The sequence below is a fragment of the Muntiacus reevesi genome, chromosome 4 (genome assembly GCF_963930625.1).
Source record: "Muntiacus reevesi chromosome 4, mMunRee1.1, whole genome shotgun sequence".
In the NCBI taxonomy this organism is placed as follows: domain Eukaryota; kingdom Metazoa; phylum Chordata; class Mammalia; order Artiodactyla; family Cervidae; genus Muntiacus; species Muntiacus reevesi.
Genome location: NC_089252.1, coordinates 43,383,744 through 43,606,815, shown reverse-complemented (window position 1 = coordinate 43,606,815; position 223,072 = coordinate 43,383,744). Strand labels below are relative to the sequence as shown.

Genomic DNA, 223,072 nt, shown 5'->3' with positions numbered 1-223,072 from the left:
GTCTCCTTCCCCACTTTCACATTTTCCTTGTTATTACAGAATTCCCTCTTAAAATTAATTGTTCAAAGTCTGGCTTCCCTCCTAGACTATAATATCCATGACAGCAGGGTCCCTCATCATTTTTCTTGCTATATCCCCAGCACCTGACACATGGTGGTAAATATGTAAGAATTAGTGGCCTAGAAGAAGATAACATAGCTAGAGAAATGATCGGGTGATAGAGGAGTGTCAAGGAAGCCAGTTAAATAAGTTCACATGATAAATTTGTAAGTATGGGCTATTCTGCAGACTGTCAGCACCTTAATTTGGGTTCTACCAGAAGCAGACCCTGGGGTAAGGATTTGAGTGCAGGTACTTTTCAGGGGGTGATCGCAGAAAGAAGTGGGGACAGAAGTGGGGAAGTAAGACAGGAAAGAAAAGGAAGCCCTGTGAGCCATGAGCTTCAGCTGCCAGGACTCTTGGGTGACGGTGGGGTCTGCATCTCAGAGCTCACCTGAGGGCAGAGAGCTGGGGTAGTCATTCTCCAACTCCCATCCATCACAGAGCGCTGCTCCTGGGAGGCATCGTTGCCTGGCATTTCTGGCCTGCCGAGAACACTGGCAGAGTGGCTTCCAGCTGCCGGAGAGTCCTCGTGTGCCTTCTGACAGTTGGAAGTTGGGTTGGTGTGTGAGGGAGTGATAGATGCTGAAGGCTTGGTTCCAGAGCACCGGTAGTGCTGACCCCTGCATGGCTCAGGTCCACCTGTGTCCCACATGCACTTCACTGCCTCCTGTCACCACTTCTTCAAGCCTTGGCTTCCAAAAGACACACACACAGACACACACACACACACGCCAGGAAGTTTACTACAATGAGCTCTAGTACCTGCTGCTACAGATGGTCCTGAGTCCATAACTGACATTAATCATCATCTTTCTCTACCACACCGTTGTGAATTCTGTTCCCCCAAATTCATATGTTCAAGTCCTAACCCTCAGTACCTCTGTGAACATTTTGGAGATAAGGCCTTTAAGGTGATTAAGTTGAAGTAAGGCCCTTGGAGTTGGGCCCTGATCCAGTCCTTATAGGAAGAAGAAGAGACACCAGGGCTGAGTTTGCACAAAGGGATGGCTGTGTGAAGAGGCAGCAAGAGGGCGGCTGTCCATGAGCTAGAGAGAGCCTCAGAGGAAACCAATTCTGCTGGCAGCTTCATTCTGGACTTCCAGCCTACAGAGCTGTGGGAAGATTAATTTCTATTGTTGAAGCCACTCAGCCTCTGGTATTTTGCTATGGCAGCACCGTCATGAAGGCACACATAGTCTAGGGTTCCCTTCACAGTTGTCTGGTCTTCTGCTAGTCCATGTTGCTTGACTGGTGGAGTAACCTAGACCCTCAACCCTAAGGGGTCTTAGCTCCTGGTTGACACTCTTGTCAGACTCTGTTGGATGAAATTGGAAGTTTATGTTTATCACCAGGCTTGGCAACATCAAGAGGCAACTCAGTGAAACACCCGAATTTCAGATACATTCCTCCTTGCCCACCTTTCCTCATGGTAATCACCTTCTCCTGCTGAGTCACTCCTTTCTCTGCTTCCTGGCCTACTGGCATGAGGCCCCCAGATGACCAGGTATCAGCGGTAGCTTTAGTGGAACTCTTTTGTGTCTCTTGATAGTTGGTATTCCCTGCCAACTGCCTAGAGCCAGGTGCTGTAATCTAGCAGAGCCTAATGTTGAAGGGATGGGAACACAAATTCCCCAAGTGGGCCAGTGTAAGCTATGGTGACAGAGGTCAATCCTACCTTTCGGTTCCCAGGCCTGTGTTTTCCACCTATTGGAGTCAGAACATGCAGTACCACATTGTGACCATATATGCACCATATAAGACCATATCTCACAATAGAAATAAGAGTAAAAATAAGCAAATGGGACTTAATCACATTTAGGAGCTTCTCACAACCCAGGAAACCATAAAGAAGATGAAAAGACAACCTACAGACTGGGAGAAAATATTTGCAAATGATGCAACTGAAAGGGCTCAACTTTCAAAATATACAAACAGATCCTACAATTCAATAGCAACAACAACAAAAAAGAAAACAACTCAATCAAAAAATGGGTGGAAGACCTAGATAAATATATCTCCAAAGAAGACATATAGATGGCCAATAGGCACATGAAATGATGCTCATCATCACTAATAATTAGAGAAATGCAAATCAAAACAACAATGAAGTACCACATCACACCAGTTAGAATGGCCATCATTAAAGGTCTATTAATAATGCTGTAGAGGGTGTGGAGAAAAGGGAGCCTTCCTATACTGTTGGTGGGAATATAAGCTGGTGCAGTCACTATGGAAAATAGTATGGTGGTGGTTTAGTCATTAAGTCGTGTCCAACTCTCGAGACCATGGACTGTAGCCAGTCAGGCTCCTCTGTCCATGGGATTCTCCAGACAAGAATACTGGAGTGGGTTGCCATGCCCTTCTCTACTAAACGGGGTTTAATGGCATCGACCTCACTGGGCCGTGAAGGGGCTCAAGAGAGGCAAAGACACCTAAAGTTCTTGGCACAAGGCTTGGTACCCAGGAAGTCTTCCACGCACAGTAAGTTCACTGTGAGCATTGATCAGGAACACTCCGGGGGGGCCTGCAGGGTTCCCTGAGGGAAAGGAGCAGGGTGCCCACCTCCCCAGTCTGGCAGAGGGCCAGAAAACACTGGCGCACAGGCTCTCCTTGAGGAAAATAGTATGAAGGTGCCTCAAAAGACTAAAAGTATGGTTGCCATGTGATCAAGTAATCCCACTCCTGGGCATATGCTGAGACAAAACTATAATTGAAAAAATACATGTACTCCTCTCTTCATAGCAGCACTAGTTACAGTAGCCAGGACATGGAAATAACCTGAATGTCCACTGACAGATGAATGGATAAAGAAGATGTGATATATACACAAAAATTGGAATATTGCTCAGCCATTAAAGAGAATGTGGTAATGCCATTTGCAGCAACGTGGTTGGATTTATTTATTTTTTTATTTTAATTGGAGGCTGAGTACTTTACAATACTGTGGTGGTTTTTGCCATACATTCACGTCAATGTGGTTGGATTTAGAGATTACCATATTAAGCAAAGTAAGCCACAAAGAGAAAAACAAATGCCATGTGATATCACTTATATAAGTGGAATCTAAAATACAACACAAATTAACATATCTACAAAATAAAAACAGATTCACAGATATAAAGAACAGAACAATGGTTGCCAAAGGGGAGGGAAGGAATAGGATTTGGGGATTAGCAGATATAAACTATTATACACAGAATGGATAAATAGCAAGGTCTTATTGTACAGCACAGGGAACTATGTTCAATATCCTGTGATAAGCCATAATGGAAAAGAATATGTGTGTGTGTGTATATATATCTCACTGAGTCGCTGTGCTGTACAGTGGAAGTCAAACACAACATTGTAAGTCAACTGTAGTTTAATAGAAACAAACAAATCCATACCTCATCTTTTAGGCCAGCACGCCAATTCTGCAAGTTATTTTCAAGTTGCCACACCTTTAAAATGCCATTCTACCTTTATATCAGAACTGCAGCTTCTTTTGCAAAACAGAGCCCATGGACATTTGCCCACTGTTGTACCATTTTCAATGTAAAGTGAAACTCTGAGTGTAAGGCATGCATTCTCAACAGGGGCAATATTGCTCTCATGGGAGTAAAATTTAGTTTTTGATGGGCATAACAATGTTCTTCTTATATATAAAGCATCAGTTCAGTTCAGTTCAGTCGCTCAGTTGTATCCGACTTTTTGCAACCGCATGAACTGCAGCACGCCAGGCCTCGCTGTCCATCACCAACTCCCAGAGCCTACCCAAACTCATGTCCATTGAGTCAGTGATGACATCCAACCATCTCATCCTCTGTCATCCCCTTCTCCTCCCACCTTCAATCTTTCCCAGCATCAGAGTCTTTTCAAATGAGTCAGCTCTTTGTATCAGGTGGCCAAAGGATTGGAGTTTCAGCTTCAACATCAGTCCTTCCAATGAACACCCAGAACTAATCTTTTTTAGGATGGACTGGTTGGATCTCCTTGCAGTCCAAGGGATTCTCAAGAGTCTTTTCCAACACCACAGTTCAAAAGCATCAATTCTTCTGCGCTCAGCTTTCTTTATTGTCCAACTCTCACATCCACACATGATGACTGGAAAAACCATAGCCTTGACTATATGGACCTTTGTTGGCAAAGTAATGTCTCTGCTTTTTAATATGCTGTCTAGTTTGGTCATAACTTTCTTTCCAAGGAGTAAGTGTCTTTTAATTTCATGGCTGCAGTCACCATCTGCAGTGATTTTAGCTATACATTAAGCACATAATCAGGATATCTGTGGTATTAACATCTTATGGGTGTAGCAACTAGGAGAAAAATGTTTTAAGTGATTCTTTAGGGGAGTGGTAATGAAAAATGATTTTATAAACATGGTCCAAGGTGATGTTACGTGGAATTTCATAATGATACTCACATATTGTTAGCCCTTGGATGGTGTTACTGGCCAAGACACTGCTGGCAAAAAAAAAAAAAGAAAAAAAAAGGATAATCTCTTCTTGGAATCAATCCCACTAGAGATAACTCTCTAGACTGTTCATCGAGGTCTGGATTTTAAAACCAGAGACTAGATCCAGGAGTTTACACAAGAGGTGAGCCCAGAGAACACACCAGTAAAATAAGAAGTGAAAAAGGGAAGAAAGGAAGAGAATAAACAGTGTGTTATCAAGCCGGAGGCCACAATGGGAAATGGGCTGAACCCCACTGGGGAGTCTAGGAAATAGCACAGAACACATATCTCGGAGTTACTCCACCCAAGGGGTGAGGAAGCTGGGTATTTCTATTAGTTTGCTAAAACTGCTGTCATGAAATGCCATCAACTGAGTGGCTCAAATAAGAAAAATGTATTGTGGAGGCCAGCTGTGGTGGCTGGAAGGCAGGAATCAAGGTGTCAGCCCAGCTGGTTCCTTCTGAGGGCTATGAAGGAAGGAGGTGTTCTGGGTCTCTCTCCTTGTCTTGTAGATGTGAGTCTCTGTGTCCAAATGCCCCCATTTTATAAGGACACCAGTTGTATTGGGTGAGGGCCCACCCTTATGGCCTCATTTTAACTTCGTAACCTCTGTAAAGATGCTATCTTCAAAAAAGGTCACATTCTGAATTATCAGGGGTTAGGATTTCAATCCTCCCCAGTAATCCTAGGTAACTGATGCAAAAGTTAGGTAATTGATGAACTGTGGTGTTGGAGAAGACTCTTGAGAGTCCCTTGGACTACAAGGAGATCCAACCAGTCCATCCTAAAGGAAATTGGTCCTGAATATTCATTGGAAGGACTGATACTGGAACTGAAGCTTCAATACTCTGGCTGCCTCATGTGGAGACCTGACTCATTGGGAAAGACTCTGATTCTGGGAAAGATTGAAGGCAGGAGGAGAAGGGGATGACAGAGGATGAGATGGTTGTGTGGTGCCACTGACTTGATGGATATAAGTTTGGGCAAGCTCTGGGAGTTGGTGATGGACAGAGAAGCCTGGCGTGCTGCAGTCCATGGGGTTGCAAAGAGTTGGACATGACTGAACTGAACTGAACTGAGGATTTCAACATATGAATTTTTAAGGATATAATTCAATCCTTAACTGTATTTACATGGCTATATATATGTATATGTCCCTGGTTGAGGGTTGTCTTTGGTTTAGGAAAATGTGTTATTTCTCTGGCACTTTCAGCCTGTCATACCTGTGGCTGAAGGATTGTTTGAGGCTAAGAGGTGACAGCAGTTGGAATTTGGGTCTGCATACTCAGAAATGTTAAGTGCCAAGGGAGTTTGAGTGGGACACCTGGAGTGTCTGATACTTTATAGGTGCAAGTTAACTGTTTCTATGACTTATTTAACCTATTCTTAGTGGGGAAGATTATGAGAGGTTGTGTGCTAAATCACTTCAGTCGTGTCTGACTCTTTGCGACCCCATGAACTGTAGCCTGCCAGGCTCCCCTGTCCATGGGATTCTCCAGGCAAGAATACTGGAGTGGGTTGCCATGCCCCTCCACAGGGTGTCTTCTCAACCTAGGGATAGAACCTGTGTCTCTTAGGTCTCCTGCATTGGTAGGTGGATTCTTTACCTCTAGCGCCATGTGGGAAGCCCTATGAGAAGGTAAATAATAGAAAAAAAGATAAGTTTTATATTTTCCTTCCTGTGGAAGCAAAAGTCTGTCCACAGAAAAGATTTCATCTATAGAAGAGTCTTTTTTAAAAATGTGGCTGGATATTTTTGGTACTTATTTGCACTGCCAGTCAACTGTCTCAAAAAACTGAAATAATTTAGAAGTCACATGATTTCGTTATAACTAAAAATGCATTTAGTAATCATGAATGATGAAATAATTAATGCCATGTACAGAGTGACATACAGGAAGTAATAACTCATTTTCAAAAGAATGACTTCTCTGAAATCTTGTCAGATGAGGGTTCACCAATGGAGGATTACCACCAGATGGTAACGGAGACTCTGGAATCTAATCTTGTAAGGGATTTTTTTTCCCCTTTGGTTCTCTGAGGCATTTTATTTGTATGCATTACATTCCTAGAAAAAGAATCCAAGGATTTTCTCTCCTGTGTGTTTTCTTCTTGCTTCTTCATGGGTCCATGGTGCCAGCTGAGCTTGTCAGTACAATGAAACTAAACTGACAAGATGTGAGCTGACAGTTTTCTAGGTCTTTGAGTTGCACATTAAATATGGGGCTGATCACTTCACACTTATTTAGGCTGCATGTGATGTTAACAACAATTTTCCCAACCCTGTGCTCATCAATGATTTCAAATTCGCCAGTATAACTATGCTTCATCACCACATTTAGAAACCTCATGATGACTTCGGAGCATGGCCTAATAAACACATGGCATTTGCCTCTTTTTTCAGCATTACTGATACTTGAGATCATCAGCCAGGACATTCATGTGCATCATTATGGTGGCACGGACAGGATGGAGGAAAGAGCTAATTTAGTAAGGGATTTTAAAGAAAGATTTACCCAAGGGTTTTCCATGAATTCAGAAGCTTTCACTTAACCCTGTTGCTGCAAAAATTGTTCCAGATGCTGGCTGACTTAGGAATTGTGGTTATGTTAAGTTTTGAAATACCTTAATATACATAAATTATACTCTACAATCCATAGAGTTGCAAAGAGTAGTATAGGGATGAAGTAACTTAGTAAGCATGCATGTCTTCTTTGGAAAAAGGTCTGTTTAGATCTTTGGCCCATTTTTTGATTGGGTTTTTCTTTTTTAAACTTTTTATTCTGTATTGGGGTATAGATGATTAACGATGTTGTGGTAGTTTCAGGTAAACAGCGAAGGGACTCAGCCATATATATATATATATATATATATCCATTCTTGGGTGTGTCAACTACAAATTGGCACTTACCAAGAGCATTGCCAATGACTGAACAACGGCATTTGCCATCTGCCTCTGCAGAGATTGAACCCTGTGCTGCTGCAGCCGTTGACCTTCAACACCCTCTTGAGGGAGTTCAGGGTGCAGTGAGGCACTCTGTGCTCCGGGAAATCTGGTGGGACAGGTCTTCAGATAGCTGGAGGTTTTTAGGAACAGATTTTATGAGTTCAATCCTTGCATCTCCTCATATCTAGAAAAGCACTAAATCCCTTCATGGAGGAATCAGATCCTCACGACTAGCAGAAAACCTTTTGTAAAATGAGTGCTTAATGTTATTGAATTCTGCCTTCACCAAAACCTTATATATTGACATTTCTCTCACATGATGTCCCACAAGACCTTCCAGAACTAACACAAAAATAAGATGTCCGTTTCATCATAAGGGACTGGAATGCAAAGGTAGGAAGTCAAGAGATAGTGTCAACTACAAATTGGCGCTTACCAAGAGCATTGCCAGTGACTGAACAACAAAGGCATTTGCCATCTGCCTCTATGGAGACTGAACTCCACGCTGCTATAGCTTTGGCCTTCAACAAACCCTGGGGGAGTTCAGGGTGGAGTGAGGCACTCTGTGCTCCAGGGAATCTGGTGGGACAGGTCTTCAGATAGTTGGATGTTTTTAGGAACAGTTTTATGATCTCAATCCTTGCAACTTCTCATATCTAGAGAAGCCCTAAATCTCTTCATGGTGATATCAGATCCTCATGAAAATGAAGGCTCAGTCTGACTCTTTGCAATTCCATGGATTATACAGTCCATGGAATTCTCCAGGCCAGAATACTGGAGTGGGTAGCTGTTCCCTTCTCCAGGGGATCTTCCCAACCCAGGGGTCGAACCCAGGTCTCCCTCATTGCAGGCGGATTCTTTACCAGCTGAGCCACAGGGAAGCCCTCATATCCTCATGACTAACAAAAAAACATTTTGTAAAATGAGTGCTTAATGGTGTTGAACTCCCCCTTCACCAAAACCTTATATGTTAACCTTCCCCCACTGCCGCTTTGGAGTAGTCTCTTGGAGCTATCTGAGATGCTGCCTCCTAGACTGCAGTCCTCATTTTGCCCCAAATAAAACTCAACTCATAACTCTCAAGTTGTGCATCTTTTTTAGTTGACACCTGAAGTAATGCAAGTTTGGCCTTGGAGTAGAAAATGAAGCAGGGCAAAGGCTGAAAGGGTTTTGCAAAGAGAACACACTGGTCAGAGCAAACATCTTCTTCCAACAACACAAGTGATGATCTACACATGGACATCACCAGGTGATCAGTACTAAAATCAGGTAGATTATGTTATTTGCAGCCAAAGATGGAGAAGCTCTGTACAATCAGCAAAAAAAGACCTGGAACCGACTGTGACTCAGATCATGAGCTCTTTATTGCAAGGGTCATACCTATATTGGATAAAGTAGGGAAAGCCCTAGGCCATTCAAGTATGACATAAATCAAATCCCTAATGATTACACAGTGGAGGTGACAAATAGATCCAAGGGATTATATCTAGTAGACAGAGTGCCTGAAGAACTATGGACAGAGGTTTATAATGTTGCACAGGAGGTGGTGAACAAAACCATACCAAGAAAAAAGAAATTCAAGAAGGCAAAGTGGTTGTCTGAGGAGGCCTTACAAATAGCTGAGAAAAGAAGGGAAAGTCAAAGGAGACGGAAAGATATACCCAACTAAATGCAGAGTTACAGAGAATAGCAAGGAAAGATAAGAAAGTCTTCTTAAGTAAACAATGCAAAAAACTAGAAGAAAATGATAGAATAGGAAAGACTAGTGATCTCTTCAAGAAAATTGGAGATACCAAGGGAATATTTCATGCAAAGATGGGCACAACAAAGGACAGAAATGACAAGGACCTAACAGAAGCAGAAAAGATTAAGAAGAGGTGGCAAGAATGCACAAAAGAACTATGCAAAAATGGTCTTAATGGCCCAAATAACCACAATGGTGTGATCACTCACCTAGAGCCAGACATCCTCAAGTATGAAGTCAAGTGGGCCCTAGGAAGCATTACTATGAACAAATCTAGTGAAGGAGAAGGAACTCCAGCTGAGCTATTTCTAATCCTAAAAGATGATGCTGTTAAAGTGCTGCACTCACTATGCCAACAAATTTGAAAAACAGCAGTGGCCACAAAACTGGAAAAGGTCAGTTTTCATCCCAATCCCAAAGAAAGGCAATACCAAAGAATGTTCAAACTACTGTACAATTGTTCTCACTTCACATGCTAGCAAGGTAATGCTCAAAATGCTTCAAACTAGATTTCAACAGTACGTGAACTGAGAACTCCCAGATGTTTAAGCTGGGTTTAGAAAAGACACAGGAACCAGAGATCAAGTTGCCAACATCCATTGGGTCATAGAGAAAACAAGGGAATTGATTACGCTAAAGCCTTTGGAGAAGGGAATGGCAGTCCATTCCAGTATTCTTGCCTGGAGAATTCCATGGACAGAGGAACCTGGCAGGCTACAGTCCATGGGGTTGCAAAGAATTGGACATGACTGAGCAACTAACACACAAAGTCTTTAATTGTTTGGATCACTGCAAACTGTCTAAAATTCTTAAAAAAATGGGAACACTAGACCATCTTATCTGTCTCCTGAGAAACTTGTATGCAGGTTAGAAGCATACATGGAACAACAGACTGTTTCAAAATTGGGAAATGAGTACGTCAAGGCTGTATATTGTCATCTTGCTTATATAACTTATATGCAGAGTATATCATGAGACATGCTGGACTGGATGAATAACAAGGTGGAATCAAGATTGTCAGGAGAAATATGAACAACCTCAAATATGCATATGATATCACACTAATGGCAGAAAGTGAAGAAGAACTAAGAGCCTCTTGATGAAAGTGAAAGAGGAGAGTGAAAAAGCTGGCTTAAAACTCAACATTCAGAAAACTAAGATCATGGCATCTGGTCCCATCACTTCATGGCAAATAGATGGGGAAACAATGGAAACAGTGACAGACTTTATTTTTGGGGGCTCCAAAATCACTGAAGATGGTGAGCAGTCATGAAATTAAAAGACTCTTGCTCCTTGGAAGAAAAACTGTCAGAAACTAGACAGCATATTAAAAAACAGAGACATCACTTTGCCGACAAAGGTATGCCTAGTCCAAGCTATAGTTTTTCCAGTAGTCATGTATGGATGTGAGAGTTGGACTATAAAGAAATCTGAGCATCGAAGAACTGACACTTTTGAACTGTGGTGTTGCAGAAGACTTTGGACTTCTCCTTTGGACTGCAAGGAGATCCAACTAGTCCATCCTAAAGGAAATCACTTCTTTTTTAAATAGTGAATAATTGGAAACAATAATTTTCCAACAGTAAATTGGAAAAATTTACTGCCCTCAGTAGTTTGTTTAAATAATCTTATGGGATATTTAATTAACTAAGGGAAAATGAAGTTAGAGCTATCTGCCTTTATAAAGAACTATGTCCAATATTTACAAATTAAAAGGACACAGGCAATATATACATAGACACTGAATATGGAAGTGTGTGATATTTGTACACAGGTAGGAAAAAAACCTGAAAGGATGCACAGTGAACTGTTAATAATGGCTAACTCTAGGGAGAGGAGTTTTAACTTTTTATCATGTTTACGTCTATGTCATTTGCAGATATATTTAAGAATATTAAATAGTATAAAAGTATTATAGACATATTTGATGGAAAGAAGCATTATATAGACCTTATAAGCAACAGTCAGCACTGTGACTATTATGAATAAACCAGTAGCTTTCAAATGAAATATTGATGATATTCATCTTGGCCCGATGTATGAGTATAGAGTATTGTAAACATGGAGAAAGTAAGCCTGGGCTTTTTATCCTAAAAGTCCACGTACACTGTATAACTGTATGAGCGCAAATCCTAGCTCCACCATTTACTGTCTGTGTGACTTTAGGCAAATAATTCAACCCGTCTGAGTTCTTGTCCCCCCTCTATAAAATAAGAATAAAATTATTGACCTATTAGGGTTGCAATGAGAATCGTATTAGTCATTATATGAAAAGTACTCAGAAAAATTCTTGTCCTATAGTAAGAGGTCAGGAAACGGTGACTATTACTGTCCAGAGGTCAGTAATAGCAACTCCTTCACTGCTAATTATCCAGTAATTAATCCTGCCTGCTGATTGTGAATTTTTTTAGAGTTTTTGTAGATAGAATTTATGTATAGAAAAGACACTTAAAAAAAAAGAAAAGACACTTGTCATTACTTTATTTTTGAAATTAATCTTCTGATTTAATTATTTTAAATTAATCTTCAATTTATCAAAGTTATACATATTTAAAAATTTCATTTTGGTAAAGGCATAGAAAAGGAGAACAGAAGAGTGGTTACCAGAGGGGAAGGGGCAGAAGGCTGGGAGGAAGCTGAAATGGGTTCAGTTCAGTTCAGTTGCTCTGTTGTGTCCAACTCTTTGTGATCCCATGGACTGCAGCACACCAGGCCTCCCTGTCCATCACCAACTCCTGAAGTTTACTCAAACTCATGTTTATTGAGTCAGTGATGGCATCTAACAATCTCATCCCCTGTTGTCTCCTCTTCCTGCCTTCAATCTTTCCCAGCATCAGGGTCTTTTCAAATAGGTGAGTTCTTCACATCAGGTGGCCAAAGGATTGGAGTTTCAGCTTCAGCATCAGTTCTTCCAATGAACATCCAGGACTCATCTCCTTTAGGATGGACTGGTTGGATCTCCTTGCAGTCCAAGGGACTCTCAAGAGTCTTCTCCAACACCACAGTTCAAAAGCATCAATTCTTCAGCACTCAGCTTTCTTTATAGTCCAACTCTCACATCCATATATGACTACTGGAAAAACCATAGCTTTGACTAGACATACCTTTGTTGGCAAAGTAATGTCTCTGCTTTTTAACATGCTGTCTAGGTTGGTCATAACTTTTCTTCCAAGGAGCAAATGTCTTTTAATTTCATGACTACAGTCACCATCTTCAGTGATTTTGGAGCCCCCCAAAATAAAGTTTGTCACTGTTTCTCCTGTTTCTCCATCTATTTGCCATGAAGTGATGGGACCAGATGCCATGATCTTAGTCTTCTGAATGTTAAGTTTTAAGCCAACTTTTTCACTCTCCTCTTTCACTTTCATCAAGAGGCTCTTTAGTTCTTCGCTTTCTGCCATAATGGTGGTGTCATCTGCATATCTGAGGTTATTGATATTTCTTCTGGCAATCTTGATTCCAGCTTGTGCTTCATCCAGTCCAGCATTTCTCATGATGTACTCTGCATGTAAGTTAAATAAACAGGGTGACAATATACAACCTTGACGTACTCCTTTTCCTATTTGGAACCAGTCTGTTGTTCCATGTCCAGTTCTAACTGTTGCTTGACCTGCATACAGAAATGGGTAAGGGGGTCAATTTTATGGTTATAGATGGAAACAAATTTTTATTGGTGAACTCACTGTAGGGTATTCAGAAGTTGAAATATAATGTTGTACACATGAAACTTGTATAACATCATAAACCAATGTCACTTCAATAAAAAATAAATCTAAAAATTAAAAAAAAAAGTATCTTTGGGACTTCCCTGGTGGATCAGTGTCTAAGACTGTGATCCCAATGCATGGGGCCAAGGTTTGATCTCTGCTCAGGGAACTAGATCCCACAAGCTGCAACTAAGAGTTCCCATGCCACAACTAAAGATTTTGCATGCTGCAACTGAGACTTGACATAGACAAATAGATAAATACTTTTTTAAAAATTTACTTTTTCTTAAATCTTCAAGTCATCTATATAAATCTCAACTTTCTATTTATAAAAATCTAATAAATTTGAATAGCCAATCTCAAGGGGGAACTTTAACATTTGGTCAACTCAGATTCAATGGACCAAACTTTCTTAAACAACTGATCTCATTTACGACTTAAATTCCTTCAAATGTTTTAAACTACAGTATTAAATGTAATATATTTAAATTTCTTCTTTTGTCCAAACTGAACAACAAACCTAACAACTATTAATTAATATATTAATAATATATTATTATATTATATATATTATTAATATATTAGTAATAATTACTGTAAATACTAAGGTCTAAAAATTTCAGTTTATAAAGCATGCCTCCTTTCCCCCATAGGCTGTGATCTTCATTTATTTATTTCCCATAGGCTACGATTATTTCTTTATAACTTATCTGTCCATTGTGTCTACACCCCAACTACGCTGTAAATCATGGAAAGTAGAGGTGGAACCAGTTCTGTTTTGCTAAGTACTGACTGGCACATGAAGAACTTTGAAGTTCAAAAAGAATTTGAATCGGTAGAGGCCAGAGAGAGTATTCCAGAATGGGAAAAATACCAGCAAATTTAAAGACAGTAATGGTGGTATAAGGATTTTGTTCATATTTGCTAAGTCTTGCTCATGATAGTCTTATATGCACTTACATGCACACACACACCGAGGCAGGAGATAAATCGGTCCCAGGCTAGGCATTTATAACTGACCTCCTGTTTACATTTCTTGAGGGAAGAAAAAGATGGGCATCAGGCCAGACACTTACAACTAGCCTCCTGTTTGCATTCCCTGAAACAGGGGATATGTGGGTTCCAGGTTACATATTTACAAAGATCCTCCTAGGAGTTTTCTCTCCAAAATGGAAGTAACAACTGAAACAGTAAAGAGCCAGGCTTCGCCTCCTGTGGACACCTTAAGACAACACTCATGGCAGGAACAGAGAAGGGCTAAACCTTGTCTGAGTAAAGGATTAGGAGGTCATACACTTCCCATCCTTGAGGCAAGGGAGACATTACACATGTGCACAAAGTCTCCTTGGGGATCAAAAAGAAAGGGGCACCACCTCATAATATATGATACTTATGTGATATGTGATACATATGATATATGTCAGGCCTCTGGGCTGGAATCCATCTTAGAAAAAAGTTGTGCACACATGTTGGGGAAGGTCCCAGGTTAGATCAGGTGTGGAAAAAGAGAACAGATAGTTGGTTAAAGATAAACAAAGACCCAGAAAAACTGTCCTATATAAATGACTTCAATGCTTCTTTAAGGCACTTCTCATCAGGGGAGGACATCTCTGCCTTGCTTCTATCTTAACTAAACAAGCGGTTTCTCTGTGCGCTCTCCCTGTGTGCTATGTCTCTAACAATACCTTCTGTACTTGCATTCACAGTTTTTGCTTCTTTGAGAAATGCATTTTTCAATTGGGGCAAAGATCCAGGGAAAATGGCTCCTAGTCTCTAGCCCTTGCTGGGCTGGTGGCTAGGATTCCTGGTTTTCATCCAAGTTACCCAGGTTCAATTCCTGGGCAAGGAATTAAGATCTTGCTTCATGATACTAAATCACAACTGCCTCTCCAAGATCAGTACCAGTAAATCTTTTCACCTCACTTTGGGACTTGAACACATGTGCTGGGACTCAAACCCAGCCAAAACCCTGCATGGGATTAGAACCCACAGTCTTTAAATTAGAATCACTCACCTGGTGTCTGGGCTTTTCTGGTGGCTCAGACGGTAAAGAATCCACCTGCAATGTGGGAGACCTGGGTCTGATCCCTGGGTTGGGAAGATACCCTGGAGGAGGGCATGGCAACCCACTCCAGTATTCTTGCCTGGAGAATCCCATGGACAGAGGAGCCTGATGGGCTACAGTCCATGGGTTGTGAAGAGTCAGACACAACTGAGCGACTGAGCAACTCAGTAACACCTAGTGTCTGAACTTACTGAGGCTCAGGTTCTTTGTGTCTCAGTGCAGAAGGGATTTAGAGAGAGGCAGAGTGATAGGCAAGAAGTAGGTTTATTAACACAGGACACTTGTAAGAGATGCAAGCAGATGGGTGAGGGAGCTCTGCCCCAAGAATTAAGTGGGTTACAATTTTATAGTCAAAGGAAAGTTGGGGGGGGGGGAAGACAACCATCTTTGAGTAGCATGAGGTTTACATCACTAGTTCCTCCTTCAGGCAGGAGAGTGATCCTACCAGGTCAAACTAGGATTATCATAGTGCTTATTCAAATCAGTAGAAGGGTGGTGACATTTTTCTTCCATCTAATGGCCTGGGGCATATCTTGTGTTTTTATTTACTGTTTTGTAGTTAGTCAAGCCTGCTTCATTCCATGGGATTCCAATAGCTTTCTTGAGTAATCAACTTACAGCAGTCTCCCAAAGATTCCTAGGTTTCTCTTTCTATCTATAGCCCCTTATGGGACTTCTACAACTACTTGTGTAAGCACCCTCTTCCATCTCTATCACCAAGGTATATAAAATGCATTCTTAGTGAAACCGAGGAGGACCACGTGGGGCCTTTGTGGGAACAGAACACTTGCCCCTTCCCCGGAGTCCCCTGCCTCTTGTCTGTAGAAAAACTTTAGCCTCTTAGGCCTTCCCTGAATTTCAAAGAGCAAATTTAATCAAAGAAGTGAAAAACTATAAAAGCAAAGGAAAGCAGTCTAGCAAGACAACATAATAATAGTTTAGCCATAAAACAAAGTCGAGTTCCTTCAGTTCCTCCTTACAGGGTATAGATAGTATTCTGAGTCATAGCTTTGTTTTACAGACCCTAAAAAACCCCACCAGAATGAAGACATTGACTGCATGCTGACCACCAGCATGTAGACCCCAGACCAGTTGGAACCAGAAAACTACAATTAAGATTCCTGAAACATCACCTGTTACCTCACCATCAAGCAAACAGAGAATTGAGCATGAACTGATCACGTGCCCTTACACTGTCTTAAAAAAGCCTCTGCTAAAAGTCATGGGGGATTTGGGGTCTTTTTGATTGTTTCCCTTATTTGGCCCTAAAACAAACACTGTACTTTTCTTCACCATAATCAGGGGTCAGTAGGTTGGTTTTGTTGTATGTTGGGTGAGCAGACTCAAGTTTGGTTCAGTAACATGAGCAGCTGGGTAACTGCTTTGTTGTTTTTGAAGATTTGGGATCAAAATACACGAAACTGTGTTACCAGAAAACTGGGTTCACCTCTTGATGGGTGTTGAGCCAAAAGTCACTAAGCCAGAGGTCCAGAGACAGAAGAATTTATCACTTGCAGCAAGTAAGGAGAACACTAGGGAATTTTCCCAAAGCAGTGCCTCCCCTATCAGCAAAATGGGGAAATTTTAAGCTAAGGGTTTATGTACATTCATTCAGCTTGAACTGGGGCAAATGTTACCATATTCCCAAGCTTTAGATGGTTGAAGTCACAAGGATCAGAAAAGATCAACATAGCATCACTTAGGTTCCAGCTGATCTAGTGGCTGAGTGCTGGGGCTTGAGTAGGGGGAGTGGGAGGGTGTCTAAATTCTGCAAAACAGCTGAAGAAAGTGCCTAATCTTTGAAATAGAACTGGAAGTCTTTACAACTGATTTGTTATCTTTGCTATTGTTACTTTCTAGTCTGGTAATACTCCCTTGTTCTTTTGTTCCCTTACAATCATCATTACTGAGACTCATTCAAAGGGAAGCATTGTGGACAGGCTTACAAAATGGATTAGGTCTAAAAGAATTTCTCTAAAAAACATGAATAAAGTATAATGCTGATTAAGTTGCCCCTAATGGATTAAGCTCAGGGAAGCCTAAAATGAAGGTGATAGAAAAGTTAAAAAAAATAAAATGGCCCCTCTTATGTCAAATAAGCCATGCTTAGTTTTCTTTATCTGGGGATTCCCCCCAACCCCACCCTAGCTGCTTACAGCTGTATTTTATGTTGTTAGCTCATAAACAAGGCACGGTAAAGACTCCATCTCTGGAGTCCTTTCCATTTCTCATGCCATATTCTTGGATAGTCTCCCTTGCCACCCACTTCTCAACTATTTTCTACCATGACCAGACAGAACAGCTCACATTCATTTCATTCATCAAATGATCAATATTCATTGAGCCTACCATGTACAGGCTACTGTTCTAGAAGCCCTTGGGATGCCTTAGGGAACAAAACAAAGACCCCTGACTTTAAGAATCTTACATTCTAGCTAGGTTGACAGACACAAACAAAAGCAAATTATAATAGCATTTTAACAGGTACTAAGTGCTTTGGGAGAAAATAAATTGTAGAACTGGGAAAGGGAGAAGGAGCCAAGTTTTCCCACCTGGAATTTTTAAATGAAGGTGTGTAAAACCCATACAAAAAACACCTCTATGGGTCTTGTCTTTTTGCCTTCTCTTGTGCCCTCTTTGGTGCAGCTGTCTCTTTGCTACCTGGGATCTGGAGAGTAATGATAATAACTACCATTTACAGTTGGTCCATAAAGAAGGCTGAGAACTGAAGAACTGAGGCTTTCAAGTTGCGGTGCTAGAGAAGATTCTTGAGAGTCCCTTGGATTGCAAGATCAAACCAGTCAATCCTAAAGGAAATCAACCCTGAATATTCATTGGAGGGACTGCTGCTGAAGCTTCAAATACTTTGGCCACCTGATGCGAAGAGCCGACTCATTGGAAAAGACCATGATGCTGGGAAAGACTGAAGGCAAAAGGAGAAGGGGATGATAGACGATGAGATGGTTAGATAGCATCATTGATTCAATGGACATGAATTTGAGCAAACACGGGGAGACACTGGAGGACAGATGAGCCTGGCATGCTACAGTCCATGGGGTCACAAAGAGTTAGAAATGACTTAGCAAAAAAAAAAAAAAAAAAAAAAAGAAATGACTTAGCAACGGAACAACAACCACCATTTACAGATAAGCAGGTGTATACCAGGCACCTTAACGATCAGTCCATTTAATCTTCTTTACACTGGTAAAGGCAAGTATCATCTTTCTCCTTCACACAAAAGGAAACTGAAGCGCCCACCTGGAAGGGCATCAAGGTTCTTGAGCCCAAAGCATAGATTTAGGCTGACTGGTCCTAGTTATCTAAAGGTCAAAAGAAGGCTGACAAGCACTCTCCCCAGGCTCCTTTAGGCCAACGTGGGTGGGGATCCACACCCAATGCAGCTTAGTGAAGGTGCCGACGATAAGGACTCGACCTCACTCGGGAGAGTAAGCCGGTCAGCCAGGACACTCCCAACGCGGCGGCAAGAGGGGCGGAGCCAGGCGGCCCTGCGCGGGTTAGGGGGTGGGGCCTGAATGAAAGGGGGCGTGGCCGTAATCCTCCTGTGAAAAGGCCTCCCGAAGTGGTTTGTCCTAAGTTGCGGCCCGTAGAGGCTCCGAGTTGCCGCCCCTCTCCTGGAGTGGTGGAGATTCGATCATGTGACAGTCCGGAGGCAGGAAGTCGGCAGGTTGTGGAACACGCAGGGTTTTGACAAAAACAAGCGGCGACTGAGCCATTGCAGGGTCTATGGCAGAGGCAGTGAGGCCCCCACGCCGGGCCAAGGCCAAGGGCAGCCGGACTAAAACCAAGGTGAGAGGAACTCGCGCATCCCACTCTCCCCAGGCCCTGGCAGTTGAGCGCTGTCTCCGTTTTCCTCTCTTCGGCCTCTCCAGCCCACTCTGCCCGTGCCCTGAGTCCGTCTCACCCTCTGCTCCCACCTGCCCATATTTGATCCCTCCGCCCATTGACACCAGACCTATTCCTCTGTTCCTTCTCTACGTCCTCCTGCCAGACTTTGTCAGGAGCCTGTTTTTTCTTTTTCCTCCTGTGATCTCTCTTAGGCTCTTGGTTTTCTGCTGCGTTCTTGACTTCCCGCACCTAGGTCTGGATTCCTGTTGGAAAGCAAATTTTGTCTTCCTGGCTCAGCTTTGACTGACTTTATCCTTTTTAACCTGTGAACATTTTGAGTCTCTCTCCGCTTAAAGAGAAAAGGGATGGCTCTTCCACGAATGTATCCTCCGGTAGAACTTTACGGTGGGAGACAAAGTAGGCTGTAGCGATGTGACTTTCCAGTTTAAAAATTCAAGATGACAGTGGCGCTGCTGTTGTTTATTTCTCATTATCCTGACTGTTTATGATGGGGCGTGAATGACCAGAAGTGAAATCAGAGAGGGATTCACAGAACAGGGACGGGTTTGAATTTTTGGGTTTCCTGGATTATACTAACGTGTGGTATTAGTGTGGTTTTAAAGTTGATCTTTCTTGTTTTTAGGTGCAGTCTGGGTTTTCATTTTGTTCCCATTTGTTTTCTGAAATGACGTTTGTTTTACAGTGAACAGAATAAATGCTTCTGAGAATAGCTGGACATAGATAATATTGGCTTACCTGAAACTGAATTTATATTAAGGCAATAATGAGAGTAGTATTAAAACTACCGGAAATTGCCTTTTCTACTAGTAGGTGATGTCTGCAAGTGCAGGTGTGACTTAAAAATAATACCAAAATAGGAATTTCTTATGAGAACAAGATTTTAACAGGAGACTGGTGTTCAGAGATACCGTATTTAATAAGCTGTAAATGATTTTATGCACATCAGTGTTCTCAGGTCTGTGAGTAGTTATTCTTTGGAGAGAAAGCCATTTTGCTACCTAATTCCAGAAAAATTTTTAAGAGAAATAATTTTGCATTGTATTGAGCCAGTAAAGGGCTATCTAAATGGACAGGGAAGTAAAAGGCCATTCATCAGCCATGCGTACAGTCCCTGAACCTAGAATACAGTAGTGTGTGAGATGTAAACAGCAATCTACAAGGAGCTGAATCTTAATTGTCAATCTGTAGTTAATTTTTTTCAGAGTGAATGGTGAAACTAAAGCTTAGATAACTTAAGTGATAAGCCGTAAGACATACAGTTAGTAAGAGAACTCAAGTTAAAACCAGAAATCTTAATTCTCAATCCAGTAACTTAGTAATTGTTCTACATATCTATATGTATCTGTGAAAGTCGCTCAGCTGTGTCTGACTCTTTGCAACCCCGTGGACTTGTAGCCTGCCAGGCTCCTCTGTCCATGGAATCCTCCAGACAGGATAATGGAGTGGGTAGCCATTCCTTTCTCCAGAGGATCTTCCCAACCCAGGGATCGAACCCAGGTCTCCTGCATCGCAGGAGGATACTTTACTGTCTGAATCATCAGGGAAGCCCATGTATATTTATAGACAGGATGTTATAAATACTTATAAATGATTATTAGGAGAATTCTCTGTTCTTTTGTTTAGAATAGGGTTTCTAAAATAAAAATGAAAAACCAAGTTTTTAAATCCATCATGATAAGTCATTTGCTCATTTTATATTGGCATGTTGTGGGCAACTTCCCTACAAAAGTTGGGCTTCCCTTGGGGCTCAGCTGATAAAAGAATCCAACTGCAATGCGGGAGACCTGGATTTGATCCGTGGATTGGGAAGAGCCTCTGGAGAAGGGAAAGACTACCCACTCCAGTATTCTGGTCTAGAGAATTCCATGGACTTTATAGTCCATGGGGTTGCAAAGAGTTGGACACTACTGAGCAACTTTCACTTCATTTCCCTACAGAAGAATGAATTTATTTTATTATCTTTTAATGTTTATAAGGAGAACTTCATTCCAGAGGGTTTGACCAAACCAGAAATCCTTGACATGCTTTTAGCCACTTTCCAAATCTAGTCAGTCATTGAATCTTGCCAATTATATTTTGTAATTGATCTCTTGATTCTGCCCATTTCTCTCCATCCTAAGTCCACCATCCTTCAAGGATGATGTCTTGGATTTTTGCTAAAATGGCCTTTCCAAATTTATTCTTGCTTCCCATTCTAAAGTTGGATCGATATTTTTTATTAACAGAACCTCAAAATGATCACTCCTCTCCTTAAAACCTTTCAAAGATTTCCCATCATCCAGAGGCTAAGCATCCAAAGTCCTCAGTATCGACTCAAGGCCCTGATTGGTCTGAATTCTGTCTTTCTCTTCAGCCTCAGGTCTTCACTACTATCTCTTTTGACCCTCAGTCATACATGTCCTTTCCTGCTTTGGGCTTCCCTTGTGACTCAGCTGGTAAAGAATCCTCCTGCAGTGAGGGAGACCTGGGTTTGATCCCTGGGTTGGGAAGATCCCTTGGAGAAGGAAAAGGCCACTCACTCCAGTATTCTGACTTAGAGGATTCCATGGACTGTATAGTCCATGGGGTTGCAAAGAGTAGGACACGATTGAGTGACTTTCACTTTTCCTGCTTTAGGGCCTTTGCTCATACTGTTTCCTGTGCCCTGAAACTTCTAGTCCGTCTTCACCTGCTCATTCCTGAGGTCTCTGCTTAAATAGTACTTCCCTCTTCACCCACATAACCCCCCCATCCCAGTAATGCTTTGCAACTCTTTTTGTCACTTGTCTCACTTGTAGTTACTCTGTTAGCATCTCTCTTCTTCCTTAGACTGTGAACTCAATGAGGGAGGGACCTGTCTTTTCCCCAGTACCCTTCACAGCCCTTGTAGGCATTTGATAATGGTTGTTGAATAAAGGAAAAAATACCAGTATTAAAGAATATTATTTCCAAGCTTTGTGGCTCAGAAGAATTTACTCAGGGAAATTTCCTCTATGTAGTGTAAGAAAGCAAATAGGAAAAAGTCCACAATACCAGCAAGGCCCTCATACTTGTCAGTCTAGAAAATGGATTCTTCTTTTAGAGTAAACAGATTTATTTCTTTGTGCAGGTTATGGTTTGGCTATGATCCTGAAGCTCAACATTAATGAAGTCCTTTACCATTGTGGTATAATTTGGTGGCTATTTATGGAACCATATAAAGTGGTTCTAAGGGGTGATTCAGGAAGTGAGTAGTGTCATGTGCTTTTGCCTTTAGATAGTTTGAGTGGCTTCTGACCCAGCAGCTGACCTATATTTCTTAATGTTAATCATCTGGAAGGTGACATCACTTTGTTAGTTTGTGTTTATCTGGTGCTTGTCACTTGGTACGCAAGAGATAGTCCTGACAAGTTTCACCCTGACTTCATTGATCTTGGTAGGTTGAGAACAGTAGATTTCTTTTTTTTTTTATTATTTATGGTTGCACTGGGTCTTTGTTTCTGTGCTCAAGCTTTCTCTAGTTGCAGCAGGCGGGGGCTATTCTTTGCTGACTGCAGTGACTTCTCTTGTGGAGCACGGGCTGCAGTAGTTGTCCTGAGGCTTAGTTACTCTGCAGCATGTGGGATCTTCTTGGAGAGCCAGGCATCCATCCCATGTCCCCTGCATTGGCAGGTGGTTTCTTAATCCCTGGACCACCAGGGAAAGTATTTTTAAAGTTAGTATTAATTTCTAAATGCTGACAACTCCTTAATAGTAACAGCATGTTATAATTGCTAAGGACAGACTGCGATGTGTCCCAGAAAACTGATACCAGTAACAGAGACCTTTGCAGTCCCCATCCTCTTACTCCTTGGCCTAGATGATTTCTCCCTCTTAGTCCCTCCCTCCCGCGAGTGATTATAGAAGTGAAATTGGGGGATGCTGTATATTGTTGAGCTCCTTTTGTGCCTCCTAAGATCCATACTTTGTTTTTACTGAATAAACTACTCACTGATCACCCACTATGTCCCCGAAATTCTTTTAAGCACTTGGGGTATAAGTGAAAGTGATAGTCGCTCAGTTGTGTCCGACTCTTTGCGACCCCATGGACTGTAGGCCGCCAGGCTCCTCTTTCCATGAAATTCTCCAGGCAAGAATACTGGAGTGGGTAAGCCACTCCCTTCTCCAGGGGATCTTCCTGACCCAGGGATTGAACCTGGGTCTCCTGCATTGCAGACAGATTCTTTACCGTGTGAGCCAACAGAGAAGCCTGAGATGTAAACGGGGGGTGGGGGGGGGTGGGGGGGGGGGAGAACTTGACCTTAAATAGCTTGTGTTCTAGAAGCTGAAGACAAAACAGAAAACTCTGTAAATAAGTACATCACATATTAGAAGATAACAAGGGCTACAGAAAAAGAAAAATGAACTGGGTAAGGAGTTGAGTAGTGATGAAAGATTAGGATGTGTGTGATTTTTAATAGGCTGTCAAGGTAGTCCTTGTTGTTGAAAATGAAATTTAAGTAAGAACAGGAAAGAGATGAGGAAGTTAGCCATGTGGATCTTGGGAACAGTTGGGGCAACTGCCTTAAGGCAGTGGCAAGTCTGTGCTGTCTTGGGGACTGCAAGGAGGCAGTGTGGTTAGGGTAAGTGAGAGCAGAGTAAGTGAGGGGAGAGTAGTTGGGATGAAGTCAGAAAGGTGACACAGAAGCTAGGTCATGTAGGGGCTTCTAGGCCATTGACCTGCACTTGTATGGCCTTTCACTTGTACTTTGAGTGAAATTTGCAGTCACCTCAGGGTTTCAGGGAATGGCAAGCCACTCCATTGTTCTTGCCTGGAGAATCCCACGGACAGAGAAGCCCGGCGGGCTGCAGTTAATGGGGTCGCAAAGAGTTGGACATGACTGAACGACTAACACACACACACACACAGGGTTTCAAGCGGAGGAGTGATATAACTGAAGTCATTTTAAAGGGTCACTGTGCTTGCTTTGATGAGAACAATCTGTAAGGGAGCAAGAGGAGGAATAGAGAGACCATCTAAGAGATTTTTGCTGTGATCCAGGGAGGAAGGTGATGGTGTCTTGGCCCGGAGTTTTAAAGTGTAAGTGATGAGAAAGGTTTGAAATCTGGGGGTTTCTGAACACCTTGAAGCTAAGGTGAAGATTTGTTGGTGGTGTGGATGTAGAATGTGAGAAAACAGTCAAGGATGACTCTGAGATGGAGGAGGCAGTGAGTAGAACAGCTGTTGGGGGCAGATGAGGAATTCAATTTTGGACATGCTAATTTTGAAGTAAGTGTCTGTTAGACCTCCAGTTGGGTAGGATATGTGAATCTAGAGTATGGGAGAGAGCTCCAGACTGGAGGTCTCTTTTACGAGCTGTTGAAAACTAGAGTCTGAGTTAAGTTACCTTAGGAGTGAGTGTAGTGTAAAAGGATGACAAGAAGTGATTCAAGGGCACTCCAATTTTAAGAGCTTGGGGAGAGGTGGAGAAACCAACAAAGAAGTATGATGTGAGGTAGTATGTGTTCCCAGTGCCCTTAACTGAGTGTGGGATTCTAGAAGTTGAGAGAATCATGTGTATGAGAGGAGGAGAAAGATGAAGCGTGGGAAGTGCTGTGGATACATGCAGTAAGATTGTTGAGGGCAACAGGAAAAGAAATGGCAGCTGAGAGGAGATGTTGTATTCATAGCGAAATGTGTAACCCCCATCTTTCTCCTTTTTATTTGTAAAGCATTCTTGTACATCCCAAGGAGAGCAGGTAAAATTGCCCTGAGAACTCTTGATCTTATAGTTGGACCCATGTGTTCAAGCCCTTTTTATCTCTTCTGTGCCAGGCATTGTGCTAAATGCTGTGGATAGACATTTATGATAAACTGTGCCTGCATTTAAAGTGATCCCACAAAAGTTTTCTATGTAATGTGTAAAATTGAACCTATATCATTTAAGAAGTAGCTCATCTATAGAGGTTGTATTTCCCCCCCCTTTTTTTTAACTTAGTACAGTTTAAAGAGGAAGAACTGCAAGTGATGTATGGAAATGTCCCATTTGTTTTCCAGGACTTAAAAAAAAAATCTCATTTTTTCCTGATTAAGAAGTGCTCATTGCTTTAAAAAAGTGTGTATCTGTGAGTGTATACACACAGAGAGAGAAATGTACAACACAGAAATGAAATGCCCTAAATTCTGTCTCTTGGAGATAACTGTTTGTAGCAGTTTGTTGTGTTCTTTAGGTTTCTCACCCTACACATATGCCAGCACTCCAAGACATATTTACTACAGTGTATGGTTAACTATTGGAGTAGGAAATGGCAGCCCACTCCAGTATTCTTGCCTGGAAAGTTCCATGGACAGAGGAGCCTGGTGGGCTGCAGTCCATGGTATCACAAAGAGTTGGACATAACTGTATGCACCCATCCACACACATGGTTAAGTATATATATTTTTTCTATGTTTATTAACAACTCTTCCATTTCTATCTAACTTCTTATTTTTTCTCCTGTGGAATTATTTTAAAATTGATTCTCTACCTGTATCTAACTTAGAGATCAAAATAAAGAATATAGCTTCTTCCTAATTTCTAGGCCATTTTCAGTTGTAAGAAACACGTCTTTTGGTTAAAATAAAGTTCTAATTTTTTATGGATAACTTAATACATGTGGAGTTCTGTTTGAATTTTATTTTATGATCTGTATGATTGTTATATATAGAACATGTTCTGGTTAACTCAGATAGTCAAAGTAATTGGAAGTTGGCTTTCTTTTTTATTTTTAAATGAAATGTTGTGTTTTAAGTGTAAGAATAGGTTCAGATTTTGGCATAAAAGTTCAATTTCCTCGGAATACATTGGCTAGTCCCTTTGCTTTCTGAGAAGCATATAAAAATAAACTTCTGAATGTGCTAGAGCACATGGTAAGTGTAAATATTTGTTGGATAGTTAATTTCTCCATTTTAGGATTCCAGTACGTAGGAGCTCAGCATGCAGTTGGTACTCAATAAATTCTTGTGAATTATGAGTCATCATTATTGTTTCAATAAATATATATTGAACAAAGTGTTGAAAATCAGAGGCAGGTCAGATCCAAAAAGGTTAAGATACAGTCCCTGGTCTTAACATACTTGTGGTCTGTTTGGGGGACACAACATGAAGATAAATAACCATATGTGGTGACCTGTGACCAGGACTGGGTGGTAGGTACGTACCGCAGAGTTCAGAGTAAAACATGTGTGGCGGAAGGCTTGATGCAGTCATTGACAGTTTTGTCTTGAGAAAGGATCATAGCTGAGTCATCAAAGGCCCTGAGCACCAGAGTTCAGAGGCAGTCTTTAATTAAGTGGAGAGCCATGATTGTTTGTGGTGTTCGGAGTAGTGTGTTTTAAGGGGACCAATCTTACAATGGTGTTTGGGTGAATTGATGGTGGGGCAGAGGCTGAAGGCTTGGAGACCGTTCAGGACCTGCTTCCCTGTTCTGTGCTTTGGAGAAGTGAGCCGAGCTATCGGGAGCTCACCACTGCTCAGAGGCCCTGGCACTGGTGATGATCGCAGTGTATGCACCCAGAGGTCCGTCCTATCCAGGGGTCTGTGAGGGGCAGGGCAGGCCTTTGCTACCCTCTCAAACAGTGTGCGTCTCACAGCTGTTCATTCTTCCCTCCCTGCTGCCTTCTCTGATATGTCCAATCCGTTCTTTGAATCAAATGACCAGCTTCTCTCTCCTTTCCCCTACCTCCTTCCCTGGAGCAACTCTAGGACCTAACTTCTGTAAGAACACAGGTAGAGAGATAAACAGAGAAGCACGGAGTTATCCTCCCAAGAGAAATAAAGCCCCAAAGCATGTGTTCCTCCCTGGGAGGGTTCAGAGGTTTAAAAAAAAAATTCTTTGATGATCTAACCACAGTATCTGTTCTGGTTTTGATTATTCCCGTGAAGGTAGATCTAGTGGAAATGAACTTGCAGGTTTGTTAGTAGCAACTGGAGACTTCATTTTGTTTAGCTGAGGGGAAGAATTTGAAATTGCAAGGGCAGTGGTGGAGTAGAAAAAGAGGAAGTGGTTTGGTGGGGTCAGAGATGGGCAGCAAGGGACAAAGGGAAGTTAAAAACTACCTGAAGGACAGGCTGGAGAGGAAGCCTGAGGTGGCCCATGGGTTCAGGGAAGTGTATTTGTTTGCTGTGCCCTTGATCACATGGCCCATCTGGGCCTACTTCCAGCTTCCAGTTAGCATGTAACACAGTGAAGCGAACTAAAATTTTCTCCCTCTATTCCACATTCCAGTCTCTACTTCCTTACTTTTCACTTATTTCTCAACTCTTTTAAGTTTTTAAAATCTTTCATCTTTTCATCTGACAGCTTGATTGAGATATAATTCACACACTGTACTTATTTAAAGAGTATAATTCAGTGGTTTGGGGGATGATCGTAAATTTGGATCACCATCACCACGGTCAGGAATGCCATTCTCTTTTCTGTAGAGGAAGCATTGTGTTACCATTCCACTAGCAGTATGTGAGGGTACTAATTTTTCTACATCATTCTCAACATTTATTATTATCTGACTTTAGTCATCTTAGTGGGTGTGATGTATTACCTCATTGTGATTTTGATTGCATTTCTCTAATGACGAATAGTGTTGCACATGTTTTTATGTGCTGTTTGTATTATCTTTGGAGAAGTGTCTGTTTAGCTCCTTTGCTTGTTTTTAAATTGGGTTGTTCATCTTTTTATTATTGAGTAACACATGTTTACTTTTAAAAAATTCTGGATATAAGCCCCTGATAAGATAATGGATTTGAAGACATTTCCTTACATTCTGTGGAGTTGTCTTTTCATTGTCTTCATATTTTCAAACTTTAAAAATTTTTATGACGTTCAGTTTATCTCCTTTTTTCTTTCGTTGTGTGCTTTTGGTGTCATGTCTAACAAGACTTTGCATAATCCAGGGTCATTAAGATTTACTCTTTTTTTTTTTTAAGTTTAAAAGTTTTAGCTCGTGTATTAGGTCTGTGATCCTTTTTGATAATTTTTGTATATGATATAAGGTAAGGGTCTAATTTTATTCTTTGGATATCTGGTTATTAGCACCATTTGTTGAAGGCTGTCCTTTTTTGGTGTCGTTGTTGAAATACCGTTGACTTTAAATGTATCAATAAGAGTTTATTTCTGGATTTTCAGCTCTAATTCATTGATCTATTTGTCTATCCATGTGTTAGAACCACACTGTCTTTATTACTGTAGTTTTATAGTAGATTTTGAAATTACAAAGTATGAAATTTCCAAGTTCATTCTTTTTCAAGATTGTTTTGTCCATTCTGGGTTCTTTGTATTTCCTTAAAAGGTTAAGGATCATCTTGTCATTTTCTGTGAAAATGGCAGCTGGGATTTTGATAGAGGTTGTGTTGAATTTGTATATCAGTTTTAGGAGTATCACCATATTAACAGCATTGTGATCTGATCCATGAATACAGAATGTTTTCCCTTATTAAGTCTTTAATTCCTTTCAGATTTTGTTCTGTAATTTTCAGAAGATAAATTTTACACTTCTTTTGTTAAACTTATTTCTAAGTATTTTGTTCTTTGTTCTCAATGTAATTGTTTTCTTAATTTCATTTCATTATTGTTCAACTCACTAAAGTATGGGCTCTGCCCTGACCAGTACACCAGTATTTCTCTACTGTGGTAACCATTGGCCTTCTCTCCTGGTCTTCTTTCTGACTCCTCATTCTGACTAACCTATTTTTTATAGCTAGTGTGCTAAATGTCATTGCAGCGTAATTGGATCCACTTTTTCTTTTCTTTCTTTTTTTTTTTTCACCTTTTCATTTTCTTATAAATACTCACATAATGCTTTTCTGCTATTCGTGATTTTAGGCATTTTGACAAAGTGCTTTGTATGCACTGTGTGGCTGTTTTTTGAATCTCATATCTGAGGTTCATAGTGTGGATAGAGCCATTGTGGAGGGACACAGTGCTTCTTGGATGACTACTGTTTGTAAACATTTAGTAGTTGATTGCCTGCAAGCTGAGCTCGAATTGTATTTCACAAACCTTGTCTTTTCTTCCTAATATTAGGTGCATGTGACTGTTTTACTTTTTTGGTTATTGTCAGCTTTTATTTTTTTTTGCTGGACATTTGCAGGATAGCATAATCCATAATCAGTGATTACTGTGTAACTATCATTTTGCCTTTCTTAAAATTTCATAGTGAAAGGAAAGTATTTGAGTGATTCAGTCCTTTTTAGTTTCTTTGAATGTAACAATTTTTTTTAAAACAAATAATAAATCTCTCCATATTTCTTCTTTTTTAATCCAGTCTTCTTTCCCATGTATCTAGTTTGTGTGTTAATACCAGAGATACTTCAGTTTGAAAGAACCATAATTTATTTTATCTTATTTTTTAAATGGTTAAGAGTTTTTGATTTAGGGTTTTTTTTTTTCAAGTTGATTTTGGATTTAATGAAAAGTTGCAAATATAATACAGAGTGTTCATACACCTTTCATCCAGAATCTTCTTTTATCTTATGTAACTGTAAATTCTATGCTCTAGGACATTTATTGCAGCCAAGGAATTAATGTTAGTGCAATGCTATTAACTAAAATATAGAACTGTTTTGGATTTCAACAGTTTTCTTGCTAATGTCCTTTTTCTGTTCCAGTATCCAGTCTAGGATCCTCTACTGCATTCAGTTATTATGTCGCCATAGTTTTCTCCAGTCTTTAGACAGTTCCTTAGTCTTGTCTTGTCTTTGATGAAAACACTTGTTATTTTGTAGACTTTCCCTTAACCTGGGTTTTTGTCTGACGTTTTCTCATGCATAGATTGAGGTTATATGTTATTAGAAAGGGTACAGAAGAGGTGATCAGTCTTCTCAGACCATAATATGGGAATGTATTACTGATTATAATAACCTTGATCACTTGGTTAAAGTGTGGTCTGCCTGGAGTCTCCACCGAAACTTACTGTTTTTCCCTTTGTAATGACTAAATATTTAGGGGATACTTCGAGACTATATTCTGTTTCTGCTTAAATGTTTATCTCATTCATTAGCAGATCTTGCCTCTTGCCTGTGGCAGTTATTACCATGGTGTTTTAATCGTGATTTTCTGTTTTTCTCATTCCATCTACATTTATTAATTGGAATTCTTCTGTGAGGAAGAATGCTACCACTTTTCCGTTAAGAAAAAAATATGTAACATAAGTATGTATAAGCTTATGAATATATATTTTATTCTGAGGGTTATAAGCCAGTATTATAGCTATTTATTTCATTGCTCAAGTTGCCCTGACATTTTCTGCCTAAATTTTGAATAAATATGTTTGTTAAGATGACAACCTACTGAAACCTAAGATACTTCGAGACTGTTGTCTTTTATTTAACTACTAGCAGAATGGAGAACAGCCTAATTAAGACTTTCCTCCAATCTTGATTCATAATTTGTTGCTTATTTCGTGTCTTCCTCTGTTGGGATTAGACTAGTGAATCTCACAAATTCAACATTCTCAAAATTGAATAATACAAAATACGAAGCACATTGCTTAGGAAGTGAGTTTAGATTTTTTAATACAATTAAAAAATTCCTCATGTTGAAAGCATGTTATTGTTATAATTTACTTCATGTTATTCATGTTCTTTTTAGGAAAAGAAGAAATATGAAACCCTTCAGAGGGAAGAGTCTGATGAAGTCTCCCTTCCAAAAACCTCCAGAGAGCTGGAAATCCTTACTCCAACTTGTGAATTCAAAGGAGATGCTCTGAAGGAGTTAACTGATTCCCAGCTCCAGAATGAATCTAGTGGGCAAAATGAGAGTGAAATGTTTGATATTCCACTCACCTCCTTAACTCTAAGCAATGAAGAGCCTCTGACATGTAATACAGAGAGTCTAAGGGAGGGACCGGAGATCAGAGCCTGTGCTGGGGACGATGCCGTCAAGCCGAAGGTTGATCCTGAAGGCAGTGTTCGAACTACAGTAGAAACCCCCAAGAACTTTACTGAAATGGAGAAAGATACATTGGTACAATGTAGAACTTCGGAAAGCATACAGCAATCTAATGTTTCTTATATTCAGCAGGAAGTGGAAAGTTTGCAGGTCAGAGAAATTCAGAATAGGAAAGAAGACAAAGCCTTGGGTCTTTCTTCAGAGGTGCTACAGAATGTTGGCTTGCAGAGTTCTTGTGAAGCCAAAGACATTTTTCAGCCACCTAGAGTGAAAAAACTGTATCCCCAGTTGCCAACTGAAATTGTGGGGGATGTACCAGCTTTGGTGACAGTGAAATCGTTGCTTCGTAATGAGCGACTCTACCCGGAACTCCCATCTCAACCAGAAGTAGTACCATTTACTAAAGAACAGCTAAAGATCTTTGAGCCTGGTTCATGGTTGGAAAATGTCGAGTCATATTTAGAAGAGTTTGACAGCATGGCTCATCAGGACAGGCATGAATTTTATGAGTTACTTTTGAACTACTCACGCTGTAGGAAACAGTTGCTGCTGGCTGAAGCTGAGCTTCTTGCTCTGACATCTGATTGCCAAAATGCTAAAAGTCGACTGTGGCACTTCAAGGAGGAACAGTTGTCTGTCCAGGTATGTTGACTGGTGTTCTGTAAAGTTTACAGGAGCCTGGGGTATTTGCAGTGGAACTCCATTTCCTGTGATGTGATCAAGGTCTGGAATCTGCTCCTTGTACTCACACCAATCTTGTACTCACTCTTGACAAATTTGGTGGTGAAGAGAAGCTGGAGGAGATATCAGGGAGAAACGTGTGATTTCCCCCATCCCTAATCTTCTTTCCTTAGGAGACCTGTGTATCTCTTTGTAGGTAGGAAGGAGCATGTGGAGAGGGAGACTTTGTATTGAAAATACTAAGAAAGGGGTTAAAATAAAGAACACAGCTGTAGGGTTAATGTTGGAAAGGAGAGAGGTTTCTTTCTTTTGAGCAGAATCACAAAGAATGATGAGGAAATGTTCAGAGATGTTTTGAGGTCTCTTGAAGTTGAGGGGATATCACCTTGACCTCACTGTTTATAAAGTAGAAGGTAAGATCATCGATCATGAAGGTCTTAGAGACAAGCACTTCTGATTTCTTGCAAATTTCCCCACCTACTTCATCTTAGGGTTTCTCTTCTCGTCTCTGAACTTGTGATGCCTTTGTGATTGGCATTACACTCCTTGGCACCTGGTTATGTATTAGTTTTATAGTTTTCTGTGTGGTAGTATTGTTCCCTCACTGTGATTTGTAAGTTCTTTGAAGATGTACTGAAGCCTGTGTATCATATACCAATTGCCTGGTTACATCAAGAGCGAAGGTAACTGGGTTTGTAACTTACATCTTATCCTTTTGTCCACTGCTAGGGTATCTGTGCAGATCAAGTGAAAGTTTCAGGCCATCATCGCTACCAGAGAGTGGAGATGAATGAAAATGCACTGGCCGAGCTAAAAAAACTGTTCGATGCCAAATCTGAGCACCTCCACCAGACCCTGGCTCTGCATTCTTACACTTCTGTGCTCTCACGCTTGCAAGTGGAGTCTTACATCTACGCATTACTCAATAGCTCGGCTGTTCTGAGATCTTTAGCAATTCATCAGGAAGGCCAAGGTGTGTAAGTAATGAAAGCCTCACTCTTTCTCGTGGTCTAAAATGAAAAAAGAATTCAGGGATACAGTCTGGTCGAATTGATTGTGTGCTGATTTGATGTTTATAAGGGACCACCATTTTTGCTTGTTGTCTTACTTGGCGTCTCCCAGTACAGGTTAGGATTGACACCTACCTTAATAACATTTCTTAAAAGCAGTGCTAGGTCTCCCTTCCCCGTGAACTGTCTTTCTCTGCTTCTCTAGGAAGCCAGAAGTTTGCTTTTTCTCTTTAATGACTCTTACTGTCCTAATTTATGTGCTTATTACCAATTCAAGTCCAAATACAGTTCTGATTCTAAAAACCTAGAACCCCTTTTCATTCTCTGTCTATTGCACTTTATTTTTGCTTGTCCATTTTGTTGGATTGTTTAATTTTCATCAGAACGTTTATAATGTTTTGTATTTTTAATCTTATTTTGGGTTTTAAGAGATTAGCCTTTATGATATAATGCATAAAAGTGTTAATTATGCAATTTTTATTTCTTGGAGAGATATTTGAATCCTTTAGATGACAAATCCTTCCCCTTGTGGTTTTCGTAACTAATCAAAGAGCTGGGGATGGCAGAGATCTGCTGATGTTTAAATAAAAAATAAATTTTGATGAAGTTAATTTTTTCTTGCTCTGAAGTACTTCACAAAGTTAAATACTTTTTCGGTTTCTATAGTGGAAATTTGTATTTTGATGTAGCTTTCCTCCTTGGATTTTCATCTGAATTAAATATTTTGAATAGTTTATTCTCACTGTTGTTGTTTTTTAAGAAGAGACACTAAAAATTCTCCCTGATACCATTTATAAGGGATTCATTTAATCCTGTTTTTAACTTACAGCTTCTAAACAGGTAGAGAGCATTCCCTCTGACCTGTGTCAGCTGAAGGAGTGCATTAGTGTCTTGTTCACGTTCACCAGGAGAGTTAATGAAGATACTCAGTTCCATGATGATGTTCTTCTCTGGCTGCAGAAATTGGTAAGGAAATAGGCATGGTAGTCTTTCTGTTATTTCCCTGATAATTTAAGAATTATCTTTTATGTCCTCATAGTTTTTTCTTCAACAGCTTATTCAGCTAATTCGTTTAATGTGTTAGTGACTTTTTTTTTCAATCATGACACACAGAAATAAATTATCCTTGTCTAGTGTCTTATTAATCACATAGTGCTTTTCTCTCTGATAAACTTTATGTTCAGTGATCTCTGGTCTTCAGTTTTGGAGGAAATGGAAATGTGGGAAGTATGCTAAATTTAAGACTAGATGTGTATTCAGAATATAGGTATGTTGTTCATATTACTTTTGTTTAATCATATGTTAATGCTATACTTAAAATTTTTTTTTTAAGGGAAAAGAATCAGGTTTGGGGAAATTTAAGAAAGCTATTAGGTGTGTTATGGGATGAGGAGTTGTTTCTCGATTATGTTTCTCAATGGGGCTCCCTTGGGTGCTTCTTTTAGGTTCATACTAGAGTTCTTAGATATGGGCTTAGATTCTAAGCATGCTTCCTTGGATTTGAGAAACTTACAAACTGGAACTAGATTAAACTACTTGACTTATATCTATTCATATATGGCCAGGAACATTAGTGTTTTGTAATTTGCCAGATACTAAAAATTGGGTTTGCAGAGAAACTGCTTATGATATGTTTATCATAGTGCTCATAGATACTTAGTCCTCTGTGTACCTCTGTGTAGAAACTCAACCAATCAATGGTATATCTTATGTCTGGTTACTCTTTTGAAAGATCACATGTATTTAAGTACCAGATAAGTGATTGCACTAGGCCCCTAGAAACAGTTGTCTTCATAAACAGTAAAGCTGTGTGTCCTTTGTTGTTCAGGTATCAGTGTTACAAAGAGTGGGCTGTCCTGGAGATCACCTCTTCCTTCTAAACCATATTCTTCGATGCCCAGCTGGTGTTAGTAAATGGGCTGTTCCTTTCATCCAGGTATGATGAATGACTTTATAATTTTGAGGAGAATGGGGGAGATTTTGTTAAACATTGTTCCTGAAGAAGTTGCTTTCAGACATAAGCCTACTTAAAATATATTGATATTTAAAATAAAATTTTTAGGATATATCCAGCCTATAGTCAAGGAGTTATTATGCTACAACTTCTTGGGCCACTGAAAATTGATGAAGTTAAGGTAAAGATGCAGAAGTTCAGTTGTAGTGTGGCTTGGTAGTTTCAGTAGTATTTAATCCTGTAAAAGTTCTGTGCAGGAATGCTTGCTAGGACTTTTTTCTATAATGTTCAACATGACTTCCTAAATTAATCCATCCTGCACTGCAGTTGGTGCAGGTAAGAAAAGAAACCACCAGCATCTCAGAGTTCCTTAACACTAGCAGCGGTTTCACGTCTGCGTCGTGATTTAGGCATTGATCGTATGGTTTATGGTTTCTTCTCTCTGCCGCTTGCCTTTGGGTTGTGTTGTTACTCATTGCAGCCCCTTCAGATGGGTGGGTAGGAGCCAAATGTGTGGCAGGTTCCTTCTCATGGTATCTTTTCTCTAGTATTTCTGATGGTAAGAAATTTGGATTGTTTAAGGTAGAAGGAAGTTTTTTTTTTTTTTTTTAAATCTCATCTTTGGATTAAAATAGCAGTATAATCCTCCTCCCCCTATTATATCAGGTAATTGATGTAAGTGACTGAGCTGCCTCTGTTCTGTGAGTACAGAGAGCCCAGTCAGTACTGCCAGGTAGCCCCTGAGATGTTCTCACGCTTGTGGATGAGGAGCCAGTTCACCTCTGTTTTCTTAACAGCTCCCTTGTCAGAATGCTGGTGGACTGAGACTGTGGCTACTTGGGTGGTTGGTTTTCTTCAGTATGCCTTTTCTTTCTGGTTTCAGATCAAAGTGTTGAATAACCCGTCAGGAGTCTTTCATTTTATGCAGTCCCTTGCCCTGCTAATGTCTCCTGTCAAGTAAGTGTGGAAGAGCTTCGTAAAGTAGAAATTAAAATGTTCTGTCAAACAGTTGGCTTCCTAAACTGCCCAGATCCACGCAATTGCTAAGGGAAGAGTCAGCATTCCAGAATTTAACAGTTCAGCTTCTCTTGGGGTTTAATACCCTTTGTCCTAAAGTGACCCTCTTAACTGCTTTTTTTTTTTTTTTAAAAACTGATTAACTTTTTTGGGTGCCCGCTTTTAATGGATCTGCCATTCCGGCCATATATGTCATTGTGGTGCTGTAGGGAGAAGAAAAGTTTCTTTCCTTCGAAGGAGAGATTTAATGGCAGAGGTAAAAAAGCACAGTCAAAGAGATTCAAGTGCTAAATTGTATGGAGCTATGATCAATGCCAGAGAAGGCAATGGCACCCCACTCCAGTACTCTTGCCTGGAAAATCCCATGGATGGAGGAGCCTGGTAGACTGCAGTCCATGGGATCGCTAAGAGTTGGACACGACTGAGCGACTTCACTTCACTTCTCATTTTCATGCACTGGAGAAGGAAATGGCCACCCACTCCAGTGTTCTTGCCTGGAGAATCCCAGGGACGGGGAAGCCTGGTGGGCTTCTGTCTATGGGGTCTTACAGAGTTGGACATGACTGAAGCGACTTAGCAGCAGCAGCAGCATGATCAATGCTTCCCAGGTGACACCAGTGGTAAAGAACTCACCTGCCAATGCAGGAGATGCAAGAGACACAAGTTTGATCCCTGGCTTGGGAAGATCCCCTGGAGAAGGAGATGGCAACCCATCCCGGTATTCTTGCCTGGAGGATCCTATAGACAGAGGAGCCCGGTGGGCTACAGTCCATGGGGTCGCAAAGAGTCGGACATGACTCAGCTGCACACACACACAGTTGATGCAGTAGAAATGAGTAAAGAGTAGAGTGAAGTAGTCACTCTAGTAGGTGAATGAGCAGGCTTTGAAGAATGGAACTGATTTCAGCAGGAGAGGAGTAGGGAGGCCACTGTAGGGGGAGAAGTGAGCAGCGGCCCAGAGTACAGGGAGGCATGGCTGTGCAGGGGCACGTCGGAGGTCAGCTGGGCTGGAGTGAAGGGGTGTGTGGGAGATGCTAATAAAGATGGACAACTAGGGAGAGTCAGATTACAGAAGACCTAGAAATTAAGAGAGTTTTGAGATAGTTTGGCTTTTGTAGCAATTGAGGGTTTTTGAATATGGGTAAAAGCTGTATTTAAGGAAGATTAGGGTGGACTGGAGGTAGAAGATATGCTTCTGCTGCACTGAGTCAGGGTTGCAGAGGTCTGGCTCTTCTGGCTCTGGAGTCCAGTCCGGCATCTCGAGGGCACATCCTTACGTGGGGAGAAGGCAGGCTATGTCCAGGGGACCTGGAACTGCGTTACTCCCATGGGCTCTTGGTCCAGGAAAGCCTGTCTTCCCCTGGACCTGAATTGAGGTGATGGCAGTGGGAAGGAGAAGGTGGGAAACTGGAAGGTCATCTTCCCAGGAAAGGATTAAGAAGCTGATGAAATAAAGAAAATGTGGGAAAGGCGTGGCTCAGACCTCTTTCTATAGACTGTGCTTCTGACTGACTGAGAGTGTGTTGGCAGCCCTCAGAGACTGAAAAGAAAAAGGAGAGCTGTCAGGGAAGGAGGAAGATTTGTGGTCTTTGGGGATTACGGGAGGACACATCTGAGTGACAGCTACCAGTGGACACGTGGAGCTCTACGGCTGGAGCCCCTCGGGTTGGAAGCTGGAAGTCACGGAGGAGAGCTCTTGGTGGAAGGACGGAATGGATGAATTTTCAGGGTCAGGCCAGGGAGGGAGGAACAGAGAGCTGAGAACCACGTTTCAGAGAAGACACTTGTCTGGTTACACCGACTTGTTAGGTCCAGCCAGCACCACGTGAAAGCCTGGCCGGCAGGAGTTCCCTAGATTCCTGTCTCTCGCCGCCTGGATACAGGGACTGTTCCTACATGTGTGTTTAGATGTGCTTTTCCCCCAGCCAGCTTCTGCATTACCTGCAGATTACCCTTTATTCAGTGAAGCATGTTTCCAGAACACTTTGTGGGCCAGTTAGAACTCAGGTGCCACGCAGTCCTGGGCGTGCAGAGGCCCCACTGGAGGCGGGCGCTGTGCTGGCATAGCCACTTCTCTTTACTTACCCGGGAGGACCGTGGCCTCTACATCACTGATAGTGAGGCTTTGGTCTCCTTGAGTTTTAGCCAGTTATTATTTCTTGTTTTCTGACTCAAACCACTTGGAGATTGGGTTGATGTCGACTCTTCTTCAGGGTGAGTAGACAATCCAGAATGCACGCGGTGGGCTCTCTGTATTTATGTTTATGTGATTGGAGCGGTTTCCTTTGTCCTTTAGAAACCGAGCCGAGTTCCTGTGCCACATGAAGCCCAGTGAGTGGAATCCATCCTCGGGGCCTGCGTCTGGGACGTGGACTCTAGTAGATGAGGGAGGAGAAGAGGTAACTGTCATATCTGCAGCGTTTTGATGAATTATTTCTGAGCCCACTCATGTGCCAAGTGTCATTGTAAGCGCCTCTCACGTATTAGCCCATTTAATTCTCCCAACAGCCCCACGAGGCAAGTACTGTTTTCATCCCATATTAGAGATGAGGAGACAGGTGCAGAATGGGGGTGAGGGAATTTGTCCCAAATCACAAGTCTCGAGTCTTTGTACTGAGCCAGTGTCTGGTGCCTCCCTTTTCCAGACCGTCCCTGTATAGCTGGGAGAGTTTGGACCTGGAAGTGTTTACATACTACATACACTTTCTATTAGGATTTTCTTTTATGTAGCATCCATTTTCTGGGCTTGGGATCTCACCTACAGATACTCTGAGCGTTTCTAATAAAGAGCTGGATCTTACCAAGGTGGGCTTCCCTTGTGGCTCGGCTGGTAAAGAATCTGCCTGCCATGTGGGAAACCTGGGTTTGATCCCTGGGTTGGGAAGATCCCCTGGAGAAGGGAATGGCTACCCCCTCCAGTATTCTGGCCTAGAGAATTCCATGGACTTTATAGTCCATAGGGTCCCAAAGAGTCGGACACCACTGAGAAACTTTTACTTCTTAGGAAGGTTCTGCCTTAACACTTACAAACTTTCTTATCTAGATCTTCTCGTTTGAAAGGTAGAAGATAATTTCCTATTTTTAGTGAGAATTTATTATCAAAATACAGTTTATCAAGGTAACATTTATTGATTTTTCTTTCTACTATTATACATGGCTAGTGTATTGGTAGGCATTTTTTTTTCCCTTCCAGCTAGTTATCTGCCTGCCCTAGTGTGTTTTTATGGGCCAAATCCAGATTTGACGTGCTTGTCCAGGATTGGCCGGGAACTAAACTAAATTTACTGAAACCTCTTCTCTTTAAAAGGAGTTGAGAGTTTTCAGTGGACACTCCTTAGAATGACATGTGGCAGCTGTGGGATCATGTCTCTGTATTTACCCAGCTGTTCATTCAGAAGCAGGAACCTTCTGGCTCAATGTGCTTTTCCTGGGACTTGTGGGAGTTGGGAGATGGTGGTAAATGATGTGGAGTTGCAGAGACTGAACAGTCCTTCTGGAAAGAGCTTCTTGGGTACAAATTGGTCTTCTAAAGATGGTAATGGAGCAGGTCCCCCCCGCCCTCCCCAATCCCAACCCCAAGACTGGTCTCTCTTGAGAGAGGTGTCTTTTTTTCTTATAGGTTTCCTGCATTTAATCCCAAAGATGGGTAATGGTTAAGGACTCTGGAATGGTGCCTTAGCTCTCACTGGATGTTGAGTGGATTCAAGAGCCTGGGGTGGGGAACGCTGGCAGTGCTGTTGACTCAGAAAAGGCCGAGGGTAGAAGGCACCATGCCTCGCCCACATCAGTGATTTCTTGATACTGGCTGTTTATCAGGACCACCTGGGCAACCTTGCCCCAGTCTACACCCAGCTATCCAAATGTTTAAAGCCTCCATGGTGATACTGATGTACAGCCAGAGTGGAGAACTACTGCTCTGGGTGGAATTTCTGAGGTTCTTATTCGCTGTTTAGGATGTGTAAGAGGGTAGAAATGAGTGGCTTCAGGAAATTATGAATAAATTGCATTAGTCCCATGTTGAAATTGAGTTGATAATTCATCAGGATTTCTGGATCTTTCTACAGTATTCCTTTTTTTTTTTAAAATAAAAAAAAAACTAAAAATTATTTACTTATTTCTGGCTGTGCTGGGTCTTTGTTGCTGCACACAGGCTTTCTCAGTTACAGCAAGCGGCGGCTGCTCTTCATTGCAGTAGCTTCTCTTGTTGCAGAGCACAGGCTCGAGGGCGCTCGGGCTTCAGTAGTTGTAGCGCACAGGCTCAGTAGTTGGGGCGAGCAGGCTTTAGAGCTTGGGCTCACTACTGGGGAGCATAGGCTTAGTTGCCCTGTGGCACATGGAATCTCCCCAGACCAGATATTGAACCCGTGTCCTCTGCATTGGCAGGCAGATTCTTAACCACTGGACCATCAGGGAAGCCCCAGTATTCCCTTTTGAATGTAGCATATCTTAGGTCACAAATCAGTTTGGTTTCTAGGGAGACTTTAGTTCTGTGTATCAAACAAAAAGGGCTTCCCTGGTGGTTCAGTAAAGAATTCACCTACAATGCAGGAGATGTGGGTTCGATCCCTGGGTTGGGAAGATCCCCTGGAAAAGGAAATGGCAACCCATTCCATTATTCTTGCCTGGAAAGTCCCGTGGACACAAGAAACTGCTGAGCTACAGTCCTTGGGGTCTCTAAAAGAGTCATACTTGACTTAGCAATTAAACAACAATAGTTGAATAAAACCCCCCAACTGTTTCCTGTATGTGAGCTCTGTGTATGACCACTGTTATTCTTATCCTGTTTTCAATGGTACTGATTGATGACAGAACTTCAGATGTCCATAGCAAATGCTAATTGCTTCTTGACAAGTCAGTTGACTATTGCAGTAAACTTGTATTTGGGGGAAAGAAGAGGCTTTATAGATAAAATAACTTGGACTCGAGTGCATGGTTCTTTAATTGATATTGTCAAAGCACTGAGATTTACAGTAAGATCCCAATTCTAGATGAATTCATCACCTTTGGGATAGAAATCTAATGAGAGCAGTTTCAGCCACTGAAGAATGGATATGACTTGGTACACATAAAATTGTACTTGCAGTGTTAGGGGATTTATAGGTCATCTAATAGAACTGATAGTATATAATCTCTGTCCTGGAGGAGAAGTCCATGAGGACTCATGAGAATACTGCTCGTGTACCACTGAGACCTGTGATAATGCAGCTCCTGTAACTCTGGACCATGGTGTCATCTTGTCAAATCAACTGATAAGACTGCATCTTTTTCCTTAGGATGAAGACCCTGAGACCAGTTGGATTCTCCTTAATGAAGATGACTTGGTTATTCTTCTGTCACAGTTCCCATTTCATGAACTGTTTCAACATCTTCTTGGGTTTAAAGCAAAAGGTAGACTAATCTCTTCTGTCATATGTAAAATATGGTAGGGGCAAGCTCAAACACAGGTAGTTAGCATCAGGTCTTATATCTTGGGTGGGCTCCTAATTTTATGTTCCCCTGTGCCTGGCTGTACTATGCAGAGATGCTTGTGTCTCTGTGGTGAGGCTTCTTTCCCCTCTTATGTGATTGTATTTTCCCCCGTGGTGTTTAAATACAAAAGGTCGACTAGCTTGCACATCTCCCAGCTCTAGTAAATGGTTTTGGTTTTGTACTTCATCTCAAGTTCCCCATTTCACATTGGTATAGGAGCCAGAGCACAGGATTCTCTATCTTGGCTTTGTTTCTTCCTTAATATGTTGACATCCATATCTTTCAGTGTTTTTCCACTGTAATTACAATTTTTTTCCTTTTCCTTGATGAACTTTTAGGTGATTATTTACCCGAAACAACAAGACCTCAAGATATGATGAAAATTTTTGCCTTTGCTAACTCCTTAGTGGAACTTCTGGCAGTGGGGCTAGAAACCTTCAATAGAGCACGCTATAGGCAGTTTGTCAAGCGAATTGGTTATATGATCAGGTAATACTGCTCTTGGTATATCTATTAACCCTGGTTAGTCACAGACAATGTATAATTGTGATGGTGGGCATTTTATTGGTACAGTTCATGTCTTATTTCTCATAAAAGTAAGAATTTTTTTCTTCACCATCTACTAGATGGGAATTTTAAATAAATACTTCTAGCCAGAATATTTGGTTAATTATCTCAAATTTAACTGGTTTGTTAGATAATTGTTCTTGCAGTCAGGATCTTGTAAGCAGTTGGGTTGACCTTGGTCAGAGCGAAGACGTTGAAGAAAACACAGAATCTTTCTCCTCCTTTACTGTCTTCTCTTCTGCTTCCTAACTTTTGCCTAATTGTCATATAGCTGTGGAAAATTGGCAGTAGCTCTTTTGAACTATTATTTCCCTGTTTTCTCTCTTATTTACTCTTATTCTGATTTCTATAAAATACCAGAAAATTGCAAAGACTTCATCAGTGGCTCCTGTATTTGAATTGGGAATGCATTATCATTCACTTGTGTGAAAGATAGGTTTTTGTTTTTATTATCAAATAGGAGTAAATTCATTGAATTAACTTACATCCAAGAGGATTATGTATCATCAGTCTATTTTTATGGTGCATATAAATACATAGCTATTTCATCCAGCCTCCCTTACCTTGAAAGAAAACTTACAAAAAACTACAAAATTTCCCCTCCTTCCATACTTTTGTTTGTAAAGCATAATTGATTTTAATTATTTCAGATATATATCCATCATATTCATAAAGCCAGGTAATGATATAGGATGCCTGGAATTCTTGAACTCTCAGCAGTCAGGCTTTTCCTCCCAGCACCACCCAAATAGCTCTGAAGAACGAAAGTTGCTAATGAACTTTGTGCTACTGACTAATCCAGTCGCCACCTCTCAGTCTTCATCTTGCTTTACCTCTCACACGGTTTATACAGCAGCCTTCATCACGGATGTTCATGTTTCCTTAAAGCATTTTCTTTGCTTGACTTCCAGGATACCATGTTCTCCTGTTTCTTTCACCGGCTGTTCATTTTCTGCCTCCTTGGTTGTTTCATTCTTACCTCCTCGACATCTTAATGTTGGAATGCCTCAGGGCTTCATCCCTGGACCCCTTTATCCAAACTTACTTCTTGGGATTTCATCCATTCCCATGTCTTTGAGTATCGTCTAAATACGGTTAACGTTCTGTGTTCTATTTCCATTTCGTACCTTTCTTTTAGCTTGTATTGAATAGACCCAGCTGCCAACTCGGCAGCACTTGGATGACTTATGATCATTATAATTGAATATTCCCCAAATGGGCTCACTTTCCCCACCTTTCAAACTGCTGCTCTCAGTCTTCTCAGTTCCAGTAAGTGCCAGTTTTTCTGGCCAAAGCGCTAGTGTCATCGTTGACTTTTCTTTTTCACAGCACATCCAATCTAATGATCAGTTCTGTCATCTTTTCTGCCGTCTTTCAGCAAACCTAAGATACATTTTGTGTACCACTAAGAAAGAAGAAAATGCCACCAGATTATGATGTTCTCAATCTTGATGCACCTTCTAGTTGTAGAGATTAAAATGTGAAGGGTGTGCCTCCTTTGAATTAGTGAAACATGCTGCTCTTCGAATCCAGCCTCTTCTCACCATGTTCACTGCTGCCACCACAGTTCATTTTTAGTTATGTCTCACTGATTATCACAGTAGCCCCCTGACTTGTCTTCCTGCTCTTGCCCTCCCTCCCCCACACCGCCAGCTTATTCTTACAACAGCTGCCAGTGTTCCTCGTAAATCATGAGTCAGCTCATCACTCCTCTGCCCAGACCCAGCTGCTCCCAGTCTCATTCAGAGTAAAAGCCAGTATGCACAGTGGCCTACAGGACTCTTCACGACTGGTTTCTTGTCTCTTTAATTTCCTCTCCAGCCATTCTCTCTCTCATTTACTTTACTTTAGCACATTGGCTGCCTTGCTGTTCCTCCAACACAATGAACACACCTCAGAGCCTTCACTCTGGTTGCTTCTTCAGCCTGGGTGCTCTTCCCTTAGATAGCCTGAAACTGCATCCAGCCTTTGCTCATGGATCCCTCTTCCGTGAGGCCCCTCCTCACCAACACACCCGTAAACCTTTATTCTTCTCTGCTACTGATTTTTCTCAGTGTCACTTATAATTGTGTGACAGACTGTGCATTTTGTTTATTTTCTGTGTGCCCTCCTCTCAATGTCAGCTCCATGAGGGGAACGTTTTTTCCCTCCATTGTTGCATCCCTTTTAGCACCTAGAAGATAGTACGCAACAAAGACATGTTGACTAAAGTAATGTTTCAAATGTAGTGTAAAGATGCCGGTGTTGAGTGCGTTCACACACAGTGCCGCGTTGTCTGTCTTCATGCTCAGGATGACCCTCAGTTATGTGAGTGACCACTGGGCCCAGTATGTGAGCCGCAACCAAGGCTCAGGATTGTCCCTGCAGCCCTACTCCATGGAGAAACTACAGGTGGAGTTTGATGAGCTCTTTTTGAGAGCTGTCCTACATGTCCTGAAAGCCAAAAGGTAAGAAGTGTGACTGGGAAGATTGGAGTGAAAGTCATTGACTGAAATAGGGCTCTTATAATAACATCAGCGTTATTTCATCTGTTTTTTATCTTGGGTTAATGTTTGGGATTTCGTTTCCTTGTCTGTAGTATTGCCTGAAATGATCCTGACTTTCAGGTTTCCTTCAGTCTTAAAAATAACCTGATTCTGCTATCTCTGTTTTGCCATCCTGAACTTTTGGGATAACTTTGAGCAGGGGATGAATTGTATTTCACACCCAACTCCAGTGTCCCCATTGGGGCAGAGTAGGCACTCAGTACGTTGTTCAGGTTGCCTGCCTTTGTGGATTTAAAGTCTAGGGCTGTCTTGGGCCTGGGGTCCTCCTCCACCACCTTGACTGTCTTCTCATCTCGCCATTGTTGGCGCTGCTTACAGCCTAGGGTACATTTTTGGCAGAGGTGGGGCACGACCACTCATCCTGCACTGTCTTCCCTGAGTGTCTGCCCAAGTGTGGGAATGGGTTCAGCTTCAGCACTCTGCCCCCCTCCCCCACCCCCAGCTCCCCTCATGAACTGCTGGCTCCCCTTCTGAGCTGTTGTTCTGAGCTGTTGGCACTCTTGCCTGGCCTCAGAGTCTCAGCCCCTTATTTTTGTGTGTTGTGTGGTGGGTTTGAGTCCTGGTCTGCCAAGACTGTTACTTAGGCAAATCACTTAACATCTGTGGTCTCAATTGGTGCATTTATAAAGTGGAGATGACGATGATGATACAGCTTGTTCCATTGGATATGGATATGGATATGTTCCATTGGATAACATGGATATGTTATGAGGATGAAATGCAGTAATATGTGGAAAGTAATATTTTTAAACCATAGAAGACTTTTCAGATGTAAGTGGTGGCTGTTTTTGTGTGGCTTCAAATGAAGAACAGAATAACCGCTCACTTAGAGAAAGAAAGATTAGTATTCTTTGACTAAGTCTTAAAACTACTGTGAGGCACTTAGAAGGCGTGGTTCTAAGATAAAGAGAACTTGGGCTGAGAAATTCAGTTGGATTATTCTTGTCCATACCTGGTGGTCTCCTGAGGTGTGCCAGGTCTCTGCTAGCGGTTCAGTGCAGGAGCACCTGCTCACTGAAGCCGGCCTCCTGCTGCTTGGGAAAAGTCTTCAAGTCTGATCTCCTGTCACCCGATCTTGTGTTTGTTTAGCTGAGAGGCAAGGCTTTTCTAGAAGAAAGACTGTAGATCCTTACTAGGTTTTATGCACTGAGCTGTGAAACCTCCTGTAACATTGCATGTGTAATTCACACAGGTAATTGCTTTACATTTGAAAATGCTGAGAGCTGTTGTTCTTGAGAATAATTTATTTCAGAACACATCATATGAGAATCAGGTATTTAAAGCTATGAAATTTAAATTTATTTGACACTCCTGTGGAAATTTCTGATGGTAGCTATTCCCTCAATCTAAAAAAAAAACACACACAAACCCAAACTGGAAGATAGACTACAAAAACCTAAACCAGAGTTCCTGCATGTCTGCCCTATAGGAATTTTGTAGCTGGAAATATTTACTGTCTAATGACATTACTTTTAAGGCCTCATTGTTGGGTGATCCTTTATATAAGAACGTTCAGTCCCATGTAAGGTGTTGGATAATTATTTAATAAGACAGAAGCCTGACGCACTTGAAGTTAGAGAAGTCTAGCTGTTGCTTTTCAGAGTCAAGGTCAGTGTGGCTTGGACTACTAGTGGCCTGGTGGGCCACAGACATGGGTTAAGTGTGCACTATTTAATTTCTGTTTTTCTTAATAAACATTATTTATAATTGATTAAATTATAGTTTTGCCCCAAACCAACAGTTATGAGTGCCTCCCCATTTTTCTTTTTTAGATTTTTTGAGATAAAATTCATGTAACAGAATATTAATAAGCATTTATTGAGTATTGTTTTTGAGATACTAGTTTAAGTAGACTTGTCTTACGTCTACTTTAGACTTGTCTAAAGTCTACTTAAGTAGACTTTCTGCTGTCAAATTGCTGTATGCTGGTATGTGTTCCTAAATTGGACATTTATATTTCTCACTGTGTAGTTTAAGTAACAATTGAGTCTTGAATTATCTGGGGTGACTAAAAAAAAAAAAGTCCAAATTTTTGGGCCCCAGCTGTGACCTGCAAACACAGAATCTCTTAGGTGGGTCTTGGGAGTCTGCATGTTCCATGAAGTCTCAGGTGATTTTTCTGCCCACACTGATAATGGGTGTGATAATGCCATAGTCAGGTATGGTTAGAATCTCACAGTAGTGCTGAGGAGAAGACCTCAGGGACGGCTTCACAAATGGAGGGATGGCACTCTAGTTGGGGAGTTCTCTCTGGGCTTGTCCAGAAATTAGCTGATGTTGAGTTGCTAAGTTGGGTCCGACTCTCTTGTGACCCCATGGACCGTAGCTTGCCAGGCCCCTCTGTCCATGGGATTTTCCAGGCAAGAATAATGGAGTGGGTTGCTGTTTCCTTCTCCAGGGGATCTTCCTGGTCCAGGGATTGAACCTGGGTGTCCTGTGCATCTTCTGCATTGCAGGTGGATTCTTTACTGCGGAGCCACCAGGAAAACCCCTGTCCAGAAGTGGTCTGATGAGAGCAGAGAGGGCTTGGCTGGGAATGTGGGTCTGAGCTGCTTTTGGAAGGCTTTGAATTTGGAGCTGAGGAGTTTGAACTTCATTCTGTTTTGAGTAAGGAGTTAGGGAGAGCTTCTGTTCCTCCCCATGCCCCCGCCAACTGCACATGTCTGGGTGTGCGCACATGTACCTATGTGCATGCTCAGACACACACATCCAATCTCAGCAGTCTCTGTTGCCCAGATCTTAAAAGGACCTTTGGTTTAAAACCCAGCTTTGCCTCTAATTAGCCTTGTGTTCTAGTAGCCTGATGTGTAAATTGGGATAATATCAGTAATAATGCTTGCCTTGGTTTTCATGAGAAGGACTGTGCTGATAAATAGATGACGTGGTGATTAGAACTGTGCTTGGCACAAGAGTAGGTGCTTTGTGTGTATTTGCTGTTAAACATTCTCAAGACTGAAGCATGCTAGAAAAATTGCTGCAGTGTGATTCAAAAATTCAAGAATTTTTTTTGCCTCCTTTCTCAGTATGGTGAAGTTGACTGATACGTGAATTATTCCTGCTCTTTTCAATACACGCAGACTTGGCATTTGGCTGTTTATGTCAGAAATGCCCTTCGGGACACTATCTGTCCAGATGCTCTGGAAGCTCTTCTACCTCATGCATCAGGTGGAGAGCGGGAATCTGGACAAGCTCAGTACTGCCCTCCTGCCTGCCGAATGCAAGAAGCACCTCCAAGGTACAGCCATGCCAGTACCCGCCTCTCTGTCTCACGCGCCTGCTCTCTTCATGGCTTTATTCTTTCCAATTTTCATTATTCTTCAAATGCTCTGAAGATTAAATCTATTATGAACCCAATTTGTGGATAGGAAATGAAAATTCAGTTGTTAATACCCTATGGAGCTATTTTGAAAATACTGGAAATTTGATGAACTATGTTTGATTTCTCAAATGTGTAAACATATGAAAGGAATGATTGGCTTGTTGCTTTCTTACTGTGAAAAGTTCCACAGGGAGTATATTTTTCTTCCCTCTATAGAGTTTTGCCTTAACCTTTACTTTTCTGTCAAATGTGGCAATACTGTTTATCAAGACTGCCCTCTAGTGACAAAATGTAATATTGCTTACAGAGCATTCTCTGAGGAATAGGCAAAAATATAGATATTGTTAATCCTACTCATCAGTATTTCGGTCATGATTATAGCTAATTTCTTGCCCCAAATTTTCATACATAAGCAAATGTCTTGTGTGTGAAATGCCATGTTGGTACTGAGTAGTCTGCTAGTCTTATCAGTTTTCGTTAATAGAGTTGTCCTTCATTTGGCTGATAATTACCAGGTAGCTTCAGGTGCACTGCTGAGGATGTCTTGCTCAGTGACAGTAGCAGGGCTTTGCAGTTGATAAAGCTCTTGACCAGTCACATAGCATCTGATCTTAAATAACTTTTAGAGACAGATTAGGAAACAGACTTCTTCAATGTTGCCTAAGCCAACATTATATTTAGAATTGGAATTTCAGCTGGTCCAGCCTTCTTCCTAATGCCTGTAGAAATCCATTCTGGAGCAAAGATGTTTTCTATCTTTAAATATTTCTTAATATCTTTTAGCTTTACATCTTATTTATCTCTGAAAGAGTAACTAAAGTGACATATGTTTATTATCTCTGAAAGAGTAACTAAAGTGACGTATGTTTATTATCTCTGAAAGAGTAACTAAAGTGACATATGTTTATTCTCTCCCCACTTTAATATTCCTGGACTTGCAGACCCTGAACATTTTGTGAACTTTGAGAAGTGTCTTTCTTCCATGAATAGCTCGGAAGAGATTTGCCTTCTAACTACTTTTGCTCAGATGGCTCAGGCCAGAAGAACCAACGTGGATGAAGACTTCATAAAAATTATTGTTCTGGAGATATATGAGGTTAGAATATTAAGTTTTAGAAATGACCTAAAATCATTTTCTTTTCGTTTGCCCATCCATTGATTCTTTTTTTTTTTTCTTCATTTATTTTTATTAGTCGGAGGCTAATTACAGTATTGTAGTGGTTTTTGTCATCATTGACATGAATCAGCCATGGATTTACATGTATTCCCCATCCCAATCCCCCCTCCCACCTCCCTCTCCATCCGATTCCTCTGGGTCTTCCCAGTGCACCAGGCCCGAGCACTTGTCTCATGCATCCAACCTGGGCTGGTGATCTGTTTCAACCTAGATAATAGACATGTTTCGATGCTGTTCTCTTGAAACATCCCACCCTCGCCTTCTCCCACAGAGTCCAAAAGTCTGTTCTGTACATCTGTGTCTCTTTTTCTGTTTTGCATATAGGGTTATCGTTACCATCTTTCTAAATTCCATATATATGTGTTAGTATACTGTAATGTTCTTTATCTTCCTGGCTTACTTCACTCTGTATAATGGGCTCCAGTTTCATCCATCTCATTAGAACTGATTCAAATGAATTCTTTTTAATGGCTGAGTAATATTCCATGGTGTATATGTACCACAGCTTCCTTATCCATTCGTTTGCTGATGGGCATCTAGGCTGCTTCCATGTCCTGGCTATTATAAACAGTACTGCGATGAACATTGGGGTGCATGTGTCTCTTTCAGATCTGGTTTCCTCGGTGTGTATGCCCAGAAGTGGGATTGCTGGTCATATGGCAGTTCTAATTCCAGTTTTTTAAGAAATTTCCACACTGAAGCAGCTGTACTAGTTTGCATTCCCACCAACAGTGTAAGAGGGTCCACTTTTCTCCACACCCTCTCCAGCATTTATTGCTTGTAGACTTTTAGATAGCAGCCATCCTGACTGGCTTGTAATGGTACCTCTTTGTGGTTTTGATTTGCATTTTTCTGATGATGAGTGATGTTGAGCATCTTTTCATGTGTTTGTTAGCCATCTGTATGTCTTCTTTGGAGAAATGTCTGTTTAGTTCTTTGGCCCGTTTTTGATTGAGTCATTTATTTTTCTGGAATTGAGCTGCAGGAGTTGCTTGTATATTTTGAGATTAATCCTTTGTCTGTTGCTTCATTTGCTATTATTTTCTCCCAATCTGAGGGCTGTCTTTTCACCTTGCTTATAGTTTCCTTTGTGTGCAAAAGCTTTTAAGTTTAATTAGGTCCCATTTGTTTATTTTTGCTTTTATTTCCAATATTCTGGGAGGTCCATCCATTGATTCTTTTGGGATTGCTTTAAAAACATGTTACAAAAATAAATAAATAAATAAAAAAAATAAAAACATGTGACAGCCAGTTGTGGAAGAAGATGGTCTGTAAGTAGTATTGAAAATATGAATCACACCCATTCCATTTCTCCATGCTACCTCTTTTCATTTGATGTGTGAGTTTTGATAAAGAATAGACAGTCTGGCACAGCCTGACACTTGTAGTTTTTATATTTTCTTCCCTCTGCCCCGCCTTCCTCATTTCCACTCCTCTGACCCTGCCAGGAGCATGGAAACCTGACTTCCCAGCCTACTTAGACGAGATGGTGAAAATAATAGTGAACCTAGAGTCACTCTGGCTTTGTTTTAACTCTGCTCCTCGTTGCCCATCTCACATCAGAGAAGATACCTTACTGCTCTGGGCTTCAGGTTCTTTATCTGTGAAATGACAGGATGGGATGAGATCCTTGCTTTCTGTGCTTCTTTACCCAGCCACCCTTAATGGTGGAAGAGAATGAACTTTAGACCCCTTGTGTTGAGGGCATAACTCAAGTGGTTACCAAAATATTATTTGGAGTTTTGTGTGTGTGTACATATATATGTATATATATAATGTACACTTTCACCATAGGCTGTCATTTACCTGTTTGCCTTCATAAAAAATTTCTTCCAATATAAGTAAAAATTATGTCTGAAGATTTATTGTCATCCCCCTCAACACTCCAGTTTGAGAATGACAGACTGGGTAATCTAAAGTTCTTTTCTGGAATCAAATATCCTAATAAGCTATTCCTATTCTTATACTTTGTAAGTAACCCTGCATGTGATTAAGGCCTAGATGGATCTGAAATTCCAGACTATCTTCATAATCTGTAAAAACTGAGGGGAGAATGTATATTTTCATGTATATTATATGGCATTCTCAAGATAACACTACTAAAATATTATTTATGCTCTTGAATGATGGTTCAAATGTCCTGACCAGTTCTCACAGTAAAAACTACATTCTGATTCTGTGTGTGTTGTGTATGTCTGTACACATGTATGAAATTGAGTCAGTAGTTATGCACTGTCACATTTTCCTGTTCTATTTTATTCTTTCTTATTTTTCTGTTCTGTTCAACTGTATTTAAAAAAAAAACAAAAAACCCCCAAACTGCTGGCCATTGGCATGAATGGCTTGTGTCTTGTAGTTTTGAACCCATTGTTTAAGAAGAGTTGGTAAATATTGATTATTATTATTATTATTTATTGGCTGTGCTGCATGGCATGCGGGATCTTAGTTCCCAGGGATCAACCTGCACCCCCTGCAATAGAAGCACAAACTTGTAACCACTGGACTACCAGGGAAGTCTAACCATGGATGCTTTAGAAGCTCTTGTGATAGAGGATCTCTCTCTCTTTCTTTTTGGAGAGAATAGATATATCCAGGAAATGCATTCTGATTTTCATAATTTTATTGGTTTCCTCAAATTTAGAGAAGTTTTACTAGAAGGGACTGTTTAATTGCTCTGAGGACATTGGTGTTTCTTTCTGAATCCAGCACTGGAAGTCACTGTACATGGTGGTCTTTCTTCTCCAGTTCCTCCTGCCACCTTCCAGACCCAGGGTAGACACTCTGCTCTCTGAACTTTTGAAATCCTTTTGATCATGGTGTGAACCAAACCTCAATCTGAGAATCTGAGATTCTTTCTGATACTTTACTTGAAAACATTCTAAATAAAGTATAAAAAAGGTTTTTTTTTTTTTTTTTAATTGATGCTTGATTTTAAAAATACCATCTCTCCACGTTCCCACTTTTAGGTTTCTTATGTCACCCTGTCCACCCGAGAAACTTTTTCAAAGGTTGGTCGAGAGCTTTTAGGGGCCATCACAGTTGTTCACCCTGAGATAATTTCTGTGCTTCTGGATAGAGTTCAAGACACCATTGACCAGGTTGGAATGGTAAGAGCACTGATGTTGTTTGTTTCCCCTTTTGTTGTTGTTGTTTATTTTGAACCCTGGAGTATTGGAGCAGTGGGAAAAATAGTTACTGGGATACAAAAATAGTTGTTGGGATGGCTGAGTCATGGGTACAACAGAGTAAAGAGAGCATTTACTGAGTCACAGGCTCTGTGCCTGCTTGGGCATAGCTGCTGCTTATAAAAACTGGATTGTTTCTCTTAATCTCTGCAAAGTGACTTCCCACCTCCTCCAGTAAGAGGTTTTTATTTATTATTTTCTTTTTAAATTTATTTCTGGCTGCACTGGGTCTTTGTTGCTATGCTCGGGCTTTCTCTGGTTGTGGTGAGCGGGGGCTGCTCTCTAGTTGGGGTCCGTGGGCTTCTCATTGTGATGGCTTCTCTTGTTGCGGAGCACAGGCTGTAGGTGTGCCAGCTTCAGTGGTCGCAGCACGTGAGCCCAGTGGGTGCGGCTTACAGGCTCTAGAGTGCTGGCTCAGTGGTTGGGGCAGACGGGCTTGGTTGCCCTGTGGTGTGTGTAATCTTCCTGGACCAGGGGTCAAACCCATGTCCCCTGCATTGACAGACGGATTCTTAACCCCTAGGGAAATCCACAGGTTTTTATTTTAATTAGAGCCTAACGATAATCCATAGTTTTTATTTCATAATTTTGCTTTACCTTCATAATTCTTACATTTTTTCTTGGTGGAAACAACTCTAAGAAAGAAGACCTGCTTTAAACCAATCAAAAACAAAATTAAGTTATAGTTAAAATTGAACATGATATGTATCATTTAATTCTGTCATTTGTCACAATCCCTTTTGTAATCTTTATGTAGTTTTTAAAAAGTTTTATTGCAGTGTAATTCACATGTAATATAATTCATCTATTTAAAGTGTACAAGTCTGTGGTTCTTAGTATATTCGCAGATATGTATACATATCACCAGTCAATTTTAGAATGTTTTCATCACCTGAGAACAAAACCACATACCACTTAGCTGTCAGACTTCCATCCCATTCAGCCCTGAGTGACCACAATCTATTTTTCTGTTTCTGTGTTTTTGTTGTTTAGTCACTAAGTCATGTCTGACCTGTAGACCTAGTGGACTACAGCCCACTAGGCTTCTCTGTCCCTGGGATTTCCCAGGTTAGAATACTAGAATAGGTTGCTATTTTCTTCTCCAGGGATCTTCCTGAGCCAGGGATCAAACCCTTATCTCCTGCATTGGCAGGTGGATTCTTTACCACTGAGCTGCCTGGGAGACTTGTCTCTATAGATTTACCTATTCTGGACATTTTATATAAATAGAATTGCAAAATATCTGATCATTTGTGACTGGCTTCTTTCACTTGGCATAATGTTTTCCATGCCCATCCATGTTGTAGCATATGTCAGTAGTTCATCCCTTTTTATGGCCAAGTAGTATTCTATTGTTCGAGTGTATCATTTTCAAAAATATATACTTATTGAAGATTTTCTTCATCAAGTATAATAAGGCTGTAATGAGTGAATTTCTCTAATGGCAGGTAGCGTGTGTGGTAACTTCAGGAGGAATGTTTAAAGTTACAGTGTTTTTCTCTGGGCTTATATTTGCATAGGGCCTTTACCTTATAGTCATTGCATCATTCCTGCAGGATAGATGATGGATAACTATTGTACTTCATCACACTCATGAGTGAGCAAATTCAATGATAGATTGGTTTATGAGACTTTTTTTCCCCTAACTGAAGCATAAAGGCTATATCATTCTTTACTTGGAAAAGCATATGTTACTTTTTTTTTACATAAAGAGAAATTTAATTGTGGTAAATAATACACAGCTTCCCTGGTGGCTCAGCAGTAAAGAATCCCCCTACAATGCAGGAGATGCGGGTTTGATCCCTGGGACGAGAAGGTCCCCTAGAGAAGGAAATGGCAACCCCTTCCAGTATTCTTGCCTGGGAAATCCCATGGACATAGGAACCTTGTCGCCCTACGGGCTACAGTCCATGGGGTCACACAGAGTCGGACACTACTTGATGACTAAACCACCACCCCCACCAAATTATACACAACATAAAACACGATGTTAACCATTTTTAAGTTTAGTGGTATTAAATACATTCACATTGTTTTGCTACCTACCATCACCACCATCCATCCACAGAACTCTTTCATCTTGTGAAACTGAGACGCTGTACCCATTAAATACTAACTCCTCATCCCTTCCCAGCTCCTGGCAGCCAGCATTCTACTTTCTGTCTCTTTGAGTTTGCAAAGAGCAACTTTTTGGTTGCTTCTTTTTGCGTGATCATCTAATGGAATGTCTTCCAAGAAAATCTACAGTGGGTCACATGAGTGTTTCAGTTTGATGGAGTTCATAATCTTTATCTGACATGATTTTTTTTCTGGGTTTGGCCACACTTAACATTTTTAATTGGGTCCGTAATACTTTCAGTAATAATTGTGCTCAGAAGTATGCTTAGCTGTAAGTGTGCAAATTAGAACCATGATGTTCTTTAAAGCACATCTTATAAAAGATGCCCCCCACTCTGTTTATACATGTGGTTCCTTTATGTTCATTAAACTCACTGACATTTTTGGAGCAACTTGTTTATGCCCCCTTGCCTTCACATGAATATGATGGCTTTGAGTATTTTTGCTGTGACCTTGGACTAGGCTGAAATCAGCTTCGAGCTTCAGAGTCTGGGAATGAACTGTGGACCTAAACGTTCACTGACACAGTTGGGGTGTGTCTGAAAGTAACTTTGTTCTAGAGGCCCAGCAGGAGAGAAAAAGTCATTTGTGCTGTAGATGCGTGGAAATCGCCCTGGGTTAGGAATAGTTGTTAATACATTAAGTTCTGTTTTTTTTGGAATCCTTACTAGAATTCTTCCTGTTTAATCATTTCTTTTTTTGTTTTATTGAATGAACTAGATCTTTCATTCCAGTATGAAATAGAGGTAGTAAATGTGGCCTTACCATGTTCCTTATCATAGCAGAAAAGGTTCCAAAGTTCCCCATGAAGTATCATGCTAGCTGTAGGCTTTTCATTTATACTCTCTGGGAGACTGAGACATTTATATTTGTAGTTTGCTGAAATTTCTTTTTTCATAAATGGGTATTTAGTTGTTTTTTCTTCATTCATTGAGATGCTCCTGTGATTTTTATCCTTTTTTCTGTTAAAATGATGAATTATATTGACTGATTGTCAAATGTTGAGCCATCATTGTTTCCTGAAATAAAAACCACTCGATCCTAGTATATTAATCTTTTTATGTGTTACTAGGTTCAATTTGCTATTGTTTATTGTGGATTCATGGCAAATATTGATCTATAATTTTATTTTGTTAGATTTTGGTTTCAGGGTCATGTTGGCCTTGTAACACGAGTTGAAAGGCCTTTCCTCGTCTTCTGTTGTTTCAAAGAAATTTTGTAAGATTGCTAAAACTCTTCCTGGAATGTTTGATAGCAATTACCAGCGAAGTTATCTGGGTCTTGGGTTTTCTTTGTGGGAGGTGTTTTGATAAGAAATTGAAAAATTTAAGTAGTTTTTTTCTTCTCTGAGTCAGTTTTGGTAATTTATATTTTTAAAGAGATTTTTCCGTTTCTTCTAACTAGTTGAATTTACTGGCCATAGAGTTTTTGTAACAGTCCCTTTTTAGCTTCTTAATGTCCATGAGGTCTTTCTTGGTTAATTCGCTTTCATTCTTGATTGGTGGATATATGTTATACTATTATTTTGTGTGGCTGGGCATAGGTGCTTTTCTGGACAGATCTTGTTCTAGTACCATTATTTGGTTCTTTTTGTCAGATGCTCAGAAGCTAAAGAAGTTTTATATGTGTTAGATTGCTTGGTTACTGTTTATTCAGTTATTCAAGACCTTTATTACAAATCCTTATGAAAATTTAGCTAAGTACACACACACATATTGCACACATACCTAGGAAAGAAAAAGTCTTTCAGATTCATTCCTTCTAGCCTTGCAGATTTTGTTTGCCTCCAGTATGGAGCAGTGCAGGAACCTGAAAAATGCTAGGATATATGTTCTGAGCTGAGTTGTTCAATAGAGTAACCACTAGGCCGATGTGAGTGTAGAATAGGCCCTTGAAATATGGCTCATCCAAATTATGATGTGCTGTGAGTGTAAGATACTCATGGGGTTTCCGAGACTTAATATGAACAGAAGAATAACATATCTCAGTAATCTTTTGTAATGACATGGGAATACTGTTTTAGACATATTGGATTAAATGAAATACGTTGTTAGAATTAATTTTGCTTGCTTCTTTTGACTTTTAAAAATGGTTGTTAGAGAAATTAAAATACATTTGTGGCTTGCTTTAGATTTCCTTTGGACAGCACTATTCTAGACAACATAAAATGAACTGCTCTTCTGATCATTCTTGCTTAAAGCAGACTGTATTAAGTGAACCCAGTTGTATCTTACTTTGCAAATGGATTTGTTATTTACAAGTGGTGCTGTGGATTTTTGTACAGAATTTTTCAAGTATATAAAGAGTAGAGAAGAGTATAATAAATTTCTGTGTACCTGTCATCCAGTTTTAACAAATATCAGCTCTTGGTTGATCTTGGCTTATCTTTACCCCTTTCCATTTCTTGTATCTACTTCCTGGAATGCTTTAAAGCTAATAGAAATAATTTTTTAAATCCCACAGGAGAAATAATTATTTGAGGTGCTAAGTCTTTTTGTAAAATGAATGCCTTTCTGCTGATTTGTCATGACTCTAAATTTGAATCCTACTGTGGTGATTTTTTTAAAATGGAAGTATACCATTTTACAGGGACTTGCCTGGCGTCTCAGCTGGTAAAGAATCCGCCTGCCATGTGGGAGATCTGGTTTGATCCCTGGGTTGGGAAGCTCCCCTGGAGAAGGGAACAGCTTTCTACCCACTCCAGTATTCTGGTCCGGAGAATTCCATGGACTGTATAGTCCATGGAGCGGCAAAGAGTCGAACATGACTGAGTGACTTTCACCTTCTCTTTTCACCAGTTTACATGGGGAAAACAGCTTGACCTTTACAAAGGATTGCAAAATGTGCTTTTGGTGTATCATTAGTATTTATATTCATTTGATCTGGTTGTTCATTTCATTGTCTAAAAAACAAAACCCCACTTCCTTTTGGAGAAAACTTTTTGTAAGCACTTTAATAATGTAGTATTGTAGTAATATAGGATTGTCGTTAAATTTTGATTTTAATTATTATAATTTTTCTTTTAAATAAGGTTTCTTTATACTTGTTTAAAGAACTACCTCTGTATCTTTGGCGACCTTCTGCCTCTGAGATAGCTGTGATTCGGGATTGGTTATTGAATTATAACCTGACATCGGTGAAGAATAAATTGGCCTGTGTTATTCTAGAAGGCCTGAATTGGGGATTTGGTGAACAGGTATGTGTTAAAAACCTTCCCTAAACACTGTCCACACACATCAGTTTTAAAGAAAGATTTTCTCAGACATTAACATTTTTAAACATCATTTGCAAGACCTACAAATTCTCTTAGCTGTGTCAGAATTTAGGATCTCCTCTAACTGAGTTCTGTTTTGCAGAGTGAGCATCCTATTAGTGAAGACAAATTGTTCCACACTGAAAATTCTTCCCTTACTCCTTGGATCATTTGTTGCTGTTGTTTTATTTCTGGCGATTCACTGCAGTTCCTCCTAGTTGCCTCTCCTGCCTCTGGTGTTCCTTCCTCTTACATTTTGTGTTGTGTGTCGCCAGATTTGTCTTCTAGAACACTGTGCCCTGGTTAAGAGCCTGAGCTCTGAGTCAGCCTGCCTGACTTCTGATCCCAGCTCTGCTGCCTCCTGTTTGTGTGACTGTGCGCAAGCTTCCTCAACTCCCTGGGCCTCAGTTGCTCGTCTGTAAACATCACACTGATAGGCTTACCTCAGAAGGTTGCTGTAAGGTTTCAGCAAGCTGGGACACAGGAAACATGTTCTTGGCACATGTCAGGGTCTTAGTGGTGGTAGTTATTATTATTAAAAGTTTGCTACCTATCATGTCTTGTAAGATGCCATATCAAGGAATTCTGTCAAAATCTTCCTTTTTACCTCGGCCTTATTAGTTAGCTCCTTGATCAAAATATTTAAATATTTTAAAGGGAAAGAGAAGAGAACTCAGCCCTGTCTGCCAGCTTTTGTTCTGAGCAAGTCGTCTAGTCCTTGCAGTCATCTTGTGCGGTGGTGTGAACATGACCCCTGTCGTGCAGATGAGGAACCTGAACCAGGGAGCTTTGTCCCCAGGCTGTCCCTAACCACCTGGTCTGCTCCTGGGCTTAGCTGGGTCTTCTCTCTCTCAAGTGCTGGTCGGTGAGAGCTGCAGGAGACTCCTCCACCTTCACCTTCTCTGACTTGTGAACAGAAGCCTCCACCCTCTTCTCCCAGAGAGCTGCATACAAAGTCCAGTCCACATGAGTGTTGCCTTGCTCTTTTGTTAGTGTTTGGAAAGTCCTCTTCTCTGAGAGGGTTAAGGAATATGTTATGTCAGATGCAAAGGAAGACTGGGTAGGAGAATTGGTAGGCAACTTCAAGCTCCTGAAGGAGTATTTTATGTGTTGTTGAGTCTTTTTAATATTTTCACTGATGACAGAAGAAAAGGGAATGTAGACATAAATTATTACCCTCTTGTTTTGTTAATAATAATTAAACATCTTCCTGATTCTTAACAATGCCTTTAAACTTGTAACCTAAAGTATTTATAGAGATTTTAGAGTCGGGGTTGAAGGTTGCATTCAAAGATACCTTTTATAACTGGAGTTGGTGTTGACTCAGGTTCACACCTAACTGGTGCCATGTAGCGGTTCTTTAAATATTTAAAATTTTTTCCTATTGTCATTTTATAATTTCATTGTTAGATGTGAGCTCTGGAAAATTTAACTTCTGCATCCAGGATTTTTTTTTTAAATCCTAACCTTTCAGTTCAAAGGTATAACAACAAAAAAAAATCAAGATGACATGTTTGTGATTATTTTTCTCTTTAAAAGGGGACTCTTCATCTGGATCAAGCAGTCCATGCTGAAATCGCTTTAATGGTTCTTGAAGCATACCAGAAGTACCTTGCACAGAAACCATATGCTGGGCTTCTCTCTGAAAGTATGAAGCAGGTATTTCCTTCTTTTCTTTATTGAGGACATAAGTCTTTATTATAAATGACTTTTACAGTATTTACTCTTAGGTTTCCTAAGAACATTTCTGGCAATTTCAGATATTGAAATTGAGTTCTATGGGTGAAAAAAGATTTTTCTTTAAGAAGTAGTCTATATATGACCATTTTAATATTGTGGAATTTGAGTTGATCTACGGTGGTGGGCTGATGCTGGCTTGTACTGGCTCGGGAGAACTGACTATTACATTTTTAAGAACTTTGCAAGCCTGGCTGTTAATCTGTGATGGCTTGAAGTTGACCATGGTGGGATTTTTTTTTTTTAAACTACCAAAATTGGCAAACCCTATAAATGAGCCCCTAAACTCCAACTTGTTGTTAAATTTATTTACCAGCACACCATTCGTTGCATACCAAGTTTCATATTATTAGTCTTGCGTGAGCTGACCTTGATCAGGTTCACGAAGTGACTAACAAATAAGCAGAAGTGGTCAGTTATGGGTGAGAAACTGCTTTAATTTAGCGCTATAAGCACTGAGTATCAGTAAGCATTGTGTCCTTTCTTTTGAGGGCATTATTGATGACAAAGAGAGATGGGTGGGTGAGCTTAGTAATTTAATGGTTATGTGAATAATGTGGTTTAAAATAAATAATTGTTTTAGGTTTCATATTTGGCCAGTATTGTTCGATATGGAGAGACACCTGAGACCTCATTTAACCAGTGGGCCTGGAACTTGATTTTGAGGTTAAAACTGCACAAAAATGATTATGGAATACAGCAGAATTGCGCAACTGTTCCCTTCTCCAGCACTGTGCCAGAAATGACAGAGTCACCCACGTTTCATCCTCTCTTGAAGGCTGTGAAGGCGGGCATGCCCATTGGCTGTTATCTGGCCTTAGCTATGACGGCTGTGGGCCACAGGTACAGTGTTTGGGTTGAACTTCTAGGGTTGCGGAACCTTGTAGTCAGTGATTCCCCCAACTTCATTTTTCATATCCCAAGGTCTGAGGTCTCTATCAGATCTCTCTAGGGGTAATCAGGGCCAAATGATAAGCTTCAATTAACAGCTTATCAAGGGTAAATACTGCTCAGATTCATGTAGGATGGATCTGTGACAGAAAATCACCTGGGTGCATTATGAAGCGAGTTATACCTCTCACCCAGAGTGGAATGTTTATGTCAGCAGTAGACAGAATCTCTTCCTCAGAATAATGACCAAATAAAAATAGTTGGTCACCTGTACTGAGTTTTATTTCAAGTGATGGCAGCCCAACTCAGGCTTCCTAGCTAGAGGGCTTAGTCCATCAAAGGGATGAATTAGCTGATCAAGTCAAGTGCTTCTCTTGTATGAGCCCGTAGCTGTGTCTGTTTCTTCTGTTATAGTATTTATCACACTGTAATGTAGGGGTCTGTTTAATTTTATCGAAGATATTCTATGAGGTTAGGACTCAGGAACCATATTTTTCTTGTAATATTTTATCTCTTGTGATGAAGACTGAATCTGGTGTAGTAAGTGACTGAAGGCATGAAATCAATTGGTTAAAAATCCTTTTTTTTAAAGATCATTTTCCTACAGTATATTAATTTTTTCTAGCCTGTCAAGTTTTCTAAAATGTCTTTGACTTATACTTTGTGATTCTTGTGTTTTAGATTAACTGTAGCACCTTTTTAGCATCTGATTTCAATGTTATTGCCCACTCAGTGTGTTTTCAGTGGGATGCCAGTTGTCATATGAGCTGTTAGTGTTCAGCCTATGTTATGAAGTAGATACGTGTTAGATATATGGCCTCTGATTGTTGACAGCTTAGTGGACATGGGAGACATAAAACAATCGGCGGTACTGAACAATATAATCATGGGCTATGAAAGTCGCTCAGTCGTGTCTGTTCTTTATGACACCATGGACTATAGCCTGCTTGGCTCCTCTGTACATGGAATTCTCCAGGCAAGAATACTGGAGTGGGTAACCCTTCCCTTCTGCAGGGGATCTTCCCAACCTAGGGATGGAACTGAATACTAATACAGTGAAGAGAGTGAGAATCCTGATCTGTTTGGTTTGGGGGCCAGTTCTCTAGGTGATTCTTAGTGTATAGCTTAGACTGAGAACTTCTTAAGAGTGTGGGCAGAGGAGAGGTAAAGGAAGGAGGGATCACTAGAGCAGACTACCATCATGGAGGAGCTAGGCTTCGGAGAGGAGTCTTAATTAGAAAAGACGTCCTGGCTAAGGAGCAGAGTGGTGATGCTCACCTTCCCCCGGTGATGAGGGCGCGCGGTGTTGAAGACTCTGCCTGTGGGTCACCCAGTCCTGCCTGGCACCTCCTGTGCCCTCTGAGGAGCATACTTAGCATGTTAATATGTAATCACTTCTCCCTCCTCTGAGGGGCTCTGTTTCTTGATGGTAGGGACATGGTAGGGGTATTGTCTTGTTTATCTTTCTATCTCCAAAACTTGTACTTCATAGATAGTTCTTTATTTTTCTTCTTCTAGTTTTATTGAGATATAATTTACATACAGCACTGTATAAGTTTTAAGGTGTACAGCATAATGATTTAAAAAATTTTTTTAACTGGAGGACCATTGCTTTACAATGTTACATTGATTTCTGTTGTACAACGACAGAAATCAGTCATAATTATATGTATATGTCCCTTCCCTTCGGAGCCTCCCTCCCCTTCCACCATCCCACCCCATCAGGTCATCACAGAGCACCAGGTTGGGCTCCCTGTATTTTATAGTAGCTTCCCCCTAGCTATCTGTTTTACACATGATAGTGAATATATGTCAGTACTGCTTTCTCAATTTGTCCCTCTCTCTCCTTCCCCCGCTCTGTCCACAAGTTCATTCTCTACATCTGCATCTCTATTCCTTCCCTTCAAATAGTTTTTTATCAGTACTATTTTTCCAGATTCCCTTTATATGCGTTGATATGCGATATTTGCTTTTCTGACTTACTTTGCTTTGTATAACAGGTTTTAGGTTTATCCACCTCAGTTCAACTGACTCAAATTCTTTTCTTTTTATGGCTGCGTTATATTTCATTGTATCTATTTACCACATCTTCTTTATCCATTCATCTGTAAATGGACATCTGATTTGCTTCCATGTCCTGGCTGTCAGCATAATGATTTAACTTACATACATCATGAAGTTATCACAAGTTTAGTGGACATCCATCATCTCATGTAGATATAAAATTAAAGAATAGAAATATTTTTATTTCTTGTGATGAAGACTCTTGGTGTTTACTCTCTTAAAAACTTGTATATCTAACGTACAACAGTGTTAATTATATTTATCATGTTGTACATTACGTTATTTATTTGATAACTGGAAGATTTTACCTTTTGATCATCTTCACCTGGTTTCCCTTCTCTCCACCTTCCCTGACTAACCCTCTCCTCGTCAGCCTTGGCCTCTGGTAAACACAAATTTCATCTCTTTTTCCATGAGTTTGTTTGTTTTTGAAGTATAATTGACCTACAGCACTGTGTTAGTTCCTGTTGTACAACATAGTGATGCAGTATTTCTATTCATTTATAACTGGTCACCTGAAAAGTCTAGTTATGTTACTATAAAAAATATTGCATAGTTATTGACTATATTTCCCACACTGTACATTTCATATCCATAACTCATCTGTTTTGCAATTTGAAGTTTGTACCTCTCAATCTCTCTCATCTGTTTCTCCACCCCAAGCTGCCTTCTCCTAGGGTTATGATTCTAGCATTTGTGTGTGAAATTTGGCTATTTATAAATGTGTTAGAGACCTGAAATAATCCGAGTAGCTTGTAGGCTGATAGTGCGTTAAAAGGACATCATTTTATGAACTGACTACCTTATATGCTCATTGGTTTTTTCTTTTTCCGTAGCATTGAGAAGTTTTGTGCAGAAGGCATCCCACTCTTGGGAATTCTGGTCCAGTCGAGGCATTTGAGAACAGTGGTCCATGTCCTGGATAAGATTCTGCCTTTGTTCTACCCTTGCCAGTATTACCTTCTAAAGAATGAGCAGTAAGTGGAGAACACACAGCAAATACAAAATGACTGTGTCCTCTGGTTTTTCAAGTATAATATAGACAATGGTATTTCAATAGTTTATTTCTTACGAAGCAGAAAACTTCCTGCCTAGTTGAGAATGCAGAGTGATGAACGAAGACTCTAGTAATGATCCCAGTTTTACTGTTATGAAAGATACTTCCTTTTGTCATTTAATTCAGGATTGCTTGATAGCTTATAGTATTGAAAAGGGTGGCTGTTTCCCTGAGACTGGGAATACTGCTTCTGACCTTGAGCAGCAGATGGCTTTGCTATTGTAATAGTAGCAAAACATATTGCCTTTAATTGCAGTGTGCATGAGGCAGTATTATAAACAGAGAAAATACACAGAAAGGTGCTCATCACATGAGACATTCATAATCTTGTGAGAAAATAAGACTTTTGAGGTAATCACAAAGTTATGAAAGAAAATACTGGCAAGGCCACAGTAGGGCATACAGATTGCATTTGCATTACAGTTGACCCTTGAATCACACAGGTTTGAACTGTGTAGGATATTTTTTAATAAATATACTAGAAAACTTTTTGGAGATTTGTGACAATTTGAAAAAATTCACAGATGAATTATGTAGCCTACAAATATTGGAAAAAAGTATGCATGAATGTGTAAAATATATCTGGATACTAGTCTGTCATATACTACCATAACATATACACAAATCTATTAGAAAAAGTTAAAATTTATCAACACTTAAACACACAAGCAGAGGCCATACATGATGCTATTCAGAGTTGAGAGAAATAGAAACAAACCTAGAGATACAGTATTAATTTATAGCTGCATAAATTAACTAGTACATTTTGTACTACTGTAATAATTTTGTAGCCACGTCCTGTTGCTATTGGATTTCCCAGGTAGCTTTGAGGTAAAGAATCCATCTGCAATGCAGAAGACGCAGGAGATGTGGGTTCAATCCCTGGGGGGGAAGATCCCCTGGAGGAGGAGATGGCAACCCACTTCTAGTATTTTTGCCTGGAAAAATCCCATGGAGAGAGGAGCCTGGAGGGCTATAGTCCATGGGGTCACAAAGAGTTAGACATGACTGAGTATGCATGCATGCACTTGTTGCTATCAGGGTGCACTCAAGTGAGTCCACCTGACACTAATCTGTGTGTGACGCTAATCATCTCCATGTGAGCAGTTTGTCTCTCCAGTAAATGGTGTATCACAGTAATAAGTGACTTCTTGCAGTTCTGGAATCATTTTCATTGTGTTTAGTGCAATACTTGTAAGCCTTAAATAACACCAGGGGATCTCTAATGATTCTGAAAGTGCTCCCAAGAAGCAGAGAAAAGTCATGACGTTATAAGAAAAAGTTGAATTGCTTGATATGTACCATAGATTGAGGTCTGCAGCTGCATTGCCTGTCATTTCAAGATAAATGAATCTAGCATAGGGACTATTGTAAAAAGAAAGAAAAGGAAATTCATGAAGCTGTCACTGCAGCTATACCAGCAGGCACTGAAACATAGCACTTCTTGTGAAACACCTTTTTATCTCATATTGAAAATACAGCTTTTATTTGAGCACTAAGAAAGACACACATACAGGTCCTAATGTGATTAGAGAAAAGTCAGAGTTGTTATATGACAACTTAAAGCAAAAGGAAGGTGAAGGCTCTAAAGCTGGAGGGTTCAATTCCAGCACAAGATGGTTTGATAATTTTAGAAAGTAGTTTGGCTTTAAAATGTCAAGATAACAGGAGAAGTAGTTTCTGTCGACCGAGGCAGCAGACGAGTTTCCAGATGCCATTACAAACATCATTGAGGAGAAAGGATCTCTGCCTGAACAGGTTTTTAATGCAGTTGAAATGCCCTATTCTGGAAAAAAATTGCTACAAAGGACATTTGTTAGCAAGGAAGGAAGGGAAGCAGGCATCAGGATTGAAGGCAGGAAGGGATACACTAATTCTACTGTTTTGTGTAAGTGCAATTGGGATTACCATCAGGACTGCCCTTATCTGCAAACCTGTTGACCGGCCCCCCCAGCTTTGAAGGGAAAAGATAAACACCAGCTCCCAGTCTTTCGGTTGGACAAGAAGGCCTGGGTAGAGAGAACCCTTTTTCTTGATTAGTTCCTTCAAGCTTTGTCCTTGAAGTCAGGAAGTGCCTTGCCAGAAAAGGACTCCTTTTTGAAGTTCTTTTGATACTGGACATATAGAACCTCATGAGTTCAACACTGAAGTCTTCGTAGTGATCTCTTTGCCTTCAAACACACCATCTCTAATTCAGTTTCTAGATTAGGAGGTCATAAGGACCTTTAAGGCTCATTATACATGGTACTTTATGGAATGTCAATGCTATGGAAGAGAACCCTTGCAGAGAGAAAATCGTGAATCTGGAAGGATTATGCCATTCAAGATGCCATTGTTGTTAATAGAAACAAGCATGAAAAGGAACTTCCTTGGTGTTTCAGTGGCTTTATATACGATACTTTATGGAAATAATTGTCAATGCTATGGAAGAGAACCCTAGCAGAGAGAAAATCGTGAAAATCTGGAAGGATTATGCCATTCAAGATGCCATTGTTATAGAAACAAGCGTGAAAAGGAACTTCCTTGGTGTTTCAGTGGCTAAGACTCCGTGCTCCCAATGCAGAGGGCCCGGGTTCGATCCCTATTCAGGGAACCAGATCCCACGTGCTGCAGCTAAGAGTTTGCATGTCACAACTAAAGATCCCGCATGCCTCAACTGATACCTGCTGCTGTGCTGCTAAGTCGCTTCAGTCGTGTCCGACTCTGTGCGACCCCATAGACGGCAGCCCACCAGGCTCCCCCATCCCTGGGATTCTCCAGGCAAGAACACTGGAGTGGGTTGCCATTTCCTTCTCCAATGCATGAAAGTGAAAAGTGAGAGTGAAGTCGCTCAGTCGTGTCCGACTCTTAGTGACCCCATGGACTGCAGCCCACCAGGCTCCTCTGTCCATGGGATTTTACAGGCAAGAGTACTGGAGTGGGTTGCCATTGCCTTCTCCTAACTGATACCTAGCAAAGCCAAATAAATAAATATTTAAAAAGAGAGGAAAAAGCCCCTGCAAGCCATCAGCCCAAAACAATAAGTTCCTATTGGAGAAAAGTGTGTTCAGAGGTTGTGCATGACTTCATGGTTTATGACAGAGCCAGTCAAGGAAATCATGAAATAGATTGTAGATATCGCAAAGAAGGTGGGGCTGGGGGTGGGGGAAGGGTTTCAAAAAATGGATCTTGCAGAAATTCAAGAGCTAATAGACCCCACACCAGAGGAGTTAACAGAAGATGGCTTGATTGACACGGGTGCTTCTGAATCAGTGCCAGATGATGAGGAAAAAGCAGTAGAAGAAGCAGCTCTAGAAAACAGATTCTTTACCAATTGAGTCACCAAGGAAGCCCTAGAAAACAGTTAACAGTAGACAGTCTGGCAGAAGGTTCCAATCACTGAAGACTGATCTTGACTTCTTTTACAACACGAACCCTTCTATGATGCAGGCACTGAAACTAAAGCAAATGGGGAAGGAGGACTGATACTGTATAGAAATATTGTGGGAGAAATGAAAAAGCAAAGAAGTCAGAGATTTCAGTGTATTTCTCTAAAGTTACACTGAGTGTGCCTGCCTCTCCTCTTCCCCTTCCACCTCCTCTGCTTCCTCCGCCTCTGCCACCCCTGAGACAGCAAGACCAACCCCTCCTTTTCCTCCTCCTCAGCCTGCTCAGTGTGACGGTATGAAGATAGACTTTTATGATGATCCGCTTCCACTTAACGAACAGTTAATAGTCATAATGCTCTACACTGATAAACTTACCTGTTGGGTATGTGTGTGTCTTTGTGTGAAAATCTGACAACTGTATGGCAAGAACTGTGTGAGACGTTTTTGAGTCATCATCCTCATCACCTTAGTATTCATCATGTAGGACGTGCTGTGTGAGACTAGTGTTATAACCTCTCCTTATGTAGGCATGAGGTGAGTGACATTTAATGTAAAATTAATAATGTGTTAGTTTTCTTAACTTTCTTAGTTGTATACCTTCGCTTTTCAAAGAATTATACTACTGTACAGTATGCTTCTCTCTCATAACTGGAGAAATGGTATATCCACCTGTCATCACAGATAAGTGGTTCTTAAGACAATGTAACATTTACAGTACTGTATTATGAATATGACTGCCATACTCTTGGTGATAAAATTTTTATAACGAATCATTCAGTATACAGGCTAGATGATTTTGAAACTGTCATATTGATTATACGAGGCTACCATAGAACAGTCATATTGCTGCTTCTTCATTATTAATGCATGAATTGTTGCACCTGTAAGTAAATGTGAATTTCTTTTTCACACTTTTCCTTTTTGTTGTCTGGTGTTAATAGGTGTAGCATCTACAGTGTTTTATAGCATATAAAGCAGTATTGCTGTAGGTGCTGACAGATGATTCACCTTGTAAACAGATGATGTAAGCTTACAGTATCAGTGGAAATAATACAGTACTGTAAATGTATTTTCTCATGATCTTCATAATATTTTCTTTAACTTACTTTATGATAAGAATATAGTATATAATACAGCAAACAAAATATGTGTTAATTGACTGTTAATGTTGTTGATGAGGCTTCTGGTCAGCAGTAAGCTATTAAGGTTTGGGGGAAGTCAAATTTCAAGTGCATGGGAGCATCAATACCCGTAGCCCTGTGGGTGTAAGGCTCAACTGTATATGGCAGAAGTATATGGAATCATGGTAAAAGAAATAGGTGCTTAGGGAGGAAAAAGAATTAAGGATGGGTGTGAATTAAGATACTTAATCGCACATGGTGAGAATCCAGTACATACCTATTGCCAGGAAGGGAATGTTTTGGCTCATGTGATGAGGAAACAAGGCTCATGATAACATCAGGTCATTCTGAAGTGGTGGTTTTCAACTTGTGGAGTTTTGACCCTCAGGGGACACTTGATATTGTCTATAGATCAACGTAGCTCAGTGGTAAAGAATCTGCCTGCAATGCAGGAGGTGTGTGTTCGATCCCTGGGTTGGGAAGATTCCCCTGGAGGAGGAAATGGTAACACACTCCAGTATTCTTGCCTGGAAAATCCCATGGTTGGGGGAACCTGGCGGGCTACAGTCCATGGGATCGCAAGGAGTGGACTTGATTTAGTGACTAAACAACAGTAGCAACAACAAGAGATCATTTTGGTTGTCACAGCCTGGTTGGGGTGGGGCAGGTTGGGCAGGTGGTTGGGAGAGGGGGATTTAGGGGCCAGTTGAGGGAAGCTGCTACTGATACCTGGTAGATAGAGGCCAGGGGTGGTATTAAACATTCCACAGCGCACAGGAGAGCCCTTCCGGTAATTAGCCGTCCCAACATGCAGTAGTTGCACAGCTGAGAGGTGGGGGGTTAGTGCTTCTCTTTGTGTGTATCTGCCCTCCCAGGTCCCTTGGCCCTGCTTCTGTCTCTTTCAGGCTTTCTCTTGCAGGTGTACACTAGGGGGATGAAACTGCATGACTACAGAGAGAACTAGGCAAAGGCAGATGTTTCTCTTTATCATTATTCCTTATAGTGATTCCTGATTGGTCTGACTCATCTGTTCTCCAGCGCCTGTCACTGTGTCTGTGGGATTGACCAGTCCTGGGAGGATGGTTGTACAGGCTGCGTTGTGCCGGTCCTGTCATGGCTTTTCTTTTCCACTCGAGTGGAGTTTGGCCTGTGTTGTGCACCTGTGAAGTGGGACGCTGCCTCACTCAGCCGCAGCCTCTGCACTGCCACCATCCGCGTGCAGGCCGGGCCGTGCCCTCAGGCACATGGGAAGTTATCACATCCTCAGGATGCAGTTCCCAGTTTTAAGTGCCGTCAAGGAAAACAGTGGAGCTGTGGGAGAGGTTCATGGGTTAGACATGTTTTAGGTGCGGCAGGGGATCAGGAAGTCTCTTCTGAGGAGGGGACATTGCAGATGAGAGGTGAGCAACGAGTAGGAGTTGGTCAAGTTAGGTGTGGGAGAAGTGTTTCAGGCAGAAAACCCAGCAGAGGCAAAGGCCCTAGGTGAGCATGGAGCCTGGTGCACCCAGGGAGTGGGTCTGTAACTGAATTGTGCTGTCTGCACACCCCCCTCCCCCTGCCCCCCAGTGTCCCGTATGCCGCCTCGTGTGGAATTGACACCCAGTGAAAGATTGCAAGGTGATTCTGCAGACGTCTCTGCTCTTGTTCTCAGGAGTGGGAAGGGGATGGAGTGGTGCTTTGGATGTTTTCCCTCTAATGCTCTTGAACGTGCACAGGTTTATGTGTCCTAGACCTGTTCACTGCACGTTTATAGGTGGGTAGATTTAACCCACGTCAAACTGGAAGACTTTATTCTTTTGAAATTCCTGATGATTTTTATCAGAATCCCTGAATAGAGCTTTAGTATAAAAATGGGACCATATCAGTGTTTTTGTTTCTCGTCAGTAATTAGCCACTGGAAGTTCTGTTGACCTCCGATCGGGCGGTAAAGAGCGTGTCCTGTGTGCCCCGCAGGTTTCTGTCACACCTCCTCCTGTTCCTGCACTTGGACAGCGGTGTCCCCCAGGGGGTCACGCAGCAGGTCACCCACAAGGTGGCCCAGCACCTGACAGGAGCCAGCCACGGGGACAACGTGAAGCTTCTCAACAGCATGATCCAGGTCAGGGTCCCGTCAGCCCCTAAACGTGCCCTCGCCTGCCTTCCTATCAGATGCCCCTGGTGCTAGCACGTCTATGTGTTAGTCAACAGATCTGGGTTTTGTAATGGAGCTAGACGTTATTTTATTTGAGTTTTACGGGTGGGAGGCTGGTTATTAGGTTTCTCATCACCTGAGTCCTTTCTCCATAGGCCCACATTTCTGTAAGCACTCAGCCCAATGAAGTGGGCCCAGTAGCTGTATTGGAGTTCTGGGTTCAGGCTCTCATAAGCCAACATCTTTGGTACCGGGAACAACCCATCCTCTTCCTCATGGACCATTTGTGTAAAACAGCTTTTCAGTTGATGCAAGAAGAGTGTGTGCAGAAATTGCTCTACCAGCAACATAAGGTAAACCTGTTGTGGAATTTTTCTTTGTCATCAGCTAGACAGTAGCCTTCTAAGGAGGTTCCCCACATGCATCCTTCTTAGTACTCTTCTATGCCCACTGCCTTTTTGAAGCCTTGCCTTAACGGTGTCTTGTCGAGAAACCATAGTCTGCCAGCACGGCTCCTTGTAAAGCCAAAGAAGGACACCCCAGGAGGAGCCCTGCTCATTCATTGCATTTGGCTGTGATGTGGTGGGATTATCACTGCCGGTAGACTGATTACTGAACTCTCTATCTTACCTGAATTGTCCACTGGCAGAAGATAATTGCTGTATTCTTGAAAAGCTCGTTGGTTCTGTTTTTTTAACGCTGCCTCTCTCTGCTCCACATGCTCTCCCTGGTGTAGAATGCTTTGGGCTACCACTGTGACCGGAGTTTGCTCTCGTCTTTGGTGAGCTGGATCCTGGCAGGCAACATCACTCCTTCCTTTGTGGAGGGCTTGGCCACGCCCACTCAGGTAGGAAGCCTGCTGTGGCTCATTTGTTAGCTTTGTGTACTGGAGTATTGTTATCCTTCCCTACACTACTAACAGCCTAAAGGGTCTAGCATCTGTTTAGCACTGCACGTGAGAATGCTGTTTCGTTTAACCCTCACAGCAGCCCTCTGCTGGGGTTGTGCTGTTGCTCTTCCTGTTTCACAGGGGCATTAGCTGAGGTCTAGCGAAGTCAAGTGGCTGGCTCAGAATCAGACAGCTGGTTATCAAAACTCCAGCCTCCTGACTGCAGAGCCTGCCAGCAGCAGGACAGAGTGGTTAAGAAGCTGGAGCCAGACTGCCCGGCACTCAGCCTTGGTTGTGCCATTTGCTAGCCCTGTGCCTTGGGAACTGGCTTGCTCTTTGGCTCCAGAGTCCTCAACAGTCAAACGGGTGTAATGTTATTACTAGGTGTTGGTTGTTTTTATTGTTGTCATCGTTTTCATTAATTCACCACATTGTTTTTATCATTATTGCCACCTCTTGGACTTTGTGTGTTGAATTCTGTCTTTGTTCTATTACTTAAATCAGTAGTAGCATTCTTCAACTTCTTGTCACAGACTTACCTCCTGCTCTTCCTCGTACCTCTCGGGATCCAGCTGAGACGAACTCCATGTTGTTATCTGCATACATCTCTGGCATTTCCATCTTTTGCTGAGCTGATTCTCTTATCAGACATGCCTTCCTCTCTGGTCTCTGTGTAGAGCCTTGTCTGATACATTTATCTTCTCTGATTCCACCTCCCTTCTCTAGTTTCCCATAGCACTTGACCTCTGATTCAACACTCACACTTCTCACTGTACATTTTGGTTACTTATATATTAGTCTTGTCTCCCCAAGTGAATGGAAAACTTACGGGCAATTACTAAAGTAGCCTTTCCAAAGGAATTTAATGTTTTTCAATAGCCTATTTTATATAAATTTATATCTGTGATACAAGTAGAAATAGGTTTAAAAAAGCTATGTGTTAATTTTAGAAACTATAAATGTGTTGATTGAAATCTGTGATAGCACGGGTGTTAATCTGTGGAATATGAGGGTGTGTTTTTCTGTCTGAATTGGAGCTCGTTCCCTTCATGTTTATCTGGTGTCCTTGCAGGTGTGGTTTGCATGGACAGTTCTGAACATGGAATCCATCTTTGAAGAAGACTCCCAACTCCGAAGAGTTGTTGAAGGGGAATTGGTTATAAACTCTGCATTAACCCCCGACCAAGCTCTGAAGGTGCAAATAGCAGTTCTGCATTTGAGTGGTAGAAGGTGGTTCACACTTTGATGCTGATGGGTTCACCTATAGCTTTTGAACTTCTGTGTTTTCTTTTGTTGGGAATGTTCGGGAAGCACAATAACTGTTCTAATGCTTAACATGGTGAATTGAAGTGTATATTTCCTTTCTGAGGTTTATGTAACATCGAGTCACAACTTTTATAATTTGAGGCTGTGTCCACTGCATGTATGAAGGGGATTGCCCTTGTTTTAGAGCATCAGAATCCCCTAGAGAGCTTGTTAAGAATCTGATTCCTGGGCCTCCAACTTCTGAGATTCTGAATCTGGAGTGGGACAAAGAATTTATTTTTAAAAACTCCCCAGCTGATCCTTAGACTCACTAAAGTGTGAGAAAAACTGGAATAAGTCTTTCTATTCCAATAAGACCTTCTATTTTAGGGTCCTATAGTGTAGACTGTGCTTTTGGATTTCAGAGCCTGTCAAGGTATTTATCATTCTTGAACATCCATTTAAAATCTAAATTTTCAAGAGATTGATAAGGTTTGTAAAATTTACTTTAGCTTTCATATTATTCTTACACTATAGTGTTTTACATCAAAAAGAATGGAAAGGCATGGAAATGAGATTAGACTCGCTGATACTTAAGACCCAGTCTACTTCTGGGGTTTGTGAAATTTTTAACAGAAAAAAGGCTGCCCCACGTGTCTTGTTACTGGGAATTTAAAGTGTTAGCTAGGGGGTTGGAAAAGTAAGGTTTATATGATCTTTTTTGCCCCTTATTGAATCGAAAACACAATGATTAGCATTTCATTTGACTCACTCAGGACGAACATACCGTTTGCAGATGTGATCATTACATGGTTGCTCAAGGCCCATCTCTTTTGTAGAAAGCCCAGGCTCAGCTGAAGCTCCCCATCGTCCCGTCCCTCCAGAGGCTGCTGATTTATCGTTGGGCCCACCAGGCTCTCATCACGCCTTCTGACCATCCTCTTCTGCCCCTCATTTGGCAGAAGTTCTTCCTCCTGTATCTGCACCGCCCAGGACCGCAGTATGGGTACGGTACCCAGTGTAGTAGTGAATCAGTTCCTGCCTTTGCGCTGCTCTGCTGCTCTGTGTTCTCCTGCTGTGACATGGGAACGAGGGTCCTTCTCTGACTCAGAGGCTCCCTCCTTTCCTGTTTCACATCTGTTAGACTGGACCTTTTCTGAGTTCAGGGTATCTTGGGGCAGCTCTCGCTTCATCACCCCCCATCCCCAGTTTGGTGAAGATAACACCCTGGAACTGTGCGGAGTTTATCAGGGAGCCTCTGGATTCCCGCACTGAGGCTGCTTGTGTGGCCACGGTGGGCTTATTCGAAGGGACCTGAGATGGTTGTGTGTGTGTGCTGAGTCGCTACAGTCGTGTCCGACTCTTTGCAACCCTGTGGACTGTACCCCCGCCAGGCTCCTCTGTCCATAGGATTCTCCAGACAAGAATACTGGAGTAAGTTGCCATGCCCTTCTCCCAGGGATCAAGTGCATGGCTCTTGCAGCTCCTGCACTGGGAGGCAGGTTCTTTACGCCTCGTGCCCCCGGTGATGCAGGTGTGGACAAAGGCCGGGACTTGCCTGGGGTGCCCGTTGCTGTCTGGCTCCAGCTCAGCGTTTCTGCTTCCCTTGCACTCCTTAACTCACCCTGCTTGAAACATACAGATAGTGATTCTTCATCACTTCTGTTTTCAACTGGTTGCAAGTTCAGGAAGAGGGACTGTCTTTAATCACTTCTGTGCCTCTAAGTGGTGACAGTATCTTGAATTTGCATAGCATTTCATTCTTTTAAAAACTGCTTTTATATGCATCATATTGTTGGAACCTCATTATAAGCATTGCGTTAAAAATGATATATATTAATAAAATGAGTTGTTAATGGACTGTAATGTTGTGTCACATAGAGCATCTTGTGTTGATCCTCATGTGCTCTTTGCTTGCATTTTTTAAGGTTACCTATAGATGGTTGTATTGGAAGGAGGTTTTTTCAAAGCCCTGCTCATATCAGTTTGCTGAAAGAAATGAAGAGGCGCCTGACAGAGGTGGCTGACTTCCACCACGCTGCAAGCAAGGCCCTCCGTGTTCCAGCAGAGGGCAGTGAAGGGCCGCCAGTGAGCCAGGCTGGCACCCTTGCTTACCTGACTTCACCAGAACTGCACACAGAGCTTGTGAGGTGAGGCATGGCTATTTAACCATTTATGTTGTTGTTTATAGCACAGGTACTTGGATACTTGTGCTAGATTGTTGATTTGTGTTACAACTGCTCTTAACCTGTTAGATTGACTGTGGAAGATGGTTTTGACTTTAGGTTTGTATCTTGTAATGTTTCTTTTTTGTGTTTCTTATGAGAAGTGAATCAGCAATTTGGATGTACCTCTGTGAAGTGCCTGGAGTCTGAGTGAACACTTTTAAACTGGAGGGCTGGTGATCTCTTTTATTTCTTTATTTAGTAACAGAAGCAAACCGAAACAAGTGATCATAGCAAGTTAACTACTAGTATAGTCTGCTAGGATAGTTCTCTAAAAGAAATAAATGACTCAGGCACCCTGAGTTCTTTAAATGGGGTTCATAGACCCTCTAGGAAATTCTGGTATCAACCTGGGGTGTGACTGCTTCTGAAAAATAGACTCAGTGTTTGCACACACTGTAAATGGTTAAGAACTCAGAGGTAAGCTTGTGTCCCCTTCACACTGTTCTACCTTTCATTTGTAAGCTTGATGTAAATCAGATATTAATCATATAAATATGACTTAATAAAGATAACTCTTAATAATGAACTCAATACAAAATGAATACAAAAGTCTTGGTGAGGAAACCCAGTGTTTCAGCTCAGCTCTCAGACTTTAGGCTTGATTGACCTCAAAGCCTTAGGGCTTCTCTCTGCCTCCAGAGTAATTTCTCCCTGTCTCTTTCTTGCTTGAAAGAAAACTTCTTTTTGCTGGGCTTAAGCAGTGGGAATGCTTTATCTTTGAGCATTTAGATCAGCTAAGAAAGTCTTTGATGTCCCCTTTAGCCTTCTGGCATGTTGTGAAGTAGATATGTAGCCCAGGCAGAAGCTGAACAAGAGCTCTTCACAGCCTTTCCCCTTTAAGAACCTCGGAGCTGTGTCCCTGGGTCTCTTCCTAGAGGCTGCTGTCGGGGTGAAGGTGGTATTTTTCCGCCTTATTGCCTAAAGTGCAGCCACACTACCTTCTGGTCTCCACCTGGTACTTTGTGTATAATATGTGTGCTGTAGGCAACTCTGGTACTTGTTGCTGTAAACAGCTGCTTAAAATACCAGTGATCTGAGCTAAATGGACTGTGTTCCTTGTAAAACCAAAAAATAAAAACAAAGGAAGCATCATTAAATTAAAAAAAAAATTTACTGGAAAATTGAGACTTTTTTTCCTCTTCCTATTTTTAGCTGTTTTCTGCTATTCTTTCTTCATGGGAACAGAGTGCAAACATGCTGTGGGCTCTATTTGTGATTCCTTGAGGCAGGAAATTGTCATTTAGCCTAAAGCTGGCAGAGTGTTCTGATGCCTAAGTTTAAAATGGCTTTTAATGTTTTCTCTGAAAGATGGCAAATGTGTTTATTTGAATGTGATTTACACTTTTCCAAGCACCAAGACTCACTGTGACTAGATTGCCTAGGAGAGAAAAACTCCAAATTCAGATCCTTGATCTGTGTTAAAGTCACCTTCTCCAGTTATTTTTTTCTGTGTACTATATTTAACCCTCTTTTGTAGTAGAGTTCACAGAGCCCTTTCTTCATACTTTTTGTATTAGCAATTATTATTGCATCATATTTAAATGATTTGTGACCTGTCTTTCTCCCTTGCTGGCCCTTCTTGGGAATGGAAACATTTTCTATGTTACATGCTTCTAAACTTTTATCTTTTAGTGCTGGTGTTCCTAGAGATATAAGAGACTTAATTTGCTTGCGCATCTTTTTGTATTTTATATGATTTTTTTTTTTTCCCTTTTAGGCTCTTCAATGTGTATATATTATGGCTAGAAGATGAAAATTTTCAAAAAGGAGATACCTATATCCCTTCTCTGCCAAAGCATTATGACACTCATCGGCTAGCAAAAGTGATGCAGAATCAGCAGGTGACACTAGCAGTGTCTTTTGTAGCATATCTAACTGTAATTTGAATTGGTCACTTTTATAACTTAATGATAAAACCATTTATTGATACGGAAATGGGATCCTTGGGATGGTCATTTTTTTTGTGGTTTTCTCAGTATGTAAATGAGTCTTTTAAAAATTTTCTTCACTTATTTGTTAATTTTTGGTTGCGCTGGGTCTCTGCTTCTCCTCGCAGTCTTTGTCCGGTTGTGGTGAGCAGGGGCTACTCTCTAGCTGTGGCGTACAGGCTTCTCATTGCAGTGGCTCCTCTTGTGGAGCATGGGATCTAGGTTCATGGGCTTCAGCAGTTGTGGCTCTGCGGCTCTTGAGCTTAGTTACTTCATAGTATGTTGAATCTTCCTGGACCAGGGATCTAACCTATATCTCCTGCATTGGTAGGCAGACTCCTATCCACTGTTCCTCGGTGAAAGTCCGTAAATGATTTTTTTGAAGGCAGTTTGTTGCCAGAATCTTGGCTCTCTGTGCACCAATGCCAAACAGAAATACAGACAGAGTTATGGAGGAGAAAGAAAGAGTGGCTTTATTACTTTGCCAGGCAAGGGGGGGAACACAGTAGGTTATCTCCTCAAGAACTATGCCCTCCTCTCTGGTGAATAAGCAGAGGTTATATAGTCAGGCAGGGGTCCATGATAAGGATGAAGGCAGTAACAGTCTTGGATTCTTCTGCAGTTTCACAAGGGTAGGATTGCTGATAAGATTAGGGTGTGTGCAAGGTCTTAGATGATGCTGTTACAGTGCTGCACTCAGTGCATCAGCAAACTTGGAAAACCCAGCAGTGATACTCCTTGGTCCAGAGGAGCATAGAATCCCTACCATTTTTCTTTAAGTTGCTACACAGGCCGTTGCTCTTTTTCACACTTTCAGCAGCACCAGGTCTTCTGCTTTGAAGGGATGTAAGGGAGTTTCCAGGCAAGGGGGAGACCCTGTGGAACACAAATGTATGCATAATGGTTAATAGTTGTCCAGTCTATTGAACATACTGTTTAATTTTACCTGCTGTGTTAGAAACATTTCTCTTTTTATTCTTAGGAGCTAAGAGTGGTCTCCTGTATCTAATTTCATGATGGCTCCATCCTATCCTGCTTTTAGGGATCACCAGTATACAGAGAGCAATTTGCAAGATCTTGTCTCGTCTTAGATGAGTTTTCCAGCATAGCTTGGCAAAAGATTTCTTAATAAGGTCCGTAAGCAGGTTTTTGTCATCTCCAATGTTGTTTTTTCAAACATTATGGTTGGAATGGCCTCTATTCAGCCTTGATCCAGATGTGACCCTCTCAAATCTTAGCCAAAATCTCGTGGAAGAGGGTGGGGGGAATTATTAGATATAGATCCTTGTAGAATCTGACATAGCTCAGAAATTTCAAGTTTGCAACAATACAGGGATAAATGCCTCTGAAATCACATCCACACCTAGTTTTGCCATATTTATTCCATTTTAACTTTCAAATGCATTCCCCTCCTCAGTGTTAAAGTAGCTGTCACTCTTAATGAATTTACTGCTTTTCTGGATATGGGAAAATGCAAGAATTTGGGTTCATAAACTCTTCTGAAGACATCTAAGTATCTAAAGGCCTATTTGCCAGTTCTTCTCAGAGCATAGAGTACCTCATTTCTGATCTCCACTCTGCATTCCTTTCAGGGAGTGTTAAAGGTCAGTGGCTGCCATGACATTGACTTAATCCTTGAAGAGGCAGATGGCAGTTTTCAATTGGCAGAGCCCCTTCAGGGTCATAAATTTGACCATGTTGTGGGGGCATTTCATGACCATTTTGACCCATGGTGCTGGGAATGGTATTCCCAAGTCTTGTAGAGATTTCGCCCATAGGCTGCTCAGTGTGCTGTTACTGGACTAGGCCATAAAACAGTATCCAAAAAGTCTCTGGACCACTAACCTCCATGATCCAGGAAAATAATCACCTTTGTTGCTTTTTCCCATGTCTAGAGTTAAACTGTTACAATCATTGATCTCATATATGTGTGTGCTAAATCACCTTAGTCATATCTGATTCTTTGCAACCCTGTGGACTGTAGCCCACCAGGTTCCTCTGTCCGTGGGATTCTCTAGGCAAGAATATTGAAGTAGGTTGTCATGCCCTCTTCTAGGGGACCTTCTCGACCCAGGGATCAAACCCACTCCTCTTATGTCTCCTGCATTAGCGGGTGGGTTCTTTACCACGAGAGCCGCCTGGGAAGCCCGTATGAAATCATGCATCATCTTATCAGAGGCTCAGTCACATTTGGTAATTGAAGAAATAATTTTGTAAAATGGTCTATATATATATATATATATAAACAATATAGCTAGCAGATTAGTAAGGTCATAAGCAAGAATTTTAAGTCAAGAACTTCAATTAGATGTAGCCCCATATATCCCAGGTTGTTTGACTTCATCTATTCTGTACCAGCCCTTTTCTTTAAGGGAAATTTTATGTTTGTGTTGTCCATAAGGCACCCAGCCCAGTTTCCTCTGTTGCTAGACTGATTATCCTTAACATGACTTCATTGTTTCCAACATAGAGGAGCCTTTAAATTTAAACCACCATAGTTTGGTGTTAACTAAATCCATCCTATAACTGTGAGAGGTTTAATTCCTTGGTTGAAATTCTGCCTGTTGTTCTGAGCTTGAGTAATGAAAATTCTCTGACCCTGGGTTTATGGCTGGGTCAGAGGAGGTATTACTAATAGGCCAGGTGAAAGGATCCAGTCTGGTAATAGCAGTAGTGGCCTGTGCATGACTATAATCTTTTTTTTTTTTTTTTTTTAATAAATTTCTTAAGAGTCAACCAGTTACAGCCTTGGAGTAGAGAAATCCATCTAGGTAACCTGAGAGTACTAGATACAGGTCATTGGCCACAAACCCAACAATTGGATTGATTTTAAAAACTAGCATAGGATCACCCTATCATGGCTGTGATAGAAAGACATTTGATTCACATACAAATGTCCAGGAAGTCAGGAAAATGTTAACAAATGATTGTACGAGTCAGATTGAAGATCTTAGGAAAGCTGTCTACTTCTGATGTTGTCTTCTTCTCACCCTGGTGTGAGTGTAGTTTCTCCTCTGAGCATTATTTTAAGGGTGATTTTGAGGTCAGCTGTCCTCTCTTTAGGCCAGTCCATTGCAGGGGCCTTTCGTGAGTGGAAATTAATCCAGGAGTCCGTTCCCTTCAGATTCATTGTGCATGAGCTAGTTAAGAGTACTTAGTAAGGGTCCTTCCATCCAAGTTGGAGATTATCCTTTAAATTATGTCTTTTTCAGTATCCATAATCCCCTGGTTGTAGGTTGTGGGGCATCTGATGTTCATCCAAAGATAGATTACTGAGGTAAACTTCAGATACAAACTTAAGAGTATCCTTTAATAATTCAATTAAACTTTACATTAGTATAATGTAACAGCAAGAAACTGTCTGGGAGGTGAGTCTTAAAGACCTCTGTTAACAAACTGCAATTTACTATTCATTGAAGCATCTTTTTCTTTCCAAAATTACCCTCATTTCTACCAAATATAATTAAATTAAGACTAATTTATTTGCAAAATATGTCTGGTCTCAAAAACTTGATCTGGTGACTTATATAATTGATCATGTAGACTTTTTGTTTTGTTAAAATTTTTATAAGGAATCTCAGACTGCACTCTTAAAAGATGTCTCAGGGCTAGGAAAGTCATGCCAAGGATTTACCACAGATTTTGCCTGTCAGATCTAGGTGAATTCCTCCCTTTTCAAGGTCCCCAAAATACCCTGAAATTTCTGTACCTGTTGGTGCAGTAGCCTTCCTAATTTAGCTGATAAAGCTACTGGGAACCAAAGAGTCTCCAGTCTCTGGAGAGAGCAGATACAGAGAAAAGATAAATGTTTCATTTCTGCTTACAAAGGTATAGTTTACCAAACTGCTGTAAGTCATATTTAGTTTGAAGGGGATATTTTCCTTACAGCTGGAAAACTGATTCAAATTAGTAATTTTTCAGATAGAAATAATAAAAAGTATAACTGTTACTGAGTCCAAGCTCAGTCTGCTTGCCACATGACAGGCCAATGAATCTGAGAGAGATGTTGAGGCAACGAATACAACTTTATTCAGAAAGCCAGCAGATGAAGAAGATGGCAGACTAATGTCTCAAAATAACCATCTTGTCAGGGTCCTGGTGCCTGGTTCTTTTATAGGACCGAGAGGGGGAGGAGTTGAGGACTTGAAGACCATTATCTTGCAGATATCTCCTGGAATGTCTTCAGGTAGAGGGGCAGGGTTCTCTGAGGCAGGTCATTATGTGTGATTATAAAAACAAAGGTTAAAGTCAGAGAAACAGATTCATCATGGAGTCAGAATTGGTTCTTCCCTACAACATAGCTTTTGTTTCCCTAACAAAGGCTAACAAAGTTTTTCTAAGAGAATGCACTGGTCATAGCAAACACCTTCTTCCAACAACACAGGAGACGACTCTACACATGGACATCACTAGATGGTCAATACTGAAATCAGATTGATTATATTCTTTGCAGTCAAAGATGGAGAAGCTCTGTACAGTCAGCAAAAACAAGACTGGGAGTTGACTATGGCTCAGATCATGACCTTATTGCCAAATTTAGACTTAAATTGAAGAAAGTAGAGAAAACCACCAGACCATTCAGGTATGACCTAAATCAAATCCCTTATGATTACACAGTAAAAGTGACAAATAGATTCAAGGGATTAGATCTGATAGAGTGCCTGAAGAACTATGGATGGAGGTTTGTAACATTGTACAGGAGGCAATGATCAAGACCATCCTCAAGAAAAAGAAATGCAAAGAGGCAAAATCGTTGTCTGAGGAGGCCCTACAAATAGCTGAGAAAAGAAGGTAAAGGCAAAGGAGAAAAGAACAGATATACCCATCTGAATGCAGAGTTCCAAAGAATAGCAAGGAGAGATAAGAAAGCCTTCCTCAGGGATCAATGCAAAGAAATAGAGGAAAACAATAGACTGGGAAAGACTATAGAGATCTTTCAAGAAAATTAGAGATACCAAGGGAACATTTCTTGCAAAGATGGGCATAATAAAGAACAAAAACGGTATGGACCTAGCAGAAGCAGAAGATATTATCTAACCAGCAAGTTTGAGCCACCTCCAATAGCAGATACTAATTCAGTACTGAGTATTTCTCGGATCACGGATTTCTAGGATCACAGATCCTAAAATTTATCTTGGCCAGTTTTCTGTATATTTAGATTTAATTTGTAAGCACTTACTTTCAAGTCAGTTAAATATAGTTCATTTACAGGTTAGCTTTTAATAGATCTCAGTTTTTCTGCTTGAGTTTAAAAGGCTTTTTTCCCCTATTCCCAACTTTTTTTTAAGTTTTTTTCCTCCTGAGGCCAGAGCACAGGGAAGAGAAATAGCAATTCCTTTTCCTGGGACGTAGTTGGAGCTCTCCCAGTTTTGTAAAAATACCCTGGGGTTGGGGATGCTGCAGGGTGGAACAGAGCTCTGATCATCCATAACAAGGCTAGTCCAAAAGGGAAAATCCCAACCAACATTCTGCTACAGGCAGGGCCTGAGGCAATAGGGAAGGGCTTCCTGGTATTACATCACATAGGATGTGAGCCCTGTTATTTACCAAGCAGATCTCAGTTGGTCAGTGTAAATAGTGACACATATATATCAACAAACAATACCAAGTACTGATTTAATACTGATTTAATTAATACTAATTTAATTTAATATTAATTTAATATTTCCCAGTTTACATGAATCTGAAATCCATTTAGATTAATTTCTCTTGTGCTTAGAATGATTTGATTTTTAAGTATCTACTTTTCTTTAAGCCAATTAAATACCCAGTTAATTTACAAATTAACCTCAGCAACAATATCCAAAGACAAAAACACATCTGAGACTTATATATATAAAAACAGACACAATGAGAGATCTCATAGCTTTGTCTTCTAAACTTAGTCATGAATCAGGTATCAAAATAGAAAACTCACTAGTTTATAAATAACAGTTGGAATAAGAAAAAATTTTAAAGGGTTCTTTTTTTTTTTTTAATTCAGTTTCAGGAATTAGAGGTGGTCTAGGTAAGTGTTTCTGAGAGCCATGGTCTCAAGGCACAGGGAAGAGAAACTCATGTTCTCCTAGTAGGACTTACTCTTTCAGGGTCAAAATTCGAAAAAAAAAAAAAGAAAAAAAATACTTTAGTTTTCTCTAATTGCACATTCAGAAATAGCAATTTTTGCAATTTCAAAACAAATTTTAGCCAGTTTCCTCCGAAATCTAAAGGATATTGTGGCCACACAGTCAAAAAATCACTTTTCTTTGTCTGTGGTCATACCTAAAATTTAGACCAGGCAGTGCTCAAATTTGCCCTGATAGCGAGGGCACATTGGCTGATAAAATGTCTCAGCAGGGATTGTCCCTCTGAAGAGATGGGGTCTTACTTTGATCAGTCTCAGGCTTTTGGATTATAGGAGAAACTCCTGGGCATGAGAACCCCACTGCATTTTCTCATCCTGTGGCAATGAAGATCTAACTGTAAGAGACCTATTTTTGGGCCATATTTCTTTGTCATTGGATCATAGATATGGGTCGACCAGTCATTTAAAATCTCCCAAGGAGCTCCCACCCAGGGTGGAACCTTAGAGGAAGTGCTTCCCATTTTTAGTTCCAGCAGTTAGTACCAGATGTCTGCATGCTCAAACTAAAGTAACCAAACCAAACCAAAACCTCACTAGCTGGCAGTCACACTCTAAATAAAGCAGACTGCAAAGAGATGCCCAGAAGTCAAAAACCAAATGGCACAAGTGCCCTAAAAAGATGGCAAAGAGATGCCCAGAAGTCAGAAGCTTGACATCAATCTTTCTTTTCTTTTTATTTTATCTGTTTTATTTTTGGCTGTGTCGGATCTCAGTTGCAGCACACAGAATCTTACTTGCGTCATGCTGGATCTTTCTTTGTGGCTCATGGGCGTCTCTCTAGTTGTGACATGTGTGCTCCAGAGCACGCAGGCTTAGTAGTTGTGACACTCAGACTTGGTTGGCCCGTGGCATGTGGAATTCTACTTCCCCAAGCAGGCATTGAACCTACACTCCCTGCATTGGAAGGTGGATTCTTAACCACTGCAGCACTAGGGAAGTCCCTGGGATATCCCCTTGTGAATATCCGACCCCGCTCTGGCATCACATGAAGGACTGAAGCTCATTCTTGGAGCATCTACAGCCTCATAAACACAGCCTTTTTCTGACTGTATTCTTCCTTGTTTTAAATTTTCAACATCTGAACACTTTTAAGCAGTCATCTCTACTCCCATAAAAAGTTCAGTGTAAGGATTTGTTAAGATTCACGCATATAGAAAGTTAATAGCATGGAGAAAGTTGGGGAGCTCACCCTTAAAGAGACTTACTTGTAGCTGTCAATTTTGGTTGCCCTTTTGGATGTGCTCAATTCTAGTCTTCACAGGTTCTAATCTTTTCGCAAATAAAGAGGTCTGTTGTCTTTCCTAGGTCAAAACTTCTGAATTTTTTCTGAGATTCTGTAGCTCTGTGTGGGGGTGTAGAGATGTATCTCTCCTGTTCCAGTTTCTTTTTTCTAGGGACTGAATGCTACTGGCCATTTACCCCCAACCTTGGATGGGATTTAGGGTCCTCTAAGACTTGAGACTTTGAGTTTAAACCTAGTTGTTCCAACATTGTATGTACTATTTCATATCCACGAGGTGTCTTTGACTTTCTTCTCTTTTCTTTGTCTTTCCTTCCTGTCTCTTCTTTCTTCTTTCCTTCTCTTCCTTCCATGAGTATCTATTGAATACCTTTGAGGTGTCAGTCACCTCTGCCAAAAATATAAAAAGAAAAGTGATGCAGTCTCTGCCTTCAAGATTCTTAGTGTCAAATGGGGGACTAAATAATTATTACATCTGGTGATAAAGACTGTGAGAGTGAAATGTACAGGGTGCTGTTTCACCTGCAAAGGTGGAGTGGCACCTGATTCAGACTGAGACTGGAGTGTGACCTTTGAACTGAGCCCTAAAGGACAAATGAGAGTTTGTCAAGTTGAAAGGATAGCATGGTGATGTGGAGTGGCAGAAAGTTGCAGGAAGTCTTTGGAAAGATGTTGAAGTAGCTGGAGTGGTTAAATAAATAGATGGATTAAAATTATATAGAAGAATTAATTAGTAGAATCAGTAGGATTCTCTGGTTAAGATTGATATACTTGTAGGGTAGATAAGATATACACGGACTTCCAAATTTGTAGCTTGGGAGTAAAGATGCTATTTACAAAACTGGAAGAGAAAGTGCCGGAGGGGCTTCAAGGAGAATTCATATTCAGGAATTGGTGGGGAAGGGAAATAAAGTTGTCTGTAGTTCAGGAATGGGGCAGTAGGAGATGTGGGTATAATGGTAATAGAGTATTTGGATTAAGAAGACGACTCAGGATGGAATTCTGAAAAGGAATATTTAAGACATGGAAAAACAAGGCTGAGACTGTAGGGCCAGAGAAATAGGAAAAATTCATAAGTGATCATGGTGTCCTGAAATCTTTTGAATGCAAAATTAACCCATTGTTAATTCTCAGTATTCTTCTCTGTCAGCCTCTATCAACAGTAAATGTTTAGCTGGGCTGTTGAAATTACTTTTTCTCAGTGTAGTATATAATCAGAGTTTTGAGATTCTTTAGACTGAGACTGTCCATTGTATTTATTTATTTGACTGTACCACGTGGCTTCTGGCATCTTAGTTCCTCTACCAGGGAGTGAACCCAGGCCCTTGGCAGTGAAAACACAAAGTCCTAACCACTGGACTGCCATGCCAGGGAATTCCCTAGAATGCCCATTTTAAATGTGATTCATCCTAATGCTTGAAGAACCTGGAATGGACCACCTCATGTTGAAACTTATGGATTCACTTTAGAGTTAAATATATAGTTTTATATGTGAATATATAATTCATCCCTAAAAGTTAAAGTTCTTACGTTCTACTTTAGGACCTGTGGATGGAGTATTTGAACATGGAGCGCATACATTATGAGTTTCAGGAAACCGTTGGTCTGTGGACACAGGCCAAGCTTGAGTCCCATTCTGCACCCTGCAATTCATCAGTTCAGCTGGACTTCACTGATCCTTTATTGGGTGAGCTGTATGAGTGAGCATCAGACCCTTTGAATGAGTGAATGACTGAGTGAATGACTGAGTGAGTGTGAATCAAAGCCATTAAATGTTAAGAATCCCTCAGTGAGAATTGCTTTTTTTTTACGAATTCATTGTTAACTTGTCTACTACTTTGGGTTAGGTTATGCTATGAATGAGAGAAACTGCAAAAACAGTGAGGGCGCAAATAAGAAAGGGATTTTTTTTTTATGTCAAGGAAGTCTGGAGACAAGCAGTTCAGGGAAGTAGCTTTTTGACCTGAAAGCCTTCAGGGACCCCTGCTCCTTCTGTTTTTCTCTCTCGCTGTTCTAACATCTGACATCTACATATGGTTCTAGCCGGCTGCTTAAGCTGTCATATTTGCATTCCATTCAGCGGGTAGGGAAGTCTCTCTCTTTTAAGGACTCTTTGAAGAGGCTGCTCGTACACTTTCCAGTTACATCTCGTTGGCCCAAACTGAGACACATGGCGTGCTACAGTCCATGGAGTTTCCCCACAGTCTGGATTTTGCTGATTATACCTTTGTGGTATAGTTTAACATTTTTTTTTTTTTTTGTCTAGTGTATTTCTTGTAAATCGATATTGGGAAAGTGATTAAGTAGTTTGTCACATGTTTTCTCCATGATGCTTTAAAAAAACATTTCAGTTAGCTTAGAAATTTGAAGTACAACATTTGAAGTAATTATTTTGGGTTTGCAGTTTTAAAATTCAGCAGTCTTTTTCTTTCATAAACTTTTTTCCTGTGTATCTGAAACTCTTAACCATACAGATGGATCATATTCCCAGAGTTTCTAAGTTAACTGTTTCTCACAATGCATTTTTCTAGAGAAACAGTTTTATAAATTGTCAGTTTTCTATGCTAGGCCACAAAAACTCATTTAACCTGCAAAGTTGATGACATACTTTATAACAAAAAAATAGAAAATAATATTTGGAGTCACTTAATCATTTAAATTATTTAATCATTTAAATTAAAAATATATTTTTTAAATGTAGGATATATGTAATCGTTGAACAAAATACTGTAATATGTAGTGTAGTAGAACACTGAGGTGATTCAGAGAAAGGTAAAAATACCTTCTTGATCCAGCTCTACCACTAACCAGCTGTGTGATCAGAAAAAAATAAGAAACTCTCTTAGCTTTTGGTTCACTCACCTATAAATGAAGGTGCAGAACAATCTTACCTAAGACTAAAATTTTTCTCTCCAACATCTTTCTCCCTCCTTTTTTCCTGAAATAAAAGTGTTTTTTTTTGGATGATAAAAATTATATTAAAAATTATATGAGCCCATTGGAAAAAATTAAACAGTTTAGGAAGATATTGTATGTAGGGGAAAGTGTAAAAGTTGTCCTCAACCCAGCCATATTCTCATTTTCTAGTCCTGAAAGTTTGTCAAATGAGAGGAAGAGTTATATTTTTAGATCTGAAAGCTGTTGAATGTGTCTCTGTTCATGTCCGTTGTGTTTTCACATTGCCTTAACCCTGCCCTAAAAGGCTGGTTGTTTTTCTGAAGGTAAGCTAGTGATTTATCAAGCCCTTAATTTGTTCTAAGCACGGTCTTTGTATGCATTAACTCAGTCTTCCCAACAACCCTCTGAGGGTTATCTCCATTGAGCCAGTAAGGAGCCTGAGGTGTAGAGTAGTTATGTAACTTGTCTAAGTGACAAAGTTGGGGCTTTGAAGAGCAGGCTTCAGAGACCGGGCTCTTCACCATTTACCTTTTTTTATTTCTGACAATCAGTACAGGTTGCAGTTCTAAATAAAAGTAAGACCTAGATTTGTAAATAATAAGTTTCAGAGTTTTCTCAGCCGAGAGCAGGTTAGGTAATGATTATATCAAATGATTGAACTTGTGATTGTGATTATAGGAAAAATTTCAGTAGCATTTCATAGTTTATTGTATACTTATGACATCGACTTCTTTTTCTCAAATTTGTTGGCTTCATAACTTTTTGTCAGTTGTGGTCCAGAGTTATGATTATAGTTAAATATGGTCTGAGTTTTTTTTCTTTATTTTGTATTTAAAGTATCGGTCTTGATTTTTCTTTCATAGTAAGTTATATCGGGATGGGAAAAGATCCTCCCCACCTCCCCACTCCCGTTTTCCTTTAGAATTATGAGCTAATATTGCTTGAAAGAAATTTGAACATAGGAATCTTACCCAGTGGTGAATATCCAGCCTTGTTACATTCTGTGCATAGATTGGTAGTTCTAGTGGAAAAACCCCAGCTATAAGGGACAGTCCTGTACTTGACCTGTTTGGAATATTAAGTTCCATCTGTTTGGATTACAAACAATACAAGTTTTCTTATGCCAAGTAAAGTCATGGCTATTAAATTTTCTTTAATTTTTCTTAGCAAGAATAGAAAGTTGAGTGCTATGTCTGGAATGAAATCAGAAGTTCAGAGTAGTCCCTTGAGTACTTTGTTGACTTATTGACTTGAAATTCCCTTGACCTTTCCTGGCCTCTGTTATATTACATGGCAGCATTTTTCTTCATGTTCTTCGTGAGCTGTGTGGTATGTGGATAGTGTAGTGAAGAAAAAGGTAGGGAAGATAGGAATTTATTAGATACCTACTGTGTTTCAACTCTCTACTGAGTACAGAAATATAAACATTTAAGTTGGATTGATCAATATGAGACCATGTGCAATCTAGTGCAAAGTTGCATGGTACAGATTTACCTTGATTTACCTTTATTTTTCTTGTGTGGTGCCTGACTTCTTATTTGGACTCATAAATCAGTTTTTGAATGAATGAATGAATGACTATTTAGTGAAGGTCATTCAGTTATGTCCAACTCTTTGTGACCTCATGTCCATGGAATTCCCCAGGCCAGACAGAATGCTGGAGTGGGCAGCCGTTCCCTTCTCCGGGGAATGTTCCCAACCCAGGGATTGAACCCAGGTCTCCTGCATTGCAGACGGATTCTTTACCAGCTGAGCCACAAGGGAAGCCCATGAATGACTATGTGACTATATAAGTTCTATAGGAGTTTATGCCCATGTCTTCATTCAATTTAACTCTACTGTTTTGGGCCCTCCTAATCAAACCTTGGTCTAATATGGTACTTTTCACTCAACTTCATTCCATAATGCTCTTTCCTCTTTCTTGTTTATTTCTCATGGTTGTATTAAACTCTTAACTGGGTTACCTGCCCCATTTCCCCATTCTACTCTCCAGATGATAGCTACTATCTTTCTAAGCCTTGCTTAGAGTCATTTACTAGATCCCTTTTGCACTGGTGTCAAGTCCAGACACCTTAGCATGTCATGCAAAGCTGTCTAGGGTAATAATTTAGGATTGTGACCTGTAGCTCTGTAACTATCATCAAGACTTTTTGAGGATAGTAATTCTATTTAATTATACCACATGCTCCCAAGCTTCCAGTTTCTGGAAGAATATTATTAGGCCAGTGGGTGATCCCACAGAACTTGCAAATAACAGAAGGTAATTTTATTCATTTAGGTCTCTGGTGATTTAAAGAGCTATTCTTCAGATCTTTAGCATTCTTTATGAAGGTAACAGACTATGTAATTATGTAGTACATTATGACCTAGTGGTAGCCATTAGTCAGCAAAATGACAATTTTTTTTCAGCTAAAGAAAGAGTTTTAAGTAACCTGCGGAAGCATGAGGACCCCCAGCCTCCTCTTGTTCTGCAACCGATGAGGCCTCCAGTGCCAGTTATTTCTTCAGCCATGCTCCTGAGTCAGAAGGATGCCACCGAGCTGGTGCGCACAGACCTGAATCTGCTGCAACAGCAGGCTAGGTAAGACCACGCTGCTGTGACGTTCTGATGAGTAGCACCTCGAAGGGCTTCCTCATTAGCCTTCTCACCACGAGGGTGATTTGACCAGACTGGCTCAGATGGTTGTCTTAGTTAACCAAGTCGTGACAGATCTTTTCATTTCACATAGAATTATGTGGGTTCCATGTACTCTGTAAATTGTACGTGTTTCTTGTGGCATTTCTGTGTCAGTAGTGCCAGCTAAATTTTTTCTTAGGCTTCCCCTGAGGAAACCACATACTATTGGAAAGACGGTTTTCAAAGGGAACAGAATGAGATTTACCTCTTTTGTCACTGCTTTGCTTTCTAAATGTCTGAATTCTTTTAAAAATTACATAGATACTTGATGTAAGGACAGGAAATACTCATTCAATATTCTGAGTTCATGGTGGATACAGAATGATCAACTGTTTGTTTTGATTCTAGCTTGTGATCATGTGAGGAGGGTTATGTGTGTGGAGCAAGTCTGTTTTATTTATAAAGTGAAAGAGTTTATCTTTGCAAAACTCATAGGAATCAATCTTCCATTGGTATTTTTGGTTTATTCGTATCATGTGTGTTGTTTGCACCATGCCACACAGGCTACTTGCAGATTACTGAAATAATACAGTTAGGACAGTGTTGAAAACTAGGTTCTCTGGTCTTCCACATGTCAGTTTGAGTTGCTAATACCTAAGAAATCACTATATGTGTGCTCAGTTGCTAAATTGTGTCCAACTCTTTCGCGACCCCATGGACTGAAGCTTGCCAGGCTTCTCTCTCCATGTGATTTCCCAGGCAAGAATACTGGAGTGGGTTGCCATTTCCTTCTCTAGGGGATCTTCCTGACCCACGGCTTGAACCTGCGTCTCTTGCATTGACAGATGGATTCTTTACCACTGAGCTACCAGGGAAGCCCTTAAGAAGTCACTGGTACTTAAAAATAAGGTTCCCCCTTAGGATGATTAAATTAGCATGAAATTCTCATTTGTTCTTGTGTACTTAAGGATTCATTTTAAAAAAATGTTGATATAACACAAATTTTAAACGGAGCTTTGTTTCTAGCTAAAAAGTCAGACTTTTCCTTCCTTTCTTAACTTTCTTGTTAGCCAGTGACTGCCAGGGAGAGGGTTTGGGTAAGTCTTAGCACACACTTTTGGTCTCTTGTTACTGTGAAATTCTTGGTGTTAGTGTTCACCGATGCAGGCTGAGGGTGACTGGAAGCCTTTATCACTTATCATAAAGTTTTTCCTAAGACTTTTAAAATAACTTCTCCTGATGATGTTTTTCAGAACTGCAGCTCTTCGGGAATCTCAGCAGGTGGCACTGGATAGTGAACTGTTGGACACAATGCCCAAGCAGTATGTTAATCGAGAAGAGCAGACCACACTACATTTGGAGTGCAGAGGCAGTAGTGGTAAAAAGTGCCAAGGAGCAGCAGTTGTAACAGTTCAAGTAAGATTGAGTTTCCTCATAGTTCAGAGAATTTCATTTGAGTTCCTAATATTGGCATATCATTGAAAAAGACTGAAAGAAATATTTAGTACCTTGCCCCACAACATTTAATAGTTTTGGGGAGAGTGAAGCTACCCATACTGGAATGTCCCCTGGAGAAGAGCGTGGCAACCCGCTCTAGTATTCTTGCCTGGAGAATCTCTTGGACAGAGGAGCCTGGCGGACCACAGTCCGTGGAATCACATGGAGTCGGGCGTGACTGAAGCGATTTAGCACAGCACAAAGCTTCACACAAAGCTGGTCACTGCTGATGAGTCTCCCAGGACAGACAGACAGAAATGAAAAGTGGAATCATTGAGATGATTCTAGGAGAGAGGTGCTCCAACTGGTCCTTAAAAGACTTTGGTGATGATAGTTTGGATTCAGTGAGAAGAATGTGGGAATGCAGTCACCGTCTAGGGGTCAGTGGCTCAATCAGTCTGTTTCCGTTGTCTTGGGGAATAGTGATAGGAATTCACATTGGAAAGGTTGGCGCTCACATTGGAAGGATCATCACCTGGGAGCTTCCCGAGTAAAGATGTGTGCTGCAGATAGTGGGGAGTCACTGAAGACAGAGGTAGGAGGGCCGTGTGGAAAGCAGATCACTTGGGCGGAGCTTGTCGACAGGCCAAAGTTGGGTCTGTGACATTGTAAAGACTTCAAATGGAAGGTTAGCCTTAGCCAACATGTCATAGCACTTAATTGATGCAACGTACTGTCTAAACACTTTATATGTCTAAAAACTTATTTTATCCTCACCACAACACCAAAAGGTGGATATTCTTTTAGTCTGTATTTTTCAGATGAAGAAATACAGACAGGGAGCAATTAAGTTACAGGCCCAAAGTGACGGTGCCAGTGCAGGGCAAAACCAGGAAGGCCCAGGCAGAGTGCATGCTCCTTAGGCAGTGCAGCTTGCTCTTCCTGCAGGTGAATTCAGAACTTCCTGAGCTGGGAAAGAAATGCTTGGAGAGGGGCCCTGGCTGCTGCTTGACTGCTTTCACACAAAAGTAGCTCCTCTTTTTTGTTAGCTTTTACAAATTGAGGGACTTATTTTTCTGACTTTTGGTTGTCTTTCAAAAATGTCCCTTCTTTTTGTGCCAGTCCTGACAATTCTAATGTAGCTTTCATCACTCTCTTCTAGGAGACTATTTTCTCTGAAATGTCTTCTTTGAAATAAGTTTTATAGTCATATTTTTCATAACGTTCAAAATTCATTTTTGTTTTTTTCCCACATAGTTGTATGCATCTACTAAGAAACTTGACCTGGAATGTGAGATTCCTAAATATTGAGACAATATCTTTGGCCAGGTGCTTTATGAAGTTACTTTTCTTTCTGTGTGTGTGTTTCAGTGTGGTTTTATTCCTTCAGTTGCTAATGCTTTAGAAAGACTGAGGTAGAGAAGTATTTAAGAAGGATCACTTGCTAAAATAATAAAACAGGAAGAAAAGTTTGCCAGCTGAGGGTGGAGTTTGAGTTGGGAAAAAGGCTGAAAATGCATCTGGTTGTAATGAAAAAGGAACCTTTTATTACCAATCTGTGTTCTTACAAATACAGTGTTTTTCCATATTTTGAAATTACACATCTATGTCAGGCTGTTAATTCTATATAGAGAAGGGAATTCTCCTACAATGCATTTTTGTAAGTGACTGTTGAGATAAGTACAAAGAAATGTTTTTCCAATTCTGGCTAATAGCTTACTGTTTGAAGAGTTGTAAATATTTGCTGTCCCAGACAAAGAACAAGTCTGACTGTGTGACTTCCTATTAATTTGCAGGGTCTTGTGATGGAAAATACCACCCAGCAGACCTGGGAGCTTTAACTCTAAGCCTACCAGTGACCTTTTTTCTTTTTCAGGGAAAAGGATCATAGTCTTGATTCATCTGAACCCTTGAATTGAATTTTCTTTTATAACCTTTAGTTTGTTAATTCTGAAATAAAAAGTTATATCTTTTCTAAAATACCTTCAAAGTAATTTTGATTGGAGGGAGATCAGAAAGAAGATGATATATGACAAGAATTAAATGAATATGGTTTAGATTTTGCTTTTACAGACAACACAAAAAATATTTATGCTTATTTTCAAAAGTAAAATTGGTAGATGCTAAGATCACTTGAAGAAAGAAGTAAAAAATGAGAAAGGATAGAGGAAAAAAGAGGGGATTTTATAGATTCTTAAAGAGTTTGAAAAATAGCTGTGTTTTGTGGCCATAACCTCATTAGAAATATCCAAGTTTTCTTAAAGCACATTTTAATTTTCTGCTGACCTTTCCTGTTGCCCTGTGATTTTTCAGTTTGGGAAGTTTCATCATTTGGAAAAATCCAGAAGCTTGGGAACTTCCACTGACGGCTCCTAGAAGTATCAGTATCAACAGTGCTGTTTACTCCAGCCATTATTTTGCCTGATGATGCTGATGTGCCGGGGAATTAAAAATGTAAAGACAGCAATCAACTTTTGTAGTCTGAGGCTTAAGTAGGATTTCTTTGGAAGGTTATACAGTAATTGCTAATTACAGCTGTCCTGGGCAGTACTTACTGGTCATAATGTCTAGGAATTGAAGATAAAAGTATTTTTTGCTCCTCATTTATGGCTGAAAGCAAAGTAGAGGAAAATTGAAGCTCTAGCTGCCATGAAGTTTGGGGATTATGTATGCAAGTCTGTTAAATTTGCTCTGATTTTTTGTTAAAGATTGTACTTGAATCTAAAGTCACCCATTATATAAACAGATAACTTTAGTTTGTAGGAAGAGAAGTATTTGTCAGGAAAAGGGAAAGTGAGTTCTGAGTGTTTATGAATTCATCAAGAAACAGTTACTGGGAGAGAGCATTCCTCCAGGAGGTAGGTTATATAATTGCATGGAACTGTAGCCCTTCTATATACGTGTGTCCAGTGAACACCTCACGGTTGTGACTGGTAGTGTTGATCCTGTTTGACATCATTCTCTCATCTGGTGATGCTGACCATCATGAGGCCTCTGCCAGTCTCCCTGAATCTGTAGCCACTTGTTAGTTTCTTCCGGGCTCCTCTTCATCTGCTCAGTGCTTGGGTTACTGGTTGTGTTTGGTTCTGCTCCTGATCCCCTTCACTGCCATATATGCTGCTTTTTGTCTTCTGTCTGTGCTAGAGTTCTTAATGTAGGATTTGTGAATGGTCTTTGGTAGGTCAGTGAAGCCCTTGCATGTGTATAGAAAATTTCTTTTCTGGAGAGTTCATAGATTCAGTCAATCGTCAGTAATCCATGACCCCTCAAAGGTTATTCCATTTGTTGGTGACTCCTGTTCTGTTTGTCAAGTCTAGAATTTTCTCTTGAGTTCCAGGTCTAGACTTCTTGCTTACTTAGCATTCTGTCAATGTCCCAATGATACCTCAAACTCTGTAGGTCCCAAACTAATCTCATCTTTATCCTTCAAACCAATTTTTTTCTGGAATTCCACCTACCTGGGCTCCTAAGATGAAGACCTAGGCATCAGTATTCGCATCCATAATCCCACCTCTATGCTTCCCATCTAGTCACTTTCTAGGTCGTATTGGTTCTGCCTTTGAAATAACTTCGTGTTCTTTATTTATTTCTGTTGACATTGCCCTGTGGTCAGCCCACTTCTCCCCTGAACTGATATATCAGCCTTCCTGTCCATAGTCTTTCTCCCTGTCTAGTTAATTTTTCACCATTCATCTTTTAAAACACAAACTGATCTCATTTCTAGGCTAAAAACCTGTGTTGGTTCTTACATGCTCAGTCACTCATTTGTGTTCAACTCTTTGCAACCCCATGGACTGTAGCCTACCAGGTTCTTCTGTTCATGGGATTCTCCAGGCAAGAATACTGGAGTGGGTTGCCATTTCCTCCTCCAGGGGATCTTCCCAATCCAGGGATCGAACCTGGGTCTCCATTGGCAGGTAGCTTCTTTACCACTGAGTCACTGGCTTCCCTGGTATGTTGGTTCTCTAGTACCTAAAAAGAGTTATGTCTCTTAGGACCCTTCATAATCTGTTCTTGATCTTTTTCTAGCACATCATTTACCCTCTCTCTCTCATGCCCTCAACCTTCTGTTTTTTAACAGCTTGCTCCTTTTCTGTTCTGTAAAGATGACATGCACATTCATCCTTTTGTGCTTAGCCTTATGCTGTTGCTTGTTCTCCCCCACTCATATCTGGGCTCCTGCTCATCCTTTCATTCCTTGGTTCAGTCAGCATCTTTTCTTGAGGTCTTTCTTGACTCCTCTAGTCAGATATTCCTTCCTTTCATCACAGTTTAGGGAGAAATGCTGTCATAGTCACCTGCTCTTTTCCTACCAGACTGTGACCTCTTTGGGAAGTAGAGTTCCTGTCATTATTCGTCTCTGTACCTGTACCACCTGGCATGGCTCTTGGCACATAATAGGTACTTTTAGCACCCCCGAATCAGTCAGTGAAAGCCACAAGCACAACACTTTCCAGGTTGTATTATAACTTGTTTTGTATGACTACTTCTGTAGCTGTTAATAGTTTGAGTTAGCTGAGGGTCAGGATCTTGTCTTTTCATGTTTATATTGTCAGTGTCTCACACAGTCAGTGTCACAGAAAGAATGTGTTTGAAGAAATGAAGAGGATACAAACTCTTCATAATAGACTCCCTGAAGATATTATTTGACTGTGGAAGACATGGAAATTGGAACTTTTTACTACAAGAAATTGGCAGTCGCTTTTGATTCTGCTTACCTTTAGCCAATTTAATGCTTAATTGGCCAGCTTGATGTTTTCATACAAAATCCCAACTTAAACAACACACACTGCTACACTTACCTTTTTAAGTGTACAAGCTTCTCCTGGGCATTCAGTCTTGGAAAGTGGTAAGGATGGTCATACTTCAGTGCATGGCTTTATTTCTCAGCCTGGTTCAGTGTATTTCTCATCCCTCGCTTGGGTACTCTCAGATCCCAGGTAATCTGCTAGGGACTTTGCTTACATCATCTCACTTGAACTTCACGGAATGAGGAAGACGAAGCGGGTTAAGAGAGGCTTGGAAACTTGCCCGAGTCACACAGCTAGTGAGCGGCTCAGTTGGAATCAAGAAATTTTGCTTTTTCCATTCAGTATTGGGAAATGACTAGGCCATTTGCTTTAGCTGTTTCAGCTCTGATTTCGAAGACGAGTTGATCATGATAGTCAAATCTCATTTGAATTAACATAGTACCCTTTTCTTTCTGTGTTAGTGTGATAGGATTGCTTCTTTTTCAGTGATTTCATGGGAAATGATTTTTCATTTCAAGTGTAAATTTTAAAATTAAAACATATTTTTAAATGTAATTGTGAATGGCTCTTTTGTAAGGATTTCAAATTATGTCATGAAAATATATTACTGCTTAATGGAATTTTTCTGTGAGGGAAAGCCCTGGAAATTTCCAGTTGTCTGCAAATGTTTGAACTATGTATAGCTTGTTTGGGGTATACAGAAGCCAAAGATATTTTATGGCAAGTGGGACGTGCCTCTTCTGTGGTTGCCTCTCTTAACAGAAGCCTCTAATAATTCAGTGATATTCCCTGAGGAAATGGGGTGATTTATAATAGGGTTCCTTTTGTTGTACTTTGGTATTGTGGGGCATGTTTGTTGGACCCAGGATTGATTTATGATCATGTGAAAAGTTTGCTCATTTCTAGAAATGAAAGATCTACGGAGGGCCTCACATTATTGCAACAGCTTACTGAAGCACGTGTTCATGCAACTGTTGGATTTCTTTGTCTGCTTAAAATGACTCAAGTGGAAGAGCTTCCAACATGCCGCTTTTTGTCTAAAACTTGTAACTGTGAGCTGGTGATCATTCAGTCTCTCTTACCTCCACTGTAGTAAGAAAAGAAAACTTTTAACAGAGGTGGGAGCTATGAACAAAAATAGGTAGACTAGGAAATTATGATAATTTAGGGATGTTTTTGCGAGGAAATCTGAACTTTTCTGAACTAGTTAATCTCTTTTACTTTTTAGCATTAAGTTGTTTCTACAGCATGGAGTGGTGGTTTTAAAGTTGGAGTAAGAGAGTGCTTTTAGTCTCATCTCTCTGCATTTCCCTGTTAAGTGAGCCTCTCTTCTTTCTTACTCATTGTCTTTCCACTTCCCTTCATTCTCCTTCCTCCTCTCAGATTCTCTTTCCCTCTCTTTGGCTGCTTGCTCTCCAGGTCAGCCAAGGGCTGTGACTCAAAGACCTAGTCTAATTGTAGTTGGTGACAAATTTGCCAAAAAACCGACTGCACATATTCTTAACACATTTTGGGCTATTAAACATTGGCCTGTTACTTTAAAGATTTGAAATAAAGTATTTGTATTGGTTCGTTATGTGGTTTACTGGAAACAGTTTACTTTTTTTAATCTTTTGCTTCTCCAATAATAAAAATTAATCGTGATTATTATTACATATTCTTGGAGAGGCACTTTTCTGCCTTTTGATTCATAATAACAACTTATCCTTGAAAAGTTTTGTGAAGATTTTTAATACAACATTGGTGAGCTTTATGGAAGGGTTATTATCATGATCATAAAAGTAGGTGGTCAGCATATCATCTGTTAGAGTTGAGCTGCTTGGTGTGGCTGTGCAAAGCAAACCAAGCAGGACCAGTGTACTTTGGGAGCATTCGATCTGGGATTTATGAAAATACGCCTGGTGGGGATATCACCGTGGTGGTGGCTGAGGCCTGGGTTTGGGAAGGTGCATATAAAGGAAAATGTAGCCTTTACTGCTCACCCATGTGATTGGAGAAGACCATGTGAAGAGACTGGAGGGTTTAAAATTCCTGCCTTCTGAATGTTCTGGTCTTTTCAGCGTTTCCTGCCATGCCTTCAATATAAGTCCCACTTCCCTCGCCAGCTCTAAAGGTCTCCCTAAAACAGGCCCCCTCGCTCCCCAGTCCGATTACATTGCAGTCTTCAGCCCTGACTCCCTCCTTGGCTGAGCTCCTCTTTGCTGTCCCTCTCTCCTCCTGTCCCCACAGCTATTACACTGGTTCTGTCTTTGGGTTGCAACCTGGGCCTCGGATATTCTCTGCATGTATCCACAGGCAAAAAAGGACATTAAAAATGCACAAACCAAGTAGTTATCACTTCGGTCACCATTCAGTTAATTAGAGAAAGGGGTATTAACAACCTCTCAACTAAGAAAGACATAATCTGAAATAAAGGATTGTTGGTGCTCAATCACTAAGTCATGTCCAACTATTTGTGACCCCATGAACTGTAGGACACCAGGCTTCCCTGTCCTTCACTATCTCCCTGAGTTTGCTCAAGCTCTTGTTCATTGAGTTGGTGATGCCATCCAACCATTTCATTCTTCATTGCCCTCTTCTCCTGCGCTCAGTCTTTCCCAGTATCAGGGTCTTTCCCAGTGAGCAGGCTCTTTGCATCAGGTGGCCAAAGTCTTGGAACTTCAGCTTCAACACCAGTCATTCCAATAGATATTCAGGGTTGATTTCCCTTAGGATTGACTGGTTGATCTCCTTGCTGTCCAAGGGACTCTCAAGAGCCTTCTCCACCACCAGAATTTGAAAGCATCAATTCTTTGGTGATCAGCCTTCTTTGTGGTCCAATTCTCACATCTGTACATGACTACTGGACAAACCATTGCTCTGACTATACAGATCTTTGTTGGCAAGTGATGTCTTTGCTTTTTAATACACAGTCTAGGTTTGTCATAGCCTTTCTTCCAAGAAGTAAGCATCTTCTAATTTCATGGCTACAGTCATCGTCTGTGGTGATTTTGGAGCACAAGAAGAGAAAATCTGTCACTGCTTCCACTATTCCCCCTTCTATTTGTCATGAAGTGATGGGACCAGATGCCCAATATACCTTAGTAGCATATTGGACACCTGCTGACCTGGGGGGCTTATCTTATGGTGTCATATCTTTTTGCCCTTTCATACTGTTCATGGGATTCTCAAGATAGAATACTGAAGTGCTTTGTCCTTCTCTTCTCCAGTAGACCATCTTTTTCCGAACTCTCATGTCCAGTCTGTCTTGGGTGGCCCTGCCCCACATGGCTCATAGCTTCATTGAGTTACACAAGGCTGGATCCATGTGACCATTTGGGTTAGTTTTCTTTGATTGTGTTTTTCATTCTTGGGGCCATGTGATTGTAGTTCTTCTACAATCTTTTATCTGCCCTCTGATGGATGAGGATAAGAGGCTTGTGCAAACTTCCTGATGGGAGGGACTGGCTGTGGGGAAAACTGAATCTTGGTGTGGTGAGCAGGGCCATGTTCTGTAAATCTTTAATCCGATTTTCTACTGATGGGTGGAGCTGTGCTCCCTCCCTGTTAGTTGTTTGGCCTGAGGCGTCCCCGGCTCTATGGTTGGGCTGGAGGTGTCTTCTAAAAGGGCTTACAGGACACAGGTTTCCAGAACCTCTGCTGCCAGTGCCCCTGTCCCCGTGGCAGTCCATTGCTGACCCACACCTCCACCCACACAAGACCCTCAACCACTCACAGGCAGGTCTGGCCAAGTCTGTGGGGGTCACTGCCCCTTTACCCTGCGTCCTGGTGCACACAGGTTATTTGTGCCCTCCAAGAGTCTCTGGGGGGTGTGGGGTTTGATTCAAATGTGATCGCATCCCTCCTACCAACTCATTGCCACTTCTTCTTTGTCCTTTGATGTGGAGTATCTTTTTGGGTGAATTCTAGCATACTCCTGTCAATGGTGGTTCAGTAGCTAGTTGCTATTTGGTGTTCTTGTAGGACAAGATGAGCACACGTCCTTCTACACTACCATCTTGGTAGGATAGTTCTAAAAAATTGAAATAACTTTAGTTTTTTTTCAAACCTCTAAATTCTTATTTTTCACATCTTTGTTGAGAACCAGTAAATTCTATCAAAGACCAGATTTCAAGAACCACTGAAATTAGTCAATTGCTCTTTGCTCAGCATGCAACTGATTTGGTCATTTCTCATAGTTTATCTTATTTTTGGTATTTCTTTTATAAATATATATCTTTTCTTCCTCCAGTTGTTTTATTAACAGATTTGTGTCATCCTCTTTTTATGGCTTTGTGCAGATGAGACCTGCAGGCCCAGCGTCAGATTACATGTGTTTCTGGATCAGGGGAACAGAGAAGGCTCTGGGGAGGGATGGTCAACAGAAGAGGGCTTGATGTGCCTCAAGAAAAGCCCCAGTGGTGGAAGCCATTGAGTTTATTTTTGATGAGAATTGAAGTGTTGAAGCATAAGTGGCATAGAACATAACTTACCAAAAACACTCTGAACCAGCAACAAACTAATTCAAGTTTGATTCTTCATGAAAAGCTTGAGATTCTTAAATAGGTGTTTTTTTTTGTTTGTTTGTTTGTTTTTGACATTTTTGCCCCCATCCTCCTCAGGTTCAATTGAGAATTTTGTTATAGTATTAGTTGTAATAATACTCTCTTTATGAAAAACCCAGGATATTTGTAATAAAGTGTCTGCTCTAGAAACCTGTAGGAGCAAATAAATCTGTTGACCACTCTAATTTTTGTTAGTTTGAAGGTATGCATAAGAATGAAGCAATAAGCCAACAGCTTCATGTTCTGCGAAAAGAAGTGAAGCAGTTGCAAGCAGAAGCTGCTAAACCACCATCACTTAATATTGTGGAAGCTGCCGTGCATGCTGAAAACTTGATTACGTAAGTTTTGAGGGCATTCTAATTTAAAATACTAGTTAGTTATTACTGATAGCAATCATAGTTGCTACTATCCCCCCAGTCACCTACTAATTAACTAGTATAGGAATTAGCAGTCTTTGGCCCAAATCTGACCTGCCATCTATTTTTATAAGTAAAGTTTTATTGCAGCATAACCATGCCCATGTACTTATCTAATGTGTATGGCTTTTATGTTCCAGTGGCGAAATTGAATGTTATGACAATTTATAGCCCATAAAGCATAAAATATTTACTGTCTCTTTATAGAATAATTTTGCTGACCCTTGAATTAGCAGGTGATGCATTACATTAGAATTTAATCTGGAGAGATTTAGCGCTTAAGCTTTATATTAAAGGCACATTTACTCAGGAAGTCATCATCATTAGTTCAGATTATTGAGCAACGTTTGCAGTGGAATTGCTCAGGGCTCACAAGTGTAGTTGCTGGCTTGCGTTTGACCATGCATGGTGGTTTCTTTTGGAGCTCAAAGCCACCAGGCTATTACCTGGGAAAGGAGAGGTTGACTCACCAGCAGCTAATCCCCCTGTAGATTAGGATGGTGGTGTGGATGGGGGCATAGAGACCTTTCGTGGGTTACATTGGAAGGGTCTGGGAAGGAGGAGGAGATAAGGTGAACAAGAGGTTGCTATTTCTTTTTCTGGAAAAGAAACTCAAAACAGTAAGAATTAGAAGAGACATCTTTTATACTAGGATCATCTTCTATACAAAAATCTTTTTCTTCAACCTAAATCATTGTTTTAGGTTTTAAAATTTAGAGAAATCAAGGTTCTTATTTTTAAAAACGTGTATTTATGTAATATACAACATCGAGTAATATTTGGATTAATTGGATAATTTGGAAAAATTGGATGTAAAATTGTGGATTACATACAGCTATGAAAGTATTTAATGTTAATAAAGACTGATTTTCCTCCCTCCAGGAGGACATAAAGTCATTTTCTGTGTATTGGAAATAAGTTGTTGGGCTTCCGTGGCGGCTCAGGCAGTAAAGAATCTGCCTGCAATGCAGGAGACCCAGGTTCAGCCCCTGAGTTGAGTAGGTCCCCTGGAGAAGGGAATGGCTATCCACTCTAGTATTCTTGCCTGGAGAATTCCATGGGTAGAGGAGCCTGGTGGGCTGCAGTCTATGGGGTCTGCATGACTGCATGACATAATTGAGTGACTAGCACACTTTCACTTTGACATTTGAAAATACTTAATAAAGGCTAATCCCCCCACCCTAACCCTAGGAGGACATAAAATCATTTCTATGCGTTGAAAATAAGTTGTTGGGTCAAGTTGTAAGCTATCCTGTGAAATATTTCTAAAGTGACATTTGTGTGGGGCTGTAAGGACTCTGAGAATATTACCTGAGAAATGTGGAGTATCAGGGAAACACCGTGGGTCTGAATTCTCTTACTGTAGACCAGTAACCTTACCAATGTTTTCCCATAGGGCCTTAGTGAACGCCTACCAGTCGCAGCCCACCCCTGGGGTTCAGAAGGTTGGCATCAGCCTCTTCTTTACTGTTGTGGATTATGTCAGTGACGAGACCCAGCGTCATCCTCCCACAAGGCAGTTCTTTACTTCATGCATTGAGATCTTGGGACAGGTAAGGGTATCCTGTGTTTTTAGCCTTATTTACATATGATGAGTCCCTGCGGTGTCCTCATTAGATATAATCAGGGTTGACTCCACACTTGCAGGTTCAGAGTCTTACCTAGTTCAGAAGCCCCTTTGAATTGTTGACTTCTCAAGATGTTGGAATTGCTGGTATGGAATTCTGCTTTTCAGAAAGAGTTGTTAAATTATTAGTATATGAAAGTCACCAGGGAGATGTCAAATTCTATTGTAGGCTGTTGATGTTAATGATATTAACTATAGGAGACTATTGTTTATAAAATGCTTTTTATAATAAAAAGATCATTAAAATAATAAATAAATTTAAAAAATCGTTATTTTATTTCATCCTTACAATGACTCTGTGTGATTGATAGCATTTCAGTGTTAAAGATGAGAAAAGCTAGCCTCTAAAAGATTGAGTGACTTGCCTAAGGAATACAGCTGGTGAGCCCTGGCGGCGAGAGGGAGCCCAGGTCTTCTGACTCAGCGTTCGGTGCTTGCTCCACTTCTGCTCTGCTGCCTCTCAGCTGCTGCTCACAATTTACTTACTTGACTTAACTCTTAAATATGTGGGTATTTAAAAAGGGCAGGGGCAATGAATCCATGCAGATTTATGAATGTGTCGTTAAAGCAAGGAATGCCACTTTGTGGAAAATACAGAAATACTAATTAACCATGTACTCTTCTTCAAATTCTATTAAATGAGTGGTTATTTATTGAATACTTTTAGGGAGGTGATGCTGAGCAGATATTAAAGTAGCTTTTTAAAAATGTTTTTCCTAATTATGAAATCAATGAGTGCTTATTATAAGCAATACAGACAGTGTAAAAAGTATAAAGAGAAATTTCTTATAATCGTAACCAGTATCTCCTGGAGATACTGGTTACATAGCTAACATTTCCTTATAGTTGATCTTGTGTGTCTGTGTCTATTGGTATATGTGTGTATGTGTAAAAATGATATGTCATTCTTATATATAGATATAGCGATAGGGATACACACTTAAAAGCTAGCATATGCTATTTTTTTTCATTCAGACATATTTTAGACATTATTCCTTGATAACAAGTAAAAACCTGCATCATAGTATTTAATATATAGTGTTCCATAGTACAGATAATACATTGTAATGTACTGAGCCAGTGGTCTCTGGATGAATATTTAGGTTGGTTGGTTGTTTTGCTGCTGTAAGCCTGAACTAAATATTCTTACATGCCTTTGTGAAATTATTAGACTGTTTTTTCGTAGGATAATTTCTTAGAAGTATGATCACTATGTCAAAGGGACTAGCAATTGATGTATATTGTCATACTGTCCTCCTGTTTACACCTATTTACATTGTAATAACAGGGGTCAATTTATTCTCCATGTTAGAACTAACATTAGGACTGATCATTCTTTTTAGGTCTTGCTAATCTAATAAGGGAAGTGGTGTATTGTGATTATTTTAAGTTGTATTTCTTTAAGTATTAATTCAGTTGGATGAGTTTTCAAATGATTTAATAATTTTTTGTGAATTTTCTGGTTTTTGTTCTTTGCACATTTTCTGCTGGGAAGTTTCTTGCTTTTTGATTGCTTTGAAGAGCTCCTCAGACTGTTAGCCTGGTGTCTGGAACATGTTATAATTTTTCTACTTTGTCGTTTTTCTATTATTTTATGATTCTTTTTCCCATATAGAAGTCAAAATTTTTATATATTCAAATCTATCAGTCTTATCCTTTATTATTTCTGTCTCTGATCAAATTTATCAAAGCTATCCTAAGTCTGAGATTAAATATCAACTTATATTCTAATACTCTTAAACATTAGAACAAGTTAAAACAAGGTGTATATTAATTATGAAAGTTAGCTTTTTAAAAGTATTAAAAGCATATCTCAATAAAGTCTGTAACCTAGAATCTTTTTTTTTTTCTTGACATAGTGCAGAATCACTTTAGATACTTAGTAATCATGGTAGGTACACTGCAAATTTCTGGATTCAGATTATCCCAGTATTTTAATCTTTTAAACATTTTCTTTGACTTGTCCAAACCAAATGAATGGATTATCCAGAATTTTTAATATAGGTTACATTGAAAGTGATAGATTTATCTATGTTGATTTTAGATTTCTTTTGATTGTTTCATATTTTCATTTGGAAAAATTTCTGTTAGCCATATATGCTATTCCTTAAAACTGGGTTGCTCAAAGAAAAGTTGGGGAGGGGAGAATTTGGTGACATTTTCCCTTTTCAATTCTTTGAAGGTATTTATCAGTGGCACTAAATCAGAATGCAGAAGAGTCCTTCAGACCATTCTGAAGGACAGAAGGCTTTGCTCCCTCTTGTCTCCTTTCTTCACTCCCAGTGCTGCGCCTGCGGAGTTCATCCAGCTCTATGAGAAGGTGGTGAAGTTTCTACGTGAGGACAACAGTGATATGATTTTCATGCTGCTGACCAAGGTGAGGCGTGACTCAGTCCTGACGTTGTCATTGAGGTGTGGGCCCTGCTGTTGTTTCCCTGTGCCTCAGAAATGCAAGGCCCTTGGAGCTCTTCTCCGGGGGACTGGAGGCAGACAGGCCCTTTTCACGTTGGATGTTGTCTTCAAGAAGTCCGATCCCGTAGCTGCTGCTTCTGGATGCATTGATTATGTCCTGTAGGACAGTCTCACCACATGTAGTATAAAAAAGACCAGCTCCCAAGCTCTTTAAAAACTTCCTACAGTTTTGAAATATTCATACTAATAATTTGGTACATCCTTCTTTTGAATGTGTCTTGAGTTTATGCCTTAATTGTGTTTGATGATTGAGTTGTTAATATGTCAAATGTTACCAGTTGAGAAATCAGAGCCTTAGCTATTTTGCTTTCAGTTGGACTTCTCTGACATCTATAAATCATAAAACTTGGACATTTTTTAGGACCTGGAGACTGATTGCAATTTTTAATAGGGGAAAGCATGTTTTATAGTTTGGGGTTCTGGAAGGTGAGATCAACACCCTGAATTTTCATTAACTGATGAAGATTTAGAAGCATGGCCACTAGAAGGAGATAGTTCCGTAAAGTTGCCACTAGTGTGTGGCAGTGTGACCAGTGGAGAAGAACTACACAGTTCTGATCCTTGTTTTATAGGGAAAGCTTACCAACAAGGTTCTTAAATTGTAAAAAAGCTCGCGGAGCTGAAAAAATTGCTTCTGCAGCCCCAAGAGTGAAGTAGAGATGGAGACATAATGGCTCCATTAGTTATTGAACTGCCTAGATTCTTTTAAGTGTATAAATTTTAGTTTCAGTCCTTATGAAAAGCTAAATACTAGGTAAACTTTGACTTTCAAACTAAATTGCACATAATTTGCTCTATTGCAATCAACTTTCTAGTATAAATAAAACTGCTTCTTATTTCTTTTTCTTTTTAGTTCGATCTTAAGCAATGGTTAAACTCCACTAAACCTCCTCTGTCTGATCGTACCAGGCTTCTGGAGTCCATTCATTTGGCACTTACTGCCTGGGGCCTTGAACCAGACGAAGATATTTTGATGCCATTTAATCTTTTCTGTAAGCACTGGACTTACCTTCTTCTGTACCAGTTTCCTGACCAGTACAGTGACATTCTCAGGCTGCTGATGCAAAGTAAGTGTCTTAATTGTGACTGATTAGATCACAGTGAATCTTCAGTATGACATTAACCATTCCACAGATGTCATCCAAAAATGTAATGCTCAATGAATAATGCCCTAAAGGTTGCTGTCTGTAAAAATGGTCTGTTGTCAGATTGGGCCCTAATTGGGCAGGACCGCTCTTAGACATTGGAGTCCACAGTCCTGCTTGCACCTCTTCACTTTGACTCTTTACAAGCTTTCTTGACTGGGGTGGGCCTGCTTACTGTGGTGACTATAGATTTGGGAATAGAAGAAAGTTGCTTCTTTACAATTGTGCTTTAATATACCAGTTGGTTTCTTTCTAGTTTCAAAATGGTGGATACAGTTAGGGTTCCCCCCCCCCCCCCCGCCCCCACTAATTTTTTGACTCTTGTATTTTGCAAATGAATTTTATCCCAGTATAATGATACACTGTTTTTATATTATCCAAGAGAAAGAGCAACATTAAATTTTCCAAATTCCCACTGTTTTTATCCCCCTCCTGCAGTTTTCCATCAGAGTGTTGGAGAAATAAAGGAGAAATAAAGAGTGCAGACTTTTTAGTTGTGAAATTTCACTCGGCAGGAATTTTATTGAAATTTGAAAAATGAAATAGTATTCACTTTATTCATGTAAACTTCATACTGTTTATTGATGTAATAGAAAACTAAATTTTGCATTATGTCAAATCTTTGTGTCACTTTACAGAAATAATTTTGTGAATAAGCTAATGATCTTATGTGTTGGACTACTTGAAGAATGTATAGTCTAATATGCAAAGCACTTCAAAACGTTCATTATTTCTTACAGAGGCAGGTTACAAGGTGGGTGGGGAGTGGTGGTACAGACGTGCACTTGTATAATTTTTAATGTTTATTTACATAGCTAAGTTTTACTCCTGAGTTTTCAAAATTTGATTAAACATATAGTGCGGAATTTCCCCCTGAAACCTTTTATTTTGTTAAATATTTATTTGGCATCAGGCCTCAGCTGTGGCACGCAGGATCTTCCTTGTGTGCTGCGGGCTGCCTGGTTATGCTCACTGACCCAGTTGCCCTGCGGTATGCGGGGTCTCATTTCCCCACCAGGGGTCGAACCCGCATCCCCTGCCCTGCACAGTAGACTCTTAACCACTGGACACCAGGGAAGCTCCCTTCCCTGAAGCCTTTTAAAGAGATTATTAGTTGTTTATACAAGCAACCATTGACTTGGATTTAGCAGAAAAGTTTTAATTCTCAGGAAAAGTAGTTCAGTTACAGGCTTAAGACTAACAGTACCACCTCTGTCAGATTCCATGACCTCCAGCCTCCTGGTGTCCATCCCTCCCCGGCCGCCATGGCAGTGTTCCCAGGGCTTCCCCCACTGCTAATCTGTCTTCATTTGCCCTGGGTGAGCCCATTGCAATTTCCCCTGGCTTCACTGCCATCTTCTTGGTGTGCATGACTCCATCCAGACCTGCCCTCTGAGCCACTTCCCGGTGGTAAGGGCCTGTCCTCTGGGAAGTGGAAGCTTCGCAGGTAGCTCTGTGCTGGCTGGCAGTCTCTACTTCTGCATACTGTCTCTGTGTTGCTTTAGGTTTTGCCTGTTACAGGAGTAGGGTGTTAGATAAGTATGAGACTTTTTCTGAAGAGGGCATAGACTCTGCAGTTGTATTCTGTTCCATGGCTCCTTTGTTTCTCTCACGTCGTCCAGCCAGAAAGATGCACCTTTACCATTCCCCAGTCAGGGGCTCACAGATTCCAGCTCGGATGGCTCTGCTGTGTTCACTCCCAGCAGGGTTACCGAGAATAAGGAAAGTCAGGTGTCCACCTGCACAGATCATTCAGTAGGTTCTCTGAACTTTGCTCTCTTTACCATAGACCTTTATGAATATGTTTTGGATTTTTACTTAATGCTCATTCATTCGTAAAGTACATGTGTTCTTGGATTCACGTTGAACAGTTAGTTTGTGAAGGATGCTGACTTGCTGTCCTCTGTCCACACCCTGGAAGGCTCTGCTGAACAGCTGCTGAGCCCCGAGTGTTGGAAAGCCACCCTGAGAGCCCTGGGCTGCTGCACCGCAGGCTACCAGCAGGGGGCAGCCTCTGCGGAGAGCACTGCGCTTCAGAGTTCCCCTGATGTTCTCTTGTCCGACAAGCAGGTGTGTAGCTCTTGCCTCTATGTAGTTTTGTTTTTTTAAACAACTGGAACACATTTAAAATTTATATCTAAAAATGCATCTCTTTGTCTCCAAGAGCCCTGTGCTTTCCTTGTCAGTCATCTCCTGTTCCCTCCGCCCCCTGCTCCATCTCCACCCTGCTGTGCCTGGATCGCCCTTCTCTCGTGCCTCAGTCTGATTCTTGCTCCTCGGTTCCTGAATAGCCCAGGCCCAGCCCTTTGTATCTCCCCTTCCCACTTTCACCCTCCTGCTTCACCGGCTCCTTTGAGTAGGTTTCACGCAGTTGTTCCCCAGAGCTGTTGGCTTCATCAGTTTTACATGATGTGAGTTCACATGAATTTATATGAAACAGTGGTTCCTTTACTTTTGAAAAGGAGTTTGAAATCTGCTGATTTACTTTTCATATGCTATATACCTTTGTAATTCGATACAAAGTCAAAGCTCTTCGCCTCAGCCTACTGTAGTTTTCTACTGAAGGTAGATATTCAGTAAGCAGTTTTTTAAATTGGTCATTTTTTCCCAGGTAATGGAGACTATACAGTGGCTGTCAAACTTTTTCTATAAGCTTCGGTTATCCACGTTGGACTTTAAAAGTTTTGGTTTATTCTCAAAATGGAGTCCTTACATGGCAGATATGAAGACATTCTTGGGCTATCTTGTAAAAAGGCTACTTGACTCAGAAATGGCCTGCTTGGCCCAAGACCCATCTGCCAGCAGCAAAACAGGTAATATGCCTTTAGAGCAACATAGAGCTTAGGTGTTCTGACCTTCCATTAGGAGAGACTTGAATAGAAACTAAGATATTTAAATCTTGGTGATAAATTTGTATATCTGAGTGTTATGAAGAAAAAATAGGAAATACACAGTACAAGTGTGAACCCATTTATGTGTCGTACCTGTGTTCACTTACATAGTGGGTGCTTGCTTCACCCTGTCTTTGTAAGGTGAAATACGAAGGTACAGGTTTTGGTCTCCAGTTCTCTTCCTATTATTTATCTCATTAAGAGTATTTAAGTTTTTATTTTTAAAAAAATGTGTTATAAAATTGTCTGACAATGTATTATAATAAAACTTCTCCAATTTAAGAAATTTTATTGCAGCAAATGAAAAGTGAAACATGCTTAGTTATATTAAAAATGTTTTTTGTGTATCACCATAGATCTTTTACGTATAAGATAATAAGTAGATTTTCTAGTTATCAGTGATACTGATAAAAGGTCAACTTTGTTTCTCTTTTTCTTAATTGAAGTATAGCTGATGTACAATATTATATAAGTAACAGGTATACAATATAGTGATTCACAATTTTTAAAGATCATTCTCCATTTAATAGTTATTACAAAATATTGGCTCTCTTTCCTTTTATAAAGTATAACCTTGTAGCTTATTTTATACCTGCTGGTTTGTACCTCTTAATACCCTGCTCTTACGTTGCCCCTTCCCCCTTCCTTCTCCTGCTGGTAACCACTAGTTTGTTCCTTATATCTGTGAGTCAGCTTCTTTTTTGTTATAGTCACTACTTTTATTTCTTAGATTCCACATGTGATATCATACAATATTTGTCTTTTAGCATAATGCCCTCCAAGTCCATCTATGTTGCTACAAATGGAAATTTTCATTCTTTTTTATAGCTGAGTAGTATTCCATTATGTGTATATGTGTATATACCAGATGTAGATACCACATCTTCTTTATTCATTCATCTGTTGATAAACACCTAGATGGCCTCCATATTTTGGCATTTTTAAGGAATGCTGCTGTGAACTTTGTGGTGCATGGTATCTTTTTGTTTTTTTGGATATATACCCTGGAGTGGAATTGCTTGGTCATATGGTAGCTGTATTTTTAATTTTTTGAGAAACCTCCATATATTGGCTGCACCAATTTACATTCCCACCAACAGTGTATAAAGGGTTCCCTTTTCTCCACATCTTTGCCAACATTTAGTATTTGTGTTCTCTGATGATAGTCATTCTGACAGGTGTGAGGTGATATCTCTTTGTGATTTTGATGTGCTTTTCCCTGATTAGCAGTGTTGAACATTTTTTCATGTGCCTGTTGGCAGTCTTCATTTGATGGCCTTGTTTCTTGTCTCTAAAAATTTTGCTTTGTTTTAGTGCTAAGATCCCTACATTCAGTAATCATCCAGCTCTTTAAGCCATGGATACTGGTTTTAGAAGACAATGAAAGGTAAATAGTTTTTCTTATATTCAAATTCCTTTGAAATCTATAGACTTAAAGTTCTGATGATGTTACAGCTGATGGTTCACAGATTGGATTTTTATGTAGGGTAGCATTTAAATTTAGAAAATGCTTCTTTACAAAGTGAACTTAAGACATTTTCTGTTTGTGGAATTGTTAGTCTGATTGATCAGAGTTATTGATATTGAAGCAAAACTGGACTCTTTATTTCCAGCTTTCCACAATAAAAAGTTAAATGAGTTTAGTATTTAATTTCAGAAAAATAAATGTTGTTCTCCTGAATTATGTTTTGATAATGTAACACTGCAAAATAGGAGACTTACTTGATTTTGCCCAGTATCAGTTATTTTTTGGGGACTAAGTTGACTTTCACATTACTGGGTAGGAATTGCTCTCTCCCAGAGGGCTATTCTTAAATAGTCTGCAAGCTTCAGGATTTTGTGGTGACTGTGAGACTGCTTATCATAATGCAGGCTGCTTGTTTATTTCCAGGAAGAGCTAATGGAATTTATTTTTTATATTGAGCTTTCTAAACCAGATTCAGAAACTGAATTTTCATATAAAGATTTTTTTTCTTTGGTACTTCCTCTCTGTACACTTTTGGTCATCTTTTTCCATGACTTTTTTCCCTTTCAGGCTTTGGGTAGAAAAAACTGTTCTGAGTCATTTGAAATGTAACCCAAATTCAGAAGGGATGGATTCATGAGTATAATTGAACGTAAAAAAAAAAGGTGTTAATTTGATACTTATTTAGATGACACACCTCTGAAACTTAATTAACATTGGAATAAAGGTTAGGAAGGAAAGTAAATAAAATTATGCTATTGGTGTTAAAAGCTACAGTTCACCTCTAGGAATTTACAGCCTTTAAAGTGATCTAAATATGTTTTAGGGCTACATAAAACAGAATTTTCTAGGAATTAGACAAGCCCCAGATTCTGGTACAGACAGTAATTTAATCATAGTGTTTCCTTTCTCAATGTCTTTTTCTCTTACTTAAAGCAGCCAGCGACACTACCCCTGGTTGGAGAGTGATGCTGTGGTGGCCTCAAGCATTGTGCAGCTGTTCACTGACTGCATTGACTCATTGCACGGAAGTTTTAAAGGTAGGAAGATGTATTGTGCCTCTGGTTAGTTTTCACTTTTTCCTTAAGTCATTCAGTTAATCTTTTGCCTCTGCTTTCCTATTTCCATTTATTTTATTTGGTAGGCTATCATCTTTGAACAAGGAGAGGTCACCCCTACCATTATTTGGTTTTGCTAAGGTAATGCTGAGTGTCATCAGTTATGGAAAACAGGCCTTTCTGTTTTCAAATTGTGTTTTCCCCATGTTGTGAAAAAAATGAAAGTGTTAGTTGCTCAGTCGTGTCTGACTCTGTGACCCCATGGATTGTAGCCTGCCAGGCTCCTCTGTCCATGGAGTTCTCCAGGCAAGAAAACCAGAGCGGGTTGCTATTTCCTTCTCTAGAGAATCTTCCCAACCCAGGGATCAAACATGGGTCTCCTGCATTACAGGCAGATTCTTTACCATCTGAGCCACCAGGGAAGAATAATATTAATAAGAGGCATTTCTAAGTATAAAGACAGGTCAACTTACAAAGTATCAGCAGATACATGCTTAACTTAATCTTGTAATTTATAGGCGATACATTAGAATATGTAATGAATCCATACACCTTTTCCAAAGGAATACCTGAGACAGAAGTAATGGTAAAGTTATACATGACAGTCATCAATCAGATGAGATAATTTAGATGAAGCTTCAAAGAGATGGGGATTGGGCAAATGGTCAGGAAGGAAATACAGTGTGCTTTTAACTTTTAACTCTGTATGAAAAATGATGTTCAGTTTCATGTTTCTGAGCATAGTTCTGTTTTTGCCATATAAATCCTCTACTTCAAATTCTATTAAAATGCTTTCTTAAAACTCTACTTCGCTTCTGGCCTTTTTTTGAAATCTGTTACTTTTGTTACCACCTCCTGACTGCTATCCTCTGAAACTTCTCCTTTCCTGCTGTCCCCTGACACCTCAGTTGCCTTCCCACTATCCCTGGAAATTGCCTTATCCTTTCCCTGGTTCTTCTAGCCCTGGTTGCTCTGTGGCCACAGAAAGCTGCCAGTGCTGTGAATCATGCCATTTTTCCTGTACTTCTGTTACTGATGCAGTGGGATATCAAAGCAAACAGCCTGCCTTCCTTTGAGAAAGACCATCTCTCTTCACTTTGGAATCAGTATCCTCACTCAGTTGCTCTTTAAGTTCTTTCCAAGCATAACTAATGTTTGGCATTTCAGTTGATCACTGCAAGATCATGGGCACAAAGCCCGAATCTGAGTTGATCATGGAGTGCTGGTCTACCAACATGGCACCGGAAATGTGCGTCAGGGCTGCTGCCAGGGCTTCCGTTTCTCCCTTCTCCTCAGTCAGCTTCTCAGTTGACTGCTTAAAGTGATCAAGCGCAGTGGGAGACACAGAGTCCATGAGCCTGATGGCATCTTTGTTAGAAGCTTTAATTATCCCTTGCAGAAGGAACACCTATTAGCTTAAATTTAATTACTGCTTTTTGCTCCACTTGGGCCAACTGGTATTCTTCCTTGTGCTGATAAAAGCAGATGTAAACCCCTGTCCTTCCAGCTCTACCTGTTCACCCAAAATGATGAATGTAGGACTCTGTATCCTTTGGTGGAGAACTTTGAACCACCAAATCAGCTTTGGGGATGTCTGACCTGCATGCAGCAACATTGGTTGCAACCAAAACTGTAAGATCACCATTTCTGAAACCTTTCCGGGTGATTTCCCTTTGCTTCTGTGGAATGTCTCCATATAAAGACTGGGCATCCTGCCTTACGGCCACATTCTGTTTCAACTCGTGGGTTTCTTTCTTCGTTTCACAAAACATGATAGTTCTCCCTCGATAACCACTGTACACTCGGATCATGTCCCCGTAACTGCTGTCCTGTGAGTCCGGTGGTGCTTGATAGCCAGATACTATACAGTTACTGCCGTTTTCTGTTTCTGATGGGTAAAAACCCATCAGGTCCACTTGTTTCTATGTAGATTTCATGTATTTCTTAGCAACATTATACACCCACCAAGGGCAAGTTGCAGAAAAAAAGCAATGTTGGGGATTGTCTTCTGAATCTTTCTTATTGCTACACGTAAAATCTCTTATACTTGATCAGCAAAGCCCATGTCCAACATCTGGTCAACTTCATCCAGGACAACATGCTTAAGTTTGGTGGGGTCTAGCTTGCCATTCTGCAGGTGGTCTTTGATATGACCTAGTGTCCCAACCAGGATGTTGATCCCATTCCATATGCATTCAGTTTGTCCTCCATAGGGAGTTCCACCATAAAAACAAGCCAGTGCCAGCTTTTTTGTGATGTCACTGAAGTCTCTGCTTACTTGACTTGCCAACTCCCTTGTGGGTGCAAGAATCAGTACTTGGTGCACAGTCTCCCTTCTGATCTTGCAGTTCTCCCTGAAGTTTCTCAACCAAAGGCACCGTAAAGGAGAACGTCTTCCCAGTTCCTGTCCTTGCCTGTGCGATCAACTCCTCCCCACTATAGACAGGGTGAAACGTCTTTGCTTGTATAGGAAACAGGAAGGTCACCCCATGGGCTTTGAGAAGTTTAATCATTCCTTCAGATATGGGAAATCTAGAGAAAGCTCCTTTTTGCTCCACAGTCTTTCCTGCTCTAACTCACTGTTATTTTCTTCACTGGCCACTTCCTTGGAGTCAAGAGTCAGGTCCACAATCAGGAAATCCTGATTGTGATTCTTCAGGTTGGGGCTTTTCTCTCCATTTTTTCCACTTATTTCTTTTTCTTTCCTCATCTTTTTGGGCTTAGGTGCACCCAGTTCATCCTCAGAAGTCTCCTCATTTTTTATAACTCTTTTGGTGTTAGGAGAAACAGCTGTCTTTTCACAGGGCTCCTTTAGTTTTTTTAAACTTTCGGTTTTAGGAGAAATAAGGTCATCTTGAGATGGCTCCTCTTTGTTTTTTGCCTTTTTGGATTTAGGAGAATTCACCTCAACCCCAGAAGGCCCTGCTTTCTTAACCTTTTTAGCTTTGTTGCCAGTTGGCTCTGTGTAATTCCTTGACTTGGGGTTTCTCACACTGTGGTGGTGGTGTTCTTCCGTTGCTAAATCGTGTCCGACCCCTGACAGCCCCATGACCTGCAGCACACTAGGCTTCTCTGTCCTCCACTGTCTCCCAGAGTTTCCTCAAGTTCAGGTCCATTGAGTCAGTGATGCTGTTTAACCTCTGCTGCCCCCTTTTCCTTTTGCTCTTAATCTTTCCCAGCATCAGGGTCTTTTCCAGTGAGTCAGCTCTTTGCATCAAGTGGCCAAAGTATTGGAACTTCAGCTTCAGCATCAGTTCTTCCAATGAATATTCAGGGTTGATTTTCTTTAGGATTGAGTGGTTTGATCGCCTTGCTTTTCATGCCGTACAGACACATGAAATCAACCCCCAAACTCAATGATCACAGTCAGCTTTCTTGGCTCCCTGACTCCCATTCTGAGCTAAGGTGAAGAAGATCCATTCCCCTCTGCCCTTATCTGCCCTTTCAGTGAGGACGTAGTCCTTAGAAGATCTTGTTTTCTGTTTCCTTGTGAGGTTGAAAACCCCACATAACAGCCCCAGGGCAACTGAGGCTTTTGCTGTTGTAAGTTGTGTCCGACTCTTTAGGACCCCATGGACTGCAGCACGCTAGACTTCCCTGTCCTCCACTATCTCCCAGAGTTTGCTCAGATTCGTGCCCATTGAGTCGGTGATTCTGTCTCACCATCTCATCCTGTGCTGCCTTTAGCATCAATTTGATGCTCCTTTTCTAGTCTTTCTGCTTCTGACCTCTTTTCTTCCACTGAATGTATATAGTTGTGCATTATCAGAGATGTTGTATTTACTTAGTACATCTAAATGTTTTGTATCAGGAGGCTTATAAGGCTATTAGTCCACCCAGCCCAGATTCTTGCAGTAGCCTTCTGTTTCCTCTCATTTCTGTTCCTGCTTATTTGCTAGAGTCTAAATTGATTCTCCTAAAATTCTGTTTCTATGCTATTCTTGGTCAAAAACTTTGAAGTGTGATAATGTTTTAGCTCAACATTCAAATGCGTCTGACCCAGAGCACTTCAGCATTACGAGCTGGGTTTTTTGGAAGCATCCATTCAACCATATGGCTCTACTCACTGTTCCCCTAAAAGTCCTTGGACTTTCCCACTGCCACTTTTTTGCTTATGCTGATTCCGCTATCTGGGTGAAGCCTCAGGCCCTTTATATTTTCCTGCGTGTTTGTTTACGTGGGTACATTTCTCTCCTGTTTCTAAGTCTTTATAGCACATTGTTGCAGTTCAGATCTGTGGGAGGCAGACACCGTGATGGAGCCAGAGTGCTAAGAGGTGTTGGGGGTGATGCCTGTGAAAATAAGAGGGAGAGGAATAGAGGTAGGTAGGCAAAACCTTCACCTCTGGTACAGGTGTGACACCTGTGAAAGGGGAGCAGGAAGGAGAGGAATAGCGGTAGGCAAGCAAGCCCTTCACCTCTGTGCAGGTGTGACACCTGTGAAAGGGGAGCAGGAAGGAAGAGCCTCAGTCTGCAGGGCAGATCTGAGAAAGTTTTGGCCAGCCAGATGGGGCGTTGGAGTGCAGTGACTCCTTAATGAAGAGTCCACCCCTGGCAGAAGTGCCCAGGCCAGTGCTCAGTTGTAGGCTGAGACCTTCAAGGGAGGGTGGCCTTGACTCAGCTGCCGAAGTGCTGTAGCCTCATCTGTGGCAAGTTCTGTTTGAAGGAGGTCTGAATGGTGCATCTCCATGGCGGCCCTGTGTTTATGTGGCGCTGAGTCTTGGAGTTAACAATATATCATCCAGTATGTTGGAGAAGGAAATGGCAACCCACTCCAGTATTCTTGCAAGGAAAATCCCATGAACAGAGAAGCCTGGCGGGCTACAGTCCATGAGGTGGCAAAGAGTTGGACCCAACTGAACATGCATGCACACACACATGCATCCAGTATTTTATATATGATAACATCAGATGATAGATTATGTATTATAATAATATGTATATATAATATGGCAATAATACATATGTTAATATATGTAGCAGTAATATATGTGTTATATATAAAATTTGTCATCTAGTAATACATGTATGTATAAAAATAGACTATTTTTTTAGTATAACTTTAGGTTCCCAGCATAATTGAGTGGAAAGTACAGCGTTTACATATACCCTTTGCTTCCTGCTCTGAGTGCACAGTCTCCCCTCCAACTCCCCCACTATCATTGTCCCCCATCCAAATGGTAAATTTGTTATCGTTGATGAACCTACACTGACACGTTATCACCCAAAGTCCAAAGTCCATACGACTCGTGCTGGGTGGTGTTGATTCTGTGGGTTTGGATAAATGTATAATGATGTGTGTCCACCATTACAGTATCCTACAGAATTTTTCACTGCCCTGAATATCCTCTGTCCTCTACTAGTCACCCCTCCTTCCCCACTAGCCTTGGGAGACCACTGATTTCTTTTACTTTCTCCATAGTTTTAGCTTTTCCAGAATGTCACGTAGTTAGGATCATTCATCATGGTGCTTTCCAGATGGGCTTCTTTTGCTTAGTAATGTGCACTTAGGTTTCTCCATTTCTTTCATGACTTGATAGCTTTCTTTTTAGTGCTGAATAATATTCCATTCTCTAGATATACTTCATCCAGTGTTTTTGATTGATCTTTATATATCTTATCTCTCTCCCTTCCCCAGTTATGATATAAACTCTAGGCACAGAAACATTCTTCTTTTCATTCCCCTAAGATTAGGATAATGCCGTATTCTCAGTGTCTACTTGATAAGTATTAGTTCAATGAGTAACACATGAAATCCTAGTAGTACTTTTTCGGTTTCTTTTGGAAAGGCAGACTTGTAGTGAGGCAGATATTTGAGCATAAAACTATTGTCACAGAGGCTGTTTGTTTAGTTTCTTAGTATAAAGGGGCAGGCACTGTCACAGGTCTGTGTATAGAAAATCAAAAAGTGGCCTAGAAATAAGAAAGTACATGGCTGACATTAAGAATTGGTAGCTCAGTTCAGATGAGATAGGGCGTGTTCAAGGTGGTATGACTGTAGGGTAGCTCACTTCAGAGGGAGTGAACAGAAGAACTGTGCCTAACAATATGAAGAATTATTAAATTATAGTCTTTTAGTGAGATTGTCTGATTCAGCTCTCTGCTTTTATTGATGAGAAAAATGAGGACCTGAAAATCAAAAAGAATTCATCTGAGGTCACAGAACTTATTTGCATCTGGACTGGGACTAGAGAAGTTCCTCTGGTCCTAAGAGATTACCTCCTAGACATCTCCTACATATCCATCCTTATTTAAACAAAACTATCTTTTTTCTGTCCATATTTAAACAAATGCTATCCTTCACCTCTGTTTTAAAAGGTTGCTAAAAGGGTATGTTACTGTTTCATAACATACTGCACTGAGGATTGAGGTCACAGGAATGTTAGTGATAAGTTGACTGGTACTATGTATTGATGCTCATCGGTCATTTTTCACAAGTTGGTGTTGAGAAACTCCCATTGGTCAGTGTTGAGAAACTGCTCTCATTGTGTGTAACTCTGTCTTCTTTGACTCAATTCCATTCCTGTGCATAGAATCAGAAAGTCTGAAAAAATTTGTTTTAGACTAGATGCCTCTTATATTGCCACTAGCTGTTGAAGGCACTAAAGTAATGGATGCTTGTGAGGTTAATGCTGAGTGGTCAGGTCGCAGAAGAGTGTGAGATTCATTTTCAAGTGACTTGCTAGAATGATGGTTAACAGTCTAGTTTTACTGCACCAAGGGTTGAGATTTAGTTATTTGGAATATTTCCTTTTGAGGAACAGTAGATTTCTCCAGGGCACATTAGATTTCTCCAAGGTGCCTGATGAATGGAGTGTCAAGTGCATGAGACTGAGTCCATGGCCAAGGGCAGCAGACTAGAGGGATGCCTGAAGGTGGCTGGGCTTGTGGAGGTGTATCTGAGTGAAAAAGCCATATATTTAGAAGTTTTAGGGAAAAACTGATCACCTCTGCTATCTCCCACATGCCAGCTGCTCCTTCCAGTTACCCAAGTAAATTACCATTCTTCATTATTACTCTGCCATCAGTTTTTTCTCTGGTAGGTGAAAATCTCTGAAGCTGGGTAATTATTGAGAACATTAGGTTTTAGACTGTTAGTTCAAATTTGTGGTTTGTGTTAGGTTTTTTTGTTTGTGTTAAAGATAAACCCAAAGGTATTCAGCTGTATTTTCTTTTTCAATTTTAGATAAGCTCTTGCCTGGTGATGAAGGAGCCCTTCGGTTGCACCTGCTGCATTACTGTGAAGCATGTACAGCGCCCAAAATGCCAGAGTTCATCCTGTATGCTTTTCACAGTGCCTACCAGAAGCTTCCGTGGCGGGACCTACGTCCTGACCAGATGCTCATGGAGGCCTTCTTCAAGGTAAGCCCTTTACTTTGCATGCCACAGCCCGGCGCCTTGGGAGCAGCCTGTTCACTGTGGGTTTTTGGCCCAGTTGCTGTGTGTGCTGGTGTGGGGCCTGCTTGCATTTTTCATCGCCTAGATGGTGCTTCCCATGGACGTCATTTTACTGTGTTAGTAAGATGGCGTTCATAGGATCATTTTTAAAGCTCCCAGAAAGGTTTTGTCTGTAATTTAGCAGTCATCCCCGTGATGTTGTCATGGCAGTACATAGCGTAGTGACATTGTCACACTCAGTCTTGGTGTTTCTGTGTATGCATGTATGCATGTTTTTCTATGACAGTATCATTAAAACTTTTTATTGTTAAATTTCTATTGAAGTAAAATGTAAGTTGATACTCAAGCATTAGTTTCTTTAAGCAGTTATGTAAGGGATAATTTGGTTATAGGTGACAGAAGTGTTACTATAGCAGCCAGTAATGCATCATAGTCATATAAAGACCTGGAATGGCCTGGAAAAAGTCCCAATAAGTGTGTGGGAGTTTTTGGAGTAGAAGCAATAGGTACAGAAAATAGGAACAGTAGTGTCGCATATCAGTTGGGCATTAAGTTTCTGTTTTAAAAATGTCTTTAATCTTGTCTTAGCTTTTTATGACCATTTCAGTTTATTTGTTCATAGTTACCAGTTCATTTGTGTTCACTGTTAACCTAATGTCTCATTTATTATTGAGACACTTTAAGTGCTTTAATTATTGCAGATCCATAGTTACTTATGACACTGAGTAAAATCTAATGCAGTCTTTTAGTGTTCCAGTGGTGTTCTTGTCAGCCACGCCTCGGTAGCTGAGCTCTAAGGAAAGCTGAGGACAGTTGTCTTAGTAAAATACAAGGTTAAAAATGATTTTATAGCTAGGTTTAGTATATGAGACAGGCATTACGTAAATATTCATCATTGTTATGAATATGGAATTGAACCTTTGTCTAAAGAGCTATAAGAGAGCACTTAAGAAGGCAGCATTAGCTATATGACAGATTAAACAGAATGGTCCATGAAGGGCTGCTATAGACTTTGTATCTCTAGTCGTTTTAGTCTAAGGGTAGAAGACTTCCTTGCCCAGAAACTGGGAACCTTTTAGTTCCATGAGTTTGATGGCATAGTAAAGTATGAATTTGAGGGGGTTGAGGGTCAAGATAGAGAACAGATATAAAGGAGGATGAAAAATCATGGGAAAAAGAGCCAATAGCATGATATAATTATGGTAGTAACTGGAAGACATGAATCATCATCAGATTCCATTGATTGTGACTTTACAAATGGAGTTGAGCTTTTTAATCTTCTTTTAAAGAAAGGAAAAATTTATAGCTAGACATATTTTATTTTAAAGAGTCTTGAACTCATAAGAGATAACTTTGATATTGATTATATAGTAATACTTTATAATACATTTGCCCCATCTCTAATATAGTTTAAATAGGATTTAATTAGACATTATGCAGTCATCAAAAAATTATGAAGACTAATGATACAGAGATGTACTTACAATGTCATATTATACTGAAAAGGCTGTATGAAAATTAAATATGCTAATATAATAGTCTCGAAGTATGGTCCCAGGACCAGCAACATCAGAACCACCTGGGAACTTGTTAACTCCAGATATAGGACATTAAAAATTCTGTGGCTATACCCACTCTCTCCCCATCCCCAGCTAAGTCCTCCGGGTGGTTCTGATGCACATTCGGCTTTGGACAGCAGTGACTAATGGATATATCACCTTGGTCTTGCCAGCACATCTGAAGACTTTGGTAGGCTCCCTTGAGCACCAGTGACTGACTGTGACAGAGATTTGTCACCCTACCTGGAGCTAGGAAAGATCATTCCTTTCCTGTTAAGAACTAGTGGAATAAATAATGAACTCCAAACAAGCTGAAAGATGTTCCCACACATCGAACATGGGAGGAAAAATAAATATTAAGTCTAAATCTCTCGAGTGGGGGATAGAGTTATAAACAGTTTTTATAATCTGGGGAGAAAGCGTAATTTAAAAGATGTAATTTAGTAAACATTGATGTATATACATTTTTAAGATACACAGATAGCTAAAAGCGTTGTTTCCTTTTAGGTGGAGCGAGGAAGCCCCAAGAGCTGCTTCTTGTTTTTGGGGTCTGTTCTCTGTGAAGTCAACTGGGTCAGTGTGCTCTCTGATGCCTGGAGTCCCAGTCCCCGCCCAGAGACCCGGGGCATGGTTGTCTGCCTCCTTTTCATGATGATTCTATTGGCAAAGGAAGATCAACTGGTGGACCAAACAGTAAGTTTTTAGAGAGCCTGTGATCAAGACTTGGCAGAGTTCCTTAGATCCTCACTCTGTTTGAAATTGCTGCTTTTCAGTTTCCCTACTGCCTCTTCCGGTTTGAATAGATGCATGGCCTATGGGATATGCCTTCAACTAGCTGCCTGGTTTTTTCAGACAGTTCAGGGAACCACACCAAGTTATCGTATTAAAATCAATTTCATTTTATATCTCATTAATTGCTGTTCTACCACAAGATCACAGAGTTTCTTTGAAAACTGGATTCTGAATACTTACAAATCTTAACATTAATGTGTTTTGCCAAGACTTCAGTTATTACGTTTATGAGTACTTCTGCCTTGAGCAGAAGCTTGTTTGATGTCTTAGCTCTTCTGTGCTCATAATAGGCAATGTTAGTGGTCACTCCATGGGCTCAGTAAAGACATATTTCTGGAAAAATGGGAGCACTGGAACTAAAGGAATGTGTGTTTTCATTTTTAGGATTCTCCTCTACTTACTCTCCTTGGACAGACAAGCTCACTCTCGTGGCATCTTGTGGATATTGTGTCATATCAGAGTGTGCTGGGTTATTTTAGCAGCCATTACCAGCCATCTATCATCCTGGCAAAGGAATCTTCTGCTGAATTAATTGTGAAGCTCCTGAAAGTGTCTGCAGGCCTTTCTGTTCCTACTGACAGCCAGAAACATCTTGTAAGTTGTGCGTGCTGTGGAAGGCAGAGTGTTCTTCAGGGCTGGTAGTGGTAGTGCCGCTGAGGACTGTCTTAAACCCTGCAATGGCTCAGCAGAAAAAGCTGAAGGATCCTATGTCATTTTGGCTTCTGGGGGCTTTCAGTTTCATTTATTTCTTCTAGTAAGCCTTTACCTGCTAGCAGTGCCACATGCTCACAAGAGGTGAAAAGGATTAGGGGACAGCAGTGGGCTGTTGGTTTGCTGATCTGAGTGTCATTGGCAACAGAATAGCAGCAAATAATGAACATGAGTTTAAGGTCTGACAAACTCATATCCCCAGCTCACTGTCATTCTTTGGCTTTCTCAGCTGAACTGAAAATAATACCTCGCCTTTAATGTGTTCTGAGGCTCAGATTAGACAGTGAATATAAAATTTTTGGAAAAGTTCCTGGCAAGTACTTAGTGTGTGGTTAATGTTATTAATGCAGTAAAAACTGCGGCTGGGATTTGGGAGAATTGGTTCCAGTCTGAGTGTGATGAGACTTCTGCTCCCCCAGCGCAGGGCCCTTGGGCACACCCGTCCTCACCGGCTCCCTGCGCTGTCCTCCCACTCCCTGTTGGGGCAGTCAGTGCAGTGTTGTGCTCCCAGGGAACGTTCAGGTAACACTGTTGGCATGGACTTATTTGAATGACGTTTTTTATTGTCAGGATGCAGTTCCAAAATGCCGAGCCTTCACTCATCAGATGGTTCAGTTCCTCAGCTCCCTGGAACAAAATGGAAAAATCACCTTAGCAGTCCTTGAACAGGAAATGTCTAAGCTCTTGGATAATATCATCGTTTTTAACCCACCTGGTAAGTGACTTTGGAGAAGTCATGTATTCACTCAGTAAATCATTTCCTGCTGTGTGTAAGACATTTTGAGATCAGGATGATGGTCAGGACACTGTCTTTCTGTTTGCAGAGAAGCAGTGGTCAGGCTGATGCCTGGACACTTGTCATCTCAGCATGGGGGGAGGCCTGAATTATAAGGACTTGAGGGAGGGGTAGATACTGTCAGCTGCTGCTGTGAGGTTAAGTGGACTGAGGGCTGAGTTAGACAAGTCACTGTGATGATTAAGAGAGAACCAGAGACTGTCCAGTGAGCAGCCTTCCTGGATGTTTAGCTCTGAACTTGGAGGGCACTTCAGAATCACCTGTAGGCTTGTAAGGGAACTTTATATGAGAACTTACACTCCTAGCAGTTTGGTAAACTGGACATCCTGACTGCCTCTTCTAAAAACAGCTTAGAATGCTGGATAAATAAAATGTTTTTAAGAAACCAAAGATTAAACTTATTGATAAGTTGGCAGAAAATCTCAGAAGTCAGAAAGTAAGTGAAAGGAGGAGCCCATGAAAATAGATGGAGTACTGAGGCTGCCTTTTAGCTTGCAGGCTTTTACTGACCTTCCTTGGATTAGGGGAGGCTATAAAACCCAGGCCCTGCCTAGGCTGGGAGCCTTGAAAGGAGCTCCCATGCAGAACCACACAGGACAGCATCCTCAGGGTAAGGATGAGTTAGAAATGAACCAGCTCTGAGAAAGGAAGACGGCAATCCTTAGGTTCGTTAAGCCCAGCAAATCCCAAGCAAGGTAAATAGAAATTCACACCTGTACATGCTGTAGTGAGACTGCAGAAGCACCGGTGAAGAAAGAAAAACATTCACATGGACAGCTGGCTTCTCAGTGGCGCCAGTGAAAACTGTAAGACAGTGCAACAGCACCTTCAGTGTGCTGTGAGGAGATGGCTTGTAACCTGGGATTGTAAAATAAGAACAACCATCTTTCAAGGATAAGGATGAAATAAAGATGTTTTCCTTGAAACCTGAGAGTGTTTGTCCCAGTGGACATCACTAAAGGAAGTATTAAATAGAGCATGTTCTTTAGGTAGAAGTGGAGTGATCACAAGTGAAAGGCTTGAATTTCAAGAAGGAAAATAAGCAGAGAAAGTAACGAAATATGGGTAAATATAAGCAAAACTGCTGATATAAACCTATAGTTATCATCATTTAGGGATTTAGAAAGCAAAAGCTAAAATTAAATTATATGACTACAAATATATATAAGTTAGGGAAGGGAGTTGACTTAAAAGCATTCTAAGGTTTTAATATTATTTGAGGGGGTCAATAAATTGGTTAAATGTGTGCCTTGATAGAATATGAATGGTAAAAATTGTAAGCAATTCACCAAAAGAAAGAAAGAAAATATGTAACTTCTGAGTCAGTAGAAAGAAATAAAAAGGATTGACCAAAATACGTTCAATCCAGTGAAGGCCAGAAGCATGTGGAGAACGGTCTTTTGGACACAGTGGGGAAAGGAGAGGGTGGACGAATTGAGAGAGTACTGCTGACATATAAATTACCGTGTGTAAAATAGATAGCTAGTGGTAAGGTACTGTATAACAGAAGGAGCCTGCCCAGTGCTCTATGACAACCTAGAAGGATGAGATGGGCTGGGGGTGGGAGGGAGGCTCAAGAGGAAAGGGATATATGTATACTTAAGGCTGATTCACATTGTTTTATGGCAGAAACCAACACAACACTATAGAGCAGTTATCCTCCAATTAAAAATAAATTTATTAAAGAAAGATGGAAAAGGTGAGAAAAATAGTCAAAATAAAAAGATAAAATTTAATATATATTGGTAAATATAAATGGGCAGGTGGTCAAGTTAAAAGACAGAGATTGTCAGATTGGGGTACTCAACACCACCTGGTTTTAAGCTATTCCTAAGTATATCTAAATCATAGGATATAGAAAGATTTCTACAAGGCAGTCACATTAGGCAGATTAAAATAGAAAGCTGATATTGCTGTATCAATATGAGATAGATAGGACTGTAAGGCAGAAAGCATCACAAAGCCAAATGATCTCCAGTGTGTTTTCCCACCCTGGATTTGCATGAAAAATACATACATAAATAAGAAAAAAGCATTATTAGAAATAAAAAAGGCTTTCCTGGTGGCTCAGTGGTAAAGGATCCGCCTACCAATGCAGGGGACGTGGGTTTGATCTATGACCTGGGAAGATCCCGCATGCCACAGAACAGCTATTCCCTTGTGTCAGAAGTACTGAGGCTCTGCTCTAAAGCCCGCCTGCCACAACTGCTGAAGCCCACACGCCCTAGAGCCTGTGCTCTGCAACAGGAAAAGCCACCACAATGAGAAGTTTGTGCTTTGGCACTAGAGAGTAGCCCCTGCTTGCTACGATTAAAAGCCACACAACAGTAAAGACCCAGCACAGTCAAAAATAGATAAATATAAATAAAATTATTAAAAAAGAAATGAAGAGAGTCACTGGAAATTGATGTAAGGTTCAATTCACCAGGAAGAAAATGCACAAGGTGAAAATTGACAGAACTAGGAAGAAAAATGTCAAATTCACTCATAGAGATTTTGACACATGTCTGAGAGTAACTGATAGATCACGTAGGCAGAAAATTAGTAAGACTGTGGGATGTCTGTATACCACAGCTGGATGTGATGAGTATGTAGAGCGTGATATACCCTGTAAGTACAGAGTGCACACGGTGTCAGTCTCACACGGAACAGTTAAGAAACTCGACCCATTACTAGGGTTAAAGCATGTCTTCCGTGCATGCTCAGTCACTCAGTCATGTCCAACTCTTTGCGACCACATGGAGTGTACCCTACCAGGCTCTTCTTTTCGTGAAATTTTCTAGGAAAGAATAACTGCAGCGGGTTGCCATTTCCTCCTCCAAGGAATCATCCTGGCTCGGGTATCAAACCCACATCTCCTACATTGGCAGGCAGATGCTTTACCACTGTGCCATCTGGAGAGCTCCAAAACGTGTCTTAATCAGTTCTAAAGGACAGGTATCAAATAGATTACATGTTCTAACCACAGTGCAGTGAGCTTAAAAGTCAGTAACAAAATATAACCAAGAGGGGGAAAAAATGAACATTGGAAATGAACAGGCAAACTTTTAAGTAACTGATGGCCAAAGGAACAATAATAGAAACTTAAAATATTTAGAACTGATTTTAAGAAAGAACATCAAAAATTAAACATTGAGCTTAAGATGTTATTAAAAAAACCATAAAATATAATCAAAATCTGTTTAGAAAGAAGGAGATAATAAAGAGAAGATAAATAGGAGACTAAGGATGAACAATGAAACTGGTAAATGTAAAGGGTAAATCTAAATGAAGTCTGACTTCATTAACATTGTCTGGGAGCCAACCAACCTCAGACTTTCAAGAATACATGATATAATTTGTATGATAACCACTATGAAAATGTTATTTAATTTAAAAAGACTATTTTAAAATATTCTTTAAAAAGAATATTTAACTTCCAAACTAAAGAAAAAGTAGAAAAACAAGAAATAATCCCTTAAAAAAAATAAAAGAGCAAAAGGAATGTAGACTAGGAGGAACAAATTGGAAGCATATTGTAATTAAGATGGGCTTCCCAGGTAGCACTAGTGGTAAAGAAGCCACCTGCTAATGTGAGAGGCATAAGAGATGTGGGTTTGATCCTTGGGTCGGGAAGAGCCCCTGGAAGAGGATATGGCAATCCTCTTTAGTATTCTTGCCCAGAGAATCCCATGGACAGAGAAGCCTGATGGTTGGCTATGGCCACACAGAGTCAGACTGAAGCGACTTTAGCATGTACGCACAGTAGTTAAGATGGGCTTCTTAGCTGGCTCCAGTATCAGAGCCGCCCCCTGTCAGAGCCGGAGACATCAGAGATGGGGTTCAGTCCCTGGGTCAGGAAGACCCCCTGCAGGAGGGCACGGCCACCTACTCCAGTTTTCTTGCCTGGAGAATCCCATGGACAGAGAAGCCTGATGGGCTACAGTCCATGGGCTGACAAGGAATCGGACACGACTTAACACAGCATGCACACCAGTAATTACGTTAAATATGACTATGGTTGTCACAGTGGATACAATAAGGAAGAAAAAGACAACCCAGCAGGAAAAAAATGAACCAGACCCTTAAATTGACATGCTATAAAAGAGAATATTCAAATAACCAATAAACATGTGAAAACATGTTAAACCTTGTTAATATTCAAGGAGATGTAAATTAAGAACTTGATGATATACTCTGTCACACCCACGAGAATAGATAGAAAGGTTTCAATACCAAGTGTAGGTGAGGATGTGTATCAGCAGCATAACTCTCATATACTGCTGAGTACCGAGTAAGTGGGTACAACCATTTTTATTTTTAATTGGAGGATAGTTGCTTTGCGATACTGTGAAGGTTTCTGCCACACATCAGCATGAATCAGCCGTAGGAATGCATATGTCCCCTCCTTCCTGAGCCTCCCTCCCACCTCCCTCTCCATCCCACCTCACCTCTAGGTTATCACACAGCACTGGCCTCGTTCCAGTTGGCTATCTATTTTACATATGGTAATGTATGTGTTTTAGCATGACTCTCAAACCATCTCACCCTCACCTTCCCTCAACTGTGTCTGAAAGTCTGTTCTTTCTGTCTGCGTCTCCTTTGCTGCCCTGCAAATGGGGTCATGAGTACCATCTTTCTAAATTCCATGTATATGCTTTTATATATGATGTTTGTCTTTCTCTTTCTGACTTACTTCACTCCATATAACAGGCTCTAGGTTCATCTTCATTACTTCAGTAGAACAGACTCAAGTGTGTTTCTTTTTATAGCTGAGTAATATTCTGTTGTGTATATGTACCAAAGCTTCTTTATCCATTCACCTGTCAGTGAACATCATGAGAAATGCTGGGCTGGATGAGTTATAAGCTGGAATCAAGACTGGCAAGAGAAACATCAACAACCGCAGATGTGCGGATGATACCACCCTAATGGCAGAAAGCGAAGAGGAACTAAAGAACTTGATGAGGGTGAAGGAGGAAAGTGAAAAAGCCGGTTTAAAACTAAATATCAAAAAAACTAAGGTCATGGCATTGGCCCCATCACCTCATGGCAAAAAGAACGGGAAAAGGTGGAAGCAGTGACAGATTTCCTCTTCCTGGGCTCTAAAATCACTGCGGACGGTGACTGCAGCCATGAAATCAGAATACGACTGCTTCTTGGCAGGAAAGCTATGATAAACCTAAACAGAAGAATCAGCTGGCAATGCTGGAGAAATTGATTTAGAGTTGGTTGTATGTAACTGTGCCATGAAGATTGAATAATAGCCAGGCAAAGCAGTGAAAGACATTCTCAGTTCAGTTCAGTCTCTCAGTCATGTCCGACTCTTTGTGACCCCATGGACTGCAGCACACCAGGCTTCCCTGTCGATCACCAACTCCTAGAGTTTACTCTGTCCATCACTTGAACCATCTCATCCAACCATCTCATCCTCTGTGGTCCCCTTCTCCTCCCACCTTCACTCTTTCCCAGCATCAGGGTCTTTTCAAATGAGTCAACTCTTCGCATGAGGTGGCCAAAGTATTGGAGTTTCAGCTTCAACATCAGTCCTTCCAAGGAACACCCAGGACCAATCTCCTTCAGGATGGACTGGTTGGATCTCCTCGCAGTCCAAGGGACTCCCAAGAGTCTTCTTCAACACGACAGTTCAAAAGCATCGATTCTTTGATACTCAGCTTTCTTTATAGTCCAGTTCTCACATCCGTACATGACTACTAGAAAAATCCTAGCTTTGACTAGACGGACCTTTGTCGGCAAAGTACTACCTCTGCTTTTTAATACGCTGTCTAGGTTGGTCATAACTTTCCTTCCAAGGAGCCAGTGTCTTTTAATTTCATGTCTGCAGTCACCATTGGCAATGATTTTGGAGCCCCAGAAGTAAAGCCTGTCACTGTTTCCAGTTTTTCCCCATCTATTTGCCATGATGTGATGGGACCAGATGCCATGATCTTAGTTTTCTGAATGTTTTAAGCCAACTTTTTCACTCTCCTCTTTCACTTTCATCAAGAGGCTGTTTAGTTCTTCTTCACTTTCTGCTATAAGGGTGGTGTCATCTGCATATCTGAGGTTATTTTATTGACATTTCTCCTGGCAATCTTGATTCTAGCTTGTGCTTCATCCAGTCCAGCCTTTCTCATGATGTACTCTGCATGTAAGTTAAATAAGCAGGGTGACAATATACAGTCTTGATGTACTCCTTTCCCAGTTTGAACCCAGTCTGTTGTTCCGTGTCCAGTTCTAACTGTTGCTTCTTGACCTGCAAACAGATTTCTCAGGAGTTAGGTCAGGTGGTCTGGTATTCCCATCTCTTAAAGAATTTTCCACAGTTTGTTGTGATCCAGACAGTCAGTCTTTGGCATAATCAATAAAGCAGAAGTAGATGTTTTTCTGGAACTCTCGTTTTTTTGATGATCCAGATGGTTGTTGGCAGTTTGATATCTGGTTCCTCTGCCTTTTCTAAATCCAGTTTGATGTCTGGAAGTTCACGGTTCACATACTGTTGAACTGCCTTGGAGAATTTTGAGCATTACTTTACTAGTGTATGAGATGAGTGCAAAGGCATTCTAGAAACATCTTAATTACAAGAGTGGCATACTAGAAACATTAATCAGGATCAGTTCTGGTTTTTAAGAAAATATTTGTTGGCTCAGTTGATGGTGAATAGGAAGGGGAGAGGCTACAATCTATTAGGAGGCTTATTTGAATCATTTTTGTTCCCATGAGTCATATTGAAAGATAGGTTAAAATCATTATTCACAGATGCAAACTGGTATATATAGAATGGGTAAACAAGGTACTACTGTGTAGCACCAGGAGCTAAATTCAGTATCATGTGGTAACCATAATAGAAAAGAATATAAAAAAATGTATGTGTGTGTGTGTGAGTCACTTTGCTGTATGTTAGTAATTAACACAACATTGTAGGTCAGTTATGCTTCAATAAAAAATGATTTTTTAAAAAAATTTAAAAAAATTAGGAAAAATTGAGGGGGAAAAAAGGTTTTAAGGTCTTACAGTAGTTCCTGCTTTGCTCTTCAAAGTATTTATATGCCACAGCCTATCCGTAAAATCTAAGCACTATCCAGGATTTTCTTTCTGGCCCCTGGAGAGCAGCTAGTTTGAAACACTGTTGTCCCCTTTATCACGTTCACGTCATCATACCAACAGCCTTTTGCAGGTATGTGTCTGTGTTCCCTTTTAGATCTGGATAGCCAGACCCGCCACATGGCCCTCAGCAGCCTCTTCATGGAAGTCCTAATGATGATGAACAATGCGACTGTCCCAACGGCAGAGTTCCTTCGAGGCAGTATCCGGACCTGGATTGGGCAAAAAGTGCACGGGCTGGTGGTGCTGCCACTATTAACAGCTGCCTGCCAGAGCCTGGCTTCTGTCCGCCACATGGCCGAGACGACGGAAGCCTGCATCACTGCTTACTTCAAGGAGGGTAAGAGCACCCTCTTACCCTCAGTAGGCTCTCAGTCGATCCATCTTTTCCAGGGAAGATTAGGTGGCTCAGTAGTAAAGAATCCACCTGCCAATGCAGGAGATGCAAGAGACACAGGTTCAATCCCTGGGTTGGGAAGATCCCGTGGAGTAGGAAATGGCAACCCATTCCATTATTCTTGCCTGGGAAATCCCATGGACAGAGGAGCCTGATGAGCTGTAGTCCATGGGGTTAGAAAGAATCAGACACGACTGAGCGACTGAGCATGCTCACTGAAGGAGATACCTTTCCAGACCCTTCCTGTTGAAGGATTGTACCTCTCTGATATCTCTGTAAATGTTGTTGATGTTTCAGGGTATAGTTTGTTTTCTTCATGAAGACAACCTTTGGCCCATGTTGCTACCATATTGTTTCAAGGAAGGGAACCTCTAACCCATTAAAATGAGGGGTTTTGTAGTGTCAGACCAATCCTCTTGTGATAGGTAAATTGTGTCTGTCATAGGCCTAGTCATAGTCCTGAAAGCAAATGCTATAAACCAGAATCTTTGTAATTATCCACTATATTAATTTCCTCTATTTTGTCACTTGTTAAAATTTTTCTTAGGTCCTTTTATTGCTTTTTGTCATATGTTTTAACTGTTATGAAGAAGTTCTCTCCCATACCCCCATGCCCATTCCTGATTTGTCTTTCTTATTTCCTACCTGTAAACTTGCAGATTCTGGCAACAGCTTGGCCTGGTTAAGAAGAACTGCTCAGAGCAGTACCTCTTAACTCTGATGCCCAGATACACATGCTCGTGCCCACGGTAGGGGCGGAGGACAAGTACTGGACTGAGAATGCCGAGAGTGCCTGTAACCTGCCCCCGCCCTTCCTTGGCAGCACGCGAGCCTCCATGTTCCCATGTCCCCCTGCGGAAAGTTCTGTGCTGTCCCCGTGTCACCGTACTCGAATTCCCTCCCCCAAAACTGAGAAGCATCAGGATAACCCTCTTGCTCCAGATTTGTTTACTAATTGTTACTGAAATCAAATTCATTTTTTCTCTTTATGAAACATTTTCAAGAATTTGTGTATTTAAGATAGGAGTCAAATGAAACTTTGATGCTTAAAAAAATACTTTTGATGGATAAAGTTTCAGGGAGTGTTTAATGGGAGGATTCCTACGTGCTATCTCTCATGAGTCCTTTGTCCCTCTTCAAGCGGAACAGCACGCTGCTCCCAGGGAGTGAGGTCACTGTGCGAGGCAGGCTTGGGTCTCCTTTAGTAAACATTCTGTTTATGACAAAACTGTAGTCTCGCTCCCCTTTCTTGAGATATGGATTGTCTCCTGACCTTGTGACCATATTATCCCTTGTTCCCTTGGTAATGGTTACTGTACATTTGGTTTTCTGATCTCTGTCATTGCCGAAAGAAATTTCTTGTACCACAGCCTACATATACTCAGAGAAAAATCATTACAGCACCTTTGCTCCATCAGAGCTTAGGTCCATGTGTTCTCTTTCTCTTTCTCTCTCTCTTTTTCTGGCTGATTGGAGCGTCGTGCTTTCTTTCCTGCCCTGGCTTCTAAGACTCTCTGGAGAAGACCCTTTGTGCCTTCACCCCCTCGAGGGGGCGCCTGGTGCCTTCGTGAGCAATGCAAGTCCTGTGTCAAGGGCTTTATTGGTCCTCTGCATAAGCCAGGGAATATCAGCCTCTTTCTCTCTTTTGCTTTCTTATCGTCGACTCCATACCACCAGGTTTCAGTCCATTAAAGGACCCCAACATAAAGTAATAATAATATCCCCCAGAAAAGCTGAAGTGTTCGTAACATACTTGAAAATGGTATTCGGTAAATTAAAATTCTTAGATGACTGGGACAGGTAGTATCTGTGATTTTAATGGTCATAGTATGGTGAGAGAGGGATTTATGAAAATGCAGCCACAACGCCTGACTTCTTAACCCTCTGCACTGGCAGCCAGGACACAGGCATTTAGCTTGAGGGCTTGCAGTCCAAACCATGAGACATTGTCAGGCCCTCCGAGGCCAATGCGAGTGGTGTTTTCTCTACATAAAACTTTTAAATTTTAAAGTGAAAGGTTCATTAGAGCAGTTAGGTCATTTGATTCTTGCTCTTACCTTGTTCTCTCCTCTCGGTGTTCCTTCCTTAGGCTCCCTCAACCAGAATCTAGGATGGGGCCCCATTCTGGTGTCGCTTCAGGTTCCCGAGCTCACCACTGAAGAGTTTCTGCAGGAGTGCCTGTCCCTTGGCAGCTACTTGACTCTCTATGTCTACCTGCTTCAGTGTCTAAATAGCGAGCAGACACTAAGGAACGAAATGAAAGTGCTGCTTCTCTTAAGCAAGTGGTTGGAACAGGTGTATCCGAGGTATGCTGACCTTCCGGTTGCCACAGCCAACCCACAGGTTGGGATAGCTGGGAATTTGGGCTTAGATTAGTGTCCATTTCAGTGCAGGGACCCAAGTGATACATAAGAAACAAGACTGTTTTGGGAAGATTTTCCTTGCATGGACCGATTTTCTGAGCAGGCTTTTGCTTTCCTAAAACAGGCATTTTTGAAGCACCACCTTTAGCTTTGATTCAGTTAAGTAGGTAGGGGTAGCAGCATTTATCTCACTTGGTTACAGGGACATCGAGCTCATATACGGCGACTGGCGTGTAGAAGGGGCAGTAAATGTCAGCTGCTCCTTTACTGTCCCAGTACTTTATCAACATCGTAACTTGTCAGCCTAAACTTTGAAAGGGCGAAATGTCCCTAATACTGAAAGCTCCCGTGTGGACTTCAGGTTAAATGAGAGTGGAAAGAATCTCTTCCTAATTTGATTCTCCCTCCGCCCCCCAAACCCTCAGCTCTATGCAGGAAGAAGCAAAGCTGTTCCTCTGGTGGCACCAGGTCCTGCAACTGTCTCTGGTTCAGACGGAGCAGAATGACTCGGTCTTGACAGAGTCTGTCATTCGAATCCTGCTTATGCTTCAAGGCCGGCAGAACCTGTTGGCTGAGGAGAGGCTCAGCTCGGGGATTCTCGGGGCAATTGGGCTGGGCCGGAAGTCACCCTTGTCCAACAGGTGAGGAGGCATCTGCTGCTGCTCTTGTAAGTGGGCCTCAGACACGTGCACCTGCCTAGGGGGTGTGATACTAGGTAGATTTTCTATTTGGGGGCTAGGTTCCTTTTGGAGATTAATAAGAAAACTATCAGAGCCTGATTACATCTTTATATTTTAAAAAGCATGTTTATTTTTTCCATTTTAAAACAAACTTTTCTGTTCAAACTTTTTTTTAGCAGTATCTCATTGTCTTTTGACTTTGTAACCTGACCACACTACTCATTGCTTTGTGCCTTTGAGCCAGTGATGGTGTGCAGTGTTAGGTTAAAATACCTGCTCAGCTGCTGCACTGCCAGCACTTTGTTAGGGAAACCCAGGTTCTGTGAGGGACTTGGTCTAGCAGAATTGTTAAGTCAAGATGAGTGGAAGTTAACTGATTAGAAGGATGAGTAATGAGAAGTAAATTCAGGTTTTTGTTGCTAAAAATTCCAAGGTGTGAAAGAATTTGCTATTAGTCCCATTTTATCCTCTAAGACTTATTTGTATCATGGTTTTTCTGCTAAAGGTCTTACCTGGTTTGAAAAACTCCCATATACCCATACTCTAATGTCAGCATTCTTATAGAATAACCACCCAGTCGAAACCAGTTTACATCATGCTCCTTTGTTTATGGTAGAATTTAGGAGGACTAAATTTGATATGATTTTTACTAAATTAGGTGTGATTTGATTCACTTAAATTGTAAAACACATGGCACATAAAATTTATCGTGGTAACCCTTTTAAAGTGTATAATACAGGGACTTCCATTGGGGTCCATTAAGACTCTGTGCTTCCACTATAGGGGGCACAGGTTCGATCCCTGTTTGGGGAGCTGAGATCCCACATGCCATGCAGTATAGCCAAAAACAAAAAAAGAAAAGAAAAAAATGTACAGTTCAGTGGTATGTAGTACATTCACAGCATTGTTGCAGCCGTTACCACTGTTTTGTTCCAGATCATTTTCATCATCCCAGAAGGAAATCCTATACCTGCTAAGCAATCACTCTCTTTTTGCCTCTCCCCCAAGTCTCTGGCAACCACTCATGGATTTTCTGACTTTATGTATATCCTGTTCTGGACATCTCACTTAAATGGAATCATATAATACATGGCCTCTTGTGTCTGGCTTCTTTCACTTAATGAAGTTTCAAGGCTCATCCGTATTTTAGCATGCACCAGTACTTATTTCCTGTTAATGACTGAATAGTATTCCATTGTGTGGACACAACTTCATTCATCAGTTGATAAACATTTGGGTTGTATCCACTCTTGTGCTGTTGTGAATAGTGTTGCTGTGTAAGTCACATACAAGGTTTTGTTAGAACACCTGTTTTCAGTTCTTTTGGAATTGTTGAGTCACGATGTTTCTTTATATTTGACTTCTTGAGGAACTGCCCAACTGTTCTCCATAGCACCTGCACCGTTTTTAACACTCCTACCAGCAGTGGCTGAGTGTTTTAGTTATGCTATATCTAATGGAAGGACCATAAAGACTCTTTGATCATATTTATAATTTTCCCAAAGAGGCTAATAGCAGCAGCAGGTCTGGAGATGTGTTTAACTTATTTTTTTATTTTTATTTATTTTTTATTTTTTTAACAATTTTTTTTAGTAGAAAATGTGATGTTTGTTATAAAATGCTTATTTAAATAGTCATTTACTTCCTCTACTTCCTCTGATTCTTCCCTAACACCCAAGGTTCCGAGTGGCTGCCCGAAGCATGGGTGCCTTCCTTTCAGTTCAAGTTCCTGCCGAGGATCAGATCCGCTTGAAGCCCAGCTCTGAGTTATATCTGACCATGAAAGCTCAGCAGGTCAGTAAAAAATTCATGGTTAAGGGTTAGAAGTTTTCCACAGGAGGAGGGAAGGTGGCAACTGTGGTCTTTTACACGTGAGGACCTGATGACCGTTATCAACAGCAGGATAGCATGCCCTCTGGTGGACTTTGCTTACTGGAAAATGGTGACCACGTGTGTCTGCCTTGGATTTTAAACCAGTTTTTGTAGGCACTTGCCCAGAGTGCTGTTACTACCTGTGTAGAAGAAGCAAGATCATAGGCAAGCCAGCCTAGGGTCATCTTTGATTCTGATGACGTGACTGTGTGCTGACGCATCACACGCTGGGCCTGGGGACCAGTTGAGACTGATGGACGTTAGTTGAACTTCAGCTTGGAATCAAGGGAGTGGTTCCTGTTTTGTGAGTCTGGGGGTTGACCACTGTCCATGGTATCTGACATGGACAAAATGGTAGCTATGAAAAATGACAGTTTGTTCTAAAAATGTGGAAGGCCACATGGTAGCAGCCCTATTCCCATAACTACTTTCACCCATAAACAGTACAAAGGTACATAATACAGAATGATAGCCTTCATTCCTGAGTGCTTATTGCTCGCCAGGCACTGTTATGAGTTTTAACTTACTTGATGTTAATGAGTTAAAGTTTTAACTCTTCTAATTCTCATAGCAATGCTAAACAACAGGAACTTTCATTATCCTTGTTTTGTTGATGAGGAAATGCAGACAGAAGGAGGCTAAGGAATTTGTCCTGGATCACACAGCCACCACGGGCTGGGGCTGGGAGTCCCTGGGCCTGTCTGGACCCAGCTTTGAGCTCTTGCCACTCTGCAGGACTGTGTCTGTACACAGGAAACACTTAGACCTCGTAGCTCTTGCCTTCTGCAGCCTTGTCATGTCCGAGTCAGCCGTGTATAGTAGATAGCTCAGTAGTAAGAGCAAAGATCAAGGGAAAAAATTAGCCGGTTCTTCACAGGTATCCTGATTTATACAGTACATGATGTTTTGTCACAGATGAGTTAGACAGCCACCATTTGAATCCCTAATATCATATCAGAGCCGTCAAAGGCGGGCAGATGCGTGTCCCAGGGGCGGTCATGAAGTCGGTGACGTGCATTTCAGGCTGCATTGAGAAGTCTGCTCGCCTGTACCCACCATGCTGGGGCATGGCTTTGCTTTAGCTGTGGCCGGCAGGTCCCCCGGCCGTGCTTGGCAGGCTTTGACGACCTTCCTTCAGATTTATAGCGATGACATGCTCGTCATCTGTTTTTCAGACTTGAAAGACTTCATCTTTTAATAAAATGATTACTCTTAGGCAAACTGTCAGAGTAGCCTATTCTTTAAAAAAGAAAAGAAAAGAAAGGAAGGTATGTGGGGTGGGGGAGAGACAGATGGAAGCTGTGGTCAGTGGGAGTGTCTGTCCCTACTGATTCTTGTTCTTAGATTAATTCTTTTCACACAACTATAAGCTTGGTACCAGAATCCCTTCCATTGTTTATTTTCAACCCAAAACTTCTGTCTTAAACCACTTGGTAACTTTATTTCTAAGCTGCTTGTTCATTTACCATCCCGCACCTCCACCCCAAATCTTCTGCCTCCTTATTTACTGAGCCAAGCAAATTCCTTCTTTTGGTTGTTATTATTGATTTATTTTAAAATTTTTAATTGGAGGACAGTGGCTTTACAGTATTGTGTTCGTTTATGCCATTTATAAACGTGAATCAGCCATAGGTATACACATGTCCCCTCCATCTTTTTTTTTAATTAATTTTTATTATTTATTTTTTCACTTATTTATTTTTAATCGAAGGATAATTGCTTTACAGTGTTGTGTTGGTTTCTGCCAAACATCCAAATGGATCGCCAAAGGTGCACCTATGTCCCCTCCTCCTTGAACCTCCCGCCGCCTCCCACCCCACCCCTCCCCTCGAGGCTGTCACGGAGCCCCTGATGGAGGCCCTGTGTCCTCTGGTGCAGTGGGCCCCGTCAGTGGGAGGGGCACTTCATGGTTCATCTTCAGAATCCTAGGGGCGGCTAAACTGCCCGTCTCCCCAAAAACCATTGTTGTGATTTTTTTTTTTTTGCTGTTTTTTCTAAATACGGCCTTTTTCTCTTCTCCCAGTATGAAGGGAGGAAAAATTAAAATTATGGAAATAAAGAATGTTTTTCTTTATTCCTGAAGAGAAGCATGGGAATATCACTGCTGTTTCTGTTGGGTGGAAATCAGAGGAGCTTGACCTGTCTGCTGTGTTTGTTGACTGATAGAGCAACCTTATCAGTCACCGTTAGCAGCACTTAGCCACTGGTTTCTTCTGAATTTTATCTAGTTACGGTTTAGTGCGACATTACTTTCTAACCTGAGAACAAACCCAGCAGCACATTAAAACAGGTGTCAGAGGCAACCGATGCCTGCGGTTCCTGGGTGAGGCTCCAGGAGAGGCGCAGAGGATGTGCTGGTGGGGAGGGCTGCACCGCTGGCACGGGGGGAGGAGGACGGGGAGGAAGCCAGCGGGGAAGGACTGGGAAGCGGCACAGGCCAGGAAGAGGGATGTGGAAGGTGGCCGAAGCCAGAGAAGCTTGGCCTGCTGGCCTCCTTCTGCTTGTGGTTAATCAGTGTCTGCCTTTAAGAAGTCTAGCTCCAGTTCTGTAGCCTTCCCTGGAGGCTCCCAGCTGCACCAGATGACAACAGCAGGTGTGCTACCCCCGCGGGAATCGTGTTAGATGTATCCGTGTGGTTAACCCTCTTGTCTCCCGTGTCTTTTAGGCTCTGAATGCTCTTGAATCCTTGACATCGAGTAAGCAGTATGTTGAATACCAGGATCAGATACTGCAAGCTGCACAGTTTATAAAGCATCCTGGCCATTGCTTCCAGGATGGGAAAAGCTTCCTGGCTCTTCTTGTGAACTGTCTGTATCCAGAAGTGCATTATTTGGACAACATCCGATAGTAACTCAGAGGCTCTTGATAAACCTGTTGCTATTTATGTTTACATATAACTTGCTGTTGCACAAGTAACTTTGCTCAGTTTCACTGCAGTTTGGCCAATGAATTAGTTGACCATAGATGCAAGTTGTGAGTGAGCACTAGATAATTCTGTTGTGCATGTGCACATATGTATGTGTTTCCTTAGCTCTTAGAACGTTCCAGAGACTTTGTAGCTTTTATATTCATCCAACAAGAGAAACTTACAAAGTTCTACTGGGTAAAGAACCACTCACAATTCCCGAATATCCAGTCATCTCATGAGACCCCAGGGTGAGGGGTGCTTTTGTATGTCGCCACTCTTGTCTTCTGTTTCATTTAAATGTCAAGACTCCTGTGCCAGATCTGACTACTTTGGGAATCATGTTGAACGCTCATTTTTGCACCCCAATTGTGTTCCTTCAAAGTAAAAAAGCTCTGAAAATTTATGCATTTCTCAAAGAGGGGGAAGGTATTCCCCACAGCTTAAAATATTTCTCTGGAAAAAAAAATTTTTCTCTGAGAAGGGAGATAAGAATGCTGAATCAAAGTCACTGTCTGGAATATGACCACTTGATCCTGGTTAAAGCGGACAGCAGAGGTGGTGACACATCCATTTCCATCCAGCCATGGGTCCTCCTGGAGAAGAAGCCATTTGTTCTCAGTCGGGGGTGTGTGCTGGCAGCTGGTGGGGGGGCAAGTCGTGCACAGGTGTGTTTTGTTTGATCCCCTTGGCTGAGCGTGTAGGCAGGGCTTCCTCTCTGCAGTTCAGTGTAGATGGACGATCCGTTTGGTCCTAGCCTGCCCACTCCTTCATTCACGTCACTCACTTGGCCCCTGTAGACATGTCATTTGCAGCTCTTGCCAGACCCCCAGTTTGATATCGGAAGGTCCTGCTGTTGAGAGAGGCAGAAACTGAGACCGCGATTCCTTGGTCCCCGCCTGTTTATCCCCTCCAGACATAAACTCAGACGAAACTGGCAGACCTGCTGAGACACTACCGGTCAGTGGAAACTGGGTCAGGTCAGGAGACCTAATTGAAGTTTGGCCTTTTGTAAATCGGCGTGTGCCTGCTGTTGTTAGCAGTCTCTTCATCACCAAAGCTTGTCTACAGACAGCTTGCCTTGTGTTGCTGCCATCTTCTTGCTTTTGTCATATTGCCCCCTCACCACCCCACCCCGGAATTAGCACTTTGACTTCTGTCATCATACTCATAATTCTGTTGGCTCACAATTGATTCTGTTTGTCCAGCTGGCATACCATGCCTTGTTTCAGGGTTATCTATAGCCTGAGAATATTTACCTAAAAAATGTGTAAATCACTGAGGACTTTTACCAGTGGGATGGGGTATAGGTTAAGCTAGTCATAATCTCTTTCCAAATATCAATTTGGGGTGCCTCCCCCAACAGTTGGAAGTGTGTAGGAGCTGTTCTTTATTTTGAATCTCTTTAGTTGAACAGAACAGTTCTGCCCCTCAGACATGCTCTGGTAAAGACCATCCCTGTTACCCTTCAAGTCCTGTGGGCCACCAAGTACCCATCTCTGAGGGACGTATTTCAGAGCTTTCCTTGTTACACATTTTAGAAGCTGTGGGCCACTCCATGGCTGATTTGGCAACAAAGATTTTTGTGACAGGAAATGTTCTGTGTGCTGTTTTCTTTGAGGAAGATGTAATTACTGATATCCTAGAATGTGAAATTTTTGAGTGACAGTACATACATTCAAAGAAAATTATGTTTAATCTCAATTCTTGAAGATTTATAATATTTATAATGTATTTGCTCTGTAAAAATTATAAAAAAAATAAATCAGTCTTTGGTTGTAGGTGGTAAGAATCTGATTTTTAGGGACATCACACTATCTTGTAAAGTATTTCAGTTGTTAAAGTTGATGGAGATTTTTAAATGATTTCCTCTATTTTCTTGGATACCATCTGGATTATCAGAGATGGTTGGTAAAAGTACTTCCTCGTTATGCTTAACAGTGGAAGGTTTACTCACACATAGGTTCCCCTGAGAGGCTGTGGGCTAAGAAATGACTGTAACAACAGAGACAGGTCAAAAGGTGGCTACGTTGCTGTAGCCTCCTGGGAAAGAAGAGACCAGTCTGTCCACTGGCTTTCAGGAATAATGAACCTTTTTTCGGCAAAATAGTCACCTCCAGACAGCTTGGGGCCAGTTTCAGAGACGTTGGTGCTGCATGTTGACACCGGGTCAGTAAGACCAAGGAGTTGCCTGGCTGAGCCGTGTTGAAGGTGAACAGCATAGACGTTCCCCGCACGTGGCCAGCAGTGGTGTCTGGTTCAGGCTGGGATGCTGGCAGCTTCTGGGCTTGCTGAAGAGCACCTCTTCTGCTTCTCCACCTACCTCTCTGCAGTTCACACTGGAGGCAGAGAGGCACACTCCACCCCCAGATCTCCTGGTACCCCCACCTCACTGCAGAGAGCGGGAGACACCAACGCCAAGGGAGGGAGGTCCTGCGGACGCATCTGCTCGGCCTGGCGGAACCTGGACCACCCTCTGTGTTCCTCAAGCTCCTGGTTCAGAGTTTGACCACCAGTCCATTGGCCCGGTCACGTCTGCCTCCCTGGGGTTGCCCGAGTCTCTCGGTTCTTTGAGGTGGGGGAAGCCGAGTCCAGAAAATGGAAGCCCCACAGCAGCCCAGCCTCTCTTTAGCCGAGTGCCAGCCTGCTTCCTTCCTCGCAGCCACTGTGTCCACATCGTACCAGTAGAGTGCCTACATCCTTTTTGCCTTTTGAGTGAAGGTGAGACAGTTTTCTATTGGATTTTTAAACCTAAAATTAATAATTTCTGGAGCAGGAAGCAGATGTTACAGAATCTTGTCCTTTGAGGTCAGCAGGTGCATTGAAGCTCATCTGGCCCCACCTCTCAGCAGGGATCCCAGGCCTGGTCTTCCAGCCTCCCCCTTGCCCCTTCCTGTGGTCACTAGTCCCACCCCTCATGGACAAGCCCAGATGACCACTGGTAGCCGCTATTCGTAGTTCTGCTTTATACTGGGCTGAAACTGGCCTCCTGGTGACACTGGTTACGGTTCTGCTGGAGCTACTGTCCTGCTCCTTTACAACTGATAGTCCTTCACACCTTTGGACATTTTCATACCTCATCAGCCCTCTGACCCTGCCCGTCTGCCCACCCCTCAGCCTTCTTCAGGCTGAATGCCTAGTGCCTTTACTTAGTCCTCTTCCCTCCAATGTCTGCCAGTGCTGCCGTTCAGAAAGTGACCCAAATTAGCTCATATTATTAGCAAAGGGCCATGCCCAGGAATACAGTGGCTCAGGTGGTGCTAGTGGTAAAGAGCCTGCCTGCCAGTGCAGGAGATGTAGAAGACACTGGTTCATTCCCTGGATCAGGAAGATCCCTTGGAGGAGGAAATGGCAACCCACTCCAGTATTCTTGCCTGGAGAATTCCATGGACAGAGGAGCCTGGAGGGCTACAGTCCATGGAGTCACAAGGAGTCAGATATGACTGAGCACACATGCCCAGGAATAGCAGGGCCAGGACTCAGGTGAGACAGATGAGGTACCCAGAGCACATGCATAAGCTGGCACCACCTGCAGGCACCAGGAGCATATGCCTCCTTAGGTTTTGTGCCCTCAGACTGGCGTCTGCCTTGGGGGTTGGCCAAACACTAGCGTGGGTCCAGCAGCACTGCTCGCTGCCCTGGATACACGGGCAGCATCAGCTCAGCAGCTGTGCCCTCTGGTTGGCACATTCAGTCATCGGTGAGTCAAGCTCCAGAGCTTGGTTTATCATCAGTTGCTGCCAAAGACTGGTCTCATCACCGGCCTGCATGATACGTCCGACAATAGGGTGTTTGCACTTATCCTTCAAAACTATCTCCTGCATTTTGGACTGTTACAGCTTATTTTGAGATACTGTTAATATTTAAATTTGAACTGAAAATTATTCTGCTCAGTTAATTTTGTCTTATTAAGCAAAGTGGAGAGTATAATGGGCAAAATAAGTGTGTTACTTGAAAAAGAAGTCTCCTCCTGTGATCTTCCATTTGTATCTGGGTTGTGCTGGATAATGTTCTTGGCTTCTCGCCAGGTGCTAATAATACTGACCTTGTTCTGGTCTGTGATGATCCTGGTCCATGATGACTGACCCTCTGGCATGATGGAGGCATCATGTGTCCTGTAGAGGCTGTGCTTGACATTTTCTTCAGTCTAGATAGTGTTTCCCAGGTGACTCAGTGGTAAAGAATTGGTTTGATTTCTGATAACAATAACTTGAAAGAAAATAAAACTACTGACTCTATTTTGGGATAATGAAACCACTAAGGAATGTTTTTCATTAAAACTTTTCTTTTTTAATGTACATATGTAATATCTCTTGAGCACTGAGGGTTCAGATTTATTTTTCTTTCAGTGGCTTAATTACTCAAGTGGCAGCAAATACTTCTTATGTGTGCTCAACATTTTTCCTTTCCACATGCCTAGTGTGGCCTTTAAAAACCATAGCTTATTTTGGTCATTAAATGTGTAATATTCACTTCTTATTCATTGTTCACATTTTACATGCTTGTACAGAGGATGAGTTTTTTTATATAGTGATGAGACATGAAGAAATGAGAAGTGGTTAAGTATAATTCTGCAAATAAACTAGATTCAAACTTAATTTACATGTAGTAGATGTCTCATTTTTTGCCAAGTTGGTTGGCAGGTCTTTTCAGCTGGAAATCACAAGAAGAAAAATGTGTAATTAGAAAGCTTATAATGGGTAGACATTTAACCACAATGAATGAGGGCTCTAGTTTCAAAGAGAACTTAAGACTTGGGGGTTTAAGAATTGGAGTAGACAGATGATCTCAAGAAAGTTGAGGAGAGCTCCAAGGTCTATAATGTGTTTGTGACCCGGGTAGGAGAAGCACATGAAACTGCAAAGGCTCCCACCACCTAAGCTCCTAGGTGGGGGTGGGGGAGCCTCAGAGAGGGAACCAAGCTGCCAGGCAGGGCAGAGTAACCCGAGCAGGTTCACAGTCTGCTCCAGAAATCACTTTATATCGGAATGCTAGGGAGTTCTTCCTTAGCTTTCATTTCCATTACATTTAGACACTTCTTGAATGGGCCAAAGTAAGGTGGGAGGGCCTGCACTTTTGACTTCGGATTTCCCAGCAGGAAATGGCAGGAGTGAACATCGACATTTTAGGAATCAGTGAACTAAAATGGACGGGAATGGGTGAATGTAACTCAGATGACCATTATATCTACTACTGTGGGCAAGAATCTCTTAGACGAAATGGAGTAGCCCTCACAATCAACAAAAGAGTCCAAAATGCAGTATGTGGATGCAATCTCAGAAAAGAATGATCTGGGTTCGTTTCCAGGGCAAACCATTCAACATCATAGTAATCCAAGTCTGCCCTAACCACTAATACCTTTGTTGAAATTGAACGGTTCTATGTGAAGACCTACAAGAACTTCAGGAACTAACACCAAAAAAATATGTCCTTTTCACCATGGGAGACTGGAATGCAAAAATAGGAAGTCAAGAGACACCAGGAGTAAAAGGCAAGTTTGGCCTTGGATTGCAAAATGAAGCAGGGCAAAGGTTAACAGTTTCTTTGCCAAGAAAACACACTGGTCATAGCAAACACCCTCTTCCAACAACACGAGACAATTCTACACATGGACATTCACCAGATTGTCAACACTGAAATCAGATTGATAATATTCTTTGCAGCTGAAGATGCAGAAGCTCTACACAGTCAGCAAAAACAAGATCGGGAGTTGGCTGTGGCTCAGATCATGAACTATTACTGCCAAATTCAGACTTAAATGAAGAAAGTAGGGAAAACCATTAGGTCATTTAGGTATGACCTAAATCAAATCCCACTTACACAGTGGAAGTGACAAATAGATTCAAGGGATTAGATCTGAACAGAGTGCCTGAAGAACTATGGATGGAAGTTTGTGACATTGTAAAGGAGGTGGTGAGCAAAATCATCCCCAAGAAAAAGAAATGTAAAAAGGCAAAATGGTTGTCTGAGGAGGCCTTACAAATAGCTGAGAAAAGAAGAGAAGTGAAAGGCAAAGGAGAAAAGGAAAGATATACCCAACTGAATGCAGAGTTCCAAAGAATAGCAAGGAGAGATAAGAAAGCCTTACGTGAACAATATAAAGAAATAGAGGAAAACAATAGAATGGGAAAGACTAGAGATCTCTTGAAGAAAATCAGAGATACGAAGGGAATATTTGATGCAAAGATGGACACAATAAAGGACAGAAATAGTATGGACCAAACAGAAGCAAAAGAATATTAAGAAGAGGTGGCAAAAATACACAGAAGAACTATACAAAAATGTCTTAGTGACCTGGATAACCATGAGGGTGTGATCACTCACCTAGAGCCAGACATCCTGGTCCTGGAGTGTGAAGTCAAGTGGGCCTTAGGAAGCATTACTACAAACAAAGCTAGTGGAGGTGATAGAATTCCAGTTGAGCTATTTCAAATCCTAAAAGATAGATGGTGCTGTTAAAGTGCTGCACTCAGTATGCAGCAAATTTGGAAAATTCAGCAGTGTCCACAGGAAACTGAAAAAGGTCAGTTTTCATTCCAGTCCCAAGAAAGGCAATGCCAAAGAATGTTCAAACTACCACACAGTTGCACTCATTTCACATGCTAGCAAGGTAATGCTCAAAATCCTTCATGCTAGGCTTCAATAATACATGAGTGGAGAACTTCCAGATGTACAAGCTGGATTTAGCAAAAGCAGAGGAACCAGAGATCAAATGTCCAACATCTGTTGGAGCATACAAAAAGCAAGGGAGTTCCAGAAAAACATCTGCTTCATTGACTAGGTTAAAGCCTTTGACTGGGTAGATCACAAAAAACTCTAGAAAATTTTTAGAGTTGGGAATACCAGACCACCTTACCTGCCTCCTGAGAAACTTGTATATTGGTAAAGAAGGAACAGTTAGAACCAGACATGGAACAATGAACTAATTCCAGATTGGGAAAGGAGTATGTCAAGGCTGTATATTGTCATTCTACTTATTTAACTTTTATGCAGAGTACATCATGCCAAATGCTGGACTGGATGAAGCACAAGCTGGAATAAAGATTGCTGGGAGAAATATCAGTAACCTCAGATATGCAGACAATACCACTCTAATGGCAGAAAACAAAGAGGAACTAAAGAGCCTCTTAATGAAAGTGAAATAGGGGTGGAAAAAGCTGGCTTAAAACTCAAGATTCAAAAAACTAAGATCATGGCATTTGGTCCCATCACTCCATGGCAAATAAATGGGGAAAGATTGGAAACAGTGACAGAGTTTATTTTCTTGGGCTCCAAGATGACTGTGGATGGTGACTGCAGCCATGAAATTAAAAGATGTTTGCTTCTTGGAAGAAAAGCTATGACAGACAGCCTATTAAAAAGCAGAGATGTCAATTTGCCAACAAAGGTCCATCTAATCAAAGCTATGGTTTTTCCAGCAGTCATATATGGATGTGAAAGTTGGACCATAAAGAAGGATGACAGCCAAAGAACTGATGCTTTCCAACTGTGGTGCTGGAGAAGACTCTTGAGAGTCCCTTGTGAATCAAGGGACTGATTGACAATCAAACCAGTCAATCCTAAAGGAAATCAACTCTGAATATTCACTGGAAGGACTGATGCTGAAACTGAAACTCCAATACTTTGGCCACTTGATGAGAGGAGCTGACCCAATGGAAAAGACCCTGATGCTGGGAAGGACTGAAGGTGGGAGGAGAAGGGGACAACAGAGGATAAGATGGTTGGATGGCATCACCAACTCAATGGACATGAGTTTGAGCAAAGTCCAGGAGATAGTGATAGGGAAGCCTGGCGTGCTACAGTCCATGGGGTCACAAAGAGTAGGACACATCTTAGTGACTGAACAACAAAAGCCAGGATGATGCCCTGTGTGTCTCCCCACCCCTTGTGCCCTTTGGGTTTGGCTTCCCTCTCCAGACAGAACCACAGGATTTTTAAAGGTGACTTAGAGGCAAGTTGTCACATTTCCTGCTATAGGAATCAGGTTACCTATCTCTATAGACTATCATCGCTGGGGAAGGCCCAGAGAAATGAAGGTGGAAGCAGTCCACGTCACCAAGGGACAAGTGAAAATTAGAGACTGGGGGAGCCAAGATCTTCCTCCGAAACCTGCCTCTCTTCTGAAGACGGACCTCTCCCCTCTTGGTCTTCCTCTGCTAGCCTAAACCCTAGTACAAAACAAAGCCACATTCCTGGTGTGTTGGTCTGAGGGACCAACCCAGCCTCTCTGCTGAACACCACATTTTTCATAGCCTAAGTGTGTGGCTTGGATCATATTTCGTTTGGAATCTGCTCTGGTTGACCAGCTCCCTGACACGTCCTCCTTAACCTTTGTTAAGGCCCCTCCCTCTACCTTCTCACTCTCCTTCCCTCCCCTTCCCCACCCCGCCTTTCCCCTCCACCTGAGGTCAGAGCCAGCAGCCGCTGGTGGAGGTGTCTCCGACGGGCTCTCTCGGGGAAGTCTTCAGCCCTGGGGCTCTTCTGAGTTCACTCACATGTGGGACTTGGGGACAGAGGCTGGAAGATGAAGGTCTGGGGCCCAAACCTGGGAAAACCAGAGAGCTCCAACCCCAAGTCATTCTGTATCCTTGCATCGGGAGACTGTTTTCTCCTTTTAGCTCATAAAATATGACAGAGGAAGGGGCACAGGAGAGGAGGAAAGACACGGAAGAGCCTGGGAAGGAGAAGGTGACAGGATACCTGCAGCCTTGCCTGTCTCCTAGGTTTTTAGTGAGAACAAGGAATCATCGGAGAAGGCCATGGCACCCCACTCCAGTACTCTTGCCTGGAAAATCCCATGGACGGAGGAGCCTGGTGGGCTGCAGTCCATGGGGTCGCTAAGAGTCAGACACGACTGAGCGGCTTCACTTTCACTTTTCACTTTCATGCACTGGAGAAGGAAATGGCAACCCACTCCAGTGTTCTTGCCTGGAGAATCCCAGGGACATAGGAACCTGGTGGGCTGCCGTCTATGGGGTCGCACAGAGTCGGACACGACTGAGGTGACTTAGCAGCAGCAAAAGGGATCATGGAACGGAAGGAAGGTTGAGGACCACAGCGGGTCCCGGATAATGAGGAGCTGTTACTATGGAGGGCGCATGGGACCATGCACCATCAGGGAGGCGGGACACGGCCCAGGACCCCAGCTCACGGTCTACAAGATCCCAATGGCCTGAGGGCCTGTGGCCGGCTGAGCCCTAGCCTCACCTGGCTTTGCCGTCCAGTCCGGCAAGGGGCATACGTACACATGTAAAAACAGCCCCACTCAGTGTCACTTCCGCCCCAAGGCAGGACTACCTTCATTGTGCATTACCTCGTGGGTATTATTTCTCATGGAACTACATCTCAATTTAAAATTTAGGATATTATTAATAGCTCCTTGAAGGCAGAGAAGGTGTGTGGTGCTCTTGGCAGACCTGGGTGGGCACCTGGGCAGCAGTCACCCTTCCTCCCGCTGCCCACCTCCAGGAGCTGCCTGGCAGGTGGCCGGGAGTGGAGAGCGCTGTGTCCTGTACCACATTGCCGAGTGCTGTCTTCAAAACATCACATCTCCAGGTCACTTCTCAGGGTCTAGGACACTGCTGACTGAGCCCACTGCCCATCGCTTGCTTCTTGCTTGCCATCGACGGCGTCTGGGTGCTCTGAGAGCAGTGAGCTGGGCAGGACCATCAGGCTTCCGGCCAGCCCAGGGGTTCTGGAGATGGTCAAGTCCCCTCACCACCCTCCTCTCTGCCCTTAGATGCTTTAATTGGAGACCGGGCAGGCAGCTGCCTGGGCTCTCCCTCCTCCCTGGGCCTCCCCCTGGTCCATCTTTGCACCTGAAACCCTGCAGCAGAGAGGAAGACTGCTGTCCCGGCCCGCGGGAAGTCCTCCTCCAAGCGCAGACACTGCAGGGAGGATCACCGGGGCCAGCCAGCACCCTGACAAGTGGGCTGACTCAGAGGGAGTCTCCGGTCTGTCTCGCCTAAAAATCACCTGGAGTCAACTGATTAGAGACAAGCTAAAAAAGGACAATTGGAGAAATATGAATGTGGGCGATACAACGATATTATTAAATAATTGCTAATTTTCTCAAATGTCATAACGGCATTGAGGTTATGGTGGAGAGAGCACTTGTTCTCAGGAGACACAGCTGAGATGTTTAAGGGTCAAGTACTGTGATGTCCGCAATTCACTCTCGAATGGTTCAGCCAAATGCACACGCACGCGCGCGTGTGCACACACACACACACACATGCATTAAACTAATACGGCAAAATGTTAGTAAGTATTGAATGTAAGTGGTGGGTATCTGGGTGATCAGATTGTGTGTGTGTGTTTGAAAATGATCATATTACAAAGTTAGGGCCAAAATCCCCCTGATATTTTGTCTATAGACCCTGCCTTCATAGACCCTGTGATTTGGGTGGTCCAGGGGGTGCTGAGAATGAGGAGTTGAACAGGCTCCCCAGGTGTCCCTGATGCAGCTGATCTTTGGAAGCCATCGGGAAAATGCTGCTCTGTCCAAAGGTAGAAACCCAGGCTCAGCTGCTCATTCTTGCTGGGGCAGCACCCAGGAGCCTCCAGGTTGCAGCCTCGGCTCCAGACACACTGCCTCTGCCCGGTGCTCCAGCAACTTCCAACTGCTTAGACAGCACGCTGTGTCCCACCTCCTGGCCTTCGCTCAGAATGTCCCTTCTGTTTTTTTTCCCCCTTACCTCTCAATCTCCATTCTCCCCCATTTACATGGCCAATGTGTACCATCTCCACGTCCCCTCCTCCAGGAAGACTGGGTCAGTCACCCCTTTTTAGGTGCTCCTATAGAACCCCCAGCAGACTGATGCCCTTATGTGATTCCCACTTACTGGTCTGTGTTGCTCACTAGCATGAGAACCTCTAAAGAGTCCCCCTGTGAAATCCTCAGGGCTATTCCCAAAGGCTCTGGCTTCCCTCCTTCCACTGGCTAGTTCTGGCCAATGAACTATGATCCCAAGTGGAAGACCTTCTGGAGATTTTTTTTTAATCCAACCCAGTAATGCACATTAGAGAGGGTGGGCCCCTGGGAGGCTGGATCCCTGAGTAAGTATAATACACACAGCCTCTTGATGATCTGTGCCAAGCAGGCAGCTTTGAAGAGAAGAAACCTAACTGCTCCAGTCACTGTGACTGGGGTTTGTTAATGCAGCATGACCTAGCCCAGCCTTACTCACTTCTATATCCCCAAACACCTGGCCCAACTGCTAGCACAAAACAATGCACATGATACAATTCCTATCACTTTTTCTTGGCTGTGGAGCTAGCCTCAAAGACCAGGCAGACGCTCTAAGTCAGACAGGCTCCCGATGGGTCCTGAGTTAACCGTGAGCCGCCATCACCCTTTTACTCTGGCGATGGCTCCAGGAGGAGGGGAGGAACCTCCTAACCCCCCGCCCTGCTTGTTAACATGTGAAGACCCTTCAGCCTTTGCACCATCTCTGCAGAAAACATCAGAAAGGACCCCGTGCTCACCCCAGAGCACCCCAGCTACCACTGCAGCTTCTGGAAAAGTTCTGGAGGAAAGAAAGTGTGTTTCTGCTGCCTCTTGAGTCCCCCATCTCTGTGACCCTTTTCTCTCACCAGCTTGTCCTGGTCCCAAGCATGCTTCCCCCCGCCCAACCCGTCCCCAAGGACTGCAGGAGCTAAAACGATCCAGCATGAGGATGGAAGGCCGTGGCCCGGAGGCAGCCTGGCAGCACTCAGACAGGTGGGAAACTCCTGGGGCTTCTGGCTGGTGCACATCCAGGGAAGAAGCAGGTGGAGGGCGGTCAGAGCTGTGGCTGCTTTACCCACGGACCCGCTGTGACTCAGACTGTCCTCACACCTCCTGGCTTGTGGTCCTTAAGGACAGTGAATTTTCAGATGCTTTGAGATGATGAGTGTTTTTTTTTGCTCTTCCCAGAGGTCCCAGCTGAAGGCAGGGCAGAGCAGCCGATGGGGTGAGAGGTGGGCAGAGTGTGGGCAGTCGCAGAGGAGACCCCAGGGTGCGGGAACACTGGACTTGTCCTCGCCGCTGAGTCGAGGTTCCTGGGACTGCAGGGCGGCACGGCCCAGCCACGGGCTTGCTCTCTGGACTCCTCACTCTCAGCGGGGCTGGGGCCGGGGGCGGCTCTGCAAGGAGGAGCCTGTAACCCTGCTCACGTCTGTGGACAGCCTTGTACTGCCCAAAGCCCTTCCACGTCCACTTTGTGCTCAGACCCTGAGAGTCCCTAAGCCGGGAGGGAAGAATAAAACTATCGGTGTTTGATAGTGAACAAGTTCAACAGAGAAGTGAAAAAGTGCCTTGGCCCCCATAGCAAGTCAGTGACAGAACCCAGATGGAGCCGGGGCCTGGAGACCCCTCTGACCAGTGTCCTGCCTGCTTTGCTCTGTTCTAAGTAAGAAAAGGTGAAAAGAGCTTTCCAGAAAGGTCACACTTGGGCTCCTGTGCACACATGCGCACGCACACACACACACACACACTTTCAAACTGCTGCCCCATAGAGAGAAATATTGCTGGGGCTCGAAGACTGAAGTCCATACGGGAGACCTCTGAGCCTCTGTGAGCACGGTCCTGACCTCCGGGTGTCGCCGGGCTGGGGCTGTCACAGTGCCCGGGAGCCAGGAAGGGCCATCCCAGCCAAGCCTCCTGTTGGCTTTTGTTCCTTGCAGTGACCAGTGGATACGGGTGGCCAACGGGCTCCTCACGGTGAACACACAGCTGCTGGTGGGCCCCGGGGGCTCATCTGGTTCAAATTTTCATAATTGGACTCCTGAGCCTGGGGCCTGTGGACAGGAGAAAGTTGGCTGACCACCCAAACAGGAGAGGTCTCTGACTGCCCAAACCCCAGCCTAGGAAAGGGTGGAAGCGGGGATGAGGTGGGCATCTGGGGCCTACGTCCAGCAGGGCCTGGAGACCAAGCAAAGGTTGGAGGCGGGGCAGCGGCAGAACTTGCAGACCAAGGAAGGGACATCCAGGTGACAGCGTCGCAGATCAGAGTCTCCGTCTCCTCAAAGGGATTCGTCTGTGGCTTCAAAACCCACCTCCAGGCCAGGCCTCCTGAGCTCCAGATGCTCTCCTGACTTCTGGGACATCCTTCTGGGCCTCTCAGGCCTAGACGCCCCATGCCGTACCTGCCTGCGTGCCCACCTGAGGCTCTCCACCGCCCCTCTTCTCTCCTCGCCTTCAGCTCAGTAAGCGGCACCAGGGTTTAGCTCCAGAACTGCTGGCTCCCTCCTTTGCTTGCGCGGCCCAGCAGGCCTCTGTCTGCCCTGCCTCTGTCTGCCCCATCTCCCCACCCTCTCTGTTGCCACCTTCAGCCAAGCAGCAGAGCCAGCCGCAGTCCTGATCAACAGCCCTCACAGTTCTCCTGCCTCCACTCCTGTTAAGTAGGCGAATGGCCCAACTTAAACCACTCACTGACTTCTCATCGCACTCAGGGTAAATCCCGCAGCCTGCCTGCTTTCCCTGCCCACTTCTTGGGTCAGACCTGAGCCTTTGCCTCCTGGGTCGCCCCCAGCACCCTTACCTGCCTGTATGGGTGCCTGCCTCCCATCTCTCGGTGTCCTCAGGCAGGATGACGGGCCTGAAGCAGCCACAACCCAGTGGCACCTCCCTCTCCTGGGGCTTTATTCTATTGCCGTGTCCATTTTTGTTTTTTTCTTTTCACAGTTCTTATTTTATAATCTAACAACTCTTGTTTAGGTGTTTATTAAAATTCTCCATGTTCAAGTGTGAGTTCTCTGAGATGGAGGATTTTTGCTTTACTTTTAGCACCCAAAACAGCGTCCAGTACATGGTAGGGATCAACAGATATTTTGAGCAACAGTCAGCTATCTGATTTGGGTGCCCTGGTGTGGTAAGTAAGTTAGCAGAGAAAAGGGACTTTGCACAGGTATACGAGAATGTGGGGGACTGCTGAGTGGACATCCGCAGAGAGGGTTCTGGGCTGGCAGTGTGGCTCTCCCAGCCCCCAGGCCCAGGTGGAGTGGAGCTATAGGAGTGCCTAGGCTTGTCTAAAGGGTCCTAGATGGCTGTCACCAGCTTCCTGCCTCCCCCAAGCATCCCAGACAGCGTTTGTTCTTCAACACGGGCCTTCATTTGGACAGACACCAAGAAGGGGTACCTTCCTACCTTTTAGGTCTGTGGGCCCCCAACTAAGCCCTCAGTACCTCTACTGACATTTTGCATGCAAAGCCTTCATTCAGCAGGGTGTCTGAGACAATGATTGCCCGATGGTGGCTTTTGTGCGGATCTGTTCTAGAACACTGGGCACTATTGGAGGGAAAACACCGTCTTCAGGGACACCTCTCGGTGCAGAGATAATGCAGACACAGAAAAATGACCTTCAACAGCATGGACACCAGGCAGCTGGTCTGGGAGACGGCCAGCGCGAGGCCCAAAGTCAGTGCTGGGAACGTGGTGGGACGGCAGAGCCGAAGCAGGTCGGCGTGGCCTGGTCTCGCTGGTCAGCCTTGGCAGACTGAAGGAGCGGGAGCTTCAAGAGGCAGCAGGGAGAGCCTTGACACTGAGAAGGGCTAGAACCCCCGCCCCGGCCCGTTGTCCATTGTTTCCTCTTGCGCCGCTCTGCCTGAGAAGCCCGCACCCCTTTGCCAGTGGGAACCAGAGAGGGGCGAGGTGGGGGTGGGCTAGCTCACTTACCTTGGCGGAGCGTCCGGGGTGACTGGGTGCTCTGTGTGAGGAAGAGAGAGAGAGGAGGCATGAATCTTTACGGTGGCCTCTGGGCTCCAAGCCCTGCTGTCCATTCCCACCCCGCCGTGAGAGCGGTCTGGAGGGAGACGAGCTAGCCAGCAGAAGGTGAAGGAGTGACCTGAAAGATGACAGTTACCTAGGGAGTGAGGAGCAGGAAGACCTGCTTTCCTGAGGCCCCTGAAGCACAGAATTCTTGGTGGGTTTGAAGACCCTGCGAGAAAGCCAGCACGGTCCCAGCAAAGATGGCAGCCAAGGCAACTGTGACAAATTTTGGATTTCATCCCGGGAGAGTCTGAGGCTGGTGCTACTCACCTGGGTGAGCTGAGAGGCTCTGGGAAGCCCCTTCTCTGGGGCACAGAACAAATCTCCCATCCAGCTTAGTGAGAGTAGGGAGGGGTGACCTCAGCTCTCTGAAGATAGCTTGCTAGTTCAAGCTTCCAAGCTTGGATAGATGCTGTTCCTTCTGCTAGGAGCACTACCAGCTCCTTGTTCTCCAGCTCCCAGCTGCTTACAGCTTTTGGTTTAGCCTCCCTTTACTGTGCACAGCCTTGCCGCCTGGCTCCCGTCCCGATGCCCCATCAGAGAGAGGCACACATACTCTGGGCCTCTGCAGTACCTGGGTTGACCGCACTTCTCTCTGCAGACTGCAATTATCTGCTTACTTCTCAGCATCCCATTCAAGGGCAGGGCACCATGTCATATTCATCTCTGTTTATTTCCAGCACCTATGCAGCATGCAGTTGGTGCTCGGGATACTGTTGCAACCTAATCAATGAAATGGTGCTATTTGGGAAAGTCTGTGTGTGGTCAGAGCCCTTCTGGATGAGTCATTTATGGGGCACTCGGCAAAAGGGTGAGTCTGTGTCTCTGTGACTCGAGGCTGGAGTCGAGTTCTCTAACCTCTCTGGCTTCAGCTTCCTGATGGTAAAATGGGCTTATACTGGCTGATACCTCCTGGGCTTGATCAGGGAGGGGAGGGAGATGCACCTGTGCATAAATGATGTTCCAGTTGTGTCATGCCAGGTGGTCAGCCTGGAGGAGAGCCCCACTTGCCCTGAGCACCCATCCTAGCCCAGAGTCGCACCCACCTAGGCGATGATGGGCAGCGGCCCGAACACCCAGAACGCCGAGCAGCAGCAGCGCCTTGAGGCCGAGCGCGCCGAGCAGGAGGGCGGTCGTCGAGGCCCTGGAGGCACCGTGGAAACGAAACAAGTAGACGCTGGCTTCGGCGCGGCCCAGGCTGTTGGAGGCCGTACACGTGTAGCGGCCGTCGTGGGCCAGCGCGGGCAGCTCGGCGGTCACCTGGTGGCCGGGATCATGACCTGGGCTCCGAGTGGCGGCCAAGCCGTCGCCCAGGGCCGGGCCGGACCAGGTGAGGGCGGGCGATGGCTCCCCTTCAGCCGTGCAGAGCGCGTGGAAGGCGTGCCCCGGGCCTGGCAGCACAGAGATGTTGACGATCCGCGGAGCGGCTGCGGGCGGCGGCCGGAGGAGGACCCAGGAGAAAGCAAAACGCGGTCAGAGCAGCGGCGGGCAAGGGCAAGGGGCAGCCCTCCCTGTCCCCTTCGCGGAGAGGGTTGGAGGAGGGAGCGGGGATAGGAGGTGAGAGGAAGGAGGCGCCGCTCAGGGCGCCAGGGCGTCTGGGTTCCCAGAACAGGTGTGGCCTTTGGCGTTATTCCATCGCTCTGGGCCTTAGTTTCTTCACGTGTAAAATGGGGATCACTTATTTTGTGAGGTTCTGGGGGAGATCTGACAAGTTAATTCATGTGGGGTGCCTGTGCAAGTGCTTTCTAGACGTCATTATTACGTGGCAGCGCATGATTGGGGCTTCCGCAGGTGGTACTAGTGGTAAAGAACCCACTTGTGAATGCAGGAGACGTAAGAGACCCGGGTTCGATCCCTGGGTCGGGAAAATCCCCTGGAGAACGAATGGCAACCCACTCAGTATTCTTGCCTGGAGAATCCCATGGACAGAGAAGCCTGGTGGGTAGAGGTCGCAAAGAGTGGGGAGCGACTGAAGCGACAGTATGCACGCAGGCAGCCGCCCGTTCGAGGCGGGTAGTTGGGTGGAGGGGGGGGGCGGTCTGATGGAGAGATTTCAAGGGCACCTCCCAGACAGCCTCACTGACATCTCAAGTGGAGACAGATTCACCGAATCCCTGAGACTGAGGCGGACAGAGAGGCTGCCCAGCCAGCCCAAGGGCACATGAGTGGTTCTTGGCAGAGCCAAACTAAACCCATAATGCCTGGGTCTCCCATAGCAGGGGTCTTGGATTTTAAAAAGAAAGCTCCTTAAGTCATTCCAGAGCTACCACGCTTGCGAATCACCCTTCTAGGATTCTGCAACCCCCCACCCCCTCATCCTTAAACCTCAGGGTCTAGCGAAGTGCTGGGCACGCGGTGGGTTCCCTGGGCCCCCTTCAGTGCACACGGCCACTGCAGTCCTTGCCATATTTAAGGTGATCGTTCCTCGTATTCTCCCCGCTAGTCTCAGGGCTGTTGGGGCACACTCACTCTCTACAAGCTTCATTGCAGCACCCATTCCAGGCTCCACCCAGCCCGTCCCGGGGCCAGGATTCCGCAGCCTTTGAACCAGTTACCGGGGGCGGGTGGTGGGGGCGCTTGTGGCCCTTCCAGGTATGAGAGCACCCTGCCCTAGAGGAAGGGGTGTGCCCGTTGTAACCCCTCGGATCCCAGCCCAGAGCCCGCACCGCGCGGCGAGCGAGGTCGGGCGGCGCGCTCACCCGTCACGCGGAGCCGGACGCCCTGGCGGCTCTCGTAGCGGTCGTGGACGTCGCCCGCGAATTCGACGCGGCAGAAGTAGCGGCCGTCGTCGGCCAGCGCGAGGCGCTCGATGCGCAGCGACAGGTCGTTGCGGCGCGGGTTGCCGAGCAGCCGGAAGCGGCCGTGCAGGCTGAGCGCCGTCTGGCACAGCTCGCTGCCTCGCGCCGCGGCGCAGCGGAACACCTGCGGGCCGGCGAACGGCTCGCCCGCGCGCCAGATGGCCGTGAGCGGCCCGTCGTAGTGGCGGTGCGGGTGCGTGAAGGTGCAGGGCAGCACCGCGGCCTCGCCCGCCGTCGCGCTCACCTCTGCCGGGACCTGCATGGACCAGCGCTGGGCGGGTGCACCTGCGGGCGGGCGGGCGGGCGGGCAGCGCGGGCGAGGGCGTCCCCCCTACCCGCACCCCGAGGCGCCTGGAAACCCCTGGGGCGCAGGAAGCACCCTCCTCCCCTCGCGAGTCGGGGTGGGGGCGAGTCTGGAAACCCTCCCGAGGACTCCAGAGGCATCTCCCAGGACCTTGACTCCCGTGACTTTCTAGTTGCCTGGATCTTCCCCTGCCCCTCCAGCCACCCCCTCTCCGCATCCCCGCTTCCCTGGGACTGTTTGCCTCACTCAGCACGTCCCACCTCACCTACGGGTCCAGTGTTCCCAACCTCTTCTCCATCAAACCTGCCCTGCTTCAGAAAACCCCGGGGACCTGTGCTTACAGACCCTTCCCACCCCCAGCCCCCACCTGATGATGATAATAGTAAAGGCACTTACTGTTCATCTCTGTGTTGAGCAAGTTCCCAGTGGTATCTCTCTTAGTTCTCACAAGTGATCCTAGAGGTAAGAAGAGTTCGTCCCAGGTTGCATGTTAATAAACCAGGGCACAGAGAGGTTGAGTAATTGCCTGAAGTCACACAGCTAGGATGAGGCAAAGCTGATGCTCAGACTCGGGACCGCCTGGCTCCTCTGCTGCACTCTAATGCACTAAGGCATAGAAACTCGGGCCTTACCCAAGGAGAGCCACATTCCCGTTTACAGAGGGGCAACGGAGGCCTTGGGAGGGGGTGGTATGTTTTGAAGCTGATGCATTGAGTTGGTGACTGAGGTTCCTCTGTGCTCCAGTTTCACCCAAGTGGGCTTTCCAATAGGCCAGTGTCCAGACAGGGAGCTGAGAGACCAGGAGGGCAGACCTTTAATGCTGCCTTCCTGCTCTGCACAAGAGCTTCTGGGCTCAGGTTTCCTCACCTCCTAAGTCATGGGCCTCCGAAGTGTGGTTGCACTAAGGTCTTCAAGCCGCACTCTGCTGCAGCTTAGGGAGGGCTGGAGACCACTCACTGCCTCTGTTGTTGCAGATGTGTGCTTCTTTGGGAGAAGTGTGAACAGGGTGGGCGGATGGGTGTCAGTGCTGGGAGGATCAGGCCAAGGGGTGCCTCCTCTAGGAAGGGGGGCAGGCTGAGTCTCTGGTGCCTGGGTGCAGGGGTCTCTACAGGGAATAATATATAGCCCCTGTATTTCCAAAGGGCTTTGCAGTTTACCAAGTTCTTTCACATACATCGCATCACATGACTCCCAAGTCCAGTGCTCTTTGCTCTTGGCGGTAGCCCAATTTGTATCTTGGGTGGGAGTCCCCTCAGCTCACAGCCGGCAGACCATCCTCCAGGGAACCCATTCCCGCTATGGATAATCTACAGGTCAGGGCATTCGTCCTGGGCATTCAGACTCAGGCCTGCCTGACTCCTCTCCTCTAGTGCCGTATGGGCATAGAAATTCGGGCCTTATCCAAGGAGAGCAACATTCCCAGAACCAATGTCTCCTGCCCCTCATGTGGCCACTGTTGCTGTCTGGAGCCTTCTCCTCCCCTCTGTGATGGCCCTCCTCAGATCCCATCGTGGCTCTCCTGGACCCATAAGCCTTGTCCTCCCTGGCAGATGTCCCAGCCCTTCACCTGCCCCACTCCAGCCTCACTGGCCACTTGGGACTCTATCTGCAGTGTCCTGAGCCCGGGGCCTCCACATGTGCTGGGCCAGGCAGAGTGGGGTACCAAATGGTTTGTGTGAGCTGTGTCTCACATAAAACCTCACTTTGGGATTGCGCTGAGCTTGCAGTGAAATAAAACCACAACTTTTTTTCTTTCCTTCCCATGCAGTCTGTTTCTAAGCCGAATCTCCTTTCTTCTGGACAGATGGAAGTACACTTTTGAACCCCAGCTGGGGACTCCACGTCTATGCCTAGTAAGAGCTTGTTTGCCCAGTTTTTAATAATCAGAGGGCCTACTTCCAAATTTGAGAAAACTTTATGAAGGTTTGCTCATTCATTCAGTACTTCCAGCTGCAGAAAGCACCTCCCAATCTCGAGGCTCAGCCCCTGCCTCAGTCTCCCCGTGCCCCCACCCTCTGTAACCTCAGCCTCCTCTGACCTCCTGCCTCTCACAGGCATCATGGAGCCAGGCACCGATTCCCCAGGGGTTGTTTGATGTTGCTTGGACACATCCCCCCTCAAAGCCAGGCACTGGGACCAGAGCTGGGGCTACAAAGAACAAGAGAATAATTTATCAGCCTATTGGAGCTCACAGCTCAGAAAGGGTGCCAGGTCTGTGAACCCGTAGTTACACTAAAGCCTGCCAGAAGGGACACGAACAGTGATCTCTCTGTCTGAACGTTGCGGGGGGGGGGGGGGGGGTGCCCTTTCACTCGCCAGCTCCTTCCTACTTGTCTCCAGACCTTGCTGAGTTATCCTGCAGTGGGAGACTTTTCCTTGAGCCCCAAGCCTGGGTCTGGTGCCCCTTTCCCCAGAACTTAACTGCGTCTTTTGTCCAGGCACCCAGGGGCTCCTGGAGGGCAGGGACCATGGGTGGGGATCGTATTTGTGCAGCTGTTGCCCAACATGCACCTGCCCGTAGTAGCTGATGTTGACTTGAATTGTGTGAGAGAGCAGAAAGGAGGGAGCCCATGTTGGCAGGAAGGGTGGGTGGACAGGGGCTGATTGGAGGCCCCACGAGAGACGAGCTGCCGCCTTGGGAAAGGAGTGGGGTTTGAGATAGGCTGCAGGGATTCTAGGCAAACGGCGAAATGGATTATGGACATCAGCATAGACGACGCAGATGTGAGGATAAGGGGGCCAGAGTACATGTACTCTGGGGCTTGGGGGCAGACACTGTGAATCTTATTTCATAAGCACAGCAATCCATGCATGGGGTTCGGTTATTGCGCCCCCCCCACCCCCCGGAGAAGGAAATCTGAGGCTCAGAGAGCCAAGAGACTCGGCCAGGTCACTTGACCAACCAGGCAGAGCCAAGTCTTCCCCTTGCAGTGTCACTGAGCTGGACCCTATGAGGCCTCCGCAGGATAGACTCCACCCATGTCCTCTGCCTGCCTTTTGTCCGTAGAAAAACCTTAGTCAAAGAATAAACTTCATCAGAGAAGTGGGAAAATGCAAAAAGAAAGGAAAACAATCAAGCAAGACAAAACAATAACACCTTAGCCAATAAATAAAGTCAAGGACCTTTAGTCCTTCCTCAAGGACTATGGGGTTTCCTAGGTGGCGCTAGCAGTGAAGAACTTGCCTGCCAATGCAGGAGATGGAAGAAATGCGGGTTTGATCCCTGGGTCTGGAAGATCTCCTGGAGAAGGACATGGCAACCCACTCCAGTATTCTTGCCTGGAGAATCCCATGGACAGAGGAGCCTGGCGGGCTACAGTCCATGGGGTTGCAAAGATTTGGACACAACTGAGTGATTTAACACACCCACACAAGGACTGTAGGTGATATTCTGTGCATGTCCTTTAGCTGTTTTGCAGGTACTTCTATCCCACCAGATAGAAGAAGTTAACTGCATGCCGCCCACAAATGTGTAGACCCCAGACCAATTGAAACCAGAAGATGATGCTGACTCTCGATTACGTCACAAGCAACCAATCAGAAGAAAGTCCGTGAGCCCATCACACCCTGCTCCTTGAACATTATATGATCCCTCACTACCCTTCCAGGGCAGGACACACAGTTTAGGTCACCGGGAGGCCCACATTCTTCCCAGTGTCCAAAAGGCAGTGTTGAGGGCATTAGCCCTTTGCCTGGAAAAGTAATAGAGCTATTTCTTTCTACTTCACCCCAAACTCTGTCCCCAAGACTTAATTCAACACCGGTGTAGAGAGGCTGAATTTTGACTACATATGGGTCACATCCCTGGACTCTCTCTGCCTGAGGATGGCAGCCTGGGTTAGGAGCCTCCTGGCGTGTGGTATAGATGATCAGCCAGGGCCCTTCCCTCCCTGAGTTCTGCTCTAGGAGGAGAGAGGGCTCACAGAGGCCCTTTCACCAAGTGTGACAGTTTACCTGCTATGTGGGCTTCCAAGAGGCGGCACGGGGACTCACTATTGGATGAGTCCACCCAGGGGACTCGAGGTGAGGGAAGTCCCGACAGGAATTACCCAGGGAGCAAGTGCATTTGCTTTGGCAGGAATCCAAACTCCCTGGCTCCCGTGACATTTACCATTCCTTCTCGAAGCTTCTGCATATCTCTTAGGACCAGGCAGGGATGGCCCCTGAGCTGGAAGCACAGCCTTTTTCATGTGGAGGGTCTCTACTCTCTCTGCCTCATCTCTGTCAGCCTCCGAGTGTCACCTGGAGGCCTGCATTCTTCCTATTGTCCGAAGTGCCTCCCCTCAATGGTGGGCCTCGGGGTGCAGTGAAGAAGGTAGATGACATTCTCACTTGTCTGAAGGACCCAGTCTGTCCCTGGCACCATTCTTGGCAGATCCACTTACAGGGAGATCTTTGGGCCATATCTGTTGCTTAATGTCCCAAGCCTCAGGCTCTTCTGCTGCAAAATGTGGAACATGGTACTTTCCTCATAAGATTGAGGATGGAATGAAGTCACCCATGAAGGCCACCCGGACAGTGCTGGCACTCAGCGAACGCCCAGTGATGTTAATTCCCTCCTTCACTAGCTCTGCAAACAGACTTGGACCAGGAGGGAGCAGGGGGTGGTGCTTTTCAGGGGTGCAGAAGGAGGACTCTGGGCACAAAACTCAAGCAATGCAGTGGGGGATTGTTTTGGCTCCAGACACTGCACTATCTGTGGCTCGACTTGACACCTTAGGCATGCAATAGCACAGGCCTTGCCCTTGGCTAACCTGAGAGCTGGTCATTGATTCATGCATTTTTTCACTCAGTAGATGCTTATTGAGAGTCTGTCAGGTGCTTAACCCCGTGCCGGGTGTTGGGGATACAGTTACTGTACCAATCAGTTTCCTCCTCAGTGTGTTTACAGCCTGGCTCAGCCACTGTTTGTTTCTCATTTACTTACAGTTCTAACAAGTTTGTTTAATTAGCTTCCCAGCTTAGGGAAATAACAGATTGAAAAGCTAGAAAGTGACTTCTGTTTGTAGGTCCACTGAAAGCAGCTAGGGATGATCATCAGCATTCGTTCCGGGAGGAGGGTTCAGAAAAAATAATGTGATGACTCAGGATGGGAAATGATCAAAGTGCAGCACAAATAGGACCCTTCAGAGGACGAGTAAGTGCAGAGGGCCTTGAGGCATCACTCCCCACAGCAGGCTGCTGGGACAGGTGCTCGCGGCCATGACCTGAGTCACCTTGGAAGGGTTTATTGCCGTGAGAGGTGTGCCCCTCAGGTGGGGTCTCAGGCTCTGTCTGGGGTTATAGCCCTGGCTAGGCTTTCCTGGTGGCTCAGACGGTAAAGCGTCTGCCTACAATGCGGGAGACCCGAGTTCGATCCCTGGGTCGGGAAGATCCCCTGGAGAAGGAAATGGCAACCCACTCCAGTATTCATGCCTGGAAAATCCCATGGACTGAGGAGCCTGGTCGGCTACAGTCCATGGGGTTGCAAAGAGTCAGACACGACTGAGCAACTTCACGTCACTTCACTTCAGACTGGCCGTGACTTTGTGACTTTAGGTGAATCCTCATAGCTCTGACTTAAGTGGGCTCATCTGTGAAATGACGTCTGTAGATGTTTACTAAGGAGACTTTTAAATCTAAAAGTCTATGTCCAAAAATGATATCTTGATAAAAATGACAAAGATGTCTAGCAAGCATTTTAGAAATATGGCAATCTAAAATTAATCGAGAGACTTCTAGGTATTTTAAAACAAGTTATTAGTTATCCAGCAAATTCAGCTACTTGGAAAGAGGCGCCCATGTTTGATGGTCCCACACAGCCACTTACTAAGCTTTCTGAGTTGCTCCCATCTCCCCATGGTGACGATGCTCACTGTGGGAGGTCGGGGGCTGCTCACTGCGGGAAGTCGGGGGCTGCAGCACTGAGGGCCAGCTTCCAAAGCCCTGTGCCAGGGGTGCCAAGGTGGGACAGGGACTCGCGATAGAGACATCTGCAGAACCTGAACACTCCATTCCCACTTTTCCGATTCCCTCCTGCCCCGCAGTTTGTTCTCAATAACTCTGCCTTCCGGGCCTGCACGTAGCAGTTCAGACAGGTTATCAGCAGAGAAAAAGTGAGAAAATGGTGGAGACCAGAGGGGAGAGGAGGGACCAGAACCAGGAGTCCATCCTCCACCGAGAAGCAGACCCCACAGGCCCAGGGACAGGGGAGGCAAAGGGAGAAGTGAGCTGTTGGAAGGCCTGGCTGTTCGCCTCTGCCCTCGGTTGTCCTGTTTCCCCTTTAACCCTTGCCTCTCTGGCTGCGTGGTTGTGGATCTGGACCCTCTCGCTGGGCTGATGGAGATGCAGAACCATGAATGGAGCCTGCTCCGGGGCCAGTGTCCGTCACTGGCGTTGCTCTTGGGAGTTCTGATTCAGCCGTCCCTGCCGTGCTCCTAGTTCCTACACCCCTCCTCCTCCCGGGGCAGGACTTCTCGGTCCCAGCTGCTGGCCACAGTAGCCACCAGGGACAGAGGAAGTGTCCTGGATCACCCCATCTTCATTTCCTGCTAGGCCCATGATAGCAGTCCCTGACCTTTCCCCAGGTCCCAAATAACCCCCCCACGACCTTGGGTGACTGTGCAAATCATCTTGCCTTTCCAGTTTGTTTTTCTGCAGAAGTTTAGAGTTAACAAAGTAAGTTTCTCTGAGCCCCAAGCTTTGTCTCAGGCTCACCATCCACTGCACACAGGTGTAGGCAGTGTCAAGGGCAAGCCTGGCCCTAGGAGACTCCAGGTCTCATCCAGGCTCTGACACCCAGAAGTCCCCTGACCTCCTTGAGCATCCCTGAAAACAGGGACAAGGGGCTTCACTTTGCGGGGTTGTGATGAAGAGGAAATGAGCTGCCATCAAAGGCCCAGCACGATGGTCCTTCATGTTGACAACCACTGTAGTCGCTGCACCAGTCATCAGAGATTTGGGGACCAACGGAGGTCTTGTCTGAGGTCACCAAGTGACCGGAGCTCCCAGACCACCGCTCTTCCCACCACCTCTCATGTCCCCTGACATCACCCACTTTCTAACAGCAGATCTGTTGGGAGACAGAAGGGAAAGAGAAAGGAGAGCGTGTGGGCCCCCTGGGGATGAGGGGTTGCCCCAGGACACCGGGTGCAGGTAGGGGGCGCCAGTACGAGGGAGAAGGCACAGCAAATGGGAGGGGGGTGTTTTCTGCATGAATTCCTCCCTCTTCACTTTTGCCAAAGGCCAGCCCAGGGCCCTATGCTTGCTCACAGGTGTGAGAGGATGGGACTGTGACCTGGGGTCTCCCTGCCCTCTGGCTGCTCGAGTTCTGGCCCCTTCCAGGCCTGCCAGCCCATGGAGAGGCTCCCGGGTGAACAACCCCAGAGGGGTTTCAGGCAGTGAGACGCTGTTCCCCCAGAATTCATGACCTCCCAGTTTCAAGCAGGAAGCAGCTGCCGGCCACGAGAAGAGGGGGTCCCCTCCCTGGGCTGGCTGCCAAGGCTCCCACGGATGCTCAGCCTCCCTGCCTGAAGGATTGTGACACATAGCTGGAGCATTTGTGTGGTTTAGGGTTTGTACTTCAGCATGTGACTGCTCATGCTTCCTCTAAATTTTCTTTCTTTTATTTTTTTTGTCTTTTTTGTCTGATTCATAGCTGCTGACTCTTAGAGGAGAAAAAAAACCAATCCCAAACAAAACAGCCCTGGAAGCTATCTGACTTGAGCAACATTTCACTGCCATATAACCGCCCAACTGCTGAGCGCCAGCTGCTGGGGGCCTTCCATCCATGACCCGATTCTCCTTCACAGCGCCTGTGGGGTGGTGGGGACCCGCATTTAACGGGGCTCAGAGAAGTTAGGCAACCTGCAGGTGGCGCTAGTGGTAAAGAACCCTCGTGCTACTGCAGGAGACGCGGGAGACGCGGGAGATGCGGGTTCGATCCCTTGGTCTGGAAAACCCTCTTGTGGAGGGCATGGCAACCCACTCCAGTGTTCTTGCCTGGAGAATCCCATGGACCGAGGAGCCTGGCAGACTGCAGTCCATAGGGTCGTAAAGAGTCAGATTCGACTGAAGTGACTAAGCATGCCCAGAGCCACCCAGTGGCAAATAGCAGAGTCAAGATTCAGTGCTTCCCTGACCCACTCTCCAGTCTGCCCCCAGGCCTGGGGAGGGTCACCTCCTCCAGCCCCACCCTCTATGTGAGTAAGTAAGCGTTAGTTGGCCAGTCTTGCCCGACTCTTTGCGACCCCATGGGCTGCAGCCCACCAGGCTCTTCTGTCCATGAGATTTCCCAGGCAAGAATGCTGAAGTGGGTTGCCATTTCCTTCTCCAGAGCATCTTCCCGACCCAGGGATCGAACCCAGGTTTCCTGCGCTGCAAGCGGATTCTTTACTGACTGAGCTACAAGGGAAGCCCACCCCTAAACCATCCAGAAAGATTTCTGAATTGGGTCAACTTGGCCAAAGAAACCCCCTCCCCTATCAGCCGCCATCACAGGGCTTTATGGGTGGGACTGTGGGCAGTGTGGGGTGGGAGCTGGTGGTGTGGTCCCAGATTGGGGCACACATCCCCAAGAGCAAATCCCAGCTTCACCCTGCACCACTCACTGAACCTCTCTGTGTCTCAATTTTCTCATCTGTGAAAAGAGAATGTAACAGTTTCTTTCTCATAGGATTATGATGCTTACTTGAATGATTATTAATACTTAAAGTGAGTGAGTGAGTGCAAGTCGCTCAGTTGCATCCGACTCTTTGTGACCCCATGGACTGTCCATGGAATTCTCCAGGCCAGAATACTGGTGTGGGTAGCCTTTCCCTTCTCCAGGGGATCTTCCCAACCCAGGGATCGAAACTAGGCCTCCTGCATTGCAGGCAGATTCTTTACCAGCTGAACCACAGGGAAGTCCAATACTTAAAGTGCCCAGCCCTTAATAAGAGGTACTTGCTGTTACTCTCAGAGAAGGCAATGGCACCCCACTCCAGTACTCTTGCCTGGAAAATCCCATGGATGGAGGAGCCTGGTGGGCTGCCGTCTGTGGGGTCGCAGAGTCAGACATGACTGAAGCGACTTAGCAGCAGCAGCAGCAGCTGTTACTATTCAAATCAGCCCCAAATAGGACTCTGCGGCGTGCTGAAAGCTAGAGAGAAAGGACTGAGAACCCGACAGTGGGAATTTATAATCCAGTCGTGGAGACAGGACTCCACCTACGGAAGACTAACAGCTTGGAGCACCGTGATGTCAGTGGCCAGAGGCTGCACACAGACAGGCCTGGATGCTGAGTCCAGGGACATCGTCACGAGATGGATGTTTCAGCCCAGGTGGGGTCGAGGAGAAGACTGGGGCCTGGACACTGGGGACATGAGGACTGCCTTTGTCATTTATCCCAGTGGCCCTTGACTGAATCCTGCATCAGAATCACCCGGTTGACAATGCCGGTTCCTGGGCCCTGCTCCTGACATTTTCTGATTCTGCAGAGCAGAGCTGAGGAGTGTGCATTTTAACAGAGGCTTGCCTCCCCTGGGATTCTGGTGCAGATGGTCTATGACCACACTTTGAGATATGCTGTTTCCAGGGACACCAACTCCTTGAGCTAAATGACCTTAAGTGAAGTGACACTGTTACTCAAGCCTGCTGCTAAGAGTTCCCACTCCCTTCTTGGGGTTCCTGCTGGGCAGAAGGGTGCCCTCAATCACTTACCTACTGCCCACAGGAAGGTGCCACCCTTACCCCCAACCAGCCGCGTGCTCTCCCCGCTTTCCCAGGGGGAGCCCACTAAGATGCGCTTGGATGACAACACCACCTAGCGCCTGTCCTCCCCAGAGCTGGCCCGTTGTGCCCCCTGGCTCCTCAGCAAAGGGCGGGGAAGGCGGCCTTTCTACAGGTGGGGAGACTGAGGCCCAGAGGAGCCCGGCACTGCCTCCATCCCCAGAACCCAAGGCAGAGCCTAGACTTAGAGTTATGGCCTCTGTCACCACAGCCTCCCAAAGGGCAGCTCTCCCTTCTCACAGGCCAGGAGGCTCTGGCACCCCAGCTGCCCTGAGTGCAGAGAGAGGACTGTCCCTCCAAGTTTATGAGCACCTCTTCCCTCCTGAAAACGCGCTGGAGGGAAGACTGGGAAACTCACCCCTCGGGACGATGCACACCAAGCAGGCCAGGAGTCGGAAGGACACTTCCATCCTGCGAGGTCCGGAGACCCGGGCCGGGCCCACACTCAGCCAGGCCCCTGGCGAGACCCCTCCTTGGCGTGGGTGTGAGGGGGGAAGGAAGGAGGGAGGGGGTGGGCGGTGTGCCCGGGGCTACAGCCTGCAGGGCTCTGCAGGCGCCAGAGGAACTGAGAGGCAGCCAGGCGGGCCCAAGCGTGATTAACTGAGACCCGTGGGGTTTAGTCATGTGGAAAACCGAGAGGGGAACCACTCGGATGATTTTCCAGGACGGGAAACAGGGAAGTGGATACAGAAGATGCAGGACACTTTCCTGCGGCCGCCGTCCCTTTGGCAAATCTGCTGTTCTCTTGGTTTCCTCCCTCTGTCGCTCCTGCCCTATCCCTGCCTCCTTTCTTTCTCTAGCCCTTCCCATATTTTTAACGTGCCAGGATGAGTTTTCATCTTGGTGAAGCTTCCCCGACAGCTCAGTTGGTAAAGAATCTGCCTGCAATGCAGGAGACCCTGGTTTTTGATTCCTGGCTTGGGAAGATCCACAGGAGAAGGGATAGGTTACCAACTCCAGTATTCTTGGACTTCCCTTCTGGCTCAGCTGGTAAAGAATCCACCTGCAATGTGGGTAGACCTGAGTTCGATCCCTGGGTTGGGAAGATCCCCTGGAGAAGGGAAAGTCTACCCACTCCAATATTTCTGGCCTGGAGAATTCCATGGACCACACCCATGGGCTTGCAAAGAATCGGATGAGGCCGAGCGACTTTCACTTTACTTTTATGTAGGTGTTGAAGTGATGATTATTGATGGAAGGAAAAAGTCGTCTCCAAAATGTAAACCTCATTGACAATGGTTACATGACCAAGCAGCATGAATGGGAAATAGTAAAATTATTAAGCAAGTCAGCCCTTGTCAGACGATCAGAACATCAACATGCCAGGTTAAAATATCCCATGAGAGGGGCAGAGTCTCAGTATCTGTTGCAAGGAGATAGTAAGGAAACTGGACAAAAATGTGGCCAGGCAAGGGGTGGGCAAGGATGAGCCAGTTGCTGAATAGGAAGAGGTGTTTTTGTTCAGTTAAAAGTTAACCTGTTGGGCAAACAGTGATTCCCAAATATAATGGATTAAAAAAAAGAGAAGGTGATGTCTCCCATGAATCAGTCCCAAAGTGAGCTGTTATGTTGGCAGGTGCCCTTGCTTCTCATGGTCATTCAGAGATCTAGGTTCTTTCATATTGTGACTCTGCTACCCACTCCACCCCCCAGGGCATTGCTGACACCTTCAAGGCTGAAGCTGAATATCAGTTCAAGGTCTAGCTTGTGTGAAGGGGGAAGGCAGAAACCCTGTCTTGTCTTTTTGTTATCCAGGATCCAGAAGTTGTACACATCACATCTGCTCACATCCCATTGGCCCCAAGTTCGTCAAACAACCACACCTACTGCCAGGGAGGCCTGGAAATGTGGTCACTGGCTAGGCGACCATAAGGTCAAGTTAAAGTTTTATTACAAGGGAAGAAGGAAACAGATGTTGATGGATAGTTCCCTATCTCTGCCAAAGATATTTGCTCTAACTCCAGAAAACCAGAAAACTGAACTTGGCAGAAACAATTTATTCCATAAACTCTAAAATGTCATTGAAAGATCCACCCTTATTTTATATACCACTGATGGAAAAAAAAAATTTCTACCTTTTCATAGTTGTAAGATGCCACTGACTATAGTATATATCCTGATCTCAGAAATGTTAAAGTGTGAAAAAGTGTATATCTTGACATTGATGAGATAGAGTTCCTTTTTAGCTGTTTGTACTTTGGGTAATAATATAGTCTCAGTAAGAAAAGTCCAGCCTATATTCCCTATGCTGAGAAGAACCATGGGAAAGAGGCATATCTGTGTGTAGGCCAGAGTTTTAGAGGGAGGCCAAGTATGTTGATTTTTGTAACAAGGATTGAAGTGAGAGACTTCTGTGGGGAGTGGAGCCTTTGCCAGAGCCTTTCCTCTGCCTTCCTCTTCTTCTACCTCCCCTAACCTCTGAGCACCCACTGTGTTCCCCCTTGCACGGCCTCTTGTCACTTCCTGCTTACCTCTCATTTCCTCACTGTAAGGATGCAGCCAGCAAAATGAACCCCCTACAAAGTGTTTCAGATGGAGGGGGATTGGATATGGGTAGGTGCTAACACAGATAACTGAAGGATGAAAGAGAAGAGAGGAGATTCTGAGAAAGCCCCGATATTAGTAACCACAGGAAGTAGCTACAACTCCTAAGGTTGGGGCGGGTGGGGTGGCAGAAAGGAAGAAGTGAGGTTCCTGAGGCCTAGGGGCTTAGGGGCAGGGCCCCTGCGCAGCTGGCGGTCAGGTGGGTGAAGAGGCCTCGTGTGCCCAGTGCTCAGACCACAGGATGAGGAGGGGAGAGACAGCTGGCGGCTGCTGTACCTCTGAGGGGGTTCCACTGGCTGGATTGCCAAAAGAAGCTGAAGGCGGAACCCAGAGCTTTTGGAGGGTGCTGGAACAATGCTAATAGGACCTGGGAGCCCTTCTCCCATCTTCCAATCTCTCTCTAGTGCCTTCCATCAGATGATAGCAAGTGTGTCTGAGAAATGTGGTTTTCAGAGTCCCAGCCTCAGCACCTAGAGCAGAGTGTAGAAACAGAGGTGTAAATACGCAACACTCAATTAACCCCTGCTGGAGACTGCTCTTCCATATATCTGGGGCAGTGTCTAGTCTAGCATAGCCCCTGGGACATGGTATGGGCTAAAAATCATTTGAATTTGAGCTGTTGAACGTGATGTTTGGTTAATTCAGGAATGTAAAAGGGATCTTACTAGAGAATTCACAGACATTAAAAACAACAACAACAACAAGGGAATATTATGAACAATTCTATGCTGGTAAATTCAACAACTTGGATGAAATCAACCAATTCCTTGAAATACATAAATTATCAAAACATACTTTAGAAGAAATAGATCATCTGAATAGTACTCTTTCAAACTAATTAGATTCAAACTTAAAACCTTCCAACAAATAAAACTCTAAGCACAGATGGTTTAATGAATGCCATTAAATACTTAACAAAGATCTAATACCAATTCATAATCTCTTTCAGAAAACAGAAGAGGTAGACAGATTCCATAACTCTTTTTATGAGGTCAGCATTACTCTAGTGCCCAAACCAGAAAAAGACACTACAAGAAACAAAAATCGCGGATCAATATCCTTCATGGACAAACAGTTCTCAACAATGTATCAACATTGTTGACCGAACAATGAACTCAGTGATATATAAAAGGGATATTACATCACCATCAAGTGTGGTTTATTTTAGGAATGCAAAGTTGGTTCAACTTTGAAAAATCAATCAGTGTAATTCGTTAAAGTAACAGATTGAAGCTACCTTTGGACCATAAAGAAGACTGAACAAAGAATACTGAAGAATTGATGCTTTTGAACTGTGGTTCTGGAGAAGACCCTTGAGAGTCCCTTGGACAACAAGAAGATCAATCTAGTCAATTCTGAAGGAGACCAATCCTGAATAGTCATTGGAAAGACTGTTGCTGAAGCTGAAACTCTGATACTTTGGCCACCTGATGCAAAGAGTTGGCCCATTGGAAAAGACCCTGATGCTGCAAAAGATTGAGGGCAAGAGGAGAAAGGGGAGACAGAGGATGAGATGGTTGAATAGCACTATCAACTCAATGGACATGATTCTGAGCAAACTCTGGGAGATAGAGAAGGACAGGAAGCCTGGTGTGTTGCAGTTCATGAGGTCGCTAAGAGCCAGATGTGACTTAGTGACTGACCAACAACAGACTGAAGAAGGAAAAATCATATGATTATTTCAATAAATACCAAAAAGCTTATGATGAAATTCAACACTAATTCATGATAACTTTCAGCAAACCAAGAATAGAAGAAAAATTCCTTAACCTGGTAAACAGCATCTACAAAAAAAAACCTGTAATAAGCATCATACTTAATAGTGAAAGACTGAGACTAGAAGACTTCTCCAATCACTCCTGCTTAACATTGTGTAAAGACACACAAGTTGGAAACCAAGAAATAAAAACTGTCTCTATTAGGAAACAACATGGTTACTTATATTGAAAAAAATTTTAATGGACAAAGAAACCCCTCACAGAACTAATAAGTGAGTTTAGAAAAGTCTAAGCATAAAAAGCCAATACAAAAAAAAAAAAAGCCAATACACTAAAATCAATTGCATTTATGTACAGTAACAATGAATAACTGGAATTTTAAATTAAAAAATCCCAGATCATTTTTGTTGCTGTTCAGTCACTCAGTGACATCTGACTCTGTAACTCCATGGACTGCAACATGCCAGGCTTCCGGTTCTTTACCATCTCCATCACCATAATCATTTATAATAACATAAAAAGCCTCAACAAATACTTACTTATAAACTGAAAAATTAAAAAAAAACATATTCCAGATCTGTATGAGAGTGTTTCAAATGAGACATAGAATAGTGGAGAGATATACTGTGTTCGTAGTCCTAAAGTTTCATTATTGTTAAGAGGTAAATTCTCTCTGAATTAATCTATGCATTCAACACAACCTTAATCTAAATACCAGTGGGCTTTTTCGGTGGATCTCTACAAGCAGATTCTAAAATTTATACGGAAAGACAAAGGAACAAAAATAGCCATTTTTCTTTGTCTTTGACAAAGAAGGACCAATTGTGAGGACTATTGGACTCAGACATTATCCAAGTTTAAGATCTAATATAAAACTGTAGAACCAAGATAATGTGGTATTGGTAAAATAATAGCCACAAAGATCAATGGAACAGAACAGAGAGTTCAGAAACACAAATACAGTCAACTGATTTTTGATAAAAGTGCAAAGGCAGCTTAATGGAGGGAGGACAGTCTTTTGAACAAATGCTGTTAAAACAATTGTATGTTCACATACATACATCCATAGAACCTTGATTTATAGCTCATACCTTGTACAAAGATTAATTAAAAATACATCATCGACCTAAATGTAAAACGTAAAATTTCTATGAGAAAACACAGAAAAAAAATCTCTGTAACCTTGGGTTAGGCAAAGAGTATCTACGTGTAACACTAAAAAGATGATATGTTTAAAAATGGATAACCTGAGTTTTGTTAAAAGTAAAACATTTGCTCTCCAAAGACACTGTCAAGAGAATGAGAAGCTACAAACTGGGAGAAAATATTTGAAAAGCACATCTCAACAGAAGATCTGTAATCAGAATGCACAGAGAGCTCTCAAAGGCTAACAATAAGAAATTACTACTACTACTATTACTACTAAAATAAATCAACCCCAAATGAACAGATTTGAAGAGACATTTCACCAGTGAAGATATGTGAAAGTGAAAGTAGTTCAGTCGTGTCCGACTCTTTGCGACCCCATGGACTATACAGTCCATGGAAATCTCCAGGCCAGAAACAGTAGAGTGGTTAGCTGTTCCCTTCTCCAGGGGATCTTCCCAACCCAGAAATCGAAACTAGGTCTCCTACATTGCAGGCAGATTCTTTACCAGCTGAGCCACAAGGGAAGCCCGAGAATACTGCAGTGGGTAGCCTATCCCTTCTCCAGTGGACCTTCTAGACTCAGGAATCGAACTGGGGTCTTCTGCATTGCAGGTGGATTCATTACCAACTGAGCTATCAGGGAAGCTCCAATGAAGATATACAGATGGCCATAAACACAAGAAATCATGCTCAACGTCACAAGTCATTAGGGAAATGCAGGAGCTTTTCACTGCAGCAGTTTCTCTTTGGCTGAGCACAGGCTCTGGGTGAGCGGAATTCAGCAGGTGTGGGGTGTGGGCACAGCAGTTGTGGCTCGTGGGCTCTAGAACACAGGCTCAGTAGTTGTGGCACATGGGCTTAGTTGTCCTACAGCATGTGGGATCTTCATGGACCAAGGTTTGAACCCATGTCCGATATATTGGCAGGCAGATTTTTAACCCCTGGACCACCTGGGAAGCCCTCCAGGTTTGGGTTCCAATCTATCATTCACATCGACTAACTTTCTGAAGAGCTGAATGCCTAAGCTAAAGTGTCTGAACAAGTGAAAATCTAGCCTATCTTTGGACTTTGGTTTCTTCCCTCTTTGGTGTTACCAGCTTTCCTGTTCATGGCTGAGCTCAAAGGTTAGGTAAAAGACAGGATTCTTCAGGTACCCAAATACTTCAAAATCAGATGCTTGCAAGTCCCACTGAGTCTCTGCCCATAACCATGGGCCAAGATACTGGCATGAGTCCTCTGTCAAGGACTACTGTGACATGATGTGACTTACTGTTCATGGGAGGCAGGCCAGTGAGCCTCCTAACCCAGACTCAAAGGCCAAAGGGGAAGGTAGAACTTGCCTCAAGTGTTAAGTAGAGGGTTGGCTGATGGGGGCAGGGGGTGGGAGGGGGCAAGGCTCAGAGTGGTTGGAGGCAGGCAGGACAGCGGGGGAGAGCTGGAAAAGAAGTGTCCAAGGAGGCAGGTGGGGCAGCAGCAACCAGCAGCCTGAAGGAGCCTCTCCTATTGCCTTTGTGTCAGGCCTCAGTACCCCAGGACCAGAAAGACGTAAACCAGGGCCAAGTGTGGGCAGGCAGCGCAGGGCGGGCTGAGGTCCATCCTCACCCAGGCCAGGAGTAGGGGATGGTTTTCACAAAAGCCCCTGAGGAGGAGTGGGAGGATTGTATACACACAAAGAGACACGTTATATCTCTGTATACTATGTAACATGTATACGTATATGTATGACTTATAGATGTGCATGTACATAGTAGCTGCTCAGTTAAATGGTTCTTCATGTTTATGTTTGTGTTATTGGATAGTAAGCTGAGGCTACCTTCTCCCTGCCTCTCTGGGTTGGCCATTTATGGCTTATAATTAGAGTGACTGTATCATTTATTATCCAAACCAGGATACTTTTATCTGGGACAATTGCTACACTGTTGGGACCATCAGTATTAAAGTCATAAACTGGGCTGTCCTAGACAAACCAGGTGTGTTGCCACTTGTTTAGACACATCCTGTACTATGAATTTCTTGGCAGAGTATCTCGAGGGCTTTGTGGCTTTATGCACAGATGCTGGGGGTGTGGGAGTGCAGGATGGGGGAAGGCCTTGGTGTTCCCAGTTATCAAAGGCAGAATTTTGCCCCTTTTGTTTTGAGTTCCTTTGCCCTGGTTTTCCCGGAGGGATTTGGGGTATATGTGCATAGGTCTCTGAAGCTGAGCTGCAAGTCAGTACCGGTGTCCTCATAGTTGAGCAAAGAGTGAAAGTGTGTGAATCAGGGGCCATTGTGCTTTATATGCCGCATAAGCTTGTGCAATATATAACCTACACAACTCTTATGTGGTCACCGTGTGTGAATGCCTGGGAGAAGGTAAGGAAGGGTTGGTGTATGAAACCAGGATTGTTTGTGGGGAGCTTTAAGGCCTTCTGCAATCTGAGACCCTTAATCAGGTTTAATCTGGTCAAAGTGAATCCCAAGCTGGTTCCTAGCTCTGTGGAACCAGGGTGTAAACCTCAGGAGTGGGGGTGAGTGAAAACATAGCGGCCAGGAGGAAAGGTAAAAGGAATGAGTAGGAATTTTCAGTGGAAGGACTCAGGGTTACAGACGGTTAGGAATTTCTCATTCCTTAGCACCTGCTCATTCCCTGCCTATGCCAGCTGAGTAAGACACCAATTCAGGGAACACAGGACAGATTTGGTTGCAAGTCCTGGATGGCCAGGAAGCTAGGGAAGCCAAATCAAGTCTCTACCTCCAGGCTTCCAGAGAGGAAGGCATGATGTAAGGAGCTGGAGCATGGGCGCTGGTCTGTGGGCCCAGCACTCACCACCCTAGGGCAGGGAGTAGGGCCAGAAAGCCTGGTTTCTTCTATGATTCTATCAGGGTAAGTGAGCCCACGTCTTTCTGCTGGTTCTGAATGAAAAGGAGGGACTTGTCCTTCCTTTCCATGTCCTCTTTCCATTTCCTCTTCTCTGGAAAACCCAGTTATCTCCCACTCTCTGTGTCATTTCCCACCTCTGCCCTCTAGCCCCGGGGTGAAGGCAGTGTGGTATCCAGCAATAACACAGGCCCCAGCTTTGTCACCAATCGCAGTGGGACTTTGGACAACTCCTGATTTTCTATGCGGTAATAGTGGCTCCTCAATCTGCTGCTGCAAGGACCACGTGGTGAGGTTTAAGAGGGACAATGTCCAGGGCCTGGCTCAAAGGAGGAACCCAACTAATCTTCAGAAAGGCCCAGTGTAATCTTTTTGTTTTGGATCTCACATATGTAGAATACACATCCATTCAGGTTCTGATGAGAAAACAGGAAACACCCAAAAAACAGCAGATAGTAGTGGAACATAGATACCTATGAGAGGTCAAAATGATTTCAAGCACTTTAGAAATATTCAGCAAACTAATGAACAAACACATTTTCTCATTAAAGCAAGTCCTCTGAGAAACTGGACTAGTATTCATTGTTAGTTTTGGTCGTTTTGGGATGCAACACAATTTTCAAAAATATCAGTATGTAACCAGTCCATCCTAAAGGAAATCAGTCCTGAATATTCATTGGAAGGACTGATGCTGAAGCTGAAACTCCATTACTTTGGCCACCTGATGAGAAGAACTGACTCATTGGAAAAGACCCTGATGCTGGGAAAGATTGAGGGCAGGAGGAGAAGGGGACGACAGAGGATGAGATGGTTGGATGGCATCATCAACTCAATGGACATGAGTTTGAGTAAGCTCCAGGAGTTGGTGATGGACAGGGAAGCCTGGCGTGCTGCAGTCCATGGGGTTGCAAAGAGTCGGACACAACTGAATGACTGAACTGAACCAAACTGAACTATCCCTGTCCTGTTCTGCCTGCCCAGTGCTCCCTCAAGTTTCCCTCTCCTCCTGCTCTCCTTTCCCAGCAGCTCCGAAAGTACCCCTTATCTCAAAGTTGCGCTTCCTCCTTGGTCTTAACTCCAAAGTCTATGCCTCTTTTCTACTCTGTGCTTTTGAAACTATCCTTCCTCTGAGAGGCATTGCCATTGGATGTATAAGGCAGGGCTCATAAACCGTCTGCAAAAGGCTTCATATATTTCAAATTATTGGGCAGAAATGAGTTCTTTAATAATCCCGGGAAAACCAGCTAAGTCAATACTGGGAAAACCATTTGGATAAAAAAATAAAGCTGAATATTGTCTTTAATTCTTTTTTTCCTTTAAATTGAGTTGATCTTTATATGTTTTGGGGTATAACATAGTGATTCACACGTTACAATTTTAATATTACATGAAACTGAAATATTGACTTTGCATCTTACAATTTCAATATTATATTCCATTTATAGTTATTATAAAATATTGGCTATATTCCATGTGTTGTAGCTCATTTTTTTACAATAGTAGTTTTTACTTGTTATTTCCCTGTCTCTGTCTTGCTTCTTCCCCCTTCCCTCTTCCCACTGGTTACCATTGGTTTGTTCTTTATATCCATGAGTCTGTCTGAAAAATTACGTTCACTATTTTGCTTTATTTTTAAGATTCCACATATGAAAGAGCACAATGAAAAGAAATAGAGGAAAACAATAGAATAAGAAAGACTAGATATCTCTTCAAGAAAATTAGAGATACAATATTTCATGCAAAGATGGACACAATAAAAGACAGAAACAGTAAGAACCTAACAGAAACAGAAGAGATTAAGAAGAGGTTGCAAGAATACAGAGAAAATGTATCAATAAAAGGTCTTAATGACCCAGATAACCACAATAGTATGGTCATTCATCTAGAGCCAGACATCCTGGAGTGTGAAGTCAAGTGGGCCTTAGGAAGCATTATTACTAACAAAGCTAGTAGAGGTGATAGAATTCCAACTGAGTTATTTCAAATCCTAAAAGATACATGGTATTGTTAAAGTGCTACACTCAATATGCCAGCAAATTTGGAAAACTCAGCAGTAGCCACAGGACTGGAAAAGGTCAGTTTTCATTTCAATCCCAAAGAAGGGCAGTGTCAAAGAATGCTCAAACTACCATCCAATTGCACTCATTTCACATGCTAACAAGGTAATTCTCAAAATCCTTCAAGGTAGGCTTCAACAGTACATTAACCAAGAATTTCCAGATATACAAACTGGATTTAGAAAAGACACAGATCAAATTGCTAACATCTGTTGGATCATAGAAAAAGCAAGAGAATTCCAGAAAAACATCTACTTCTGCTTTATTGTTTATGCCAAAGCCTTTGACTGTGTGGATCACAACAAACTATGGAAAATTCTTTAAGAGATGGGAATACCAGACCACTGTACCTGCCTCCTGAGAAATCTGTATCCTGGTCAAGAAACAATAGTTAGAACTGGACATGGAACAACAGACTGATTCCGAATAGAGAAAGGACTATGTCAAGGTTGTATACTGTCACCCTGCTTATTTAACTTATATGCAGATTATATCATGCAAAATGCTAGGCTGGATGAATCACAAACTGGAATCAAGATTGTTGAGAGAAATATCAATAACCTCAGATGTGCAGATGATATCATCCTGATGACAGAAAGCAAAGAGGAACTAAAGAACCTCTTGATGAAGATGAAAGAGGAGAATGAAAAAGCTGACTTAAAACTCAACATTCAAAAGATGAAGATCATGGCATCTGGTCCCATCACTTCATGGCAAATAGACGGGGAAACAATGGAAACAGTGACAGACTTTATTTTCTTAGGCTCCAAAATCACTGCGGACAGTAACTGCAGGCATGAAACTAAAAGACTCTTGTTCCTTGGAAGAAAAGCTATGACAAACATTAATGCGTTGTATTAAAAAGCAGAGACAAAACTTTGCTTACAAAGGTCTGTTTATCCAAAGCTATGGTTTTTCCAGTTTTTCATGTATGGATGTGAGAGTTGAACCATAAAAAAGTTGAGCGCTGAAGAATAGATGCCTTTATACTGTGGTGTTGGAGAAGACTCTTGAGAGTTTCTTACATAGCAAGGAGGTCAAACCTGTAAATCTTAAAGGAAATCAGCCCTGAATATTCATTGGAAAGACTGATGCTGAAGCTCCAATACTTTGACCACCTGATGTGAAGAGCCAACTTGCTGGAAAAGACCCTGATGTTGGGAAAGATTGAAGGTGGGAGGAGAAGGGGACGACAGAGGATGAGATGGTTGGATGGCATCACCGACTCAATGGACATGAGTTTGAGCAAGCTCCTGTAGAGAGTGAAGGACAGGGAAGATTGGCTTGCTGTAGTCCATGGGGTCACAAAGAGTTGGATGCAACTTAGCGACTGAACAACAACACTGTACAAGGGTCCCCTCTTCTCCATATCCTTGACAACATTTGCTATTTGTGGTCTTTTTGATGATAGCCATTCTGTCATATATAAGGTGTTATCTCATTTTGATTTTGATTCACATTTTTCTGTTGATTAGCAATGTTGAGTGTCTTTTTAATGTGCCTGTTACCCATCTATATGTCTTATTTGGAAAAAAAATGTCTATTTAGGCCTTCTACCCATTTTTAAATCCTAGTTCCTGTACCATACTTTTGTTTTTATTTATTTATTTTTATTCTTTGCCACACCATACCACATGCAGGGTTGTTTTTAGTTGTTTGTTTTTGATGTTGCATTGCATGAGCTGTTTGTATATTTTGGATTAACCCCCTACCAGTTAAATCATTTGCAAATATTTTATCCTATTCAGTAGGTTGTCTTTTCATGTTGTCAGTGGTTTCCCTTGCTGTGAAAAACTTTCAAGTTTAAGGAGGTCTCATATCTTTGTTTTTGCTTTTGCTTTCTTTGCCTTAGGCAACAGGTCCAAAAGAATAATGCTATGATATACGTCAAAGGGTGGTCTGACTATGCTTCCTCCTAGGAGTTTTATGGTTTCCAATCTTACATTTAGGTCTTTAATCTATTATAAGTTTATTTTTGTGTATGGCATTGGAAAATGTTCTAACTTCATTCTTTTAAATATAGCTGTCTAGTTTTCCCAGCAACATTTATTGAAAAGACTATCTTTTCTCTATTAGATAGTCTTGCTTCCTTTTGTCATGGATTAATTGACCATGAGTGGGTGGGTTTATTTCTGGGTTCTTTATTCTGTTCCGTTGATCTATGTGTCTGGTTTTGTTCCTGTACCATACTTTTGTTTTTATTTATTTATTTATTTATTGGCTACACCATACCACGTGCAGGATCTTATTTCCTCAACCAGGAATCAAACCCATGCCCCTTGCAGCTGAAGCATGGGGTCTTAACCACTGGAATGCCAGGGAAGTATCTGTACCATACTGCTTTGATTACTGCAGCTTTTTAGTATAGTCTGAAAACAGAGAATATGATATCTCCAGCTCTCTTCTTCCTCAAGATCGTTTTGGCTATTCTAGATCTCTTGTGTTTTCATACAAATTTTAAAAATCATTAGTTCTAGTTCTGTGAACAATGACATTGGTATTTTGATAAAGGTTGTAGATTGCACTGAGTAGTTATTTTAACAGTATTAATTCTTCCACTCCAAGAACTTGGTATATCTTTCCATCTCAGTGTCATCTTCAATGCCTTTTATCAGCATCTTATAGTTTCCAGAGTACAGGTCCTTTATGTCCTTAGGTCTTTATTCTTAGGCATTTTATTCTTTTTGATGCAATGTAAATGGGATTGGTTCCTTAATTTCTCTTTCTGATAGTTCATTGTTAGTCTATAGAAATGCAATAGATTTTTGTATATTAATTTTGTATCCTGTAACTTTACCAAACTCATTGGCAAGCTGGAGTAGTTTTCTGATGGCATTTTCTATGTATAGTGTCATTTCACCTGCAAGCAGTGACAGTTTTACCTTTTCCTTCCCAATTTGGGTTTCTTTCTTTCTTTTTTTTTTTTTTTTCTTCTGCTTCTTCTTGTCTTATTGCTGTGGCTAGGACTTCCAACACTACTATGAATAAAAGTGGCCAGAGTGGGAATCTTTGTTTTGTTCCTGATCTTAGAAGAAATGCTTTCAGCTTTTCACCATTGAGTATAATGTTAGCTGGGGGTTTGTCATATATGGCTTTCATTATACTGAGATATATTTTCTCTATGCCCACTTTCTGGAGAATTTTTTTGTCATAAATGGATGTTTGAGATGATCATATGATTTTTATTCTTCAGGTTTTTTATGTGGTATATTACACACACAATGATTGATTTGCAGATATTGAAAAATCCTTATGTCCTTGGGATAAAACCCCATTTGATCATGGTATGTGATCCTTTCACTGTATTGTTGGATTTGCTTTGCTAATATTTTTTTGAGGAGTTTTGCATCTATGTTCATTGATGATATTGGCCTGCAATTTTCTTTTTTGTGGTATCTTTGTCTGGTTTTGATATCATGGTGATTCTGACTTTGTAGAGTGAATTCAGAAGTGTTCCTTCCTCTGCATTTTTTGAAATAGTTTCAGAAGTATAGGTGTCAACTCCTCTCTAAATGTTTTGTAGAATTCATCTGTGAAGTCACCTGGTCCTGAACTTTTGTTTCAAAGTTCAAAGTGAAAGTTGCTCAGTTGTTTCTGACTCTTTGAGACCCCATGGACTATATATTGTTCATGGAATTTTCCAGGCCAGAATACTGGGATGGGTAGCCCATTTTCCTTCTCTAGGAGATCTTCCCAACCTAGGTATTAAACCCAGGTCTCCCATGTTGCAGGTAGATTCTTTACCAACTGAGCTACCAGGAAAGCTCAGGGACTTTTGTTTATTAGGAGTTTTTAAAAAAATTACTGATTCAATTTCATTACTGGTAATTGGTCTGTTCATATTTTCTATTTCTGCCTCATTCAGTCTTGGGAGATCATACATTTCTAGGAATTTTCCCTAGAATTTGTTTTTTATTTTATTTTTTAATTTTTATTAAAAAAAATTTTTTTTAGAGTTTGTTTTTTATAGGCTGCCCATTTTACTGGCATATAGTTGTCTGTAGTAGTTGCTTATGATCCTTTGTGTTACTATGGTGTCAGTTGTAATTTCTCTTTTTTAATTCTGATATTATTGATTTGAGCCCTCTTTTTATCTTGATGAATCTGGCTAAAAGTTTATCAATTTTGTTTATATTTTCAAATAATCAACTCTTAGTTTCATTATTTCTATTTTTTTACCTTCTATTTCAATTATTGTCCTTAATTCTTAAAAAAAAAAAAAAAAGATTATTTATTTGGCTGCTCTGGGTCTTAATTGTGCCCATGAGATCTTCAGTCTTCATTGCAGCATTCAGGATCTTTAGTTGGAGCATATGAACTCTAAGTTGCAACTTGTGGGATCTAATTCCCTGACCAGGAATTGAACCTCCCCTGCATTGGGAGCATGAAGACTTTGGCCACTAGATCACCAGGGACATCCCTCTTAATTCTTTAATCTATATCCCTCTTAATACAATTACTTAAAGGCTAAAAATGAAATAGTAAAGATATTAGAAGGAAATATGGGTGACTTTTAAGTATATATATATATATATATATATATATATATATATTTTTTTTTTAATTGGAAGATAATTGTTAACTATGTTGTGCTGGTTTCTGCTGTTCAACATCACGAATCAGCCGTAAGTATAATTTATCTCCCCCCTCTTGAGCCTCCCTCCCATCAACCCCCCATCCTACCCCTCTAGGCCATCACAGAGCACTAGGCTGAGCTACCCATACACAGCATACTTCCCACTAGCTATCTATTTTACACATAGGAGTACATATGTTTCAATGCTGTTCTATGAATTTGTCCCACCTTCTCCTTCACTTGCTGTGACCACAAATCTGTTTTCTATGTCTACATGTCTATTCCTGACCTGCAAACGGGTTCATCAGTACTGTTTCTCTAGATTCCACATATATGCATTAATATGTGATATTTGTTTTTCTCTTTCTGACTTACTTCACTCTGCATAACAGGCTCTAGATTCATCCAGCTGACTCAAATTCATTCCTTTTTATGGCTGAGTAATTTTCCACTGTGTAAATATACCACATCTTCTTTATCCATACATCTGTTGATGAACATTTAGGTTACCTCCATGTCTTGGCTTTTGTAAATAGCCACTATGAACACAGCAGTGTATGTATCTTTTCAAATTATGATTTTCTCTGGATATATGCCCAGGAGTGGCATATGATAGCTATATTTTTTGTATTCTAAAGGAACCTCCATAGTGTTCTTCATAGTGACTGTACCAATTTACATTTTCAGCAACAGTATAGGAGGGTTCCCTTTTATCCATACCCTCTCCTACACTTATCTGTAGTGTTTTTCATGATGGTTATTCTGGCAGGTGTGAGATGATACCTCACTGTAGTTTTTATTTGCATTTCTTAATAATTAGAGATGTTGAACATCTTTTTATGTGATTTTGGCCATCTGTATGTCTTCTTTGGAGAAATGTTTGTTTAGATCTTTTCCCCACAAGTGTATGTATATTTTGGAAATTAATTACTTGTTTGTCATATCATTTGCAAATAGTTTTCTCCCATTTTGTGTATTGTATTTTCATTTTGTTTGTGATTTCCACTGCTGTGCAAAAGCTTATAGGTTTAAATAGGTCCCATTTTTTAATTTTTGTTTTTATTTTCATTCTTCTGGGAGGTAGATCCAAAAAGATATTGCTGCCTTTTATGTCAAAAAGTGTTCTACCTATGTTTTCCTCTAAGAGTTTTACAGCATCTGCTCTTACATTTAGGTCTTTAATTCATTTTGAGTTTATTTTTGTGTATGGTGTTAAAGAATGCTCTAATTTCATTCTTTTAGATGTGAATTGTCCAGTTTTTCCAGCACCATTTATTGAATTGACTCTCTTTTCTCCATTGTATTTTCTTGCTTCCTCTGTCATAGATTAAATGACTGCAGATGTGTGGGTTTATTTCTGTGATTTCAATCCTGTTCCATTGATCTATAAGTCTGTCTTTGTGCCAGTACCACACTGTTTTGATTATGATCATGTTATGGTATAGTCTGAAGTCAGGAAGCCTGATTCCTCCAGCTCTGTTTTTCTTTCTTAAGTTGTTTTGACTATTCAGGGTCATTTGTGTTACCATACAAATTTTATGATTCTTTTAGAGATCTGCAAAAAGCACCTTTGGTAATTTCACAGGGATTACGTGGAGTCTGTAGATTGCCTTGAGTAGTATAGTTATTTTGACAATATTGATTTTTCCAATCCAAGAACATGATATATTTTTCCATCTGTTTTTGTCATCTTCAATTTCTTTCATCAGCATCTTATGGTTTTCAGAGTGTAGGTCTTTAGTCTTCTTAGGTAGTTTTATTTCTCAGTATTTGATTTATTTGATAGGATGGTAACCATTGCTTCTTGTTTAAAATAGTTATTTATCTGCTGAGACTTACATATTTTCATCATGTAGCATAGTGAAATTGCTTCTTTAAAATAATTAATAATTTCAACATTTGTTTTGAGATTGGTTTTTGTTGATTGTCTTTTCTTTCTTTATAATGGGTTATGTTTTCCTGTTTTTTCATTGTTAAGTAATTTTCAGTTGTGCTCCAGATTTGGTGATCGTTATGTTGTGGAAACTGGATTTGTTTTATTACCAAAGAGTCTTAAATTTTTGCTATAGAAGATAGCTAACTTTGTGGGACTCAAACTGTAAACTCTGTATTTTGGGGGGACATTTCAGTTCAGTTGCCCTGTCCCTAGTTGGGATATTTGAAATCTGTCCTATATGTGGGTAATTAGTGATCAAGCAGAAAATTTGGCAGAGTTTACACATGAAAGTTGAAACTTCTTCCCTTTGTCTCTCTTCTTTGCATGATTCTCCCTCACTCTTCAGTGGCTATGGTTGCCACAAATTCTGTTCCCTGATCCTTCAGATCAGAAAGACTGTGGATTTCTTTTGTCAGTTTAAGACACCTGTAAGGATACTGATGGCAGCTTGCTTTCAGTCTAAGCCATAAAATCAGGAGACTCATCTCATATGATTTCCTTCTTCCAAGTATCACTTTCCATTTAGAATCTGCCTGCTTTTGTATATTCTCCAAGACCTTCGGGTATGTTTTTTTTTTTTTTTTTTTAATGTATTATGTATATTTTTGGTTCAGAGTTTATAGTTGTAATCTTTAGTAAAGTTGGTACAGTGAGACCTTACATCCTACCAGAAGTGAGACTCAATTCAGAAACTGAATTCTTAACCATTGAGATGTGTTGACTATCAAGTAGCAAAATGCTATTCTGGCCTCATCCAATGTTCTATAAAGAGTCATTGCTCTGAGAAGTGTCTTGAATTGTGGATTTTCAGATACTATATAAGGCTGGTTATGTCGTTTGAAGAGGAGGAATTTTTGTCAGTGCTTTTCAAATTGCAATTGTAGTCCACTTATAATCTAGTCCACTTACACACAAGGGCCTTTTTTTTTTTTTTTTAATGAAAAGAATGTAATGACGATATACACAAACAGAAGGTACTGACTCATCTTGGCTAAGCCATCCCCTGAGAGTGATTCACTGTGTCTTAAGAGACTGGGGGAAATGGCCAAGTGGATGCACCATCTGCTAATGCTTCATCCTGACTTGGCTAGATTTAGAGCAAATTGATTCTAATTTGGGAAAGGCATGAACTTGATGTTCCAGGTCATTAGGAGTCTTCTGGTCACTTTTATTGACCATCAAGATAAATAGGATGTGACTAGAAATGAGCAAACAAATGTAATTGTACTAAGTCATTCAGTCATGTAGGGTAGGTATGGGGTGGAAGGGGAAGAGAGGTGCTAGGACCATGTGGGGAGAGGCTAGAGGCATCAGGAACTGCTGGGCTCTGCTTAGTCACCTCCTGTCCCTTCCTTGGAAAAATGAGGTGGGGTGGCATGTTCCCTGGGAAGGATCTGAGTCTCAAAGAACAGTGTCATCATTTGTTATAGCTTTGATTCTCTGTGACTCCCATTTCCCCTCTATAAAACCATGATCATGAATTAGATGTCCTTGAAGAACCTTTTTATTTCCATGAATCAGTAAGGAGGGGCCTCTTCTCCTTATGGGCACTCACCAGAAAGGGAATTATGGGAATAAAAGTCAAGGCAGGAGAATTTAGGAACAGAAGGAGTGGACGCTGGAGGGGAGGTGCTAGGGCCATCGTCATCCTCATTTCCATCCTAGAGCTGAGGGTGGAAGTGGGTGAGACCTGGAACCCCACAGTGAGGGTGAGAGAGCCCAGCTCTGTCTGCTGTGGACACTGTCCTCATCTCCCAGGAGAGCTTTGAGGGGCACGAATGCTAAAGTCCTCCCCTGGTGACCAAACCTGAAAAAAAAACCCTATTCCTTTCACTGGGCTAAGCTTGGTTTCAGTTACCAATAGCAACCTTGGGAGGAGAATGCGTGGTCCTTCTCACTTATCTCCTGGAGATGGGACTCTGGGGGGGGGGGGGGGATTAAAACAATCAGAGAGGGAGACAAGGAAGGGAGTTAAAGTAGGGGAGTAAAGCCAAAAAAGAGATAGAGGGTGTGTAGAAAACTGTCACCAGTTCTAAGTTGCAGATTTCTCTTAACTCAGTGGCCCCTTTTCCCCTAGTATCACTCACCCCCCCACCCCCCCCACCCCCCCCCCCCACATTTGGGTAGGTCTTCTGCTGGCAGTCTCCTCTCATTAACCATCAAGTTTATTTATTTATTTTTGGTTGTGCTGTGTCTTCATTTCTGTGCACAGGCTTTCTCTGTTTGCAGTGAGCAGGGGCTACTCTCTAACCGCAGTGAAAGGATTTTGTTTTTGTTTTTGTTTTTAATTGTGGTGGCCTCTCATTGAGGAGCATGTGCTCTAAGCTGTGTGGGCTTCAGTAGTTAGGGTTCATGGGCTTAGTTGCCCCGCAGCATGTGGGATCTTCCCAGATCGGGGATTGAACTGGTGTCCTCTGCATTGCAAGGCAGATTCTTAACCACTAGACCAACAGGGAAATCCAACTGTCAAGTTTTTATTCACCAGCAACCTCCATCCATTTAAAAAAAGCAAGAGGAGGATGCTTTGGTTAATTCACTTCTTAAAATTTTAAAATTTTAAATTTTCGCCTGTCTGATTTCCCCACAATTTCCCCTCCTTCCAAGCAGCTCTCAACACTCCCTCTTCTGAGAGGCTCTCCTTGATCAGAGCAGTGGACTCAGAGTTCTCTGAAAGTGTTTGGTCTCAGCTTGCTGATGCTCCCGTGCACAGCCTGAGACCTCCTTGCCTTGGGACATGAGACGTCCCTACCTGATTCCTGGATGGCATGAAGGGCACAGCTCTCTCCCAGGTGAAAAAGGAAGTACAGGAAGGTGGAGTGTCAAGATTCGAGGGTGAGGGACTTGATTTGTCCAGAGGACTTCCAGTGAAAAAGTGTGGCTACTGCTCAATGAAATAAATGTCTTACCAGCTTTCATCTTCATCTTTAAATATTATTTTTTTCCTCCCCTGTCATCAGGATGCTGCATGCCCACTGCAGAAATTATGAAAAGTAGAGAAAATGATAAAGAGATTGAAGAGGATCATCTGTAAATATACTATCTACTGGGAATGCTTTGAGATGTTCTCTTTTAGTTCTTTATTTTTACCTCCATTTTTTTCTTTATGTGTTGTATTGTTCAGTCGCTAAGTTGCATTCTGACTCTTTGTGACCCCATGGACTGCAGCATGCCAGGCTTCCCTGTCCTTCACTATTTTCTGGAGTTTGCTCAAACTCATGTCCGTTGAATCGGTGATGCCATCAAACCAGCTCATCTTTTGTTGCTCCTTCTTTGGCCCTCAATCTTGCCCAGCATCAGAGTCAGTTCTTTGCATCAGGTGGCCAAAGTATTGGAGTTTCAGCTTCAGCATCAGTGTTTCCAATGAATATTCAGGGTTGATTTTCTTTAGGATTGACTGGTTTCATCTCCTTGCTGTTCAAGAGACTCTCAAGAATCTTCTCCAGCACCATAGTTTGAAAGTATCAATTCTTTGGCACTCAGCCTTCTTTATGGTCCAGCTTTCATATTCTGTACTTGACTACTGGAAAAACCATTAGCTTTGACCAGGCAGACCTTTGTTGGCAGAGTGACATCTCTGCTTTTTAATATACTGTCTAGGTTCATCATAGATTTTCTTCCAGGGAGCAAGCATCTTTTAATTTCATGGTTGCAGTGGTGTGCAATCCCTTGGGACAGATTCTCAGGAGTAGGACGACCAGAAGGGTCAGTTTCCCTTAATCCTAGGCAGGCTGAGACTTTCCCAAGCTTCCTTCCTTCTGCGCCATTACAAGCTTCAGGTCCATTCTTAAGTCATATGCTGTATTGCAACTCATTACTTTCCCAAAGTTCATACCAGGTCACAGTTCCACTAGCACCTGGAAATCCGGGTTATTTTGACAGGTCATTTGCAACCGAGAAAAACGCTTATGTTTCTTTGATCACCAGGCAAGTCACACATCCTGATCTACTCATCATGGCCAGCCTCCCGAGACTGTCCCCAAATAATGACAATGTTAGCTGTCACAAGGGAGTCAACAACTCTTTAGCAAGTGCCAACTTTGTTCTGAGTGTTTTGTATTTATCATTAAGTCCTCACAACAACCCTGAGAGGTAGCAAGAGTCCCATTTTACAGATGAAGAAGCAGAGGCTCAGAGAAGTTAAGCAATGCATACAGGCACACAGGTAGTGAGAGACAGAGGGAAGCATGCCCTCTGGCCCGTAACACCCACGCTCATGACTCGCACCACAGAACATCAGAGAAATGCAGGGTGGAAAGCTGAAAGTGAAAAGTGAAGTCGCTCCGTCCTGTCCAACTTTTTGTAACCCCATGGACTGCAGCCCGCCAGGCTCCTCCATCCCTGGCATTTTCCAGGCAAGAATACTGGAGTGGGTTGCCATTTCCTTCTCCAGTTGAATGCTGAGGCTGGGCTTTCTAAGGGTTTGGGAGCAGGGGTGAGCATGGAGTGGAGTTGGTTTGATACGGGTTTCCCATGTGATTTTGACCTCACCACCTGTGTTACTTGGCTTGGGATCAATGCCAGTAGATTGCTGAGGAGTTTTTGCTCAAGGCTATGTCCCTGAAAGTACTGATCTTAATCAAAGTTCTTCCCCTCCCACCCTACAGCTTTATTGAGATATAATTGACATATAGGATGGTGTAAGTTTAAGGTGTACAACGTAGTAGTTTTATATGTGTATACTGAAAAATGATTACCACAATCAGGTTGATTAGCGTATCCATCATCTCATAGTCACAACTTTTTTCGTGTCTGTACTTTTAAAATCTACTCTTAGCAGCCTTCAAATATACAATACAATATTATTAACTATGGTCACCAGGCTGCACACTATATCCCCATGACTTATTTATCTTATTACCAGAAGTTTGTACCCTTTGACCACCTTCACCCATTTCCCCCAGTCATTCGTGGCAACCACCAATCTCCTTTTTGTTCTTATAAGTTTTGTTTATTAAGATTCCACATGTGAGTGAGAACATACAGTGTTTTTCTTTGTTTGACTTGTTTCACTTAGTATAATGCCCTCAAGATTAACTCATGTTGTCAAAAATGGCAGGATTTCCTTCTTTTTTATGGTCAAATAATTCATTGTGTATATACCCCACATTTTCTTTTTGACTCATCTGTTGATAGACAGGTCGGTTTTATATCTTGGTTATTGTGATTAATGCTGCAATGGACATAGGGGTGCAAATGTCTTTTTGAGATAGTGATTTAATTTCATTCAGATATATACACTGCTGGATCATATGGTGGTTCTGGTTTTAGCTTTCTGAGGAACCTCCTTACTATTTTCCATTGTGGCTGCATCAGTTTACATTTGCGCCAGTAGTGCATGAAGGTCCCTTTTCTCCACATCCTGGCCAACATCAGATATCTTTTGTCTTTTTGATAATGGCTAATCTAACAGGTTTGAGGTAGTATCTCGCTGTGGTTTTCTTATTTGCCAGTTCTTGTTGTAATTGCAATTCAGGGAGAGACTTTGCAAAACTGCTACTTCTGTCCCAAAGTCAAGGCTGCAGGGCCTTTATGATTGCTCTACAGCCTTGGGGAAAAAACAAACAAACCACTTTTAATTTGTGTACTTGAACATCTAAATTCTTGCAAACACAGATTTAATAGCTGAAAAAAAAAGTATACACATACATAAATATGCATATATATATATACTTATTTGTAGCAGTTCTTCACTCACTTTCCACGGTCAGTTTGCTCTTCATTCTGTCTTTCCTCCCTTCCCACTTTCACATCAGCATCCTGCCCCCACAGTCAGGTAATCTTCACCTTATGGAATGACATATAAATGTGTGAATAGATAATATATATGTAAAATACATGCATATTACATATATATACATATATTCAAACACAAACAATTACATATACTCAGCATTTTGGTGCTTAATTTATTAAAGGTTATGGCCAACTGACTGTGCTTGATTTTCTTATCCAGCCAGGTTTTCTTTTCTTTCTTTTTTTAAACTGAGGCATAGTTGGTTTATAATGTTAGATGAGTTTCAGCTGTGTAAGATGCGATTCACAACTTTTAAAGCTATACTCCCTTTATGGTTATTATGAGCATCCCTTGTGGCTCAGCTGGTAAAGAATCTGTCTGCAATGTGGGAGACTTGGGTTTGATTCCTGGGTTGGGATCTCCTGGAGAAGGGAATGGCTACCCACTCCAGTATTCTGGCCTGGATAATTCATGGTCTGTATAATCCATGGGGTCACAAAGAGTCGGACACGATTGAGCAACTTTCACTTCACTTCATGGGTATTATAAAATATTGCTATATTTCCTATATTGTACAATGTGCCCTTGTAACTTGTTTATTTTGTACATAGTAGTTTGTACCTCTTAATCCCATTTCCCTATCTGGGCCTTCCTCCCTTTCCTCTCTCACTGGTAAGCACTAATTTGTTCTCTATATCTATGAATCTATTTCTTTTTTGTTATATTCACTCAATTTTATCTCATTTTTTAATAAATTTTAAAAATTGAATGAAATGTAATTTAAATTCTATAGTGCTTTACAATTTATAAAAGTTTTGCACACGTGATTTCATAAACCCCATAACCATAATTTTTTTAGTCCTCTCCCCCTATATCACCTCCATTTCCCTCTTCATTCTGGTAACCACTACTTTATTCTCTGTATATGTAGATCTGTTTCTTTTTTGTTTTTTTGACTAACCTGCTTTATTTTTTTAGATTCCACATATAAGTAATTTTGTTGTAGATTAACTGACGATAGATGTGCAGGTTTATTTCTGAGATTTCTATTCTATTCCATTGGATTATAAGTCTGTCTATGTGCTAGTACCATACTGTTTTGATTATTGTAGCTTTATAGTATAGTCTGAAGCCAGGGAGTCTGATTCCTCCAGCTCCATTTTTCTTAAGATTGCTTTGGCTATTGAAGATCTTTTGTGCTTCCATACAAATTTTAAAATTATTTGTTTTAGTTCTGTGAAAAATAAATTGGTGTTTTGATAGAGATTTCATTTTATCTGTAAATTGCATTGGTTAGTATGATCATTTTAGCAATATTAATTCTCCCAGTCCATGAACACAGTATATCTTCTCATCTGTTTTTGTCATCTTCAGTTTCTTTCATCAGTGTCTGTAGTTTTCTCTGTATAATCCTTAGATTTATTCCTAGATGTTTTATTCTTTCTGATGGGATTGTAAGTGGAATTGTTTCCTTATTTTCATTTTCTGGTAGTTCATAATTAGTGGGTAAAAATGCAACAGATTTCTGAATATTAATTTTGTATCCTGCAACTTTACCAGATTCACTGATGAGCTCTAGTAGCTTTCTGGTAGTGTCTTTAGAATTTTCTATATATAGCAAGAGCGACAGTTTTACTTCTTTCTTTCCAATTTGCATTTCTTTTCTTTCTTTTCTTTTCCTTTTTTTATTTGCTATGCCATGCAGCTTGCAGGATCTTAGTTCCATGACCAGGGATTGAGCCCTGGCCCATGACTGTGAAAGCATGGAGTCCTAACCACTGGACCACTAGGGAATTGCTTTAATTTCTTTTTCATGTCTGATTTATGTGGCTGGGATTTCCAATAGTATGTTAAATAGAAGTGACAAGAGTGTTCATCCTTGTCTTGTTCCTGATCTTAGAGGAAATAATTTCAGCTTTTCAGCATTGACTGTGATGTTAGCTGTGGGCTTGTCATATCTGGCCTTTGTTATGTTTGAGATATGTTCCCTTTAGACCCAGTTGCTAGAGGGTTTTAAATGATAAATGATTGCTGAATTATATAAAAAGAATTTTAGCTTTTTCTGTATCTATTGAGATAATCATAGGGTTTGTTAATAGGATATATCATGTCGATTAACTTGTGGCTATTGAAAAATCTGTGCATACCTGTGATATATCCAAGTTTTTTTTTGGATAGATCCAACTTGATCATGTGTACAATCCTTTTAATGTATTGTTGGATTTGATTTGCCAATATATTTTGTTTAGGATTTTTGCATCTATGTTCATTAGTGATATTGTTCTGTAATTTCTTTTTGTGATGCCTTTTCCTGATTTTGGCATCAGGGCAATGCTGATCTCATGAATGAGTTTAGAAGCACTCCTTCCACTGCATTTTAATTTTTTTTGTCTAGTTTGAGAAGAACAGGTGTTAGCTCTTACCTAAATATTCATCTGTGAGGTCACCTCATCCTGGACTTCTGTTTGCTGTTGGGAGTTTTTATTTAGTGATTCAATTTCATTACTGGTAAATGTCCTGCTCATATTTCCTATTTCTTCCTGGTTCAGTCTTGAAAGTGAAAGTGAAAGTCACTCAGTCGTGTCTGACTCTTTGTGACCCCATGGACTATACAGTTCATGGAATTCTCCAGGCCAGAATACTGGAGTGGGTAGCCTACTCCAGTGGATCTTCCTGACCCAGGAATTGAACTGGGGTCTCCTGTATTGCAGGCAGATTCTTTACCAACTGAGCTATCAGGGAAGCCCAACTGAGCTATCAGGGAAGCATTCAGGTTCAGTCTTGGGAGATTGTATATTCCAGGAATTTGTCCATTTCTTCCAGGTTGTCCACTTCATTGGTATATAGTTATTTGTCATGGTCTCATGAATCTTTGTATTTCTGTGATGTCAGTTGTAACTTCTCTTTTTTCATTCCTGACTTTATTGACTTGAGACCTCTCTTTTTGGGGGGAGAGTCCTCCATAATTTTTTATTTTTCTTTATTTTTTCTTACTTTTAAACTTTTTATTTTGTACTGGAGTATATCCAATTAACAATGTTGTAATATTTCAGGTGAACAGCGAAATGATTCAGTCATATATACACATGTACCTATTCTCCCCCAAACTCCCATCCCATCAAGTTTGCCACATAACATTGAGCAGTGTTCTATGTGCTATACAGTAAGTCCTTGTTGGTTATCCATTTTAAATATAGCAGTGTGTACATGTCCATTCCAAATTATCTCATCCCCCATCCTTCCCTCCAACAACCACAAGTTCATTCTCTTAAGTCTGTGAGTCTGTTTCTGCCTTGCAAGTAATTTCATTTGTATCATTTTTTTTAATATATGGGATGTCATGTTACATATAAGGGGTGTTATATGCTATTTCTCCTCTTTTGACTTACTTCACTCAGTATGACAATTTCTAGTTCCATCCATGTTACTGCAAATGGCATTATTTCAATCTTTTTAATGGCTGAGTAATATTCCACTGTATGTATATATAACATCTTCTTTATCTATCCCTCTCTTGATGGACATTTAGATTGCTTCCATGTTTTGGCTATTGTAAGCAGTGCCACAATGAACATTGGAGTACATGCAAGCTTTTGGATCATATTTTTCTCTGATATATGCCCAGGAGTGGAATTGCAGGGTCATGTGGTAGCTCCATTTTTAGTTTTTTAAGGAACCTCCATACTGTTCTCCATAGTGGCTCTACCAATTTACATTCCCACCAACAGTGTAGGAGAGTTTCCTTCTTTCCACACCCTCTCTAGCATCTATTGTTTGTAGATTTTTTAATGATAGTCATTTTGACAAGTGTGAGGTGCTATCTTGTTGCGTTCTCTAATAATTGGGATTGTTGAACACATTTTCATGTGCCTCCTGGCCATCTGTATGTCTTCTTTGGAGAAATGTCCATTTAAGTCTTCTGCCCATTTTTTGATTGGGTTGTCTGTTTTGATTATGCTAAGTTTCATGAGCTGTTTGTAGATTTTGGAGACTAGTCCCTTCTCAGTCACATCATTTGCAAATATTTTCTCCTAATCTGTATGTTGTCTTTTCATTTTGCTTGTTTTTCCCTTGCTGTGCAAAAGTTTTTGAATTTAAGTAAGTCCTATTTGTTTATTTTTGTTTCTATTTCCATTATTCTGGAAGATGCATAGAAAAAAGATATTGCTGCAATTTATGTCAGAGAGTTTTATGTTTTTCCTCTAGTTGTTTTATAGTGTCCAATCTCATATTGATGAGACCTTGCTTTTTATTTTGATGAGTCTGGCTAAAGGTTTACAAATTCTGTTAGCTTTTAAAAAATCAACTCTTAGTTTTAATGATATTAAAAAAAAATCTCTAGTGTATTTCTGCTCTGAGCTTTATGATTTCTTTCCTTGCATTAATTTTGAAATTTGTTTGTTCTTTTTCTAGTTTCTTTAGGTTAAGTTTACATTGTTTACTTGATATTTTTCTTATTTCCTTAAATAGGTTTGTATTAATATCACTATAAACTTCTCCGTTAGAACTGCTTTTGCTAAATCCTATAGATTTTTGGATCATTTTGTTTTCCTTTCCATTTGTCTCTAGTGAAGTCGCTCAGTCATGTCTGACTCTTTGCCATCCCATGGACTGTAGCCTGCCAGGCTCCTCCATCCATGGGATATTCCAGGCAAGAGTACTTGAGCGGGTTGCCATCTCCTTCTCCAGGGGATCTTCCCAACCTAGGGATCGAACCTGGGAATCCCACACTGCAGGCAGATTCTTTACCCTCTGAGCCACCAGGGAAGCATTTGTCTCTAGGTATTTTTGAAATGTTGATTTCTTCAGTGGTTGATTGGTTGTTTAGTAACATATTGTTTAACTTTCATGTGTTTCTTTTTTCTTTTTTTTGCAGTTTTTTTCCTTGAAGTTAATTTCTAGTCTTATGATTGAAAAAGATGCTTGATATCATTTCAATTTGCTTAAGTTTACTGAGACTTGTTTTGTGGCTTAACATATAATCTGTCCTGTAGAGTGTTCCATGTGCACTTGAAAATAATGTGTTTTGCTGCTTTTTCATGGACATATATATACATTATATAGACTCTCTCTCTATATATGTATCTGGTCTACTGTTTCATTTAAGGCTGCTGTTATTATTGATTTTCTTTCTTGATGATCTATCCATTGATATAAGTGTGGAGCTAAAGTTTGCTACTAGTGTTGTGTTACCATCAGTTTCTCCTCTTATGTCTGTTATTTGTTTTATATATTTAGGTGTTCTTACATCTTCTTCTTGTATTTGTCCTCTGATCATTTTGTAATGTCTTTTTTTCTGCTGTAACAGTCTTTGTTTGAAAGTCTAGTTTGTCACATATACCAGCTTCCCTGGTGGTAAAAATCTGCCTGCAATGTGAGATACTCAGGTTTGATCTCTGGGTCGGGAAGATCCCCTGGAGAAGGAAATGGCAACCCACTTCAGTATTCTTGCCTGGGAAATCTCATGGACAGAGGAACCTGGCAGACTTCAGCCCATGGAGTCACAAAGAGTCAGATGTGACTCTCTTATAGGCAACATATATACAAGTCTTGTTTTTCTATCCATTTAATCACTCTGTGGTTTTTGATTGGAGCATTTAGTCTATTTATATTTAGAGCATTAATAATTATTGATATGTATGTTCTTACTGCCAGTTTGTTAACTGGGTTTTGAATATTTTTATAGTTCTTTTTCTTATTCTTTTCTTCATTTGCTATCTTCCCCTGGGATATGGTGGCTATCTTTAGTGTTTGGATTCTTTTTTTTTTTTCTGTGAGTATCTAATATAAATTTTTGTTTTGTGATTTCCATGACATTTATATATAGCAGTATCTAATAAGTGTGATCGTTTTAAGTTGCTGACCTCTTATTTCAATTGCATTTTAACAGCCCTGCATTTGTACTTTCTTCTCACAATTACTGTTTTTGACATCATATTTTACGTCTGATTGTTTTGTTTTAACTGCTTAATGTGGATACAGATGATTTTACTATTTTTGTCTTTTAACCTTTCTATTAGCTTCGTGCATGGATGATTTACTACCTTTACTGTATATTTGCCTTTACTGATGAGCTTTTTCCTTTTGCATTTTTCAAGTTTGTAATTTTTTTTTCTTGCATAGAGAAGACCATTGACCATGTTTTGTTAAGGTGGTGCTAAATTCTTTTATCTTTTGCTTGTTTATAAAACTTTCGAGCTCTCCATCAACTCTGAAAGAGAGCCTCACTTTGTAGAGTATTCTTGATTGTTGATTTTTCCTTTCATCACTTTTAAATATATTGTGCCACTCCTTTCTCATCTGCAGAATTTCTGCTGAAAAGTCAGCTCATAGCTTTATGAGAGTTCCATTGTTTACAGCTTATTGCTTTCCCCCTTACTGCTTTGAATATTCTATCTTTATTTTTAGCTATTGTTATTTTAATTTTCAGCGTGTCTTTGTACTCTTTGGGTTGGTCCTCTCTGGTTTCTGGATTTGGATGTCTGTTCCTTTCTTGCATTAGGGAAGTTTTCAGCTGTTATGTTTCGAAATATGATCTCAGCATCTTTCTCTCTTCTGCTGGGATTCCTATGATACAAATATTAGTGTGCTAGAAGATGTCCCAGATCTCTTAAACTTTCCTTATTTATTTCAATTCTTTTTTCTTTTTTTTCTGTTCACTAACAGTTATTTCCACTACTTTCCCAGTTCACTTGTCTGTTTTTTTGTATCATTTAGTATACTGCTGATTTCTTCTAGTGTATTTTTCATTTTAGTTATTGTATTTTTCATTTCTGTTTGATTGTTCTTTCTCTTTTCTGTTGCTGTTAGTTGCTAAGCTGTGTCCAACTCTTTTGCAATCCCATGAACTGTAGCCCACTGGGTTCCTTTGTTTATGGGATTTCCCAGGCAAGAATACTGTAGTGGGTTCCATTTTCTTCTCCAGGGGAATCTTCCTGACTCAGGGATCAAACCTGCCACTCCTGCATTGATAAACAGATTTGTTACCCCTGAGCCACAAAGGAAGCCCCTTCTATTTTCTAACTCTTTGTTTAAAACTTCTAACTTCTTGTTCTGAGTATCCATTCTTCTGAGTTCTTTGATCATCTTTACAATTATAACTCTGTACTCTTTTGGGTAGATTGCCTATCTCCATTTCACTTAGTTCTTCTCCTGGGGCTCTATCTTGTTCTTTCATCTGGAACACGTTCCTCTGTCATCTCATTATGCCTAACTTGCTGTTTTTATTTTTATGTATCTAGTAGTTTGATTATGTTTCCCAACCGCATAGAAGTGGTGTTTTAAAGGGGACATCCTTTATATCCCAGGAATGCACTGCCCTCTTATCACCAGATCTATGTGCTCCCTATGTAGATGGTGTGAGTCTTTGTTTTAAGGCACTGACTGCTGTGAGTAGTCCAGCAGGCTTAGTTAACCCTCAGTCCATCTGTTTCCATTTTCCCCCCATTGTAAATGCCCTTGAATATATGTCTTTCTGTACAGTGATTTCATTTCTATAGGGTAGATTTCTTGAAGTGGTATTGTTCGGTCAAAGAACATACACACTTTCAACTTCAGTGACAGCACTACATGGCTATCTAAAATAGTTGTGATGCTTTACTTTCCATCAGCTATATTTGAAAATACTGTTCCTCTATGTCCATATCAGAAGTAAGAGTTTTAGCTTTTGGGTTTTTTTACTTGCTAGGAAAGGATTAGGTGATATTTAGTTATTTTGTAACTTTTATTTCCTGTGAATTTGAGCATCTTATCATAATTGCTGGCCATTTGGATTTGCTCCTATGTGGATTTTTTTATTAATTGATTTTGTCTGATTTTTTATGATAATTATCTTTTTATTATGATATTTGCAAGATCTGTTTACATATTTTAGGTGTTAACATTATATCACCCACATTATAAATATTTTTCCTTGGGCTATTGTTTGTTTACTATTGTTTGTTTGTGGCCTATTTTCCTGTTCAAAGGGCTTATGTTTTCTTTGTAATTTTCATTACCAAATATACCTATCTTCTTTTATAGCTTCTAGATTCTCAATCTTAGATAAGAAGATGTTCTTTGCCCTTACTATTTATATGCATGGCACTTTAATCTCCTCAGGCAGCAAAATACCATAGATTGAATGGCTTAAACAGCAGAGGTTTATTTCTCATGGTTCTGAGGCTAGGAAGTCCCAAGATCAAGGTGTCAGCAAAGTTAGTGTCTGGTTACGTCTTTCTTCCTGGCTTGTAAACTTTATTATCCAATTAAAATTTTATTTGTATAATTAAAATTAATTTTCCAATGAGAAAATAACCATTGGTATTCAAAATGGGATTACATAAGTTTTATATATTGATTTTGGAGACCAAGTACTTTAAATCAACTCTTCATTTATAGTTCCCTTAGTATTTCTTGTGCCTTTCTTATTAGATACACCATTAAAAAACCTGTTAATCCTTAGATCCTCTAATATACTACTGTGATCTTTTGTCTGCAAACGTGACTAAAAACAGTCCCTCTTATCACTGCATTATAAAGACACTCCTTCTTTTAAGAGGTGGAATTGGTTTCTCTTTTGCCTGAGTCTGGGTTGCTCTTGTGGCTTGAATTTATTCATGGAATATGGAGGAAGTGACACATTGAGACTGCCAACCTTAACTTTAAGAGACTTGTCAGCTTCTGCTTTTACCCGCTCGGTAGCTAGCTGCCAGTTAGAGGAGCTTGGGGTGGACCACAGAAGGGGCAGTGATTATGTAGACAGAAGGAGGCTTAGTCAAGCCCCAGCCTTGCCAGTCATTCCAGTTGAGGTTCCAGACCTGTGAGTTAAGCTGTTTTAGATGTTCCTAGTCCCAGCCAACCTCCTAGCTAAACACAGACTAAGAGGGACCCCAGTCAACACCACAGAGAGCAGAAGAATCTCCCAGCTGAGCCTGGTCAACAAGTACAATCATTAAGAAAATCTTAAATCTTTGTTTTAAGACACTAAATGTTCAGTAACTTGTTATGAAGCAATATATAACTGGAACACAAAAGACTGTGTGAAAGTATTTCACAGTTAAACACACACACACACACAATGAAACAAATGCTTGGTACTACAACCTTGCTTAGCAATAAACGTTATTTAGTCACTTGGGTGCTCCTTGATCACATCCTCCTCTCTCCTTGCAAGAGATAACCACTGTCCTGAATTTTATGTTAATCATTCCTTTGGTTTTGATTTTACCACCTATGTGTGCACTGTAAATTAAGACTTTAGTTCTGATGTTTAAACAAATGGAATTATACTTTGTATAGATACAAAGTATCTATCTAACAAAGTATAGATACTTTGTTACTTTTTGTGCTTAATATTTTGTTTTTAAGATTTATCCACATGAATGTACTAGCTGTAGTTCATTTTCAATGATGTATGGCATTCTGTTGGTAACATTTGGATTGTTCTAGTATTTTGCTGTGTTATAAAGATTCATTTTAAATTATATTTCAAAATTTATAATTTAGCTGAAATTTTTATCAAGGTAAAAATATTGACAAATTTTATCTATTTTAAACATGGACATAGTTTACAAGATAAATAAGGAAACAAGGCTTTTTATTAAAAAAAAAAAAGCAGTTCTTTATGCTCAAGTTCCACCTCTGCTATTGTTTAGTTGCTAAGTCATGTCCAACTCTTTGCGACCCCATGGACTGCAACATGACAGGCATTCCTCTTCCTCAGGGTTCACTGGCTCACGTTGAAGGGCTGCAATTGCTGATTCCATTCCTCAGGTCTTCCCCTCTTGAACCTGAATTTGACCAGTATTTGGTAGACATTTCATGATCAACTTTTGTCCCATGGTTCTGGGAGGCTCATCTCAGTTCAGGTAAAAAAATCTTGCTATGTCACTCCAAGTATTAAGTTTTGGAACAGGGCTCATCAATAATTAAAAATTCTCTGGATTCTAACTTTAGCCAGGAGACATTTTCCCTTGTTGCTTCTTCCCATACCTAGAATCACATTTTGGCAATTATTTTATGTTACAAATGTGATTTTCTCAAATGTTTAGCCATAGAAGTTTTGTTGGAGGCCTGATAACACATTGGTTACTGAAAGAGACAACAATCTTATAAATTAAGCAAGATATAACTAATGAAGACAGTGACATAGTGCAGCAGGGAGAAACAAGCCCAATTTGAAAACAATGGACAAATTTAAACAATGATTATGGTAGCTAGTTGTTATCCACTTGCAATAATCAAGTGACCAAAGGAGTCATAACTGATTTAATGAGCTATCTGCAGTTTCACTGTACTGGTCATGCACACTTATGAAGAGATTAATCTTTGAGATAAGCATATGTTTTTGGAAGGATAAATCAGGTAGAGAGAAAAAGATAAATGTTTCTAAAAGCATAATCTACAAAACTATTGCAAGTCATAATTAATTAAAGGCGAAGGTTTTTCTTACACCTGGAAAATGAAATGGCAACGCACTCCAGTATTCTTACCTGGAGAATCCCATGGATAGGGGAGCCTGGCAGGCTACAGACCATGCGGTAGCAAAGAGTTGGATATGACTTAGCAACTGCACAGACACACAGACCAGTAATCCTTTTAGATAGGAACCATAAAAATTATAATCATATTTACCAATTTGTTTAGTTCTATGTAAATTATCCTTTTTTTTTTTTTTTTTGTTAACAGCTTAATGAAGTCACCAGGTTTCTCATTAGAATTCTTCAATTTTCAGCTGAGTTCAGTATTATGTTCTGAAAGTCAGAAACTTGTATTTATCCAAAAGTCTTTGAAGAGGAGGCATTTTTCATGGCACCAGAGTGAAACCAAAGCTGTCTGTATTAACAAAAGACTTAAAGAAAGCAAGTTCAAATCTGATTACAATGCAATTGACAAAACAAACTGATTATTGCTGTGATGTAAAACACCTTCAGATAACTAAAATTATGGCTGATAATATTCAATAAGAACATATCAGATTCTTAGGAACTCAACATAATCTCTATAATACCGTACCATTTACCATATAGCTTAAAATTTATTGGTCATTTGACAACACCTCCCTTATAGTTTAACTTACCAAATTAGTTTAGTGTCTCCCTTTGGGGTAACTCAGGGGTCCTCAGAAGCACTCCAAAGTTAGCTAGAAGTCAAAGGAATTATTATAATTTGATTTGGGAAGCCATGTCAAAGGAACAATAAAAAAAAAATTTTTTTTTAAGTCACAATAAAAGATTTCAAAAGCAAATACAGATTGTTTGAACAATGAAAGTGAAAGTCACCCAGTCGTGTCTGACTCCTTGAGACTCCACAGACCATACAGTCCATGGAATTCTCCAGGCCAGAATACTAGAGTGGGTGGCCTTTCCATTCTCCAGGAGATATCCCAACCCAGGGATCGAATCCAGGTCTCCTGCATTGCAGGTGGATTCTTTACCAGCTGATCCACAAGGGAAGCCCAAGAGCACTGGAGTGGGTAGCCTATCCCTTCTCCTGCAGATCTTTCTGCCCCAGGAATTGAACTGGGGTCTCCTGGATTGCAGGCAGATTCTTTACCAACTAAGGTAAATAAACTTGAAATCTGTTACAAAGGCAGTTTAGCATCTTCAGAAAACTTGTCTGTTTTAACAGAGAGAAAAGTCAGCTTTAAACCTTACACCCTCTTATTCTTAAAAATTTGCTCAATTAATCTTAAACATAGTAACTCCCAACCACACACAAAACTCTCAGTATTTTTTTTACGCCTCACACCTTCTACTGAAAACACATATCTTAGTTTCCTTAAAGTTTTTCCACATTGAGATACTTTTCTTGCTGACAAATTTGTAATAAATATAACACCTTATTTATGTTAAACCTAGAGGCAACAAAGGTATTATACTTAAGACTATATTTAATATGTTGATGACTCAAGACATATCTATATTATTATAATTAGACCAACAAGCAAATATTAATATCAGGTACTAATTTAATATTAACTATTTCCCAGTTCATATGAATCTGAAACTCATTTTACTTGATTTCTTTTGTATTTAGAATTGTTTGGTTTGTAAGCACTTATTGCTATTATTTAAGCCAATTAAATAGAGTTCTTTTACATATCAACCATGGCAATGTTATCCAAATATATATACATTTAAACACACCAACAGTGAGGCCTCAGTTCTTATTTCAAGATTTCAGTTCTGAGTCAGGTACAGCAATGTAAAACCCATCAGTTCATAAAAGAAATTGGATTAAAATTGGGGTTCTCACTTGGCTAGATGGCTAAATAATTAATATTTGCAGGAAAAGCAATTTCTAATTACCTTGGGCAAGCCAACTTCTAAAGTACTTCACCCTCTCTAAAATTTGCATTTCAAAAAGACAGCAGATATAAGTTTTCTGAGAAGACCACAGAGAATATTTGCATCTCAAAGATGCAGGCAAATTCTTCCCAGGATTACTTTGTTTCTCTTTGTTTAGTATTTCATAGTTACTTTTCAGTCCCTTAGTCAAGTCCAGCTTTTTGGGACCCCTTAGACTACAACAAGCCAGGCTTCCCTGTCCTTCACCACTGCCGGAGTTTTCTCAAACTCTCATCCATTGAGTTAATGATTCCATCCAACCATCTCATCCTCTGTCACCCCCTTCTACTCCTGCTTTCAATCTTTCCCAGCATCAGGGTCTTTTCTAATGAGTCAGCTCTTTGCATTAGGTGGCCAAAGGAGTTTCAGCTTTGGCATCAGTCCTTCCAATGAATATTCAGGGTTGATTTCCTTTAGGATTGAGTGGTTTGATCTCCTTGTAGTCCAAGGGACTCTCAAGAGTCTTCTCCTGCACCACAATTAGAAAGCATCAATTCTTTGGCATTTAGCCTTCTTTATGATTCATTTCTGCTTTTTAATATGCTGTCTAGGTTTGTCATAGCTTTTCTTCCAAGGAGCAAGTGTCCTTTAATTTCATGACTGCAGTCACCATGTATAGTGATTTAGGATCCCAAGAAAATAAAATCTATCACTGTTTCCATTTTCCCCCAACTATTTGCCGTGAAGTGATGGTACTGTATGCCAAGATCTTTGTTTTTAGAGTATTGAGTTTTAAAGCCAGCTTTTTTACTCTCCTCGTTCACTTTCATCAAGAGGCTCTTTAGTTCTTCTTTGCTTTCTGACATTAGTGTAGTGTTATCTGCATATCCAAGGTTATTGATATTTCTCCTGGCAATCCTAATTCCAGCTTGTGCTTCATCCAGCCCAGCATTTCACATAATGTACTCTGTGTATAAGTTAAATAAGTAGGGTGACAATATACAGCCTTGATGTATTCCTTTTCCAATCTTGAATCAGTCTGTTGTTCCATGTCCAGTTTCTAACTGTTGCTTTAATATTCACAAGCTTCATAAAATGAACATGGAAGGTTTTAGGAATGGTGAAAGGATTTTAGGAACAACCTTTCTGGTCCTGTAAAGACTATCTTTGTAAACCGGGGACAGTTTTGTTTTTCCTTCCTTTTCCAAAAGAATTGGGTGGCCTCGCCAACAAGGACTGAGACATTCATCCACCCATGTTGGAAAGTCTCACCACTTCCTCCTCTATCCTAAAGGAGAAGGCCTCTAAGGATGGCTCAGAGGCAACACCCAGGCTCCTGTAAATCAACCTGGACCAAGGAGGAAAGAGGCAGAGGCAAAAGGAAAGATACGGAAGACAGACTGAGGAAACTGCCATGTAATCCCACTGGCTTGGTTCTCAACTTAAGGGAGGGAGAGGAAAGGAGAGCTCTCAACCACTTTTGTGGCAGCTACTGGAAAACAGTAGGTTGTGGGCCTTTGGAACACACCAGACAGTAACTCTGGCCAGAGTTTCTCAGTCCCTTCCACAGCCACTCACCTGTTCGCAGAGGGTTCAAGGAGAAAGAAACGAGAAAAACATAGAGAAAACCTTAGAGGAAGCAATTAGTACCAGATGTCTGTGTATTACCAAAGTAACCAGAATAAATCAAAACCTAGTCAGCCAGAAAGTCACATTAACATGAATTCCCAGTCCCATTAGACCCACAGTGGCCTCTCTCCAGAACACCTTATAATGGAGTTTTCCTTCACAGTGGAGCAGCACCCATTCCAGTATACTTGCCTGGGAAATCCCATGGACAGAGGTGTCATGCCTGATGTCCGAATCCCCGGGCGGGAAGAGAGAAGGCTTCTAAGACAATGCAATTCGCAAAAAGGGAAGTTTATTACTGACTCGAGCCAGGGCTTTTTGCCGCAACCAACGCAGTGGTGCAGGGTCAGAAAAGCCCCGAGCCCAAGCTGTTACCCAAATTTATAGGGTATGCATAAGCGGTTGGTAGCTGGCTTAAGCGGATTGGTTACATGTTTGCAAAGCAATTTTATTGGTACAAACTTTCGCGGGCTTTTTTCAAACTTGGGTGTTCACGGGCTTTTCAGCTTTCCCTTTGTTTCTTACTGGGCGCATATTGATTGGCTGGCTCCAGGCGGCCTGATGGGGGTAGGGAATCTTACCATTTCAGGGGAAACCGAAACTTAGGTCCGGGCCGCCTGTCATAGTGTCAGCCCTGGCAGCTTCACAAGAGGAGCCTGGAGGGCTCCTCCATGGAGCCACTAAGAGTCAGACATGACTAAGCCACTAAGCCCACATTCCCTTCACAGGGAGAACACCCCAAATTAGAGCTGAAACCTCCCAGATGGGAGCCAAAGCCCCCCAGATTGGACAAGGTCAAAAAGGCCCCAATGGGACCCTGATGTCAAGTTATTCTGGGAAAAAGGTCATTTAAGCATTTAATTTACAAAGAAAAGTGGCATCTATTAGAGAGTCCATTAGCTTGTTCCCCACTGTCAAAGTTACCTGGAGCTCCTATAGGGGACATTAGAATTGGATGCCTCAAGTCCAAAGGAGCCCCCTTCTTTGTAAAGTGTTTCTGACTGCCAGGTTGTATAATTGTGAGCCATTAAGGGGCTATTGCTTTTCTGATTTTAACATATCTAATATATGCCCCAAAGAACTTTCCTTCAGAACAGATGAAATATTCCCCATTTTTATAAGTTTTCTAACACCAAAGCACAAAAGATGCAGACAGGTCCTCTGAGGCAAGCTATTAAGTATGATTATGATAACAAAAGCAAAGAAAACAAGTCAAAGAAACAGTTTTCCTCAGGGAGTCAGAATTGGCTTCTTCTCTGTAACAAATAGGTGCGAAACATATGTCCTGCAGAGTTAGGGGGAAGAAAAGCAAATTTAGTTACAGACATGCAGTTATGAGCTGTTGAAGTAAAAAAACTAGGAATATTCAGGCCTGCTCACTATTCTTTTTATCTTCTTTGTTCTCAGGGATGGGAGAGAAAAAAACTCGCTCCTCTTTTTTTCCTTTTCAGTGCAACATTCACCTTACAGTTCTTCTTTTTAAGTATCAGAAAGAAAGATGTAGAGTCACTGAACTGCCACCCTCCATCACTGGGTTACTGATGCCAGCCTATCACAGTCTTTGAAACAATGTAAGAGGGAGAAGTCAAGATCCTAACATCTTTGTTCCTCATCACCGACTCCTGACTGTGAGCCCTCATCATATATAAGCCCCTAGACTCCTCACAGAGGAAGGGGGAATATTTCTTGAGCCATGAACCTACTGTGTTCCCCTCTCCACCGACAGAATAAAACCACCTTTCTATTTCCTCCAAATTCTGGCTCCGTACTTTTTATTAAGCTTCGGTGGGCAGAGAAAGCCAAGTTTTTGGCAAGCAACAAGAGGACGGTCACATCCCAGGTCTCAGATGAGACCCTGGGACGGCTGCCAAGTGTGACTTTTTGACTTGAATTCAAGAGAGGGCCATAGTAAAGTGAAAGGTTTATTCAGGGAGATACACATTCCATAGACAGAGTGTGGGCCATCTCAGAAGGCAAGAGGCCCCAGGGTATGGGGTTGTCGGTTTTTATGGGGGTGGGTAACCTCATAGACTAATGAGTGGGAGGATTGTTCCAACTATTTTGAAGGTGCAGGGATTTCCAGGATTTGGGCTTTCCCATCCACTTTCTGACTTTTTGTGGTCAGCCTTGGAGCTGTCATGGTACCTATGGATGTGTCATTTACTGTGCTGGTGTATTACAATGAACATATACTGAGGCTCAAGGTCTAGTGAAATCAGCTCATGTGCCATCCTGGACCTAGTTGGTTCTGACCTTTATTGTTTTCTCTTGTGGTGACTCTTGGATGTAGGTCTCATTGCTAGCTCTTTAAAAAAATATTTATTTGCTTATTTTTGACTGTGCTGAGTCTTCATTGCCGTGCACAGCCTTTCTCTAGTTGTGGAGAGTGGAGTTACTGCTCTCTAGCTGCAGTGTGCGGGCTTCTCATTGTGGCGGCTTCTCTTGTTGTGGAGTATAGGCTCTAGGGTGCATGTTTCAGATGCCATGATAGAAAAGAAAGGAACTTTTCCTAACTCCTAACTTCCCACTAAGTCCCACAAACTGAGGAATTCTCCCAAATAGAGAAAAGAATGAGAAGCAGCCCAAAGCAAACTGCTACCAGCTAAACTACAAATGTCTTCAAAATGTGCAAGGCTGGATTTATTCAACATGGCGCTGAGGGCAGAGCTGGGATCAGGAGAAGTAGACTTCAGCTCAAATAAAGGAAAACCTCCCTCAAGTTGTGAATTGCCCAGACAATTCCACAGGTAAACCCACCTCCTGAGAGGCAGTCACCCACACCTCAACTTTCTGAGCAATTTAGAGCCTTTTCTTCTACTCAGCATATCCTTTTACCCATCTCTTCTTGCATGCCAGTTTTCTCACTTGTTAGAATACAAGGTTTCTTGAAAGAGGATTAGAAAATGCAAATAGAAGAGTTGAGAAAGCACTGGAGCTGGGGTTTACCACATGTCTGCCAATCCCTGGGGCCTAAGGCACATGGGTGGGGAGCGGGGAAGAGTAGGATGAAAGCCTGGGGAAAAAGCAGAGTGGGGGTCATGTTAGACATGCCTACTTCCCTGGTGGCTCAGACAGTAAAGTGTCTGCCTACAATGAAGGAGACCAGGGTTCAGTCCCTGGGTTGGGATGATCTCCTGGAAAAGGAAATGGCAACCCACTCCAGTATTCTTGCCTGGAAAATTCCATGGACAAAGGAGCCTGGTAGGCTACAGTCAATGGGGTCGCAAAGAGTCGGACACGACTGAGCAACTTCACTTCTATACAAGAAAAACATACTCCTGAATGAGCAAGGACAGTTATGCAACTGCCTGGGCCTTGGCTCCAAATGGAGTCAGGGGGAAAAACACATTTCTTTAAGAATAGGAAGAAATAATTCTTAATACGATCACATGCACGTGAGATGGCCAGAGGGCATCTGAACACCTACAGTCCCCAGAGTAGTCACTCTGGGCACAGCAGCTTTGTTGATTTTTCACCAGTTTATGGTAGAAAAAATTGTATATTGTGACTTTTTAAAAGTTGAGAAGCATTGAATTAATAAAACTGGGAGTCAGGCCTATGACCCAAGAAAGAAACCACAAGACATGTTTCTGAAGAGTACCCCCAGTTCAATAGGAACTAGATAAAGACAGTGGCAGTGCCAAAGTCCACCCATATTATCCTATAGTGAAGAACACAATCAACAAGTCCTACCCACACAGTGGAGCTTTAAATTCCCTTTTAATCCAGCAGACACTTGATTGAGGTAGAAATTGCTAGGCAGTCAGCATAGGACTCTGAGATATGGTCTCGTTTTCAATAAACATCTTCATCAGCCTAAAGCTATACCCTTTGTCCTGAATTCCTGGAATGTGTCCTTGGTCTGATAGATTATCAGCACTCCGATCCAGGGATGGGCAGTAATTAACTTCTGTTCCATTTGCCTGTGAGAGAGACAACTGGTGATCCTTAATCTTTAGCCCACACATCTGGTCCTTTGTAAAATGGCCAGGGGGCATAAAAAAGGGTGGTGACTTAATCCGAAGATCAAGAAAAACCATAAAGATGTTAAGTTAAGCATCTTGACCTTTTAACTGATTGGTTAAAAATGATGTATTTCAAGGACAGGAGCCAACCAAAAGTGTACAGATTAATACTGGTAAAGATATAAAACTGCTGTAATTCCTGCCTTTTGGTGGGACTCTTTACCCCTTCTCAGTGCCTATGTTGAGAGTTTGTACTTTCTTTCTCTTTAATAAATCCTATTCACTTGCTGCTATAGTGTTTTCCTGTTTTTGAAGTTCATTCCTTGGCTCTGCAAACAAGAACTTGGGTTCCTATTTCACAAGCATCACTAGATTTTTGAGGAAATCATCTGTTATGAAAGACAGGCTAAAACAGATTTTCTTATGGAATTTAGGAAGATGGTATATATATTTTTGCGAGACAGCAGAAGAGACAAAGATATAAGCAGACTTTTGGATTCTGTGGGAGAAGGCAAGGGTGGGATGATTTGACAGACTAGCTTTGAAACATGTATATTACCATATGTGAAATAGATCACCAGTCCAAGTTCGATACATGACACGGGGCACTCAAAGCTGGTGCACTGGGACAACCCTGAGGGGTGGGATGGGGAGGGAGGAGGGAGGGGGGTTCAGGATGGGGACACATGCACACCCATGGCTGATTCATGTCAATGTATGACAAAAACCACTACAATATTGTAAAGTAATTAGCCTCCAATTAAAATAAATAAATTTTTAAAAAAGCACTCCGGAGGTGTTGCAGGCAGGTTGCCAATTACAACTCCATGTTGGAACTATTTCTTTGACTTGCTTTTCATTGCTTTTTTTATTATCTCTCTCTCTCTTTAGTCGCTAAGTCGTGTCCAACTCTTGCGACCCCATGGACTGTAGCCCGCCAGATTTCTCTGTCTATGGGATTCTCCAGGCAAGAATACTGGAATGGGTTGCCGTTTACTTCTCCATGGGATCTTCCCAACCCAGGAATCGGAGCCGGGTCTCCTGCATTGCAGGCAGATTCATTACCGGCTGAACTGTGAGGGGATTTGTTCTTAAAATCTTACATAATAACCTGCCTCACAGGACCCTGCCCCTCTGCCTGACTGTAAACTAAAGTGACTTGTTCAGCTGATAGATAATCTGAACCTGCCCAGCTGTGAATAGAAAAATTTAACCCACCCCTTCCAAAGACTGGCCATTCCTCTGGAGATGTTTTGAAAGACTGAAGACTCTTCACTTTACTTCCTCATTGCCTCTCCCTCTCTATTTGGCCTTTTGAATTTATTTTCTCATCGCTTTTCTCTCCCTGACTCTACAAAAGAACCTGGCATCCAGACCCCAACAAGATGTTATTTTTGAGGTGCTAGCCTGCCATCTACCTCGTCAGCTGGTTCCCTGAATAAAGTCTCTTCCTTGCCTCAATCCCTCGTCTCCTGGATTTATTGGCCTATCATGTGGTGAGCAGAGCGAGTAACCTTGCTGCTCCTGGCTAGCCAGCCCTGATCAGGGAATATTGGGGCAAGACTCTAGCCGTCGCCCGGACCGTTGGTCCTGAGGGTCTTTCCTTCAAGTTTCCCTGAAGCGGCACCAGCTGTGCCCAGCGCTTGGCAGTTGAAAGAAGGAACTGACAGACTTCTATGAATCAACAGTCTCGATTTCATTCCCCATAGCCTCTCCCTCTCTGTTCTGTGTTTTGACTTTAGTTCTGAAGAAGGAATTCACAGGGCCTGGACTCCATCTCAGGCCTGTCCGTACTGATCATGCTAGGCCGCCTCTCCAATGGACTCTGAACTCTGTGCTTAGTGCCTGTGGGAATGACAATGGAAGGATAAGACCCCCTCTGGGCAGGAGAATCTTGAAGATCCTAAGAGAAAACAGACACTAATCAACGCTGCCTCCGGAGAGTATCTATCGGAATGTAACCACAGGCTTACCAGTTATTAACTGGTTGGAATGTAACCGCGGGCTTATTGATTATTAACTGTTGAACACATAACACGTGAATGATGGGGTTATTGTGATTGTATTTACCCTTCCTTTGTAAGCCTCAAGGGATTTGGGCTGGTGGGTTTGGACACGTACACATGGGGTATAAAAGATTTTCACAAATGCTGGTCGGGGTCCTTGGCTAAGAGGAGACTGCCTTGGGCCCGCCGGTGTAATAAACTGCACTCCACTATCTGCATTGTCCTTCTGAGTGAGTTTGTTTCCCGGTAAGCATGGCTATAACACTTGGTGCATTGGCTGGGAAACTCCTCACTTTGAGGAGACAGGTCTCATTTGAGGCCACCCCGAGGCTTTGTAGCTTGAATCTCCTAGAGGGGGGAAGGTGCCTCGCCCCTCTGGAAGGATTCTGCTTCTCAACGCCCGGACCTTTCACGTCAGCAGGTAGTGGACGGCAGCAGGGGAACTGAGCGCTCAGGTGAGGAGGAATCCACCCGGCAGGGTGGAAGAGGGGGCCTGATCACCCCCCTGGGAGGGACTAGAAGGAGTGGGGACCCACAGGAGCCTGGAATAGGCAGGCGGCGATTGCTTGGTACACAGGTCGACGAGCGTGCTAGGGTTTAGGAAGGAAATTTGTGAAGGTCATTTAGGAGGTGTGTCCACGCCGTTTTGGGGAAAATTATTACCAAACGATCGCCAGGGGATTTTTAGGATAGGAAACTGGTCCTTGTATGCTTGTATTCTGCCCTCCCCCAGGAGGTGTCCTGTCTGCTGTGAAATTCTCAACCCCCTTGGAATTGTTAGGCTAGAAGGAGGGGGATACAGAAGTGAGTGAGTTGGCTTTTCCGGAGATGGCCTGGGACATGAGATATTTAACCCATCTGTGTTTTCAGACTCAGGATGACGCCACAGTCCCAAGGCTATTCTCCATACGAAATTGTGAGTGAGAGACCTCCTTTCATAATAAAACAGGTGTCAACAAATTTGCCTCAGGTAAGGGGGGATAGGATTTCACAGCAGATGGAACTGGGTAAGGTAATAAATCAGGTAACTAAGTTTGTACAAGAAAGGGTGCCGTTCCCCCTTGGGGAACAGATTCATGAGTTTACACTTGGTGACCAAGTATGGGCCAAAGATTGCAAACATGATTTGCTAGCCCTTTGGTGAAAGGGCCCTTATGTTATTCTAACTACCCCTACTGCAGTTAAAGTTGCAGGTATTGTCCCTTGATCCATCACACCAGAGCGAAGAAGGCATACCATGCTGACCTGGAGGACGCCAAGTGGACCACTCAGAAGGACCCCACCGACCAACGGGAAACCAAGATCATTCTGAGGAGGAAGAAGAAAACGAGGTCCCGGACGAGCCCTCTACAAGATGGAGCTGGGTAAATGACTCCTGTTGCTCAGCCTCACAGATGCAATTCTGAACTTGGGTATGTGGGGCTACGCCCCTGTCAGTAATGGACAAACTCCCCTGGTGGGTATCGCCACTCCATTATGGGGACTTTATACCACTGTGCTCCTTCTTGAAACAACAGAAAGGAACTTTCCTCTCTCTCACCAAACATAACCTTTCTTTGCTCTCCTGGTGTAAGAAGACGCCATCAATGGGCCAGGGACATAGGGTTACATTTAACATGAACACCAGCCTTACGGAGATAACAAAGGCTTATACCTCATATATGAAAATTAAAGAGAAAAAGGGCTCACTTACAAAAGGGGGACAGGCCTCCCAGTACCTTGAGCAATACTACCAGGTCTAGGATGAATATTTCTGGATGAATCCTGAGAAACGACAGTTGATTGCCCCTGCTACTATTTGCTGGGAACAAAAACCAAACAGAAAGTTGGATTTGGAGACCGTCCCCTAGACCCAAAAGAATTGTTATTTGTCCCCTGAACAATGTAAACAAATCTTGCAAGTTACCTATCACCCCAATCAGTCTGCTCAGTGGCCCGGTTCCGACTGGAAATATAATCCTGGAATCCGCTGGGTAGCCCCCAATGGGACCCAGTGGCTCTGTGGGCTTAACTTATGGTCATGGTTACCAGCTGGCTGGGTGTGGCATTGCACATTAGGATTTGCTTTTGCTCATGGTAGTATTAAGCCTAGCCTACACCAGCCTCCAGTAAACCTGCCTTATCTGCATGCAAGATGGACACGATCCGTGTTCCAATGGTATGACTATCTTGCTGCCTTGTTTGCACCCTCTGTAGGGACAACGTATATCATGGTTAAGGTAGAGGCCTTAACTAATTTCACTAAACAGGCCCTCTTAGACAGTACTAAAGCCATTCAAGCTTTGAACGAAGAACAGATTCAGATGAGGAAGACAGTAATTCAAAATAGGATGGCGTTAGACATACTCACAGCAGCCCAAGGAGGGACTTGCACGAATGTTGTGTGTACATCCCTGACCTGTCTGAAAATGTATCTACTGTCTTGGAGGATATGCAAAATCAAGTGAAAGCCATGTCTAATGAAAATATTCCCTTTTGGACTTCAATCCTATCCTGGGTAAAGGGAGACTGGTGGAAAACCATTGTAACTGTTGTTATAGTATTCTTGATCATACTGCTTTGTGGGCCCTGCCTTCTACAATGCCTTGTGAATTTTGTAACCCAGAGTTTGATAGCATTCTCTCATGTGGGTGGCAGGAGGGCTAAGGTACAATATATCTCAATAAATGATGCTCGTTATGGAAACTAAGAGCATCAAGAGGGGGGAATCAAGAAGGAATTCATAGGGCCAGGACTCCATCTCAGGCCTGTCCGTGCTTATCGTGCTAGGCCACCTCTCCAATGAACTCTGAACTCTGTGCTTAGCGCCTGTGGGAATGACAATGGAGGATAAGACTCCCTCTGGTCAGGGGAATCTGAAGATCTTAAGAGAAAACAGACACTAATCACCCCTGCCTCTGGACAGTATCTATTAACTGGTTGGAATGTAACCGCAGGCTTATTGATTATTAACTGTTTGAACACAGAACATGTGAATGATGGGGTTATTGTGATTGTATTTACCCTTCCTTTGTAAGCCTCAAGGGATTTGGGATTTGGTGGGTTTGGACACGTACACATGGGGTATAAAAGATTTTCACAAATGCTGGTCGGAGTCCTTGGCTAAGAGGAGACTCTGCCTTGGGCCCACCGGTGAAATAAACTGCACTCCACTATCTGCATTGTCCTTCTGAGTGAGTTTGTTTCCCGGAAAGCATGGCTATAACAGTTCCTCATTGTTTTGTTCTTTCTGACTTCTGGTTGTCTTTAATTAACAGTCATCTTTTGATGTTCAGACTACCTGTTGAAGGAGTCTTTTGGGCCTAGAAAAGAGAACTACAGTCTCAAAGGCCTCTTGCTGAATCATCTAACTTCGGAGAAAACAAAGCATAACTTTAGTTCCATCCTGATGCTCCAGGCCAGTTACATCTATCTGGAACTTATCACCCCCTGTCCGGAAACCTTCCACCCCCTACACTCGCCCAGAAGACTTATCACCCCCTGCCCAACTACAAGTGTCATCTCAACGAAAGAATACTCAAAATATCCCACTTGATTGACGTTTCCCTTATCACTTCCACAAACCTCCCTATAAGTATGAAGCCTCCCTGATCCCTTTCGGCGCTCAGCCTGGTCATTTGGCCGACTGTCGCCCCTCCTTGCCTGAATAAAAGTAATCTACTTCTGTTGAGGTCGTCTTTCCTTTTCTGCCTCGCCGGAACTATGCCTTACACCTGTTCTTTGTTGCAAAACTTCTATGTAAACTGTCTCCTCCCCTCACCTGCTCAGGGTTACTTAAGATGCTGTCTCCCAGGCTGGAAGTCCTAAAAATTCCCACAAAATAAAACATAACTCTCAACTTTTAGGTTGTGAGTATTTTTTAAGTTGACAATTCCATCTGTGAAATAACTTTGATTATTGAATTCTCTTTCATCTTTACATCTCCCAAAATCTGTACTGTGGCTGCCATGCAGTTGCAGGAATGAATGACGTTGCTGTTGTTGTTGAGTTCCTCAGTCATGTCTGACTCATTGTGACTCTATAGATTGCAGCACACCAGGCTTCCCTGTCCTTGACCATCTCCCGGAGTTTGCTCAAACTCAAGTCCATTGAGTTGGTGGTGCCATCCAACCATCTTGTCCTCTGTTGCCCCTTTCTCCTGCCCTCGATCTTTCCCAGCATCAGGGTCTTTTCCAGTGAGTTGGCTCTTCACATCAGGTGGCTAAAGTATTGGAGCTTCAGCTTCACCATCAGTCATTACAATTAGTATTCAGTGTTATTTCCTTTAGGATTGACTGGTTTGAACTCCTTGCTGTGTAAGGAACTCTCAAGAGTCTTCTCTAGCACCACAATTCAAAAGTATCAGTTCTTCAGTGCTCAGTCTATTTTATTGTCCAGCTGTCACATTGGTACATGACCAATGGAAAAACCATAGCTTTGACTAGATAGACCTTTGTCGGCAAAGTAATGTCTCTGCTTTTTAACAAGCTGCCTAGGTTTGTCATAGCTTTTCTTCCAAGGAGTAAGTGTCCTTTAATTTCATGGCTGTAGTCACCATCCACAGTGATTTTGGAGCCCAAGAAAATAAAGTCTGTCTCTGCTTCCATTGTTCCCCCATCTATTTGCCATGAAGTGATGGGACCAGATGCCATGATCTTCATTTTCTGATGAGTTTTAAGCCAGCTTTCCCCCTCTCTTTCACCTTCATCAAGAGACACTTTAATTCCTCTACACTTTCTGCCACTAGGGTGGTGTCATCTGCATATCTGAAGTTATTGGTATTTCTTTTGGCAATCGTGATTCCAGCTTGTGCTTCATTCAGCCTGGCATTTCAAATGATGTACTCTGCAAATAGGTTAAATAAGCAGGGTGACAATATACATCCTTGATGCACTCCTTTCCCAATTTTGGACCAGTCTGTTTTGTCTCGTTCTAACTGTTGCTTCTTGACTGGCATACAGGTTTCTCAGGAGGTAGGTAAGGTGGTCTGGTATTCCCATATCTTTAAGAATTTTCCACAGTTTGTTGTGACCCACACAGTCAAAGGCTTTAGCTCAGTCAATGAAGCAGAAATAGATGTTTTTCTGGAATTCTGTTGCTTCTTCTATGATCCAATGGATGTTGTCAACTTGATCTCTGATTCTTCTGCCTTTTCTAAATCCAGCTTGTACATCTGGAAGTTCTCAGTTCACATACTGTTGAAACCTAGCTTGAAGGATTTTGAACATTACCTTGCTAGCATGTGAAGTGAGTGAAATTGGGCAGAGTTGCTAGACATTAGATATTTGAGCAGAGCATCCAGTTTGCTGATGCCCACTCTGTCTTCCTTCCACAAGGTCCCTGAGAGGACTGTACCCACAAGGAACTCTTGAAAATGAAAATAAATATACCTCACCACTAACTGGGCTTATGCCCAAAACCAACTATACTTCTTCCCAGCAGTGTGGTGTTCTGGTAAAGGAATGTTTGATAATGTGTATTAGGCAACAAATCATCCTATACTTTTGCAGGGAATCAAATGAAACTAAAAGTTTTGTAGTTTTGAGAATTTCTCAGTTTATGGGTCAGACAAAGCTGGAGAAGCCCTCCTAAGCAAGTTCTACCCCTCCCCAACCTCTTTTTTTTTTAAAAGAACTTTCAATTTTAGAATAGTTTTAGATTTATAGAAAAATTTGAAGGACAGTACAAATAGTTCCTGTGTATTCCACATCAGTTTTCTCCAACTGTTAATATCCTACATTAGCAGAAGATATTTGTAGCAACTCATGGACCATCATTGAGGAGTTATTATTATTGAGGTCCATGTTTTTTGCTTAATATATATTTTATTGAAGTAGAGTAGACTTACAATGTTTCAGGCGAAGAGCAAGGTGATTCAGTTATATATATATATACACATATAATATTTTTCAGATTATTTTGCTTTATAGGTTATTACAAGATATTGACTATAGTTCTCTGTGCTAGACAGTAAATCTTCATTGGTTTTTGCATATCTATTTTTTAAATTAGAAGTCTAGCATTCTATTCATACTAAGTCAAACAAGTGGAATCAAAATATCATAAATTTTTTAGTTAGGCAAAAGTTCATAAGTTTTCTAAAATAATATTTTACCACACACTATTTATATGTATGTACACAAAAGCTTTTCTACTATGCTTGATAAAGTTGTAAAAAAGAACATCAAAAAGAAAAAAAAAGAGATGGAAAAATTGGGAAATGTAAATGAAATGGGAGCACCGAATTAAAAAATAGAAAACATGAAACAAACTAGATAAAAGTAAATGATCACTATATAATCCAGTTGTTTTTAAACTTGTCTGCTCATTAGACACATATCTGGAACTTTGGAGAAAAAAGAGCAATACATGGGCATTTTTATTTCTCAAAAATTACAAGATAATTCTGCTATGCACCTGGATTTTGAAAAGAGATTACAGGGTTTTTAAAATTAAATGATAATTTTGGTGATATAGAATTCTATTATTTTTCTGTTGATTGATCATGATACAATGGTATTAAGTGAGTAATAGGTATAGTCACAATATTAAAAGATGTTTATCAGTTTTCACAATCAATAGCCAGACCAAAAAAAAAAAAAAAAAAAAAAGAGAAGTGAAGTCGCTTAGTCGTGTCCAACTCTTTGTGACCCCATGGACTGTAGCCTACCATGCTCCTCCGTCCATAGAATTTTCCAGGCTAGAATATTGGAGTGGGTTGCCATTTCCTTCTCCAGGAGATCTTCCTGACACAAGGATTGAACCTGGTTCTCCCACATTGTAGGCAGACGCTTTACCATATGAGCCACCAGGGAAGTCCAAATAAAAAAAAAGATAATTACAATTGCAAGCCATAATGGGAACATGATTAACCTAACAATTTAAAATAATTGCATATAATTTGAGGGGTCAGGTAGAGTGATGTGGTGAGTGGAAGTGCATGAATGCAAATGCTTTCATCTACCCAACCAGGCTATGTCTTTTGGTTGGTGCATTTAATCCATTTACATTTAACATAATTATGATTTGCGTGATCCTATTACCATTTTCTGGTGATGGACAGGGAGGCCTGGGTGCTGTGATTCATGGGGTCGCAAAGAGTCGGACACGGCTGAGGGACTGAATCGAACTGAACTGATTACCATTTTCTTAATTGTTTTGGGTTTATTTTTCCTTCTCTTGTGTTTCCTGCCTAGAGAAGTTCCTTTAGTATTTGTTTTAAAACTGATTTGGTGGTGCTGAGTTCTCTTAACTTTTGCTTGTCTAGAAAGCTTTTGATTTCTCCATCAAATTTTATTGAGAGTCCTGCTGGGTAGAGTATTCTTGATGGTAGGTTCTTCCCCTTCATCACTTTAAATGTATCATGCCATCCCCTTCTGGCTTATAGAGTTTCTGATGAGAAATCAGCTGATAACTTGATGGGAGTTCCTGTGTGTGTTATTTGTCATTTTACTCTTGGTGCCTTTAATATTTTATCTTTGTCTTTAATTTTTGTCAGTTTGATTACTATGTGTCTTGGTGTGTTTCTCCTTGGGTTTATCCTGCTTGGTACTCTATGTGCCTGCTGGATTTGGTTTACTATTTTCTTTCCCATGCTTTAGGGAAGTTTTCAGCTATTAACTCTTCAAATATTTTCTCAGGTCTTTTATTTCTCTCTTCTCCTTCTGGGACCCCTATCATGTGAATGTTGGTGCATTTAATGTTGTCCCAGAGGTCTATTAGGCTGCCTTCATTAAAAAATTTTTTTCCCCTATATTCTATTCAGTGGCAGTGATTTCCACCTTTCTGTCCTCCCAGTCATTGATGTGTTCTTCCGCCTCAGTTATTCTGCTATTGATTCTTTCTAGTGTATTGTTCATCTCTGTTTGTTTGTTCTTTAGTTCTTGTAGGTCTTTGGTAAACATTTTTTGCAACTTCTCCATTGTTTGCCCAAGATGCTGGATCATGTTCACCATCATCATTCTGAATTATTTTTCTGGAAGGTTGCCTATGTCTATGTCATTTAGTTGTTTTTCTGGGCTTTTATCTTGTTCCTTCATCTGGGACATCATTTTCTGCTTTTTCATCCTGATTTACTTTCTGTAATGTGGTTTTTGTTCTATTTGTAGGACTGCGGTTCTTCTTGCTTCTTCTGTCTGTCCTCTGATGGATGAGGCTAAGAGGCTTGTATAAGCTTCCTGAGGGGAGGGACTAATGGTGGGAAAACTGGGTCTTGCTCTGGTTGACAGGGCCTTGCTCAGTAAAGCTTTAATCCAATTATCTGGCAATGGGTGGGATTATACTCCATGTTTGTTAGTTGTTTGGCCTGAGGTGACACAGCCCTGGGGTGTAGGGTTAATGGCGACCTCCAAGAGCACTTATGCCAAGGGGGACCTTCCAAGAATGCTGCTGCCAACGCCCTATCCCTGTGGTGAGCCCCTGCCAATCCACACCTTCACAGGAGACCCTCCAACACTAGCAGGTCATTTTGGTTCAGTCTTCTGTGGGGGTCACTGCTCCTTTCCTCTGGGTCTTGGTGAATGCAAAGTTTTGTTTGTGCTGTCCAAGGCTGGAGTCTCTGTTTCTCCCAGTCCTATGGAAGTCCTACTATCAAATCGTGTTGCTTTCAAGGTCAGATTCCCTGGGGATCCCAAGTCCCTTTGTCAGGTCCACAGGATGGGAAGGTTGATGTGGGGTTCAGAACTTTTATAACAGTGGGAGAACTTCTGTGGTGTTATTGTTCTCCAGTTTGTGGGTCACAGATATGGGGTTTGATTTCATCTTGATTGTGCCCCTCCTACTGTCTCACTGAGGCTTCTTTGTCTTTGGACCCAAGACATCTTTTTTGGTGAATTCAGTGTTCTCCTTTTGACGGTTGTTCAGCAGTTGCAATGTTGGTGCTCTGGTAGGAGAAGATGAGTGCATGTACTTCTAATCCACCATCTTGAACTGGAAGCCGGCAAATCCTCTTTATTTCCTTTGTTGTAATGAATGGGGATATTGAAAACCCAAGACTCTGAGGCTGGTTGGATAAACTGCCTTTATCCCCTGTTAGTTTTAATGCCTGGTGTTGCTGTCCTACCCTTCCCTGCTTCCCTGGGGGTTACTAGCAATCAGAATGCACCCCCAGGTATAAAAGGAGCTCACTTCACATGAAGGAGAGGGCAGAGGCTTGTTCAGGGCCTTCCCTGAGGCCAGTGTTGTCCCTTGACTGATTATTCCTGGGGGAAGCAGTAAGAAGGATTTGAATTATTTTATTATGGCCTCAGGGCATACGTTAAGGTTTGAAGATGGCATCCAAACACAACCTTCTTTTATTTTTCTTTTAAACACTGATAGACAAGTTTTGCACTATTTCATTGTAGAAACAAGACAAGTGTAAATTCTAAACAAAAGGGACACTGTACAAAGTAGGTTTATAAATGCTTCATGCTCTCTCCCTCACTGTATATGTGCAATTGGTTTCCTGGAAGGGGCACAGTGGCCTTGGTGACTCTTAGTGAAGAACAACTGACAATGACAGTCATTGATCCAAATTTACTTCCCTGGAGAAGGAGAAGAGCTTTGTAAGGAAGTGTCAGAGGGATGTTATATTCTATGTTGGGGGTTTTCCAGAGGGTCTTTCAAACTACAACTTGTTCCCCTTGAGGAAATATGTCTCCTTTTGGCACGTGTTCTATTTTCTATAATTTATCAAGCATTATTGTTAGTTAATCTGATCATGCTTTGGACATTTATTCTAAAATCAGTTCAGTTCAGTCGCTCAGTTGTGTCTGACTCTTTGTGACCCCATGGGCTGCAGCACGCGAGGCTTCCCTGTCTATCACCAACTCCCGGAGCTTACTCAAACTCATGTCCATCAAGTCAGTGAAGCCATCCAACCATCTCATCCTCTGTCATCCCCTTCTCCTCCTTCCATCAATCTTTCCCAGCACCAGGGTCTTTTCCAATGAGTCATTTCTTTGCATCAGGTGGCCAAAATATCGGAGCTTCAGCTTCAGTCCTTCCAATGAATATTCAGGACTGATTTCCTTTAGGATGAACTGGTTGGATCTCCTTGCAGTCCAAGGAACTCTCTAGAGTCTTCTCCAACGCAGCAGTTCAAAAGCATCAGTTCTTTGGCACTCATCTTTCTTTATAGTCTAACTCTCACATCCATACATGACCTCTGGAAAAACCATAGCTTTGACTAGATGGACCTTTGCCGGCAAAGTAATGTCTCTGCTTTTTAATATGCTGTCTAGTTTGGTCATAGTTTTTCTTCTAAAATAATAGGGTACAAACTATTTGATCCTGGAAATAAAGTTAGGTAGAGTAGTAGGAGCTTTCTGGTTCTCTTCAATTACATAGTTCTATTCACCACTTCCACTTGGGGCTGTCTTAAGCACTGCAGAACTTTTAGTAGCATCCCTGACTTTTACCTACTAGATGCCACCCCTGCCACTGGTTGAGATTCAAATTGTCTCTAGACATTGCCAAATATCCCTTGAGGGGCAATAGAACCACGCACGGATCCACCTGGGGTTTATTCATCTTTCATAACCTTACTCAAGTCCCACTTCCTCCATGAACCTTGCTCTGGCTCCTTCTGCTTCTGAGGATTTTTGCCTTTCTTTGGTCTCCTGTGCCAGTGAGTGGTGCTGCCATGGAACTTAACCTGTCATCTTCTATTCCTCTCTTTTGAGCTCCATGGGAAGACAGCCTCCAAAGTGGCCCTGGAGACATAGATTTCTTTCAGGCATCACAACAAACTTATTACATTTCTAAGAACAAGCTGCTTCTATTCTGCCAGGGAGCCCTTGGTTTCCTCAATTGGCAAATCAAACTCAGTGAAATAACAGAAGACTTCAACCATGAATCATTGAAGACTTGGAGAGGCCAATCAGACTGGCTCCTAAGTACTTCTTAAAACAAAGAAGATGTGAGTTTCTGTTTTGTGTTTTGCTGTGATTTTACTATGGAGAAAAAGATGTCAAAAGCCATCAAGTTGTCTAAAAGCCTTTCTAACACTTGATAAATGGGTTTTATTTGTATTAAGTATATTTCCCAATTAAGTGTGAGGTCCCTTTGAAAAATGAAGTATTTCCTGGGCTTAAGTCCTGAAAATTTCCACCAAATGAAACAACTCTCAACTTTTAGGTCATGAAAGTTTTCTTTAGTCAACACCTGTTGTTCACTGCTTGCTACCTTGGTGATTTCCACAATGCCAACTACCTCAGTACTGGATTCACAGAGGGTTCAGTTCACATTTGCTGTTTGATTGTGTTTTCATTCTAAAGCCAGAGGTGATTTTGCTCTAATGTTGGGTCCCGGCATTTGAAATTTCCCTACATCAGTTAGAAGTGTTTCATTTGCAAATCATAGAAAACTTAATCACCAAAGTTTGAACAAACAGTGTTGTTTTTTTTTCTCATATAAGAAGAATGCAGTGTCAGGCCTTGGGTCTTAGAGATATTCTGGGCCTTCCCCTTCAGGGTGTCTCTTCACAAGGTGGCTGCTCAACTCCAGGCTACACATCTGCATTCCATTCTGGAACTGGTGCCAGGATTGGTTCAGCCTCTTTTATCAAGAAAGACGAAGCTTCCCCAGAACCCTCCCACCAAACTTCTGATTACATCTCATGGCCAGTGGAGGACAGGGAAGCCTGGCATGCTGCAGTCCATGGGGTCGCATAGAGTTGGACATGACTTAGCAACTGAATAACAAGGCCAGAACTGTATCACAGGAACACTCTAAGATGAAGGAAAACCAGACATTAGATATTGAGCTATCTTAGCCTCCATAGAGGGCAGAGCAAAGGAAAGGAGGTGGAAGGTGGGTGCCATATTGTCTCAGCAGCAGAGCCTGCCACCCTCCCCATTTAGCAAAGCCTCCAGCACCCACAGTCCTGAAAAGCAGGTAGCCCAGGGGTCCACCCAGGGCCCTGGACTTTCTGCCTCAGTTCCCCAAGCTCACCCACTGCCCCAGTGTGACTCGAGGTGGCTGTCAGAGCAGGAACACTGGCTCAGCAAGTGCTTCTAGTGGGGTTAATCTGTTTGTGGTTTAGGCTTCCCTTTCCTTTTGGCAGAGTTTATTTACAGTTGGCATTGAAGGCTCCCCAACAAGGAAGCAATAAGTTAGACAAAGCTTCTTGCTTTTTAAGTCCAGTCGGTTTAACTAGGATTAGAAGTACTAATTTGAGCATCAACCCAATACTTTCTTTGATCCTTTATGCTGGCTAGAGCCCTGGAGGAGGAAATGCCAACCCCATCCAGTGTTCTTGCCTGGAAGATCTCATGGACAGAGGAGCCTGGTAGGCTACAGTCCATGGGATCACAGAGAGTCAGGGTTGTGGACAGCTGGGCACAGTTGAGCGACTGAGCACGCACACACACACGCACACTGGCTAGAGCAAAGGAAGGAAACAGGTAAAAAGGACTTTTTTCCTTTATTTTTATTTCTTTATTGACTCCCTCAACAACCACTTCAAATAATCCTATACACCACATTCTTCTTACTTTTTAAAAACGTAAAGAAGTTGAGACATAGTGGCTAAACAAGCTATACAACACTTCCTGATGAATTTCTCTGCTTGTGTCCCTCCATTCCTCAAAAGTTCTCTGTCTAGAGCCTACATAAGAGACTTCTGCTTCTAGAAGAAGCAGGCTAGGTAACTTGGTAATCTTCCTTCTGAAAACAACTAAAAAAATCTGAAGAAAATATCGACAAAAATATCTCCCCCCAGCACACCGAAAAGGAGGAATTAACAAGCCAAAATCTAGAAGATGTAAATCTAGAGGTGAATTTGGCATTTAGGGCTACTTTTGCCTGGGAGGGGAGCATTTGCTGCTCCAGAGGAAGTTGAGAAACACGCCATATTTTGACAGAGTGGCTAGGGGTCCAAAAGTTGGGCTCTATTGTTTATCCTTTCTTTTCCAGAGTAGGTGCCCAGGCAAGTTACTTGGCACTTAGTGCTGAAGCCCCAAAGGACTGCATTGTAGCACTAAGGTAAACCAGAAGTGAACTGCTCTCACACAGAGTTCAGCTTAGCCGAGTCATACAGGTGGCCCAAAAAGTCTGAAGCCTTGAATTGGGATTAACCTGACCTTGAATTGATGATGTCCTTAGGCTCCTGGCAGAGCAAGTAAAAATTCTACCTGGAAGAAGCTAGCATCCTTGGTCTCAAATGGTTTCTACTGATAATTTTTCAAACATAATGTCCAATACACAATAGAAAGTAACCAAGCAAATGAGCAATGCCGTCAAGCCCAGTTTCAGCAGCATGTGTGGTGGCCCCATAGCTCCCTTTATGAGATTTCTGCAACAACTGTCAGTCACTGTCCTGACTATACTGCGTGTCCTGTCCCTGTTCAATTATTAATTAGTTCCTTCTCTCCAGAGACCTTCTTCTTCATATGTATTCACCTCCTCTTCTGACAAGTCTTCATGCAATTTCTGCCTCTGCCACAAGCCACTCTGCCACCCATGACCCCTGTGTCGACCACACTTTCTAGAGTCTTGATGGACTGACTCACCCAAATTGGATTTACTACACATTGTTTGGTTATGGTTGATTTTTCCTAGAATACAGGTTTCTGGAAGATAAGGATCATGTCCTTAATAACTTTTGTATCTCCCACTGTTTATTGCAATTCTTTATGCTTGCTGAGGAGACACTAAATAAATAATATTTACAGAAATAGGTAACCAAAGAAAGACATTTAATATCCGAGTCATTTTCTCAGCTGTAAAATGGTTAAAAGAGTAACTGTATAGCTTAATTCATGAAATTGTTAAGAGGCTCAAATGGGCTAACAGATGTGAAAGTACTTGGATTATAAATTTGCTATAAAGCACTGATTAAGCATTTACTGAGTATTTATATCATGAGCATTAAACACTCAATGATGAGAGATTAATAAGAATCAAAAGTCAGTCTCTGAGCCCTCAGGTAGCTGGCATCAGGATTTAAGCCATCCATTCACTCGTGCACGCAATGTTTACTGAGGTACTATGTGCCTGGCATTGGGTCAGGCACTGAGTGTGCAGAAGTAACCAGTTTCTACCCACGCCCAGCTGAGTCTGCTGGAGGATGAGAAATGAAATATTGCCTGCTACATCAGTAAACAAAGGATGTCACAGTCACTAGCAATTGCGGCCACAGTCCACGGTGAGCTTGTGAGCCCTGAGGGAACTCGGGAAGGAACAGAATACCTGCCATCTAGCAGCCATCAGACTGCAGCCACTCCCTGTGGTGAAGTCTAAGGAAACTCAGGCTATGAAAACAAAATACTGGCCCCAGAGAGTAGAGGTGCATAGAAAAGGAATGATTTCGGTGAGCCCAGGCTCTTACATCTTCCCATATATAGAAAAATGCTAAATTCCTTAATCTGAGATGTCTGGTTTTAATTAAAAATAATCTTTTGATGTTCAGACGACCTGCCCTTTGTGGAAAAACTCCTATACATCCTGGCTTCCTCCTTTGACTCCTTGGAGCAGTTCTCAGGGTTACTCGAGATGCTTGCCTCCTGAGTTTGAGGTTCTAAAAATTCTCACTGAATATAACATAACTCTCAACTTTCAGGTTGTGAATACTTAGTTGACAGGGACCAGGAAAAGGTGACAAGTGATGTAGCAGAGATATTTTAAAGTGTTGAAGGAACACAGAGGGGAGACACCTGACCTGGAAACGGAGGTATTAGGAGGGCATCCTAGGAGAGGTGATCACTGAAACAGTCCTGAAGGACAGACAGCAGATAGACAATAGCAGAAGAAGGAAGAATAAGGCATAAAGCACAGTTTCAAAGAATAAGTCTCCTTAAGGAAAGTTTTGGCAGTTTTAAGTATCTGAGTAGGTCTGTTGACTTAAGGGATTGGGCAGTTTCATGAGCACCAGATTAGTAAGGGCCTGAAGGGGCCTTAAGATCCTAAGACTTATGAGCTGTCTTCTCTCCAAGAAACACTGCAGGTCATCTAGCCCATCAGTTCGCAGACTTGAGCATCAATCAAATCTCTTGGAGGACCTGTTGAAAGACAGTTTGCTTGATTCACCACTGAGTTTCTGATTCTTAGGTCAAGGGGGCCAGTTTGATTTAGTCTGATCTCTCGCTCTTTTTTTTTTCTTCCAGATGAACACGTTAGACCTAGAGGGGGAAATGCATGAACCAAGTCTACACAGCTAAGCAAGGCCAACTAGCCAAGCAACCAAAGCTGTTAGTAACCTGCAGATCTGCTCTCCTGCTCCAACACCACCACCACCCGCCCCGTCGCGGCACCCGCCCCCCTCCCCGCCGCCCCAAGAATGCTTTCTTCTCAGAGTTCCTCTTTCAGTCATTTAGGAAGGAAAGAAATTGGTGGTCCCAATTTATACTAAAATTCGGTCTTAAAGAAGTTCCCTAAGGAAGGCAACGTTTGAACCTAAGAAAATGCATCTAAACGGGCAGGTTTTCAACCACCATCGCGGCGGGTGATTCCCGACAAATCTCCGGAAAAGCGGCCTTGCAGACGGTGACCACCGGGCTGGGAGGACCCGGCCCGCGGTTCGACGAGGTGAACAAATGACTGGACGGTACCATCCCCTTTCTCTTCAGTCGGAAGCGTTTTTCACGTGTCTGCCATTTACATTGCCCTTTGCTGGGCCCGTGGCAGCAACACTCTTGTCTTCCAGGAACTTAATGTCGGGAGACAGTTGCTGGGCCGAGTTCATCCTCCATTCTACTCCACGGTCTCCGGAGGTGCCTCCAGGAACCTCGCAAACCAGAAGGAAGGAAGGAAGGGTCACTGAAGTGGGTAACAGGTTTCAGAGAGGAGGTGGGGATTGAAATGGATCTGGAGGAGTAAGTAGCCATTGGCAGGGTGGACTGGAGAGGTGCCTTTCCAGGTGGGGAGTGAGTGAGCTGAGGAATGATGAGGTACGACCAGGGTGGAGGCAGAGGGAGCCTCAGGTCGGCGGGAGGTGTGTACTGGCCTGTGAAATCTCCTCTTTTCTAGCAGATACAGTCCTTCCTCTGTATTTCAAGTGACCCTGGTAAGGCCACGGGATGTGACACCTGACACCTAGGACAAAGAGTGATTAGTGCAGTTCTGTGGGCGCTGGCTTTTCTGCCTCCATCAGAGCCACTGGGGGAAATGGTACCTGCCCTGGGGTGGATACAGAAGATCCAAACTGGA

The 223,072-nt window shown here is 42.2% G+C and overlaps 2 protein-coding genes and 1 pseudogene across 4 annotated transcripts; 1 reads left to right on the top strand and 2 right to left on the bottom strand.

Moving 5' to 3' along the window:
* Positions 1-18,671: 18,671 nt before the first annotated feature.
* On the top strand, positions 18,672-141,525 carry EPG5 (ectopic P-granules 5 autophagy tethering factor). 2 transcript variants are annotated; one of them, XM_065932637.1, is made up of 44 exons: positions 18,672-18,807; positions 30,433-31,374; positions 32,143-32,386; positions 33,253-33,389; positions 34,252-34,359; positions 35,261-35,334; positions 37,691-37,793; positions 40,668-40,782; positions 41,202-41,352; positions 43,722-43,877; positions 47,054-47,211; positions 48,237-48,391; positions 51,439-51,579; positions 56,807-56,971; positions 58,568-58,687; positions 59,349-59,608; positions 62,557-62,697; positions 69,220-69,364; positions 69,553-69,750; positions 70,134-70,244; positions 71,359-71,481; positions 72,371-72,537; positions 73,460-73,681; positions 75,477-75,600; positions 84,594-84,738; positions 88,359-88,530; positions 89,820-89,982; positions 99,494-99,636; positions 101,111-101,267; positions 103,524-103,718; positions 104,667-104,880; positions 106,880-107,028; positions 107,570-107,771; positions 109,164-109,236; positions 110,254-110,354; positions 117,558-117,733; positions 119,836-120,021; positions 120,505-120,714; positions 121,402-121,546; positions 128,808-129,050; positions 131,197-131,413; positions 131,896-132,111; positions 133,830-133,944; positions 136,688-141,525. In XM_065932637.1, exons 1-44 carry the CDS (start codon positions 18,745-18,747, stop codon positions 136,868-136,870), a joined length of 7,728 nt encoding a protein of 2,575 aa, XP_065788709.1. In that variant the 5' UTR covers positions 18,672-18,744; the 3' UTR covers positions 136,871-141,525. The 2 variants fall into 2 exon arrangements, with proteins under 2 accessions (XP_065788709.1, XP_065788707.1); XM_065932635.1 differs by having other exon boundaries at positions 110,251-110,354.
* LOC136166307 (nucleolar RNA helicase 2 pseudogene) lies at positions 111,544-117,382 on the bottom strand (annotated as a pseudogene).
* A 5,441-nt stretch (positions 141,526-146,966) lies between the features above and the next one.
* SIGLEC15 (sialic acid binding Ig like lectin 15) lies at positions 146,967-165,166 on the bottom strand. 2 transcript variants are annotated; one of them, XM_065935163.1, is made up of 7 exons: positions 164,884-165,166; positions 155,175-155,234; positions 154,376-154,759; positions 152,937-153,103; positions 152,723-152,820; positions 151,584-151,614; positions 146,967-149,707 (listed from the first exon to the last, which is right to left on the bottom strand). In XM_065935163.1, the coding sequence occupies exons 1-7, from the start codon at positions 164,933-164,935 to the stop codon at positions 149,681-149,683; spliced, it is 819 nt and encodes a 272-aa protein (XP_065791235.1). In that variant the 5' UTR covers positions 164,936-165,166; the 3' UTR covers positions 146,967-149,680. The 2 variants fall into 2 exon arrangements, with proteins under 2 accessions (XP_065791235.1, XP_065791234.1); XM_065935162.1 differs by having other exon boundaries at positions 152,723-153,103.
* Between the last annotated feature and the right edge of the window lie 57,906 nt (positions 165,167-223,072).

Bases quoted from the DNA above. Each gene is read 5' to 3' on its own strand.
- EPG5 (XM_065932635.1), top strand. From the start codon at position 18,745: ATGGCAGAGGCAGTGAGGCCCCCACGCCGGGCCAAGGCCAAGGGCAGC. The intron at 62,698-69,219 runs GTAAGTGGAGAA...TGTGCCCCGCAG, and splicing joins TACCTTCTAAAGAATGAGCA to GTTTCTGTCACACCTCCTCC. The intron at 110,355-117,557 runs GTAGGAAGATGT...TTTCAATTTTAG, and splicing joins ATTGCACGGAAGTTTTAAAG to ATAAGCTCTTGCCTGGTGAT.
- SIGLEC15 (XM_065935162.1), bottom strand. From the start codon at position 164,935: ATGGAAGTGTCCTTCCGACTCCTGGCCTGCTTGGTGTGCATCGTCCCG. The intron at 154,760-155,174 runs GTAAGTGCCTTT...GCCCGCCCGCAG, and splicing joins GCTCAACACAGAGATGAACA to GTGCACCCGCCCAGCGCTGG. The intron at 149,708-151,583 runs GTAAGTGAGCTA...TCCTGTCCACAG, and splicing joins ACCCCGGACGCTCCGCCAAG to GCCCCAGGCTCAGGAGTCCA.